The following is a 288,358-nucleotide window of genomic DNA, read 5'->3' as shown; positions in this document are numbered from 1 at the left end:
AAAGTGTGACCAGTTGACATTCTTGAGAATTATCCTCCAGTGTTCATGTGTCTGGTGCTCCCATCAAACTTTGAATGATGTTTTCATAGAAATAATGATTTGGTGATCATACACTGATTGGTTGTCATGGTAATAATACATCGATGTGTTCAAAGGAGAGAAAGTAGACGAGACAAATGTGTCACGTTGGGTAACTGAAGTTTAAGTGGCCATTTGTGTTGCCACTTTGTCAAGTTCTCACACACAGTCTTCTCTTATGAGATGGGTTTTTTTTTTTTTTTTGAAGGAGGTATTTTTAGTTTTGCATTTGGAAAAACAGAGAGGGAGAGACAGGGGTGGAGAGATACTTTCTATCGTCTCTGATCTTCACGCTTGGCATTCCTCTGGAAGCTAACGTGGCTCCTGGCTAGCGTTGCTAATGATGATTAGGGCTCCTGCTCTGTGCAGCATTGAGATCCTGTGTGAATTATTAATATAGGTCATAGTCACAGCATCCGGCTTGGCCTAGCCCAGTGCCGTCCCAGCACTATCGCAATACATGGCCCCTGCTTACCCCTGCTTACCCACAGACTGCCCCATCTGTCAGCCAGATTAACCCAGCGGATCACCTACACCGAGGGAGGCTACACAGAGGGTCCCGCCACGATTTGTCCACATCCATGCCGTCATGTGACAAAAAGTTATCCCCTCTTAATGTCTGAGAGTGTAGGAAAGTCTGTGCTTTTTTAGATTTGTAATAATGATTCCTCCCCATAAACACACTGTCCCCTACCAGTTCTGCAGCACCCTGGGCTCCTCATTTACTGCAATTATGTTTTCATGAGACAGGAATCTTAATGGGAAGAGTTTATGGTTCCTCAGAAGAAACTTGCTTCCCATGATGAATTGCATTTGTATATGTGTGCAAGTAGGCGGGTGGGTGGGACTGTTCAGCAGTCCCATTTCCAGAGCCAAATTGCTTTCCCTCAGTTAATATGTGACTGTTGCTGCAGTGAATGTCTACTAGTCTGGCTGAATGTCTAGGAGCTGGAGTGTGTGTGTGTGTGTGTGTGTGTGTGTGTGTGTGTGTGTGTGTGTGTGTGTGTGTGTGTGTGTGTGTGTCAGCCCTGAACAGAGACAGACATGCCCTCTCAGCTGTTTTTTGTCTGCAGGAGCACACAGAGAAAGTCAGACTGCAGCTCCATGCAGTGTTGTTGTATAGCAGTGGATCAGCCTCAGTACAATATTGTCTGATTCTGCTTTGAAAAAAAAAAAAAAAAAGCTCCAATTTTTATTCAGACTAGACTCCCAAATTGTAAAAACGCATCTCTTTAAAAATCATCTCCTCAGATCTGTCTAAAGGATTTGGCGAAGTGGAAACCCGCAGTGATCTCAATCTGACTTCTGACCTCCTAAAAAGAAAGAGCCGCGCTGAAAAAAAATTACTAAAAAGATATAAAAGTGTGTGTCTGTGCGTGGGTGTCGGAAAGTTGTTGATATCTCTGGTTATACTCCCTCTTTGTGTCGCCCAAACGAGTTTTACCTCGTCGAGTCAGGAGCTTCTTTTCATTCTGCAATATTCGCCTTGAGCTGAACTCCCCAAGTGGTACTTCTACAGAGAGATGGAGACAGTAGAAAAGGAAGGAAGAGGGCGGTGTGGGTGGTGAGAAGGGGTGCGAGGGAGAAGACAAGAAAGATATGACGAGAAAAGAAGAATAGAGACGGGGAGAAGAGGAATGAAGAGACAATGAAGGAGATGTCAAATAGTTCCAGTGTTCCACCATGTTGACTCTAGAAAGTGAATTTTTCATGAAACACATGCTGCATTTATTATCATCTACCCAACCTCGGCCAGATCGACCCATTCTCTCATCAGCAGAGCCGCACATAAAACACACAGGAAGACAACACGATGTCCTCCAGATCCATGCAGAGAGTTTTGCTTTCATCTGCCTTCAGTAGCATTTCATCAAATGTGAACAACTATCTCAACCGCTTGTTGAACTCAAATCCTTATCAAATCCACTTTCAGAATTTGTAAGTAACAAAACGCGTAAATAATTAAAACTCAAAGATCTGTAACCATCTTTTGTTGGCTGAGAAGGCAGACTGCTGTTCAAAACCTGTAGCTACAACCTGACTATCAGATGAAGAGCGTTAGATTTGGCGTTTTATATGACGGAATACGAAGAAGATTCACCACTCTGTTGGTCTTGTTGAACTACAAACATATAAAGTCCACTTGTGGTTGTATAGTGATGTTAAGGAGTGATGCTTCTTTTCCCTTACAGATGAGGCCAAAAGAGCCAAAAGTTACAGTTTGACATTTTAACTTGTGAAAGTTCATGTTGGCTAAAAATGACAAGCTGCTACCTGGATGTTTTTATATTGTTCTTTGCTAATAGGTAATATTCAGTAAGGGTATCTGGGTACTATCTGGGAGCTGAACTGAAAATGGAACCGGCTGATACAGGATATTTGAGGCCTGATATTAATATTTGAGAGTTAAAAAAATAATCTGATATTTTTGGTATTTCTGTACTTCAATTTCCTGTCACTTATCGGCTGACATAAATATACCAGCGATCAGCAAATATAGGTCAATATATTGGCCCGGCCAACACTAAATTCACCTGTTTTTGGAGATATCAGTCTCTGAGGTTTCTGATATCACCGTAGTACAATGGAGGTGAACGGAATTTAGTTTTTGGTGCTCAAAGCTGTAAAAATCAACAGCAACATTTATTTCCACAATCAGTAATCAGTATGTCACTGTGGATAATCCATAGAAGACGCTGTAAGCTGTCTCCACAGGGACTATTTCTTTGGTAGAAAGCTGTTCAACTGTGAGGTTTGCAGGGACATATATCTCAAAATCTGGGCACATGTCTGTATGGTTAGATACCAGTAGATGTTAGTGAGAATTGGTATGAACCAACCCTTTAAATCCTCGTTGCTGCTTCAGTGGCAGTTGAGTGAAGCAGTCGGTTGATGCATGGAGGTACTGTATGACTGCAGCATGTGGGTTGGTCTTTTGCCCAGAGGACTTGAGTTTTACTTCTTTTCGGTAAGACACGAGCTGCTCGCCACACTTAACTATCCTCCCCTCTGTCTGAACCCCCGCAGTCCCTTCCTCCACCCCCCACCGCCCCGGGTCTATTTATACTGCCGTCCCTCCCTCAGCAAGTCTAAAACATCCTGGCCATCTCCAAAACACCACCACCATTACTGAGAGAATAGCTCTTCCCTGCTCTCCCTCCACTCCTGCACCTTGCCTGCCTGCCTGCCTGCTTCTTCTTCTTCTTCTTCTGCGGCTTCTTTTCTTTTTTGTAGTTTCCTTTGTTGTCGGCAGCTGTTGCTCAGCACCGCACCAAAGTTCAGCCTGCGGTCACGGCCAAGTGTTCCAGTGAGGGGGAAAAAAAAAGTTTTTTAAAGGACTTTTTCTTTTTTTTCCCCATCACGTACTTCCCTTTATCTAACATTTTCCTCTGCGTATACACTCACAACTGGCTTTATTTCTCCCCCGTTCTCACTGACGTCGCTTCCCTCTCAGTGTCTCGCTTCTCTTTATCCCTGTCTCACTTTCACTGTCTTTATCTTTCCTTTTGGTCTCTCTCTCTCTTCCTTCCTCTCTTTTCTGTCTGTGTCTCTCGCTCCTGCCTAATCCTGCCTGCCAGGCATTGCTTCATGGTTGTTAAGCATCTCAACCCGAAGGGGGAGAAAAAAAAAAAAAAGAGCGAAGGAGGGGAGAGGAGGAAGGAGGCGCTAGTCATCTGGTGAAGCCTATTGAGCAACTTGAGCGTGGTTGTTTTGCTCTGTTGGCTCAGCACAATGAGACCGCATGTGGAAGACATGTTTACACCCCTTCATCTGAGTGTCAGGAGGGAGTGGGAGAGGAGGAAAAAGTGGGAGGGAAGGTAGGAGACGGAGAGGAGGTGGGATAAGAGAGAGGGAGGCAGAAATGATGAAAGTGAAGTGAAAAAAGAAGAGGTGGGATACAGAGAGAGGAGGAGAGTGATGCATGATGAGAGAGAGAAAAAAAGGGATAGACGGAGTGAAGAGGAAACAGAAACAGATGGATGAAGACTGACGGAAGGAGAACGTGACAAAAAGAGTAGAAGAGATGAACGTAATGAGAGAGAGAGAGAAAGAAGGGACACAGTCTAAAATGGAGAGACAGAGAGACAGTCCATCTCGGTGAAGAGACAGTGAGTCATAGCGGAATAAAACGCCACGCAAGCATATGCTGCTGTTGAGGACCCATCTTTTTCCTAAATGGAAACCAGTTCTGATTTGCGGGCAGACATGAAAAACAGCCCGACAGATTAAACTTGAGTTACTAAACAGACGAGGTGTAATTACACACCAGAGGAGGAGGCGATCTGTCTTTTGTTGTTGTTGTTGTTGTTTTTCTTAAAGACACAGAAATCTCTGTTTCCTAATCATGAGTTTTTAGATGTTTTTATCCAAACATGAAGTTTATTCATTTAGTTTACATTATCATTCATTCAATTATAGGGACAGAAAACACAAGCAGCAAATCCTGATATTCCACATACTGGTATTAGAGAATGTTTTTGATTTTTTATGGTTAAATGAGTTAAATGAGTAATAGTTCATCAAAATTGTTGTTAATGAATTTTCTGTGATCAAATCATCAATTAATCATTTAAGATCTAATGTGAAAACGTCTCAAACATTAAACCATCAGACCATAAAACTCTGTTTGAGCTAAGCTAGCACAAATGATTAAACATACTGTCTGGACTACACACTATATATCTAACCTGCTATGTGTGCTTCTGCTCTGGGGCAGTTGTTCAAAATGGTAAATCTTTATATTACAGCACACATTTACATTTAAGACTAGTGATTCCCAACTGGAACTAACTCTGGTGCAGGGGTAACACTACACTATAAACATTTGAAGCATTAAGCATTTATAACTAGTATATAAACATTTACTAAATTGTTTGTAACATATGACAATGAAGTGTCATATTTGTCACCAATTATAACTTCTAGGCATAATTGATGTAACTCTTCAATAGGTGTCTACATATATAAGCTGTGTAGAGTATATTGAGAGTGGAGACTTATTAACAGCGTAACCTTCTTACTAACAGTACTAACTCTATAACACAACAATTAATAACCCATAACTAACTCTCTTTAACAGGGCAAAACACCATGGCACACAACAATTTGTGACACATAACACTGCCGAATGGCATGCTGGGTACAGCTCGCTAGTTAGCCAGGTAGCTCTGTTATTGACATTCCAGAGATTCAGATGAAGATTCAGGGGAACGAGGCCTCGCGTATAATGATGGTTATTCTACTGTTTAGAAATAAACGTGATTTTTACATGAATTGCTTCAAAAGTTTGTTTGTGAGTCTGAACGAAAGTAAACACAGGAACTAGCCACCTGTTGCAGCATTATGGCTAACTGGATGGGGAACTACATCTGAGGAAGTTTGCACATCGATTTGTTTACGTCTGAGGCTGTGGATAGCTCAGTGTCTGTTCATGCTAGAGAAGTAGTAACTTAGCAGATGAAATAAAATGGTTCATATCTGCAAGTTGCCAAATTGCAAGAATAAAATTATAAGATACACACTGAGCAGGTTTATGGACTACTGCTGGATGATAGAGACTTGCATACTGTAATTCCTCACACACTTACATGTTGTAATCGCATTTTTCTTACCGTGCAGAGCTGAAAGTTAGCCAGCCTGGCTCTATTCTTCCAGCTGATTTTGTCAGTTTTATTTGCATAGCACCGAATCACAACAGTTAGTCAGGTAAAAGTTATCTCAGGGCACTTTTCACATAGAGCAGGTCTAGACCCTGCTCTTTAGTTTACGGAGACGCAAAATTTCCCCATGAGCAGCACTTGGCGTCAGCGGCAAAGAAAAACTCCCCTTTAACGGGAAGAAAGCTCAATCAGAACCGGTCATCTGCCTTGACTGGTAGGGTTGAGAGAGAGAGAAAGAGGGAGGGGGAGAGACAAAGACACAGAAGCACATCAACAATAATAATAATAATAAGAATATGACTAATAATAGTAGCAGCAGTGGTGGCGTCACAATGGGCAGCGGGCGGTACGGAGCCAAAGGTCACCTGTGAGATGAGAAAGCACAAAACTACGGGGAAGATGTCAAGTTAGTAAGATGCATAAATAGTAAATGAATGTGTAGAGATGGAGAGGGGGAGGAGGAGAGAGAGAGAGCTCAGTGCATCATGGGAAGTCCCCTAGCAGTCTAGGCCTATAACAGTATAACTAGGGGCTGGAACGAGGCGAGCCTGGGCCAGCCCTAACTATAAGCTTAATCAAAAAGGAAAGTTTTAAGCCTACTCTTAAATGTAGAGAGGGTGTCTGCCTCCCCAGCGCTGTAAATCCATGTGTAGTACCTACACAGCTGGGATTACACTCATCCACGGACACATCTAGATTTTCCCAGTCTGGCAGAAACAGGTCCAACTCTGCAGAAAAACTTTTCCTCTTGACTCGTCAGGAGAGCAGTGACTGCAGGAACACTGGGAGGTAGCCGTTACTGTACATTTACTCTCCTGACGCTCCTGTCGCCCTTCTTCTTTCAGTTGTTTTATCTCCTCTCTGTGTACTCCGGCTCAAATAAATACGCTTGACCATTCAAAGTGAAATGACTCATGATCATCCACATAACAGTTCACGGGATAATCCTTCGTTACACATGTTTTTTTTTAATTTCCTTACAGTCTAACTGAGGTGAAAGTCAGCCTCATACTGCCCTGGATATAGATCTCTATGCAGTTAGCCATAATGCTGCTACTGGCGGCTAGCTCCTGTGTTTACTTTCATTCAGACTCAGAAACAAACTTTTGAGGTGATTCATGTAAACTCTATGTACTCCTGACAGTAGAATAAGCCACTATAAAACTATATAAGGGCCCAGTCATGTAAAAAAAAATAGCATGATATACTTTGAAACCGCCCAAATCCTTAAAAATACCATGATACAAATTTTTGGTCTTACTGCCCAACAATAGTTCAGGTTATGGGAAGTTCCAGGTTACAGTTCGTTAATTCCCAGTAATGGAAAAACACCATCATTCTCTTGTGTCTGAATGGGAGCAACTTCCTGCAGCTAGCTTCCAAAAATCTGTTGCAAAGCTTTTTTTTGTGTGTGTGAGGCTGTCATAGCAGCAGATTTATGCTTACGGTTTTGGAATGAAATACTCATTCATTACATTTCTAAATAATGTCTGGGTATCCACATACTTTTGGCCATGTAGTATTGAAGCAAATAACTTCCCAGAGTCTCTCAAAACATAAAGTCAAACTGCTACAGGAGGTTGGAGACACTGACATGTCCAGTCAGAGCCCAGTAATGTCTGCGAAACCCCAACGGACGGAGCAGCTCCAGTCTGGATGTGTCTCACGTCTCCCAGAGCTTCCTGTGTTCCACCCACAGGATCCCTCGCTGTCACAACAGCCACAGAAAGTTTGCAGCACATACGCACCAGGCAGCCTACGTCTGGGAGGTGTCTGATACCCCTGATGTTGAAAACCCACTTCAGACTTCAGACTCCTCTCTGGTGAGGGTGAGGTGTATGGTGGTTGGTAGAGTGATGAGGGGAGGTGGGGGGGGGGGGGGGGGGGGGGCTGGTTTATCAAATGAACATGTGCCAGACAGACAGACAGACAGACAGACAGACGCCCACTCATTTCTTCCTCCTCCTTCCCTCTCTCATCTCTTCTGTTTTTGTTCTTTTTTTTTTCCTGCCGCTCCGTTGTTTTGTTGTTCAGTCTCAGAGATGAGACACAAGACGCCACGCTTTGTTGTTTGTCTGCTTTTAACATCTGTCTGCCTTTACCACGTTCTCCCCGCACCTCTATCTCTTCCTGACTTCTTTCGCCTCGTCTGTCCTTTCCCACTCTTATCTTTGTTCCTGTCTCCTCTCTGTGTCCAATCTCTCTCTCTCTTTCTTCAACCTGAGCTATACTCTCTTTGTCTGTTTTTCTCTCTGACTCCTCTTCTGTGTCACTCTGACAGCTATCTGCTACTTCTTTTCTTCTATCCCTTGTTCTCAGCATGACTCTTGCATTTCTTCCCCTTCAGCAGCAGCCAACCTGTGATGTTGACTCGCACAGAAATGAACATTGCAGAATAATTTTCATAACCCCCCTGCTAAGTTGACAAAGATCTATGTGTCTTGATGGCTGGCTGAGTTGCTGGTGGCTGATAGGAGTCGGCAGGGTGAGATGGTGTGGTGTGTGATCTCTGTTCATGTCGGAGCTGGCGTTCTATATTATGTCTTTGGTTTTTAGTCTTGTTTTCTAGCTGTTCAATTTAATATCTTAAAGGTAAAGTCAAACTAAATCAGTATATAATAAGGATGTCAATGGTTAATCTGTTGTAGCTCAATCTCCATTAATAATGTAATCACTTGAAGATATATTAATCATTGTTCCTCACTGTTTTCACTGTGGCAGTCCTGAGAGCTACCTAACTCCCATGACTTAGAAAATCACACTCACACTCTGTTTTTTTTTTTTTTTCTGGCAGCTCTCCAGTTTAGCCAGACATTCAGAAGCTCTTGCTAATGCCAAACTACCATCTTCAATTTAACCAATTTAGCTAGATTTCCAGAAGCTCATGCTAATATCAAACTAGCAGCTTCTCAGTCGATGCAGGCCAGGGAGCTGAGTGTCAGACAGCGGAGAGCATGGCTGCAGTTACAGTGCTAACTTTCCAACGACAATGAAGAAAAACACCCTTATTTTTGGGTTGTTAATCTAGTTTATGGGTTGAAATGAATCGCAGAAAGACTCTCTGGGTACGAAAAGTGTTCCTTGGACATCTGTTCCACCTGAGCAGGTGTTTTCAGCAGCTGGTTTAACATGTCCAATATAATCAGTTAAGGAAATTTGCATCCCTAATACCAACATTTTATACATCAAATCACATTGAAGTTATTAGTTATTCAGTTTGCAAATGTGATCTGTACATAAATAGCACATAATATCAATAACAGTACCATCCATCTGTGTGCCTGTTGGGTCTTTATTTGCCAGTCTGTCCTTGGGTTGTATGTGTGCTTCTGTATGTCCTATTGGCTAATATCCTCCCCCCAATCCTGTCACAACAACCCACCGCCATGTGTCTCTTCTGACTGTTGCTGAAGAGGATGATGATGACGACGACGACGATGATGCGTATGTTAGCGATGAGGCTAACGGAGCCCGTCGTTGCCAGTCACCGTCAAAGCTCTGCTTTCAGGTTAAAGCGCAGTACCACACACCCCTAGCCCTCCTAATCTGCTTCAGGTTATTATGGTCTGTCGGACAACACTGTCTGGGCCCCCCCCCCTCCCCATCCCTCCCTGCCTGCAGTACCCTTCACTGTCATCACAGTGTCTCCATCATTAGTTGCCTTGCTCCTTTCCGCTTGTTGAGGTGCTCATAGGGCTTTGGAACCAGGCTATTGTTGTCTGCTCAGACCGATTGCCTTCACTTTTGTCTTTCAATCATTTGCTAATAACATACCAGCAACCAGCATGCTCAGAAATAGTGGAACAGACCACCCACTGTCCTTTTAAAGTAATAGTTGTAATTATCACCATCATCATCTAGCAACTAGACAAGCAGAAAGCTGCTCTCAAGTGGACCGCTACTATTTCTCTTTGTCTTCACCAGATACTTCTCATATTAGGAATAAAACATTCTGCATATCCTTGAAGTTGAATCTGGGTTTTGGAAGAAAGATTAACCCATCTGAAACACACACACACACACACACACACACACACACACACACACACACACACATGTTCAGACATACAGGCATTTCTGCTCTAACCCTGTTGAAGCTTTTGAGTACCATGCTAGAGCAGTCTGGGCCCTGATCATACGAAATGTACCTCCCCCCCCCCCCATACACACACACACACACTCACTCACACAGTGACCCTGGCTGACCCTGGTCAACACCCCACACATGAATGCACTCACTTTAACCCTGACATTAGTCTGACCCTCCAGTCTGGTTCAATCACTCAGAGAGAGTGTAGTCAGTCTGGCTTTATGGCAAGAGAAGGGGGTTGGGGTGTCTAGACGCTATCCTGTCTGTCTGGCTCTGATAATGTACACACACACACACACACACACACCTGAGAGACTGCAGGGGAGTGTGTGTGTGTGTGTGTGTGTGTGTGTGTTTGCGTGTGAAGTGACATGTTTAGCCAGCCGTGCGTCCGCCATCTCACTGACTGGATGAATACTTTAACAGTGCTCCCCTCTCTGCTTTACTGCTGTTCATGAATATTACAGCATTGGAATATTGATAATATTAGACTATATTGTAATATTCATGATATGTTATCACAGAGCCCTGCGTTTCTGTATCTTTGTTCATGTTATATTAATGCAGATGGAGATGATATGGCTACGTTAGTCCTTTTCAGGAGCCAAAGTGGGGATTTATTGCCTGCTCAGCATCGGGTCTCATCATATCGGCCTACTTCAGCAATAATCAAACCTAGTCTGTGTTCAGATAAAACGCATTTACAGCCAACATAAATGTAAATTGAGTCAAAGTAATAATGGGAAACGCATGTGATTATGACCCAGCAACAGTTTGTGTTACTCATATGTTTTCTTAAGATGTAAACAACTCCGTGGAGATCTTTCAGAGACTCCGCAGGTCATTTAACAACATGTTTGGAGGTATTTCAAGAAACTTCCAAGACAAAAAATTCAATATGCTGCATGATAGAAATGATTTTTTTTATCTTGTTTACGAATCTCCTTGTTTATTTTGCACAACACAATATACAAAAATCTAAAAACCTGTTACCATATGAACACGTTACTACATATGAAAACAGAGAATAATTGAAAATAACATCAATAGAGATTAATCTACCTGAACTTAAAAGTTTTAAATTATTTTTTCACAAAATACTAGTTGAGCAAGTAGCTAACATCTGCTCAGTTTAAATTTAGAAACAGAAAGAAAAGTCTGAGGATTCTGCAGATTCTTTCTAGACTGCAGTAAGTGTTAAACAACCTTCTGCTAGTGTGAAAGATCACCGGGAATATTTCACAAATACTGATGCTTAGCTCTTCTTTAGTATAAAGATAACACAAGAAATGCAAAACAGGGCTAGACTATGACTATGACTGTGCAGCCTTTTCTTTGGTCCAGATTTTTTTGGTATGATGGAAGTTAGCGGTGCTTTACCTGAATCAGAATTATGACTCTGAGTTGCCAGTTTAGGTGAGGTTTGTGTATGTTTATTGCCTGTCATCCTGCACACATCCTCCTCCTTCGTGTACAATGACAGAGATTAAAAAAGTGGAATGAATGGACTGAGGGATTAGTAGTGAAATTTCGGGTGCCATTGCTTTCAGTTTTACCTCCAAACCAAGTGAGTCTTGAGTGTCTGACTGCTCATGTTTTGTTCCCAATTGGACATCTTTGTAGCAATGTTCAAGTGATTACTTTGTTGATTACAGTGTGATCATAACTGAGTGAAATGTTTTCCAAAGCTAGAAAATAAGAGCCATGTTGTAATTAACTAGAATGATCCTCTAAGTTCTGTTATAATTGTGTGTTTTGGGTTCTGATGCCAGTTTGGCTGCTTGTTTTTCATGTTCAGAAATCGAAATGATGTGAGAAAAGTGAAAGTTAGAGCAGCCATCATGTATATGAGTTCCTGCTTTTTAATCCAATTTAGTCTCTCTGGTGAAGCAAAGAGGAGGCTGTGTGTGATTCCCCTGTGCTGTGTGAGAGAGAGAAGAAGAGATAGATGGAGAGAAAGAAAGAGGAGAGAGAGAGAGTGGAGAAAAGAGACAGAGCTGTAATTGTTTGTTCTCTTGTTGCCCTGAGTCCCCATAGCATGTCTGGCACCTTTCTCTCTCTCTCTCTCTCTCTCTCTCTCTCTCTCTCTCTCTGTCTCTCTCTCTCTCTCTGTGTGTGTCAGTGTCTCTCTCCCTCTGCATCTTTCCTCCATCTCCTTCCTCTTTTTGTTTTCCTCTCTGTCCCCCTGTCTCCATCTCTTTCCACCAGACCATGAGATACCTGTCTAATGGGCTTAGTATCCCCCCCCCCCCCCCCCCCCCCCAACACACACACACACACACACACACACACACATACACACACATGCATGTACATAAACAGGCTCCCTCTCCTCAGGGTTAAGCAGCACTAAACTAGTTCATTTATTTCCATGGAGAGACTGACTGTAGTAGAGGAAGGGGGGGTGGGGGGTGGGGTGTAACTAGGCTGATATCTACTGCATGCTGTGTCATACACACACACACACACACGCACGCACACTGTGGTTGAGAGAAACTGTTGCTACCAGGCTGATACCAGCCGTCTAGACGTTACAGTGCACGTCTCCCAAGGGAGGTCGAGGTGTGTGTGTGTGTGCGCGCTATTCACTTCCTCTCCCTCCTTGTCTCCTTCTATCTCTCTCTGTGCCACTGTGTGTGTGTGTGTGTGTGTGTGTGTGTGTGTGTGTGTTAAGGGTGTAAAAGGTACAGAAAATTCATAGTTTGGTATGTACCTCGGTTTTGGGCTCACAGTTTGGTACGATTTCGGTACCGCAGGAAAAAAAAGTACAAAATAATACTTTTGGTCCTTTGAAAAATGTAAACATCCAACAATGGCTCATTGGTCCAAACTATGAGTGAAACAGTCTAGTTGTGCTGCAATGGAAACTATTACTGAAACAGTTTATTTTTGCTGCAGTGGAAAAGGAAAACAAGCATCCAACCATGTGGGAAATCACGTGTTCATCATTGTTCTGAATGGCTTCACTCAAAGGTGGAGTGAAAAGTCACAGAGAGGAGAGGTGGACGGGGAGACTCAATATCATTTAAATATGGGGATAATGACGCATAATTTAATACTAAAGACGGCAGTGACACTACATGCGCATGAGTAACGAGGGCAACTTGGTGAAGCCGGCGAGCGTACATCAATACATCCATGAGCATGCTACCTGCACGCTACAGCTACGTGCTGCGCTGCCAAAAGTTCCTTGTGGAACTCAAGCGCACGTCACAGTGAGTGGATTATATGGATTTGGATATTTTGACAGTAATTGTTGGGTCAGGGAGCAAACCGAACCGAGGGAAGCATCCGAACCAAACATCCTGTACCTAACGGTTAGGGACGAACACATGAACTGTTACACCCCTAGTCTCTGTGTGTGCCAGCCAGGTCGCTACCATGGCGCCCGAGCAGCTCCGGGCCTTGTTGATCACGGCACCGTGCCCAAGGGTTACCATAGCAACGGCAGTGGCAGCAGACAGGGCTGTGTGTGTGTGTCTGTGCGTGTTGAAGGAGGTGTGTGTGTGTGTGTGTGTGTGGGCCCAGTGTGGTGGGCAGCAGGCTGTGAACTCAGCAGGTCTCTAGCTGGGCTGGAGCTCTCTGGGCAGCAGGAAAAGCAAGTTGAAGTAAAGAAAGCTTCCTTTATTTTGTTCTTTCTGTCTCTTTTTTTTACTTCATCCTCATGTTATGATGCAGATTAATAGTTAATGGATGCACATGGTGGACTGAGTTCAGCTAGATGGGAAAAAACCTGCAGATTGAGTGACTGGAACTTTTGAGGGACCAGCACAGTGACACTGCACTCTCAGCATTTTCCTCCAGTCAGTGACGGAGGTTGATTGCCAGGTGTGACTGTAATTTTTTCATGACTGAGATGTAGCTCTGGAGTGAAGCAGGAAACAGGAAATGACTGCGGAGAAAATTTTGAGGTTTTGTTGAACTCAGCTTTGCTACGTAATATATGTACTCTTTGCTGCGTGTAGGTTTTGCGAAGCTTGTAGTGTTTTCATCAGTCATTTCCGTCTGTGTTCTCTTGTCCTGTCGTCTCTCAGAGCTGGGTCTGGTCAGGCTGCGCTTTTAACTGATGGACCGTCTGTTGCAGCAATTCCATAAACTGCTGCCGTAGCTCTGGGGCTGTGTGCTACTTGGCTGTAAAGCTAGGATTCATAATAGCTGAAGCTCAGTCTCTCTAGTCTGAGAGGAAAAAGCATTTCCTTTGCTGATGGGGAGCAGCTCTTCTCCTCTGAAATTAGCAAGTAGCTAGCGAGCCGTTCCCCACAAACTCATCCTGTACTGTCAACACGCATCCTCTTTCAAACATAAAATCGTGGAATACATCCTGGTGGTTTGGGACAAAAGACTATTCCTTTGTGCAATCCAAACCAGCCAGGCCTGGTTTTCTCACAGAAGGTCATCCGAGCTCAAATGTTAAGTTTATTGAGCAATAACAATGTTAGAGGCCCCAGCTGAATGTGTGCAGTCTCTATAGATAGCCATTAGCCTGATTTTCATTTCAGGGCCAAACAGGATAAGCCTGTATGCCCTCATTAGACACAGAAGTGAGTTTCCCCCCAGCATTAACTGTTTCTTGTTGCTAGTAGGAATGAATTTGCAGGAGCTATACATTGTGAGTTTGTCCGCAGCATGGAGATGTGTGCACTGTTGCTAAGCCAGCAGAGTATAGTGCACAGGATGGGAGTGCGCTTAATTCTCATTTTTCACTCAATAACAGATCATGTCTGTGTTATTATTGATTTGAATGGGAACAGCTTTCATTTTGCGATGCACCATAGACCTTTTAGTGCTGATACACAGTAGCAACATCCTGTACGTGTCTCTGTCGAGGTCAGTATCAGTCATGGGGAGAAGCAGAAAGAAAATGCACTCTTCTTGTTATTTTTCATTCTATTTTTTTTTGCAAGACGTGACATCATTTCTGATGGCGTTTAAAGGGGCAGTTCACACACATTACTGCAAAACATATTTCCTCAATTTCCCCCAAACGTTATCTAGCCACGCAGACAGTTTAGCTTTTATTTGTCCAGATTTTGAGATATCTGTCTTGTGACATTTTTGCAGCCACTGCAATTCAATGGACGTGAATAGTTTGTAGCGCTCAAAAAAGCGCTCAGCAGTGATATCTCTTAACAGAACCGGTGTCCCGATTAGTGAGGATAATTCACATAACACCCTGTCAGCATGTTTTCAGAGCGACTATTTCTTTAAACAGAGATGTCCTGAGCCAATCCGAAGAACCAGAATATTTTAATAGCGCTCCTAAAACTAAATGTCAGTATGTTATTATTTTGATAAGAATATAATGAAAACGGTTAAAAGAGAGTTATTGAACTCCACATTTAGGTACATATAAGCATCAGTATTGATAAATGAGAGTTCTGTTGTTGTACAATGGATGAAGTAAGCCTTTAAGATACATGTAATTAACTAGCTGAATGATTTCAGATGTCTGAATGTGTCCTCAGACAGTGTAGCGCTCTGATAGCGGCTGCTGATGTGTGTCTGTTTGTCTGCTGTGTGTCTGACAGCTTCTTTTCACTGGCAGGTCAGCTGAACTGTCTGACCTCTCATTGGCCTCTCACTCACTCACACACACACACACACACACACAACCGCACAACTGCACACACACAAAGGTCAAAGGGCCGTCATCGGGTCAGTGTGTGTGTGTGCACTCTCTCTCTCTCTCTATCTCTCTGTGCTGTTTGGCTTTTTGAATTGGACAGAGGGACGAGCTGCTGCTGTGGCTGCTGGGTATGTGTGTGTGTCCATGACACAGAGTATCAGTAACTGTCAGTACTGAAAGCCGGTATTGTAAGGTTTGAATCTGGCTGTGGACCCTTGTTGCGTGTCATCCCTCCTCTGTCTCCCTCTATTTCCTGTCACCTGTCTACTATTGACAAAATAAAAGCAGCAAGAGACGATAAGAAATTCAAACAGGATGTTATAGAAAAAAGACCTCTATTCATTAAGTAAGGAATCAAACAATGTATTGTTTTGCTGCCTGCACTGGAGTTCAAGTATTGAATTGATGCTAGAGCTGCAATTAGTTGATCAAAAAGAATATTAAATATTTTTATAATTTTATTTTTCAAACGAAAATACCACAAATTCTCAAATATGAGGATTTGCTTTTACTTTATCATATATGACAGTAAATTGAATATATTTTGTTAGTCAGACAAAACAAGCTAATCAAAGACATCACTGTGGCCTCAATGATTAGTCAAGAAAATAATAGGTGGATTAATCAATGATGAAAATAATCGTTAGTTGCAGCCCTAATCGACACTGAGGGCTGCAATTAAGTGTGTTATTGTATTGACAGACATTTCTAATGAAACCCAGTCCTAGTCTCCAACAGAAGCTCCTATTATTTTAGCTTTCTGCACATGTACTGGGAGGAGATTCACTTCCTCATTCTTAAAAACTGGCTGCAGTGTAACAGAAGAGGTCTTACAGAATGACATGCATCAAGCTAGACTTTACCAAATCCAGCCAAACTTTGCTTAAGAACAAGCCCATTAGATGACCTGACAGTATATCTGAATGTACATTTTTCAGGTTAAGCTACTTTTACATGGGTCTATTTGTCTGCTAAACTATTTTCAGTAAATAGGTGGGTGTTGCCACATTTTAACCAATGACTGCACAGATATTTGAGCGAGCCGTAGTATAAGGTGGCCTTCTCCTACGGTCACTTTCACATGATTTAAATAAACTCGATGGCCTCTCTCCTCACCACAGCAGAAAAAACCGACGGAACGGCTGGCTTGCAATGCAAATTATTCAGCCTGCTGAAGGAATAAGGGTGCTGCAGACGCCGGCCTGATATTGTTTTGACAAGTGGATTACTGTTGTAATAACATCAGACTGGTGCTGGTAATGCAGACTGCCAGCACACACTGTTCTCTGGCCACTGCGAGAGTCAGTGCTGTACACTGTGTTCTGGAGCCTCTGGACTGGGTGGATACTGGGGTTGATGCAGGATAGGCCTCCCTCTCCCCTGCCTCTTTCCTCTTATTTAATCTCTGTCTCTCCTCCTCCCCACACTTCCTTCCTCCCTTCTCAACTCCTCCTCTGGCTTCCTTCCTCCCTGACGTTCAGAGAAGAGGCCATTAACTGCAGCCGGCATAGTTTTATTTTGCTTCAACTGTAAAAAAAAAAAAAAAGAAAAGAAAAAAAAATTCCCGTCTGTAGCTCAGAAGACAGCTTTGAGTCTGGAGTATGTGATATTTATCCGGCAGGCTTAAAGAAGGACCCGGTTGACTTGGTTTCCCAGAATGCTGTTCTCCGAGTGTAACCCTCCCTCAGTCCCCTCCCTGTGGCTGCTGTGGTGAGCACACAGGCCTGGGCTGGTAGTGGCTGAGGCTCTCAGATGAGACATTCAGCCTCTTGCCCTGCCAATGAAACTTCTTTCCAACACATTAGTACTCTCTTCAGGTAGGGCAGTAGCTCCCGAGAGGTCACAAGACAAACTGAGTGGTCACATGACGATTAACAAAAAGAAGAAGGAAAACACTTCTGCTGCACAGCATTATCTTTATCTTTTCAGCTTTGCTTTTTTCTTGTGGAAGTTTAAAACGATATAAGATTTTCATGTAATGGTATGGCATTTTTTTTAAAGCTGTAGCCATGGGATGTTTGTACATTCTGTTATTAGCTCTCTATATAGTCGTTTTCTTTGTCAGTGGCAGGGTCGGCCACTCCTGCTTGGAATTCAAATAGCTTTCACACACAGGAGGGATTCAGCATGTAATCAAGCATTACTGTTTGTAAATGTATCTCATTGATATCAGCTTCACTGTTTCATCCTCGCTTTCTTTACATTGATCAGAGCTGCATTAAGGTTCTGCTAATGCAAACCAAACATTTCCTACTGCAGCTGCTTCTCATTAAAAGCATTCAACTGGTGAAACACAGGGCGGCTTTTATCGTGAAGCAGTCACAGAAAAGTGTTGTTGTCATCAAAAATGCATCTACATCCTCATTTTGGGCTTTTTTTTTTTTTTTTTTTTTGGTTACAGTGGATCAGTTTCAGATATTGCAGGGAGTAATAGAAGAAGAAGGAGCAGCTGCAGTGAGCTCAAGTTCAAGTAGCTGCTCAAATTGTTGCAGCACTTGCTGTAACCACAAGTTAATCTTAAGGATTATAACTTGAAGCTACTAAAAATGAAAGAATCTGAGACGGATACATACATACATACATGTACGCAGCTTGTGACAAGGTTAGGAATGGGTGGTGTTTAGAGTTCACCAGACCTGAACAAACTAGGTGTGAGTGGTTGAACAGAAAGAACACTGGTTCCTTGATCGTTACCTCAGTCCTCTCCCTCGTGGCTTGTTAGGTGAATTTGGCCTCTACAAGCCTCTACGAGGGTTTTTTTTTTTTTCCAGAACACTCCTCATCTTCCCTCTTATGTGTGGTTGATGACGTTACCAGAGGGTCATTCAGTGCACTTTTGGTTCTGCATCTTCACTCTCAGCACTCTGTTCCCTCAGTCCTACCTGTTCCACATTAACTGGCTTATATTGTGACGAATAGCTTGAAAAAATCTGTTTCCAACGTCTGTTATGAGACATGGGTCGGGTGATGCCATCATTTCCATCTTGGATGATAAATGTTGCACTGAATTTGTCAGTTAAATTGTTTTGAAGGGCCGTTCAGTGCGGTGTTATGTACCTGTTGCATAATCATACCTCATGATAAATGGGTTAACAGAATGAGTTTCAGTTTGTTTGACTCTTCACCAGTTCACTTGTCATCAAGTTAAAGAAAAGTTGTTCATCTTGTCTGTCGTTGTTTTCTTATTCCTCTGCTCTTCGGTGGTTAATGTCAGTTGGTTTTATTGGCTTAGGTTTCGTTCCTCACAGTGGTTTTTTTTGCCTCCATGTGGTTTTTGCTAGTTGGCCCTCTTCCTTTCAGGCTTACCCCACCCGTCCCCTGTGGCTGCTGTGGTGGAGCAGAGGCAGGTTTGGGTGGGTTTAAGTTTCAGCTCAGGCTCTACATTAACCCACTCTAATGCAGATGAATAAACCAGGGAGGATTACTGAGGCTGGGATGACTGGGAATAGGCTGGGTTTAACTGGACTGGGATGGTTTCTGCTTTCATTTTCTTTGTGTGTTTCTTAACAAGGTTTCACATTTAGTCATTTTGTTACTCACTGACAGTTTCTTCTTCTTCTTCTTTCTTCTTCACACACTGTTCTCTTGTCTTTACCTGATCCCAACCCTGTTGTGGCAAAGGCTGCCCCAGTGGATTGTGGGTAATACACTGTAATTTGCAAAGAGCTTTGTGGAGAAAGTGTCCGCCAGAATCGAGGCATTGTAGCTCAAATAGCTGGAGTGTACATTGTGTCATTGTTCTTGCGGAGCTACACAAACTACACACACACGCACATAAAGTGAGTGAGTGTCCAGCAGTGAGTAAGAGTGTGAGTCAGAGGTCAGACTGGGTGCCAAGACCAGACAAGGTCAAGACTTCTGCTCAGAACAAACCGACAACTCACAACAAAAGAGTCTCAGACTGCAGAGAGAGAGGGAGGAGAGGAAGGAGAGGAGAGGAAGGAGGGATAGACAGAGGAAGAGAGAAACAAGCGGGAGACGAAGAATAAGAAACAGAGAAAGAATGATGTGGGTGAGAGAGGAATGAAAGGGGAGGATGGAGGGATGGGGTGAGAGGAAAGATGGATAGAGTGAGTGGAGACAGAGGAAGGGACCACCAGGTTCAAAGAGACAGAGTGGGAGGAGAGGGGGAAGAAAAAAAGGACGAAAGCATGAAACAATGAACAAGAGGCAGACGTGACTGTAAAGCAGCGATCATTGTGTCTCCCAGTGGTGCCCTGAACTGGGAGGTCATCCAGATCAGCTCAGATGCTGGTGTGCGTTTGTGTGTGTGTGTGTGTGTGTGTGTGTGTGAGACTGTTGTTTGTTGAGGACAGAAACACCGCAGTTATTCAGCATCCTCACAAAGAAACCACTGTACACCGAGACAGACACCACGGGCTCAACACTCATCTTTTCTGTGATTTGAAGCTTTTCTCTGCAGAGTCTCCAGACGCACACACACATTTCAACCATATATACATAGTGGATGTGACAGAGTGACTTTGAGTTTGACCTGTGCTACCCCCTGCTGGCGAACACATGTTAAAACACATCTGTGCTGTCAAATTGTCAACGGCTCCTGAAAGGTCTTAAACATTTTCATTTAAATCTCACAACACATCAGTTGAGCTGACAATCCCAAAACAAGGTCTGTTTAGTAGCTGTGCTGGAGCTTTTAATCATATCAAATGATCTTCATCAGCATACCTAGTTGTCATAGAATTGTAGAACAGGCTTTTTTTCCCAGCAGACATTGTGACTTGTTATCTAGTTAAAGCACAGGTGTTACAAACATTAACCATACCTCAAGATAAATCTGAGGTATTGTGTGTATTTCCTGTTAATACTGTTAATACTGGGTACTTTTATCTCTTCAAGCCTTTAATATGTTTTCAAACGGGACAATGTGCAAATGTGAAAGCGTTGTTTGAAATGTGTGACCTTTGATAAAGGTTTGTGAGTTGGATTTGGTTAAAAAGCTACAAAGCTTGGGGACAACAGCTTTAAAAAACATCAAAATGCCCGAAGGACAACTGTTGGGAGTGTGAGAACATTTGACTATGACAAAATAAGATTTTATTATTAATGCTTTTGCTTCACTACAATCTCAACACAATGCAAACTACTGTAATGTTCCTGAACATTTATTTCCTTTCAGCTTGTTTTTTAACCCACACTTTACATCACACAGCTAACCTCAGAGTTTAATATCTGAAATTGTGCAGATTTATTTGGTGTGTTTAAAATTTTTGTGTTCACATAATGATCGGGATTATTTGGGACCGGCGTCTCTTGTGTCGTGTTTGAGTCTAATCCTCTCCTCTCTGTGTGTTTGTGCAGCTGAACTGGAGTTTGTTCAGATCGTCATCATCATCGTGGTGATGACAGTGATGGTGGTGGTGATCATCTGCCTGCTCAACCACTACAAGCTCTCCACCTGGTCCTTTATAACAAGGCAGAGCCAGGCCCGCAGGCACGACCATGCCCTGCAGCAGGTCAGTATCACTGGGTGTGTGTGTGTGTGTGTGTGTGTGTGTGTGTGTGTGTGTGTGTGTGTGTGTGTGTGTGTGTGTGTGTGTGAGAGAGAGAGACAAAAAGATACTGTCTGTATTGGGTTGTATTTAGCTGCTCTGACAGTCTTGTTCTCCCAGCGTTCACGCCAATAACATTTCGATCTAAACTGGTTTGCGAGTGGAAAAAGTACGTGTGTGTCTGTCTCTTCATCTGTTCTCGCTGACTGTCCCCGCGTCGTCATTGTGACAGTACATTTCTTCATTTCTGAAGCAGGACAAACATAGCACACCAGTTTGTTCCCAGTAAAGCTGCGCTGAGCTAAATGAATCCTTTTATCCCAGTCGGAGTCTCTGTCCCAGTTTCACTGAGGTAACAGCTTTGCTCCCGTCTGTTAGGTGAACTTGCTGAATTGGTTTCTTCAGAGCCAGACTCTGTCAGGCCTTGATGTTTAATTCACTACAGCGCTGTCTAGACAGCAGCGGCTCTGCCCCCATACTGACATGTCGACACACCGGGACAAACACACACAGACACTTGCATATATGCACATCGCGCCGTCGCACCCAGTGAAATCAGCTCAGGCACAGAATATGATGCATGCAGATGTTTACGCACACAAATGTTTGTCCTGTTACAGATGATTTAAATTCAGCTAATAATCTCTCATCTCCTCTTCGTCATATCTCCTGTCATTTACTGCTCCGTACCGTCCAATTAAAGCAAACATTATACAAACAGAAGCAGACACAAAGCAAAAAAAAAAAAAAAACGTTGTGAATGTAAGATCAGAAAGCAACAAGCCGGCAAAGCCCCCACAGCAGAGAAAGTGCAATTTGGAAGAATAGTCTTTGCTTCCTAACAGACACATGAATAAGCAGGATTTATGCCAGTTTGTCCTGCGTTTCATGTATTATTTTTTTTCCACTAAACTTTGTTGACTGTGCCGTCTAAGAAAAGATCCCGAAGTCAAACGTAGACGAGGGAGAAAGTGCAATTATTTGACAGTTGTGTTTCTTTGTTGTAGCTTTTATCCTGTCTATTTTTAATGTTGGAAGCTGTCTGCCTTTTGTGGTCCTCGCTACCAAACAGGGCAGGATTTTAGTTTGAAGCCATCAGGCATTTCTCAGCGTCGTCGTTTCATCTTTTGTATCCTCATTAAGTTGTTATTTTTAGGGTGTTTTTCCTTCTCTTTTTTTTTCGTTAAAGAGAATGTTTGTAACGGCGGCGTAACGGCCTCTCTTTAAGATCGCACATCAAAAACCGTCTCAGACGTAACAAACTACAAAGCAGCAATTGTTGGTTTTCAAAGCAGCAGCTGTCACATGACTTAACCATTGTCTACTACATGTTTAATGTTAACCAAGATAACTGATCACTCTGTCAGCATTAAAGAAATCAAGATATAGCAACTTATCATATTTATCAATAACATGATAAGTGTGAAAATCCCATTAAAGCTCCGATATAAAGCTGCAGACAGGTGTGTGATCATCTTCAAACCACCTGGGAACTTTAAATCTCAGCCTTCCTCTTGTTTTGTCTGTCTCGTTGTGTAGGACGGGTGCCTGTGGCCTTCAGACAGTGGCTCTCGACAAGGTGCCTCGGAGGTAAGACCACCACCACCACCACACTGAACCCTGGTGTACCCACAGCTAAGTCTTGTTCACTGTGAGGAGGCAGACAGAGCGAGGCTATGTTTAATATTTACCACCATGATGACTGAGAAGAACATTTAGATCTACAGTATCAGCATCATGACAGCTGTATGTAGAACCGAAGAGGACAAACAAACTGTCTACCAGGTTGTAGAGCTGCAACCACTAATCAATCAGTCGATCCAAAGATTATTAATCAGCGACTATTTTGATCATCGATTCATCATTTAAAATACTGTTCAAGCAAAAAATGCCAAACAGTTAGTTGCTGATTCCAGGCTTTCAAATATGACAAATGCTTGTCTTGATCTTACCTCATGGTAAACTGAATATTTTCAGATTTCAAGACAAGACATTTGAAGACGTCACCTCGTGTTTTAGGATATTCTGATCAGATGATAACGAGGATGAGGAGGAACAGAGACAAATTTTCACTGAGTGACGCAGAATTGTGACGACTGTCGATCAAGAGTGACGTAAATTCTGATATGACTGTTCAGACTGAGGTTGCATTGCAAAGAAAATCAGATCTGTATCTGACCACATATGACAGTGGCCCAAATCCGGATTGGAAAGATCAGATGTGATCTGTGCTGTTCACACGGTTATTAAGAAAAAAACAGATCTGAGTCACATACGAGCATTATAATCACATTTGGGCCACGTTTGCCTGCAGTGTGAATGTAGATAACTTGCTAGAAGAGTGTTTGACATTGAGAGGCATAATAAAAAGAAAGTATAGGCTATAAAAGTAGCAACTAAAACAAATGAAAGTGAGAGAAAGGAGGATCTACTTTCTCTACTTGCTGCGTTATAGAAGAAATCTCTGTCTCATCTCAGCTGTTCTGTGAATCTCAGTCTGCTGGTTTTCTAAGTACTGGCCCGTGTCTAATTGTTCTGTTATTACAGGAATACTATCGAGGCACAAAGATCTTGACATTTGCAGTTTAGTAGCTTGTAAATATTTGATCATCCAGGAATTGAAGCTTGTAAGTGGTGCCGGGCACGACTGGCACTATTCTCCAAACAAAATCAAATTTGGCTGGTGAATACAGGATTGCAAACGCCAGTATACTCGCTGTGACCGGTGATCTGTTTGCTTAATGTTGTCCACGCCAGAAGGAGTCGCAATGGGAGGCGACACACTGGGAAATCTAGAAACACACAGCCTAAAGGACACTCAAATACACAGCCGATCACATGATCGTATTGATAAGTTGCAGACAGTAGTGTATTGAAGCTGTGTGAAAAGTTCGGCCGGGCTCGCTGTAATCAAAACCAAATGTAGCACTTTGTTTTGGCTCAAAAGTGACCTTATGCCTACACAAACGCACCGTATTTGGTGTGGTTCAGAGTATACTGGCAGCTAAAAGCTTTACGTGTAAACAAAAGTAAAAGAGAAGAAGAAAGAGAAAGAGTCATGAGGGGTAGACAGAGAGAGAAAAGACTAGATGGCAGGTGAAGGGAGTCAGAGAAGAAGAGGCGCAGGAGGATAAAGGGAGGTAAACACGGTGTCAACGCTGAGAGACCTGGAAAAAAGAGGAAAAGGCCATGGAGAGACAAACACAGAGGGAGACGCAGCCAGTGAGTGTGGGTGGCTGATAGATGCAGGGAAGGAGGCTGAGTGTGTGTGTGTGTGTGTGTGTGTGTGGCAGGGGGGTGGATGGTTTTTGGTGCGTCATTAATCAGCAACACCTCCCCTGACACTGTCTAGACAGCCGTCTGAGAGCTGCCCTGCTCTGCTGCGCTCTGCTCCCTCCATCAGCTATACACCTTTCTCTCCCCCTCCCTCCCTCCCTCCCTCCCTCCCTCTGTCTGTCTCTCTATCTGTCTGGCTCTATAGTTCTCCTTTCCTCTCCATTTCATCTCTCCGTCTCCCTTTCTTCATTTCTCTTTCTACCTCTGTTTATCTCTATGGCTCTTTCTGCTTCTCTCCTTTCCCTTTTCCTCTTATCTCACTAGCTTTTCTTTTTAATCCTTTCAGTTCCACTCTTTCTCTCTCTGTCTCTCTCCATTTCAATTGCCATGATCCTCTACTCCCCCCCCCCCCCCCCCCACACACACACCCCACCCCCCACCACCACCACAACCCCACAGGTTTTTTTTTTCCAGTCTGTTGTTCTCTCCATCCAGACTGCCTTGTCAGTGGGGGTGGACTATTAGAGCCACAGCCACTAATTGAAATGGGTTCCCTCTGATAATGACTCGCCACAGTAGAAATGTGTTGAATTGGACAGAAATGTGAGAAATGAAGAAATGGATCACACAGGCACAGTCTGAAGAGCTAATTGAGGTGAAGATCTCAGACAAAAGCCGGACGACCGAGTCGATGTGTCGAATGTTGTTGCTGTTGTAGGAGATCTCTTCTTCTCTTTACTGTAATTACACTCTAATGTCTTAAATAACTAATTGGTGGCACAGTGGTGTGGGCTGTTACTGCAACATCGTTTACCTGAGTCAAATGCTTACACTGGATTCATTTATACTTGCAGCAGGAGACAAGAACTAAAATATTCAGCGTACTCCACTGGAATCAATGTCATGAGCTTATGTTAGTGGTCAATACCGCTGATGCATTAAAGGATGAGTTTGCAGTTTTTCAAGTCTTTCTTAAAACTTGCAGGCTTGATTGGGAGACCTATAGATAAATCTGGGGGGTCACTAGATGTTTAATAAGAGAAGAAATGTCTGCTACACAACATTATGTTTATTTCCTCTGACTTTTATAACCATGTCATGTTCTCATTTGACAAAATTCTGTTTTTCTGGATTCCAAACAAATTATAATTAAAAATGTCTGATGTAGTACAACATAATCACATGAATATTTGATGTCATTTTGTATATATTTGCCATATTGTGACACGTGTTGATATTCTAACAGTTGTAATTTTGTTTGCAACCAGATTGTCTGTTGATGCTAGCCAACTGTTATGACTATACTGACATTCTTGCATCTCTTCTCCTCCTCTTTCCTCCCTCACTCTCCTCCTTCTCTCCTAATCTCCTTTAATCCTTCCTCCCTCCCCTTCTCTTACCCGTCTTCCTCACCCTCCATCTGTGTCTTTCTCTCAGGTATTATACGCTCCCCAGGCCAGGGATCGCTTCACCGCTCCCTCCTTCATGCAGCGCGACCGCTTCAGCCGCTTCCAGCCCACCTACCCCTACCTGCAGCACCAGATCGACCTGCCGCCCACCATCTCGCTGTCGGATGGCGAGGAGCCCCCGCCGTACCAGGGGCCCTGCACCCTGCAGCTCCGCGACCCCGAGCAGCAGATGGAGCTTAACCGCGAGTCGGTGAGGGCGCCGCCCAATCGGACCATCTACGACAGTGACTTGATCGACATGGGGGGAGGCGGGAGCCTGGGAGGGGTGGGGGGAGGAGGGGGAGGCATGGGAGGAGGCGGTCCGAGGCCGCCAAGCAGTAACTCGGGCATCAGCGCGGCCAACTCCAGCAGCCACGGGCGCATGGAGGGCCCCCCGCCGGCGTACAGCGAGGTGATGGGCCACTACCCCGGCTCAGCGTTCTTTCTACACCAGCACAGCAATAACCAGAGGGTGGGGGGGCCAGGGAGCAGGACGATCCAGCAGCAGAGCCAATCAGAAAGCACAATTGTACCTGCCAAGGCCAAGGATGGCCAACCGGAGGACCTGGTGTGAAGAAAAGAGCAGGTGGGGCCACCCACCCCAGACTGAGAACTGTCTCTCCTCTTCACCCCTCTGTCCACTGATCACCTGTAAGCAGCGGTCTCTCTATCGCTCTCTCTCTCTCTGTCTCTCATGTCCTCTCTCCACACTCCCATGCACAAATAAATATCAACCTTAGCTACAACAAAACAAGGAAAGAGAGGAACCAAGCGTTGATTTCATTTCTGTTTCCTGTTTCTTTCCGATGTTAGGAACTCAAACAGCTAGCACTGCTGGGGCAGGATGTATGCACTGCGTGGAGTTTTTGTTTTTTCGTTCATTTGAGAAAAAAAAACATACTGCTAGCACAGATTGAAACAATTAACTTTTTTGTCCACCCCACCCCCCTCTCTCCCTCCCCCTCGGGTGACGACTCTGTCCCCATGAACTGAGGATGATGTTTTCTTTTTTTGTTTCTTCTTTTTCGGACCGGGATCTGTGCACAAAGCGAGAACTGAGAATCAAGGACTTACAGAGAACACAACAAAAACAAGAGACTCACAAACCCAAATCTTAGTGCCAAGGTTCACGAGGAAGCAAAACAAGGGGAGGGGAGAAAAAAAAAAAGACTTGTTCTAACATTCAAAACACAAAAAAGAAAAGTTATCTAAAAGTTGCACTATTTTTTTGTTGTAAAAGAGAAGAGGGAAATGATGCTATGAGATGATGAAAATGTTGATGATGTGTTTGTTTTGTTTTGTTTTTTCTTTTTTTTGTGTCCTTTTCATGAATGGACTGACTGACTGAACTTTGGCTCCAAAGTTGTTTAAACAGTTGGGAGCAAAAAAAAAAAAAAGTATTATAAGCTTATGTCCTTCCTTTTTTGAAACCGCAAGAAATACTCGTACCCAGCCTACGACATCTCTGTCTGCTTTCACCACAGGCACAGTGAGACTTAGTAAGAGAATAACCTTGTACTGCTTCACGTCTGTGTACACCTCAGCCTAGCGGGGGAAGAAATCTGCCTCGCGACCGGCCGCTGGGTGGACAAACAGTTTCCTACTTCCTCTGGCAGTTTGTTACAATGTTCCCAAACCAGAGTAGTTCCTCACAAAGATGAAAGCTACTTGGCAAGATCCAGCATGTCGTACTAACAATTGTGGGAAGATCTGGCCAGCTGCTCGGATATCAAGTTAACCAAGAATAACCTAACTCCATAACAAAAAGCAAACATATCTTAACTGTCCGCCCAGCAGCGGTCGCAGCAGATTCTCCTCTTCTCAACTCTGTCCCGACCTCTGAGCACCTGACACTTCCTCCCCACCCCCCCCCACCCCTCCACCTCCACATCCTCCTATCCTCTCTCCGCTCATCTCGACATGCACAGTGCATTCTGCCAACAGCCACACTGAACTCGAACCCCCCCGCCGCCATGACACCGAAAACACAAAACGGGAAAAAAAAAAAAAAAGAAGGCTCGGCTCTCCGTCTTCACGTCTCTAAAAACCACACACACACACAAAAAAACAAAACAAGACGACACAAAGTGAAGATTCCTGTCTGCATCCGCCAGCACAGCAATCAGGTTTTAATGAAAACTGTCTGTGGTCGAAGTCAAAGGGCTATGGGAGGGTCCTTTTTTGTAAAAGGAAAAAAAAAAAAAAAAAAAAAACCTTTTTGAAAATCTAGCCTTTTTCTCTGCTCATTGTTGCCTTCTCCTCTGCTCTTGTGCTTTCTCTGTCTCTCTATCTTGTTTGCGTTCGATGCCAGTGCCCACCTCCTTCTCCAACACCCCCCTCCCTCCCCCCCCACCCCACCTCGCATCCCAGCTTTCTAACAGTGTCTTTGCTAAAACACTGTTAATCGTCCCTCCTTCCATCCGTGTGCAGAAAAAGTGCGTTCAAATGATGCAGAGTCCGCCAAGCCCTTTAAAGTGGAGACTGGAGTGGAGCCCTTGTTTGGCAGTGTGCTAGTGCAGTCCTCTCTTCCCTGTGTGTACGTGTATGTGTGTGTGTTTAGACCTTTTAACAACACAGAAAAGCACTTAATGCTCCTGCAGGAGTGTTGTGTGTGTGTGTGTGTGTGTGTGTGTATGTATCTATGTGTGTCCACACCTGTGTGTATCTGACTGCTTTGTCTGAGTTTAGAGATTCAAGGACATATTACTTATGTGGCACTGTCCATATTAACACATCATTAATTAAACTTTCATTGGAATTCAGTAGAGTGTCTCTTTAAAAAGCCAGACATGCATGATAGTTATTATCATGGTGCGGGAGCGACCTCGCTGTAAAAAGCTCAAAGACAGTGCATGCCAGAGTTCACCTCACAGGTTCCATTAAAGCTGCACAAGGCAAGAGTCTTATTGAAAACCCTGTTTTGATCACTTGTTTTGATCATTGAGATATTGTAGAGTCACCCACTGTGTCCCGATCCCATACTGCATACTAATTATAAGCAGGTTTTGAGTAAAGTACTGTGGTGTGTTCACACTGGAAAAGTACTCTCAAAAAAAGTCAGTATGCCCACTAAAACGCTTTGTTTTTAAGTGTGCTGTTGATGGTCGTTATTGTCCCTCAGTGCAATGCAAATTAAATAACAACTAATACAAATTATGGATGGTGGTGAGACAGCTTGAGGAAGATCTCAGAAGAAAAAAAAAAGTACATTATTGGAAATCAGTTTTGCTTTCTCTTTGAGAAATTGAGATTAATCAATTTTTTTTCTTACTGTCAACAAATCCAATGAAAAGACCAAAACCAACAATGTGTTAGTGCGTCTTTCAGGGGAGTTTTAACAAAAGCCTTCACATTCTGTTAGCATCAGTGTGTAAAGCTGCGTGTTTGAATGTATGCATGTGTCCCAGTTGTGTATCCATTTGGCTCTACAGTTGTGTGTGTATGTGTGTGTGTGTGTTACTACATCGCTGCTGCTATTGCTGTTGCTGCTACTGCTACTATTGTTGCTACTGCTGCTTCTCATGCCCCCCACCCCCCCACCCAACCTCACCCCCCTTCAGTCCTCTGTCCTTCTGCCCATCCGGTCCCCTCAACTCATCCAAAACTAGAAGGAGAGAAATCTGACCCTTTGCAGTCAAAAGCACAAGTATTGAGACAAACATCGGTCTCGGTTTGTGTTTTTATTTCCACTGAGGACAAGAGAAGACCTGTAATAGATCTAGTTTGCTGCGTTTACCTCCAGTTACACACAGGACTTGGAGGTGAGGCAGCTGCTGGAGAGACTGTCCCGACACTTTGGCTTTTGACTGTAAGAACCTGCTTCAAACCTGCGTTTCTTTCCTCTTTTTCTTCCTTCTTTCTGTTGTTTTCTGGGCTTGTTCTGTCTGCGCAGTCATAGCTTGTAAATGGAGGATATAAAGATGAATTTTATGTTTTCTACAAGGAGGTTTGCATGTTACTATTATGTGAGTAAATAAGGTGCCTAATGTTCATGTTTGAGCAGACCACACCTCAGTCCAACTGCTGCTTGAAATCCTTACAGGTGCTTTATCTCGGCTGACCGCCTGTCTGGCAGAACGGAACAGAAACGTGTGAGAAAAGGCTGCTGAAAAATGATCCTGGCTTGTCCTAAGCCAGTATACAGACTTTACATATGATTTTCCAGTAGGAATGTGATCCCAGTGTCCAGCAGATTCAGATTTTTGAAATCATCAAGCTCTTTTTGTTTGATTAACAAAGTGAATCTGATCCTGCAACGAAGCGGAACAAAACCCACATTCAATACAAGGTCTGCATGAAACTATAAATTTGGTGACCACAGGGCCGGAGGTGCGTCTGTTTCCATGTCAGCAAAACACCGGCTGTTTCTGCAAAAACCGCAGCTCAACCTTGAACATTTTTAGCTCAGAGTTACGGTTAACGAGTGGTTCACCGGCGGCGTTTGTGAGCACCATCACCGGCCTGTTTGCTTCTATTGTGCCAGACAGGAACAGTCACTCCCGGTGAAGCAGCTGAAGCCGTTTCGACCAGTAATTTGACCCGTGTGTGGAGCAGACATAGGAACCCACTTGCACTCAAAAAGCTCCCACCTTCGTTGTGCCTCACTTCCAACGGTGCTTTTTTCAGTAGTCTGTCTTTCTTTATGTTTGTTTGTAAGGTGCTGTATATAACTTGAATATATTATGCACATATCCTACCCAATGGGTAGAAACCACAAAAAAATGTTGTGAATAATGTAATATACTGTATAGACAATATAAGAATTTTAAGAAGGCAGCATCAAATTTGTAAATGCCTACAGTTAAAAACGTGCTTTGTCTTTTTTTTATGAGAAAACATGGTTTGCAAAGTATGCTTAGAATATGGTTGCAACACAAATACAAATTACTACTTATAATATTTTGCTATAAATACTAGTCTGTTATGATAAGGATGAGATAACCTCTGGATTAAGGAAGTTGTTGAGAAAAGATATTATTCACTTGTTTATTGGATTTCTCTTCTAAGAACAACCTTTCACAGTGCTTGCCATCATTTGGGTACTGGCTGGTGGTTTTATTTAGACCACAATCAACTAACAAATGTATAGTTCTATTACACAGATCTTTTAAGAAAACATATATCACACACACACATCAGTTGGTGTTTATGCCACGATTTCAGCCGGGGGGACCCCCCCCCCCGGTTGAATGTCATCTTAACTCGCTTTGTAAATTGTTGGAACAAAAAGCAGAAGCTGTCTAGTTGGGAGACGCGTCACATGACCACTGCACACGAGAGCCGTCAGCACTTCCGGAAACGGGAGAATATGTGTCTGTACTCATTGATCTTTATAATATTTTTTAGTTGACTTCAGCTGTAGTTTTGTATATCTGCCAAAGTATAAAACTGTCGAGCACACTCAGCACTGCTATAGATCCGGCTTGATGTTAGGTTCTGGTTAAAGCATTTCAGCTCCGCTACAGGAGGATCATCATCTTTTGATCACATGATTGTCAAACAGGAAAAACATCAAAGGAAAAATGGTCTTTTTAATTATTTTCTTTTTTTTTGTTTTGTTTTTTTTTGTTGGGAAAGTTGCACCAGCGTGACATGAGTGGAAAAATGCCGTTAAAACTGTCATTTAACTTTTTCTTTTTATTATTATTATTTTTTTATTTTCTACATTACAATGTTATACGTGGCACAGTATATTGAAACAAGTCATGTTTAATCTGCAGTCATTTATTTACAGTATGTACTGAAAATACTGTAACTCCACTGTACAATAACCGCAGAGCATGTTCATTCTTATCTATAGACGATGTACATAGCAACGTGCCATTTTCTCTTCAAAGCACCAAATAAGTGGCAGTTGTGTAGTTTTGATTTGGAAAAGTCTCTATTGTAACTCTGGCTGGAGCGCCGCTCGGCTCTCCTTCTTAATAGACCTTTTTTTTTTTTTTTTTTTTTTTTTTTTCCGTTTCCTGCACTAGCTTGAAGAACTAACTTGGGCTCAGACTGATTTTTATTTTGATTTCTCCCCTGCAGCGCTCTCCCTCTTTCCACTTATCAGAAGTCTGTACTCAACTGCTGACAACAAGTAGCTGTTTTTATCGTTCCAGATTTTAATAATAATGATGATAATAATAACAATGATAACGTCTCAACAGTTTGGTATTCTCTGTCTTGACAGTTACCATAGGACTGCTTCCATCATGGGTTTTGTAACATCGGTTTGCTTTATTTACAAAATGAATCCTTCTCGTTCCCCCCTCCCCCCTCTGTGCTGAAACCTCGATCTATATATGACTGTATTCACTGAGCATACAGTATATATATATCAAAACACAGAGGTAAAATTGTTGTGTATTTTTGCCTCTTTTTATTTAAGCAATTGTGATGTAATAGGTTTTAGGCCTAAGGTCTGTTATTGCAATACTTTTACAGAAAAGAAGAAAAAAATCAAAAAATGTTGCTCTAAGTGCTGTTGTAGTCAAAGATTTTATGCTTGTACTTATGCTGTAGTCAAACTGCAGCGTAATGAATAAAACTTTAAAAGTGATTACTGTGGTGCTCTCCCTGTATTTTTTCCTGTAGTGTTATATAGATAATGAGGTTTTGTAATGTGATTACTGAAAGGTGGTGCCACTCAGCTCTTTATCTATCCACACTGATGCAGCCAAATAAAGTGAGCAGGATTTAAAGGCACAGCAGCCATTCTCAGACTTGTAAGCCTGCTTCATCAGTTGCTCGGTGATGCAGGTTAAGACCCGGTGTTCAGAGGAAGGTAATAAATAAAACATAATGTGCAAAATTAACAGATGAAAAGAATAAAAGGAAAGTACAAGAGAAAAAAGCAGACCAATAAGCAGGTATACTATGGTCCAAGCACACAACCCAGCTCTCCATGTTGTCTGTCAAAGTGTTCTCCAGCCAAACAACATGGAGAAAATAACTGTTCTATACAAAGCAGCAGCACATCCTGTATTTCTGTACCACACTGACACATCATGACAAGTTTTGTCTGAAGGTGTATTAATTATACAAGACTGACACTCATTTCATACTCTCGTCCAACACACACTCCAGTTATAATTGTAACACAAGTCTACTAACAATCAGTTAAACTTAAGTTAAATTATTGTTTCCTATTGACTGATTTGTTAAATGCTGTAAATATCACCTGAACCACCTGCATGATGTACAGTAGCAGTCAAACATTTGGACACACTGTCCCATTGCCTTGAATGAGAAAGTGTGTCCAATGAACATACACACACACACAATAACTAATCAGAAGTCTGAGAGGTTTCAGTTAACTTTTGAACATGGATATAATGGAGGTGGGTATAATGGATATACTGGATTACAGGTCATCAGGCAACAGGACCAGTTCACAGAACCTGCTTTGAGGAACACCTGACATGTCAAGCTGGATAGTGACAGTCATAAGGAAGTGATGAAGGTTAGGCATTCATGTTTGTTTGCTTTTTCAACAATTTCTTTCATATCCGACATTTATATTGGAGCTTTTAGATAATTCTGACTTGGTTTTTCACGTGAGCAGTAATTACAAGTTATGGGTCAAGTTACAAAAACACTGAATCTTATATTTCCCATAATGAAACTCCAGATTGTAATGTAGGCGAGATAACCCTGAAGACATTATCAGGGTTGTGAAAACAGATGTATAATATCATCTGTGGCTCTTGAGGAACTCTGTTAAGTCTGAGTGAACTCCTCACGAAGAGTAAAATAATCTTGTAAAATTGTTGCAGTATCCCTTCAATAAAATGAAACTGTGCCATCTGAGGAGGTCAGTGCTGATGGAAAAACAGGTCCTGACTTCTCTCTCAGAGGGACAGAAAAATAGGAACTGACCACCTCTGCAGCTGTGTTTTCAGTCCAGCTGCTGCTCTGCTACAGCCAGCACGCTGCAGAAGTTGAACACTTTTAAAAAAGACAGCTCTGCAGTGCTCCGCAATCATTACTTCTCTTCTTTCATGTGTTGGAAGAAGTCTCCGCTGAGCTTCAGATGAGGTTTTAACCTCCATCAACCAAATTTGCTGATTCTTCCCGTCTGTTGAAGCAGCACAGTACAGGTCAGATCCAGGTTACATTAAAAAGCTACCTCTTCCTCACTCGATGTTTTTTTGTTAAAGAGTGTTTGGCAAAGATCCTCTTGAGCCAGGAGCAAATGACTCACTCAGCCCTGCAAAGTAATGAAATGCATAAAACATAAGTTTCTGTATATTTCAGCTCCAAGACCAGCTTATTTATAGACGGACCCCATCTGGCAACTTGTCATAACATTCACAGAGTGAAACAAAGCTAATGTTCAAAGCACTTAGCCTCACTTACAAGTGCAGAGGGAGGGTGGGCCCCGGGGCCCCGCCTCATGTCCTCTCCATAACCTCCTCCAAAACGCTGCAAGGAGCACAACCACCCTGATACTGTTCACATTTCCTCCTGACTACACACACACACACACACACGTTCAGAGCGGGCACACTGGTGATGGCCATGCAGGGATAATTAAGCACATATCAGCTGGAGTTTCTTCAGAGATGAGACACGATGCAGCTCCAGAGTCTGAACATCATCCAGGCTTTTACCATCAGACAGGAAACACAGGAGGGGGAGAAGCAAACGACTTTCTAGTACTAAGTTTTCACTTCCATATTTTATCAGGAAGCAGCGCCCACACATTCACTTCTGTTTGGAAACTGGTTGAGAGGAAATACCCTGTGCACCTCAGCAGCTAAGACAGCTAAGACCTAACTGATTCAGATGACTACGCCTTTCTGGAGACAGTTACCTACTTCACAGTCCTTAAAATAAAGTCTTTGCATTTTCTTTATCACCTGAAAATAATCGACAGGTTAATCAATAATGAAAATAATCGTTAGTTGCAGCTTTGTTGAAGGAGCTTCGTCCTGTCAGAGAAAATAATCCTGATAGTGATGTCATCAGAGTTATCTAGGCTACACCTTTGCTACACAGAAAGCCTGCGTTATAAACTGGGGGTATGTAGTTTGAAAGACATGAGTGTTTTCCAGAGACAGCTGAGTTGCATTATGGGAAATGTAGGATCCAGTGTTTTTGGATGTTAATAATGATACTAGGGAGTAAAAGTCAAGATATCTCAGCCTCTGCTGCTTTGATTTTGATCTCTCTTTTTTAAAATTGTGAGTCGCCCATATTTATGGGTGCAATACTAAATCGCTGGTATAACCCTTTAAAATTAAAGGGTCAGTTCAACCAAATTAAAAAAAACTCAAAATAAACATATTTTCTCAGTTACAGCACATTGTGGTATCTAGCCTTGCAGATAGTTTTGGTTTCATGTGCCCTGTTTTTGAGATTTTTGCCTCCACATCAATACAGTGGAAGTTAATGGAATTCCTTTTGCGTCCTTTTGACTTCAAGACTTGGGCTAGATGTTCCAGCATCTATCCCGACTCTTCAAGTCACAAGGACTCAGCACTGACCACAAAGCATTCAGCACCTCTAGATCTCCCTCCTGAGAGGAGGACTGGAATGGACATGACATCACAAGCAGCAGCTGTGGGGAACGCAACATCTGTGAGGACGCTGGAAGAGACCAAATGAATACTGCAGACAGACATTTTATTACATTTTATTTTTTCAATGTAATCGAGGTTAATGGAATTTAATTTGAGCTCCATAAATCACCTCTATTGTTTTGCGGTGGAGGCAGAAATCTCAGAGACAGATATCTCACTAAAAACAAAACATATCTGCATGTCTACACACATCTAAAGCTAACTGAGAAAATATGTCTTTTTGTGTAGCTTTCACGTGGATTTTTGGTTATTTCTGTTTGATCTTTTCTTTAAATATTATCCACTCAAAGACTATAACAAAGCTTTATGGTAAAACTACACCAACAAATGTGACCTGTACAGCAACTTTCTAATGTAGACACAGTCTGTCAGCTACCTCAAAGATGATCCCACTGACCTTTGTAAAAAAAAAAAAAGATGCAAAGTAGAGAAAATCACTAGTCTTGGACAGTTTGGACAGTTTTCTTCCCTCCTGACCCGCACTTCACCTCCAGCTTCCCAGAGGCGTCTTGACACTTGAGTCATGTTCAGCCACTGACTCACACCTGAGGAACACAGATTGTCTTTACACTAAAATCATTTCAGGAATTGCAGCGCCGCTCTGTCCTCTGTGTCATACTCCCTGTGGGAGAACAGACAGGTGCTTGTGCGAGGGGCAGTGGACTGCATAAACAGTTGTTCATTAGTTTGGACAGCAGAGGTCATTGTAGCTCACACACACACACTTCCTATCAGCGCAGAGCAACGCTGTTATATTTACATATAGATAAGATTCATAATGAAGGAGGCAGGCTGGAGCACGCTCAGTGTGTGACAGCATGATGTTTAGATCTGTTTAACATTACTGGATGCTGACAGCTATAGGAGAACTAAGTGTCAAACCATACTGACTTTTCAATAAGTGGTGTCTACCCTGACCTTAACCCACCGTCATCAGGGGCCTCATAAAACTGTGAGTAAGTTTCATGCCAAAAGTTTTATAAAAGTGTGCACAAGCACTTCTGCACACAATCTTCCCTTTTATAAATCACATGGTCACCACACTACTGCAATTTACCATAAATGGTCAATGCAGAACTCTTCAGAATATTAATATATGTTTTGTTCTTGTACGCAGATGTGAATGTGAAACAAGAAGGATGTTTTCACATTCATCTGCTGGAGGAGGAAAACTTCTCTGTGCTCATCTTAAACCTGAGGCTTGTAGGTGTGAGCCAAACACTGAGAATGGACTTTACAGGGAAGTAAGAGACATCTTGTGTGCTGCAGTTGAACTTAAACAAAATATTTGCGTCTACATAGATTGTGTATAGATTCTGGATTCTTCAGATTCAATTTATTATTCAGATTGATGTCTTAAAAACATGTCTGGAGGCGATCTTTAAATATTTAGATTCATACATACATGTATACATATACATGACTGTTGAGACCACATACTCAGCATTAAGCAAAAAAAGGTTTGTGTATTAACTCCAAACTGCAGCGTACAAAATGTCATTTTCAGTTGATATACAGTATGTGTGTGTGCAGGAGGTCAGGAGTTGTAGTATGAGGGGCTGGTGAAAGTGTGTGGCAGTGTGTCCGCTGTGCTTGGTTTGTTCCTGGCAGCATGACCATGTGTTCACTGAAGCCATTTGGCACAAAAAACAATTTTCAAACAAATTTAAATTGCACTTGGTGCAATATGCACAGCAGTGGCGGCTGGTGATTCAAAAAATTGGAGAGGACAGGAGGAAAACCAACATGGAATCTTACAACAAACTGCATCAAACTATATCACTGTCTCTACCTGATGAAATCGGAGGGGTGGGGGACAATTTTATATGCCAATACAAAAATTTGCTTTCAAAAACAAAAACCCTTGGGTGGTGAAAAGGCTGCTTATTTAAATACATTTATACGTATTGTTTCTAAACAAAGAAGTGCTCATTTTAGCAGTGCAGTGGCTCTGAATGTGTCATTTTACCAACAAAGTGAAATTCAAATTTACAGTATTGTTCTATTGTAACGACAAATTTATGTTCTCATCAAAAACAGACAAGATATCACATGATTTACACGTGTTTCCTATATATTTTCTTAGTATACAGAAATATATAAAGTTCCACAAAGCTTATGATCTGATACAGGTTCAGATCAGTGCTGAATACTAGACAGACTGAACACTAAAAACATTCACAGATCTAAAAGTGTAGGTTCACATCAGACAGTATTAATGCATGTATCAAATACATGACTTACACACTCTTATCTATGTGCACGACATACTAAATATAGTCTACAAAGCTCATATGTTAACACTAGGGGTGTTAACATGAACACAAAACTCATGGTACGGATCGTATCACGGATTTGAGTCACGGATCGGATCATTTTTAGGATCAGCAAAAAAAAAAAAAAAAAAAAAAATTCCGTAACACACTGACAGCAAGGAACAGCAAGGAACTTTTGCCTATGGTCTTAAATGAAAACAACATTTAAGATGTCCAATGTTTAAATAAAATCTTAAATTATATAAAATATTCAATGCTCAATTATTGTTAAATTAAATGACAATATGACGCTTCCTCTTTTAAACACAGTAGTGAATGAAACAGCCTGTGTCCACATCATCAAAACTTGATGATAACTTAGAAACACGAGCACACGTTTTGTCCTGCAGCTTGATGAACGAGCCACAAAACTAACATTCACTGCTAACGTCAGTTAGCAACTACGTAGCTAATTAGCTGCTCAGCTGCAGCACATTAAACGGCAGGTAAACGTACCTGCAAATGTCAATTAGGACCCGTTAGATGCTGGTTTGATCGTCGCTCTTCAAAATCCCTGTTAGCGACACATTGTCTGTCCAGGACTTGTACTTACAGCAGTTTGTTTACTTTGTCTTAAATGAGACATTACATTTTGCAATTAATCCGCAGTTCATATGCCTGCCGAACCGTGGGGTGTAATCTGTACGGATCACAGATCAACTAGGATGTCTTACACCACTCGTTAACATTTGTTATTCTAGTAACTTTAAGCTTATTACTCAATTTACGACTCAGCTTAAAAACGAATTGAAGAAACTGTCACAACAAGCAGCCAGACTTCCTGCACACTCATTCACTAATCACACAACATCAACAGGTGACTGAACAGCCACTCAATTAAAAACTGGATCAATTCCAAATGAATGAGTGAGTCCAGACAGCTCACTGTAACTTCAACAAGCAAACTACCTACAGCACATTATATCATCTCTGCTGCATTCTTGTTAAGGAGATAAATTCACACAACAGCCACAGAGACATTTAACCATGAGAGATGAAATTAGCGACCAAAGAGACACACAGAGAGAGTAGCTGTTTCTGACTCACGTTATCTGACGTCTTCTTCTTTCTTTCATGGAGATTAAGTATTCATGTCATAGCGTCCATTTGTGGCTGTTGGTCATCTTGTTTGTTAGTTAACAGAACTTTGTGGCTGTTGGTTAACCAGTCTGATATCATTAGCAACAATGACAAACAAGCTAACTCTCCTGGTTGTTTCTCCGGTTGCTTCTCTCTCCAGCCTTCCCGGCGGTGTCCTGCCGCTGCTGTGCCGCACTGTCCAAATCCATTCTCCCGTTAGCTTAACAACAGTCCTTAATAGTCCTTCCATGGATGTATAAAGAGTCATTCAGGCTGCTACAAAAAGCTAACTGTTGCGTTGGCTAACGCAAGCAGCTACCTACTGCTCGTTATCTTCTTCTGCTACTCTGCCTTAAAGTGGGGAGAATTGAAGATGTAATCTGGAAACTATCATTGGACCAACGCAATGTCAATATTGCATTCTGGTTGTTGATTGGTTAGGGAGGACGTCCTCCCTTGGAGCGTCATTTTACGTATCTTGGCCAATAATAGATTAGCATGAAAAAAATGAAGTACATTAAAATGATGTAAGAGAGCCCGCCCTGCGGATGACAGCGCCCCCCCCCCCCCCCCCCCACCACCACCACTACTTTGCACAGACTGTTCTTTTTTGGTAATTATTTGGTAATAGTTAGTTTCAATCAAATATTCTTTTTTATATTTTGATCTCCCTCTTGCCTCTCAAAAAATCAAGGAGGAGCAACCTCCTCTGTCTCTATGGACCAGCCTCCACTGATGCACAGCATGAAAAGATACCAACCACTATTTTCTACTTGTATGAGATGAAACAAATACATACAGTTCTGCGCAAACGTTTTAGGCACTAAAAGTAAAGTTAGGATGCTTTCAAAAATAATACAATGAATAGTTTTTATTTATCAATTAACTTCATACAAAGTTCAGTGAACAGAGCAGCTTTGCCTTTAACACAGCAGCAGTTCTCCTCGATACACCTGCACTCAGCTTTTCAGGTATTTGGCAGGTCGGTTGTTCATGCATCTTGGAGAAGTTGTCACAGTTCTTCTGTGGATTCAGGCATCTCAGCTGCTTCTGTCTCTTCATGATAATCCCAGACTGACTCTATGATGTTGAGATCAGGGGTCTGTGGGGACCAGACCATCTGTTGCAGGACTCCTTGTTCTTCTTATTGGTGAAGATCGTTCTTTATGACTCTGGCTGGATGTTTGGGCTCGTTGTCAAGCTGGAGAATACATTTGGGACCGATCAGATGCCTCCCTGATAGTGTTGTATTATGGATAAACACTTAAAGTGCCTAAAATTTTTGTACAGTATATGATGCATACATAATTATAAAATCTGACTTCACTTCACTACCTCACATCTGTTGTTTTTTTAATTACATCAAAACGTTAGTTGTTTTGGTTTTATGTTCCACACTTGAAGTTTTGGTTCAGTTTCACCACTCTCGCAGCTCTTTTCAGCAGAACAACTCAGCTAATAAACCTGCTGCCTGCCCAGCAAGGAACAGCTGCAGACAAAATCATTATGAACATAGCTCCTGAGAAAAATATCTGACTCTTTAGCTGCTAAATGCTCCACTATGTTCACCAGCTAGTTGTAACTTTGTCTGTCTGTTTGGAGCTGGGCAGGTAGAACACGGTCACTGAGTTTATCAGTTTTGTCTGCCAGAGTAACGAGCTGAAAGGCGCTAACATGCTTGGTAGAGCTGAGGAGAACTGAGGTCAGGTAATAATTCTCTGTGGGTTTGTCACTATGGATGATCCCTTTCACATTACATGTAGTCCACTGACCTTATGTTCATATAAAAAATGTTCATTAATGCAGCTTTAAGTACTTTTGAGTAAGATTTTGAATGTAGGTACAGAGTATGTTTTACATTTTGCTACTTTTCTTGAGGCTCTACATAATTCTTCCAACAGTGTCTACAAGATGTTAGAGATGAGTATGACCTTGTGAAACCTGGAAGTCAGAGTCATTGGTGATGCAGTGATGGCTTCGAGTACATATTGTCAACAAGAAATCTTAATTGAATTTCTCTCACCGCCTATAGACACAGCACAAACTTTGATGATTAGCGTTTCACTTTATTCAGTTGTGCTTATAATCAAACATCTATTTGAATTTCTGACAAGAACATCTGTCTATTTATCAAAAGTACCAGACATTTCATCTGACACACTGCCAACACTTGATTTCCATGTGTAACTGTGTCTACTGTTCTAACATGCTGTACCCACTGTATGTTTACATGTATGATCAACAAATCAACACATGTAAACTCACACATACTGCTGAATATTTCTGCCTCGAGAACGGCTTTCAACTGTCATTTTATTCACACTTTTCAGTCGATACATTAAGTGGTAGAGACACCAAAATAATGTAATATATTAGCTTTGGCTATCAGATAAAAATACATTAGAAAAACTTAATTTCTTTCTCATTACATTATAAAAGACACAAGGTGATACCCAGCCTTCAGAAAGGCTTTGATGGACTAGTACACACAGCTAACCATGAGCTTCAAGTTTTATTTTCCTAACAGCCACAAGGATTAGCATTGCTCTCTCCCATACAGTCTTTAATAGATGCTCTTTTATACACAGGCAAATCAATTTATTTTTCCCAGAACTCTTTTCTTCTTCGTATATGTGTGTAAAGAGACATGAGAATAGCTTCAGCTAACAAACAGTTAAAGCCCAGATCACTTGAGCCTGTGTAAATCCAGTCTGAGATGACTGAGCCAAAATGCAGCATTGCCAGGAGTCTGCTAAGCTGCTGTCTAGTCTACACTTGCAGTGCATCATGGCAGGGTTTTGACAATTAAGGAATTAATTTGACACTTAAATAGACAACAGGTAATAACTGAGATGTGTGAGGTGAAACTTCAGGACAAGGATAGTGCAATGTCTCTCTCTTCTTTCCCAACAGTCTCAGAAGTGCTGCCCGTTACTTGCCCCAAACTCACTGATTACTTGTCGAGACCTAAATTGGATCATTTATTGAGAGGCGCCACCTGTAAACCTGATCTGCTAATCGTTTTTCTTCCTAAAAAACGCTTTTCCCTCAGACACTCTGTCTTTGGTTTCCTGCAGTTTCTCAGAAAGCTTGTCCTTAGTCTCTTCCATTTTCTCAGAAAAGCGTTCTTTAGTTTCCTCCATTTTCTCGGAAAATCTCTCCTTTGTCTCCTCCATTTTTTCTGACAGTTTCTCCTTTGTCTCTTCCATTTTGTCCTGGATGTATTCTTTAACTGGCGGTGGTGTGGATAAGTAGCCGTTCTTGCGGAGGTACTGAACAGATAGTGATGTGCCACCCAGAGTCACTGTATATCTGGCAGGAGTGGCGATCTGTAGGAAGACAAAAAGAAAAGACACTGACTGATGGCTCATACATCACTTGTCACCTGTTTTTGATGACAAATGCTGATAAATGAGAAAAAAAAGTGTTTACTTTGGTAAATAACAATAGATCCTGGATTAAATTACCTTGTACATGGCGTATGCAGTCAGAGCATAACCACTTGAAGAGTCTCTCAAAAGGCCAACTAGTGACTCTGGTAGACCGATCATCTCCAGAAATGGCACTACATTCACACCTCTGAAGAAATATAAATTAAGATTGAGAAGGTTTGATGTAACTGCCAAAAACACACAAAATAATCTGCAGTTCTTGAACTGCATTATGTTGTAATAATGTAACCAAGGAACATTGTCACTGTGTTGCATCAGAATGACTGAATAACAATGCTGTGATTATTTTTTTAACTCATAAATATCACACAGTTTGTCAAGTTCAGACACTAACAAATCTCTTATCGAGCCTCTCATTTCTCCTCACTCTTTATCTTTAGCAAAGAGCAAGAGAAAACATAAAAGGTAGCAGCTTCTCATTTTAGCAGCATGTTAATTAAGATGACAGACATCACCAACAGATTGGATCATCTGTAGCTAATTAACATTAATTCTGTAATGGCTAAAATAAAAAGTTAGTCTGTTCTCTGGTTAATGTTTCTCTGCAGTTGGTGTCTGTATTCAGACAAAGATCGTAAGTGCAGACACATCATTATGTAACACCACTGTACGACCACCAGTCAACTGTGTTTCTGTAGTTTCACTGAGTGGAAACGAGCAGCTGATCTCCCAGTTACTGACAGATTGACATCAGCATTTTAATCTGATCAGCTTCATAGCTGTGAATCAGGAGCTTCAGTATTTGGAGAAAGTAGCTTCTGAAGTACAACTGGTAATGTGTCAGATACATCTAATTAACATTATATTATTCTGCGCATCTCATTTTCAGGTTGTGAACATTAATTAGAATGCCTCTAAAAACTAAGTTTCTGCTCGTCATCATAAAAAATACAACACTGTGAGGTCCAATGTAAAGCCATAAACTCAGAACACAAGACTCACTTCATAGCAGCGTAATAGAAGGTTCCAAACCACATGGAGGACGTCACGAGATGCACGGGGATCATCACCTTCCCGTACTGTTTGAAAGTCCTCTTAAACCTCTGGACCAGACCGATGGATTTATCCTGCAGGGGGTCCACCTCTACAAATTCAGGCTCAGCTTCCTCTTTCCGGACCGCCTGTGATGGAGGTGCGGAGCTGGCCTGTGGCTCCTCCTCTGGCGGCTGGTGTTTCGGCTGATGTGCTGCATTGCTGGAGGCTGAGGTTGACAGCCAGAGTCGGCCTGTAGGTGTCGGCAGGGACAGGCGGAGGGCAGAGCAGCAAAATGCTACTGGCGGTTCATGGACGGTGACGCCCACCAGCAATGGGCGCACCACTGCCGCCCGGCGCAGTGTACCATAGGATAGGATGCGCTGCATTATCATCATCGTCTCCTCCTCCTCCTTTCTGCTGCTGTGACGTTTAAGGACAGACTGTGGGTGCAGGAAAAAGAAAATCTGTCTAAATCCAAGGAGTGACATATACTCTAGTTGCAGCTTCACAAATGTGAAGACTTGTTGCATTTTAATGGAAATATTTTAAAGTGAATACAGTATCATCACACTACACTGCTGATTGGACAAATAAGCAATGTGAAGATCATCTCAGGCTCTAAGAAATAGCAGCAAAAATGTATTACTATTTTTTGACATTTCATAGACTATATGCTAAACCTATTCATCAAAAAATATTAATAGATTAACCAATAATGAAATTAACCATTAGTTGCAGCTCTGAAGAACTTTTCATGTCATGGACCTAAACAGAAGATTATATCTGAAGCCTGCCAATATACTACTGAAACATAAACCTGATACTTAACTCCTAACTGATCATTCCTAAATAACTGAAATATTTGGCAGTTGATCCATTTCTGCTCTCATTAGAAATGTATATGAAACACACTTCTTCAGCCTCTTCAAAAATGTAAAATACTTGCGGTCTATTCTGTTTGCCTAAATACATACATAGTGATAACTGAGTGACACATTGAACTATGAATGACCTCGTAATAGAGACGCTTCAAACACAGCTTAACATTTGTGCTGTGACGACTAATATGGACGTAATATGACCGGCTTTCATATAAACTGTTGTTTTCCCACAGTGCTGACATTATATTCATGTAATTTTTACATATTATTTTTTACCATATTTTTCATCTTATCCCAGTCCTGCATTTGCTGAACATATTGAACCCTGCCTTCAACCTCAGACCTCTGGATCTTCTGGTCACTCCTAAATCTGGACTGCAGACTACCAGGAAACTGGATCTTCAACCAGCACAACAATTTCTGAATTACAACCTACAGTATTCCCTCTTAAGTCTTCCCTCCAATGTGTATTTATTGCTGCTGATTAATCTTATAGATGTTCCCTTGTTGCCTAAGTTGAAAAGGTATATTGTGCATTTTTTAAAGAAAAACACTACATACGTCTTAATGTTATCCAGTAAATGTGCTTAAGAATTATCTATGACAAATAGTAGTGCTGAAACCACCAAACCAACTCTATTCTAAACATTCATTGAACAAATCAGCCAGGACCTACATTCCTTCATGTGTTAGCTATAACAATATCTGCCTTTTATCTTCATATTCATCTATATGACAGACTGAAGGTCTTGGACATACCTTGTGTTATGGTTGCACAACCATAAATGACAAACAAAACGACTGAGTGAGTCACATGCAGAAAGTTCAAGAATGTCCGAGACAAACTACTTTACTCAAATTACGTTTTAAAAGCTAACATAGCGGACAGAGGCAGGTTTATACGAAGAAACTTCTGGCGCAGAAACCACCAGTTAGCCGAACTGAACTGCGTCAATTCACCGCAGTTACACAGGAAGTCACATAATTAGTCTTCAGAATAAAGTGACGCCACTCACTAAAACAGGCAGCAGCGTTTTATCCTGTCTTATTTTAGAAGTGCTAACCGGAAGTCTACAGCTACATTCATGCTAATTTGACACAGACTTCTATTTTAGGCTAGTTGACATTGGCCAGTTTTGTCTGGAGGACAGGAGGTGGTTTTATAGGTTGTTGGAGCGCTTTCCACTGGCAGACGGCGGGAAGAGGCTTTCATTTCTTTCAAGCAAACAGCGTTTCTTCTTAGGAGAGGTTTCATAAGGCCAGACTCTGGACTGCTGCCAACTTAGCTGTTAGCGGTTAGCTGACTGCTAACTCCCAGACAGTCAGCAATATAAGTTGTCACCATTTAAGCCAAAAAAAGAAGCAGTAAATACAAAGCAGTGGTCACTTACGATGGAAGTTACCTGTTCACGCCCAGACTAAATCGGGCTCCTGAGTCCTGAGGGCCATGCAGACCTGCCCGGGTTATGTGCCGTTCAAGGACCGCATTTCTCGGTGCAGCAGCAGTAGGGACTGGACTGCACGGAGGGCAGCATGTACTCCCAACCGCGCGGGGAGCCACGGGAAATGTAGTTCGCATGGTCCAGCTGTAAAAGGGCCATGCGAACTTGCGAACCTGCGCAAGAACTTCATTTCCCAGCGCGCCTAGCGGGTAGTCAACTTCTTGGAAACAAACATGAAATTGGCAAGATAGGTTTTCACTCGCAACTGACGACCTTCAAACGTGTCCCTATATCATTAATAATACATCATTAATAATACATTTAATTTGTACCGAACTTTTCTTTCATGGTGAAACTCAAAGTGCTACAGTATTAATAACATAGAACATACAACATAAAGAAAATAGTTTTAAAAGTTAAGATGAAAAAAGGTTTTTAGGCCTTTTCTTTTTTTAAAGAGTCTAGGGTCTGTGCTGCCCTCAGATGGTTAGGAAAGCTGTTTCACAAGCGTGGTGCAACAGAGCAGAAGGCTCAATCCCCTATGGTGCAGAGTTTAGTACTGGGGGCCCAGAGGAGCAAGCTGCTGGCAGATCTGAGGGTTCAGGTGGAGGTTAGTGGTGTGATCAGTTCCTGTAGGTAATGAGGCTCATGCCCGTATGTGTAGAAATATAAATGTGTCAGTGTACCATACACTTTTAATGTTTGATTTGACCTGCTATGAATTGTCAGTAACAAATAACGGCACTTACTTAATAAGGTAAAATGCACTATGTCGACAACCTGGTTCACATGGGCAACAGACATAAATACAACTAACAGTATTAGTACATTCTGTGCATTTAACACCATTCAACACACCCATGCACAAGCAAACGTGACACTTCGCACATATCATCTGTGACATATATACACCCTTTTTCTGCATTACATGAAGTCTACCAGCAGAGGGTGGTGCAGTCATACTGTCGGGGCTAAGCTGTGTTGTTTTTCCCATGCACAGTAAGAGACAAATGTTATGAAAGCATGTTATCAATAGCATGTTTAGTCTTTATTTAAAACACATGGTTTGGAATTGCATCTCAAATGAGGTTAATGTTTGGTCTGAAAATATATTAGCTGTTGCAGTCTTGCAGTTACGCATGAAACTTGTGTTGATCTTTTTTAGAAAATTTTCTGCCCTGAATCTCCACTTGATACAGGGATCATCCCTGAAGTTGATTAGGATTCAGGATCATGTTCATAGATACTAAGCAGAGCTGATGTTCATTGACAGAGGGGTTAAAAACACATCCTCCAGCTGAGGAGTGTCTTACCACTAAGTCAATCTTTGCAGCCATTTTCTCCGCGTGTTTGTGCACAAACGTGTTGTAATTAAGATCACGTTTCTATGATTGAGCTCCAAGCACACCAATCATCCCTGCGTCAAGAGTCAGATCAATTCTGTGTGACAGATCTGAATTGCATCTAAGATGTTTGTTGTGTATCCATCTGTCTGCTGTGTGGGCTGAGAAGGGGACAAGTCATCCCATTAATTTCAGTGACTGCTGGGACAGTGCAGTTTCTGCATTCTGTGCACTCATACAAAATAGCAGAAGACATGCTACTATGCATTAGCATGAAATTATAATAAACATTATTATATAGTGTTATAGTTACACAATTAGAACAACTGAGTCCTGGTACTGCTGTGTATATCAGGAAGAAAACTTAAAAAGTCTGATTATTTGCTAATGAATTAAAATTCCTATGGCAGGAATTTTATATATGAGACATACACAACCCAGCACGAACAGAGCTTCTATACAATCTAACCACCTCGTGATATAAGGATGATTGCATCATTGCGGGTATTAACTTCATGCACCATCCTTAAATGCACATTTTTTTTCTGATATAATCAGAAACAAACAAACAAACAAACAAAAAATCTGGTGTCATGCTGTGGTGCTGAATCTCAGTCACACAGTCAAAATAATTTGGGTTAAAGGTTAAAGAAGCCAGCTTGTGATTGGACAGCTTTCAGGCTGATTCCTTTGGGGTAAATGGGGTGGAAGTTGGGTGGAATAAGGTATGGTTGAGGGGCAGAGCTGACAGTAATAGAAGAAATCTGTGATTGGACTGCTGGTCAGCTACCAACTGTAATGTATGTGAATGCACAGTGTGTTGTAGTATGCAGAAATTAGGAGAAAATGAGAGTTCAGTCAATTTTTTTTAAGTGACTAAAACTTTACAGAGATATTTGTTGATGTATAATGCCATATACCCTTGTCCCGATTTAGACTTTGTGTCACAAGTGTTTGTACAGTTGCTAAATCCAGAGAGCCCTTGTGAGTAGAAGCTTATAGAGCTTTGTACTGACAGAAAATATCATTTTCTTTCCTTTGTGAAGTGGTCAATGCCCCCATCTGCATGATTCACTGAATGGTTTGATGAGTGTAAAATTGATGTGAATCATATGCTATGGCCTTTGCAGTGACTAGATCACAACCCAACTGAACACATACAGAAGATTTTGGACCAACATGTTAGACAGCACTCTTCATCACCATCATCACCAACATCACCAACACCAAATGAGGGACCCAATGAAAGAATTCTGTTCATCTCTCTTGTAAAGATTTTATGGCCCAAAGTAGCAGCATTTTAAGCATATGGGGTTGTGTTTAAAGGAATACTTTGACATTTTGGGTAAAGCTTTATTAGCATAAAGACTGGGAGTAGGGGGAACAGCTAGCTTGGCTCGGTCCAAATTTACAAAATTCTCCTACCACCACCTCTAAAGTTCACTAATAAAAATGTTATATCTTGTTTGTTTAATCTATACCCAAACTGAAATATGAATACAGTGCTGGTAGGTGTGTTTTTGAACTTTTGACAGACCCAGGCTACCTGTTTCCATCTGCTTCCAGTCTTTATGCTAAGCTAAGTTTACTGACTCCCACCTCTTGCTCCAGTTGTTGCAAGCCTCAAACACCCAAGATGATGAAATCGGTTGAGCTGCCTGACAATTAAGATAACACGACTAAACACATACCAGCTTTGAAAGGGGAATTCCACTGATTTTATACATAAAACTCAGTTTACTAGTCATGGGGAGTACTGCTCGGATTGTGAACACATATAGCATCTGTTCTGTGGCTCTTGTGAAGAAAATAACCCCTGATGATATCATCAGGGTTATCTGAGTTTGTGTTTGTTATAAACAGGATGTGTGAGGTTTGAAAGAAGTTGGCATTTAGGAGACTAAATGAAGGACAGTATTGAGTTGCATTATGGGAAATCCATAATAGGATCCAGTGCTTTTGGAGCTTGACCCATACTAGGAACAATACTAGATAACTGTAGTGCCCCTTTAAGGTCCACTTAATAATACAATGAACACTTTCAAATGACCACCAGGATACAAATTAGAAATGAAACAGAAAAAGTGAATTATTTGAATAAATTTTGTTGAAATAGAATCTTTGCTCCATTGCACTGAACAGAGTCAGTTGAGATGGTTTTGGCTCGGTTTGATTAGGATGCTCACTGGATGGGAGGAGGACAAGGAGTAGATGCAGAACAACCTGGAACATATATATTTTCCATTATATATATTCCATCTTGTGGTTGGGGAGAGGGATGTCTGAGCTGCCTTACTTAGCCTGTGTCACCACTGTGACACCCGTTTCCATCTCTTCCTGTCCTCTGCATCTTCCTCTGTCACACCATCCACCTGCATGTCTTCCCTCACCCTATCCATAAACCTTCTCTTTGACCTTCCTCTTTTCCTCCTGCTTGGCAGGTCCATCTTCAGCATCCTTCTCCCAATATAACCAGCATCTCTCTTTCGCCTCTCTTCCACCGCCTCCAAACCATACAAGATAGCTTGTAAACCTTCCTTTTCACTCTTGCTGGTACCCTTCCGTCGCAAATCACTCTGGACACTCTTCTCCATCCACTCGACCCTGCCTGCACTCTCTTCTTCACCTCTCTTCCACACTCCCCATTGCTTTGAACAGTTGACCCCAAGCATTTAAACTCATCCACCTTCGCCACCTTTATTCCTTGCATCCTAACCATTCTGCTGTCCTCCCTACCATTCATGCACATGTATTCCGTCTTGCTCCTAGTGACTTTCATTACCGTAGAACGTCTGTGTTCCTACGCATGCTGTGCACTGCATTAAGCCGCAGATCAGCTGTTTGGGTCAAAAAGTGCTGTTGCAGCGTAATACAGTGTGTGGCATGAGTAGGAAATGGATGTTCTACTGTTGAGAAAATGTAGTGCCAGAGGAAAGGGCTGTCTGATGGCAAGGTAAAGTGGTGAAAATATTCTAAATATAGTGTACACTTAAACTGCTATTGATTTTTTTCTTTTAGGTGGTCCTTTTTTAGATGACTAAAATATGTTTTGCTGCTGGTCCTGTTCACAGCCTCACATTGTTTAGCTTCTGTGCCAGTATGCCTGTCTGCTTCTCCAAACTGGGAGCGTGCTGACCCAAATCTACTGCAGGTAATACACTGACTATGGATAACGACCTCATACCCGCATTTAACAAGTTGCAGAAACTGTTTCTAACAAGCACCAGTTAAAAACGAAGCTGTCAGATTTCTAGCAAGTCACAGAGCAATTTGTAATGTAAAAACTGAAAATGGCCTGTGTGAAATGACAGTCCAAAGACCTCTTCACAGATTTTAAGGCTGCATTTGGTGTGCAGATGTGATATTGTTGTTGGGGTTGTTCAGTTAGCAGCACGCACACAGCAGTGAACAATAGGATCAAAATGAGGGTGAGAGGCCTGTCCCATATTCATAAACAGACTCAAGCAAGCTTCAGAGTCGGCCTCTCAGGTCTACCATCTGTGGTGAAGTGCCTACATTCAGATTACATTCAGCAGTCGAGATGGATTGTTATCATACAGACCATTAGAATTCAAGTGTTTTCATGGCATTTTCTGCTACACCACACAGTGCTTCATGATTAAAATGTTAATATTTTTTGTTTTGTTCAGTTTACATCATTTCCTTCTGCATCAGGGTTCTGCCTTCAGGCTGTTCACAGTTATTTACTAAACACTATGTCATACCAACAAGATGTTCTGTGCTGCAGTGAGACACAAACTGCCACTGTGGTAGGCCTAATCACAAACACTTTCAGTGGCTGACTCATTCTTTTTACAGATTTTTCTGATAGCAGATAAAAAGAGTGATGTAAATGCTTCATTAGTGACCAATAGGAAGAGGAACAGCTTGACATAGGCATTTAAAATGGACATATTTTTACCATATAAAGTCATTATGGCATCCACGTTAGCAAACATTTGCCTATTTAAGGGACTATTTACGGTATACTCATATCACCATACTCCGTAGCTTTGGAAACCCCCTTCCCCAACACTTTCCTGAGCTCACCTTACAGCTCTGATAAACATCCCTGTACATGACCAGCACCAAACAACAGACATAGTTAGTGACTTGCTGGTGAACATAGTGGAGCATTTAGCAGCTTAAGATATTTTTCCCAGGAGTTGGTGAAGACCAAAAGAGAGCTAAAAGAAAAATTAATATTAGACCTAGATTGATCAGATGGCCAGAAACAAATCCAAATGAATATTGCTCTGTATCTGCTGGATAGCAACCACTAACATGTTAGCCATATCAACATGACAAACATCCAATATTTAATCCTGGTTTTGTGCTGGGCAGGTAGTGTTCAGTGTGTTTATCAGAGTCTTTTCAATGAGAACAGCTGCCTGCTGCGGATGGAAACAAGGCTCATGAGAGCAGCAAGAGTGAACCAAAACAGTAAAGCTGTGGGCCGTAAAACCAAAACAATTTTTAATTAACCTTTATTTATCCAGGAGAGTCCCATTGAGATGAAGAATCTCCTTATTCAGGGAGACCTGGCCAAGACAGGCAGCAGCATAAATACAAACACATAGTTACAGACAAAAAACACAAATTGAGATAAAATTAAAGAGAACTTAAAAAACAAGCATGGGGAGCTCACATTTCAAAAGAGAATCAAGGAGTCAGTTTCTTAACCAGGTAAATTAAAATCATTGACATCTTATGGAATCTGCCTCTAATTCTTTCATTTTGGATTTAAAAGCATTTAACAAGATTAATTCATTGAGTTTCAAGTCATTTTGCAACGTATTCCATACTGAGGGTGCAGAATACACAAATGTCCTTTTTCCAATTTCAGCATGGGCATTTGGGACAATAGCATAAAGACGTTGTGAGAATGAAAGGAGTATTGTCTGGCACTTTTCTGCATGATAAAGACACAAAAGTAGCATGGGAGCAGACTAAGAATTGCCATGTATATGAAGGTTTACCAATGTAAGAGCCTACATATGGCCAAAACAGGCCATCCTTCCCGAGTATAACTCACAGCGGTGAGTCAGAGCTTTACAATTGGTAATGAACCTCAAGGAAGCACAGTAAGCTGTGTCAACCATATGAAGACACTGAGCAGAGGTATGCATATATCAAAGATCACCATAGTCCAACACAGGTAAAAAAGTGGTGGCAACAAATCACTTTTTTACATCAGAAGAAAAACACAATTTATTTAAAAAATATAACACAGTTTTAGCCTCAGCCTTTTCACCAGGTACTACACATGTGGCTTAAAAGTGTTGGTCTTATGTGCATTAAGAATGTGTTCCAGCTGAAATAGGGTATTTTGGACAACAATAAAAGCATTTTGCAAGTATTCAATGGCCTGTACAAGAGTTGATGCACAGCAGTATATAACTGTCATCAGCATAAAAATGAAAATTAGCATCTGACACGTTTTGACCCTGCCAACTGTAGCAAACATTATTTATATAAATAGTGAATAGAAGTAGACCTAATACAGAGCCCTGTGATACACCCTCATAGACAGATATTATATCAGAACATAGACTATCAGATCTAATGCATTGAGACCTATTACTAAGATAGTTAAGAACCAAGTGATTGCTTGCTCCGAAAATCCTGAGTTAAAAATCAAGCTGAAAGATGCTAAAAAATCTCAGCAGAGCTCAGGGGAACCGTAGGCTTGGGTTATATTTCTCAGCAGTTTTATTACTAATATAAATATTGATAAGTGCAGCTTTAACAATAGACAAGTCAGTAAATCCTAAAGAAAACAAACTATATATAAGTAGTAACGGGGACACACATTCAAGCAAAATGCTGGCAGTCAGTTGGAGAATTTTTTCCCGATAAGACAAACAGTTTATTTGCATAATCTGTGAGTAGTAGAATACTGGAGAGTTTAAAAAATGGATATATTGGACAATCTTTTTTAATTCATTTTAATCCTAAACACATATTACAAAACATTTCTGATATGGATCCCTAAAATGTATTAATTTAAAATAGCGTAGAGCTCAGTATGTTGGTATACATAATGTGTATTGTATATCGTCAATATACAATGATATACAATATGCAATTGTATATTTTAATGATATATTTCCCAGTTGAAAAATAAATGTGTCAGTCCTTTCTATTGGACAGTACATAATGGTGACTCTGTTTATAAATGAGTAAAAACATATTTTCTTCATTTTTGCTCTGCAATTTCTATTTGATAATGGTTGACATTATGTACCAATACATTTTCTCTTTTAAGTGAATGAGACGTTGTGTCCAAACTTTTGACTAGTACTGTATCTATAAAAAGCTAAAAATCAATTAGCTGATAATATTGGTTTGGTTGGTTTGTAGTAAACAGGTCATTTGGAGAAATTCTTCATCTGTAGAAAAACATATTAGTAGTGGTGTATATGAATCATGCCCAAAGAAAGCATGCACAAAGTCAAAGGCCTCGTGATATGAGGGTGATTGCTGTTTTTACACGCCTCAAAATGGGCTAAGTATCATGGGAGCATAGTTTTCATTTTATGTATATTATCTTCTTATGTCAGCTGAAGATGAATGAAACGTTTCACTGTGTAACAACATGTCCTGTGAATACAGGGCTCAATGCTTCTTTGTTTCAGCTCCAGCCTCTATTTAGTCTCACAAGAGACATTATGCATGATAGCCATTTAGTGAACAAATTGTTTTTCTGTGCTTTGTAAGTTATGAAAATGACTCATCTCCTGTGTTGCAATAGGAGATTTATTTGGCTGTATCATACTTTTTTGTCTTTGGTGTCAACCTTTCAGTAACAGTAGAACAAAATATAGAAGACAAAATAAGTTTAAATGTGAGCAATCACTGCCATGTGTGTCTAATTGGCACCCAGCTCTGTCAGTGATGCACTTTTAAATATCAGCACCTGCATCCATTTTTACCCACTGTGCTTTCTCTCTGTGTCTTATCTTCAGTCAGTGGCTGATTTTGGTAATTGCAGACCTTTTCAGTACAAAGCAGCCACCTTACAGAGATGAGTCACTGCAAAATACTCTGCTTTGTCATTGCCTGCAATGCAGGGTTAAGCAATCGATGGCCAAAGGTGTGTTGGGCTCAACTAAGGCACAAATAATGCAGGGCTATTCCTCTTTCACATGGTAATCACAGTTACTGTGTCCTCAGAGGCTGTGCAGCTGTGAACCCAGTTGTGTTTCTTGTATAAACTGTCTAAATGCCACTAGAGGTCACCATGTCTGAGGTTTAAGGGTTTAAGATGAACCTGTTGATCACAAAAATTATGGTCATATGGTTCAGGACAACTCTGTTCTGTAGAAAATGTTTGTGGCTCATACAAGTCTAATACTTCTAAAAGCTAGTACATGTTGTTATAAATGGCATGTTAGACTTAACCTAATGTAAAAACTGTAAAATGACACTGGCCTTTAAAGTCTGGGGATATGGTTACTTATTGTGTGAGAAACTGAAGAGGAGAATCAACACCATAAATTAACTAATGCACCACAAGTCTAATGCATGCAAAGAGGACTTTTTTCCCATTAATATATGATAATAATGAGCCATGTGTGAATTATTAAAGACCCCCCTCAGGCATGTTAAGACAGAAAAATACTCTGCTTTGAATAATAATTTGTGTCTGATAAGTTTTTTCCACAAAAAGTACAATTACCATTTTAAAAGTCTTAAAATTACATCTTCATTCTCATTGAAAATCCAGAATCTATGAATATGAAAATATTTTTAATTTCAAAAGTTTAACTGCTATCAAGATGTCTCCTACTTCACTGAAAAGTCAACTCTCAGTGTATGTGCACTGGAGGCTTCAGGTTTCCACATCATACTTGTATAATTTGCACACTGGACTATGATTGGTCCCACAATTGTTGTGATGTCACAAGTCATACTAGGTACACCCCTTAAACTCAGCTTAAAGGTGAGCACAGAGAAGGTTTCCACTTTCAGCAGATTAAAGTATGCACATACATGCACAGTACAGGTCAAATTGAAAGAACAAGAAGAAAAATAAATAAATTTTTGACTGGAAGGGGACTTTAAATACTTGAACTTACAACAGTCACAAAAAACACAAACATTATAAATAAATATTTTTTTGAGTTTCCCACTGCAGTTATATAGGTTAATCTATTTTATTATGAACAATACTGATGTAGATCACTCAACATACACTGTTCTATTTAGCCAGTATTAGTATGTTTTATAAAATGATTCATTTGAAATAAATGTACATTGAAATTGATTGATGACAAACAAAAGTCAAAAGTAGCCAATAAATGATGAAATGTAATACATGGATTTTCTGACTTTTTATCAATTGAATTATCTTGTATTATTATTATCATTATTATTATTATTATTATTTGGTCTACCGTGTTGCTCAAACCTTAAAGTTAAGGTATATACCTTTTCCACTGTGGACATATGGCAAGTATAGGAATACTAAACAATAAATGTGAATACTAAAATGTAGTGTCACTATAGCAGAGGTACATGACAATCATAAATTAAGCAAATTGACTTAGTAATGTCACACAAAAATATCTACAGTTTGCTCACATTAACTTCCGTAAGCTACTGGTCATACCAGACCAAAGTTGTAGGGGCAAAATCCCAGAGGATACTGAAATGAGTAAGGGTGTGTTTTATTGCTTATGTCTTACTTTTTATTTGTGAGAGGAATTATTTTAAGTCTCAAACACTTACACACTGTAGGCTGTAAAGGATGCTGATGACAGCTTTATTTTGTGTTTAGTGCTAAATAGTAAAAGTTAGCGTGCTACACAAAAATGGTGATGATGTTAAAAATTATACCTGCTAAACATCTGCATGTTAACGTTGTCACTTTGATCATGTTAGCATGCTACCATTAGAATTTAGCTCAAAGCATTGCTGTATCTAAATCTTGTCTTTATTGCATATAAATAAATCCATGGTAACAATGATGGATTTCACCACAGCCACTGTTCTCCATGAAGAAGCGAACTACAATTTTGTCACTGCCATCTTTCAAGTTTAGTGGTGCTGATACGATAGATTTAGGTGTATTATCACTTTACAGTAACTTCAACATACAGTACATCCGGTTTAGCTGCAGTATCGCTGCAGTTCAGTGGAACCAGTGCTTGTTAACCTCTGAAAGCACCAGTTTGACTGAACTGGTTCAAAATCACAGCTAAGCTAGTCAAATGTTAAGTGACTGATAGCTCCTGTCACTCTTGCAAACAATAAGCTGACCAGAGAAGCTACACTAATTCATATGAAAACCTCAAGTTATCCACAGCTGATATGAGAGAATTACAAACAAAACCAGGAGCAATACCAGCCTGATTTTGAACTTTTATTTTGCTAACTGGCATCAAGGTTTCAATATGTATACATCTACAATTAATTTAACTACGATCAGTGAATGACTTCAATGAAATCACAGAAGATATTCTCACACAATCACTCTGCTTTATTTCTTCACACCATAGAAGTGACCAGTGAGCCAGGCCTGCAGGATGAAACATTGCTTTAATTAATGTGAGAAGCAAAGTAGAGTGCTGTCACAAGTAATTACTTTTTTTTCCCCCACACACTGTCCTCTCAACTTTTCCTTTTGCCTTAACTCTGCTGCCAATACAGAACATAGAAACTGCAGATGCTAAAGCTTTTCATCTTATAGTCAAATTCATTGAAAATGTAACAGTAAACTGGTAGAATGGTAAAGATCCAGTCTTGACATAGAGGCATGGAAGTAGGAGCATTAAGAGCATATAGCAATTGCTATATCAATTTCAAAAGTCTTACTTTTCATGGTAATTTTCCTTACTACCCAGTGACATGCAATGAGTGAAATATTTATTAAGAAGATTCATGTTTCCCTCTTGGATATGGTGCTAACATGAAACAATCTAGTTGTCACGGCCTAGTCTCTGGCTCCAGTTATGTCTTCCTCTGTCTGTCTCTTACTCACTTGTCTCCCTGTATTTTCTTGCCTCATTGAGACCAAAACTATAGTGGTGTGTTTGGGTGGTCCTAAACAAGTGTTGACTGAAGTAAAAACTATATTTACCACCTAGAAGTTTACTCTCAGGATGTCTAGGCTGGCTGGTTGGCATTTCTTACATCATGCAGTTTCTTTGTTATTGGTTCAATTCATATGATGTACTTATCAGTGACTCATGACTACCTAAAGGGAAATATCTAGTAAATAACACATAGTTACACAATATTTTCCAAATTTACAAGTTGATAAGGACCGCATGAATGCACCATCATGTAACTGAGCATGTGGCACAAAATGGATTGTAGGAAACCAAGGTTTTTACGGGATACACTGACACCAGTTGTTTCTTCCAAAGAGAAGACCAAATTTTAGCTGCATTGGTGGAGCCTTTGTTAAGATATTATGACATATTCAGCTTTGAAATAAGGACTTGGAGGATGCAGGATGCAGTCCCTGATTTGGGTCACAGATAGTGAGTTGGTGGCGTAAAGCAAACACAAGCTTGGGGTCCTAATCCTGACCTTGTCTACTTTGACTTGAGGGAATTATACTCGCGAATATTAAACCTCAATACTGTCGTGATGTGAAGGAACACTGTTGCTGACTTCCACACTGTAAGGGAGACATCACATCCCACATATGGGTCATTTAAGCCTGTGTGTTGCACCACAATAACCACAGCACACTCACTTATCTTCTTAAATCTTTCCTGCACTGACAGAGTAATTGTTATTAGCATTTAACTATACACAAAGCCCCTGAAGACTTTCCTTTCAGATCTTAATGTCCCCCTTGTTACAGCTGTATGTGTTGCCTGTGTTTTTGTTTTGTTTTTCTCTTTCCTGTCTGTTGCTGCGCCCAGATCATCTACAATCAGTTGTAGTCATAGAAATTAAATGTTCTATGTTCCTGTGGCAGTGAGAAGCTTTTTGATTGTGGACTGCAGGTCTTGCCTCTCAGCCTGGGATTTTATGTTATTTAGTTTTTTCGTTGCATTTTGTTTGTTTATAGCATTTATTTAGTGTTCTGGTTGCTTTGTATGTTTTTCATTAATAAATCCCATGGTTTGGGTGTTATAAAAGGTGTTTGTTAAAGGGTGGGTTGTTGTTCACCCCATAGGGCCGACTAAGGGTGGGGCGTAACACCCTCTTTTCAGAAATGTTTTTTTTCTTCTTGTACCTTCATTTGGATGTTTGAGCTTCCCTGTGCAGAATGATGTATGTGCAGAGTTTGACACTTGAAGGCTGTTTTCACATTCTTCTGCTGAAAGTGGTAATTTCTCTGTGCTCAGCTTAAAGGTGCAGTGTGTAGAATTCAGTGGCATCTAGCAAATGGACTCGGCAGAAATGGAATATAATATTCATAAGTATGTTTTAATTAGTGTATAATCACCTGAAAATAAGAATCACTGTTTTTTTGTAACCTTAGGATGAACACTTTATATCTATATAGGGAGCGAGTGCTTTTGCATTTTTCTCAAGTTTTGTGGCCACTGTAGGTTCTCCTACATGTTTGGAAGGGGGTATTCACTTGGTTGCAATCTGCAACCTCACCGCTAGGTGCCGCTAAATCTTACACACTGCACCTTTAAATATGAGTTTAAGGTGTGCACCAACAAGCATCATTTGTGACATCACAACTAACTTGGAAGCCAATGGTAGTCCAGTATGCAATTTACACAAGTGTGATGTGGAAACTTGATGCCTCCAGTGCACATACACTGAGAATGGACTTTACAGTGAAGTAGGAGACATCTTGCGTCCAGCAGTTTAACATCTGAAATGAAACATATTTTGCATCTTTATAGATTGTGGATTTTTCAATGAGGGAGAAGGAGGAGACGTCATTTTAAGAATTTCTAATCAGGTAATTTTGTGAGCTATTTTGTGGAAAACCCATATCAGACACAAATTATTATTCAAAGCAGTGTATACATCTTCAAACATGTCTGTGGGGATCTTTCAGTATTTCTATATATTCATTGATAAATAAGCAACAATCAAAATTACAAATTTAAAAAAACAACAACTTGGGTATTTAGAGTTAACACTCCAAAACTCAGCTAATCTGCTTCAATGCAGCTGTGGTTTGATCAGATTTGATTGACACTGAACAGCTCCATCACATTTGGATTCAAATGTTGCAAAACTCTGATGGGTGCAGGGAAATACATCATGTTTTTCAAACTAATCCACGCCCACTTGAAATCAGTGAGAAAAGAAAGGGAAAAATAAACAATTACAGAAATCTCTTGTATGACATAATCAAAACTGTATTCATTTCATCAATAAATAGTGTCTTCATGTAGGAGGGGCACATAAGGCCCAATTCACAAAATGATTGCGTGGCTTTTGCCACTGCTAAACCTGTGCAAATCAGACAAAATGGCAGCGTGTAATTCATAAAGCACCTGAAAAGGGTGACATGCACCGCAAACTGCGTTGCCTAGCGAATAGCATTATGGTGCGCCTTACCATTTACATGTATGTAAATTAGGTAATATTCATATATTCGGCGCAAAATTGGCCCCTGTCTATGCAAATAAGCCCTGTTGCAAAAATAGTCTACAAATAGTCTACACACCACAATTAGGGTAGAGTTACTAACGTCTTCAGATAGTTAGTATTAACTGTGCGCACACTCACTCTTCACTTTCTCTCTTTCTCTCTTTCTCTCTCTCTTCAAATCTTCAAGTTTGTGAGGCTTGAATGATATTGAATTGATACTGAATGATATGATATGATGTGAAATCCTCAGTCAGACATTGGGGGGGATAAAGGATAAAGTGGGTATGGGGTGGTAGGCTTATCTTGGACTTTCAGCTACAAATAAAAATGTCCTGATAGCGCTGATGAAGCTCAGGATTCATCCATAAGGGCTTCTTTATTACAAATAATTACAGCATATAAACCTGGAATCTGTGTGTAACAGCTGAGCTTTGTAGATGTGTAGCAGAACACAGAACATTAAATACCGTCAGATCCTGCAGTAATGAAGTTACTGCTGCAGTGCCACGTGCGTAAATGCGAACAGCCTCTTTCTCAGTTTGGAGATGCACTTACAACAAAGCTGTGGGCAACAAACAGAACATCAGCACTGATGTTTCTGCAAATCCCGGATACATTCAGTGACACCTGAACCACATTATTGTAAGATTTGGACATTAATCAAAGACGTTTCAGACCTGCCTAATAGCTGTAGCCTATTTTAATGGACATTTCAATAGATTATGTTATACGGTAGATGTGAAATACTAGAAAAGTAAAAGAAGAAAAATACATGAAAGTTGGTTTGTGATTGTGGAGAGCTTTGTGTGTCTGCACCTCTGCTAATTAAAGACACAGTCTGAGGCTTTTGTGCTCTCTGCAGCTTTCATTATGGACCAATCTGTGTGCTAAATGTGGAGAAAAGCCTGAAACACTGGAAACTCTCATTCTAACAGATGCAAAACAAGGGCAAATTACACTCAGCTCGGGTGTAATGGGTGTGTTTTCGCCGGCATATCTTTAGTGCAAAATCTTTTGTGAATAGGACCTTAAAATGGGCACGACTGCAGGTGCAAATGCTGCGCAAATCATGGTGCTATTAGTAGGCGCAATCCATTCTTTGTGGATTTGGCCCTAAGAAGCTGTTTGAGGAAATGAGTTTAAAATTACTTTATTAAGACAGCGTGACTGATAAGACCCAAAAAAGGAAGCCAACACGGGTATCTGAATCATTGTTTTCAAAAGTCTCTGTTTCCGCCTGTCCAGACTAAAACGCAATCCTGGAGTTTTCAAACCAAAACAGGGTCAGCAGAGTTTTCAAAAGTCTCGGTATTAAGGGTTTGAAAATGCCAGAATAGTGTGGACGCTAGGCTTAAACGTAGTAAAAGTTATGCGTTTTGAAACTAGTGTGCATGTAGCTCACATTTTCCTCTGGGTCCTCATGGTTACAACAGCATTTAGAGGGTTGCAGGTCCTTATGCTTCCCTTGATTTGCCTGGTAATGACAAATTAAACATTAAATAAATGGTTCCTTAAGTGTCAGAGAAAGAGCACTGTTCTTGAGTCAGACCAAATGCCACTACACTCAGAACCATTGATTATGATTCACATTGCAATGGACATTGCCTAATGGAGAAAAGCAGTCCAGGTTACCAATAGATCTTTGTTGTTTGTGATTATGCCCGAAAGTATCTGAAAGTTTTCCAAACTGATCAATATTAAGATCTGATTTTTTTTCTTTTGTTTGCTGGTGGATGTGGTCATTTACAACCAGACAATAGAGTGGAATAAGGCAAGGCAAGGCAAGTTTATTTATATAGCACATTTCAACAATAAGGCAATTCAAAATGCTTTACATAGAGCATAAAAGGCATCAAGACAGAATATAAAAGCAACACAAGTAAAAAGACATTTAAATACAATTAAAAAGTGTTAAGTTTGGAAATAAAAAGAAGCTAAAAAAGATTAAGACAGATAAAAGAGGAAAATAAAAGTTACAGTGCAATGTAAAATATTAACCCTCAAATTTGGTTAATAAAAGGCAGCGGCAAACAGAAAAGTCTTCAGCTGTGATTTAAAAGAACTGAGAGGTGCAGCATACCTGCAGTTTTCTGGGAGTTTGTTCCAGATATGAGGAGCATAAAAACTGAACGCTGCTTCTCCATGTTTAGTTTTTACTCTAGGGACAGAAAGCAGACCTGTCCCAGACGACCCGAGAGGTCTAGATGGTTCATAATGTAGCAGCAGATCAGAAATGTATTTTGGCCCTAAACCACTCAGTGCTTTATAAACCAACGGCAGTATTTTAAAATCAATTCTTTGACAGACAGGAAGCCAGTGTAAAGATCTGAGAACTGAAGTTATATGATCCATTTTCTTGGTCTTAGTGAGGACTCGAGCAGCAGCATTCTGAATCAGTCGCAGCTGTCTGATCGATTTTTTAGGGAGATCTGTGAAGACAGCGTTAAAGTAGTCTAGTCTACTGAGGATAAATGCATGGACAAGTTTCTCCAAATCCTGCTGAGAGCTAAGTCCTTTAATTCTTGATATATTCTAGGTGATAGTAGGCTGACTTTGTAATTGTCTTAATGTGGCTTTTGAAATTCAGGTCTGAGTCCATGACTACACCAAGATTTCTGGCTTGGTTTGTGGTTTTTAACATTATCGATTGAGGCTGAGTGCTGACTTTTAATCGTTCTTCCTTGGCTCCAAAACAATTACTTCAGTTTTGTCTTTGTTTAACTGAAGAAAATTCTGGCACATCCAATCGTTGATTACAAGCACTTACTCAGTGCTTGTATTGGACCATAGTCCCCTGGTAATATGGTCATGTAAATTTGTGTGTCATCTGCATAACTGTGGTAACATATTTTGTTGTTTTTCATAATCTGAGCTAGTGGGAGCATATAGATGTTGAACAGAAGAGGCCCCAGAATGGAGCCTTGGGGAACTCCGCATGTCATTTTTGTCCACTCAGATGTGTAATTACCTATAGGCATAAAGTAGTCCCTGTCCTTTAAGTAGGATTCAAACCAGTTCAGAACTGTGCCAGAAAGTCCCACCCAGTTTTCCAGTCTGTCTAGTAATATGTTATGGTCAACCGTGTCAAATGCTGCACTGAGATCCAGTAATACTAATAATGTAATTTTGCCACTGTCAGTGTTTAGGTGTATGTCATTGAAGACCTTAACAAGAGCAGTTTCAGTGCTGTGGTGGGTTCGAAAACCTGACTGGAAGACATCAAAATGATTGTTTAATGCCACAAAGTTGTTCAGCTGTTGAAAAACAGCTTTTTCAATAATTTTACTTAAAAATGGGAGGTTTGATATGGACCTATAGTTGCTCATTAATGAAGTGTCTAGATTGTTCTTTTTTAAGAGTGGCTTGATGACAGCAGTTTTCAGGGCCTGTGGGAGGACACCTGGGAGAAGAGATGTATTGACAATCTGTAGAAGATCTGAGGCCATGCAGTTTGAAACAATTTTGAAAAAGCCTGTGAGGGTTAAGGAATAAGGGCTCTATCTGGCTGAGTCCTGGAGGTGGTCAGTGCAAGAGTCAGGCTCAATATACAGTAATCTGTGTGGGTGAGACACAAGACCACTGGAATACCAACTAAGGAGAGGTGAAGTTTGGCTTCAATTGGACAAGGTTGAAAACATTGTGAATAGTCTCGGGCTCCATACCAGGACTAAAGTAAGGTCTGTCCTTGGCTTAGATGGTTACTATCACAGATCCTGCCTAAAAGGTAAGCAGACCAGCAGTCCTGTGAAGTGGAATGTGAGAGGGCTTTCAGTACCTCAAGAACATCTGTGATCATTCATCTCCTGTGCTGTAGAGGCCTGATTTCAAGCCCATATTTATAGTGTTTTACTATAAACATGGGCTTGAAATCAGGCCCAGGACTTAACTGGTTTATCTGCTGGTTTTCATGCTTTATCCTGGGGGTATGGTTTATAATTAAAAGCCTCTTGTTTTTTAGAGACTCAGGAGTTCTCATTCTGGCTTTTTGTAATTAGAACAGTTCTGCTCGTGATTTGGAATCTGTGTAGTTTATCGTTAGCTAACAACCTTAGGTAAAAAAATGCCTGATGGTTATCTTATACCAAATTATAGTGCGTGATGAGTAATATTATGGCAATAATAAATTGCAGGTGTATTTGAGGGTGTGCAAAATTTCAATAAGTAACAGTCTGATAAACATTCACTGCTATTGTAATAGCGGTGCTGACTATATCATTTCTCCCACACAGCACTGAGATCAGCTTGTCATATTACTGTTATACAGTCATGGAGAGCGATCAGAATGTGCTGGTATTTGTGTTTTATCATGTGTATATAAATATTATATCATAACAGAAGTTGTCTGAGTGAGGGCATTCAAAACATGTGCTAATATGCTAATATTTCTTCATCCAAAACACATTAGGTTAGTTACACTATAACACACAGTCCCTTTTTCAGGGCATGGGCTTATTATTGTGTAACTAATAAGCTAATATTTCTAAATTATATTATCAATAAAATATATCATATAGCATAGAAAAAAAAAATTATGATGATAAATCAGCTTACAAAGAATTGTGATTGTGAAGAATAAAAATCATAAAAACTTAAATACCTGCATCATCATTTCACCAAAGAAACAGCAGCAACATAAGGTAACATAAGATGAGCTAATTGTAAGCTATTTAACAGCAAACATAAATTGGGCTGAATATCGTCTTTTCAGTTTGATATACGTGTTGAATGTGGTCAAGTCAGGCCATATGACCTCCTCAAACATGTGGACCTGTGTTTCCAACTTTAAGAAATGTATGGTAGGCTATGTAACAATAGCAACCGAAAAGTCAAGAGACAAAACCAGAAATGGAAGAAACAAGAAAATCCCTTCCAAAACCTCTCAATTACATATGACATATTTCTACAATTACATGGTCCATGTAAACATTTGGCACTAATTCTATCTGCATACATGATGTTGAGCTCTGCATCTTTGCTGCTACACCACTGCCTGCATTTGAACTCCTTCAACCACTCCATTTAGATGTACGTGGATTTTGAGTGTTGGACAGGTTGTGAGCTTAAGTCAGATTTGATTCATAGCATCACATGAGCAGAGCTCAAATGTGCGCTATTTTTGACATGAATGGTTAAAACCTCCAAGTGAGTGTCCTGACTGATCTGTATAAGCTTAACTTTCAGTGTTGATTACCTGACATTTCTGAACCCAACAAGAGCAACTGCATAACATAGCAGCATCTCTGGTTTCCCAAGATCCTACAGTATTTTGTGAGAACTGAATAAACCAGTGAACATAAGCACTATTGTGACTTAATTTATGGAGGGTTGATTTGCCCACTGGCTATGTTCCGATCCTGACAGCCCAATTAAAACTACAGCAAATGTCAGTGGCTGACCAATCACCCACATCCTCACCCAACAGGCACATCCAACCATGGATTACCATGGATAACCATGGACAACCATGTTTAACCCTATATTGCATACAGAGTACATATCAAAATATATTATTCAAAGTATTCAAAAATAATAATCTACATGCCAAGGACCTTCAGCATCACTTAATGTAACTAATTTTTGATAATGTTACACCTACACTTAACAATGCCTGACCCCTCAATTGGTGGAGCCATTTGGTTAGTTGGGCAGCCATTTGTCTTTAAGACAGCAATGAAGGCTTAAATGGCTCACAGCCTAGTTTAAAATTACATGCTCCACATTGAATGAAATCCTGATGTCATGCTCAGCTTCATGCAAAGATTAGCGGAAAGTTAAACGTAGAACGTTATGAGGGTCATGGGACTGACAAAGGTAGCCTAAAAACAGTGGCTTACTCTGTGGGTAAACACACTAAGACGTAAATCTCTCAACATCAAAAAAACATCATCCATTCACAAACAAGCTAACACAGTCAAGCAGTGTTTGAACCTATTCACATCGTCATGGATGCAACCATCATGCTGAGTCCACTTACAACAACTTACACTTACACCAATTTGAAAAGTATTAAAACAGTGCTTTTCATTGTTTTGGCTCTGAACACCAGCATATTGGATTTGAAAAAAGGAACAGTTAATCTGAGGTTTAAGTGTTGACTTTTAGCTTCATGGGTGTTTCTTCCATACTGGGTGAACAGTGTAAGACTTGTAGCCCTATATTTTTAAGGTGCTGGGAGACTGAATTTGTGATTGTCTTAATGTGTGTTAAACTTTAGGTCCATAAATGAACTAAGATTACTATCTTTTTTAACATTAGGGATTCAAGGTAAGCGTTGACTTTTAATCATTCTTCTTTGGCACACGAAAAAAATCTTTTCATCCTTTCTTTTCATTTTTATTCAACTGGACATCTAATAAATGACTTTTCATTGCACTTACTCAGTGATTGTATGGGACCATAGTCACTTGGTGATGGATCCCTGTGGAACTTCATGTCATTTTTATTGGCTCAGATTTGTAATTACTGAATGAAACAAGGTAGTCTCTATCATGCAAATAGGATCCAAACTAGTTTACTTTTTTAATAGCCCGCCAATTTGAGATCAACGCAGCAGGACAACGATCCAAAACATACAGACCATAGAGACTAAATAAAATGCTCTTTGAACATACTATATCTCAAGGCACTTTTGATGGCTATGTTCAAATTGGGATACATGCGAAGGACATTTACTTACATTATGTAATCCAATTTGCAACCATAAGGTCATCGTTTCATTTGGTTAATGTGTTTACTTGGAGGTTATTCTATAACCAGAACCTTAAAACCAGGTCACACTTGCCTTTTAAAAAAGCAAAATCCAACACCACATTCTACTCATTTAAATGTGTCTGTGTCTGTATAATAAATTTGTGCAGTGAAGTTGAATTCAACTTTGCTTTTACTTTGACAAACTTACAATTAGACTTGAAGCAAATTGTGGCAAAGACAGGGCCATTACTTAATCTTGCCCACAGAAATATCCATCCCAGATATAAACAATCTGTTTGAGTGCAAAGAGTTGTCATATGACACATTTTTAAACCATTGTTGAAAACATGTTTCTGCTTCTGACTGGTATCTCTCCACTATCTTAAGTTGGTTCATTCTTCTTCCACCCTGGGCCTCAGTGTTCAGTATTCTCTGTTCACTCTGTATTCTTCATGATCATGAATCATCTTCTTCTGCCTGCCTCCTGCTCACTATCTTCTCTTGGGATCTAGCATTCAGTCATCCTTACTTACTACTTATTTCATGGATTGGCAACAAAGGTGACCACTCCTCTACACGGCCTAAAATGAATAGTTCAACATTTATCAATAGTTTAACATTTATTAATATGCATATTAATTTCCCTCTGAGAGGGAGATGAGATGATTGATACCGCACTTTGCATTAAACTAACAAAAAGACTATTGGTAGGTGTATTTCTGAAGTGTGGAGAAAGCCAGGCTGTTTCCCCCTCCTGTCTCCTGTCTGAGATTTACAATTTACAGCAGCGAAACATATGAAAATGACATAGAATGTCTCAAATTACTCTTAGCAGCCAGAACCTCCTTTCTGCTATCTATCAATTTCATGCTCAGCATGATGCTTCACCTGAACTTTGGAGCTCAAGACAAAGAAGCAAAATGATTAGTGTCTGGAACATGTTAAGCATGCGGAAAAGTAGATTGTTATATTGCAGAAGTGATTTAAACATTACTACAGACATTTTGATAGATATTCCTAAAAATAAAAAAAAGCTTGTATCATTGGAATCCAGTAGAATGAAAGTGAATTAAAGATTAACACAGCCAGCGTTTGTGAAGAAGCAAAGTGCAAATCTTTCATAACCACCTTTCAAACCTACATGTGGTCAGTTTTTTATGGTATCACTTTAATGTTACCTTTATGTTATGAATCTGCCATCATCTACAGTAATTATGAAATGCTGTCTTGACTTTGTTTTGCCATGTCTAAGACAGACAAGAATTTTCCATTAGTAGATGAGAGGCATTTCAAAGACAAAAGGAATGTAAGGAAAAAAGAAAGATAAGACAACATAAGAGTGAGCTTTTCATTACTTGTTAACTGCGACATAAGGCAGAGGTGCTAACATTTGCTTTGTTGCTGTGATACAAAATGCAAAGAGACGATTAGGTTTAATGACTCACTAACTGAAAAGCCCGATAAAAAATGACAAACGTGTCTCCTTTACTATTAGATAGTGAAATTGCTTCACTGGTTCTTTGGAGTTTAATAGTTTAAAAAAATAAACAGATTTGTGGGAGGTCCAGCTGGAGATTGCACTCACATCTCCTGGATCTAAACACCACTCAGAACACTCAAATATGGTTAATATATCCTTGCACAGGAATCTCTTAAATATATAATGTAATGTAATATAATGTATGGAGTTGTTAGACACAGAGAAGTGTCCACACACACAGTCATAGTATTAAATAAACTCCCACTGAACATAATTCCTGTCCGTTATGTCACCAGAGGCCTCGTAGCTAAAGCCTAATCCAATCCTTGGACTATACCCAGGTCCAGCCATGTCTCCTGCTAATATATTGTTTGTAATGCAATTTTATTGTGAAAGGAGTGTGTGGGTGCAGCCTTGCATGCAAGCTAGTGTTTCTTTCAATAGATTACAATACTGTTATCCAACAGACCTTTCTTGGAGTTGAGAGGATGTGAAAGGTTGCAGGCTCATTGATTCAAAGGGGGACACCCTACAATAGATAACGTTATTATGAGTGCGAATAGAAATAAAAAAAATTGAGTCTGGTTAAATAAAATATCCCAGAAAATTCATGTTTCAGCAGTAAACAATATGGAATGAATCAGGTGTCTCCATAGTCAATGTAAGGGAAGCAATTATGAAGAAAACGCTCAGTCGATCAAAGTGATTGAAGCAATGCTTGCTTTCATAACAGTTAATGTCAACCTTTGTCATCCCAAGTCTCAGCATCATGCAAGCTCCCAGGAAACTCTTTTCTTGGTATTTATTGCCACAGTATGACATTTGTGTATCTTCAAGGGACTTTTTGTTGAGAGAAATAAGAGCATGTATTCTGACTGAAGGCCAACCTCAGGCTGTGATCGCAATGCTTTTTAAAGATTTATAAGACATTTCAGAGCTTTGCTTTGGGGAAATCAGAGAGTGGAGGAAGTACATTCAAAAGACAATCAGAAGACAGAGCACATTTTCATAATGTTTGTACGGGGTCAAACAAGTCATTCTGAGAACAATTTACTGGCAATTTACTCAGCACACATTTACTGCAGATCCTGACCGTCATGTTCACAACAAATACAGCTTGCACAAAGACTACTAACATTTCAGGAAATGAAGGGTAAAGAAGAGCGTAAAAAGACATAATTGATTGAGCTTTTGGAGGAACAAACAAAAAACACACACAGGCAAATAGGAGAAAAAACTTTTCCATGTCTCTCAAATTTTACTTCACTATACTCAGTTTAACAAAGTTACGGAACTGTGCACAATAAACACAGAACATATTTGAAATGACACAAAGAAAATGCGACTTTCTGAAATTGAATTGTGTTTGTGCAGACTTGTAATTAACATAATTGCCTCTTTGTACAACCATTTAAAAACCTCCTGTGCTGCATGTTGGAGATAAAAAAAATAAGCAGCCTATCTGGTAGATGCAGGGGGTAAAAGAAAAGAATAACAATCAATCCAATTGCCTCGGAGAAATTACTTTAAATGGCCAGTTGGTTGGTTAATTAGCTCATAGCACAAAACACTGAAGAAAAAAAAACAGTTTCTCTTTTTATATACAGTGACTGTTTCAGCAGGCAATGATTGAGTATATTCATTTTGCAGGCGACTCAAGCTATGATCATTTGTAAATTACATCATCATTTAGACATGGCAAGTTCTCATTGTTCCACCATCCAACAGGTGAACAGGTCTGGCATATTGTGAGCATATAGTATAGTTTCACCACCTTGATGGGTTATTTCCTCTTAGCTTTTTCTGCTGATAATGCACAAGCTCATTGGGAAGTCACAGAAAAACAAATCAGCAAAGTAGCTGCCAACCAAAACATGAGGTAAATGCTGGTTATGTAAAGTCTTGTTCTAAGATAGAACTGTGGCTCTAAATTTTTTTTTAAAGAGGTCTGTTCAACACATCAAAGGAGCACTGCTCTGCCTGTGAAAGCAGTTGCATAATGTCCTCTGTGCTTTGGAGTTGCTTTGTCGAGTCTGAGAAAATAACCTGAGTGATGTCATAGAGATTACAGTTATCCCTGCTTGAGCTTGAAGACTACAAATTTATAGGGGAAGCCTGCGAGTGATGGGAGGGTTGAATGACAAGATGAGATTGAATTGCATTACGGGAATTGTAGGATCCTAGGTATATTTGAACTAAAAGTTATAATATCTCAGCATCTGCTGCATCAATTTTAACTGTTCTTTTTTTCTTTTTTGATCTGATTCTTGTGAGTCCCCAAACTTATGATAATAAGTCAGTCGAGTACTCTTCTAAGAAGAACCTTTATTGTTGTAGACAGTCAGGTCTGTAATTATATTGAGATCATATTAAGTTTTCATCTTAAAAATGGTATGTGGCAGACCAGGTACACACAAAATTCACACAAAATGTTTTCAAGGTAAGCAAGCAGTTTATTTAGAAAGCAATAGTATTTTCCTTTTTTTTTTGTAGATTTAACCTCACATAAGAGTGCAGTGTTGTATTTTTATATCACCATAGGTCTGTTCTTCAAGAATAATTGAGGTTTAGTGTCTTGACTGTGAACAATAGAAGGAATGCAACTTCATCTTGAACTTAATCCCCTCTGCTACATGTAAGCACATTGGGGAGCATGTCAACAATTGTGCACACAGCATCACTCATGGTATAACCAGATTTACTTTTAATACCCATATAGGAAATATAGAACTGTAGAAACAATGGAAATATTGTAGAACACAATGTGAAACATAGTAAACACAGTAACAATGCAGGTACACACATAAAATGAGACTTACATCCCTGAATGCTGGGAGGTGTCCGTACATGCACACCTGGGGATGCTACAATATGAAATCATGGAAGCAATTTATTTTAGGTTGACTCCAATAAGAATGTTTAAAGACCCCCCTCCAGACATTTTTAAAGATATACAAAAAATACTGAATAGTAATATGTTTTTTCCACAAAAAAGTTCAATTAACAAGTTGAAATGACATCTACTCCCTCTCCTTCATTGAAAAATTCAGAATCTATGAATATGCAAATATTCATTTCAAAAACTGAACTGCTGGGAGCAAGATGTGTCCTACTTCACCGTAAAGTCTATTCTCGGTGTTTGTGCACTGCAGGCTTCAAGTTTCCACATCACACTTGTATAAGTTGCATACTTGCAGGTACACGCCTTAAACTTAGAATTAAGGTGAGCACAGAGACACTTTCCACTTTCAGCAGGTGAATGTGAAAACAACCTTCTAGTGTCTGCACATCATACTGTACATCATTCTACACAGTGACGCTCAAACACACAACTGAAGGAACAAGAAGAAAAAACAATTTTGGAGTGGAGGGGGACTTTTGTCTTTTTGACTTTTGATATTTGTCCTCCATCTTAATCCAAATTAAAAAAAAAAAAATCAAACTCAAAAATAAAAAATGCTACATCACTAGTATAAGTAAATACCTTTACACTGCTGTTTACAATGTTAAATGTCTATTGTAAGTTACACTTAAACTAAAAGCCTTATTTGACAAAGATCCATTTAGTAGTTTTTACTCCTTTACTCTCTTCCAAATCAGCCTTTCTTATCAATGATAATGCTGCAAAAATATTTTGAATATTTTTCTGCTCAATTCCCACTTGAGCAAATGTATTTGTTTGAGTTTAACCCAACAAACACAAGAAAATCCACTGGACATTGCATGAAAATATTTGTTCCTCCTGTTGCTTCATTTCAATTATTCTATACTGCAGGTTGGAAGGCTGCACTAAGAGCCAAACTCTTTTAAGATGGAGCTCCTCACAGATAGAATCTCTTCAATATGGAGGAAGCTCTGCACTTCTGGCTGCTGCTTCCTTCAACCCACTGAGAGGTAGATGGCTAAAAATTGCTGGTAGAAGCTGCATGTCGTGTCCACACTGTCAGAATCTGAAGGGGGAGTTCCTCTCCCTCCCTCCCTCTCTGCCTCACTCTCTCTCTCTCTCTCTCTTTTTCTCTCCCTGTCTCACACACAGCTCAGCATCTCCACTCTCACGATGCGTAAATCCACTGGTCTAATGCTCCGCAGAGGCACCATCCAGTCCATCTGAGCCACTTGTGGGAAGGATTTGAATCACAGCTCTTGCGAGAGGTGAGTCATTCTTCATTTCTGTCTCTCGACTGATGATGGATTGTTACCATCAACTCAAAAGACAGCTTTACATTTTTTTACATTCATATTTGATTGAATCCAAAATGGGAAAATCACTCACAGAACAGCTGAGATGACACAGGGTGACATTCTTATAGGGAATGTCTGGGATTTCATAACAACATCATCATACTTGATTGTTTTTTTTCTTCTTCTTCTGAGGTGTCGCTACTGTATATTTGTATGAAACTTCATGTTTGTCTGTGGTACTAAATATAGATTCTGCAATGAATTTACAGGGTTATATAATAGAACATGTAGCAGCAGCATCATGTTTTTAAGTTGTTTGTGATATTTGCATAGCATTTTCTACTTTTTGTCTGTTGACCACAATAATATGCAAGATCAACTACCAAAGCTCCATATAAGCCTATACATTTTATTTATCTAAATAATATTATAAACTTATAAAATTCAAAATCATCCTTTAGGGGATAAACTAAACCTTATGGGATACCACTTGTCATAAACTCACGATCATAACTGGGGATAGTTCACATTAAATCAGTTTAAATAACTCAGAGCTTTGCATCACGGCAGCATGAATATTCAAAATGAACAACTGCCAGAATATTTATCCCAATACATCATGATCCAAGCCACTTTCAAACCAAGCTGCGACTGATATCACAGCATAGATAGAGCCTCGATCAGATAGAAGCTCCTGCTGAGCTGCTCTGCCACTTCCTATGGAAACACAAACACACGGAGTTCCAGCTGCTGCACAGTCTCATGGCATCCTGCCAGATGTGCATTTGCTTTAGCTGAAGTTGCCCTGGATCATTAAGAATAACGCGTCACTCATTCAATGCATGGCCAAGAAATACTGCAAGTTAGCTGTATTTCAGCACAGGGCTGCCTGTTCACTGGTGGTAGTTAAAAGCATATTTTATGTCAGCACACAGTATCACAATGTGTGGCCCAAAAATCGAGCAAATGAGCAACAACTGGTTCATTAGCATTAGAAAAAGATGCTCTGCTTGTTCAGTCTATTTATCACTATAGTAACTCTCCGGAGAAAGTAGCATTTTCTCAAGATTAGTCACCACAGTGGCACAGCAGCTACAGTGATCTCCACACAATTTTAGACGAGGAGATACCTTTTTACTGACTGACCTGATTTTGGCTCCTTACAAACACATCTGCTGGGAGAACAAAACCTTGCCTCCATAAAGAAGCCTATTTCAGCTCCATTATTTAGTTTGCATTACAGTTCACGTCATGTCTTCTGTACGCTTCTCTCAGACATCTGCAGAGGACTAGACATGTGGTTAAGACACTTTATTAATGCTCATGTAAATAGGCTCTCCACTGGCTCTGAACAGAACATAATTGGAAAACAGCTGCACTGTATTACATGTTTATATTACATATTTCTCAGTGGGGGTTTCCAGTAGTGGTGGGCGATATGACGATGTACATCATGAATCAGTATAGATTTTTCAACAGTGTAAAGTTCACAATGCGGTAACCATCCCTTTAATATCTCTGGGTGTATTACATCATCGTGAGCAGTAGTGTAAATCAGTGAGCAGGACTGCTTTATGGCAATATGGGATTTTATATGATTTTTGCATCAGTAAAATGAAGTACCTTGATTAAGGAACTTGATTTGTCAAGTATTTCATTCACCATATCATTAAAAAACAAATACACTACCATCTGGTCATCTATAAACACATACTCTGTAGTGGTTTGAACAATGGATCTTTATTTGTTGTATTTTTCATTTCAATACTACAGAATCTGAATCTGAATAGTATCAGGACACTCTATGAAATTACATTTTTCTTATATAATATCTCCATGTCTTAAAACAGCACTATCTCCAGCAGCCTGTGTAAGAATTTAAAATTTCAGTTTACCACCCATGTAAAAAAGAAAGATTGTTTCTACGTAAATAGATAGAAGATTGAATATAGAGTATGAAATATTTCAGTTTTACACTGAGGATTTTCTGCCTAAATTATCACAGCCATAGTACAAATCATAATATCACAGGTTGGTATAATGACTTACCAGTGGAATATTGTCAGCTGTCTTGCTACCCAATTTAAATATTCCTCCAACTGAATCTATTGGTGGCAACCACCACTAGTTGATTAGCATTAGACTTACTGCGGCTATCAGTCATGAAAAGCTTGATCATGACTTGAATGGATAATGCTGATATTTGGTGACTTCTGGAAGAAAAAGAAGAAAATCACTGTGTTTGTGATAGTGTAGCCATGGCAACCTTTGAGGAAATCCTTATGATGGTCTTGTTTTGCTGTCGTCCGTGTCATTGTCATTGGAGTCAGTCACATCATGGAATCAGCTGCAGACTGAGATCTGTTGTTATGCTCACTGCTCAGTTAGTTGTGGTGGATCAGCCTCAACTGGTGTGTCCACGCAGATCAGAGAGGAGACTCAGAAGCAGCAGCTCTCTGATTGTGAGCCTTCAAATCCTGACGCACGAAAGGCATTCAGCATGACTGTCCTATTTAGTTTGTGCATCTTGAATGATGCCACAGATAAATGAATGTGGTATGAAGCACCAATACTCACAAAATGTAGTAAAAGGTAAGCAGACTAATAGCCTAAAATAGTTAACTGAAACCATTTTTGAATAAGTAAAATGGAATGTAAAATGAAATATAAAGCTGTGTGCTTTTCCTTTGATGGTCAATCAATTGGATTTAAAAAAAATAAATAAAAGCTTTCCATTTTTTTCCTTTATCACTAATCAAATGACAAAACAAAGAGATCCCCTTCAAATGTGCTTTCAATGTAAGTGATGGAGGCCAAAATCCACAGTGTGTCCACACAGTTGTCACAGTTTTCTGCAAAAATGCATTTAAAAGGTGATGTGAAGCTTATGTGAGGCTTCAGCAGTCTGAGTTAGTCACATCAAGTGGATATCTGCCACATTTACGGTCCATTTAGAATCAAATTCCCTCTTTGTGTTTCCTCGGACAGTGCTTCCCTGTTGAGCTGCGGTGGAAGTATAGTAAGAAAAATAGAGACTTTGGCACTAAAAAGACTGTAATGTTGAAAGATATCTACTTGATTTGACTCATTTGGCCAAATGAAGCTTCATATTAGCTTCCGATAAACTTTTAAATACATTTTTGCAAAGAAGGAGGACTGTGGATTTTGTCCTCCATCACTTACATTGTAAGTGCATTATGAAGGGATCTTTAATGGTCAGTATGAACAGGAGGAATGATAACAGCAAGAAAAACATGTTTCAATGCTCATTTGGACTCCTGACTGTTGTTTCAAGACAGACTTGAAAAATTTTGAACCTGTCCTTTAACTCCTGTACCAGTAGCTAAAGCATTGTAGCTGGCATGCTAATTAAGTTAGCCAGCTAAGCCTACTTCTAAGTTCAGAGACACCATCCATCTATCTAGATGTCTTTTGTATTCATCAAGGGCCACAGTGGAAATAAGTCTTAGACTTGAATGTGACATTCTTGACATTAGCAAGTATTATTAGTGAACTAACCTTCCTGGCTTTAGCTTGCTGACTAAATTGCTTCAGATACTGTTACAAGAGTTTATACAGTGATGGTCCAGGAATACGCAGTACAGATGGTACACATTTCATGCATTTGCTGCTGTTGCAATTAGCTTCAGTAACTAGCTGAAAAGGCTAGTCCTCAGTGTGTTTGGGTATCAGTGTTTTCAGTTTAGTTAGCTAGCCTCTTTATTGCTATTAAACACACAAACACACACACCCTGGATCAATCCCTGTCTAATACAACATTAGGAAAAATTGGAAATATGCTGGGAAACAGAAAAACCTAAATAGAAGAATGAAGTAGATAAAGTTTAAATTTATTTTATGAAATGATTGGTGATTCAAAAACTAAACTTTTTTTTTTTACCAACTGGTGAGAGGTTAAAAAAAGGATAATATTTCTTTTTACACTCCATTTTGTTCAGTTATGTTTTTGACTACTACACTTAACATTACACTGTCATTATATACGGACATTATAATGAACTGTTCACCCACAGCACCCTTATCACTGCATCTAAATGATTTATTCATTGTAAGTCACACCATTCACTGCATTCATATTCACATTACAAATGGATTTCAAGAGGTTAACTAGAACACATTATTTATATCATTAGCTTATTTGTTTAATGGCTAATTTGAGCTCCAAATTTTGAGTGTGCTGTATGACCTGCATGTTTATTGTGTTAATATAATGCAGTTATGTAATCTCCTCTCATGTAGTATGGTATATTTGAAAACATTACATGCTTACAGATTGTTGTTTTGTTGTGATTAACATTTCCATTTGATTAGATGTAATTACATTTGTGGCACTGTGCATAATTGATGTTGTCCTGCATTGCAAATGAATTATGTAGAACACATCTAAAAGTACACAAACTTCCTCTTGAGAGAGGTCTGTTCTTGGTTGTTTTTATTTCCATTTCCCACATGAAATCGAAAACTATGCTCAGAATTCTACCAGCCAATCATGTATTCTATCTCTCCCCACATTGTGAGCCGTTCCATTCACAAGTCTGCACGTGTGGGCTGAGAGAGTGTTTATATAAGCTTTTACGTCCAAATAAGCTTTATTTGGTTTCACATTTCAAGAGTTAGGAACTAAAAACTGTTTCCTCCTGTTCCTTTTAGAAACACTGTGGGTAGACACTACCCACAGTGGGATTTTGAAGTCAGACGATCATAAGCTGTCAGCGAAGATGCTTCAAGATGTCTCTCTTGATGTTGTGATCAAGGCAGCGTACGTTGCTGTCTGTTCTGTTTTGTGATTGTGGTACAGCATCAGTCAATAACTGACCCCCTGGGACTGTTACCACAGAGAGAAAGGGGAGTTCAAAAAGATGGAGTGAGCCTGAGGAAAAAGACAGAGCTAAAGACAGGAGGACAAAGAGAGAGAGACAGACAGAGCAAAGGATCAGAGTGGCTGAAATCACAGGGGAGGTGTGATCATAGCAGGAGGTGTGTTTACATGAACACAGTCACAAGAATTACAGCTTAATCTCAAACGAACACTAGAAATTGAATGAATGAGGGAAGGACTAGTACTAGAGTGCAGGGTGTTTAGGTACATACGTAACTGTGCATTGGTTATTATAACTGAGAACATAATTTATACAGTGGCTTACATCTTCACATCACAGCAGCCACACATAAAATGTTGCAAGTGCTCGTTGTCTCTGACATCACATCTTCAATCAGCATAAGTCAGATCAGAGCAGAAGGAAACACTCCTGCATCTAAACCCAACACAGCATGGAATAATTGAACGCAGAAGTATTTTTATAATGTATCTTTCTATTCTAAACAGATGAAAGCTTCTCCAGGTTGGTTCCCTTATTAATGACTCACTCCGGACCTTGCTGTTGACTCTGTAGCACTGCTGATAGATTTTCAAGTAGTGCGAGGTCCATTAAAACTGAAAGCCTTCTTTAATGCAGTGTAATGCAACATTTGGGACAAAGCAATCAGGAAATCTTATATTGGTTTGCCAAAGATGTTTTCTTGCAGATTCTTGATCTTGAAATTAATCTGTGTGGAAGATGATTTTACACTAAAAAAAAAGTCACTTTGACAATTTGCCATGCTCTATTAAGTCATATGAAAATGAAATATTTTCAAAATGTTATTGGAAGGGATTTGAGGATTTATATCGACAAAAACAAAGTAACCTCAGTCATCTGTCTTCTTTTAAGCTGTGTTGAGAAAATCAACAATTTGTCATAGTTAGTGCTTCAAAGAGTGGGCTTCATGGTGTCTTGGCTTATGCTGTGGCTACTGCTTGTACTTTCCATTTGTTATATCATCAAGACGTGAGTAACCAAAATTAATCTATGGTGCAGGTTATATTTAGAGCCACTCAGCTGTCAAACATATTTAAATTGCTTTACAAATTTAAAGTAGAACTTCACAAATTTTACACAAAGTCAAATTCAAAGTCATCAAAGTCTGTTAAGAGGTGTCAGGGAGTACCTCCGCATTTGTGAAAAGAATTGTGTAAAGCCTTTTCGTGGTTCAAGTGGGAGCTATACAAAATCTGATAAATTGCCTCACATGATGTCACTTGAGTCAGCGTTGTGTAGGCTGAAGATTACAAGTTTGAAAATGAAAAAAATCTGGGGGCGTGGAGTGAGGAGAAGTGAGGTTACCAGACCTCTTTAGCCCACTCCTCATCTCTACTGGAGGCTAACAGTTACAGGCTACATTACCTGCTACTAGCATAACAACCCAAATCCCCAAACAGAACGGTTGGTGGTTGAGTTGCACTTTGGGTACTAGTGCAATGGCCATTCAAAACGAGCCTATTCGGAACGGGCCGATTGCTTATTATTTCTGGAGAACTGCATATATATGTATCAAATGACAAATGTATCAATTAAAACGATAAGGAACTAATAAATTAGATGGTTTAAATCCAGACAGAAAGTCTGGATTTAGTGAGACTGAACTGAGGTTGAACTGCAGAAACAGTTTAATTCTGCTGCCAATCAAATGTGTCTGCACTCCTATCAGCTAGTTTTACTGCCTCCACTTCTGTTTTTTTTCTCCTATATATCATCAATAACGTGGGCATCAGGTTTTCATGAGGAAGAAGAATATGTGGAATGAAAAAGATGACATCAGTGGTTCTGCTGCATCAATTTAGATGTATTAATGGGGGAAAAAACAAAGCTACAACAAAAATAAACAAAAGATCGCACTCATGGGCAACATTAAAGGACTCAGATTGGGACCTGGACTGGGTTACACCAGCTATTTGAAAATCCATAACTAACTTTATGTGTAAAGTCCTTCCTAAATTCTTAGTGGCTACAAGCTAGTTTCAAACTATTTTCTAAATCTGACTTAAAAGAAATGTCTCAGTTTTTAAAAATATTAGTAACATGTAAATCAGTACAAGGAAACATCTGTAAAATAATTCAATCAAAAGCAATCACTAAAGATACAGTCATAGTATCTGTAACATAAGTGCTAAAATACATTTTAGGAGCCAAAGGATATAATAAACTTAACTCCTTAATCCTTTGTTTTAGTCATATATGCATATTTGTAGAAATATGTGTGTCAGAGACGTATTCATGCAGTTTAGCACAAGTGAGAAATTTCTGATTATGCTAATCTGACCAACATTATTTAATCATTTAGTCTGAAGTTATCACAACATTTTGTAATTTGAGGTATATGATGTTGTTTTTGTGAAATGCACTTTAAATCTACATCATTAAGCAGCATTTTGATCAAGTATCCGATACCGTATGTTGACCTTATTACCTCTTTTACTCTTCAGTCTAAACAAGTCATATATAAGCAAGCTAACGTTAGTTTTGTGTGATAGTTCAGTTAGCTCCCCAACAATTACACCTAACAGCTAGTGGCTGTAAATATTTTGTAACTAATCTCTACGTAAGAACTGAATTTTGTGGTGCAACCTGTTTTAATTTAGTGACAAATATCCACTTTGTAAACATTTACAAGTTTGAATTTACAAAGAGCTGGTGCAGCAGGCTCCAGGAGCAAAAAATAAGTGATCAGGACATCCTTACTTTTGATTGAGCCCTTTAACTTTCGAACAAGAAACGTTCACAACAGTTAGACCAAGCTGTGGCTCTGACCCCATGGGCTCCTGGGCCTGTGTCTGGTAGGCCAGTGCAGTGGTCCCTCTATGTGATGTGAAACTGTAGATTCCCTTTGTGTTTGACAGAGCACAATGAAGACAAAACTCAAACTCAAAACTCAATTATGGAAAGACAGATTAAAATCCAGGGCCAAACAAAGTCTCCAGGTCTTACTCTCAATCTGGTTCATTCAAAACATATTTTTATGATTTCATTTGCCTTGTTGAAGAGTCTGTCAGGGAACGTTTTAACAAATACGTTTCATATTTTGAACATTTTTCTATAGGTTTATAATCCAGTTTGAGCTACAATGCACTAAGTAATTTTCACCTTCTTGTGAAAAGAGGATGTTTTTTCCTCTTGATTTTTCACAGAAAATATCAATTGATTGAAATGTCTGTTGTTGCTGCTTGAAGTGTTAGATCCAGAGTAGCTTACAAATGATTCCATCAGTGAGTGTGAGTAGTAGAGATGGTCAAAAATGTTCCCTCCTGCTATCATGCATCCCATCATATATGGGAAACATCAACAAGGGGGATACTAAATATAGGTGTGATTTCAGTTATAAAAAGTTAGACAGATCTCATTAAATGTTTCTGTATATTTGTGAAGAACACATGACACTGATATTAATAAATAATAAACTGATGTGATGAAATGTAAACTGTTAATATGCTCTAAAAAGAGTAATGAAAATCACACCATATACAGGAAATAATTGAAATATAATTTCTCCTGAGTGACATACTTTAAGAGGGTTCAAGAGATCAAATGTAGTGAAACTATAAACAGTTCCAACATAATTTATACTTTTTAGTCACAGTTATTGCTTCTCATCTTTAAACAGCTAAAGATAACTGCTGTGTCTATTTGTGCTGGAAAAATGAAATTCCCACTGCACTGATATAATTCAGAAATCCTGCAATTACTGTGTTCAAAGTGCATTCAGGACAGCAGTAAAATATCTTAACTGCTCAAACATGACTGGCATGCCTTTTAATTTAATCTTCCAGCAAAGGTTAGTTACTGTATAGTTCAGCTCATAGTGTCACTTTGTAAAGGGATATGAATATTGGCATTCTGTTGAAATGAGACAGACTGCAGTCCAAACAGGAGTTATAGTGGGTATAATGCAGAATTAGGGTTTATCGCTTAACTTTGTTGAAATGGTTTTATTTTGTCATCAGTGTGTTTGTTTCCTTCTCTTTTCACATTCAGTGTTTGGCAGCAGCTTTCATTCTGGAAATGCCTCATGTAACACATGACACTGGGGAATTTTTTACATAGAGTATAAGAATTTACATCACCTCTGTGCTAGTGTATAGCTGACTCAAATAGTGTCATTTGACATGACTGCGGGGTCTGTTTGTCAGGTCATGAGTTGAGTTGAGAAACAGGGGAATCACTTGCCTGCAGGGAAGAGTTAAAGCCACCCTTTCAGGTTCGATCTTGTTACATATCATCAGCTGAGGCTGAGATCTTAACACTGAGGCTTTCTTGTGCCTCACTCACTTGCTGTCGAAGTGTCCTGTCAGGACCCCTTGCATCTCTTCTTTCAAAGGGAAATGTTCAAAACAGACATCAGTGTCATTTTGTTTGATCAGCTGAGACTAAATTTATGTCACTAATGTAGAATGGCATGTAATCTGAATAACATCCGTTGTTGTGCCTGTTTTACATAATTTCTGGAGATTTCTCCAGAAACCTATCTTCTTACCAGTAATCACAAACACAATGGTTACAAAACTAATGCAACCTCATCTAGTGTAGCAGTCTTTACTTCAATGACTGATTACAATTTATGTCTTGCGTAACCATCAGATGTCTATGGATGAACCTAAAAAGGGGAGTCTTATGCAACACAAAACATTTTTAGTCTTTGGGTGGATTTTGTCCTCAAAGGGGACGTATTATGCTTTTCCTTATTTTCAGACATATATATAATGTCACAATGTCGTTTACAATGTTTTTTTCTACATTCAACCCGACCTGACGTCAGTTCGTGACGGATATCTTTATATGGACATCTGCTACGTGCACAGCGCACGAGTTTGCTGCTCCGCTACAAGAATAGTTACGCCAAGCCACGACTCCATTACACAGCACAGCAAAGTAAAATAAGTAGTTTACCTGTAGGAGGTGTGCTGGTTGTCTGCAGCTCTTCATAAAACATCGCACTGTGGCTGTTTCTGCTTGTACTCTTCCTCCCTGCATTATTTCTAACTGATCCGCTGAAAAAATAGCTTCATATATTGTTGTTTCTACCGGTTTTTAGCGCCGCTAACGAAGCTCCGCTAAGTCAGTGAGGAACATGTTTTTACTTCCTGTAAATTCTCCACAATAAAAATCTCCCATTAGTTAGTCATTTAAAAGCTTTTAATTTGAAGCAGTAAAGCAGGAAATGTTTGGTTTACAATAAAGGTAAAGTTAAACAACTCTGATACGTAAAGCTGGCCAATCAGAACAGAGTGGGCTCATCGGGAGGGGGGCCTTAAAGAGACAGGAGCTAAAACAGCGGTAAGAGAAAGAGAGTATATATTGAGGGGCTGCATAAAGGGCCAGTATAAGATAAATAAGGAGTTTTTTGAACTTTGAATCATGCAGAGCTACTCTAGTGGAGTCCAAAAATAAAAATTTAGAGCTGAAATGAGCATAATAGGTCCTCTTTAAATATATTATTTAAATGCTGGTACTTCTTGACTTTTCTTGATGTACAGTATCATTAAAATAACCTGAAATTCCCATAGATGTGATCTTATAATTTGATTGAATAATGACTAATTCTTCAGCCTCTGGGTCTTAATCAAGTTTGTGTGTGTATAGTTTGTGGTCTTTAGAAATAAGACATATCTAAAGATATAGATATGAAGGCCAGAAGCTGTCAGAATAGTGGCTCTTCAAAGATGCTTTTGTTACATTTGTTGAATAATTAAACACAAAAACACCACCTCACATTGATGTCTGCTCTCTGTGTCAGCCTGCTTGAAAAATGCCATCCAGACCACAGCAGCAGTGATTTGGGTCAGAGCCACAGCAGGGATGAACGCGTCAGATGAGTCCTCCTACCAAGAGGAGGTACTAATGGGTAACTCCACCTGGGCTGACTCTTACTCTTACTACCACCAAAACTACACCCTGCCCCCTCCACTGCTGCCAGATAAGACCAGTACGTCCAAACCTGCAGCATGTGAGCAGGTCCACATTGCTGTAGAGGTATGTATGAGCAGTACTGAACACCAAAATGCAGGATTTGTTTTTAACTTACCCCACGAGTTGGATATGTCTGAGCTGTGACCAGTTCTACTAAAGAGTGATGTTCCCTTATCAAACTGATTCATATTAAAGCTACTCTAACTAGTATTTCTATGTTAACAATGGGTCAGATGACTATGTATAATGTGAAAAGTGATGACTCTGCAGTTCCCCTCAGCTTTAGGGGCGTTTTAGTGTCTTTCAGCTTATTGTTTTGGTTTTATGTCCCACAACTTACTGTTTTGGTTAAATCTCAGTGCTCTCATCAACTTCATTTCCAGCAAAAGCAGGTAACTGTTATCAGTGAAAAAGCTCTCATAAACCCACTGTACACTACATGCCCAGCTAAAAAGAAACACAAAGTTATCACGTAGCTGCTTAACATAGTGAAGCATTTAGCAGCTAAGCACCAACATATTTACTACAGTAGTTGATGGAGTCTATGGAAGCCAATTTCTGCTACAAAAAAAAAAAGAAAAGATTATAAATGTAGATAGAAATGGGCCTTTCTTGTTATTCATTTAGTGACCCCTTAAATGTACCTTATGAGTGCAGATCCCCAGGTTGAGAATGACTCTTCTACCATTTCATACCTTATGTGTGTTCTTCTGTTTTACCTTATGTTCTACTCTTCTCCTTAGGTCTTTCTGATCCTGGGCATCATCTCCCTGCTCGAGAACATCCTGGTCATCACAGCCATAGTAAAGAACAAGAACCTCCACTCACCCATGTACTTCTTCGTCTGCAGGTGAATGGTTCAAATTTTGATACACAACATATAATAGACTGTTGATTTCAGAAATCATTTTTAGCCATGGTAATCATAGCTCTATGGATGATAGTGTCAGTCCACCACTTTGATCCAGACTAAAATATCTCAAAACAACAATTTCAGTGATTTCCATGAAGTTTTGTAGAGAAAAATCATGGTTCCCAAAGAATGAAGCCCTGAATTTTCCTCTGGCTCCACCATGAGGTTGACATTTTTATTTTTTGGTGAAATTTCTCAAAAGGAAGAAAGAAAGAAATGGTGCCAGTGCCTCCTTGTTGCTTGATTACTGCAAAAGACCTGAAACCATCACACATTACAATAAAAATCTAAGTTACAGGGATTGCACGGATATCTTCCAATTTGTGGACGGCCTGCTCTACCCCTGAACCACAGCTGCCCCATTTATAAACCACAGAATAATTTACACGTATTGAGCTTGACAGGAACAGACTTTTTCAACTTAATTATGATGTAGGATCTGTCTCCACTTGGTCTTCTTTTCGCCTGCAAGTTGTTTGTGTTGCCAGAAGAAACAGATTAATTCAAGAAAGGGACATATGCCACAATTTAGAAGTGAATGATACCATGATGAACCTGTAGAGTTTCCGACATTCTTTTGATCTTGTAATCTCTTCAGAGTAATTATATAATTGTAGTTGATGGAAACACACTTTGATTGACCTATTTTCTCTCTACATGTGATTGCAATTCCTATAGACGTGGACTTCTGTCATAACACAAATCAACTTGGTGTCAGAGTCAAGTCACAAATTTGATGACTCAACATGACAAAAGACTTGCAACTCAAATTTGATATTGACACTAATTTCTTGTTACTTTGTTTGGATCTAAGTATTATTATAACTTGAAAGACTTAATCTCATTCCCAAGACCAAAGCAAAAGAGTCTCAGTTTACAGCAGCAGCATATTCAGAGAGAGCAGACATTCAGGGGTCCGTTTCACAAAGCAGGTTCAACAAACTCTGAGTTTTCACTAAACCCGCTTTGTGAAACGGACCCCAGGTCACTGATCAAATTACTGGCTTATTTGAATGTAACACCAACTGCTTTGATGTGGTTTTGATTGATTTCTTTTAGGTCTTTAGAGTGCATCCTTACAGAGAGTGACAGAGAGGATTATTGTGGGATAAGACAATTGCTGTCTTCTAGTAGAAAATGCATTTTATTTAATGGGAAATTGATAAATTCCCACTTAATTTGTTGTTGTTGTCAGGTATACTAATGAACGATGTGTCTCTATAGGTATGACATCATTAGTCGATCAGTCAGACAGTTACTTTGGGGCAACGTAAAATATGCCAACAAGTATTGCATGGATTTGAAGTTTGGGACAGACGTTCACATTCCCTAGAGGATGACTCCTTATATGTTTGGTGATCCCCTGAATTTTCATATTTCTATTTATCCAGTAATTTGGGTTTAGAGCTAATTAGCAAATGTTAGCATAGCATGACTTAACATGATAACACTAAGATACACTTTCTGTACTCCAACACAACAAACTCCTCCTAGCACTCATCTCTCCAACTCTGTCATGGCTGAATATTCAGCTGATTTTCACAATTCAACTCTTGCAGAACTGTCAGTGGCAAAAATTGGAAAAATTATTGGATGTACATTGACAGAGCGCTATTGCCCCATCGGATTACGTTGCAGCCTGTTTAACGGCTGCTGGCTGAAGCTCTCTCACTCAATACTGGACCAGTTTCAAAAATTGTTGACCCCATTAGTCACTTAGACACAAAAAGATGGAAAGAAGAAAGTTTCCCTTTAACTTGTCATGTTGCAGTTTGGCAGTAGCTGATATGCTGGTGAGTGTGTCCAACGCCTGGGAGACCATCATCATTTACCTCCTCAACAACAGACAGCTGGTGGTGGAGGACCACTTCATCCGGCAGATGGACAATGTGTTTGACTCCATGATCTGCATCTCTGTTGTTGCATCGATGTGTAGTCTACTGGCAATTGCTGTCGACAGGTAAAGCCCATGCAGTAGACAAATGAAAATACTGTCACATTCTTGCACTTATTACTTACTCACTTCTTATTATTGCTCCTGATGAATCCCTTTCAGGAATTCTAAATGTCATGCATATACACTGTACTATATTCCCATAAAAGTCAGCGTGCATAATTGCATTGCATTGTTTTGGCATGAAACAAGGCAAAAGGTCATTCTTTCAGTTGAGCTAATTAATGTTACATGAAAACAATAACTTAACACAAGATTGTCTAACAATAGAGGTTGTGCAATGTGCTCAGCTTACAACTGCAGAATACTGTTGGTGCCCAGATTAACTGCTAACACTTTATTTTTCAGGTCCCACAGTTCCCTAATAATGTCCTAGAACAGAACTGATACGTAATGATAATCATTTTTGATAAAGGTCCTGGACAGTAATTTGGTGCTAATTAGTAAAGGTTGATTTGATTAATTAACATATGTTATTATCAACAGGTACGTCACTATCTTCTATGCACTGAGGTACCACAACATTATGACAGTGAGGAGAGCTGGCTGCATCATCGGGGGAATCTGGACCTTCTGCACGGGCTGCGGGATCATCTTCATCATCTACTCAGACACCACCCCTGTCATCATCTGCCTGGTTTCCATGTTCTTCGCCATGCTGCTCATCATGGCCTCCCTTTACAGCCACATGTTCATGCTGGCACGCTCGCACGTCAAGCGCATCGCTGCCCTGCCCGGCTACAACTCCATCCACCAGAGGGCCAGCATGAAGGGGGCCATCACTCTGACCATTCTCCTGGGGATCTTCATCGTCTGCTGGGCTCCCTTCTTCCTCCACTTGATCCTGATGATCTCCTGTCCGCGGAACCTCTACTGCGTGTGCTTCATGTCCCACTTCAACATGTACCTCATCCTCATCATGTGCAACTCTGTGATTGACCCATTGATCTATGCCTTCAGGAGTCAGGAGATGAGGAAGACTTTTAAGGAGATCATCTGTTGTTACAGTCTAAGGAACGCCTGCACCAATATCTGTGCTCTGACGGGTAAGTACTGAGAAACACAGACTGAAAAGATGAATGACAGGATGGGTTGGATGAACTGACTGAAGCTGACACTGGAGCATAACTATGGGAGATTCTATCAAAAAACACTGAGAACTGGTTCAATGCACTTTTCAGGTGGTACAATGTATAGTCAAGCACATTTTTGTCTTCTGTACATCAAGTATTAAAACAGCATGAACTGGTTAACCAGTATGTTAAATGACAATCTCCTAATGTATCTGCCATGTACACAGTGTAGCTGTTTATTAGGTACTTAATTCATACATAAAGCTGGGACAATTTGAAGTCATTTTTATGTGGAAATGTGTCACAGAAAACTGTTGGTAGCCTGCCTTTTATTATAGCTAACATTTCTCCTGCATTGGCTCTTTATTATCAGTGAGCTTTTATTACCCATTTGATCTGTGCAGACAGGGTATTTTCTTCTTCACTACTATCATTTGTAAACCTTTAATGCTGTTGTATAAGAGTGCTTACATATTTGCTTTTAACTGCAACATTGGCATGCACATGATGACTATCCTGCATACCCAGTATACATGTGTTTGCAATTCAATTAAAAATATGTTATTCATCCCAAAAGGGACAATTTAACAACAACAATGTGTGCAAACAATTTGTTTGCACACATTGAAAAATAAAATAGCAATGTAAAGATAAAAATATGACAGTGTTAGAAAGAACACACAAGGATTAATGGCAGTGGTCATTCTGCAGCTGCAGGCAATATCCAAATCCACAAGGGCACGTTAATGCTACGAGTGGTCAGTGCAGTGAATTAAAGTTGTTTTGAAGAGAACCTAAGAGAGCTTGTCTGAAATTACCCACATTTATATAAACCCAATACTGGTTTTCTGCCATGATCTCAACATTAATAATGTAGTAACATCCTCGATGTTGCCATGTTTAGTACGTTTATGTTGTGCAACATTGGTTGTTGTCAGGGAAGATATTTCCGTGTTGGCCAGGGATGATTAGGCCCTGTGGGAGAGAGATCAGGAGCCAGCTGCAGCAGCTCTTTGTAAATAAAAAACTTAGCCTAGTTATAACATTAAGTGATGACTAAGTGGAGATATACTGTATGCATCACTACAATAAAAAATATTTAAACCCAGTGATTGCCAGGTGCAACTGTTGCATAGCTAACTGAGCTAACGGAGAAAAGTAACGTTAGTTTGCTAACATATATAATATGGAGTATGGTTGACATGTCTGACCTGACATTTGAAAAAATACTGTTAAAATGTGGAGTAATGTGAGTAAGTATGTAAAGTAAAGTAAATGTGGAAGATTTTAAATTATATTTCACAGGAAACATTATATACCTCAAATTACAAGTATGAGTATAGTATGATCAGATCTCCTACTCATTTTAAACTGCATGAGTATGAATAACTGAAACATAAATTATTTAATGTAAATTCTGAACTTAAAACTGTTTTTTTCACTTAAAAATCACAAATTTTACATCAGAGGACACAAAGACGAGAAGTTAGCATGAGAAAAGACATGTGTGGCATGAGATTGTGAGATCTGTGTGAGTCTCACAGTCAAAGCAAACTGAAAGTTGCTAGTAGTTACTAAGAACTTAGGAAAGACTCAGTTATGGATTTACAAATAGTGGGTGCAACCCAATCCAGGGTCATAGTCTAGTAGTGGGAGAGCTAAATAGTACACAGGCAAGGATGTGAACATTGTAGACTGTTGTCACAAGAAAAAATACATCATAATGCATTTGCTAAAATGTCCAAAATGGCCTATGTTTACCTTACAGTAACCTCCTGTGTCCACTTGCATTATGACCTATCTGTCATGAACACAGGCAAAAGTTCTTTAAGTAGAGGTCGGGGTGGACAGATGGGTTAACAAAGCATGTGATGGCATAGGAATATTTTTTGCACCTGTTATTTGTAATGGTTTTAGAAGAAGAATTGACAAATGACTTTGTCCTGCCAGTAAGGGGCAACAGATCAGAGAATGCTCGTTATGTGCAATTTTGGAAGGCAATGATAAACTATTACTTTGCCACTTGCGTAGCAGCTGCTTATATCCGTGAATGTTTTGTTAAAAAGAAAGTACATGAGCACTTGAATACAAACAAGATAGTTGTGTGTGAAATGAAAAAGAGGAAAGGGAGAACAGCACTAAGCTCCCAGTCTCTCAATTTCTTTAAAACTAATATTCAATTATACATACATGAAGTTCACAGATCATTTTCCTCCTGATGTACCAAACACACTGACTGTCCCTTTGGTGGATTATATGTTTACAACTCAAGCTACTTGTGAAAACAGTCACACATTACTCGTCTAGGGCCTAGACATGTGCTATCTTGTTCGTTATCCGTAAATGGGTAAAATTGGTTGTTGCTGAACGTTTGGATGACATCACTTGTCAACAGCCAATTTTCTGGCACTGCTGTCTGCCCTGCTTACCCCTGCTACCGCATTAGTGCCACAGTTAACAAGCAGCATCCTCACATCTGCCAATACTCAGTAGCACAGCAGGTTCTGCCAGTGATTTGAATGCAGAGTCACTCTCTCGTCTCTATCTTTGTGATTGTACGTATCTCCATATTAATTGCAGTTTCTCTGCTCTGTCAATGTGCACCTGATGATCTCTTCATACCGCCTATGTGCCCGCTGTCTGCATTAAACTATGTAAAGATGCCATAAAGTTAGACTTGAAATGTAAAAATGAATGTACAAATAGCTTCACAGTGCTCTCTATATATTTGTGTCGGTGGCGCCTACCTCCCAACTGAGAAGCTTGACAGAACTTTCTCACAACATGCAACTATCTGCTGATACTGCTATACATTTCATGCATCCGTTCTGAAGATAGAAACTACAGTGTTAAATATTAATATTTATTGCAAAGAAAAACAAGCCATTTGTATTATTTGTATCATCATGGAGTGATCCATGGCATTTTTATGCATATAGACAGCGAGATGAAAGAAAACAGTATTGAAAGTCTGATTTATATGTGTAATTGCCTTACTGTAGCTTGCTTTGCAATTGTGAGATCTAAAGAAGAGCATATGAATACGCAGACAAATATACACAACATCCTGTTGCATATGGAAAAGTGCTTTTATTAAAAGCCATCATCATTTTTTTCTGTTCCATATGGGTTCAGTTAATAAGGAAAAACAGTGATAGTTCCAGTTTGCTCCCTGCAAACTCACCTCCAACATGACATCTGTGCAATTATACAAAATGATTCATTGTTATTGTTGATTGTGAAGTTCTTGTTACCACAGAAACAGCAGCGAAAACAATGTGATGTGACAATGGACAGAGGAGAAGCCCACATCTCGATTGCTAATTGCATGCTCTGTTCTACTTTACGTACGGTGAGACAATATCAACAGCTGTGGGGATGTACAATATTTTATGTTGTCAGTGTTATTAGTAAGTGTGGGCATGCAAAAGTATAAAGGTGAGCTTCAGCTGAAATCATTGATGTTATTGTTGGCCATGTTGCTTAAAATGAATTATTTTATTTATATGTGTTTGAATAAAAGCAAAAGGTTAAATGGTAAGCTGTTCTCGCATTATTGTTCATTATAGCTATGGTACACTGCGGCCCTGTGAATGTTGGAAATCACAATAAAGTGATCCATGTAAAAATGGGTTCTGGAAAATATGCATCCCATGTGACTGTGGTGCAAATTGGTAATTTCAATCAGGATTTGAAGAGATTGACATATGGGGTGAAGTGAAATCACATCCAAGTCCTGAGAGGAAAGGATCAAGGGGGGGAGATGAATGGTTAGGGAGCCAGCCTGCAGGGTATGCAGACAATGGGCAGATGGTAAGTATCTTCTGAAAAAATATTCACAGAAACACTAAGTTTTGCAGAGGTGCGTGCAAACACTCACATGACGAACAGTCACGTGCACATGTTCATTCAAACACAATGGAAATTAAATGTACTGGTGGCACTAGCCTTGATAAAGTCTGGTTTGTGTAAGATTTAGGGGGCTCTATTGGCAGAAATATTGGCAGAAATAGAATATAATGTTCATAAGTATATTTTAATTAGTTTAAATAAATAAAAAATAAGAATCGTGTTTTTGTTACCTTAGAATGAGCCTTTATACCTGCATAGGGAGCAGGTCCTCTTCCACGGACCCCACCATGTTGCACCGCCATGTTTCTACAGTAGCCCAGAATAGACAAACCAAACATTGGCTCTGAAGAGCCTTTCATGTTTTCTGCAAGTTTCGCAGCCACCGTAGGTTCACCTACACACTAGGAGGGGAAGGGTGAGGCCAGGGGTATTCAGTTGGTTGCAATCTGCAACCTCACTGCTAGATGCCACTAAATCATACACACTGGTTTGTTAACAATTACTGCAGATATACCCTTGAGAACCCACAGCTACTTAGTGGCAGTGCAGGTCTATAGTACCGTATGTGGTGTTGACTCAGAGGTGTGAATATATGCAACCCAATGAATGTAAAGCAGTCTGCATGTAAAGTGCAACTGCTCTCTGATGGCTGTCCTTGGATACATAAGGGTAATATAAAAGGTGTAAATAGAATGTCTCTATAAGCACCGCATCCAGTCTGAACAAAGAAGCATCTTCCTGAAGGTGTGTCTGAGCTCAGCGCTGCGGAAGGCGTAGATAGCTGGGTCAATGAGGGCATGGCTCATCAGCAGCACCATATGCAGCTGGAACAGTGATCGGTAACACTCACAGTACGGGTTCATGGGGCACACAGTGATGATGATGAGGTGGAGGAAAAACGGTGCCCAACAAACAACAAATGCCCCAAAAAGGATGGTTAGAGTCAGGGCCCCTCTCATGTTGCTGCCCCGCCACCGTTGTCGCCGACACTTCCCACCTCCACTGGTGGGAAGAGCTGCAATCTTTCTGGCATGGATGCGTGCCAGCATGAACATGTAGACATAGAGGAAGCAGATGATCACCAAGGAGATGACAAAGAAGACAACGAAGCAGATCATGATGAACTTGGAGGCGAAGAACCTCACCATGAGCACAGCTGACACCCCGCATGTTGTCCAGATGACACCTAAGATGACCCCTGTGCGCCGCATTGTCATGATGTTGTGATATCTAAGCGCATGGAAGATGGTGATGTAACTGCAAATGAAAACAAAAAATGTTGTCATATGCTGAAATTATCTTTGGTCTATTGAGTTTTGTTTGAATGCTGTACTACTCAATAATGTGACATCAACATTGGATTCAATTAACACATGTAATGTGATGAATGAGACTACAGTTACACTCAGCTCTACCAGGTTTTTAAAATTCCTTTTAGCTAACTGTTTTGGTTTTATGATCAAAAGCCCTAACCAAGCTACATTTTTGCTTTATGTAATTAATTGCAGACTGTCAGCTCACAATCATTTTTGTCATTTTTCCCAACAGACAGAGAGAAATGTCTATAAATTTGATAATAACCACACCCTGAACCTGACTCAACACCTATATGGTCAGTTCAGGTCAAATAGCAGATCTCATAAACCCAAATATTCAACACCAAATGGCAGACAGACAAAGTTAGCAGCTAGATGGTGAAGAAAGTGAAGCATTTAGTGGCTAAAGAGGCAGGCTTGTCCCTCAGGAGTTGGTGGAGACCAAAACAGAGCTAAAAGGAAAGTGACAATTGGACTTGAATTCATCAGGTGGCCAGAAAAAAGACTTCAACTGAATGCTAATGTTACTCGTGTCTGCTGAATCACATTGCTGCAGATCATTTTTCAAAGAACACACAGGTTTTAGTTGATTCCAATCAACTAAATCCAATCAACATATACTATTGATTGATAAGCCAAGCAGCCCAATCTCAGAGCTTCTTGGAAGCATTTGAACACTGGCAAGGTCCCTGCCTGCATCTACATTACCATGTGACGATAAAACAAGACTAGGTCAAAACCTGGCATATTGCTGGACTTTGTATGGTCAGTGTGCTAAAATGTGGGCAATGTGTTACAAGGATAGTCAATGGGAGTGTCTATAATGTGAATTCCTGGATATTAAATGTTCATCTACAATTTTCTGCAGTGTCCCAGTAATATTTGTTGTTAAAGTGTACTGAAGCAGCATATCACATGTTAAGCTATGCCTGAGTTTTAAAAAAGGGCATAAATGCAGTTGCAAGAGCAATACTTTCCACTCATATCTTGGGATATTTGGTTTGAAAGAGAACTTGTCTGTAAGCGTATGGTCTCATCCATATGTTTACATAGGATTAGCATGCTAGGCTAGCAGTCAGCACTCAGTGAGTCTGTCAGTCAGTCAGTCTGTCAGTGATGGACAGACATTTAGGGTTATAGGACTGGTCTGTGGCCAGTCCAGCCAACAACTCTGTCAAAAAATAATGACAGCTTAATATTCACTGTATAGGATTACGGCCATGTTTTGAGTCTCTATATGCCATACGGACATGAAGTGTGATAGAAAAATCCATGTATTAGTTAAGTAGATATGGTCATATGTATGTATATATTTGGCGGCAGGGCCTTGAGGGGAACACTATAATAGACATATGGACATCATGGTCATCATGTGAAAGTGAGAGCTCTGTAAAGCTTTGTCTAGGTCTGTTAGAAGGAATCTGTAAACAACTAGAGGTGCCTCCCCAGGGCATCAAGGCCGTCAATATATACTAGTGACTTTCCTTTGTCTTGTCAGAATTCTCCATGGAGACTCTGCGTACTCTCCGTGTCTACAATATATGTTTGGTTTGGATTAAAGAGACGCTTGACTTCAACCAACCTCAGTGCATGCATGGAAGGTGGGAAAAACATTGTGAGTAGTGACATAGTGGCAATGAAAAACAGACATGATTGATAAAACAAGCAGAAACCACTGCAGTGGACCTTTAAGGAGTTTTGTCTAGCGAAAAGTTCAGACAGTTCTAGAGTTTTCTTGTTAGTGAGACCTGATGTTTTGAATTTAGAGGACATATTTCTGGATGTTATGATGTTAGATATCTATGTTAAACATGGTCAAATTTCCAAAACTTAAGGTTAGCAAATATAGAAATACTGCCTGCAAGTCAACCTGCTTTGTTTACAATGTTTTTTTCTATCTTGCTGACGAGTTGATGCCAGTTTATTGCACATGCCCACAAACAGCTGTCTGTTCAGTACCCTTGGTTGCTAAGGTTGTTGCTTAGGTTTTTCCATGTGTTGTTGGTGTTGTCCACTTTCATATTTCGGATTGGATTCTGGCTCGAATATGTACGGATGTACTTAAGGAGTTGACATTTTGAGTAAAGAATGAGAAAAAGTAGTGAAATCCTAATACTATAGTTTGTTGCATGGTTTGTTGACGTAGACTTCACAGCCTGCAGATTTCTGCTGGGAGGAAGCTTCCAAGAGTTGGCCAATCAGAACAGAGTGGGCTCCTAGAGAGGGGAACTTAAAAGAGCCAGGAGCTGAAACGTTCTGTTTCAGACAGAGGCTGAACCTATGGGCTGCGTAAAGGGTCAATACAAGAGTTCTTTGAACTGTAAATCATGCAAAGATATTCCAGTAGAGCCCCAGAATAAAATATAGACCTTTAAATGTGCGTAATATGTCCCCTTTAAATATAAGCAAATGAAAAAGCAAAGCATTCAGCATGAGTGTGTGGAATACATTCATGCTTAAGATTCAGATCTATCCCTCTTCATTCTCCCACAATGTCAAATATACTGTAGGGTTGGTGAGGTAAACGTTCGTCTTAAACATCTATGTGTGCAAATCCAAGACATACATACGTACCGGTCTACAGCAATGGCCAGGAAGCTGAAAATAGAGCCAACAAAGGACATACAGAGAAGTGAGTCGATCACATCATCCAGCTTTGTCTCAGAGGAACCTTTCTTCTCCAGCTGCCCCACGTCAGCAAACACAATCATCAGGTTCTCCCAGGTTTTGGTGAGGCTGGCGATGGTGTTGAAGGCAGCCAGGCTGCAGATGAAGCAGTACATGGGCGAGTGCAGGTTCCTGTTGCGTATGACGGCCACCACAACCAGGAGGTTCTCTGCCAAGCTCACTACTCCGATGGTGAAGAAGACAAGGAAAGGCACCTTCACCTCGGGACAATCCGACTGGTTCACTGTTGTAGCGTTCATGGTCAGCTGAAACAGGGTTCTGATTATAAAGCTGTTTAATATGGAAACTATAACTACCAAGTCATTGACGTTGTCCCATGAAGAGATGTTGAGAACCACTTAAGGAAAAGCATTTATATTGGGTCTTCAGCATTAGACTAGACAAAACTGTAGCTGAACCTACACTTACAATTTTACCAAGGTCCAGCCTGTGTAAGGTTATCTGAATATCTCAGCTTTTAATCTTGCCTTAATCTTCTACTGTGTGTTCCGAAAAGTTGGATATAATGACCGGGAATTCAATCTGACCTAAAATGGTGTCGGTGGTGGTGGGGTGATACTTCCTCCTCTGGGTAATGTTGATCAATCAATCCAAAGTCAAATTTCAGGAAGCAGACACATGTGTGCCGGCAACAGGCTGCTTTCTGCAGCTGCTTTGTCACTTGTCACAAACTGTCTTTTTCACATACTTTTTTCGTCTGGGAGGGGGCAAGGGTGGTGTTTTTTGGCACAGCTCAATCATGATCTCCAGCCATGTGTGCGCACCTGCCTCTCTTCTGCTGTTTACACAAGGGGCACATGATCGATTTTTTTTCCTGTGGGTGTTTTCGTCACACATTGAGCGTTTGTCCAGGACTCAGACATTCTGTTATAACAGAGTGGTTTCCATGCGATTGCAGTGCAGTAGTTTAGAATAATGGCTCTTTTGCACCTGTCAATCCTGTCTGCTTTCTTTTTGAGCCTTTTAAAAGGTTCCTTGATGATTCACCTGGAGAAAGACAATAACAAAGTGTGTTATTCAAGTTTACAGATATATTCCTCCTGCTCCTGGTGAATATGTTGCCTCTATTCAATAAGCTCCTTTTTTCATGTGCTGAATTCAGGGAGAATCATGCCGCACTTGCAGACCATCATTTCCATTACATGTGTATTTTCTCTCTGATGAGTACAGTGACCTTTTATTCAAGGTCTAACATCTCATCTGAAAGAGTATTCAGCCCTTAATCTTCAAAATGTTTAGTTCAACCTTTGTAATTGGATGGTTATGAAACACATTTTCAAAGGAACATTTTCTGATTATTGCAGGCATAATTAAAATTAAGGAAATACTCTGTGATCCTGGCTATGAGTCAGAATTCTTGCCAGTCTGCAGACTGAAGATGGTTGTAATAATTATACCAAGCTCTTATCCAAAACCTTCTAATTCTTCTTTACCTTGTCAATCCCAAAGCAGTCTACCATATTTTCTACCATTTAAACGAAACATGATTTATTTTAATTTATTTGAACAACTTTTAGATGCTTGAGAAGATAAAATAAAGCAATTCACAATAAATAAAACAAAAATTTGAGTAAGGCTTGCAACAATAGTAGTCAACAATATGTTTTTGTTATCCTATCCGGTCCAATCATCTTGTGACCCCTTAGATTAATCCAGATACCCCTCATGGGGGTCACGGTTCCCAGGTTGGGAACCAACACTTTAGAGTCTACATTACTCTGTGAGGCTGTGCTTAGGGGCATACTGCATTGAGCTACATGCTGACATCAGTGGTAACCAACCACCTGACCAACATTGCTGTCCGTCCCTTGAGCCATGCAGCTAGCTTTGATGAAAGTTAAACCTGCAATATTTGACTTTTTAGCCACTTGAAAGTGAGTCGGGTGATAATTTTCTGTAGGTTCATCACTACGAGCAGCACCACTCACTTAACACACTGTTATTTAATACATTGTTAAAAATAAAAATATTGATTATAGCCGCTTTATCACAGGAGCACACAAATTGTCCAGATTCTGCAAATGCACTTTGCCACTGTGTCTTTCACAGATTTAATTACACTTTTAGTAAAGAAAAAGTCTGTGTGATCTATGTGCCTCAGCCGAAGTCAAACCCACTGTTTAGCTTTTGATGAGCACAATAATAACAGCAGCCCTTACAGACAGAGCTATGAAAAGGCCTGTTCATATTGTCATCTGTGTTGTTCACAGTCTCATGGGGATTTATTGACAACATAATGACTGAGATTTATCTGCTCTGGTGGTGTAAACAATTCAGGATGTTTCAATTTCATTGTGTTTAGTGTATGTGTGTGTGTGTGTGTGTGTGTGTGTGTGTGTGTATGGTATGTGTATGTGTATTCGCGCGTGTGTGTTTGTGCTTCTGTTGTGGTGAAGGACAGATTAGAAAAATAATAAAGTGTCTACTATTTCAAGGCGCTATTTTAAGGTAAGGCAACACTTTTTAAACAATACACTGTTCATTGTTATTATGATTATAATGGGTACATGTTTAACAGTCCTTAGATTGTCAATAAATAAAAATGTTTTGGCAAACCCAGCTAGTTTGGATTGAAGTTATGGTTCGATTCAGTATTCTATGAAATGACGTGAAGTGAAGTCTACAGAAATGCCTCACAAGTATAGTAATACAAACCTGTGTGTGTGTGTATGTGTGTGTAAGCTTGTGTGTGTGTGTGTGTTTATATATCCCCCCGGTACATGGTCAATATTCAGATGTCATCAAACTTAAGGTCAAATAAACCTTTGGGGTAAAATTTGCAGGGACCAAGCACATTATTGATTAAATGACAAAAGGAAATTGATTAAACACTCTGAAGAGACCAGCTGCAGATTTTCTCGTTCATTTATGTCCTGCTGGTAAAGATAAAAAAGGGTCCTAATGATGTCAGTCCTGTAATTTCAGGCAGTTAACATCTGCACACATTTCTTTACATATATACAGTACCAGTCAAGTACCGGTGTGCTCTTCCATGTACCCATTAAACTAAACTGCTTATAGTCCATTCTACTTCTGAACCAAGTGTCTGCGCACTCAGATCAAATTTCTATTCTATGTGTATATCCTGCTGCTGCTAGGGCAATATTTGTCTCAGGGATCATTAAAATCTCATCTAAACCTCTTCATTGTCTGTGTTATTTAAAACTCACTTTAAACTGTTCAACATCAGGGAAAAGCATGTATGGATTCTGTTTACTTGGAAGTTTTCTGTGAACAGAAAAGCTAGAAAAGTTGTGATACTCTCTTGAATATTTAAAAAAGGTTTTTTGCTGCTGGTAGTAACTAAATAAAATGCCCAGAACCCTCTTCTCTCAACTGTCAAGAAAAGTTTTTTGTTTTTTTTGTTTTTTTAAAGTGCACTGAACACACTCCTAGATTTGTAGGAAACTACACTATGTGGCCAAAAGTATGTGGACACTGAAACAAAGTGTATAGACATATCGAGAGATATTGTGAATTTGACATAAGTGTCATTATGCAACAGGTGCAGCAGCCTTTCACAAAATTTAAATGTACTGACTAATTTTTTTTTTCTCCTGAATCTCGTCCAAAAATGTCATTGATATAAAATGTAAATATCATTTTTAATGATTAATCAATGCAATAAAAGGGATGTGGAAGTGATTGTTAAATTGTCTGTTTCTGAAAGTTACCAAATTTGCTTTCAGGGTGTTTTTAAACCTGTGGTTGGTTTGCTCTGCTCTGAATGGATGAGTGGATGAGTGGGTGAACTTTTTGCATTTGGTTTGGTTTCTTTTCACACAGAAAAAATTCAAGCAAATCAAAATGCATCACTAAAAGCGTGAGAATGTTCACTCCACTCATTGGTTAGTTGTGTCTAGGGCAGGAGCAAGAACGTAAACACAGGAAGAAGGTCCTGAAGAAGTGCTTCTACAATCTTGCGTAACGTAACTTAACATAATTAGTTGTGTTAGTCCAGTTCGGACCTTGATTCATTCTCCAGCTAGCTGCTAGCAACTGTTGATTTTGCTCATCTGCATCACAGCATGCAAAGCACACTTGGTTACGGGAGTCGTTTAGCTCAGAGTATTCCTAGTAGTTGGGGCAGATTGAGGTCTTCATCATGTTCCCACCATGAATGAACCGCCCCAGAGTTTGTTTGGAACCAAACCAAGACCACTTCCTCAAAGAGTCTTGGTGTGATTGTTTTGGTCTGCATCCGAACACAATTGCTGCGTTCAGAACTGCCCAAACAAATCGTACCAACGAACTAGAGTCCGATTCAACCAGACTAAACAACACAGGGTTGAAAACGCCCTCAGATGCTGTTCTCTGACTAACATTTGAAGCACACTGAGGTCTTCAGTGAGGCTGGCCACTGATGTTGGGTGATAAGTCAGGATTCTAGTTCATACCAAAGGTGTTGGAGGGGCTCTATGCAGTCCCCCCTCTCACCACAGCTGCCACAAAGCAGTCAACCTAGGGGAAACACTGTACACTATTGTCTAAAATACATTTTTTGCTGTAACAAGATTTCCCTGACATGAAACTTAAAGTATATGTCTGGCTATTTTCTATATTTTTCTTATTTTAAACAAATCTCATGTGCATAGCCAAACCCACAATGAACTCAAAGAAAGAAAAATGTAGAAAAACGCCAGCCTTATCTTTTAATCGGCCTAATCCAAATCGTAAAACAAGCCCCAAACCAAAAGTAAACAAAAGTATGTAGTATCCACATACTTTTGTCCATAGTACACATATATCTCCCTACCTTATAACATAGGTTTGCTGGGCCATAGCTATGGTTGATCAGGCATAAACATGAGGCTGTCATCACCAATAGTAACAGAGCTACTTGTGTAAACATTTTCTTTCCACTCTTTCTCAATCTGCCCATCCCCTCCCCAGTGCCAAAACCCACACACGCCTTATCTAAGCTGCGTTCCTTCTCTCTTATTAAATATTTGCGCATTTCCCTTGATTCTCCTCTGCATCTATGTTCATGTAAGGAAGATCAAATAGCTGGATTTACAAAGACTGACACAGTGTCATGATATTAGATGTGCATCATGATCATATGATCAATCCTCCCACGCTGCATAATGAGGGAAACACAGATCTGCAGCTTTAGTATGCAAGCAGTAGCTCTTAATTGATATCTTTTAGGCTCAACAGCAGGTTTGATTAGAATGCTGAATGTCATGAGCCGGAAAAGGTAAGAATACATGTATTTACAGTAAACTGCATGAAACACATATATATGACACAAATATGATGGTAAACATTGTACAGACTATAAAAGGCCATATCTATTTTGTTCCTATTTCCTTGAAATGTATCTCCGATTTCTATCAGGACAGTTGCATGACGATAGAAGTGCCTCAACAGTGAGCTGCCATTGAAAGATGATCAAAGCCATATGAATCAGCCAGAACAGCACAAAGTAAGAGCAGGAATGGTAATGGACGGAGGTTTAGTTACATCTAGACAGAAAATCAGCCCTATCCACCTCTGCGTGCCATCTTTTCATTACACAGTAGCCACAGCTGTTATTTCCTGCTTGCACTTTAAGGTTGAAAGGTTTTTTCATCATTAGATTCTCCTAATGTGACCATGGTTGATTTGGTCTCTCCTTTCAGGTCAGCCATGGTCAGCCATACTTATCTGAACACTTTTTATTATGTAACTACATTAGGCTTTAAAAACTCAGAACATTGCGTTTCTGTTACAGTAATGTGAGCATGCACTTAAAGCAATGCACTCGTATATTCTGCTATCTATAGACAAAACATGGATGAGCATTTAGTTTGAGTGCTCCGGCTGAATCCTTGAAAAGACATTGTGAGTAAAAGCTTGAATTAAATGAAAAATCTTACTTGTTCCTCACCCCGCTGCCAGCCACTGAAACAACTTCCTTGTTTAGAGGCTGTTTAAGAGATGATTTGTCATCTTGTTTTGTCATAATTTTTGCAGAGCATCTCAACAAAAGGAGCAGATGTAAGAGCCAAAGTGAATACGAGGGTTTAATGCAGTGGATTGGGTTTATGTGATAGAGACAGGAGACACTGTTGTTGTAGCCTTGAAAGGCTACCTCACCAAGGCTGCAACACATGTTATTTCGTCCATGTTTTTTGGTTTGTTTTTCTTTTTCGTCACTATGTCCATTTATGATATCAGCACAAGGACGGTCAGTGTGCTTACCCTCTCCTTTCTTCCCTCCTTTTGTTAACTGTGTCTGTTTAGAGAGATATCCCATTTTGTCACATTTTATTATTTAAATGAAACCACAACTTGTGATATTGATTGAAATGTGGAAAGTAAGATGCAACAAATTCACTGTTGCTACAGAATGATTAACTGTAATTCCTCCTTTACATGGATAGTGGCCATAAATTAAAATGCGGTATGCAATAGCCATTAAGAGGGGTATGTATACATTGTGTCTACAGCAAATGTTTTTGATCTTGCTCAATGAGGGGAAGCCTGACCAGAGTTGCTAGGAAGGTGGTAGGAGGCAAATGTGAGAGGCTTTGTAAACCATGTATAAAAAAAGGGTGATTTATCTGATAAAAGTGGAACCATGCTACACATGTAAGAAGATATGTGCAAATAAACCCCAACTAAACAGTTAACTTAGCTAAACTGATCAAAACTCAACTTATAATAATGTAACTTATTTCACTTTAACATCACATGGACATGGCTACACAATGACGTCCAACTCCTATAATACACAGAAACAACTGCCTATATAGCATTTATGTATATTGAAATGTTTGGGTGCCTCCCTCTTTTGTTTCCTGAGAGCATGGGTATGGGCATGGGTGAGGTGGGTATGGTAAGTAACAAAGGAAGAAAATCACTAAGTTATGGAAAGCAACTGAACTCAATGATACTCATCCATATTTTACTTTAACCAGAAATGTTGATGTTGGTATGTGACCTGTGCAAAATACAAACAAACCTGGCATAGTATGTGTCAGCAACTTACAGATTAATGATGGAATTATGGCTAAAACAAACGATTTACACGCAGGGTTAAATGAGTTATGAGTTATTCAAATGGCAATGGTGTGGTCTCACCCACTTTGTCACACTCAGGTATGTATGTATTATAAGCTATTCTCTGGTAGGATATTTTCAGTGAAATAAATGGTGTATCTCCTAACTCTGTGACTAATCTTTGCCAATTGACTGTTAGCTAAACCCCTCAAGAGCTTTGGTTTTCCTTGATGGATGCATTTAGAAAAACTGAATAATATGTTTCAAGAAAGCACCTCATTCATTCCTATGAGGTTGTTCACCAAAAAAAAAAGTTTTTCAGGCTTCTGCATTATTGTCTGTCTCTACAATGGAGTCTGTTGACAGCAAGCGTGTTAGAGACCTCCTTTTGCTCCCTGCACATAAAAACGGCATTAAAACAGTGTTTGAATTACACTGTGTAGTTTTTGGGGGGTTAGGGACAATTCCTAGAGCTAATGTTAGCTTATTTGGCAAGCTAGCTACAGCTGATACAGTTTGCTAGAATATTTGAAAGCTACGCCCTTGCAAATTGGATACGCATTCATTTCTGTTGTCAATGCCGACACATCATGAAAACCAATGAGGAAACACTTAGAAATTTCAATATTGATTAACCTAATAAATACAGAATAAAATCAATACCTTTATTTTCTAATCTGAAAGAACTATTAAGAAAGGTCCACATGATCTTAGCACTCAAAGCACAGCTAAATAATACATTTACACTGGTTAATATCAAATACACTTGTGTGGTACCATGTAAATTAACAGATTTTGAAGTAGAATTTGCTTTTCCATAATTATCAAAAATAATTTGATTGTTCTGAAACACAATAGGTACTCATTGCGAACAAAAAGAGTAGAGGAGAAGAGGGACACAATCAGAAAGGAATGGGAACTCCTTCCAAAATTTAAGACTTCAGAGATAGTGTGAGTGGACGGTGGTTCATCCAAGTTGAGGCAGTCTGTTTGTATCTGAAAAGAAAAACAAAGTCAATTAATAATAACTGTCCATTTTCCATTTGTGGCTGGGACAGGCTGGGTTTTTAGTTCTGTTCAATGTCTTTTCCTAACATCCTTCATACCTTTAGGTTAGAGGTCATTGGGTCTGTGTGTGTGTGCTCCTGCACCTACACAGGCAGACTGTTAGACCAGAAGAAATCATAATGTTTTTGAAAGATTTTAGCTTCCTCTTATATTCCTGGGTTCATTCCCTACAGACCAATTATTATAAAAAAAACAACAACAAAAAAAAACAACTAAGAATTTCGATGGTAAATCTGCCACCATTGTCACTGTAAAATACACATCTGCCTTTTGAAAGCTTGACAGGCATAGACTACAGTAGCTAAGTGGGGCAGGACTTAGAATGGTCAATTACCCGTTGAAAGGAATAAAGGCAAGTAATTTAACAGGTTGAAAAAACATTTTCTGCTCCAACATTACTTTCCGTAATTATAGGCTGTTCTTGAGGTGCATTTGGAGCCACAGGGAAATTACAGAAGCCTGTTTCTTATTACCATGTTGTGACTTCAATTTAGAATTAAAACATTGCACACTTTTGATGAGAAAAGTAGCAATGATAACTTTTACGCCTGAAAAACTTAAGTCTGATTAAGTAGAACACCAAACACCAATCTCAGACCCAGTGTGATAAGTCTGTTAAGTTCATTTTGCATCATTGATCAAGCCACATTGTCATCCCCTACCCCCTAAGTCTTTTTGATAAAGGCTCTCTGACCTTCTTCAAATAGCACTGACGAATAATGGTCTGACCTTCTTCAAGTGCCACCGATGGTGTGCTGATGAAAGGCATTACAGAGATTGTACTGTGAGGGAAAAACGTGAGGAGAGTCTATCCTTTTTTGACAGGAGGGATAGAAGGACAGAGAGACAGGTAGTGAGGGACAAACACAATAGAAAGATGGAGGCAGACAGGCAGAGATAGCAGCACTAAGTGACAGTCATAATGGAAGCATGTGTGAGGAGCTGGAAAGCAGAGAGTGAGGCAGACAGGGGTGGAAAGTGGTTAAGGATGAGCTTCGGTGAGTCACCAGGGCGTCTTGATTCAGACGTACATTCTGTTCCCGTGCCTCCCTCACCTGGGCTCCATGCATGGCCAGAAATCACACAGCTCTCATTATACTCTGTGCGGTTCAGCAGACATATGTTATATCACAGGTAAGTGCAAAAAACATGAACTTCCCAGACCCCTGCTTGTCTGAGTGGACTCTGCAGGAGACCACATACAGAGAGGTGAATAGAAATTGCCCAGTGTCATGAATTTGCATTGAGTGTCAGTTTGGCTCTGCAGAGAGAGCTGTGTGTAGGTGTTTTAAGGGTTTTCCTCTTGGGGAATATATTGTCTCTTTTGATTTTCATTTAGATAATAGAGGTGACTGGCATACCTCACTCCCTATAAGGTAATGGAGCCAGAAGTGAGATACTTCATTTTTTAAGTGCCATGAGGTACAGGAATCTACTTTATGTAGGGCCATGCAGGTGGATATCAACACTTCATATAAAAATATGAGTTTATAGCTGCACACAAAACATCTTAATTAATGTGAGAGGGGTATAGACAGCACAACAGATAGTTGTCTGTATGTGGCATTGTGCATCCAAAAAAGCATGCTTGCATAGATAAATAGATAGACACATACACACACACATGCATGTGTCTATATATATTGGTTGGTTTCATTCAGGCGCAGTTGGTTTTTGCACACTGGATTACGGCACTGGGAGGAACCTGACAGAATACAGAAACACAGAATACTTGACATTAATTGGTCACTGTCAGGATATAATGACAACTTCAGCAGATTTAGCTTCTCTCCATTTCTGGCAGCAGGATGGTGTATGTGGGATTGAGTCAAAATAAACTAGATTGGTTGTGCATGGTAATGAAGGAACATGTCATCAGTGTGGCTCATCATGTGTTTGAATAGTTTTTTGGACAATAATGGAGCTCTATGACACAGAGGAATAAGATATATAAGGCTTTGACACACACACACACACACACACACACACACACACACACACACACACTACTTGTTCGTAGATCAATTCATTGTTGGTTTTGTTTTTTCATGGGATTTGTTGAAAATAAGAAAAATATCACATATCACCAGACTTATCCTTTAATGAGTTGTTCCTGATTAACCCTGAAACATCTGCTGAGCTGCATAAAACAATCAACTACTCGTTCATTTCTATTTTTTAAAATACTAGTATTTTAGTGCCCCTCAAGTAAAGAGCACATGTTGGTGCATCATTCAGAGAAATATTCAATATTCATTCATTACTTCACACACTCTAAGGGAAAGAGATTATGTAGATTCACTGATATAGAAACTCATCATTACGTTAACATAGTACATTTAAATGTGTTAACAAGTAACTTTTCATGATCTACAATGGACTTTTATTCACAGCAGACATTTTGACTTGTTACAGTAGGAAAAGCACAGGTGTTACTAATGACATTAATGATGGCCATGGCAGTGTGACAGTGAGCCAGATACCAGGACTCTGAAACTAATGCAGCTTAATTGAATTCAGCCATCATTAACTTTATTACCTGTGCTTGTCCTCCTGTGACATGTCAAAATGTCATCTGTGAGAAAACAAAGATAAATTAGATAAATGATAAATTAGTAATATAATGAGTGTGATGAATAGGCTGCTGGTGTAGCTGAAATTCAATGTGACACACAATGAAACATCTAAGGCGGGAAATGTGTGAAGAAGTACTGTGACATTGTTCTTTAGGATAAAGTAGTATAATGGCATTGGGGTTTACTGATATAGTTTTTTTTAGCACCATAGTTTAGAGTGGATTTGCCAGTAGTCGATATCTACCATTTTCACAGGGTGGAAAAGCCTCTGAAACAGCTTTCAGACCACAGTGGGACATTAAACTCTCCACCAAAACAAACAGAAAGGATATATTTTTATGATTGCTTTACATGCCTCACAACCAGACAGGCCATTTAATAAGAAATCAGGAGTCCCTTGGAGGAGATTAAACAAATCTTTTGAGAATTTTCATGAATTTCCCTTGAGAGACTCTGTAAGGCCTTGCTACTGCTTCCTCCTAAGAAACTTATTAGTGTAAGAGCTCTTCTTCTTTGACTACAGCCGTTGCTCTTAATGGGTCAGTAGCAATTCCTAAAGGAAAACTACCTGGACAAGAGGAAATAGGCAGAAGAGAACTGGACTGTAATGGAAAATGAGAGGATTATTTCAGTGACTGACCAGTAGAACTTAAGAGGGATCTGATTTGAGACACTGAGCTTTCTCATTTCCTGCGGAGAAAAACATCCTTTGTTCTCATTTTAACTGAGGGTGAGCTTAATGCAGCTGAGCTTCCCCGGAGAAAATTTGAAGATCTTTAACTATTCAATTTTTAAATGTCTTTTCCTTGTGAAATACAATGCTTAATTCACATTGTGCATTCCCTTATGAAACTGATCAATAAAATGAAAAGAAATCAGTAGGTTCTTCATTCTTGTAGTGCTCTGTTAAAGCTATACAATACAGGAAGTTCTTGGGGTTGTTGAGAGATGACGTGAAATGTCTCCTCTGAGACTGACATTGTCTCAGAGGATTGTTAGGTCAGACTATTTTTGATGGAAACTGGCAGTCACAACATGTGGATTCCACAGTCCACTTGTTGTGATGAGGGAGATGCGAGTTCCCGCACATCATTAGGGACCAGAATCTGAGAACAACACATCTACCTGTAGCTGTGTTCATGTTCATATGGAGGAGAGAGGTTGGTGGGGGGTAAGCATGGGTCCATATAAATTAGAACAGTTCTGACCTGAACCCTGGAGTGCAGGCACAGCTGCACAGCTGTATGGTGATGATGAATACGCCATCATGTTTTCTTTGAAACCTCAGACCTTACAGCAAAAAATGTTTCAGTCGGTAATCTTGTTAAGCATTCACACTAGCTTGAGTTAACATTTCATTTTCATATTCTATGCGCCATACATGGAAAACGCTGCTGTGTGGGAAAAAAAAGGTGAAAAAGGTGAACTTTTTTCATATGTTTTTGCAACTACACTGTAACAACATTTACTTAATAAGATGAATTATGAAATATTTTTATAAGCCTCCGGCGTGTTTCTTTTGGCAGAGGAGGAGATTTTCAGTTTTCCGCATGGCAGATGGAAGAATCCATGCGACACGCCTATAGAAAATTCCGCTCTATATATATTTCAAAGTTTCACAGCTGCATGCCACTGTATGTTGAGAGAACTCACACTCAGGTCCTGCTACCTGTGTGGTGTGAAGGTGGGTGAAGACTCTGTGATCTTACCGCTCATTCAGTGTGTTGTTCAGTCCAATATATAGAGGTTGACAGGTATGGTACTCTCTGACTTAATGATTTTCAGTTCAAACCCTGTGCTGCGGGGCCACAATCTAAATTATTAACAATTATCCACTGTATCAACTGCAGCAAAAGCAATGAATATGAATGAATATGTATATGTCAACCTGAAACCACAGCAGCATTAAAATGAATCCATGTAGACTGCAGTATATTTGCCCATAGGCCAAGAGCAGTGTGTCAGACAGAGAGTTGTGCCATCTAGTGATGACTATGAAGCTTTAGAGTTGCGGAGTAAATGAGCTCTCTCTTTTCCGGCTTTCTTTCCTGAATGTTTTATTGAACAATGTGTTTTTACAGAGGGGCAATAGAAAGCATCCTGACTGGAAATATCACAAGTTGGCATGAGATGTGCACGGCTCAAGACAAGAAGGCTCTGCAGCGGGTGATTAAAACCACCCAGAACATCATCGATACCCATCTACCAAGCATCAGTGATATTGGTGAGGTGAGGAGCCTGCGCAGAGCCCAAAGGATACTAAAAGACAATACACACCCCAATCACAGTCTGTTCACCCTGCTGCCTTCTGGCAAGATACAGAAGTATCCGCTGTCGTACCACCAGACTACAGAACAGCTTCTTTCCTCAGGCTGTGAAACTCCTCAATTCATTCTCTGCACTCCAATATAAAAAAAGTTTCATTTTTATGACTTATTATTTATTAATCCATTTATATAATTTCTGTTTTTGTGAGTAGCATAAAGGGACTACAAACTACATTTCATTATACAACCTGGTGTTGTAAAATGATAATAGTAAATAAATCTTGAATCTTGAATCTTGATATACAAACCATAAAGTGGTATAACCATTGCAGGACAAATCCCTAGCACATGTATGAATAGAACAAAATAACCTTTTAAAAGAAAATTAAGAGTAAATAAATAAAAAAAAGTAAAGTAAATAAATGTATTCTGAAAATTAGCTGAAGCTGATATGAGGCTTCAGCAGTTTGACTTAGCAAAATCAAGCAAGTATGTTTCAACAGTTATTTTTTATGCAAAATCCTCTTGTGTCTTCAGACACAGTGTTTCCTCGCTCAGCTGCAGTGGAGGAATAGTGACATAAAAAGGAAATTACTAACTAAAAAGACTGTATAACTTTGAAATTAAACCATATTTTATGATAAGGCTACGTGGGTTGTGTTCAAATTATTTCAAACAAATTATATGTTAGTTCTCATTCATACAAATCCCTAGAAGATACTGTAGCCTGAACCACACTGGATTTTTGAGACCAATAATGATATTGATATTTGGACGTTCTGCTAACAATACAATATATCAGCCAGTAGTGTTTTTTTATTAACATAAACACAAAACATAAATAAACAATCTTGACACTGATCCCTTAAGTTGTTTTTTTTTAAACTATTTTACTGTTGAAAAATACATTTTGCTGTTGAAAAATGCTGCATTTTTCAAACAGAATGAGCAATGTGGATTTTGTCCCCCATCTCTTACACTGGGATCACTTTAGGAAGTCTCTTCACAGCCAATATGGAAAGGAGGAACAATTAGAGCAACCAAAAACTGTTTCAATGTACATACAGACACGTGAGTATTGTTTTAAGACAGACTACAAAAAATGTGAACTCATCTTTTAATAGTTGTACCCAGTTTGGACTCATACAGTTCAAGGTCCTACACAGAGTTAATTCTCTATAGCCCAGCAGTCTGAAATCTATCCAGGTGTAGAGGTGGGTGTGATAGATGTGATGCTTGCAATTTAAGCCACATGTTTTATTCCTGTTTAATGTTACACAATGTTTGGTGTGACTATTTTAAGTCCCCGAGGAATGGGACCCATTCATTTCCAAACTGTTTAGCCCTCATGTCTGTATTAGCAGGACACCATCCTTTACGTCAACTTTCCAACACTGGAAAATATTAAGCATGAGGTGAAATACAGGTCTGATAAATTCTTTGGGAAGTGGTAATGTTTAAGTCACCAAAGGTCTTACTAAGTATCACTAAGTAGCTAACTGTCATCCTGTTGTCAGAGTCTGTGTGCTGTGTAAGGAGTACTGGGCTATAGTTCTTGTAGAGGGGAGTAGAGGGAAGGGAGGGGACTGGAGATGTAACAGAAAACAGGGGAATATTAGAAAATTGTGCTTCTATTTTCTATTCTTGTATGTTAAGGAATATGGAAACACTGTTGTATTTCTATGTTGTCTGTTAACTTTGTATTCCTCATTGAAACAATAATGAAAAGAAAGGTCTTGTGCAGATTTTAAATTGATAAATTTCAAGGACTCTCAGTACAACCAAAATTCAACTTATGTTTAATTAAAATTTTTGGAAGATGTAATTGTTGTATTGTGGTTGATGTTGGTTTGGTTTGTGTTTGCCAAAGGCTTCTTTATACTGTGTATTACATATGACATATATGTCGAAGTATGTGCTATTTGAAGTGCATCTGTCTTAAAGGACGGGTTCACAGTTTTTCAAGCCTGTCTTAAAACAACAGTCAGGAACCCAAATAAATATTGAAATATGTTTTTCTTGTTGTAATCATCCCTTCTGTTCATACTGACCATTAGAAGATTCCTTCATAATGTACTTACAATGGAAGTGATGGGGGACAAAATCCACAGTCCTCTTTCTGTACAAAAATGTATTTAAAAGTTTATCTGAAGCTAATATGAAGCTTCAGCATCCAAATGAGTCAAATCAAGTACATATCTTTCAACGTTACAAATGATTGTGTGGACACACTGTGGATTTTGGCCCCCATCACTTAAATTGAAAGCACATATGAAGGGGATCTTTTAATAGCCAGTATGAACAGGAGGAATGATTACAGCGTGGAAAACCTCTTTCAGTGTCTATATGGACACCTGACTTGTTTTAAGACACACTTGAAAAATTGTGAATCTATCCTTTAAGTGCTGCCTGCTTCCTCATAAGTTGTTATAAATGTGTAAATAATAAATAATGATAATAATACAGTACACTGATATAATACAACAAACACACAAGAGGTTACCTGACTATTTTCCTTTAAATAACTGGATAGATAGATAGATAGATAGATAGATAGATAGATAGATAGATAGATAGATAGATAGATAGATAGATGGATGGATAGATAGATAGATCTGGAAATTTTCTTTTTAGTCACTTTATTTATAGAAAGCATCACTTACAACATGTGTGACATTAATACAATAACAGAAAACAATAAGGCATCATAATGATGTAAAGGTAAAATAAAGGACATGACTTCACTTTCAATCTGTTGATACAGTCAACATGACAATAGGACGAAGGGTAAAAGTAATAATCATAAATAAATAGATAGAAAAATAACTTAACAGAAAAAGTAGGCAATAAAATTAGATTTCTTTAAAAAAAAAAATCTTGAAGCATACAAACTGTGTGTGCACATTTCTTAGTGTTTACAAGTTGGATAGACTCAAATACTTTCTAAATTCAATCATGAAAAGTTCAAATGATGGATGAGACCCCAAAAACCAGAAAAAAGAATAAATTGAAGGTCCGCTGAACTTTCTGCTTTTTGTTTTCATTGTATAGTATTACAGCCTTGGCTTACAGCTTAAATGAATGGTTGGTTTGAGTATCAAAATGATCCTCAGTTTTTCCAGAATCCTGATGTTTACTGACATTCATAAAATAGATTTTTAGTTGTGTCTTTTTCATTTTTTACAAAAAATCACATTTGTTATCAATATCAACAAATCTTGAGATTAATTTGTTGGTGGGATATATATTATGCACAATTGTAAAAGTACATTATAATGTACTTTTTGTACAATTTGTTGGGGATAACAAATGTATATGAGAGAAGCCATGTTGTTTCCCATTGAATGTCAGAAAAAATGGGAGTTCCACACAAATTTCCCACATGGAGTAATTTTCCTTTAGTTTAGTCACAAACGTTTAGTGGTACGTTTGTGACTATTACTATTCTAATTTAACAAAGAAGGTGGGTTCTAATTCCTGTAACTCAGAGTGGCACTTCATCAGCTGAAGGATTCCACTAAGAACAATATTTATCACCATTTGATATTCTTTATAAGTGACAGGAAAGGTTTTAGATCTGAGAAATTCCTCATAACTGAGAATTTGAACTTCATCATTTTGTAAGTCTGCAAGAAAAATTATATTCCTGTCAATCCAATGTTGCAAATATAGTGTTTTATTCTTTCTGGTTAGGTACTCATTGTTCCATATAATAGTTTTGTGAGTGGAGAAATTGTGGACAAAACATTTTTGCTGCTGATAAAATTCAGACATTTGTGGTAATTATGTTTCATCATAATTACAAAGTAATAGAAATTGTAGGCCTCCCATTTCCTAAAAATATTCTGCAGTATGAAGTACCAAAAGGATTCTGGAACTTTCAAATATATTCAGATATCAGTATTTCCATCATGCCACCTTCACCTGTCCGACCTGCTAAAACCTCCTTCTTTAAGTGATCAGATAGATCCGGAAATAGGTGTGTCTGGACATGTACTTCTGACGTGGGAAGGCTTGAAACCTTTCCCACGACCCCATTGGCTCGCTTCCGTTACGCCCCTTTACGTCGTGACGTCTTGTTGTTGGTGAAGGGGCGGGAGGGGAGGAGGGGGCGCTATCAAGCAGCAGCGAAAGCGACCGAAGGATGCTCATAATTCAGGTGAGATTCAACGGATTATAATGTCAGTACATCTGATATGTAAGTAGACAGACGTTCCCGGGCGTCTGTCGCTTTACAGCTGAAGTCAAGGACACTGACAGATATTTGCAAACAGGTCAGTAAATGCTCGCTGTGACATGTTAGCTCAACCGCTAAGCTAAGATGGACTGACTGGTGCTGGAGTCAGACACTAAGGTTTCAGCACCATACAGGCCTATAAACTGCTTTAACCTAACTTAACAGTAAAGCAGTGTAACGGCGGGTTTAACTTTAGGTTTATCATTCGTAGCCGTTATATTACTACCTTACCTGGCTAAAGATAAAGCTGCTAGTTTGTTTACTTAGCGACATAGAGACTGTTCCACCTATTGGAACAGAAACCAATGACCTATATTTTATGCGCACACGATTTTTAAATATGATATAGATAATAGTGTCATTTCATTCTATCATATGTCAAAGTCAGTCGTATGAAAATTGAACCTATATGAGTATGAGGTCTTGCAGGGTGAATAAAACTTTATTTTGTGGTTTCTATGCGCAATGATGAGCAGTGACTCCAGGTCACGGTTCGCCATCTTTCAGTGACCCTTCCACCCACTCAGTGATCCCTCTGTCCATTCAGTGACCTCTCCATGCATTCAGTACCCATCATACAGTTGCAGGTCTTGCTTGCAGAGGCAGCAACACTGTACTGCTCACTGTTTCCTTTGACCTCTACAGTGGCAAAGCTTTGTCAGGTCAACACTACTGATGGAGGTTTCACTGGCTTCCTGTCATGAGATTTCTGTATTAGTTGGCCCAGTCTTCTCACCCTGAGATGTTTCTCTAACAACCTATTTTGATCACTAGTTCCTGTTTGTGGGTGTTTTCACTTGAAAGAATATATTTACATTCACTACAATATTGAAATGTTTTCAGTGGCATATTACTGGTACCGCTTGAATGTTCTTTTACTGAGGTCCTAATAATGAGAGATCTAGAGACTTATGTGTCTGATGTGTGTGTGTGTGTGTGTGTGTGTTCATATTTTTTATTATCCATGTGAGAAAGTTTTGCTCGCCCACTTGCACAGACGTGTTGCACTGTAGAACAGGAAAGTTCAATTTCAGTCAGCATGTCCTATATCAGATGGTTTTGTCATCATAAATGAATTTGCTGTGTCATATACTTCATTTCAGGCAGGATTTTACATGTAAAAATTTGACAATTAATTACATTTCATTGCTCCTGGGTTGTGGCAAAAATACAACAGAGTTGTCAAAGCCAGGTCTCTAGAGTTGGGAAAAGTGTTTAATTAGTCAATCTAGAAAAAGTTTGATAACAATTAATATTTTAAGTGACTTCTTAAGTTAAGAATCCAAACCATTTCAGTGGTTCCAGCTTCTCAAATATGAATATTTGCTTTTGGGCATTTGGAGAAGTAATCTTGGGTTCTTGGAAATTGTGATTGCTAGATTTGTTTGGCTTTGTCTAAAACCCAAAGATATTCATTTTACAATGATAACAAAACAAAGAAAATCCTCAATAGAAATCTTAAGATTTAACAAATGTTTGGCTTTTTGCTTTAAATAAAAAAAATCTAAATTATTTCAGATTTATTTCTTTTCAATCAATTAATGGACTAGTTGTTTCAGCACTAAAGAGAATTGGGACTGCAGTTCATGACTGTTTTTACTGTCAAATAATCTGCCAATTAATTTCTTGTTCTGTCTATTAATTGTCAGAGAAAAATGCCAATCACAGTTCAGCCTAATTTAACCCAACTCTAACCCAAAGTGATCTCCCAAATTACTGGTTCAACCAACTGTTCAAAACACAAATATATTCAGTTTACAATCACATCAGACAGAGAGAAGCTGGAAATCCTCACAACTGAGAACCTGTAACTAGAGAATGTTTGGTATTTTTGCTTGAACAGTGATTGAAATGATTAATTTGATTAATCAGCTTGTCATTTCAGCTCTCAACAGAACTGTGGGCATGTCTGCTGTACATGACTGCATCTGTTTTGGAATACATCAAGCCCTTAAAGGAAAATTCTGGTTTATTTCAACCTGATGTATTTCCCGTAAATGTGGCCATTGTGGCTCTCATGTTACACTAATTTTGCTCCTCCAGCTCTATTATAGAGATTCGGGGAAGTCACAAAAAGACATATATCGCACAAAAGGACAGACATTAGGGCAGGCAGCTGAGCCTCATACATCTTTCCATATAAACCTGTTTTTTACGTGTATCATTTCAAACGTTTGTTTCTAAATCCAAACGAAAGTAAACACAGAAACTAGCCTCCTGTAGCAGTATTATGGCAAACTGCATAGAGATCTATATCTGGAGAAACTTGCCAGCTAACCGAAACAACCACATATTCATCCGTGCACACCGGTTTGTTTACATGTATGAGGCTGACTTTCACCGTGATTAGACTGTAAGGGAACTAAAAAAACAAAGTGCAATGACGGATTATCCCATGGACTATTATGAGGATGATTGAGAGTCATTTCACTTTGAATGGCCAGCTGTATTGTTTAGTACACAGAGAGAAACAAATGGAGGCAACAGGACTGTCACGTTAAACTGGTGAAGCTCCGCTCTCCTCCTCTGCCGACTGAGGAGTAAAACTTTTTCTGCGGAGTCGGACCTGTTGTTGCAAGAATCGGAAAATCTAGAAGTGTCCATGGATGAGAGTAATCCCAGCTGTGTAACTACTACACGTGGATTTACAGCATTTTTCAACATTGTCATCCCATCGACTGTTTTACATCCACAAAATTAACTGAATACTGGCTGGACCAAACACTCAGCTTCACACAAAAATGCGATTACAACACACAATATACTGTGTGATGAATTACAGTGTGTAAGTCTCTATCATCTAACAGTAGTCCATAAACCTGCTCAGTGTGTAGCTTGTCATTTTATTCTTGCAATTTGGAAACTTGCAGACATGAACCATTTTATTTCATCTGCTAAGTTACTACTTCTCTAGCAGGAAGAGATGCTGAGCTATCCACAGCCTCAGATGTAAACAAACTGACGTGCAAGCCGCCTCGGATACATACAGTTAGCCATAATGGCTGCTACAGGCAGCTAGTTTCTGTGTTCACTTTCGTTCAGACTCACAAACAAACTTTTGAAACGATTCATGTAAAAATCATGTTTATTTGAAAAGCTGTAGGAGGCTCAGCAGCTTGCCCCGATGTTTGTCGTTTTGTGCGTTTCCCCGAAATTCTATAACGGAGCTGGAGAGTACAAAATTAACATGACACATAGAGCCACAATGGCCACATTTATGGGAAATACATCAGGTTGAAATAAACACCAATTTTCCTTTTAAATGGTAGTGAATATTTAGTCACACAAACTAAACAGATCCGAGGGGTATGGATAACTTACCCGATCATCAGTGAAGCGCTTTCACCCTCAGAGATCATCTAGAGAACCCAATCTTTGACTTGCCTCTGACCTGCGACCTTCCTGCTCCTCTCCCCAGCATGCGGTGACTGAGACTGAAGCCTGAAGGCGCAGTGGGTCCGGCAGCAGCAGCAGCAGCAGCAGCAGCAGGCGTCCAGCTTAGATGAAGGATGAAGAGCCCGGTGCACAGATGCAGGGATGTGGAGCACAGCCGCGGGCAGGCCGGAACCGGGGCAGGAGGCAACTGCCTACAGAACGAACAGCGCATCCCTATCTCCAAAGACGTCATCACTTCCTCCTCTGCCTCCGCCATGTGGTTCATCAGGGACGCCTGCGGCATTGTGTGCGCCGTCATCACATGGCTGCTGGTGTTGTACGCCGAGTTCGTGGTGCTGTTTGTAATGCTGCTGCCCTCCAAGAATCTGACATACAGCATTGTGAACGGGACTCTGTTCAACACTCTGGCCTTCCTTGCCCTTGCCTCACACCTCAGGGCCATGTGCACTGACCCTGTAAGTGGGGCTTTTTGGGGGTTGTTAGCTTGATATAGTGTTGAATTATTGTGCTGAACTTTCATAAAATTATAGTACCTTTGCCTACTTGTTTCATTGTGATGATTGATGAGTTATCTACTGTATGGTCATGTTTCCTGCTAGGGGGCAGTGCCAAAAGGGAACGCAACAAAGGAATACATAGAAAGCCTTCAGCTGAAACCAGGGCAGGTGGTCTACAAATGTCCCAAGTGCTGCAGTATCAAGCCTGACCGAGCACACCACTGCAGGTAGGGCAAAAGGGACACGAAAGTCTCACTGCCGCATTCACAAACCCAAACCCACACTTACAGCTGCAGCAGTTGGATGCAATGAAGACTGTTAGGATACATTTAGATTTTTGTTTCATTTGTGAGATAGAAATAGTAAAGTTGTACAGTATTTCTTGGTGACCCTCACTAATGTCGCTCCTGTGCACAGGTGTTACTGCCTTAATCTGCTCCTCTCTCCCTCGTTTCACTTACTGTAACTCTCACAGTGTTTGCAAACGCTGCATACGGAAGATGGACCACCACTGCCCCTGGGTTAACAACTGTGTCGGAGAGAACAACCAAAAGTACTTTGTGCTATTCACAGTAAGTTCTACTTTACATACACAGAGAAACACAATCAGTCACTGGATTATGTAGGATGATTGAAAACAAACCAAGAAGATTGCTACAGACCGACCAGGGAGAAGGTGACTACAGATGAAGCTAATGTAGAGGTCACACTTTGTACTGGCTTTTTTGTGTCTGTGTGACACTGTTTCTTCACCTCTCTGAGAGGAGTTACATGGGAAATTCATTGTACTGTATTAAATCAAGACAGATGCAGATGTGAGGGTTTTCTAAATGGAAACGGTGATTTGCAGTCAAAAATCACCATTTCAGTCAATCATCATTTTGCAGTCAGTGTATGTGGCAACTTACCCTTCTTATTTTTTTGTTTTATTCAGATGTATATTGCACTCATCTCTCTCCACTCTCTGGTCATGGTGGTCTTCCATTTCCTCTACTGCTTTGAAGATGATTGGACGAGTGAGTGTTTTTTTTTTTTGTTTTAATCACTTTTTCAGGTCCTCAAAACTGGAGATATGAAAGCGTATTGTAATTGCTTTGATGCTTTGTTTTATATGTAAAGATATTAACAAATTAAAAATACATGCTCAACAGAAATAGACTAGATCATACATTTTTATTAGTTCTTCTGATAATAGACTTATACTTGTTAGTTGGATACCTTCATAGTCATATTTGGCCTCTTCAGGGGGTTTGTTGATGATACAAAGATAAAATGATGTCCATGTTATCCTTTCATGTATGGCGCCTAGGGATTAAAAATTGAATATTATATGAATAATACAGTAGATTTCACAGCTCTGTAGAAATATTACAGTAATTCTCTGTAGATCCTCTCCACAGGTAACAAAAAATATTTACAAGAATGAAATAACATCCCTGCTGGACTCAATTGTTGTTTGCATTTGCTGTTGTATTTCAAAGGAACTGGGTTGCATAGCACACTGGGAACCCTCATGACTTGCATGTGGTCGGCACGTATGCAGACTGAGCCGTCCACTGTGAGCCACGTTCTCATTTTTGTGTCAGATGAGCTGTCATGTGGCATGAAGAGACCTTCACGCTTCCTGAACCTGCTCTGTTTGTCATCCCCGTGGCAACGTGCCATAACGTACAATACAGCTAAATGTCAGAGTGTTGTCTTTGCCTTCTTTCATCATCTTAGACATGTTTAGTTTTTGTTCCGTTAAAGCTGAGACACACGTGTATGTTGAAGGGAGCATCAGAGCAGTCTGCAGCAGTGTTAATTTTGGCACCTGATTCTGATCTGATCTTAGTTTTTTGATGCAAATGTTAGTGTTTGATAGTTTTAGTGAACAAGAACTGAAGGAATTGTTGTCATCATTCATCATGAATTTTTCATTTGTATGTCTACTAAGCATTTTGGAGGATACAGCTGTCTGGATACAGATGTCTTGGCAAGGTTTATGGAAAAGGAAGTTTTAGTCACACACAGTGTTCAACAGACTGAGTCTCCTCAGTAAACTCTGTGTGTTTAAACAGAACATCCCTGCTCAGCTAGAATTAACATTAGCATTAGCACAGCTACCTGTGCCCTCCACTGCAGGGCAGCTAATCATTCACTCACCTGTTTACTAAGATACTGTTCACCTCTGGGTTTAGCTTGAGAGGAGCTCAAACATTGAACAGCATAGTCATATTTCTTCAGCGAACATCTAGAGGAAGATTTAGATGGTTGAGTGACATAAATTCAGGAACACTTTCCCTCCAATTGCAAAGCCCACAGCACTTGATAATGTTACATTAGCTTTAGCAGCTGTTTTGTTGTTGCTTGTCTAACTCTCAGTGGATTGTAGATTAATTTAGTTCATAAATCTGTTTCTTTCAGGAAGCACTAACGTCAGATAACATTACTGACAGACAGACAGAATCTTATTGAATGTGTCTAAATCAACTTTTGAACATGAGATATTATTGGCAGGCGGAGGCTGCAGTGAATCTTTGTGGGCTTTCATATAATGCTGTCAGTTCATAACGAGAATTTGTGTCTGGAGAAAACCAGTCGAGATTGCGGTTGAAGATGGAAGTGAAATCTATCATTCATAAAGCTACCGTACGCCCCCAGACTTTCATTCCATTTCCATTGTAATGTATTGTGTTACTCATCGCCATAACTTTGAGTCATACATTTAAAAGGTAAGGGAAATTTTAGAGTTCAACAGTTAAAGATCCCTATCTTGGTTGTCTCCAGATGTACTGTACCTGCATGTTAGAGAATGGTTTGCACAGCATAGACAAGTCGTTTATAAGCTGTACTAAATACTGTTTTTCCAATAAGATTTCCTTTGTATTTGTGCTAAAACTATTGTCCTACCTGCATAACAATTCAGCCTAAACCTCCTGATCCCAAACACGCTCTAGCCTTCCCCTTCCACCGAAGCCACCAGAGCGGGTGACGGGTGAAACCTTTGCATCATTACTGTAGCGCCGCTGATGAGTCAACAGTAGAGTGCAGTAGTTTGATTGTAGCGTGTAGCTGCTCTTCATACGATCCTCTTCTTTGCCCTTTCACTTCTCTTCCTCGTGTCCCTCCATCCCTCAGAGTGCAGTTCCTTCTCTCCTCCAGCAACAGTCATACTCCTCATACTCCTGTGCTTTGAGGGTCTCCTCTTCCTCATCTTCACCTCTGTGATGTTCGGCACCCAAGTCCACTCCATCTGTACCGACGAGACCGTAAGTGACCCATTTAGTGACCGACAAATCCCCCTCCTCTCCTTTTTTATCTCCCTAATTCCCTCTGCGCTTCAAACCTCCCTGCTGCCTCCACCCTTTGCTTTTTTAACATTAACGTGAACATCTTTGACGGTTAACAGCCGAGTGAACGTCTCTCACTCTGCGGCCCGAGGTGGAGTAAGGTGCAACGAATTCTCTGCAAGTCTTTGCTTTCACTGAAAACAATGGGTCTCATGCAAGAACGTTTGAATCCCTTTTTTTCTGTGAGGTTTGCTGATACGAGTGTTTCAAGTTGGATTCAACAAACCTTCTTAAACTTGTTGCTTGTTTAGCCGGGTGAATGTCACCTGTTCAGGAGGAGGAAAATAGTCAATAAACCTGAATAGTCATGTCAGGTGAGGTCATGTCTGCTCTGATTGTGGTCAAGTTTCCCAAAGAGTAAAAAGAAGAGTTTCCCACTGCAGCGCTTCAAATCACACATTTAGTGGCGTTAATTCACTCGTAGGTGTAATTTAACAACAAATCTGTTCATACGAGTTGTTCTTGCATGAGGCCTAATGTCTGAAATGCAAATAACTGTCAAAAACTCAGAGTAAGAAAGTGTTTAATGTGTGTATAGTAGCAGTGCTGTGTTTTGAGGAATCATTGAATCCAAGCAGAAGTGATTTTTGAGAGCTCTGCTTGTAAAAACTCTGAAGGGTTTATCCTGAAACTGTGACGTGCTGCTCTGATTCATTAAAGCAAAGCTAATGTGATCAATCAATGACCTGCTGAGCTGAATCAGACAGAGACTGACGTAGCTCACCTTGTTATCAATGTAGGTACTGCTGTAGATGTCAGTTTAAACTATCACCTCATTTGTTAAACACATGGCCTTTGCTGTGTGATGTAGCTTTCTTCTTTACAGGTTAGCATGGTGTCATATCAGTGATCAGAAGTGGATGAAACTCTCCTTTTTCAGGGTTCGAGTCAGTTGGAAACAACAAAAAGCAGTTAAATGAATGTTAATTAGTAAGCTAGCTACAGCCAATATTCTCCTAGCCCAGATTTTAATTTGGCACTCACCTTTACTTTGGCAGTTACCTCAAAAGCACAATCTGTGATCTAAATGGAAACAAAAAGGTTGTCCCATCACCAACATTTAAAACATGTTGGAACCTGAATTGTCTGATATAATTTTATTTGCAGGTGTCATTATTTAACCTGCAGGCTTTGAAGGTGTCTTACTTTGTTTAGGCAAAACAAACCCACCAATCTGCTCATAAGGTTTCACTCTTTGCTAATAGTGGTTATAGTGTCAAACCACTATGTGCTGAACTTAAAAGACAGAAATGTATTTTTATAATCAAATGAAATTTACATCATGTATCAGTGAAAGAAGGAATCAGTATCCTTTTATGAAGTTTGGTGTCATCCTAAAATCATTCAGCCTGGTGTGCCTGTGTATCGTAGCTCACCAAACCAAACTCCTTTTCCTACTTTGAGCTTCTTTTTGTCTGCAACTCTAGGTCAGAGACATGGGAGGCATTTTATTATTTAATTAAAGAGAGTGGGGTTTGATATATTGAGGACCGTATAAAACACGGGGAACATAAGCAACTATATTATCTTTGAAGAGAAATCACTTCAGGGCCGAAGTGATTCTCAGTAATTCTCAAGAAAGATTGATTTTTTTCATATTTAGTGAGTTAAAAAAAAAAAAATTGGTATTTGGAATTTGGTTTGTGATTATTGACTGGATCGCACAAAAGCACACCAACTGAAGTTTGGTTGTCTCTCGTTTTCAGGGCATAGAGCAGTTGAAAAAGGAAGAGAGAAGATGGGCTAAAAAAACTAAGTGGATGAACATGAGGGCGGTATTCGGACACCCTTTCTCCTTATTGTGGTTTAGCCCCTTCTCCACCCCTGACCACGGGAAGGCTGAGACCTACCAGTATGTGGTGTGAGAGGTGACGCAGGGAACAAGGCGGCCGGGTCAGAACCAAAGTGGGAAGCCCAGCCCAGCCCCTCACTGAGCTCAGCTATGGCAGTCTGTCGCTCCCAGTGCTGAACACGATTTACTTTGCATCTCCCACACTAGCCATGGACAGCTTTTCATCTGCTTTTTGTGTTGCCAACTAAGTGCGCTATACGTTTATTTTTGTGTTGCCTTCAGTAAGTCGAGTTGCAGAGAAAAAGAAACACTTTCAGTTTGTGATCCTGTTTGCAAACACTGTGATGAATCTGTTTTTTTCTGAGCTATTTCTTCTATTTTTCTTGTTTGTATCAGGAAGCTCTTTTCTTGCTCTGTGTTTACTCTTTCTTTTCTTAAAGGGTTAAGGGCAGATAAATTACAAAAAAACCCTTCTTATTCACACTTATTTTCTCACTTATATGTGGTGGTGTCTGGGCATGCAGGTAGTTCGGTCTTTTGTTGTCCAGGTTTTCGATATCTACCCCGAAACCTCTGCTTCCAGCCGATACAGTAAATACCCTGTAAAACCAGAATTAATGTAATTACCTCCTTACAGAGACATCTGAGGAACATTTAAATAAGATGAGTGTGAAAAAATAAAGACAACCAACCATATACTTATACATACACAGCAGAAACATACGTATCTATGGATGACTTTAGTATATAGTCCTGTTGTTTTAGACAACTGTAATTCCACTTCCACAAACTTGATTCCTTTCAGCTCTATCGTACTGTGGTGGCAGCAGTCATATTAGAGACACATATCTGCATGGCCAGATACCACTAGAGGTCTTTTTTGTAATTTTTGGTGAATTGACCCTTTAAATCTTCCTCTTGTCAGACAGTAGTCAGTAGTGTGTTCCAGACGTGGACAAAATAAACCTTTTTTTTAAATGGTCTCCACCAGAATGGTCAGATTGAGGAAGAACAATGTAGTCCTCGTAGAAGCCATTCTGCAAACAGATCCGTTTAAGGCTGACCCCTTTAAATGGTGCCAAATACAGCACGTAAAGGAACAGTTTGCCATCATTATTGTGGACATTTAGTCAATTAAGATTGTGAAGATATTTTAAATACACACAAGTTGCCAAAAAAGGTAATGCTGCTTACAGTCAAGTGTTCCTTTTTTAAAGTGTTGCATTTGAGCCTTTGAAGTATCCCTTTGACAAAAAAATTACTGTACATGCAAGGCAAAAAAGGTTTTGTCATGTTTTAAAATACTGAAATGCCTTCATGTTGCCCAAGTGTGGAACATTCTCCCTGATTCCTCTCTGATACATGCTTGACACGAACAAAGCTGTCGTTACAGGAAAGAAATGTATTATATATATATATATTTTTTTTTTTGCCAAAACAAACTAGAAAGCAGAATCGGTCCCTAAATTTGCCAGCGTGTTTCAGCTGTGGCAAACGCTCAATGAAGAAGTGAAATGGTTTCAGTTAGTATTATTATCCACCTCGACTTGTCTTTCAACTAGAAAACATGTTAGAATGTAACATAGTTTCAGGGCCACAACTAAAGATTATTTTCATTATTGAATTATTTGCTGATTATTTTCTTGATTAATTGATTCATCCTCTCGTCTATGAAATACCAGAACATTACCCTGACATGCCAGATGGTTTGTTACACAGAACCATCTGAGAAGTTGTCCTTGGAAACTGTTTGGGGAAAAAGGGCAGGCACTTTCAAAAACTACTTAGCAGGTGATTGGATGAACCATCTGTCTGTCACCGTCTCACCTTGTGAGGCAGCTGGATTCAAAAGATCACGTGAGAATCAGCAAATAATCTGTATTTTAGCTTAAAAAATTACTCAAAACAATCATTCCATAATCAAAATAGTTGCTGAATAATTTCCTGTTGAACGACAAAGGAACTAATTGTTTCAGCTCTAATATGTTCATTCTCCTTTTTGCAAAGAAAGAATTGCCCCAACCCCCCCCCCCACTACCACCCACAGTAACACCAGTGCTACCTGTGTGTGTGTGTGTGTGTGTGTGTGTGTGTGTGTGCGTGTGTGCGTGCATGCGTGCATGAACACTTGACAGTGAAACAGCCCCAGTGCTCTCAACCCAGAGTGGTGTTTTTGATGTTGTGAGCACGTGCCAAATTCAATCATGATTGTTTGGGAAAGCTTTGATGTGAAATTCTTTAAAAGGGACACTGGCTCTGTTTTAAAAATTTTCCTTGCTGGAGAAAATTTGCTGGAGTCAAAGGGAAGCAACCTATAAAATGTTAGCTCTGCATACAGTGGATATTAGCTGGACTGTATTCCTGCACTATTCCAGACTACTTCAAAGCATTTAACAAAGTATTAACTTTTACCATTCACATTTACACAAGTACTAAAATGGCTAATTTGCAATTTGTATTTCATCATTTTAAGATTTGATCCCGTTCTGAAGTGTGCATTTTATTCTTCTATTCTTTGTTTACATGATATCGTATGTATCTTTTGTTATCTGAATGCATGGTACAGGTGAAGGCTAGTTTAGTATTGTATGTGAAACACTGCTGGTATGATGGTGCCAAGTCTCGCTGGTGAGAGTGAAGGTGGAGGTGATTTGTTTTTTACAGAAATTTTAATTCTTTCTAAATATTCTGAAGATATTTCAGCACATGCGCAGAGAATAAATACTTCTCAGTTGCAATGCAAAAACCGTGTTTGCTTGCTTTTTTGGGTGTATTTTTTTTCCCTTTGATTGTTGAGGGCCTGCTATGCTAATGTGTGTTTTCCTCTCAATTATTTATGTTCAAATAATGTTAAAGAAAAGATTTTCAGTCCCTCTCTCACTTGTCTCTCACACACCCTGCGTTGTTAAAATTTCACTCTGTCCTTGTCTTTCATTCTATTCCCACTTCGCCATCTGTAATCTGCTTCTCTCCCGTGCAATGTTCTCTCCACACTCATTGCATTTGCTTTGGTTGATAACTCACTCTGCCAAAAGCTTTCTGAAGCAGACAACTCTTAATTATCTTGACAGAGGTAAGCTTGCAACAGAGGTCACATTAGCTGTCCCATCCAGCTTAATACATCACAAGCATGCAGATTTCAATCGGAAGAGCAAACTCCTTCGCTTTCATTTATTTTTTGCTGTTTCAGATTCAACCAAACATAATGAATGAATGAGTGAGCTCTGTGTGTAATACAATGCATGCACTGTTTTTCACCATCTGCTTCTTCCTTTTTTTCTTTTTTAAAGGTGCATGTTACTGTCATTTTGTACAGTGTTAATTAAATCTTGGGTATGTTTCTTAGAAAGCAAATGAATCATAACATAGATTATATTAACATATATTTAAATGATATTTGAAAAAAATACAAAACTATCTTAACAATAGTCACATCTCATATGTATGATGAGAGTTATTGGTCCCTGTAACCATTCCTGTCCAATGGATGCAAAGAGATCCCTTCACAGCTACACAGTATAAGCTAGCAGACAAAATCCACCGTCCTTGTTTTGTTAAAAAGTGTTCCAAAGTTCAGCTGAAGCAAATATGAGTCTCTAGTCTGAAAAATGAATGAGAACTTTCGAATCAATTTGAATTGATTTGATCACAACTCGTGCTGCCAAATCTGAAAATATGTAACTTCTCAGATGGTTTGGTGTCATTTTGATGATTAGCCATTCAGAACAGCTTGCTAGTTTCCACCATTTTTGTGTTAGCAAAGGAAACAGTTGTGTAGCTTACTGAGGGCAACAGGGCATTTAATAGATCAGAGTGACAGCCACTGCCAGAGTACATGGCCCATGGTTGTTCAAATCTTGAATAAAAAGTGACAGTCATAGTATCTTCCAAAGTTTCAGTCCTTTTAGTACAAAATTCCCTCTTTGTGTTTCCTTGCTAAGCCGTGGCAGACCATGTAGGTTTGTTGCCGGTGTTGTCTCCTTCCCCGTTGATTTGTTTCCCCTCACTTAGCTCTAACTTCAGCCAGTCATGTGTGACACCAAACTATAACCTAACATTAACCTTAATGAACCTAAAGACCCCCCTACACGCATCTTATAAGACATTAAGAATACTCAGCTTTGAATAATAATGTGTCTGATATGGTCTTTCCATAAAAAAAGTTGAACTACTTTGTTTAATTTGATCTACTCCTCAATCTCGATTTTTGTGTTTAGTAATAATTAGCAAATGTTAGAGCTGCTAGGTGGTTGTTGACTCTTAGTTTTGTTGCACAGAACAAGGACAGTAGATTACGTCATGGCCATTATGGACAGGAGGAATGATTACAGCAACCAACTCTTTCAACATACAGCAAATGAGTATTATATTAAAACAGACCATCTGGACATCTTTAGTCTGCCTTGTGTCTGAGAACCTGGCCCAAAGAGCAAACCATAGTGTGTTTTTTGCAGTTTTTGTACTGTTGCCACCTTTGTGTCATAGTTGCTGCATGCAGATGACAGATGGATCAACTCCTTTCACCTCAGACCCTCATTGTTCAATCTTCCGCAGGGGATCGAGCGTCTGAAGGGAGAGACGGGGAAATGGGGGAAGGTGCCATGTTGGGAAGCCATGCAGATGGCGTTCGGTGGCCCGTTCTCCCTGTCCTGGTGCAGCCCCTTCACAGGGCTGAGCTGCAAGAAGAGCTCTTCGGACCACATCGCCATCCCGCAGGGGGAGATCATCGAGGAGGACGTCATAGAGATTCCACTTAACTAGCGCTGGATGCAGTCAGGAAGACATTTTCTCAGTCTGGCAGCGCTTCACTACGGCTGAGCAAGCACACCAGACTTTTTCAGGGCTTTCTAAATGGCGAAAAACCACCCAGAATTGGATTTTTATTTATATTTTTTATCTGAAAGAGATTTTTTTTATCTATACAAAAAAAATCACATTGGACATCTTCACTATATGTCCCAGTGTCAATGTAGCCATTTGTAAGCTGTACAGGGCAGCAAACCTAGATTTTGTGAATACTTTTACCAAACCTAAGTATCTTGGCTCTCTTTGAAGGACCAGTGTGTAAGATTTGGTGGCATCTAGTGGTGAGGTTGCAGATTGCTACCAAATGAATACACCTCCCCCTCCCCTTCCAAGCATGTAAGAGAACCTACAGTGGCTGCAAAACTTGCAAAAAACGTGAAAGGCCCTCTTTAGAGCCAGTGTTTGGTTTGTCCGTCCTGGGCTACTGTAGAAACATGGTAGTGCAATATGGCAGCCTCCGTGGAAGAGGACCTGCTCCTTATGTAGATATAAAGGGCTCATTCTAAGGTATCGAAAACACAATTATTCTCATTTTCAGGTGATTATACACTAATTATAACATACTTATGAATATTATATTCTATTTCTGCCAATAGAGCCCCCTAAATCACACTGGTCCTTTAAATGTACTGTCATTGCACACACACAATAAAAGGGGAGTATAACACCATGTGGAAATGATCTCATACTACTTAACTCATGTTACCAAACCTTTAGTATTTTTCTGAAATCTTTGTGTAATAGAACCGGAGCAAAGGAGCTGGAAGGATTCAGATTACGTTTCTGCAACACAACCAAAGTGTTTCCTACTCAAGTAGCTGAGAAAGCATCTCATTGAGGTGCCTCAGGAGAACACCACTGTAGCAGTAATCTGACACTGAAGCATGAGCAGTTTACTTTCAACCACTTTTCTGTCTTTGCTTCCTTTTTCATGAGGATTTAAATTCACCTTGTGCCTTATCTGTCCCAACGAGCAAACGTTTAAATGTGACACACAGTTTTGGGGGAGGGACTTTGTGAGATTATTATATTATTCAACTACTCATCTTTCCATTTTTGGTATCTGTGTCTGAAGTTTCATCTTTGTCACTCTATTGCACATATGGAAAATGAACAGTGACTGTAGCGTGAAAAGGCTGCTGGATAAGGGCTTTTACCTGCTAAATGGGTGCTGGATATCATGGGACCACTCATGTTTTATTATGTTTACATCATCTTAACAAACTGTTGAATCATTTTGTGGGTTTCATTTTTAAATTCTAAAATAAATCATATCTGTACATTACGAGGGCTTTGTTAATCATCATTGAAGAAACAGTATTGAATAAGTGGTAATTTATTTTTTTACAAACTCATCTGCACAGTTTTACAATTCAAAATATGTTTATAGTAGAATTGAAAACTTGGCAGAGCCTTTGTTGAAAGCTGCTTTGAATTGATGACTTTAGACAAATTAAAGTATAGGCCCACATTCCCCCCATATTACATTGACAGAGTTATTGGTCGATGTAATAATTCCTCCCTTTCTACCGTGGCTGTGAAATATGCATTCCCAACCTGCCTCCAATGTAAGTGAGAGGGGACTAAATCCAGCTTTTGTTCTGTGTAAAAAAGCCTCACATTAGCATTAGTTGAACTTCAGAATGAAGGACTAGACTTTGTCCCTCATCACTAACGTTGGTATCATATTAGGAAGGGATCTCTACATGTAGTCATGTGATTATTGTTTCATGACAGACTTGAAAAAATGTGAACCTATCCTTTCAGTTTGATATTCCTGGCCTTGAAGAAAACTATACCGACAGTACTCAAAAAATACTCCATTTGTGTGTCCATCAAGTGTCTTCTTATACATAATACAAAATTTCTGAAAACAGTTTGAGTGACATCAAACTCATACACTTGTACATAATATACATATCAATCATAAAGTTTGTAAATCATAGCATTCCTGTTTCTTTGCAGGGGTGCGGTCAGAATACATGAATAAAGCTGCAAAAAGCATTTCTGAGGATCCAAGCAAGAAGGCATTAAGCAGAGTACATTGCACACAGGCACAACAAGAACCTGTGTACTTAGGAATTTGGATCATAGCTGGAGATAACACGCTTGTCTACACTGACAGCCAAACAATCTGCAATAAATTACCGGAGTGTTCTGACAGAGCAGCAGGAATGTTTGAAGCATTCTCTCAGAGGAGAAAAGAAGACTGTACACTTAGCTTCAGATTTAATGATGTAACCAAGCTCTTGCTCCTTTTTTGCCCTGATGAAGGTCCACTGAGGCAAAGCTTGGCTTTATCATTAAATACCTGAGTTAGAGCCAAGTGTATTTTATTAGATTTTTGGCATGTGTTGCTGTCTACCACATTGTCATTATCACCACCAGATGGTGCCAAAGTCCAAATGTCAGATCTTTCACATAGCAACTTTAATTAAAGCAGGCATTTAATACAGAATTTCCCTCTCTTTATGTGTGATTTTGGCAGAGTAGGTGTTGCTCTACTTGTTATACCATAAACTATGTGGTGTTTGAGTCCTCTAATGTATTCAGTCAGTATAAAATAAATTAAGTCAAGTTCATCATGTCTTGGGTGAGAAAGAGGGAAAAAAGTATCATGAATATTTAGAATAAAGACCTTGCGTTGATGTTTTCTGAGATGCTTCCCATGAAATGGTTCAGAAGTGAAAAAAAATTGCAAGTCTAGTTGACTCAAACAATCTTTATTTCACCAGCATGTTCAGCTTTTTCACATTTGTTCCTTTCTTGCTTGAGCATCCAGCTTGCTGGTGAAGTAGCAACAGCACACTCCTCTTCAAAGTTTCAAAAGTAAAAGGTCCACGTCAAGTAAAAAAACTTCAAAATAGCCACCAAACTTATTGTGCGACACTGACTGTACTGTATTAATAAAGCTCATCATTATTCATGGAATTCAGGAGAAAACTGTTCAACAGTTAGAGGGTTGTGCAACACAACCACTGTTTTAATTGCACTTAAGACACTGATTTACCTCTTTTTATCAGCAACATTTCTTCCTTTTCAGTGCCTGAGAAGGAGGACCAGAGGAAGCTGTACCACAGGTTGTTGTGACTGAGGAGCAGCGTCTGCACGCTTGTGATCAGCCAAAGCTACATTACTTGTCCTTTCTGCCCTCCTCCTGTGGCAGGGTCTGAGGTGTGGATCCATGAAGCACCAGCAGCCCACAAAGAGTGAGAGAGATGCCCACCCACCATAGAACTGCATGGGTCTCTCCAAATATCACCCTCCCCAGTACAGCCTGGACACACAAACAAAAAAAAAGAGACTCCCTGTAAAATGAAGACGCATGCTTTCACTAAAACTTTCTGCTGTGAAGTACAGAATTTCTGTTCACTGTCACACTACTGTTCAAAATAAAACAACGAGAGGGTGAATACTTGAGCACCATAGGACATTTCGAAGAGCTTACTGAGGAGATGAAGTTGGATGCGGTGGTAGTGACGGTGGCCCTGGCTGATGAGGAGCAGTGCCGGAGAGCCTTGGAGAAGAAGGTCCACATGACAGCATTGCAGGTGAACAGCAGGCCTCCACACACCAGCCGCAGGGGGATGTGGAGCTACAAACAGGTGAAATGAGAGAGCAGCAGTCAGCTCATGGCAACAGATGGGTAACAAATTAAAGGAAAATAAAGTGTAGTGAGGTGTTCAGAATAGCTTCAATGCTTCTTTACTTAGGCCATTAACTTATGATTTTCATCATCATTTCCACTCTTAAATGTACTGGAACTACCAGGTGGTATTAAAAAAAAATCAAAATTGATGCAGCACATCCAGAAATATTGTTTTTTTTTTATTTCATTAATTCTTCTTGCTTGTCAAAACCTGGCACCTACATTACCCACAAGCCAACATGACTCGATTCACTGGACTGTACAGATTTAGGTGTAATGTTCCTCCATGAGTGACGTCACTTGAGGCAATTTATCAAATTTTGTGCACCTCCCTCTGGAGCCATGGAAGGCTTTTTACTACTTTTTTCGCATATGCAGTAGTACTCCCCAAGAACTGTAAACACACTGAGATGTGTAAAATCTGTGGAGTTCCCCTTTAACCACAATCCATGTATATGTGGTGCCATTCATTCAATCAGTAGGGTCTTTTTAGCAGCAGACAGGGATGGCAGGAAAAGCACAGGTGTATCTAATGACATTAATTAAGGCTTAGTACCTTTCGGAAGCTTACTTCAGCGTCGTGTTGTACAGGAACAAGTTCACAAAAAGGAGCTTCTGAACTCATTATTTAGACACTATACATGAACACACATTGGCCCTGGCCCCTAAAACATTTAAAGGGAATTTCTCAGTCTTCGACCTGGAGGAAAAAGAAAGGACACAGTCTTAAAAAAGGATGTAGTGACAAACAGAAGTTAGTCTCACCCAGGTACAGCAGGTTGCGGCCTCTGTCAGCGCTGCCTCACACATCTCCTTCAGGTAGTCAGCACCGACTGACAGCTTGGCACACAAAGAGGCAGCGGCACCCAAACACCCCGCTAACAACGCGTAAAATGACCCCGAAATCATGTCTGGAGAGGGTGACACACACTTCCCTGACAGGAATCCATAACAGTTAATGAATCCAGACAGACAGCAGAGTCAAGTCTGAATCACAGGCTGTGGACCGGTAGTAACATTTTTTCTAAATAAAACCCAGCTTGGCGGACTTTGTCCATAAAGGTTTTACATTAGACCCAATACAACGGCTAAAGCCACCAATTATCGGCCTGTAGATAAGATATCTCAAGCAAAAAAATAGGAATTCTTGTGCAATGTTTTGCGAAAATGTCTTTCTTGGTGAAGCTAGTTTACATTCATGGTGCGTATTCAAAATGCCATAAAGCCTGTGTAGCCATGTAGCTTGTCTCAAAGTTACGTATGATATTATTCAGACGGCCTTATGGTGGTCTAAATAACTGCCATCTTTGTTGCGTGTCTCGGCGGGTGCCAAACTGCCATAAGGTGCTCGTTTTGCCTCCGACGAATTTCTCTATTTTATTCTGAAGACGAAGCACGTTTCCCCGATCACATCTTCGACGTCTTTACGTTGATTTGTCCTTTCCACCAATCGCAGTAGCTCCATAAGTCACGTGACACGCCGCGGCACATCGTAGTGACGTATGTTTTGTTTTGGCGGAAGCCTGTGCTAACATAGAAGTCTGTTTAGGCCCATTTCATTTGAGTATTTGTTTTTGCTGCTTTGCAATGAACAAGGGCAAGGTCAGTGGCGTGTCTTGGGTGAAACCAGCGGAGCCGTCCTTTCTGAAGAAGTTTAAAAATGATGTTGGTTACAAAGAAGGACCGAATGTTGATACTAAGGTATGTGGTGGTTTGGCTGATTTGGCTAGTCGTGTACATTAACTGAAGCTCGGATGAGGTTGTCTTTTACCAGCTTCATGTTATGATATATTGTGATTTAGTGACAGTATGCTGATCAAATAATTCACTACCTTTGAAACAAGACACACCTCCGCGTTGAAGCCTGATGCGCTCATTCAAACCACGTTGCCCCGCTTTCCCTTCACCACAGCTCCAAACGGGCTTATTTCTCTCACAGGTGGTGGAAAGTAACCAGGTACATTTACTCAACTACTGTACTTAAGTACAGTTTTAATGTACTTGTACTTTACTTGAGTATTTCCATTTGATGCTACTTTATAAATGTATTTCCACTACATTTCAGAGGGAAATATTGTACTTTCTACTCTATTATGTTTGTTTGACCCCTTTGGAGGGGCCCGACCCCTAGGTTGGGAACCACTGGACTAAACTAGCTAACTGTATATAAAGTAGTGTAAACTAGCTCCACCTCCAGCAGCTACAACAGTAACATGCTGCTCTAACACTGATGCTTCACTATTAATAATCTAATGATGTCATATATGATAATATATCAGTCAGAGGGACCAAACCACTACTATTATTTCAATACTTTAACTACATCAAACTGATAACACTTATGTACTTTTACTTAAGTAGGATTTTTAATGTAGGACTTTTACTTGTAATGGAGTATTTTTACATGGCTGTATTGGTACTTTTACTTAAGTAAAAGTACTTGTTCCACCACTGCAGGCTGAGTGTCTGGTAAAAGAAAACATCTTGTTCATATTCCCCTCTTAGCGTCAGGTGATGCCAACACTGGATGATGACAGTGGGAGTGATCGAGAGGATGAATTACCTCAAATTGTGGTCCTAAAAGGTGGAGACCTGACTTCAGAGGAAGTGAAAAAGATCAAGGAAGACATGCGTGCTGGCTCAGAGAAAGGTGAGACTAAATGAGTATTAACCATCTTATCACATGATCATTTCTCCTAAAAGTCTAATTCTGTTGGATTTCTTTAAGGCAACAGTGAGCATCTAACATGTCTAACCTGTCTTAGCCAGGTCTCCCTTGAAAGAGATTCTTAATCTCAGTGGGAGTCTCTTTGTTGAATAAAGGTTAAAAAAAACCAAAGCAAAAGCGCTGCATTTTCATAAATCCTGCAGATCTATAATTCTGAAAAACGTGTTTTTATAAGTCGCACACATCCATCTTGTCCACAGACGATGAACCTCCTGCTGATGGTAAAATCCTTTTCAAGAAACCAGCCAAGCGCTCCTCCTCAGACAAATTCCAGGGCATCACTGCCAGCTCCAGCAAAAAGAAGAAGAGTGATGGAGGAGAGAAGAAGGAGGAAGAAGAGGAGAAGAAGGAGGTGAAGTCTGGAAAGAAAGTAAAAAATAACAGCCTTCTATCATTTGGAGGGGATGAGGAGGATGAGGAGGACTAAATGTTACTGATATATTGTAAGCCAGCATTAACTCCTGTGACAGATGACTGACAGGAATCAAAGTGATGCTTGAATTTTTCATAATTTGACAAACAGGAATGGAGGTAAAATGAACAGACATTGTCTGGAGTTCATCCACAGTGTGCAGCCTGTCTATTCTTAGTTCTTTTAAAGGACAGTGCCACTATTTTTGCATGTCTCAGCCTATTAACTACAAGTAGTCTATATTTGATTATTATTGACAACTGTTCTGTTCATCTGAGTACACTGAAACTCAACTTGCAGAGATTTGAATTGCTTAAACAAGCAGTCTAACTGTCACAATTTGATGCCCTTGTTTTTTTTTTTTATAACTATTATCAGTCACAAACATGATCTTGTTTCCACATCAACAGAATCTGATAAAATAAGTTACTGTTTGCATTTATTAAGGTTAGTTGTACATTTGACATTATTATTATAACAGCTGCATGACAAAAAAACATATCTGATGATGTTTTGATACCTGATGACTTAGCTCTGGCAAGCTAACATTATCATCAGCATCAGATTTTTTTATGTAGAAAAGACCCACCACTCTGTTTGTCTTTTATGAACAAAAAAGAAACGGCAAACTCCTTTATTTTATACATATAACACTGAAATATCTAAAAACCTATGGTAAATATTGGAAGATGGTCAATAGTGATGTAAAATTCAGGTATTTGTAGTTAATGGGCTAAAAAAAAATGGAACACCTTTAGTGTCGTCCTACATCATCATATATGTTGTATTTCTTCTTACATTAAACACGTATCAGCAGTAGTTAGTGAGTGAAACAGAGCTAAGAACTCACATTGTTCAGGTTTCTGCATCCAAGAACACAGGAGCAGACTGATGCTGAGCTTTTGCAGTTTGAAAACGTTCCCTTAAAATATTGGTTCATACTCAAACTATGCAACTTTATTTGCTAAATGTAAATCAGGGCAACAACAGGCAGAAAAACAGATGAACTGACTATTTGCAACAAAATAAATAGTTTGCTTTTTCTCTGTGGTAGTCTAAACATGGGAAGTGCTTCTACTGGTAACAGTGGTCGCCACCCTGTAGAAAACCAGTGAGGCACAATTTACCAGTAGACATTTTGAGTATTTGAATTGCTCTGCCAAAACCTTGAGCTGACAAGCATCCACTTACCTTTCCCACATGTGACTGTGAAGTTTCTAGGAAGCATGTGTATGTTTGTTCATTGCTTTACTGTATGTGACCATTTTCAGTGGAGTTCTTTTTCTGTAAAGATGTTTGTGTAGGAAACATAAAGTACAAGGATACTGCAGCTGTGATGCACATTTTTTTTTACATATTTGTGGAAACAGCATCTATACTTCAGGAATTTGTAGGTCGATGCTGATAGAAGCATCAGCTATCAACTGATTGAAGCTGTCTGTTCCTTTATAATTAATGGTGCTGTTAACATCAATGGCAGCTCTGTTGGAATTTAAGTGGTACAAATTATAGTGCCCACTCACAGTGATATTGCACCAATTGAATTACAGTAAAAAAAAAAAAATCAGTTCAGCTAGCTTTGTTGCAAATGTATTCAGTGTTTTTTTTTTTTTCTTTCCAACATTCAAAAGAAGCTTCTTCCAACATCGTTTGTGGACTTGGAATCAAATCAGTGACAAACTGATGATTGATCATTTTTTCTGTGTTCTTGGTGCCTTTTGCCATGAAAAGGAAGCTGGTAAGAACACAGTTACAGGTCATTCACCCTCTTGTCTGCATAGCTCCTGGTGTCATGTAGCACTACAGACGGCTAATACGTAGATTGAGAACATGTTTAAAGATGCTTGTCGTTTGAAGGTGGCACTACTGCCTCTCATACATATTAAGATCCTTTTGCTGCTTTGAGTCTGAATCTTCAACTCCTGTTTGTTAGTGTGCATCTATGGTGTCATCAGATCTGTCATGTAGTGTGGAAGTGCTCATTGTGGAATTTTTAATACATTCAGTGATTCACTGAATGTATAAATATTTTCTAGCTTCGACAAAGGAGCTGTAAGAGTTTATGTAGAAACAATGCATTCTTGTTAATGCAATTGTATGAATTTTTTAAAATGTGATTTGGTTTTATTGTGTGCATTTTTTAGAGAATGGTTATGGCTGTATCATTTGAAATATAAAACATTAAAACAACTGTGCAACATCCTGTATTGTATTGCTTGTTGTTTTCACTGCGCTGTGGCTACTTTGCCCCGAGTGGTCGATGGAGGGAGCAGACTCGACAGCGACTGAACGAGGTGAAGATACAAAAATGTATTTAAAGTTTATCTGAAGCTAATATGAAGCTTTAGTCATCCAAATTAGTCAAATCAATATCTTTCAGAGTTGAAGTCTTTAGTGCCAAAGTCCCTCTTATTGTTACTATACTTCCACTGCAGGCCAACAGAAACACTGTCTGTCAAGACAGAATTTTTTACTGAAGATTGTGGAAGATATTCACTTTATTTGACTAATTCATACTGCTGAAGTCTTTCTCAGAATAAGGACTGTGGATTTTGGTCGCCATCACTTACATTGTAAGTGCATTATGAAGGATCTTCTACTGGTCAGTATGAACAGGAGGAATAATTACAGCAAGAAAAACATGTCTCAGTGTGTCATTTGGGCTCCTGACATGTTTTAAAACAGACTAAAAAAATATGAACTTATTTAATATCAGAACATTTTAAACTACACAAAAGTTGAACACTTTGTAGACAAGGGACCAGTCAAACATCTAGAGATGTGTGCAGAAGATGAGGCGGTGCAGGCCTTGGAGTTATATTAACAAAACTAACTGCAGTGGTGTTCAGTGTGTCTTGAAAATGAAAATCAACCGTGTGGGAAAGATGTATATTTAATACACAATATGCAGATTTTAACAACATCCATTCTGCATATGAGCTGAAAAATGAAAACACCAGTGTTATTTCAACCTCTTTATTCAAAAAGGCATGTTTCATTCTCACACCTGCATCCAGATCATTACAATTGATGGAAGAAACCTTGACTTAGAAAATCAAAACAACATAAAATCCTTGCATCTCGTGATAGGACGCTACACTCGCTTTAGTCATCGCAGCCTCCATCGTCCATGTAATAAATACACTCAATGACTGTCTCTGCTGAGCTCTGGAAACGATATGATTTCTTTTTTTCTTTTTTTTTTCTCCTCTTAAGGCCAATGCTATCTTCTTCTCCTGGTTTCACTTACGTTGGTGTTCTTGTGACAAAACCTCACAACAGAATCAAAGTCAGCTCACACAGGATGGATTATGTTTCTTGGACTATCTTCAAGAAACATGAATAAAGCGGATTAAATTATAGGGAGGATTTGGTTTACAGAGGGAACATATTACACTTTCAAACCATAATATATCACATATGCTGGAAGAAATAACCATGTTTATGCCACTGGTTGCATGACAGAGCTACAACTGGAACAAAGTGGAAATTTAGCCAATTGAAAAGAACCACTGGAGGCATCACATCTGACAAATAGTGATAGTGTAATGTTTTAACCCTCTGAAAGTGTATGTCCCCGTTCCCCTGTGAGGAAACAGAGTCTCCTCCTGTTAGCAGCTCACAAGACTTCATATTTTTCTAAATTCATGAGGGAATAAGCAGTGGGAGCAGAGAGTGTTTGATCCTGTTACCGTACCTGTGAGGGGAGAAGCAGTCTGGTATCTACAGAGCGCAGTGGAACATTTGACAGGAGATCAAAGGGAATCAGGCCTCACATTTGACTCAAAGACGCTGGTGGACGCATTAATAGACATTGTGTGTAGGAACACTACAGCGGTATGTTCACCAAACTATGTTCCCGACGAGGTGCTGCTTTCCATTCTCGTCGTTTTCAAATCGGAAGAGTGTGTTTTAAACGCTCAGCACCTTGGGTACTGAGCTCAAAGCGTTTCAGTTTTTAAGCTAATGAGCACTACACTTCAAATGTGTTTTAATAATCACTCTGGCAGACACGACAGACGTCCCCCTGTTAGCATATGCTACTAGCGATGAGAGCAAGAAGATGGGCTGGACCACTTTGCTCACATCCAGAGGCACTCACTCTTAATCAGTCCAATTTACATTCAGTTCAGTTCACCTGCAGCCAGAGTGATCATTAAAAACTACAGTTACAAAAAGCTTTTTTACCACAGATTCACTGTTTTCTAACCCTGAAGCTCACAAACCTGCCTGCACAATGCTGCTCTTTACAAATCATTAACTGGTAAAATGTAGACTTGAGTTCTTGTCCTGGCTTTCCTGAACCATCTTAAAAGATATGTTCATATTTAAACCCACTGAGTTGCTACTGACAGATGGATCATTCTGTTCTGTTACAACTCTGTTTTTATTTTTGTAGTTTTATCGGGTTGTAAACAAGCTGAGAATTTAGCCCGATTATGCAAACAACTTTATTTGGAGGCAAAAATTTAAGTGAGTGCACCCATAGTGTTGGTAATAATCCCTCACTGCTGCTGCAAAAACACTGTGTAGATCAAAGTTGTACCAGGTGGTGATGGATGTTTACAACAGACAGTTTGGGAAAATCATTTTGATGCTCGTCTTCATTTTCTCTTCCAAATAACTTGAACCTGGTGGTTTGTTTAAAAGCTGTCTGCCTTCTTTTAAGAGATGTTGCTGTCTGTTCTCACATATCACAAATGAACTTGGTGTTAACAGTGTTATTGGAAGCAAGTTGTAACAATTCTTTAAGTCGCCTGTGCAGTCTGGTTCTAACATAAAATGTCCTGTCAGTGCAGCAGTATGAGGCTGGATGAAGAGCGATGGCTTCTCCTTGTTGGCACGTGTGTGTATGTGTGTGTGTGTGTGTGTGTGTGTGTGTGTGTGTACAAGTATACTCCTGTTGATAACGGATTCAAAACAGAATTTAAAAGGAAACTAAACACAGATAAAAACAGCACATATGTTAACACTGTGATGAGATGAGAGGATGGATGTTCAAAAACTCAATTTCTGCAAAAATTCTCAAAATCTAACATGTATCAAGTGTGAGAATTTAATGAACTCCAACAAGGGGAAACACCATTACAGTCATCCTAAAGTCATGCTTTGCCTGTTTTCATTTGAGTGGATCTGAAGGGGGGGCGAGGGGGGGGTGGTTTAGCTCTGAATTTGAGACATGGTACAACAGTGGTGTGTATTCTGTGAGCTCCTCTGCAGGCTGTTATTTCTGTCTGAATGATGCAATGCATAGAGCAGTCCTAAACTGAGGACAACTAATCTCTCTTGCTCTCTCTGCCTCCTATCACTCACCGGCACGTTCAAGTACAAAAAAGAAAATACGAGATAAAGGTCACAGTTCCTCAGGTTAAAACCAGTGTGGGGAGGGTCTCGGACTAGCCGACATCTCCCATTCTCCGCCTCCTTGACCCCGCTTATCAGGTCAACGCAATCTCCGGTTTCCTAGGTGATGATAACATTTCCAGCCTGGACCCTCCAGGTGAGGACGCTCGGGGATGACGGGGGGGGGGGGGTCTGGAGAACCTCTGGTGTTTCCTTATTCATCTTGATTGGTGGATTTACTTTTGCTGCTTGGTTTTGTTGAAAGTTTTGTGTTTTTTTTTTTTTTTTACGTAAGATTGATTCCTCTCTCCCGTCCACGGTGTGCCTCTGTTGGTGGTGGACGCTTTATAAAGATTTCTTGGTCAGTTTCTTGCCCTTCTTGAGGGAAAGCTTGTTCCTGATGTATCCACGCTTCCTCTTGGCTGTCTGCAGAGGAGACATGATCAAAAACACACTTGTTCAAACTTTTTCTATTAGACATGAAGTAAGACTTCCAGTGCCCAGATGGTGTAATGTAATGCACCTTTAAATTAAATTAAAGATGGTGTGAGTGGAAATGAACGGTCAAAACGGCTTTAAAGTTAACGTTTAAAGTCAGAACTGCTTTGGGCAATATTCTCTGATTTTCCTTTAAAACATGAGGTCGTATATGAGAAAATAAAACTGGTCTGAAGTGTCTGTGATTGAAAAAAAAACAAAAAACTGAAAAAGCTATTGACATAAATGTGAAAAGCTCTTCTGGCACTTTTGCTATGGTCCCTAATTTTCAGTTTGTCAGTTTTCTGTCTGCTGTCAAGTTGTTCGAGGAGCCAAACTTCAATATCTAATCATGAGGTAAAAGTAACATCTGTTAGAGGTAGCATGACATCAGCAGCAGTCTGGGAGGGCACTCCAAATGAAATCTATCTTCAGGGTGTTCTCATACATTAAGCTGCGGCAGGTTATGGCCATAAAGAAGCACCGTGTTTGGTTTTGATCATCACAGAGCCGGCTTGTAATGATTTCTCATTCAATCCCCCGATGTACCAGCAACTGATCAATATCACAGGATTGGATTCAGGCTGCACATTTTCACTTTATTTTCATTTTGCTGTTTGTTGTCATATAGCTCAGAGTGGCTTTCATCGTGACTCTGTTGCCATGAAACAAACACCCTGCAGTTGCTGTGAGGATACACAGAACTTTTCTTTGCGGTACAGTCAAGCCTGAGCCTGGGAACAGCTCGGTGGTTGGAGAGGACTCCGTCTTACCTTTTTGGAGGTGTACTTCTGCTTGGTGGTGTCGGTGCTTCGCAGCTTGTGCTCCACACGATCCCTGTTCTCCAGCTTTTTGACCTTATAAATCCTGACCAGCCAGTGCTCTGAGGTGAAGGCTTCCTCCAGGTGCCTCAGCTTTATGTCCTTGTTGCCGATCTCAGCGTTACGTGTCCGGTCAAAGCCCGGTGGCGTCCGGAAGTCCAACTTGACAGAAATGAAAACAGATGAAGAAGTTAATCCTATTTGTCCGTTTGAAAGCATTTTATTAAATTCATTGCGTTCTTTAAAAATCAATAATTTTCAGCTAAGTATACACTGCAATACTGTCCTAGTGGAGGAGGGATACATGTTGTGCAGAAGGATTATTGATGATGAAATACCTGCATCTCTCCAAAGCGGTAGTAAGACATTTTGTACATAAGGCAGTTGAGTAGGGTGGGGGAGCCAGCTTTGTCCACTCTGAACTCTCCCTGTGGGGTGAAGTAGTCACTTTCCTGGGTGGAGAAGCATGACAGGGAGACAGATGTTGGGAGCAATAAGTGAACTGACACTTTGTTCCACAGTACACTTGATTATCGGACATTGATTTCCTTCAGCGGACCTCGGAGAGCACATCAAACATTCATACTAATTCCACTCTGCAGGCAGCAGCAGCAGCAGCCACATCTCTCCGCTTAATATTTAACAGCTGCAGCAACGCTCACCTCTGTGTGCTTTGTCCTGGAAGGAGTTACTAAATAAAGTGACAGTATATGTGTGTGACGTCTCTCACCCTGATGTCTCTGGGGTGCTCCCCCTCTGCAATGCGCACCATCCAGAGGAACTTGTTGATGTCATCTCCTGAGTAGCCAATCACCCCGCCGAAGATGATCAGGACATAATCGACATCCAGTGACCTCATGATTTCATAGGCTGCGGTCTCATTAGATGACATGGCTTTGCCCACCTGAAGGGAACACAAACACATGGCGTCCATTCAGTAGAGCTCAGGTAGAAAAAAATGACATGATGTTCACCTGCTCATCTTTTAATTTTATTATAGCTTTTCAGCAGAGCCAGAACAGCACCGCTTCCATTTGGATTCAGTCATGACAAGCCATGTGAAATATTAATCTGTATTGTTCAGTGCTGTTAATACATATGGTTATTTATACATATGTCCACTTGGTGGTGCAATAGACCAAGGCAAGAAGGTAACAGTCCCACATACTGGTTGAAAATACTGAAGTAGGAGCTGTTCAACTATGTCAGTACAGAGGCAAAGAAAAATCAAAAGTAGCTCCTGTATATTTTAATCAAAGTCTGTTTTCACTTTTTAAAAAGGATTTAAATACGTTTCTATTCTCCAGGCCTAAGTAGAGACACCCTTTATGACATCATCAGGGTTATTTTCTCAGACTTGAAAAAGCTCCTCCGCAGCCGCAAGAGATCATAACTGTTAACTGACCCCTCATGTGTAAAAGTTGGTGGACTGCCCCTTTAATCAAAGGTCGCATTTAGAAAATCAGTTTTCATGGAACAAAGGTGGAGGGTCATATGTCGTCAACAGTGTTCATTCTCTCACCAGTGCTATATGACTGTTGTTCCATGTGTTGTTGTCGACTAGTGTGGTCCTGTTAGCCATGCCTGCTATCTGGTAGCCGTAGTCCCACCAGGACATCACTCTTGCGTGCTCGTCTGTGTTCTGCCTCAGCCAGTAGTAGGCCTCTCTGAAGTCATCCAGGATGTTACGGGAGCTGGAGGGGAAAAGTTACAGGCGGGTGAGGTGACGACACGGTGGTAGGAAGAGGTTCAGTCGTGGATGTGTGTATTTGTGCTCAGTATAGTATATACAAGACTTAGACAGAATACCAAAAACTTTTTCTCAGTTACCTCTGGTGGTATCTATCTATCTATCTATCTGACCTGGTCTTAGGATATCTGTCTCAGACTTTCTGCCATCACCCCACTACAATGGAGATAAATGAGTTCGGGTCCCCTTTCTAACAGTCTATTAGAATGGACTGTTTTAATTATTTCTTGCTGGAAAGTCACAAGGCTCAGTCAGAACAAGTATCTGCTGACACAAAGTCTGATCTGATTATTATTTTTATTACATTTCTTTTGTATTATTTGTGCCAAAGGGACCCTACGTCTTGTAATCTGTTCCAGCTCACAGAATTGAAAAATGATACTTAAAAAAGTTCAATACTAGCATACATCAACTATAACACAAAGTTTTTCACTGGGACTATTTCTGTAGTAGAAAGTAGTTCTGATTAAAACTGTTCACAGTGAGCTCTGTGAGTAATGGGAACACTGTATCTGGAAAGAAACCTCTGTTGAATTTTTAAAAAGTCATTTTTCATTGCTTTGAGTGTGGAGGCAAAGATCTGGAAGCAGCATATATCTCAAACCTGGACACAAAGAACCAAAACTATGCACCTGGGCTGAGGGGGAAGTGAGAAAAAGTGTTGTCATTTGGTGAACCAACCCTGTAGGGAGGTGCTTACCCAACCATCCCATTAGTGGTTCCGGTGTACACAGATAGTCTAAATGTTGCATCACTGAGGTATAAACATGAACCCAGTTATATAGTTACTATATATATACTAAAATACTGCTACTGTATTGTTTGCAGCATTCAAACTCCATACTGGTTACTGTCTTGTTAATTTGACATGTGGGAAATGCACATGATGCGTTATTCTCACCCATCATGGTTATAAGATGCCAGCACGACACTGGGGCTGGAGTAGGCGTTGCTGGTGACCCAGGTGCAGTGGACAGCAAACATCATGAGCAGCATCAACATCAGCATGGTGACGATAGACTTGATGTTGGGGCCCAGGCCCTCCTCTGCCTTCTCCTGCTCTGACACGTGTTTACGCACCTTACCAGCCTGCAAGGGACAGCACACGCAGACAGGAGGCCGTTTGTAAAGGTTACCGAAACTCTTAGAAGACGAGTAAACTTTAAAAATGAGCAGTTAATGTACTAGATGACTGTTAATCGTCCCCATTTAGAGACATCTCAGACAATCAACTTGAGACCTGTGATAGATTAGTAATGTATTATTCACACTGTATCGATTTAGAGGAAAAGCAGCAAAAGGATGACAAAAACAATGAATATCAATGCTGTTTAGTTTCTGTATTCACATTTAATGTTTTGCAACTTAGAGGTTGGGACACTCAAAAGCGTCACCAGATAAATCGGAAGGATCACAAGGTGATTTAAGAAAGGAACAATATTTCTCTTATCTGAAATTGTGTTTATTTTTTCTGACTCTTCTCTATTTTTTCTTGTAAAGTACTACATATTTCCACTCTGCAGGCCTGTCAAATGCTTCAACACTGACAACCTAAGACGGGAAATGAATTTCTCTTTGGTTGAACTGCTCACAACTCATGTCTACACTCGGGTACTTGGGGTCACAAGAAGAAATTGCATCATTTCAAGACAAGAATGGCTTTTCATTAGTTTGTCAAGCATTTTATCTTAGAAGGCATAACTTCAGAGAGACAAGGGAAGCTAAACATTTCCAAGAGAATGTGTGGTGTATACTAAAACCAAGTCTGAAAAAAAGTAAGCACTCCACTTTATTTAACTGAAAGCAGCATGAACTGATTTTTGTGGCTAATGTGTTAGCAAACAGTCGCCTATTTATGCATTCAGCTGACTTCAGGATTCGGTTGAAGTTCTGTTTCTAATAATTCTAATATTCACTCTCATTTTAGCTCTGTTTTGATCTCCTGAGAAAAGGTAGCTTTAGCTGCTAAATGCTCCGTTATGTTCACCAGCTGGTCATTAAGTGAAACAGCTGAGGGGAACTGCAGAGTCAGTAGATAATAACTCTCTGCAGGTTCATTACTATGAGTGACACTTTTCACATTATACACAGTCATTTCATTCTTGTATAATGTAAAAATAATGATTAGTGCAGCTTTAAATATTTGAGATCATTTTCGTGTCAGTGTTTTGGTATTATATGTGCAGGCTCTGGGTTATTTATGTTGTATACTGTGTGTGTAGTTAAAGTTGTGTTCATTACAAAAAAGAGCCACAGGGATATTCTGACTTTTGAAGGTTAGACAAAATCATGCTTGTGTGGTTTTGAAAAAATAAAAGCATTACAGTACTGCTTTCTGCATTTTAAGACACATTATTCATGTAATTGCATTACTTTTAAAATAAGCAATGAGCTATTCATTTACTTAGAAACAAGGCCCACTCTAAAAAGAGAAGGCACGTGATTGTGACTGTAATTCATCATCATTAATGAAAAGATAAGCAAAATAGTGACCCCTTTTACACACACATCCTGATGACCCCTGACCTTATCGTAGAGGTTGCCGGCGTTCTTCCTGTCGTCCTCGTCACTGCTGTCCTCTGCGGGTGGGCTCTGCCTCTTCATGTCGTCACCCAGGTAGTGTTCAAAGACGCTGGAGAACGCCACGGCTGACAGCATGCACACCACCGGAGTCAGAGTCAACATCAAACGCACCATCACGCCAGCGAAATACACGGCGCTGATGGCATATAGAGCCACTGGTGACAGGAGAGCAGAGAGAGAGAGAGAGAGAGAGAGGTTACAGGTGATCAGGATGTTATGATCCAACATCGACAAGTTTGATTTAATTTAAAATCTAATTAATTTATTCAATTTAATGCTGTCAAGTCATATGAAAAGGTGAACTGTCTCTCTAATTTGTTGTCTTACAGTCAGGATTTCATGCATTACCTGCCTGAATGATCACAATACCACTGCTTTGCACAAATCTCAGTGGCAGGTGGACACCAGATCAAAAGAGAAAATGTAACAGTGCGGAGGAAAGTGCACCACACGACCAAACACTTACAATGCGTGTGTCTGTGTATGTGTGGTTGTATTCATGTTTTCAGCTTAACTGAGATCAAAGAGTCTCAGTGTGAGATTAGGAAGTAACAAGTAGAGAAGAAGAAAGAGATGAGCACAAAAAACCCTGACGAGAAAGAGTAAAGCAGCAAACCCAAGTTAACAAGAAAGCAGAGCGAGCAGAGAGAAGAGAGAGAGAGAGAGAGAGAGAGAGAAGTTTCAAGTCTGGTCAAGTATATTTTACTTTTAAATGAAACAACTTTAATATAGGACTTACTGTACAGTGCACACACAGTACAGTACACACAGTATGCAGTATGCATGACAGCTAAAGTAGCATCAGCAAGCGAGGAGCTAAACTGACAGAGTCAGGCAGTGATAATGAGGCAGTGGAAAACAGGAGAGAGAGAGAGAGAGAGAGAGAGAAGTATGAGTTTACACCGAGTACGAGAAGAAACAGAAAGAGACAAACACACGCAAGTGTTGTGTTCTCTGCAGTGTGTGTTAGAGAGAAATGCCCACACATCACCACTGGTTCCTGACTTTCAGTATGTAGTCCTATTTTTTGCTTCTCTTTTAAATCACTGTCCAACTGAATTTTAGAGGTTGATACCAAAATCCATATTATCAGAAATATAAGACAAACAGCAAAAATGATTTCAAACACTAACAAACAAATAGTACAAAGAAAATGCAGCCAATACAACTTTAAAAAAATCTGAACAATGCTAAATTATGCAAAGCTATCATAAACACTACTTGAAGTAATGTATGGTGTGGGCAAGCTGTATTTTGGACAACAAATATATTTCTATCTCAAGCACATCTCCATGACGATGACAATGTGCTTCACAATGCTTATGCATGATAACGACTCTAATGAATTCAGCACTGAAACAACATTCATCTGAATACATTTCTCTGGAGACAATTCTGACATTTCCTGCAGCATTTATTATGCTAAATTACAGTACACGGTGCAATACTGTGTCATGTTGTTCCAGGATGTTCAAGATTACAATAGTCATACAACCACTGATGTTGTTTGGTTTGAAGGCCAATGTCAGGCTGTATCACAGTTTCAAGTGCAAAGTGAACTCATAACAACTGTGTAAAAGCCATAATATCAGTGAAAGCCTTCCTTCTCTATTGATAGTGTTGCTACTCTAATGCACCTCGTCTCCAAGTCCAAAACTGCTGCCTTAGTTGTTCATTATCAACACTGAATCACATTCTGACTGTATTCAAAGGCCGACGGTGACAAGTTTCGTGATTTTTGTCGATAACAGTGTTCAAATTTTAGAAAAAAAAAAAAAAAAAAAACTTCCTCCGTGCTACAGTTCTTACCAAAGACACGCTCATCATTGATGTTCTTTATGCAGAACCAGAGGCCTGCTGGGAAGGTACAGACCAGGATGTGAAGGTCAAAGAAGAAGGACACCCAGGTGGTGGGCTGGTGCTCAGATACCGACGCTATAATGGGAATGTGGATCTTAGCATAGCTGTGGATGACATGGAAGACACGGTGAGACACAACAGAAGAGTACAATTTGGCAAAGGTAGAGGAGACGAGGCTCTTTATAGTGACAGTATACATAGTGAATGTATTACCATATAAAGCTATACTTTTCTGTCAGATTATATCAGTTATCTTGGGTCAGAGGACGACCCCATTACTTTTACTGCACTGCAGCAAAAATGAACTTCCTTCACAGAAAAAAAAAAAATACTCAGGCTTGCACACACACACATACATATATACACACACACACACAGACACAAAATGTGCATATAGACAAGATGAGTGTTTCAGAGTTTTACAGCTGATGCTTCAATCTGGCAGTTTTCTGTAAAGCCAGATCTTGGAGGAGTGAAAAGTAGCATTTTCTGTTTAGGGTTTTATGATGGAGCTGAGTGACCGGTTGACTGACTCACTGCTTGACAATAAAAACAAAGTCTGGTACTAGGTATGTGTTTGATTTGACTGTCATATCTGATTAAAACATGAGAATAGTGATTATAATATTTAAGGGAAAAGCAATCTCCATTTGTAAAAACTAGCTAACAACCGTTGCACACTGCTCGAGAAAGAATCATTATCCCTTTGATCTTTTATTAACCACATGCTCTGTGATGGACTAAAGCTGAATACATTAAAACTTAGTAAATCAACTTGTGAACAAGGTGGAATTAATCCTGAATGAAAGTTACTCTATTTCCCACCTCGCCACTTTCTATCTCCTACAGTTGAACAGATTTATAGGTAAGTGTGCTACTGTACATCATTTGAATCTAATTCATTATCAGCGCTGTGGTAAGGTGCCTTAAATCCAGTGGAAAATTACAAAACATTAATTCTGATGACTTACCCAGTATCCCAGAGGGAGTAGAAGCGCCCACTCCATGGAGCAATGTACCCTGAAGGTGAACAACACACACAAACCATATGGACTCTGTCAGAACGCTCTTACAAGTGCCTTTAAACAAACACGTCTAACCGGCAGCCTACACAACCTGACCTGCATACACACACCGCTGTGGACTGTCAGCGGTCTGCGGATTCTGTCACGCATCGGTGGAAGGCGTAATTGGTTTGCAACATTCCTCCTGCATGTATCGATCATATAATTACTCTCTAATAAGCGTGTGTGTTGTTGTGTGTTGCAGACGTGATGAGTGGCTGTAATGAGTCTCTCTGGTCTGCTGTCCTCTCAGCTCAGCTGTGCTATGATAAATGAGAGCGCAGAAACTAATCATCGCTGTTAGATGGCAGACATAGAAGACAGCAGGTGGTCCTATCATATAGATAATAAATGTGTGAAGTCAGCGGATGGCTGACTCTAATCAGAACCAGCTATTGCTTTACATGTAGCATTTCAGTGGCTGTTGGGCTTTAGATAAGGCTTTTAATTACTGTGACCACACTTATCAAAGCATCCAAATGTCTCTTGTCTTGTGGAATCCTAACAATATTATGGCTTCAGGCCATTTTAGGTTCAAAGTAACAAAGCATAGTATAAATAATCAAGACATTAAAATGCCTCTTCACTTCTTTAAAGCACAAGGCTCAGAACTAACAATAAATTGATCCTACTAACAAGCATTGCCTGATAGAGCTTGTAACTCTGTGCTGTAAGGCTCCATAGTGGTTCAAAAACTACTGGTGGAAAAAAACAAAACACAAAAAAATCCCCCTAGAAATACTCACATGAGCGACACATGTGTATTAACCCACCACCGAAAATAGTCCTGCAAAAAATGCATTTCCCCCTGTTCGGGTGATGTTTGGTAAAAACTACTGTGGTTCTTCTAGGAAATTAATGAGCCCTTTTGAGAAATTGACACCATACGTGACGCATTTTTAAATATTTGTCTTCTGTAAGAACCAGTTGACTTGGAGTGAGACAGGGCAGACAGGGCAGGACACTAACACTTTGTTGCTTTTGGTCTTTTCACTGAATTTGTTGACAATAAGAAAAATATTAAACAATGCAAAAAACACACAAGGCTAAGATAACATTCCTGCCTAATGTGTAAAAAGCATCTATTATCTCTGACAGAGTTAATCTCTGTTATTATCGATGATTGTGAATGTTTCATTGTCTGGTTAAAATAAGCTTTGTATCATAAGAATTGTACCATACCATAACATCTACTAAAAATCCAGCATGCCCCACCATCTCCCAACCAATCACACGACCAGTTACAGTCACGACTCTTTCAAAGAAAATGAAACTGTCAGTCTAAGTCTGATCCACCATTCTAAGACTCCACTCTTGAGAAATGTGTTAATCAGACATAAAACATGGTGAAAACTGTAAATCTTATCCAGGATAAAGCTGCAGTGTACACAGCTTTGTATTAATGCTTCTTTTCTCCTCTGACACCAAACTCTAAATGCAAATCCATATTATCCGTTATGTTTACACGGCTAATTCTCCAACTGATTGAATATCGAACCGAGTGACTAGTCAGCTCTACTGCGGCCTGTGCGTTCAGCAACGGTGTGGTATGCATATCTTAAACATGCATAGCTTAAACATCAGAAATGTAATTGAGTTATCTTGCCACAAAAGAACAAAAAATGTATTTGTTTCACAGCTATTCTTCATTAAAACAATGTGGACTAACCTGTGTAGGTCAGATAGATGACGGAGAGAAAAACCACTCCAGCTGCCAGAGAGACTCCCAGGAAGAACAGAGTCTGGAACTCCTGCCTGGTCAGTCTGTCTTTCAGGTACTGCAGGAAGGCATAGACCTGGAGCAGCACAAACACACCTGCAGAGATACAACACAAACAGACCGGGGTTCAGATCTTTGTTGAACACTGGCCAAAACCAGGGATGACAACAAATAATTACATGGTTTAAAGACAATGTTAGAGAGTGTTACAGAAGAAGTAAAAAAATTGTCTTGACGTGGCCTTGTGTTTCTACTACGGCTGCAACTAACCATTATTGTCATTAGCGATTCATTGTTTGGTCTATAAAATGTCAGAAAAAGGTGAAAAATGTCAATCACTGTTTCCCAGAGCTCAAGATGACGTCCTCAAATGTCTTCTTCTGTCCACAATTCAAAGATATTCAGTTTATTATATAGAAGACTAAATAAACCAGCAACATATTCCCATCTGAGAAGCTGGAATCAGAGAATCTAGATATTTTCTTCTTAAGAAACAACTCAAAAAGATTAATCAATTATCAAAATAGTTGGTGATTAATTTAATAGCTGACAACTAATCGATTAATCGTTCCAGCTCTAGTCTCTACACTCTACTAATCTGAGGTAAATCAGTCAGTGAACCATGTTTAAAACCTTATTTTTTAACCTACTCTTTAAGTTATTTAAATGTGAGACAATTATTTTCATTTAACAACAGTTAAAGACATCACATACACTTACCTAGACTTCAATTGAGTGTTTCTGTATTATGCTTGCTGACTGATTTAAGACATGTCTACAGGCACTATTTGAACGTGAACTTTGGCCTTCTATCCACTGTACACTCATTGTCCTCCATGTTAACAGCAGCCATGGGCGATGGCTTTATGAGAACTGTCTCTGGTGAATGGTCCAAGATTAACTCATCATCCTGATGCACTCTGGTGTGAGGACTCATTCATCACAGATTGTATTCAAGGATGTAATTTGGTGGCATGTATATATGTAGTCCTGACTGTAAATGTTTGAAATGCTCAATTGATACTTTCATATGCATTAAAATTAAATTATAACAGTTCTACAGGTTACATGCTTGAAGTATAAAGAAGAATGTTTTTGTACTGGATGTCAAAGATCGAGATGAACGATGTTGTTCTTCACTACAAAACCCTACAGGCCTGCAGTAAACATATATTACTGGCTTCCAATGCTATTCTTCACTTTCCAGTCAAACCCCAGATGATTGGTTACTGACCTGCTGCGGCCATGTGTTCACTGGTCCTGATAGGCTGAAAGCCCACAAAGGGGATCTGCATGGAGAGGACCAGGCCGATGATGTAGAAGGTACTGTAGGCTGGAGGGAGAAATCAATCAGAGCAGTTAGACTCATGACTATTGACATTTATACATGTGAGCACATTCAACTGACTCATTACTACATGCTTATCTTACTTAAACCTGATCTTACTACTAAACACAGATGGTAATCACGCACGTTATAGAAGAGAATCTCACTTTATAAAAATGTAAAAAGATAAAGAGCACAAACACACACACACAATATGCAATACAAAAAGTTCTAATAAAATAAAGATGGCACACACACAAAGACACAGTGCAAGTGATTCTAGGACCCCCCCATGCCCCCCAGTCCCCATCTCTTTCTGACTTGCAAACACAGCCTCACAAAGTCCTTGATGCAGAACACAAGAACAAAATACCTTTTGAGCCTAAATCATGACTGACAGTCTAAGTGCGATTAAGCTTCGGCGTTCAAACGATTTACACACTTGGGAGTCAGCGGCACAACCAGACAACAGGCTCACTGTGAACGCTCCGACTAACCCTGAAAAAGCGTTTCAAACCAACCCTCAAGGGTCAGAAACAGTGAGACAAAGCTTCAATAACAAAAGCCTTGAAACTAGCACTTTTGGTCAAATATTGCCACAGTTAAGCTGATGAAATGAAAGCTGCAACATAAGCTGAGAAATGTAGACATTCATAAATGACACCTCGGGCTAGAAATCAGTTCATTAGCTAGAGAAGTTCACTCTGTCTCTACTACCACATGTGTGTCTGTATACTGTCTGTAACAGCTTTCGGCGGTCTGTACGTCTTCTGTGCTTCATTGAGACGAGTGGAATTATGACTGACAGGATATCACAGATCTTTTAGGCTTGTGAACATCCCTGTCTGTCTCTTTTAATGACAGGAGAAGAAGCTGGCGGGATAAGACGAGGTGGAAACAAATGAGAGGAGGTCAACGGTTCCTCATTTGGTCTGAGACGTGTTCTTCTTCCAAAGCCTGAAGCTTGGAGTCTATTTTATAATCTCTACCTATTCTTTTTATCAATGAACATTTCTTTTTAAAATGTAACATTCTTTCATTTGATTATTTGTTCTAAATATTCTTATTTTGAAGTAATTTACAGTATGAATTAAAGCGGATTACTGAATGGAGTTTGTATTCAATGTTAAGAAAAAGGGATGAACGTCGATGTAGCTGTCACTCTGCAATATGGCTTTTCCGAGTGAGGACTCTAATCTCCACTCTCTGCTGTTCATCTATGGCTGTGCTTAAATTACATTTGTAAAGCTGAAGCCAAATCACACTACAGGGAACTGTGTGTGTGTGTGTGTGTGTGTGTGTGTGTGTGTGAGGAAGGGGGTCTATGCCAATTTGTGTCTGGGCATAGAATCAAACCTCAACTCTCTCCACTGCTGTCTTCACAAGTAGAGATGATTGTTAGTGTTGTTACACCGAAAAGATGTGTGTCTTGCTGTGAAAATACCCCGCTGTTCTGTTGGAGCAACATACAGTTTTAAATGAAACTGTTCAATCATGAATCACCATTATTTATCTCGTTGCCTTGACAAGACAGGTGGGAACAAAGGGATAATGAAATAAAAGTTCCTTCACCTGCAGTCCTCTGGGGATGACATTCATTAAGCCTCACAGACCAGTTTTATTTACTTTATTTATAAGCAGCGGATCCAAGGTTATTCTGTCTCTGACTCAATTACTTCCTCCCTCTATTGCTGTCTTCTGATGATGACGACGACATTACAAGAGATGCCGGAGCAATGAAAACGAAGATAAAGACTGCTGCTGACCCTCTCCGCCCAGGCCTGTTTTACAAACTGCTCTGTAAAGAATAGCTCTGGAAACTAATGCATCCCCAGTATACTGAGTTGCCAATTTACTCCTGTCCAATGAACTGCCATCAAATACAATTAGCCCTGCAATAAACCCTATCTTTGTGAGACTATTTATATATAAATATTCAGCTGCTGTTGGCATTTTGTCAGAGAGATTTGCACTAGTCGCTAACTGTGTCTGTTTGCTATTCGGTGCTGAGCAGGTAGTGTGCAGTGGGATTTTAGAGCTTTTTCTCTGAAAACAGGTGCCTGCTGCAGCTGAAAACACCTCTCTGAGAGCACTGAGAGTGAACCAGAACGGAAAAGTTGCAGCCGAACAGCTAAACAATGAGCTGAAACTCGCTATAAAGCTCCGTAAAGCCGAGGGGAGCTGCAGAGTCGCTGATTATTCTCTGTAGAAAATAGTCAAGAAAGTAGTCTGTGTGAGTGTCATACTATTATATATTACATTATTATTACTGATAAAATAACAGTAATAGTTGGTCAAGGTGGAGCTTGGTTTAATCATTTCATACTGTATTGTTTAACAATGCCAAATCACATTTTATGAACTCATCATATATCTGGTAGTAAAATCTTAATTTATAAAGCAACTAGCAAATATAGCTGTGGAATAAATGTGCTGTGCAGTAAAAAGTATCATATTTCTCTCTGCATTGTAGTGAGTACTTCAAAATTATACGGTTCTCGAGTAAATGTACTTAACTGCATTCTATCACTGTTCTTACACTTTTGGAAGGGCTACTTACACAGCTTTGCACCCTCTATGTCAATACAATAACAATAATCCAATATGTGTTATACCATGTTAATTACATCCAATGTGTTCATGAGTTATAGTAATAACTGTCAGTGCTTTTAAAGCTACTGCTGATGTGTTTCTGCATTGCACCTCTCAGAGATTACTTAGCAGTCAAACAGTGTTCACGCGTGTAGAGGCTGGAGGCGCTTGATTTCAACTGCATATATAAGAGTGAAGTTCTGAGGGCCAACAGTCAAAATAGTTGATACCTCAATGAAACACATTTCAGTTCTGATGCTTTTATCAGTGCACCGAGATAACATTGTAAAAGTCAGAACTCCAAACTTTAAACTGACAAAGACTTAACATTCAGAGTCTGAAAACATTTGACAGTTTCAAGTACATGAAAGTTATATTCAAGGAAAAGGCCGTTGTTACTCTGTATTAATATCTTGAACAAAATCATCTTCACTCGTCCACTTACTAGATGATCTCAATGACAACTAAGCAAACTCCATCCGCTGAGAAAGACTGTGAGATGCAGTTCAAAGCTCTGAAAAAAGCTAGTAAGTGGACCTTGAGTTAAAATTTTGTCAAACTACTGTTTTCAAGGTCAAGACTGAACTTTGCATTTGTGAGTTAAAGTAAAGTTCAGTAGAGTTGCTGAATCCCATGAAAAGACTCAAATCAACAATACCTTCATGTTTCTTTAAACTCTACTTTTCCTACTTCGTCTGTGGCAGCCAAAGTCTACTGGTCCATAAATCTTTAAAAACATGTCACAAATAAACTGCTTCTTTTTTTAAAGGCCATCTCCTAAAACAGCTGGTCACTGTAGTTTGACGAAAACTTTACTCAAACTGGAGTAAATAATGCATTTGTTGGGGGACTATTTTCAGCTGTGGATTAATACACATTGGATTGTCTTGTATCTCCAGCAGCAGGATGGTGTGCGAGTGTGGGATTGAGTCAAAAAAAAACTACAGTGTATGTGTTCGTGGTAAAGAAGGAACAGGTCAACAATGTCACTCACTGATGCATTTAAAATTTGTGCACAACGATGGAGCTCTCTGTCACAGAGGACTGAGATATATCAGGCTTGATACAGGCACAATACTTGTTAGTAGGAAGGTTTTTCATGGGACAAAGAAAAGAAAATATAGAATATTGCCAGACTTACTCTTCACATCAATGCTTGTGCCGCTTCTTTGGGCATGTATGTATTTTTTGACCATAATATAGTGCTGCCTTTAGTGATCCAAAGTGCTGCCTTTGGCTTTTCATCCACTTTCTGGCTGCTTCACTTTTATTTGTTGGTAAAAAAAGCACAAGCTGTTAACCTGAAGACGTTGTTGGAACTGCCAAACTTGAAGATGATAAATACATGTGGCCTCATACCTCTCCCAAATCCTACCATCCACTCTAATCTTATCATTTAGCCCTGCTTCAGGCAACCAAGCAAGTCACTTCTGTAACAGATGAGCCAGGCATCACTGTGTTAAAGTGCCCCAGTAGGCGGCACATGACACCTGCTCCCTAGACGCTGAGCGATGTAACGGCCTCGTACTGGTGCCGGCAACCAGCAGTCAAGCCGATGCCTGTTAGACGGTGGAAGCATCCATCAGAGAGGTTTCTATTCTGAGTTTTTCTCTTCTGCTGCAGAGGAGACGCTGCTCATGAGATAATGAAATTCCAGTTGGATTTCATTATGGTATTTCTGCTTTATTAGACAGGTAAGATAGAGCGAGAGGGGGGTGCTGTGTGACAGCGGGTCACTGACTGGACTCCCAATCACACTACAAGGTATGCATCACAGAACACGGTGAGCTATTACAACTTTGAACTAACGCAATTACTGTGTTGCTGCAGGCAGAATGTGCGAGGCTCGTCTTCAGAGAGAGACACACAGAGGAGGTGAAGGCAAAAAAACAGAAACAGTGGGGGGGCGGCGAAGGAGGTAGGAGACCAACGGAGGGAAGATGGGAAAGTCAGCTTGATGCTAAATTATTCATTTTGCCAATAATTCTATTGGAGGATGTAGAACCAACCCGTCACTCCTGTCTCTTCTTCTCTCTTTTCAGTCGTCCTTCTCTGCACTTGTCTTAATTTCTAGCACCCCTCGGTATGGGCTCCCTTTGACTGCATACTTCACAGCTTTCTGCTGTTGCTGCCGAGTTAACTTAGCCCGATTGTGTACTCTTTTTCGTCTTGATATGTCATTATTTCCACAGGATCCTAAACTGGTACAGTGTGTATGGGCTATTGATTTGGATCCGAAACAATGGAATGGTGTTGCAGCATCAGGAGGGAGCTGTGAGCCTGGGGTCAGGACTTGATTCATGATCAGTGAGGCGAGTTCAGAGTGTGCGACGAGGCGAGCTCTTTGAAGGGAAGACAGCTTTAATCTTTTTTCCTTCTCTTTTTTTTTTTTCCTTGCCTGCGTTTCCACTTTCCATCTCTCTTACTTTTATCATGAATCCCTTCTGCCCTTCTCTAAGGGATTTGTGTAAACCTGATATCTGTCTCATTACAGACACAACATCAGCTGCTAATGGATGCCATTAATTATCAGTAACAGTGTTTATACAGCGCCTATATGACAAAGAATAACAAGCTACTCTGTGTGATACCGCAACATCAGTGTGCATGCTTTTGAGTCGTGTGCCAGTACAGAAAACACAGCTTTTGTGTGTGTGTGTGTGTGTTTGTTGACTGTACAGTTAACTTGCCTGACTTGCTGTCTGTTTATCCCAGATGTATTACACTGAATATGAAATAAGCATAACTGTAAACCCCCCAAGTCATCTGTTTATGCCTCTGAATGTGAAGAGAAATGAAGTATTCATGTGTACATGTGTGTGTGCTTGTTGCGTCTCACCTATGTAGACTCTCCTACTGAAGCGCTGCATGAGCAGCAGGACAAACACATGAAGAGGAATAAGGTTGATGATGAAGACGTAACCACCCCAAGCTGAAACCTGTGGAACACAGAGTGAATTTAATAAGAGCATTTTTCTTTGGCTTTAGCAATAATAGTCATTAATGGAGGGATGTGATAATTTGGCTCATGCATGCTCACCTGCACACAGATAACACGCACAAACACACAATCGCATATAAAATTAGTTTACTGCTTCTTGTTGTGATGCGGTTTTGATCCCTGCTGAATCTGCAGTGCTTTGGGCTGCACTAGATAATCAGTATTGTAACATCCTACAAGTCCCTGCAGGCTGGGAACTGAAGGGTGGCTGTATTTTCTCTTTTATTCACAACACGCACGCACACGTCCATAACGAGACGGGTAGCAGAGCTGAACGGCCCACCTGAGAGCTGTGAAATCATTATAAGCTACAGCATTAAGACTGCCATTCAGATTATGTTGTCGGTCCCAAAACCCTCAAAGGCGCACAAACACACTAACACACACACGCACACACACACACACACCAGGGTCTACAGCTGTTCAGAACAACAGACACACATCTCCACCTCTTTTCAAGCTTTGTGTTTATTGTCTCCGAGCGTCATGTAAACTGCCAAGCTTGTGAGTGGCAGCCAGAGAAGGAGCGTCACAGCTTACAGCGTGAGGCGTTCAAACGATTCATTACGGACTCATCACAGTCTGGGCTGAATGATGGGTAAGGTGGGTAAGGGAAAAGGTCCCCCCCCCCCCAAAAGGTCTGTCATTGTTTGATGAAAATGGCTTCCGGTGATGTGGGAGCAACGATATTTGATGGACGTCCAAAACTGTTGGATGGTTAAGTCTTATCTGCAAAGGCTGCGTGTGTGGCATGGTGAGAGTATGACTCGGCTGCTTCTGCTTGGCTCATAGAGTGTGTGTGTGTGTGTGTGTGTGCTATATGTTTTAAGTTTCTGCTTCAGATGTGTGTTTGGGTTAGGTTTTATGTCAGATTAGCACATGAAAGTGGTCACCAAATGTTCTCACAAGTATAAAACAACCGTTGTTGTCGTGTGTGTGTGTGTGTTCTCACCATGTAGAAATAGGAGAGGCAGCATCCGATGGCCCAGAAGACCGACCCCGTCTTCACTGATTTCACCTGCGGTTTACATAGGACAGTGTTAACCAATTACACACATACACACACACACACAAAGTCAAATCCAAATCAGCTGCTTCCACTAAGCTGCTCTGTTCACTATTTTGTACCGTGAGGATTTGCCCTGCTGCTGCTTACCAAACATGACTGTCTGAATTATTCATCATGTTTCTCTATTTAATGACCTCCACAAAGCAGCGCAGCATGTCCTACACATCTTTACCTTCCCCAGAGCGGTACATGGGGGCTAACGAGGGCTTAACGAGGCTAACAAGCCCTGACTTAACGAACGTACGGGTGGGAGGTGCTGCTATTGGCTGGAGGACTGCCAGAGCCCAACCAATGTGATGTGGTGAATGGAAGGAAGGGAGAGAATGAAGTTGTTCTATATTTCCGTCCAGGAATATCCCATAACTAGTAAGAGCTGTGAGTCCTGTGGGTCTATGTATGTATGTATGTGATTTAATTATGGTGGAATTTTTTTTAGGTTCAGTTTGAAAAACCAGAGTATAGAAATGAGACTTCACTTCTTCCACACCACCAATTAACTGTGACTTCAGGGTTTGATAACTAGGAGAGAGAATTCCTTCTTTAAATATCAGTGGTATGCGTGGAATGTCATAGTTGATCATATTCAGTAAGAATAACATTAGCCCATAGAGCCACATGCATAAACCGCAGAGGACCGGTGTGATGAATAAATCTGTTAAAGCAGATTTAGTGGGTAGATTAGTGGTTAAAGGAAAAAGTATAAAAAAAAAATAACGTTATGTCATCACCATCCAACATATTCCAGACACTGGAACCCGTTTTTGGAACTAACAGACAGTTTTGTGGACAGTGAAAGTGGTTAAAGCCACTTGGGATCGCTGCTTTCAGCATGAGAGGACATCATAAATGAACACTGAGCTTTACAGGATCACAAGAATGTCACATGTGAAGTGAGTGTTAACAGGGCTTCTGAAAGTCCCTTCATACGTAGTTTCACACAGTCATTTGCAACTGCGTACTTTCCGCACAATCGCTGCATAATGACAAAGTAGAAATTAATTATGTTCTAGTTTGAAACAGCATTCCTTGAAATAACAACCTCTTAACCTGACATATTTGTTCGATCAACATGATACAAGTTAACAGCTTTTAAAAAGCACTAATGCAGCTTCTGTTTTAATTGAAAACGATGCTGGCGGCATTCATCACTTGCTACTGATTCTAATGACAACTATTCTCAAACAGAAAATTGCCAACATGAAGCAGATTTCAGTCTGAATTATGAAGTAAATTGAAACTCTAACTGTGGGTTTGTCACCACGAAGGACACGTTTCACATTACATAATATAAAATATTATTGATTAGTGAGGCTTCAAGTCAACTGCTAGGTCTAGTCTACATAGAAAGACATGAGTTTTGCATTGTAGTCTGCCTATTATAAGAACAGGTGTTTTAAAACAGTCAAGTGTCCATACTGACTATTAAAAGCCAACTGATGCAGGAATAATTACAACTTTAAAGAGCTGCATACTATAGGAAGACTACTACGGTTATGTATCGGCGTACCCATAGATAATAGGTGAACTGCAGGGCAAAGATGGCGATGCCTTCGTTGTCGAAGGAGCCGGCCACGGAACGGGAGATGTAGCCCGGGACGATGGCGATGAAGCAGGCCGCCAGCAGCCCCGCCCCCTGGTTCCACAGCTCCCTCGTCAGCAGAAAAGTGGAGATGGAGGTCAGGCCGCTGAACACCGGGGCCAGGAACACGCACACGTCCCGGATGTGGACAGTGATGTGCAGCAGGTTGAGCACATAGTGGATGAGGCCCGCCGTGACCATTAGGCCTGGATAAACCTGGAGGAGGAGAGGCAGAAATGAAATGATTTAGGACAGGCAACACAAAACAATTTTTTTTCTAGATTTCATAAGAGTTGACTTTTATTGACTATGTCTGAAAAGGCATAAAAAAAAAAATCTCTCTCTGATGAGAAGAGCAGCAATATTGACAAGCCAGCAAGAGCTCTGAACAACTGAAAATGCTGCTTCATGCACCTTTTCACTGCTGTGCCTGCAAAATGCCTCCATTACCTGTTTCAATGAGCACTTCAACAGCAGAATAAAACAAACCAACAACCCCCCCCCGCATATTATAATACTGTAGCCAGCTCACAGGAAATATGCTTTCGCCAGCCTATATCATCAACTTGTTTGAAATTTCTGATGACAGCAAATCTTACCATATTTCCTTCACACAAAACGGTCTGGTAACTTATTTCCAAAAAATGCATATTTGAGTTTTCTTTATATGGTGGCTAAAGAAAGTCCAAATCACATCCTACAGCAACTGGAAAGACCTTCAAGTGCAGGAGGGTATTTCATGTTAACATATCTCCCGTCTCCAAACAAACGACTTTAACGTTCCATAAACTGTCAGAATTAACAGTCTTTAAATACAATGATTCCCAGCAGCTGTTTAAAAAATGCTACTGTTAACTGTCAGTGACAATTTACACCCCTCCCGGTGGCTTGCCCCTGTTATCCAAATATGGCCTGTATCTGAATACAGTTAACACAAACAAATTCTCAACACGGTATTCAATTATCCACTAGAATAAAAAAGTGAGACAGAGAAGGAGTATTAACAGCGCACTGTGTTCAGCAGATGTACTTTATTTCTTTCAAAAATCTCTTTCAACTTTCTGTTACATCTTATGATGCAAACATCTTGCTTCAAAGTGAAACATATTGTCTCATATTTTAAGCTGTAAGTTGTGTCAGCTCATGTGAATGTCGAAAAGTGCATTCTGGGTGACAGATTAGCCCGCAGCAGTTAGCTCTACCTTAATCAACCTGTATAGAGACATCAGACAGAGAGAGAGAGAGGTATGAATATACAAAGGAGGAAGTGGTGTAATGATGTGTTAAAAGTGACCCCGGTCTGTCTGTCCTTTAGTCATTATGAAGACAGATCTACTGTGTGTGTCGTATGAGCGCTCTCTGCTGCTCAGTGCCTCCCCCAGGAGCTGTTTAACCATGGCTACTGAGTGTGTGTGTGTGTGTGTGTGTGTGTGTGTGTTATATGTGTAGTAAAAAGTGAGTTTAAGAGGATGTAATCACAGTAATGTGACAGTAATGTGACTCTTGAGGAAAAAGGACAAAGAAAGAATGGGGCTGAGGTAGAAAGTGCACACATTTGCACTATCCAACACACACACACACACACACACACACACACACACACACACACACACACACACACACACACACACACATTAGAAGAAATACTCACAGTGCCCCCCACTATCCTACCCAGAGGGTACCAGGCTCTTTCATCAAACCAGTTGAGGAACTCATAGAAGCCGTTGGTGGTGAGGTGGTGAGTCGACCTGTAGTTGAACCTGCAACATCAGAGCAGAGGCAGAGAGAGAGGACTGTTAGACAGAGCACGTACCAAAAACAACAGGAGCAGCTACAGAAGACATCTGGGTCTCGGTGAAGGGATTAAGCTCAGCACACCTAACTCTTTCCGTGTGGTTCAAACACAGTCTGGTGCGTTTGAGTGCGGGGGATTTACCCTGATGCGTCGGAAAATGAAAATGTTTAAAATACAGATGTGTTGTTGTTTGTGTCCTCCTCCATGGATTTTGACAGTTTTGGCAACCTGGTGGCAGGAAAGCTGGGCTGTGAAACGATTTTGGCATAGTGGCCACCCTGGGTAATTACGACTTCCAACTTCATGACCTGACACACACTGGCCCAAAAAGCGTTGTCCTGGTCCAATAACATCTGTAAAGTCTAGAGGAGCTGTATAATGAAATGATTTGATCCTATTCATGTGTGCAGGGATCCAACAGGAAGTTCGCTGGCTTCTAGTGGAAGTCTCACATTCTCTCAACTGGTTCTGCTGGAGAAGGACTCTGGTGTGTATGCTCAATGGGCCTGAAAACGTCGAAGCGTGCAGGATATCCTGGTCGTTTTTATGGCTGGAAGACGAAAGCATGTCAAATTTTTTGATGTACGATATATGAGCAACTTTCTTTCTGTCAAAAATATTTTTATCAAGCATCTTGGTTCATCTACAGATGACAATGAGTCAGTTATTGCTCTGTTAAACACTTATAAAGACATTCGATGATGACATGATCAGTATATAGTAAAAACTGGCTAAAGAAAAGAAAAAGGGAAAAGCGGAACATTAATGACAACCAGTTAGACTGAGAAGGACATAAGGGGAGAAGTGTCTAGATAATCACCCTAACCCACTACAGTTCCCTGTGGATTTTCACTCATCACATTCTTTCATATTTGCATGATATTATTAAATGTTATGAATGGAAAATATAGTTTCTCTTCTAATTTTAAGCTGCAAAGTACTTGATGAGGGGTTCCTAAATTCTATCACACTGAGAGAGTTAGTATTTTCTAAATGTAAGGTGTTAATTAAGTCATCCAGCCACATCTGAATAATTGGAACACTTGTTTCACTCCAGAGCTTGTGTAAGGATTTTTTTTCTTTTGCCGTAATGAGGCTATAAGAAAGAAAAAAGATTCTGGTCTAAAGTCAGATTCATTGTTGATTCAGATGAGCCGAGGATGATAAGTAAAGGATCTGGTTTTAGATTGGTGTCAACGACCTCACAGATAATATTAGAGGAGCCAGACCAAGAGGGACTAAGGGACTTAATGTTGCTTCAACAGTCTGGCCACTGAGCAACCAATGAATGGGATGTAATCTTGTAACACAGTATCCAATTCTCTTAACTACATCCATGGTATGTCACCTACTTTAAGAGTGTAAGCTATTTAATGTACAGCATAAACATACCCATGTATGTTCACAAGACATAAAGTGAGATGTGTATAAAAAGAGAACAAACAAGTGAAGAGAAAGAGTAGACAGTGAAATGTTGATTCAATCTGCCCCAGATCAAACTGAAAGCCTAACCTCATAAAACTTCTGACTCTCTCAACATAATTAACCTGAGCAAAGCAGGTCTGCTGGCTTTGAGTCAACTTACTGTAGCTGTGCACACAAAACATAAAAGTTACACACTAAAAGTATGAAAAAAGTATGAGCAGAGTGCACTGTGAGCAGGTTGGGGGAAAAGTTGACATCAAACAAGCTTAAACTTAAAGCATTTAACTGAATTTAAAAACTGCGGTACTGAAATGTACAATAGAAGAAACTTCAAAGTCCCAGCTATGAACAAGTTTGGGAGTTATGACTGTGTCACAACAAAGCCACGGTATGGAAAAGATTTCAAAGTTGTAATACCGTAGAGGTAAACTGATGAAGAACAGACAGCACTGCAGACTAACTTCTACCAGAAAACTGCGAGGCTGAGACTGAGGATACAGCAGCATGAGAAGAGATACACAGGTGACCTGAACATCACTGGAAACATCAGTGCCACAGTCAGCCAGCCGCTTCCATCAGCGAGCACTATACGTGTGACAACAAGAGATATTTCAAATTGAAAACTGTAATAGCGTTGGGATGTTTGTACCTGCATGTGGGAATTACCACAGTGTCTGATACTTCAGGATTTAAATGGAGTAAAGACAAAAAAGAAAACTAGTTTTACTTGCATGGAAGTATATCAGGATCCAATCACTTGATGCAAAAGACCCAGAAGTCTAATGAACCAAGGTGATTAGAAAGCCAAGAGTGTCACTGAATAGACTTCCAACAAATGATTGAACACACATTAATACAGTCGGGCAGGTTCAGACACCGTCAGACAGTTCACACAGCAGGGATCTGATCCAGCCTGGGACCACAAGGATCGTTAAGTCTGTGTCTGCATCAAAACTTTTCACAATAAGACACTTCCCGTCTCATTCACAAGTAGTGAAGTGTCAGACATATTGTTCAAGTGTATGTTTCAGGACATAAAGCAAAAAAAAAAACCCAAACTAAAGCTGTTCTTTCAAGATTCAAGATTCACAGATGCTATGATGCTAGCTGTAGCATTCAAACTATATGGTTCTATATGGTTCTTGAGATAGCATCAGTGCACAACATCCTTATAGGTTTGCACTGCACCTGACTGACAGGCCTATAGTGTGGTGGTAGTGGGGAAGATCATAAATACATTATGTTGTTTTCTCTGAAGTCAGTTCATGTCAGGACAGGTCTATGTGTCCAGATTACTAGCAAACACACAAAAATGCAGTAATCTGCTGAAAAAACAATCACTGTTATTTGACAGGGAAACTGGCATAAACACGTCTTTTCCTCTACTACAATCTCAGCTAACAACACGGCAGACACTAGACTTTACTGCCATTTCCTTTTAGTCAAGCAAAGAGGAACTGAACAAAAATTACTGAGACAACTTGAGTGGCTCTATTCACCCTTTCTCACACTTCTTTTACCTGCATTTTTTTTCCCTTCCTTCTCATTCTTCCTCAACCTTCTGTCTGCCTTTTATCTCTGAAGTTGTTTACAGCCGGCGATACTTTAGGAAGAACAATCCGACTAAAGCCTTGTCTATAATGAGGCGGGGTCTGGTAGATAGACTGCTGCTTTTGTACAAATGCAGCATCTAGCCCCCAGCTTTCAGACAGAGACTGTGCTGGTACACAGCAGTTAGAGTCTGCTTGTCCCCTGAGCTTTTTTTCCACAAGTATTAAAGTGCTCAATACAAACTGTCCCTCCATGAGAAACAGGAATTTGATAGAGGGATTGCAGCATATGGCTCGCTCAGCCCCCTTCGGAGTGAGTGCTAGATTGCGGGTATGTGCGCGGGGGCTCGTGCACGCTCTTGAGGCTCAGCCATATGATTGAAAGAAGAAAAAAAAAAAAAAAAAAAGAAAGAGGCGAGAGAAAAAGTGCCTGCATGTACACAGAATCCATTGCGTCTTTGGTGCTCTGGTTCCTGCCTAGTTTGACAGAATGCCTCTCATTTTCCCGTTACAATCACAGTCTCAGAAAGCCAGTAGAAATCCCAAAACGTTCAGCCGGCGGACAGAAGAAACACTTACCACCGACACTTGATTCTGTGGATGATGGGCTCTTAAACCCTTTCCATCCTAGGTCTCAGGCGAAGCAAAAATTCTGTCTCACCCGTGGGATCCGAGCTCATTAAAACATAGGGGAGCTCTTTTCATGTGCAGACTCGCCAGAAATAGGCGAAACCGGCCTTTCCTGAACCAGATGAGGACATGAAATGAATTTCCAACCATCAGATAAACGCTGGTATGTTTCAGCTTTAACAGGTGAATTTGTCGGTTCGACTGCTCTTCATTTCAGATTCTTTTTCTTCTCTAAAACTGTATCTAGCCAGGTTCAGATCATCAGGCGGCTGTGAGAATCAGCTGATATTCTTTATAAATGACGACGGTCGTTCTATTAGCAGTGCAGATGAGAACATCTGATCATAAATTAAATGCAGATAAATAAATGTACATCAAACAGTGCTTTCACTGACTGATCCATCATGGCTGCTTGATCTCCACCATGCAGGTGTCTGAGTCAGGTGATGATCCTGTGTGGACCAACACAGACTCTAGTTCATGCTGTTAACTGCTCCCTGCTGACATCAGACAATCAGAGTCTGTTGACTCCTTTAAATCTGAACTAAAAACTCATCTTTTTGCCTTTAACTGAGTACTTCATGACCTTGTACTGCATGTCAGTTTCAGTCTCAATGAATTTACTAAGAGCTGTCCTGTTGACGTGATTATTGCATCAATAGCTGTGTGTCCCTCTCTCTCTCCTCCTGTCCTCTCTCTCCTCAGTTCAGCCTCACCTTATGTCTCTCTCTCTCTCTGAATGATGTCTTTATCCTTCTCTCTCTCCTGTGTGAATAATGTCTTTTCTTGTCTCTTCTCCCGTGTGTGTTAATGATGTGATGTGAGTCTCTTATGTGTGTATATGTCTGTCCTCCTGCCAGGTCTCCATGGTGATGGAGGTCGCATGGATCAGGTCCTATTCTGTTCTGGTGGCACCTGGAAGCTGCGTGGCATCTTCTTCATCACATTCTTCATAAATATTATATATCCATTATATTTTTTTTTATTCTGTTCAATGTTGTATTCTGTAATTTGTGGTCTGTTGTGCACACACAACATCTATTGCACGTCTGTCCATCCTGGGAGAGGGATCTGTTGCTCTTCCTGAGGTTTCTTCAATTTTTTTTCCCAATAAAGGGGTTTTTAGGGAGTTTTTCCTAATTAGAATGGACAGAGGATGCTGTATTGCTGTACAGACTGTAAAGTCCCCTGAGGCAAATTTGTGATCTGTGATATTGGGCAATACAAAATAAAATTGACTTGACTTGATGTAATCAGTAAAGCAGGGCGTCAGTATGTTTGGGCTCTAGGGGAGTGACAGATCACAAAAGTCAGTTTGGATCTTATCACAGTTTTGAGTCACAGATCGGAAATCAAAAAAAAGAGACAAATATAACTTTCCTTTACATTAATTTTGTAAAATGTAGTGAATGAAACAATAGCCTGTATCGACATCATCAAAACGTGATAACTTACAAACATGATGTCACGTCTTGTCCTGCAGCTTAATTTGTTGAATGAGCCACGAAACAAACATACAACAGGGAAAAGTGCACCGCTAATGTCAGTTAGCAGCTAGATAGCTAAACAGCATGTAAACATACCTGCAAATATCACTTCAGACCTGTTAGATGCTGTCTAGTGACAAGCTGTCTGTCCATGACTTGTAGCGACAGCACTTTATTTATTTTGTCTCCAATAAGTCATTACATTTTTCAATTAATCCACAGTTCACATGCAATGCCGAACTGTACAAAGTTATTTTCCAGATGAAAAGAAGCTCATGGAGAATTCTTGAGAAAACTTTGTGTGTATCTGTTAAGTATAAGTGTAATATAAGTTTTATATATTGAAAGTATTATCCAAGGAATTAGTATCGGAGTTGGAGCTTTAATTTCTTGCTCCATGGCCCCTAATCAGGGTTTGCAACTTCAAAAATAAGACTTTATTATTAAGAGTAGTTTGTGGAATGGAGAGGGACCAGGAATCAATGCATCTGTATTAGATTGGGGCCTATTCTACTCACATTAACTCAGTGATCAGCATCAGCCTTAAAAAGCCTGATCAAAGCATCCCTCGTGGGTCTGAAACCAAGTGATGAGTTCAGAGCGTAATATAATTCTCAGACAGGGACTGCTGCACATAGCGTCCTACTTATGTCAGACACATCTTTGTGCCTGGAAGATAAACTAATAAAACAAATATAATATGTATGGCACCACTATTGGCTGGATGAACTGCATTATTTGCTTTTAGCAAACAGCTTTAGTGTGCAGAATAGAATATATTCAGATGGCCATTTGTTCAAATCCACTAACCAATGTGTTGTTTTCCTCTTGGTTTTTCACTTACATATATTGCTGACCAGGCGAATGCATGAGAGATTATTTTTACTGAACCAGCTTCAAATCCAGCACTAAGCTTCCATTAGCAGCAGCATTTCTGGGCTGAATATGAATACAGCTTGGGTAGCACAACACTGCGAAAACAACCACCAATCATTCTCTGTCTATTGTCATTAGGTAAATAAGTGTTAGCTTGACAAATTAAAGTCTGTAAATAAGTCAGACACACAGCTGAAAGCTTTATTGCAGTGAGGTAAATCTATTTTACCGCATATGTGGGCTGACTGTAGCACCTTCTCTCCAGGTGGCCGACATGGAAGCGGTGAATGGAAATAAAAATGCAAGCATTATTTGGACTAATCACCATGGCAGCAGTTGTAGCAGCCTGTCACTGCATATTGGAAATAGTCATAGTGTGATGTGTATCTCTGAGGTGTGCTTTCATACGTACCAGTAAACAAACTCAGTTCCTTTTTTTTTTTTTTTTTTTTTTAGGTGTGTGCAGAAATTCCTCAGGGTCAATGTGTGTTTTTATTTTGACAGTAACTATAGTGTCTCCTTTAGCGATCACCCTGTGGTAGGTTTGAAATGCTGCAGTGCAGTGGCAGGGTTGCTATGCTGAGCTCTCATATATGGCACATGATTGATGATGGACACCAATCCATAGTCCTGCTTTTAATCATTGGAGACAAAAAAAAAAAAAAAAAAATCAAACTGATTTACATTTTTCATCCAATCAATCACATCAGTTGTGTCTAACAGATGTATTTATTGCTTGAGATGGAGTTAGTCTATTTAACATCCCTATCTCCCATCTCTCCCATCTCTTTGCTGTGTCATCTTTTCAGGACACCCTGCTTCATCATCTCTGAAAATAAGTGCTCTCGGTCTACTCTTACTCCTCCCTATGTGCACAGACAATTGCTCTGCTGTATCTTTAAACATGGCAGATGGCCAAAGAGCAGCCGAACTGAGGGCAGCGTCACCTCTTAATGACCCGTTCTACTATCTTTTCCAAGGACAGGCAGGGCAGCTGCAGCCTCTGCAGGGTGATCATGCTACCTGCTGCTTTCAGATAGCGTGTGTGTGGGAGCCTGACGCAGGAGGACTGGAAAAAACACACAGCTTTGAGGAGATGACAGGAGGTGGCATCAAAGAGACTAACGCACAGCTGCACACTTCAATCACACGTACAAACACACGGGCTGATATGCACGCAAATAAAATAAAGCATGAAAAAGATATTTACACAAAAAAAAAATTCCCCAAAGACTAAGTGTTATGCATGTTTTCTCTATGGCTTAAAAATGTTAACAAATCAGACCATCGCAGTATAAAAGCAGACAAATCATTATTGTGCACACTGCGTTTCAATCACCAGATGTAAATGTGATTTGAAGATTCACAAGAAAAATGCAGCGATGCATCATTTCCTGCAGCTGCCGTCTTCTGACTTAGTGTCCCTACCCCATCCCATCCTTCACAAGCTTAATTTCATTGTAGTGAATAATGGGTGGGGAGTGACCATTTGCTTAAGATACAATGGAGCCAACAGATACTGCCATCACAGACAGATGTTCCCTGTAACTGAGCAATTGTTTCTCTTTTTAACTGTATAAGGTGCTCCGACAGCAAAGAGGAGGGCGAGCTGCCTCACCGTCACGCAAACCAGCACCACTGAAGTGGTTTTATTTCATATATTTTTTATGTGATAACACTGCATATGAAAATGGGTCATTTGGGGAAGATGGGACCAGGACATATTCTTGTGATGTATAGATTCTGTAGGACACTGTGACATTCTGTTTTAAAGCAGGGTACGCTTGGGGAAACCACTACTAGAACAGTAAATCCACCTAAAAATTACGCAAACACTTCATTTATAGAAACAAATAACTGTCAGACAATTTGTTGAAGGTTTGAGGTGCTACAGTATATCTCTGGCCTCGGCAACAGCACGCTGTATGAACTGCACCCTTCTCACATCCAGACTGTTCAGTCAAGACTCACATGGAGTCTCACAAGACAAATACTGGACAACAAAAACAAAGCCTGAAGTCTTTATCATGCACATGTGCTTTTGTAGAAACCCTGTCTAAAATACCTGTGTAAACACAGCTAGGAGATCAGGTTTCTCCAGCATAAATCTAGCTATATCTACAGGATTTCTCTAATCCCAAACTCCAAATAAAGAAACCACATTTCTTGTTTACATGATTTAAAGAAATCACTTTACTGAAGAGAGCCTGCAGTCACCAGGCTAGTCAGGAGCAAGTAAATCCACTGAAGGAAGATTTGAAGTAAAATACACCATGACAAGCATGACCACACACACACACACACACACACACACACACACACGAAAGAGCACACATGGCCCCAACTTTCCACAACTCATGTAATATATAATTCTCACCAAACCACTGTACTGTTGCACAATACTGTCCTGTTGACCTCTTGCTTTTACTCTTGTTTGGAAAGCACTGTAAGTTCATTCACAGTCAACTATTAAAACTGAGTAAACTGTGAAGACTGGAATAAAGTAAACTGAAATAAAAGTCTGGGCAAATAGGTCAGTAGTCCAACCTGTAAAAACATCACACTACAGCACTAATGAGACATGTGAATGTATAGCCTGACACTCACACCGTTGTGTGTCTTTGTTCTGATTCAGTTGATTGTTAACAAGCAAAATGACCAGCGATGGGAGCCGCAACATAGAGTGAAAACAGAGTCCACGTACTGTTAGCAGCCTATTTACTATAAAGTGTAATATCACCCGGCTGCCTGTATGGGGTGTCACATCACACCAAAATAGCACAATATCAAGTATTTCAACAGTCTCCTGGAGAAGAGCCTCACATACTTCTTTTATGTGTAACAGAAACAAATACTGTATTTCTATAAGCTTTCTGATGAGAACCGTTCAGCTCACCATCACAGCACAAGGTCAGGATGAGACACAAACAGAGTGTCTTTATTGTCTCTGAGAAGGAGACTGAAGCTGGCCCAGACAGCCATAGTTTCACAATACCGCAGGACTGGAGATGGGGGTGAGAAGGGCAGCGGGTTAAAATATATTGAGCTTCGTACCGCGCTGGAGAGTGCTAGTCATACGCACAGAGAGGAGTGGGTAGAGGTCAGAGGCTCTGGGGTAAAATAGTTCGAAACTATAATAGCGTTTTCTGTTCACCTACGTGGCCTGTGCTGGCTACGTTGTATAAGTGGTCAGCGGAGGGGACGGGCAGGGCTCCTTGAATGCTTGATGAGATGGGAGCAGCCAACATGAAAGAAACGAGGCTATCTTCTCCTGCCTCTCCATCCGTCTGTAACCACAAACAATCTCCTAAATCGCCTTCATCATCTCCAAACTCCAATGGCCCAATTCTAAGTAAAACCTAATTTCACAGTCCATGAAGATAGAAGACGGAGGGGGGCTCGTTCTCCTCTGTACTGTTGCGTTGTTCTGAGGCTTGGCTGAGATGCGATCTTCCGAGAGAGAGTGAGAGAGAGAGAGAGAGAAGATGGGAGGAGGAGAAGATGACAAGGAACAACAAAGAGGAGACATGAGATTAGTAAAAATTGATGTAGAGGGGAAGAGGAGGAGTAGAGGAAGGCAAGAGCCAGGTCACATGAGAAGAATGCTGAGGGAAAGAGCGGGAGTGTGAATTGGCAGATAACCTCGACACACACGGCACATGTGATGATACTGTGTTTTAATGCCAATTCAATACATTTTGTGATTTTATTAGGCTAAGTGTGACATATTATGATTATTGACACTAGGGCTGTAATTATTTATCATTTTATTCATCAATTTTTTTTCCGATTAGTTAATTAGTCTTTTAGTCTTTGTCTTTAGACACTTGTACAAACAACCAGGATTATTTTATGACATACTGTTCACTACAAAAGTCCCAAATTTTTTATCTACAGCAAAATGTGAACATTTCAAGAAATTTTACATCACATTGCATTAGTGTTCATCTCCACTGTGTCACAAAAGCATCATGCTTTCCTGACTGATTCCAACACATACAGTAAATACAGTATCTGTTGGGACGGTGGGAGAACAGTCTCTACTTGGATGAAGCTGATAGATCTGTAAAACCAAATTTAAAATCTGTCAACTGAAGGTGTTTGTTGTCATTATCCGCATCGTGTGACCGTGTGATTTTTATGATTTTTTACTTTTAGATTCCTCTAATATTTTCTCCTTTCTTTTATTCTGTTTTCAGTGTGCTGTAAAGCATTTTGGATCAACTCTGCTGTTCATGTAATGTGAACTTTTTATATTAATAAAGTTGAGTTGCAATCATTTGTACGTACACTGAAAGGAACACAGCAACTTGAAGTTTAAAAAGCACATTATGAAGAGTTTCAGTCTTAGTAATACAAAAAAATAATGCACGAGTGAGTTCATAGTTAACTACATTAATTAATTGAAAATGGCTCAGGGAGTGTGTTTGCAATATTAAAAATCATCATGATTTACAATTGTGACTTTACCCACAACCCCACCTCTAGCAGAGAGAGGAGTGTGTGAGCTGAGGCTGAGGAGTAGGAGAAGGAAAGCTGCGAGACACAAAGTCACACACGGCGAGAAAAAGAAAAAACGCAATTAAAAATTGTAATCGGGCTTTGCCGCTTATTAAAAAATATGAATTACAAAGCACGTGTTCACATCTGTGTCTCATTAAAGAAACTGCAGCACTTGGAAATAGGCCCGTTACATGATGCCAGAATAAACAGCATAATCTCTCATCATCTATTTGAGGCAAATAATCCGTCTACCTGTTTCAGCACGTTGTTTCCAGAAGGTTTCAGCATTTCAATTGGTTGCAATCTGCAACCTCGCCACTAGAGGCCACTAAATTCTACACACTGATCCTTTAACTGCAACTGTGGCATAAAATGATCTTAAATTACAATAATATCATTTATTGCAATTATTTCTAGGAATATATATATGTATAAATATATCGTCCAACAAAAGTAGTTATGGTGACAGGCCTACTTGTAAGTCATCTTGAAATGGACCCAGGAGTAAAACTGGTTCTCAAGATCTAAATTAAAGCCAGTTGGATGGGTTTAGAGAGAGGAGGCACGGGAGGAAGATGAAACAGAGCATGTGGAGACGAGTGAGCAGAGACTCGTCTTACTTTGACGTGATGTCACAGCTTCTCTGTGCAGAGGTTCAGAGTAACTCCACACGAGATTTGACAACACATCACATGTAGAATGTGATAAAACACGACTGTAGCGAGGAGACACAGTATATCCTTCTGTAACAGCCTGACCTGCAGTGACAGACATGACTGAACAGACAGTGCTGAAGTTTGGATAACTGTCAATTTAAGTCAAGCAAACACATTTGGTTTTCATTAGCCTTTTAACCCGACTTTAATGTGCAACTGTGAACTGACTAAACGGAAAATATGAAAAGACTCGATCGAAATTAGCGGTGAGAGAAGTTGAAACGTGAATGAGAGGGAAAGAAAGAAGCAGACAGAATGACACCAGAGAGAAAAGTGTACAAGATTAACCTCCCACATCCCATTTTGTTTGGTTAAAGAGTCGGGGAGGTGCGGTATGTGGAAGTCAGAGCCACAGAGTGAAAATTAAGCCGGTTTAGAGCCTAGGGGGAGGAGGAGGACCTCACACAAAAGCATTTATTAAAATCTGATGATGTCTCATCAAATTCCTGCAAATCCTATATTGCAGTAAGCGGCGGAAGGCGGAGGAGACACAATGAGGATGGCTGCACCTGAGTATGACTGGCTGATTAAAAAACAGCACCCAAGGCTTGGTACCGAGCAACAATTGCATAATTCCCCCTTAACTCTCCCCTCTCTGCATCCTCGCTTTCTATAAGCCAAATAAATCAGATGGGACAATTTCCAAACTAAATCAACCTAAATCCTCCTGCTCAGCTTGCACCTTGGAGGCTGTAGACAAAATAATGGATCATAATTTCGAAAATTACACAGGGGGGGTGGAGACTTTCATTCATTTTCTAAATCACCTACAAGCTAGCAGCAGGGGACAAAAGAGACAGAAATGATACTATATCACATGTGGTCTCACACTTGGCCAGTAACAGAAGCCCCAGGGCAGCTTTAATAAAAATTTGCTTTAGTTATCTGAGGAGCCAGAAAAGTAGGCCTATCAGTAAACTGAGGCTCAGACCAGTGTCATAACTGCAGCTAAAGAGGTGCTTTAATTCTCTGCTAAAGAAAAAACAACATGCCTGCTGCTCTCTGGAGGAAGAGCACTCAAAAAACATCAAAATTGTCCACGAGGTTCTATATAAAGGCTTGTAGAATTAGGCCTATTATTGGCAGGTTACAGGTTCAACTCTGGCTCCAAATGAAAAAACAGTGAAGATGGTGAGTAACTAATGTTTTTTTGCCACCACAATGTGTGTTGAAAATGGTCCCTCTTTGGGCTGAAATGAAGCACACCTTAAAAATCCTATTCAGAAAAGTCATTTGAGTTAGTAGGCTATTTCATGCTCTGATTCTCTGCATTTCAAGTCCATTTCAGAAAGTGATGAGAAAGAGAAGAAAACCTTTAAAGAGGAGCGTACTAGTGTGGCCACCGTTCCCCCTCGTCTCATCATGTTGGTGTGATTCCTTACATCAATCTGTGCTGTTCACTGTTACGCCCCATGTGCCTTTGTTCAATTTTGTATCAGTGTTGTTATGTCCTTGTAGAAAAGCATGAAAGCACAAGAGTCCAGCGTAGTTTGAGAGCATATTTTAATGCAATCGAGAAACCTCAGTTTGCTCCAGCAGGGTCACAGTGATGAGAGAAGGCTACATTCACATACTTTTGGCCATTAGGGGGCAAAACAACTCCAAAGCAAGTAGGAAGACACACAGTCCTGACATATTATCACCTTATAAAAAGGTGTAATAGCTAACATGTTAGCCAATTTCCTATTTATGTATCTAGAGACATGGAGCAACGTTGTCATCCCACCATCCCATTAGGCTGATTATCCTGAACATCTGATGAATGCAAGTCAATGTTCACTCTCATTTTAGCTCAGTGTTGGTCTTTAAGCAGCTATGTGTTTGACGTTGTTCACTAGTTGTATCACTAGTGTTTGGTGCTGGACAGGTGGTGCACAGTTGGTTTATCAGATTTTCTGCAGGTGTACACAGGGTTGATTCAAGAAGAAACCAACGAGTCAGAAGAGGCTGAAAAGCTCTGTGGAGCTCTGCAGAGTCAGATTAGAATTCTCTTCACTGTAAAGCAAACATTTGATTCTATTTTAATATTTACTATCAATGCAGCTTTAAGGAAACATTGGATTAAAGGAAATCATTGCTGACTCCACCCTGTGCTTTCATTACAGACTAAGTACATATTCAAATATCTGCAGCAACTGCTGAACAAAGGTCAGAGTAAAGAAAAAAAAAAAATCAATGATTACCACGAGCATTGCTCTTTCATAGGAAAGGCAAGCATTCACACACACATCCAGCAGGGAGGCCTGTGTTGGTATGGTATGTGAGTTTGGGGAGTGGGAGTGAGGAGGTAGCCAGAGTGCACAGTGGAGCAGAACTAGTCTCATGACATGAGCAGGTGCTTCACTCTGATTTGGGAAAGTATCCTAAAAGCTAGCAAAGAGAGGAAAACTTTCATTATAAATTTGACACGAGGCCTGATAAGTAGCCCCGCAGAGTAGCAGAATCCCTGTGGTTTTTAGCTGCTCTCCCTCCCATCCTTCACTCCTCTCTCTCTCTCACTACATGCACTCCTCTGCTCACTTAGATTTCTCGGGCATATGGGGCTGCCTCTGTTGCTTAACAGAGACGTTTTGCTGCTTTACACTGTACAGAGCAGAGGAGGAATATATTCTTGAAAATCAATAAGAGGGAGGAAAACAAGCCGGTAAAACCAGCTAGACCAGTTAAAAGTTTAAGACGGGTTCAAAAACAAGTGATGATAACTGTGAAGAAAAAAAATAAGACTTCAAATGTTCTCTGTCAGCTGGCAAGATGATCCCTGAAGAAAAAGGAGGGAAACGCATTAGCCTCCCAGAAGAGCTCACCTTGCTGACTAGTTATCTTTGAGACCTGACACAACATGGTGAAAAAGCCTCCCCTCTGGACAGCAGTCACTATCAAATATGCATTGAGGAAATGTGTCTTCCTAGATATTTGGAGTGAGTAAAAGCAGCAGCATGAGGAGGAAGAGTGTGGGTGAGGATGAAGCCGGGACTTGGAGCAACTGAAACACTGCATTGTATTGATTCTAAACTTTTTTGACCTTTGACACCAATAAGTCAAGGGATGTCCAGTTTTGCCAAAAAAGCAGCAATATGTGCTGACAAAAATCGTTAACATTTTCCTTTTTCAGCAATATTATATTTACATATCTGGTCACATATGCAGAGTTAAATCCTACTGAATTTAACTCCGGCTACAGGATTTATGCGATAACTATGCCTTAATGAAAGCAGAGTTCATAGGGTTGGCTTGAGCTCTTTTGCAGCAGTGCTGGAGGTTGGTCGGTCAGAAGCACTAACAGCCTAACAACAACACTGTCTCAGCCCATTGCAGTCATGATGATTATTTAATGAGGAGTTGCTTTGCTTCTCCAACCAGCTGCTCAACACATCTGAGTGCCTCAGGAGCAGATCATAGGAGATAAGACAGACCAGCTCTGCAAACTATCATTTACTGCACATACACAACACACAGTGAGGAAGCACGGGCTATTCACACAGCCTCTGGAAAAAAGATAAAAGCCTATTGACCACACTATGTGCATGCGGGTTTACCAGTTCACTTCAATTTCTGACTCTTTCCTCTCGTATTTTTAACACTCAACACGATAACACAGTATGTAGCTACATAGGTTGATCTAAATCATTTGCTTTGTCTTTAAATGAGTAACCACACACGCAGCAAATTAACAATGCAGCTTTTTCCAGCTACTGAGGAAATGATGCTTGTGCTCCAGTAGAGTTGTTGACTCTTCCAAGCTGTGAGCACACAGCTTACAGCAGACAGAGCGGCTTATTTCAACTAGGAAAGGGTTTGTGCCCGCCTCTCTTGAGCAGCCTGCAGTGCAGTTCAAAAGCAGCTTAAAGCTACTCTGGAGCAGTGGTTGCCAAAGTGGGTGCCACAGCATTCCAGGGTGCCTGAAGGACAGGCTGAGGGCGCCGCAACACTCATTTACAATTTTGTCTTTATAGTACATTTACTGGAAGCCTAAATTTTTAATACCATCTCACCACATCCAAAAAACTAGGAGGTGTTTACTTTAAATACAGTTTTATATCACGTTTTCAAACACATCCAGATGGAGGAAATCAGCCAACATGGAAATCAACATATTAGAAAGACATACAATTATGTTGTACTGACAGCTCACGGTTGTCATAGGAACACAGTGTGCTTTTTGGCAGTCTTCCGGGTGCACAGGAGTCAGAAATGGTGACTGTCAGAGCAAGAGATGGGCGGATTTCTTGCTGTGTAAAGAAGCCGATACTTATCAGCCCTCAGCACAATGTGAGACGACCAAACCCGTGCAGAACAACAGAAAACGTTTGCGGCTTTATGTGGAGAGAGGATACTTGCTTGCTATCCCAAACCGGAATGCCTTATGTGCAGGGAAAACTACATAATGCTGCAAAGATGCTAAGTAAGCTGAGGAAACATCTCCAGACAAAGCACTGCTCTCTAGCCAACAGAGAAATGAAATACTTAAGCCATTAAGAGGTAAATTATAGACACAAATCAATGTCATGCCACATGTGAGCATGGTGGTTGTCATTAAAAAGAAATGAACATAAATGGGTGCTGTGGTTTTAAAAAGATGGAGAACCACTGCTTCCTGTCTGACTTTCCTTATATGGAGTCTAACATAACCTTGTATGAAGAAAAGGTACCACTGCTACTTAACCTGCTCTTCACACAATGATACTCCTGCATACACTGTACATGCATACAGTAGAGACAGATATCTCATTATTACCTTTTAAGGAAACATAAGTCAATAAATGTTTGAATTGGACAAAAATGAGCTACCCACAACACAAACAAACTATCACCTCATTCTTTCAGTGCCATGGCTCTGGGCTCAGGAAGCTGATTTCTATATATACTACCCACAGTGTCTGGCAGCTCTCACTGGCCATTTTCCCTTTATGGAAGAGTCAAACCAGAGTCTTGGTGTTGAATAAGCTGATGGCCGATTATTGTGAATTGCCATCACAACTGACAGACAAGACAAGCTGACCAGCCGTGGCAAAAATTGACCTCCATTTAGCTGGTGGCCTGGTGCCATTACTCTGCATGTCAGAGGAAGTTATTAAGTGCTCAGTGCATAGTGTGGATACATGAGTGATAAGGTCACACTGCTGGAAAAGCCTCTATAGAAGAAAAGTTGTGTATATGCTAAGCTTACTTTTTTACAAAATTCAATTTAGTTTAAGTTTCCTGGTTGTTAACATTTATCTTTTTTTACATTTGAGAAGAAACTCTCAAAAAACATAAAAGTTTACCTCAAGGAAATCTGGTCATAAAGTCAGAAAGTCCTACTCCAAGCAGTGATTTCTATATATATATATAAATATATATTTTATGTGATCCATAAAATCTGATCCGTGTCCAGATTGTGTTTGTCACATTTTCTGCTCTGCTAGCAGACAGGCTTTGAACTGTTTGAAGTGTCTGCTTCAGTCTTTCATATTTTCCACTGAGTGATGAGTCCATTTCCTTTCATATCGCTGCAGCCTTGGCCTACGGGCTGCTGTTTTGTGACTACAGTGTGTTGGCTCTTCTGCTACACCACCATAAAAATCATGCAGGTTTATTAGGAATACAGACGACGCTGCGGTCTGTCAGGGTGTAGTTTCTCTGTGTGTGTGTGTGTGTGTGTGTGTGTGCTGTGGGCTACTTAATGCAGACCATGAAATCTAGCTCACTTGCTGGAAGCAGAGTCATCCATGTGAATACACTGCTCGCCCTTACAGGCTCCAGACCATATGACAAAATGTATTAGAGCTATTAGAGATTACAGACAGAGGCGGTGGCTGGCTGGCCTTGGTTTGCTTGTTTACTGTCTTGCTGATGGGACTGATCATTCCTCTGAGGTTAAAATGCTTTCTTTTTAAACTTTTGCTGAGATCATAAAAATCTCTCTGCTCATCCAGTCTCCTCTTGGTCTATATCCCGTCTCTCCTACACCCTGCCTACATGCAGTATAAGGTCAACGTCCTAATAATAAATGACACAGAGCTATAGAAGTAGAAATGGCTGCTGCTGTATGTATCTCATATAAAAAGCAGGCCATTGATTCGAATAAAAGGTTGCTGTGTGACAGACCATCACAGTCATCACAGTGCAAAGAAAAGCATGACGTTCCCAGAACATGTAGGTCAATGTGGTCACGCTGGTTCTGACTGTGGAGGAAGGGGGTACGAATGCATGAAGAGTAACTAGAGCAATTGCAGTTTGTCATTGTGAGGCCCGGAGCTTTGTTTCTTAAATTAGAGGTCACAGGCCTATCTATGGTGGGTGGCTGCCCACATGATTAAGTAGGCAATATGTTTCCATGAGTCTGGCTTCTAGGGCAAGACTGTCCTATTTGTCATTTGGCTCTCAGGCTGAAAGAGAAATTCACAGTCGGCTCTTGACAAAGCTTCTCCCTCAACTGGGGCTCAATGAACACTTTTTACTTGGGTTTTTTTAAATGCACAGCTGGTAAACTGCTAGTAGATTGGGATTAACAAAGACGAGAGTTCTGTGGACTAACAAAAAATAACAGAATTACCTTGAAGCATAAAAGCAAGCCCAGCTGATTGACATCTGTCATATGTGTCACAGCAGGAATTCTTCTACACCAGTGTTGAAGGGCAACACAACATGAGTCAGTGAGATACTGGTGGATAAAGCAGAAATACTGTTGCCATGGTTACTCACAGTTTAATGGGTCAGCCAAAATGTTGACCGGATTTTGTTTACAGTGCTCTGTTATACAAATAGGTCTGTCAACCAATCAGAAACCATGGATGACATATAGCTTTGTGGGAATATCTCTCTTCTTATTACAATATCCAAAATCTGAGAAGATATCTAGTCTCATATCATGATATTGATATAATATGGATGTATTGCCCAGCCCTATAGTTAGGTGAATTTACTGCAGTGTTTCTTAGCTGAGAGGAGGAATGGCTGCTGCCAGACAGGTTAGCTGACCTGAGATATTACACCTCACTCTCCTGTAGTGACTCCAGTCACCAGCCAGGACTCAGCAGCATCCAATCAGCAACACAGATCAATCTCCTTATTCAGACCCCTCTAATCTCTTTATCTGAGGGAAATACAGCATCCACCGCTATCTCATTCACCGAAATCCCCATGTGTTCACTTCATGTCACTGCCGGACTAACATGTAGGGGCCTGTCGCCCTGCTGGGAGTTGAGCCACATGACCGGGAAAACAAGAAAAACAGAAAGACGGGGAGCACAAAGAAATACACAGACCATGTGACGGAAAGATGAGAGACAGAGAGGAGAAGAAGAGTGCAGTGGCTGGCTGTGTTACATTAAAGAGGAATTTTGTGCTAAAATAACTTACCGGGCCAATCTGACTGGCATCTACCAGCAACCTAATGCCTGAGACGCCACAAAGATAATTTACCAAATCCAGGGAGAGGAAGGTAGAAAGGAAGGATGGATCACAGAGGAAGGAGGAGAAACCAGTGAAGCCAAACCGAGAGTCAAGTTGAGAGACGAGGCGACATTTTTCAATTAAATTCTCCAATTTCATTACAGTGTTGTGCAGGAAATTCTGATGTTACGTAACACACGGCAAACAAGCTCCTTTGTCTTATTTTGTCAGTTATCAAACTGGGACAAAGAAAGCATAATCCTGATAAATATTTATCAGTGACAGCCGCAGAGACTCTGTTTGTTGTCACATTAAAAGATTAATAAGCTGCGAAAAGAAAGCGAGGCCATTATGATAATTTCTAACTTTATTTGTACGCTTAATCAGGGTAACAACATTTCTTTGATGGGACGTTAGCGGTGTAGTCGCTTCTTTTAATACGCCGTTCATGTGGATCTTAGTGGAAGAACAGTGGGGAGGGATATTAAGGGAACGGCAGAGGAGTTGGAATGGGAAATTACCTCTGTAGGGATGGCTCACCTTTCTCACCGTGTCTAGCTTTCTTTACTGTTAGGGTTATGTTTCAAGTTGTCTTAACTGCCCTTTTCAACCCTTCTGTCAAGGACAATCCATTATCACCTTGGAAAATCCTACTGAGCCCATGCTGCGAAAATTGACTACTGGGAAAAAAAAAAAAGAAAGAAAGAAAGAAAAATAAACACATTGGCGTGGATTTTCCCCAACCACAGTGAAGACTCATCTTACAGTAACCGCTAACACAACTTTAAAAACATCTGTGTCACTACTAAAAAAGGCAGAAAAATGTTTAGAGTTTGGAATTTATTTTCTTGCTTTCTATTTACTTTGTACTGTTTATGTTCATACTAGGATGAGCTTGTGTCCTCCTGAACCTTAAAATCAGTGTGTTTACATGTACCTCACATCAGCTTTCTGCTGTAACCAGATGTCATGTGATTGAAAAACCTGACTTCAATAATTGGGTAGGGGGTTTAGAAAAACCCATTTTCTCAGCTATATTCCTCCTGGATAGAGCAGATTGCTTGGATATGTGTATCCAGGTTTCTACTTGGATTCTGGGTTGGATACATGTTCGCATCAGCCGAGGAAAGTATTGCTATGACAGCAGGGCGGCAGGAAGAGAGGTAAGAGGCACGTTGTCAGAGCAGCAGCAGCTTTATGCTTCCATCGGTGTCCACACAGGATGTCTTCAGGCACAGTTGAGTGTAGGTCAGCCATGTTTTGGCATGGGGGTGAAACAGGGTTGCCTCTAACTATCGTAATAGTAGTAGAAATGTACAGTGGTGGAAGCTGACTTTTTTAGACTTCTACAGGGTACTTGTTCTGTTTCATCTAGCCCTTTATCCAGCCACAATGATACTTTCCCATGTCTTCAGTCTTCTGTCATGCACATGCAGCTGTTAGAAACCTAGTTACCCTTTTACATGGCCAAGAAATTGATTCTCCAGGGAGAACCCTATCTAGGAAAATCAGGTTCCTCTAATCCTGACCTCGATTTTGGTAACCAGTTTTCTCGTTTACATGATATTTAAGAAGTTAACTGGAGAAAGCCGACTGAAGGAACAGGTAGAGAGACAGAGCGGGGATTCCTAGAGCACGGAGGGGGAAGTGAGCGAGCAGGAGAGGGGCCTGCAGCCAGGCTACATCTGTTTACTCATTAAATGAACCATGACAAATCCTCACTATTTATGCACAGCAAGCTACTTCTGCACACACAAGGACCAACAACACTCATTTGATCCCCAACAGATAGCAAATGGACTGAAATGGTTACAGATGACTTTCAACCTAATGGGATAATCTGCAAGCGCAGCACATTCACCCTAAACTGCTGCATTTGGAAATACTTGGAGCTAAATCAGTCAGACATGCAGTCTGATTCGCTGCCTGCCTGTGTAAAAGCCGTCTGTGCGCTTGTCAGCTTCTCTTCACTGACTGAACAAGATGTGTAGGAGTGATGATACTGTACAACATGAGAGAATGGAAACAGATGACAGTGCTTTCAGCACAAAGGATGACGGGCCAAAGTGGACAAAAAGACGACACATGAATGTCAGAAAAGAATAATGGGTCTCATAATTATCTGAAAAATTGCAATTTAACCATCCAAATTAAATCTGTCAAAAATGAAATGACAAGCAAAGTCAAGCAAAGGGAACTAGAAATACCACCAACCAGTCAAGTTGGAGTTTATATCCATGTCTGTCCAGACTCATAATATTTGTAGTAGGGCTGTGTTGAATATAATTTGAATAGCAAAATAATAAAAAAAAAGATACTAATCAAATGCTTAAATTACTATTTAAATGTGCATTTTTAAAATTTATTTATTTAGTAAATGTGTTGGTTAACGTTGGCGAATCTTGCCCTTCTTGCCTTGGCCTACCCATATGTGAAACCGAAATGCTTTTGTTACGTAATGAACAATAATGTTTTCCGAGTCTGACTGTATCACAGTCTCATTTTCATTGTGCTAACATAACATCAAAATATCAGAAATGGCAGAAAGCGATGCATCCGCAGAGATCACCACGCCTCACCAATTAAGAAGTGATGTGTGGAAAGTTTTTGGATTTCCATCCGCAAATGGAAAAATTAAACAAAAGCAGACTCACAGTAAAAGACTTGAGCCTGAGTGATCAGTGCTGCAGCTGCAGTTTGGGGTTTGGATACAGAGCTCCTACTCACGCTATCATTTGGACTTGTAGCGTATCCCGACCAAATAACACATCACATATCGATGTAAACAAGCGCATACTGACATGGATTCATTTATATTTCAGTTAAGTGCCTAGTTTAATTACTGTGATCCAGTACGATGAAAGCTTATTTAATATTTATATTTTAGTTAACGTTATCTATTTTGTGTCTAAGCTTAATTATTACTTCGCCGGCAAGCTATCACCTGTTTATTAATAATGTTGAAATGCCCTCTAGTGGAGAGAATGTATGACAACCACATGCTGACAGTGGCGTTGGGAATTTATCTTGTATGTGTTCACATGCTTGGCCAATAAAGCTGATTCTGATAGAACACAATGTTGTAGCCATGACAGTAGACAAAGCTTCAGATATGGATGTTGCTGCAAAGAAGCTACAAATTCTAAAACGAGGATGCTTCACACACATCTTTAACCCGGCAGCACAGAAGATCTAAACAATCACCACAGTTTCAAGGAGAACACCAAAGATTAGTGTCATCAATTCAGTGTCTGACCAACTATGAATTATGGTCCCAATCTCCCCTTCTGTTCCTGAGTTATAGTGTTGAATAATGGCCAGAGAAGTGTTTTTGCAGAACATTATGATGTCATAGTGAAGTTGACCTTTTGGATATAAAATGTCATCACTTCATCATTTTATCCCATTAGACATTTGTATTAAACTTTGTCATAATTAGTGTATGAATTATTGAGTTATGGCCAAAAATGTGTTGTGAGGTCAAAGTGGCCTTGACCTTTGACCACCAAAGTCTAATCAGTTCATCCTTGAGTCCAAGTGGACATTTGTGCCAATTGTAATGAAATTCCGTCCAGGCTTTCCTGATATATCGTGTTTGACAGCTATCCAATAGCTGTCGAGATATTTCAGTCTGGACCTAAGTGGTCGGCTGACCGTCCAATATTGCCACCCCTAAAGCCATGCTGCTAGCGTGGTTAAAAGGTTTTATAAAGCCGTGATCACAGTGTAGCTTCTGTGGTAGTTTTTTTAACATCCTCATCACTAAATCATCATCAGCCTCATTAAAACGCTGGTGTGATACTGTGCTTATATAGTCAGTACAGGTAAGGTTAAAGCATGATTTTCAACCTGTCCATGACATTTTTGTTAAGAACAACCCTTATAGGGCCTTTTGCAAGCACATGGTAACCCAGCAGTGGGCAATATGGATAAAATTCTCTAATGTAACTTTATATTGTAATACCATACATTATCTGGAAAAACACTGAGCAACAGTTAAAACAGTGAATGTTAATGTTAATGAATTGAACTGGTGCTCTGCAAAGACAGTTGTATATTTAACACCTAAAATAAATATATACATATATACACTATAACCAGTTGGGTGCTAATCAAATTCATGCATCACAAAAGGTACACATACACAATTGAACACATGAGCAAAGAATTTTCCAATAAAAAGGACAAACATGCTGTTCAGTAGACAAATTAAAACCATAAATACACAAAAACTGACTGTTTCACTCCCCGTGCTAGTCATCTACAGAACTACTTCAAAATCACTGCAGAAGTCACAACCATTGGGCAGAGTATAAAGTGTAGTCTACAGTGGTGTGACATAAAAATTCAGCATATGGCACTATTTTAAATGTGTCTGTGATGTTTGCCTAAAGAGAGATTTTATAAGGAAAGTAGTGCATCTAGACAGTGTCTCTATAATGTTATGATTGTAGAACAGACTGCATAAACTAACATGTTAACATATGGAGGCAGGCTGTCAGAACTAGCGCTTCAAAGTATGATAGAAATCAAAGCAGAGAAATGCAATTACTCAAAAAGACAAACTTTTTAAAATGGCCATTCACCAAATGTTAAGCTTTATGTTCCGATCATCTGTCAGGTATTTGCAAGAGCTGGAAAAAGCCAATTGATCTTTGGCTGTTAATGAACATCATCGTACTTTATTTCAATTCACAAAAGCGACAGTTAAGATGTTTAAACTCTGTAAACTCTGGCTTTAAGAATATATCTCACCCTCGGTGTTGTATCACATACCTACTGTAGCTGTGAGACAGAATACTCAAGGTGCATTAATGGTATTACTATTGCATTAAAAAATTTCATATAATCACCTGTCAACATCAGAACGGCCTCATCCACAAGACTCCACCAATACTGAGACATCCAAACCTACACTGAAGGCCTCTATGTAGTGTGCAATGTTGGTAAGTTCCAGACAAAAGTTGACAATTATGAGGGAAATATGGTGAGAACTTTGGTAGTCAATCCAAATCGGTGGTCCTACATCTCACATTAACAAACCAACAAATCTGAATACAGCATTAATACACTAGCGTGGCTGAAGACCCTTAATATTGTTTAAATATACATTTTAGTGATACCTTTCACCAGGTATTGATCGCAGAATGTGACGTGTCTCAGGACTCATAAGATAAAGCCTGACAGCAGTGTTTCTCCTGAGATTTTTTTCAGCAATGGTGCTGTTGTGTGTGCGCAGAGTCCAGTAGTGACATAACTTAAAAGTACTTTAGAATTGTTCCAGATAGGTTCATTCTTTTGGTCCAGACACCAGAAGGACTCTGGAGGCCCAGATAACTATAGTTGTAATAAATGTCAAAGAATGAAATAACTCCTCCAAGAAAATTCAATGCTATACGACTACAAACTCTGCATTTTCACATCATTTTGAACCTTACAATATTTATTAAAAGGAAGAAAAAAAACAAAACACAGGTTGTAGTTTTTCACCATACACTCAGACATTGGCAAGTAGAAAAGTGAAACAAATACGCTCACTGATGCCCTGAAGTGACCCTAATTCAGAACAGGATTAGAATTGATTTATATTCTAAATATAACTAAATATTGTTTCCAGAGCAGCAACAGTGATGTGTACAACAGCAAAGTCACTATATAAACTCAATAATATCTCACTGGAAACAAAAATAATATGTCAATAACATAAACAATACTTCTGACATGAAAATACTGAGTGTAGTTTAGAAAGAATGAAGAACACAGACATCAGTCACTATCAGTCCTTCCTCTGCTGCTGATGTGATTCACTGCTGCAGGTACTGCTGGCAGAGAGAGAGGGGGGCTGCCAGATAAGATATGTAGTAAACTAAGCTAAACAAACACTTCAGCTACATACAGACGCTTTCATTGTAGCACGCTGTGGTTATGTAAAACATGCTGGTGGTGGATGAGGGACTGCAGGCAAAGCAGTTGAATATCACTTTTCTTCATGTTTATGCTTGTGTGTGTGTGTGTGTGTGTGTGTGTGTGTGTGTGTGTGTGTGTGTGTGTGTGTGTGTGTGTGTGTGTGTGTGTGTGTGGGGTGCAGACATTCCTCTGCATGTGTGGAGGAGCTCAGCCCTGCCCTCGGTCAAACACTGACACAGAGAGCAGAAGAGAGGACAGAGAGGAGAGGCTGCAGCACCACTAGCTCCAGTCAGCTGGTTGAAGTGGGAGAAAGAGCGTGTGGTTTGCTTTTGTCATGATTATTACACACAATGTGAAATTTCAGCCGTGGCGTTCGTCATTTAGCAGCAGCACTGCACCGCCGGTGAAAACATATAGGGGAAAAACGACCGAGATTTTATCAGACCGTTCTCATACAGTGTGGTATGCCAAGAAACTGCAAGATCACTGTCAGTGCAATGTGTGGGAGTCCTGAAGAGAAGAGGACACTTTATCAAACCATTTTTAAAAGAGAAATCCTGTACGTCAACATAACCATACACCATACACATACACAACAACATAAGATTCCTCAAGTTATATCCAAGTATGGCAACTATTTTGTCTGAGCTGAGAACTATTGCACACTCTGCTTTAGAAGGTCATGAAGGTTGCCTCCACTGTGACAGAAGTTCACGGAGAAGCAACTACCGCCTTAGGGTGCTTTCACACCTGCCTCATTTAGTTCGGTTGAATCGAACCCTAGAGCGATTACCCCCCCTTGGAACAGTTCGTTTGGGCAGGTGTGAACACAAAAATCACACTCGGGTGCGGACCAAAACAACCGGACCGAGACCTTGTTGAAGAGGTGGTCTCGGTCCACTTACAGACGAACTCTGGTACAGTTAATTTGTGATGTGAACAAGATCCGACCTAGATCCAACCCAACCACAGGAAGCATTAGGCGTTTTTTTGGATTAAACCAGCTCCCGTAGCCAGCTGCACTGTGCGTTATGCTCCCTTCTCCTCTTCAGCCGACAGAAGGCAGCATGTCTTCTTCACGCAACATGAAGCAACACATTGTTCTCTAGACATTGTGACATGTGCCATTCAGCTCGCATATTTTGGTTTGGTATATGACCCAAACAACTGTGCTCGATTATCCATGTATCACATTGGGTGGGTGTCCAGGGGCACCAACGTGAAAAAAAATGAAAAACATAAATAGTTTTCGTGGTCAGAAATGGCAGATAAACCATTTATAAAGCACTTGAATAATAACAATAAGAAAACAGTAGTAATGCTGTGCATCTTTCAGCACCACAGAGGTGAGGACATAGAGAGAGAGACGCAGAGACTTTTGTTTACTAACCACATTAACCCAAATTAAGCTAAATTAAAGAAGTAACTAAATCTAATTAAAGCATGGGGTGTGGATATCAGTAGCATCAGTGATGAATGGTGTGCATGGGTGTAAGATGTGTGGGAGTGATGTAAGGCGCAAGAAAGTATTTTAAGTGTTTCCCCTATAATTGTACTGGTGTGCCACCAGGCCAATGGGAACACCCACCAGGCCAAAAAAAATCTTTTTTTGAATGCCAAAAATAACAACAAATATCCATTCATTCGGAAATCGATAATCATCAGTGTTTGGGAGCCTCTGTGCAACACTGTTCCCAAGTGTGAGTCAAACTCTGTGTGGTTGCCCGGGAAGCTCTTGATGTGAAGTGCCACTGCTATCAGAGTCCCTTTAAATGACTCCAGAGCGAGCGTGTATGGGATGCAGGTTAGCTAACGTGAGCATGGCACCACCTACAAGGAGAAAAATCTCTATTGCGGGTGACTAACAAACAAACATATCAACGTTTTTCTCCAAAACTCTGGAGTCAAGCAAAAATACAGATTGGGAAGAAGTCATCCTCTCCTTGTGACCACTTTGTTTTAAGTCTTGAATATACCAAGCAAACAAAAATTTGAAGCTGAAGCCCACCGCACGAATATGCCATCCCGTGTGCCTCGTCCCTTTCGGGGTTTTTTCGGTTCGTACTACCAGGTCTTAAAAAAATTCTAGGGGAAACACTGATTACTAAACCAAAGCAAATGGGTGCCTGTAGAGGGGAAAGGGAGAGAGCCCTTTAGTCACCTGCAGGGGAGAGACACAGATTAGAGACTAATACAAACTCCCAGATGACAACAGGGGTCATCACACTTTATTGCTGATAGAAAAATATGTTCAAAAGACCATTTAACTAATCCACCCTCCAGTGTGGAACAAGTACACCTTCGTATCCCTGAGTGCTACGGTTCATACATTCGTTTTATTTTCTGTTTTACAAAAGGTGAGAAAATCAAGTCCTTTATAAATGTTGTAGCCTATCTGCCTATCTCTCCTTTCTCCGCCCACCAACCCCATGAGATACATTTTGGTTCACTTGAAAATTTTGCCATGTGAAACCAAACCGAACCAAAGGGAAAACCCGACAAAGTAGCAACTCATCCACTGAGTCAGCCCGAAGCAAACAAACTATAGGTGTGAAAACACCCGTAGTCTCTTTGAAGCCAGCAGGGTCAGAGCCACACACCTCCACACACTGAGACAAGTCCCAGAGAGGAGCAAAGAGAAGCCAATTAGCTGCTGACAGAGAAAAACATAGCAGCGCAGGAGCAGGGTGGTGGGGTGGATGGAAAACAAGTCAACTGACATTCAGAGTTGTATGTGTGTTTGTTTGTGTGTGTGTGTGTGTGTGTGTCAGTCACAAAGCTAGAACTCCTTCCATTCAGTCACATGCCTCCAGTTATAGAGCTGGAGGTCGACCAACAACTGGCCATGTACAGCGGAGACACAGTGAATCTAACTCTGTTTAAGTGTAGAGAAGGTATGCTGAGGAGAGATGTCACATGACAATAAAACAGAAATGAAACTCACACAGCTTTTACTCATCAGATAAAAGTGCTCTGTAAAGTCTGTGAGCCGTACCTTTCCTTCCAGAACGCTGCGCTTCCGCTATGGCCAGGAGCTATTTCCTAAATCATTGTGTCATATCAATCAAGCCTCTTGGCCTGGAACTGCAACGACAGCTTTCTGAGTGTTTAACAATGAAAATTCAGTCCGAGCAAACAAGAGGTGCAATTAACAATTATTTGCATCATTCATTAATAAGGCTTTTTCACCTATAAGCTGCAGAGATTGACAGTGAGCGCAGAGGAGTACGACATGCAGGCAATCAGGACACCCCCAGTCCAACCTTTTTAATTCACTGATAAATTGTTTTAAGTGGTGAAATGATTTGCAAAATGTGAGGATCTGCAGTGTTTTCTCCGTTTTATATCATTGTAAACTCAATATCTTTAGGGTTTGAACTATTGGTCAGATAAAACAAACATTTAATAGATATCAGCTTGGGATTTGGAAAATTATGGGCATTTTTCAGTATTTCTGACATGGTACAGACTGAATAATTAATCAAAAAATAACCAACAGATTCATCAATAATAAAAAAAATATTATTAGTCGAATCCCTAACTGCTAATATAATAAAAATAATGACAAATGCAGAGTCCAAGTTCCAAGTACAAGTGATATCTGAAGATGTGTGAACTTTCTGTCAACCAGTTCAATAATCGACTAAATGTCTTATCTTACAAGATAAGCTCATCCGACAAAGGATCTGAATCTACACTCTGTTGAAGACTCTGCACTGCTGCACACAGACTATCAAATAAAACTGGGATGACCCCACACAAAACCAAAAAAAAGATCAAAGGACAAACAACACCAAAACAAAAGACATGATCAGGAGATGTCAGACAAGAACATGAGGGTTTATTGCACAGCTGTTTCATCATCACTATCTGTCAGTGAGCTTATAACACTACTTGTATGTTGGGACAAAGGAATCTAGCTCTAGGGTCAATATAGTGCACAGAAGTGCCAGAACAGATCACAGTCCTACTTGTAAATGTGCACATGCCACACAAACACACACATTTCACAGAGGGAAAAAGAATAAGCCGTGGTGGGAGTCACAGATCAAAAGAAGTAGTGGTGGAAGGATCGTCTACAGTGTAAAAGTGTGTGATAATATAAAGTTCACAGCTCCAGCAGTGGCCAAACCACAGCACAAATAGGTCAGTTCAATGTTCACACACACAAACACACACAGGTACGCAACCTGATAAACTGTGATAACTGCTTCTGCTTCCTCTGACCTCAATTTAACAGTTAGACTAGTGGATAAATCAGGACCAGACTGGGACAAAACTCCAGGCTGGGAATTTCACATCTAGCCAGACCACCTCATAGAGCAGGGGTACTCAATAGGCAGACTCCAGTCCTGGACCCAAACATAGATGAATCCAGACCAAGACATCAATGCATGGTTATTATTGATCTTCCACGTATGAAGGCTACTTTTCAAATAAGTGCACACAATTATGTTTCCACACAGCCAAATCTTCAAAGTACATCACAAAGGTTCTCTCATTTTATCTCCCGATCACAGCAGCGTAACATCACAACTACAGCAGGAAACTGACTCAAATCATATTTAGCTACAAGGAGAATAACAGTTGAGTCAGCAACACAGCAAGAGCAGGCAGAACAACAGGAAATTTGAAGAAAACTATGCATTTTCACATCATTTTTGAGTATTATTACAATATTTATAATAATAATAAAATATATTTTATGGCACACTGTGCACCTGACACCTATAGTCAGGGTGAAGCCACTAGCTGTAGGGATGTGGTATGGTTAGAATTGTGTCTTATCAATATTCTTACTGGCCCCGTTCTTTATCAATACTCTTATCAGTTCTTTTTCAGTACTAAAGAATTGTTGTTTTTTTATCATTTAAAAAAAAAAAGTTGAGAACAGGATTACACATGATTTATATTTTAAATAAAACTAAATATTGTTTCTGGAGCAGCAACAGTAATGTTTACAACACTAAAGTCACTATATAAACTCCATAATTTTTCACTGGAAACACTTAGGCGCTGTGCCTAAGTGTTATAATGGCAGGGAAAACCCTGCATCACTGTGTTTTGCGCACAGACTGGAAAGTTTCCAGGCGATGATGTTGTTTATGCAGGAGGCTTCATGCTGGGGACCAATCAGGTGTCACGATAGGGACGGATCTTACCATCAGGTCAGAAGCAATGAAAGGGAGGGGGACTGCATGCCTACATATCTGAATGAATGTGGCTATCCTGTGTTGTTTTTGCTATGATTTACTTTAATAACTTTCAGCAGAAGAATCAGGGAGGCCACGGGGAATTGTCTCGCTGCTCACAATGGCCATTCCAGGCCTGGGATATATTAACAGAAAACACTGTTTTTATCTTTTTCATAAATGCATAGAGTGGCATGGTCAAATAGTTAAGTTTCCTCTAGTAGCAGGTTATTTCACCCTCCTCTCTGAATGACAGCTTAAAATGACTCATCCCCATCCTGGATGTTGCGTAATGAAAGACCAGAATTAGTATTATGTAAGCTGAATAAAGGGGATCTTCCACATACACACGGTAGTGAAGAACTTTCTGATAAAATATATATTATATATATATATATATAGTCACAGAATTGGGCCTCAAAGCTCAAAAATATCTTTAAAGACATACACACCACAGCTTCAACCAAAGAACTTTTGTAATGTCCATGCCTTCCTGGTGCACCTTGCCAGCTCGAAGCAACAACCCCAATGGTGTTGTGACACAGAGGCTGAAATAAGATACAATGGCAGTTGTTTCATAATGCAAAGGAGGTGGAGATGTTGAAAGAAATGGCTCATATGTCTGTCAACTTCCCTAAGGCATCAGTGTCCGTTTAAGTTGACTTTAAAAGGTACAAACAGGTACAAACACGCAGCTCGGAAATCTTCAACTAGACAAGATCTGAGGAGAACATCTTCCCTATCTGTTCAAGTGAAAGGTGGTTGAGGTTTAAAATCTTGTTTTTGACTAAGCCACAACATCCTGTTCATTGTGACACTGTTTTACAAACACATTTCCCACAGATGTTTGTGATACGAAACACTTTGCCATATCATGCACCAGATCACTAATCCTGGGCAACAGCTACTTGTATTTAATGATGAACCGGGTATAGATATAAATATATATAACAATGTTGTACACTCAGTATCCAGTAATGTATAAACTCTAAACATTGAAATGCAATCCAATAACACAACTGCAAAAAAAATACAGATTTTAACTGGAAATTTCCTGGAGCAGATGGCTTTAAACTACTTTTATCCTGAACTTAATGTCCCCACACATCCTCTTCTGCTGCAACGTGGGGCGGCTGCGGCTCAGGAGGTGGAGCGGGTCGTCTACTAAATCGGAAGATTGTTTCCCGGCTGATGAGCAGGTTGGCACCTTGCATGTCATCCTGTGTGAGTGGGTGAATGTGGCTTGTAGTGTAAAAGTGCTTTCAGTGGTCAGAAGACTAGAAACGCGCTATGTAAGTGCATTTACCATTTTCCCTGCAGTTTATAGTAAACACAGATCAAGATATGTTCCAGTACTGAAAAGTGGAGAGAACTAAGTGTCTGCATTTCAAATGTTATTCTAAATCAAGATACATGATTCCCATAATTACCTCGACATAAATACTAAAAATGTTGTTGTTGACACTATATCATAGAGGAGTTCACTACGATCTGTAGTAAATCTTGGGGCCACAGTTTGTTATGGTGAATTGGATTGTATTATATTGCAGGTAAAAATATATATATATTAGCACCTTTCAATATAATGCAATCCAATCCAACACCGTCACTTACTCCAGCTGCAAAATGTACCACAGAGTGGAGTCAAGTTCTCTCTGACCCAGTGTCAGTTAGGGCTGAGCTTAAATTGATTTTGTCCTCACCGAGGTTATAGAGCAGTGCACTCCAGCGCTTCAGTCAGTAATAAGTCATGTTTATTTTTTTTTTTCAAACAGCCCAACAAAGTGCAACATTTCAAATGATTATATCATTTTATTTTCAATATTCAAGTTTCCGGGTAAGTAGTATTGTTTCCGTGTTAAACACTCGAGACAAGAATTACTGGAAGTAGTAGCAGTGATGACTGTAATGAGCTCAACTCTGTGGTGGGTATCATATTACTGCAGTAATGCAGCAACAGGCCCAGCCCTAGTGTCAACAACTAGAACATTGTACGTGTCACAGAGGTGTGATTTATTGTACGTTTCTTGGGTCAGTCTGTGTCAGAGCAAAAACAAAAAAACTCAACATCATAACTAAAAAATTGGGGAAAAAAATACATCAAACTGACAGCGAGGAGAATACCTGCACCCTGTGTGAAGTGAATTCCGACCTGCACAAGGTCAGTGCCACCCAGCAGGTCTGTCAGTGCTTCAGCCTGCCAGTGTGTTAGCCAGGCAGACTATCTGGCTCTTCATCTCCCTGCATGTTACTAGCAGTCAGCGGGACAGACCGTCAGTGAGAACACAGCACTGGTGTTTGGCAGAGTCACTGCTACTAAAGAATCAGGTTTCAGGTGGACCAGTGCAGTCTGTCAACAGAGCTGACCAGAGGCACAAACTGTCATGACCCCTGCGACCGAGCGGAGTACACCGCTGAAGGCTCCTAACATGAGACAGCAGAACTATACTTGTTCTTATGAATCATCAGCCAAAACCCAGACATGGCCTTGCGGTGCACTGCTGACTTGTATCCGATTTTTCTGAGGCAACGACTACAGCTTTACACTGTCAACTCTGTCTGAGGAGAAAAAAGAACACAAAGGAATCTTTACCTTTCATATTTTGACCTCAACTGAAGTGAAGCGATGAGATGATTAAGCAGAAACAAGTGAGGGAAAAAAAAAAGACTGATCTGAAGAGGCAGCCAGTGTAAATGAAGCCAATAGGGCTAAATGTGGGATCTGCTCTCCTATTCCATTTCAAGCAGACACGTTTCATTTCTCCTCCCAAGCCAGCCTGCCTTCCTTTTAATTTTCAACCTTCAAACCACCTTTTCCCTCTCAAGAAAATACGGAGGAGGAACTAGATCTTTTCAGACAGATGAACAACAGCAACACAGCCCAGGTCTAATACCTCTTCATTACAGAACACAAAAACCCCTTGCTCTCATTCTCTTAGCGCCTTGTAACGTGGCACAACTGATAACCCATTTTGCAGCCCAGGTGCGATAAAAGCATGCACATCATCAACTCCATCCTCAATAAACACCAAGCCATTTCCTATTATATTCCATTTGTGTATGAGAGAACAAAGAGGACAGTATCCTCTTTATATGTTGCGGTGTGGATTACAGGGTCAGTTGTAATCCACACTAAGTCTGTTTGCTTTTATTCTTCTATATGCATGTATCTCATAGCTCTGTCTTCTTTACTTTGCAGGCATCAAACATGGATATTAATATCAGGGCAAGTCAGTCAGAAACTCAGCCATTTACATCACTTTGGTTAAGTATCATATGAAAATGTTTGATGCTAGTGCTGATACAGTACAGTAGTTTCTGAAGCGATACCAAAACAATAGTAGTCGTACAAGAAATTTGTCAAAAAAAAGATACAATCTAACAGCCATTTTACATAAAGCTCAATTTTTAGGATGATTAAAGGTGAAGTGTGAAATCTTTGGCAGTGTATCGCATTGCTCGCATGCACAAGAACAAACAATATAGGGACTCATTCATTGAAATGGTCAAAATTCCACAAGATACCTTTACTCATGTCATTCAATTGGGGAATTAAAAAAAATGGATGTTTTCTAAACCAAAATGTGTTATAGAAGTAGCACAGCTCCTTTAAGGAATAGCTCAGTGCATAGTGAGTGTGCGGTTGAGAGACAGAGAGGGAGCGTGTATGTGATGGTGAGGCTGTGGTGACACCAGTCTGCGGCGCACACAGACACTGGGCTGAGCCAGAGGATGACTGCCGCTTAAAACCGACAATTTGGATAGTGAATCTTTTGCATTTTCACGCCATTTATTTGTGAGGCTCTATGTAAAAAGGTATCGGATTGAAATAATTATGATTGAAAACAGGAACTCTCTGGTCAAACAGGAAGTTAACAAGATAACAGATCTGACTCATTCACTGCTAGCTTTCAGTATATCACAGTCATCAACACACACACTTTGGTCTCTAACAAAAACGTGTTGAGATTCACGAATCTGGCCCTAGATATCACTTCAGCTCCTTGATGACGATACCAACAAAAAGGAGACTGGTTTGCTTTTAATTGGATCACCTTTATTTGAACTTTGTAATGGTTTCATGTCTGCATTGATATCACCCATGTCATTCTTCATAAAAGAACTGGACACTAATTGCACTCAAATTTGATCTCCAGGCCATTATTCATAGAGCTGGAGCTTTGAGCACAATATGACAGGTGGATCAGATGACGTCTCCTTGCCAGACCTTGCTCTGAGGGAGGTCCAGCTCACTAGCAAACAACCTTTAGTGCATCCGACAGAGACATAAGTACTAATGAAGCTGTTTTTTTCCTTTTCTGATGCTGTTCCGGGCATGATTAACACAGCCCATAACTCAAAGCATAGCTAACTATCTACAGGCCGGCTGCCTAATGCCAGTCCCGACCCGCTTTGCTGTCAGATCTAATAGCTCAATCTAGCGCTTCTGAAGGAAAATGACTATTAACCAGCCACATCAAAAGGACACATCAGAGATTATGAGAGCAAGAGCGAGAGAGGGATAGAAAGAGAACAAACAGGGTAGCGGAGGGGTGATAGGACTGATAGCTCTCCTGCAATCTTAAGACAAGTCGCAGAATGACAGCAACCTTGCAGTGAGGTCGTGGGGCTGTACATGAGGGAACTGTTATCAAACAGTGATCAGAAAAGGCTGTGAACCCTGCTGCCTTTTATCCTGCTGAATGCTTCACAACCTTAAAGTTTCTTCAGTATGACCTTGGAAAAAAGACTCCTACCTTACAAGTGTTTGACAGAAAAACTGCATATCGAAACTTGAGCCTGTTGTACATTGACAACAGTTGGGCAAAGATGAGTTACTTCCCTTTCACTACAGTATGAACACACAGAAGCGCGCACACACACACACCAGGCAGACTACCCTGCCCGCCTAAAATATTGTTCTAACAGTTTTGAAAACTGATACCTTACATTTGAAACACAAATCAATGAGAAATGTATTTGCACAATTGCTCCATGTTGTGATCCAATTTTAAAATGTATTTAAGCTGATTCAAAGCGAATATTACCTGACCTTTAACGTGTTGCATCATCTGATCACATCCTGCAGGGTAAAACACCGACACACATGCACAGTGGATCTCACACTTGTCTGCTCAACCACCCAAATATCTAGTTTACATAATGCTGCCAGTCTGATAGCAAAGGGAGAATGATAGAACAATGAAGCAGGGTATGAATAAATTTCACTCCATGTCATGCCATGTTAGGCTTTCAGACAGCGACGCACAGAAACTGAAGGATTCTCGCCCAGCCAGAGCACTCAAGCCTCCTCTTTTATTCAGCAGACAGACATGAAACTGGCAGTTTAATCCACACTGCTGGTCTCAGAATAATCATTAAATGCTTTTCAGCATTTAATGATCATTCGGGGGACTCACAGGCTTGGGCCAGGCAACAGTCTCTTGGAGTACAAATAAAAAGCTGGGACAATTTCTGGCAGAAGGCATGCTGGTAGAGGTTTTGAAATGAAACAAACAATATGATAGCCAGAACAGAAAAAAGCATCAGCTCTGGTTAGGCACATATCTCAACAGTTAGCTTTGGAAATCATGTGTATTGGAAGTGGAACATGAAGAAGGAAAAAAAAAAAATCCAGCTATGCTCTTTGACTACTTGGCTGGTCCTCCTTACACCTTATTCTGCAGCAAACTCTGCTAACCTTGCTGTCCAACTGTCAGCAGCTGCCTGGCAGCACTAATGTCAGACAGTGTGAGAAAAACCTTTTCACACCTGCAGTAAAAACAGCAGCACGTACAACAGCGCTGCTCAAGTATTCAAGGGAGGTCTGATGGAAATGCTTCTAATGCATAGGTTAAATTAAACTTTAAAAGCCATACTACTCCGAATTATGATCATCCTCACTTAGAATAAAAAGTAGCTTCGTTTCAATCTGAACAAATAGTTTAATAAACTTCACATGGATAGCATGTAAAATGTCACTAAAGCTAAAAATTCCTGGAATGTAGGAATACTGTACATGATAAGCTGTACTGTAAAGTCACTGAGAGACAGGCGATAAGCTCCTATAGAAGTGTTATACTTGGCTTGCACACAAGATATAACAGACCCTGTGATTAGTGCTGGTGTGGCTCCAAAGCGACAAATGAGAGCACAGGTGTACAGCAGGTAAACAAAAGAGAAACCTGTGTAAGAAGGACTTTCAGCCTGTTACCTCGCGGCTGCGTCTTTCCGGGTTCAACCCGCGTCACATGAAGCTGTCACTATTGTCCTCATTTACTCTGCTGTGACACCCTCCCCCTCCTCCACTAGCTGTTACAATGTTGCGCTTTATAATGAACTGCAATGGACACACAGACGTCCCATGGTACTGAAAAGGTGAGTGCAAATGAACTAGTGTATTTTTCATCAGCATAATGCTCCGTTGATACGTTTGGTATCAATGGCTTCAGCAGGATGACACCGAGGACCTTATGATGGTTGTTTGGTCACTAAAAAAAATATTAGTCACATTAAGCAAACATAAGCTTCGCAACTGTGGCTCCTTTGTCGCCAAAATGTGACTCGATACCTGCAGGTTTTGAAGTGCCTGGTGGTGTTTTATCAGAAACTTCCTCACAGTGCAGCCAGGACTCACAGTCCATTTGAAGCAGCCTGTCTGACAAACGGTTCAAAGCAGCTCAGTGTGTGTGTGGGGAAACCAACTCACCAGGGGTCAAACTCGTGGATGATGCTCTCGAAGCGAATGACAGCGAAGAGCCTGGAGCTGAAACCGGCCAGCCAGGCCAGGAACAGGATGGTGAAAGACAGCAGGGACTGCCATCCGGCCGGCTGCGACAGGCCGCCGGACAGACCTCCTCCTCCTCCTCCTCCTCCTGCCCCGGCGGTGCTGCCTCTCTCCGCGACCGCCGTGCTGCTGCGCCCGTTCCCCGAGTACGACGCTCCGGAGTTCAGTGAGGATTTGTGTTTGCTGTCGGGAACCGGGTGATGCTCCGCCATATTCTACGTCAGTCCCGTCGTGGCAAGCAGCGAAACGAGCTATCTGGTATCACACAGGAAAGTAAAGCCCCCCCCACCTTCTCTGCCACGCTCCACTTCCGAAACCACTTGCACCACCTTCCCTACGCGCCCCGCGCCCCCCAAAACACCGGCTGTAGTTCCAAACTTTCTAACCTTACTTCCCACCGACAGCAAAAGCAGCTAAATGATCCCAGGAAGTCACATAGCAGCGCGGTTCTGCAGCATACTGGAAGTGACACATGCGGCTCGGGCTGTTCCTCCTTGCTTCCTTGGAGCGGGGTAAAGGGGCGGGAGCAGCGTGTGGAGCAGGAAGAGCTGTCAGCCTCTCACAGCGAGACAGGTACAGCCAAGAGGGACACGGCTCCGAGAGAAGCCCAATCCCATGGCAGAGCGCTATTTGACAGACAATCAGAGCGACCAATGAAAAAACAGCAGTGTGACCGCTGAAGATGCGCTAACGCGAGAAAAGGGCGAAAGACGGGATGACAGACAGTCACACGAGCCAATGAAATAAATGAATTTCACAGACAATAACGCATACTGTATATTAACAATGGGAAACCGGTATGACAGGAGCGGAGGCATTAAAGGGGCACTACAGAAATTCTGTTCGATAGTTCCACAAAGTCGAGGGACTCACAAGACACAGATTTTTAAAGAAAGACACTGATTTTTAAAAAGTGGTCAGAATTGAAGCAGCAGAGGCAGATTTTCTGATTTCTAGTCCCTAGTACAATCAAGATCCCAAAACAGTGGATCCTACATTTCCCACAATGCAACTATAGAATCTTTAATCAGATGCCATCAGGGTTTTTTTTATTTATTTTTTTTTATCAAACTTTGGAAAGCGTCCTTCAGCCACAGAAGACATTATACAACCGTTTTCACAGATTTTTCAGTACTCCTCCAGTGCGTACTGGGATGGTTTGTGACAAATATTATTGAATGCTTTATTAATTATTTATTAACAATTATTTTTACAGATGATTTACTAACTTTTTTACTAACATTGGAGTATTAAAGAGTGGGAAACTCTTGACCCTTCATTAACTGCAGACTTAATATTCATTCTCCTTTATTAATAATTTATAAATATAAGTAACTGCAGGCCTGATGTTTAATTATTCTCTTCTAATGACTATTACAACGTGACTTTACTATTAACTCAACAGCCAGAAAGATTTTCACAACCTGGCAACCCAAAGAAGTTTCTGATGGTTTATAAAAGATCTGGAAATAATTAGTATACAATTACTATTAATGAAGGCATTATTACCATGTAAACTCTTATAAAGAGTGCTTCATTAGAATGTGGTGCCCTATGTTTCGTTTTAAATAAATATTTCTGTTCTATACTGTTCTATCACTGGATATACACTGAAACAACTGGTGTGCAAAGAGCCAACAGATCTACAATACTTAATTTCCCTGGCCCATGAAACAAAGCTCGATTCCTCCAGCAGTTTGGGGAATCTGAGACTATAAGATCTATGTCTCTTGGATACAAGTAGTCAGATAGAGAGGTTCTGTTAAAACCCATCCTCACAAAGAGAAAAGAGGGGAGGCATAGTTCTGAGATGAAAGAGCTGTGCTGCTTGGGGAGGAGCTCCAGAGCTTGATAATTCATCAAGTATCTGTTGAAGCAAGGGGCGGCTTTCTGAACAAAAAGAAATGTTTGGAGACTAATGAGGTTCACCTCTATGCCGAACAGAGGCGACTCTCATGAGAAGAATCAACAAAGAGAGAATAAAGACTTGAACAATGTCACTGCACTGTGTATGTCTAGCTATTGATCCTTATTTCTACTGCAAATGAATGTTGAGTGATCTTTCTGTCTATATTATATGTTTGTCTATATCAGTTTCTTAACTGCTATTAATTATTCATCATTACACAGTGCGAGGATTGAGCACATTGTTTTTCACATGAACACGTCGGTTTGAGGTTGCTTGATAGTAAAACTGAAAGACTTGGAGATTCAGTTGGTCTGTTCTTCACTGGGTTTCTTCTACTTAAAGGACAGGAGCTTCTTCTTTCATTTGTAGTTTAAAATCTGTTGAAACTAAACATTAGCAGGGGTACCACAAGGGTCAATCCTTGGACCATTGCTTTTTTTTTAAGCCATGCCTGGTGGTGTGGCTTTATGCATAGCAATGTCAGGCCACCACTGTCGTCCAGACTGAACGATCTTAACAACTATTGAGAAACTGCTTCATGCATTCATCTCAAACAGATTAGACTGCTGTAATGCTCTCTTTATTGGATTATCTGAACAAACAAAAGGAATGCTTCAGCTCAGAGTCCTTGTGGGTACATGCAAAGCTGAGTATATTAGTTCAGTACTTAAATCCCCAGTACATCTCTTACCTCTTCCCTGACTACAAGCCAGTCAGAGCTCTCAGGTCACCAGGCCTTGGTTTTCTAACTGTACCTAAAATAAGATTCAGATCTAGTGATGGGGCTATTCGTTTCTTTGCTCCTGGAACAAACTGCCTGATAACCTGAGATCAGCCCACAATGGAAAGCAATCTGAAAACTTTTATATTTTCTCAGGATTATAATGAGATGTGTGTCTGTGTTAGTGGTTGTTTATGTCTTTGGGGTGCATGTGGGTTCAGATGCAGGTGGGTGGCTGCACATGTATTTTAATGTAAAGTACTCTGAGTGTAGCTGTAATGAAACATGCTGCCTTGCCTCCATATAATATATGTAAAAACAGGCCATGTGTGTGTGTCTGTGTTGTCTCATGGTTTTCTATTTATACATGTACTGCGTCACCTTTAAGAGTGCAGGCGAGTCATTCTCTCTCAGCCTGCAAATGCATTGTATCTTTGTCCGTGAGTAAGGAAAGACAAAAACATACTGAGGCAAACAATAACAAAGGAATAATCTCCACTCTTCTTGGAGTTGTACTTATTATGTGCACCAACTTCCGTCACATAAATTACCTTCCATTCTTTGCAGTGTCTGCAAAACACACACAATCACCGACATGCAAATACACTGCTACACATTGCAGGAGAGATGAAGTTGGAATTTTAAGGCTGACCTGTATCTCCCTGTATCTTCTCATACCCCAAACTCAATTCTGCAGATGATATGCATTTTAAAATAGTTAAAGTTGTTCATATACTTTTATAGAAGTAAAGAAAATTGATTAAAGTGAGGTACATATATAAAAGCAATGATCTAGTGATCTTAAAATCTAACTGCAAATGTCATATCTTCATTTTGTTCCAATCTATAACACTAAAGGAGAGGTTTGCACAAAACAAGATAAAAATTAAAGATCAAAAACTGTAATGGTAACCCAATATTTTCTCCACGCTAGTTTTGCATAATGTGGTAGATGTGAAAATAAAAGATTAGTTCCATTTTTCACATCAGATGGTTGAGTAATCTTCTTGGTTAATGTGCAGGCCTGAGCCTTAAATTACGGCACATCCGTCCATTATCACCAAACCTATTGAAACCTGATAAGTGTTTATGAAAATGTGTTTCAATTTCCTGTAGATTTAATACAACTTCTGCCTTCCTCTTCTACACACCATGTATCTGATGTTGGCAGGGATAAAACATGACTACTGAACATATATATGATTAAATGTAACATGGCCTACTGATGTTAAAATATCATTCACCGTCAAATACAACTTGCAGGCCCCCATATCAAAAGAGTAATCACATGCTTAAATGAGCATGAATCATCATTGTACTAATCCTACATGTTTTAACCTGCAGGTATTAAGGTAATTAATGACGTGGTGGAGAGTGACCTTTGCAGCTAATGAGACAAATTCATTCATTTGTCACATCTCTGCAGTGTGCACTCTCAGATGCTGCAGATTCAGTGACTATCTTACTATCGAAACACAGGAAGCTGTTTGTGGTGAGCTGTGTTTCGGCTTTGATGTTTTCAGTTGTGTGACTGTACTTTTCCAGCAAAGATGAAGCAGTTTGACTCAGATTTTAGTCTCAGTCAGTTCAGCTCCTCAACTGACTAAGACCCCTACCCCTTCATCCCTTAATATCGAAACTCTCTAAATTTAACTTCTCAACTAGAGCACTGGCATTGATGTCTTCATATTTATCCAATAGGATACAATGTGTTAAAGTTCGTGACATACTTTCCAGTAACATGAAGTGCACAATGGGTGTTCCACAAGGGTCAGTGTTAGGTCCCCTATTATTTAGCCTATATATTAATGATCTCCCTCAACAGTGTCATGATGTAGAACTGCAAATATGTGCAGATGACTCTGTTGTATAAACACATGCAAAAACAGCTGAGTTAGCTGCTGCTAAGCTAACAATTGCATTGGAAAGGATCACACATTGGCTTGATCAATCATGTCTGAGTCTAAATGTAAACAAGACAAAGGGTATGTTTTTCTCTAAGACTATGGTATAACCTCCTAATGTTGATATTTTCATAAAGATGAAAAAATTGACATAGTTACTGATTTTAAATATCTTGGTGTGACACTAGATCCAAATTTGAACTTTAAGAAACATGTTAAAAAATGGTTAAAACCATAAAGTACAACTTAGCAAATTTTAGACATATTAGAAACTGTCTCTTTTTGGACACAGCCAAGATATTTATGCATGCTATGATTATTTCCCGTATGTCTTATTGCATCACATGTTGGGGGCAGGCTGGAGAAACAGCCATAAAACCTCTTGAGTCCTTATACAAACAAACTTTTAAAACTCTGGACAAAAAGCCAATGCATTTCCATCACTGTAGGGTACTGGAGAAATACAATTTACTGAGCTTTGACAATTTTAGATTATTCTCAAATTTGTACCTAGTTTATAAAATTTTAAATGGTTCGGCCCCTCCTCCACTATGTGACTTTGTGTTTCACTCGCTCAGTAAGTTCTATTAGATCCTCCAGAATATTCTCTATAAAAGACTGTACCATACCATTTCGTCGGACTGCATTCGGGCAGTCAGCTTTCTGTGTGAAAGCCACAACTCAGTGGAACATCCTACCTCATGATATGAAGAACTGTAGTTCTATTAATACATTCAAGACCAGACTGAAATACGTATTAAAGACCAATCAGCTGTGTGACCACTGAGTCTAGTTTACATTATTAATTTCTAATTGACATTGTGGGTGTATGTGATGTGCTGTTGTCTTTGTATTTTGTATGGTGTGTTCTGTGTGTTTCTTTGTTTGTTTTGTTTTGTTTTGTTTTTTTGCTTTGTACTGTTTGTTGTTGTGCTGTTGTATGTTTGTATGTGTATGTGGGGGACTCCGGATGTAATTTAGCTTCGAGCTAACTCAGGTGCAGTGCATCTTTAATGTTTAAAACTGTCCCAATCAATAAATCAAATCAATCAATCAATCCACCCAGACATTGTTGTGCCACTGTGCCATATGGGAAAATAAGATTTCTGTAAAACATTTATTGTGTGAAAACAAGCAACATACTGAATGCATTAGAAATGTTGAATTAGAATATACATACATACGTTCCCTTGTTTCTTTATGTAATAATTCAGAATTTAAAAAAATACTTTTTGAACCTCAGCCTTCATTTTCTGGTTTCTCATTGTGTACAGAACCTCAGGAAGCTGAAACAGAGATAGAGATCAATTTTTCTGCACTCTGCCTTTGCATTAGACATACAATATATATTTGTATGGCCTATTCCTTCTATTCTTTACATTTACCTCATTCCACCCCACACCTCTGTTCATACTATCATAGATGGCAAGTATTGATACATTTTGGATTAAAGGAATAGTTAGACATTTTGGATAAATATGCGTATTTCTTGCTTAGAGTGAGATAGGAAGTTTGATACCACTCTCATGTGGTTAGCTGGTTAGCTTCGCTTTGCACTAAAACCAAAAACAGGGGGAAACAGCTAGCCTGGCTCTGTCCAAAGGTAACAAAATCAGCACCTAATGATATATTGTTCTTCTTCACTATCAAAGAGAACAGATTAAAACCACTCATAAGGTTTCTTTCACCCCTTTGCTTCTTTAGAAATTTGTGGGTTTTTTTTTTTTTTTTTTCAAATTTGGCATTCTGATTTGAAGAAGTTACAGTAAATAGTCAAATTAATCTCACTTTTTACTGGCATTGGGTCACACTTGGCTCACTTCCTGAAAGGATGTTCACACCCAAACTGCAGCATAATACCTGAATCAGCTAATCCGACTCATTAGAAACACATCATCAGATATCGCAATGTGTGAAATTTTATGAGAAGGTGTGAGGGTCAAAAAGACTTTCTGTCAAGGCCATGATTTGCAGCACAGGGTAAATAAACCTACCCGTTGCTTGCACATATTCTGTAAAGCAGTACCATATCCATCCACCTGATGGCAAACTTAATCCATTTTTGTTTTTGTGCAGAATACACCTGTAAATGTCTTTTTGAGATGTTCTTTTAGGTAATATAGTATCTAAGATGACATTGCCTATTGTCTTTTGAATCTGGATAAAGTACAGCAACTGAGGAGCTAAGAGAGAAGATATTAAAGCCCAACAAATGTGTGAAAAGTAAATTATATTGTAATCATATCATATAGACTGTACACATATGCTATGAGGGAGATAACAACAGACTGATTGACAGCTAATTTGCTTCTGTAAGAAGCTGAGTTGTTCGAGATGTGGTATATATATATATAATAGGATGTGATAAGGTAAAGATAAGGATTCCTCTGAGGCATGTAAGATGTGTTACATATCATCTCCCACACTGGATAAACTGGAGTTATGTACACTTGATGCTTGTGTTTCATTGATTGTTCTTGTCAGTGAGCATGTACTATCCACCCACACAGCAGCCTGACAAAATGCAAATGTGCACTGTGCAATAAATAAACACTGAAGACTTCATGGATGGGCAGCTTTGCTTAAATCCACAGGTTTTGAGAGAATAATTTACTTTCTGCAGCAAGTCAATATCATTTAGCAGATAATGCAGAGAGTTACGTTAAGATCTAATTCAGTCTTGTGGAACCATATGGGCTTAATGAGTTTGTTGATCTGAACCCAATCACATAATCAACATTAACCCATGTTTCTTTGTCCCTATAGGCTCAGGGGTGCTGGTGAGAAAAAGCAATCTGACTGAAGATTTAACCTAGGGCGGTCCAGGGGCCTCCTTAGGTGACTTTTTTTTAATGGTGCAGTTTGGTGCATCCTGGCCAAGATTTTTTATCCCTGGCAAAGGTACCTATTTATACATGAAAGTATAAAATAAAACATCTTAGCTTCAAAATGTACATCTTAGCTTCAAAATGTATGCTACTAGTGACAAAGGAGTCCTATTTCTCTCCTTACTGATCAAACTTGTAGGCCTACTTATTTTAACTATCAAACTATATTTTAGAATAAAAACACAAATATCTGTACTTACTATCTTTATCAACTTTAAAGACAACCAGAATGTACATCAATGAGTAAAAGAAAAAAGTTAAAATTCTTGTCACTTGCATATTAACATATATGATGCACACTGACAGTCACTACTCCTATTAATACTACTTATCAGTTCAGTTCTTTATTGATACTCTTATCCGTTCTTTTTCATTAATAAATACTTGCTAAATTGCTAAAAAAATATATTATTAAAAAAAAGAATACATTTAGAACAGGATAAGAATTTATTTATATTTTAAATATAATTAAATGTTTCCAGAGCAGCAACAGTAATGTTTACAACAGCAAAGTCACTATATAAACTCAATAATATATCACTGAGAAGAAAACTAATATGTCAATAAAATAAATATTATTCCTGACATGGAAATACTGAGTGAAGTCACTGTCAGTCATTCCTCAGCTGCTGATGTGATTCACTGGGAGCGGCTGCTTTGTCAATTTGCTAAATTTCAACAGTTCGGCTACATACAGACGGCTTTAGCTTGTGCGTTACAATTCACCAGAGCTCTTGCACTCATGACCTATAGTAAGACAAAGTCCGATGTATTGCTTCATTAGATAAAATGTGCTGAATGAGGCTGGCGAATCATTATGTGGGTCTAGCAAGCAAAAGGTATGAGTTATGACTAATGTTTTGACAAACTCCTGCTAATAAAAGTGCACTAAACTTTAGTTGGTGGGTTGTGAGCTGTAAACTATTTGTTTTATTCACAGATTTTAACCAATGGATTTTCCACATTAAAGCAGAACATACCATCCTGATTGCTGACATGGAAATTTACTTTTTCTTCAAATGCTATGTTGTAACATTGTGTTGCAAAGTGTGAGTCACCAGGAAGATCCGAGGTCTGTATAAATACAGACATCTTAAAGCAACAATGACTTGCAGAGAGAACAGACAGTACGACAGCATCAAAGTTAAGAATGGCATCAACCATGGAAAAACACCAGAAGGGTAAGAATCTGTGAGACTTTGGTACAACTTTTCACTGGACAGATAATGCATCTATTTTACTTTAGAAAGATGACACAATTACTGAATTACTGTACATTCAAATAAACAAATGTTATATTAGAGATAATGTGGCAATTACAGGGGCTAATATTGGATTATTATTACTGATTTATTTATATTGATGTGATGTTTAAGCAGCTGGTCACAGTAGAGCTGTTCTGAATTACTTAATAGACTTCTGGGTTGTTTAATCTATAAGTCTGTCATATGTTTTGTGTAATATAACAGCAAAGTAACTACTTGTAACTACTTGTAACTACAGCTGTCAGATAAATGTAGTGGGGTAATGAGTACAACTGTCACTCTGATATGTAGCAGAGAAGTATAAAGTAGCATCACATGGAAATATTTAAATAGAATGTCAAGTTTATACTTAAGTGAAGTAATTTGAAGTTACAAGTTACTTTCCGTCACTGCCTACAGATTCACTAACAAACACAAGGCAGGTCTGTATAAGAATATTATTTAATTATTTTTCAGTGATACTTATAATAATGTAATTTCATGATATATCGTGACTTTTTTCATTCATTTAGTAGTATTTATTTCATAGGCAGCAGGGAGGGCTGCTTCCACCTGTAACACCTGGTGTGGGCTGATTTTAGGTCAACTGTTTTGCATTGATGAGGAAACGCAACTTTAAAGACCCAAATGATCAAGTGTGTAAGATGTGACACCAGCCTGACAACCTAGAGCTCTATGTGCGATAGAGGCACATAGAGAAAGTGAAGAGAGGGTAGGAGGAAGTAGGAACATTCTTAGCTTCAGAGAGCTGCAGGGGGTGGGTGTGTTGTTTTAATTACTTTTATATACTAGACATACTAGATTAAATTTAATTAATACTAGATTAAATTTAATTAATTAAATTTAATCTAGTATGTAGGGCATGAAAAAGTTGTGTTCAGGTATAGTATATCTGAACAAATGCAAAACAATTCTTTCTCAAAATACACCCAGAGTTACTTTAAATGCTTATGATGTACTGTAAAAAGTTCAACTTCAATGTAAAGGCTAACAGGAAAAGTGCAAAACACCAGGGAAAAGATTGGTCATTGAGTCATGTTGCAGTAACCTCTAAACTGAGGTAACAATTATTCTTGGCACACATTTCCCAGAAGACTTCAGGAAACAAAGTGATGACACTGACACCAAGCGTGATATTGTATTTTATTTTTATTTTAGCTGATAAAGAAAAATTGTAATTTGAGGTCAAAGGCTTTAGAAAAAACGTGATTTTTGACCACATAACACAGACAGTTTTGTATTTTCAGAGGAGAATTGCAGTAAAAACCAGAGCCCCGAGGCAGACTGTGTGCAACCAGCGAAATGTCCTGTTGTCATAGACGACGTTCCCCTGAATGGCCCCACTTTGAACGTACATGCAGCAGAGGGCTTCATCAACCAAGCCATGGCCATCATTATGGAGGATGCAGTGAAAAAGGCCACTGATGTCCGAGAAAAGGTAACCAGTGTAATTAATTCTCTCCAGGTGCAGCATATTCAAGGGAATCTTAAAGGGCATCTTTGGAAAGATTTTATTCAAATATGCTTCCAGTATATGTATTAGGACTACTGCTGCCACATTGACATTGAGATGTTTGTCCATGCTGACCAGGTTTGTGAGTGGTGTCCCCCTGAGCAGCTGAAGGAACTGTTGGACCTTGAACTGAGAGACAGAGGAGAGTCTGAGTCCCAGATCCTGCAGCGCTGCAGAGATGCCATCAGATACAGCGTCAAGACCAGTACGTCTTCAAGCTTTAATGAATTACTGTAAGATCAGAGTCAGTTCAAGGGGTCCAACTCAAGAAATGTTTCCCTTACAAAAGTAGCTCTTATAACTAAATGTATTTGAAATAAACAGACTGGATAGCTATCTATGTTGGTATCTCTGTGGCAGTTTAGAAACAGAAAGTGTGCTGCTGTGTGGTTTCAGGTGGTTGAGGACTGTAGCTGCCACTGAGAACACTAAGGTCATGGACTCTATATTTTTTTCTGGGAATTTGGGCAGAATCTGGGGGTCTTTTCATCGTACAATAGGCTGATTCTTGCATTCAGGATGGAGTATCCAGAATTTGATTCCTAGCAGTGTGGAGAAGAATTTGACATCATATACACTAAACTGAATAAATAATATATACATTTTTTAAATAAAAATGAAAAATGACAGAGCTTTTTAATGTTGAAAAGTTTCAAAAGGACAGTTGTTGATATTTTGACTGTCGCCAAACCAGCACTTTCTCTAGGACAGACAGAGATTTATACTTACATGAACTGTTTGGGCAAAATGATCCAATGCTGCAGCATAAATGAAGTTAAATTTGCAACATCATATACTCATCGTTTTTTGTTCTGTATCATTTCTGTAGCCCATCCTCGTTTCTTCAACCAGCTGTATGCAGGGATGGAGCCCTACTCCATGGTGGCAAGCTTCGTTATAGAAGCCCTCAAACCCAGTCTGTGAGTCACGCAACTTATAGTCATAATTAAGTCACATTTGTAAATATTTGTGTAGAAACCCAACAGTATTCTTGTACAACCTTTGAAATCATCTTGTTGTAATAATATTGTTCATACTGTATGGTCTTCATCAGGTACACCTATGAGGTGGCTCCTGTCTTTACTCTGATGGAGGAGGCTGTTCTGAGGAAGATGATGGAGATGATCGGCTGGGAAGAAGGAGGAGACGGAATCTTCAACGCAGGTACGATCGCTGACAGCGACTAGTGTTTACACCTCAGTTGCTATCACAATCTGTCTTTATTGTTCGCTAATCAATTCTTCCACCTAAAAATGTGTTACATGCAGTGCCAAGGCAGATCAATAATGATGTAATCATTTTGTTTTAACAAATAAAAATCATCCTGTGTGCTGTTTATCCTCCAGGTGGCTCAATGTCCAACATGTATGCCGTGAACTTAGCCAGGTACCATCAATGTCCTGACATTAAAGAGCTCGGCCTCTCTGCTGCTCCACGACTGGTCATGTTCACATCACAGGAGGTAGGTTTTACTGGAACTTATCAAGCTTAAGAGCTAATAGTCTTTTTTAGACCTGAGTTAAACATGTAAACGTATATTTGAAGTAACCTCTTTCTCTCAAATTAAAGATTTAATGAAGATACTGAGCTAAGTAGCTGGATGTTTTTCCTTCATATAATTTGTCTGTGTTAAAGCTCCTGTGCACCTTTGCAATTCTAAATGAGCAGAAAATTGTTTGCCAGTCAGTTTTTCACAGAAATGAATTACTTACTTGCTTGATTAAGCAGATTAAATCAGTCCTCATCACGTCTCATGAGGGACACTTAGCTCACAAATGTACCAGACCTTTACAGTTTAACTATGGAGAAACACGAATTACATCTGATATGTGTGATTATATTCATCTTGGTTGTTGAGTTTGAATAAATGAAGCTGACCTGAGCAAATACATTTTGTTGACAGTCTCTGTTTAATCTCTTTCAGTGTCATTACTCCATTTCCAAAGCAGCAGCTTTACTGGGCATCGGCACTAAAAATGTTTACGTGGTTCCATCTGATAAAAGGTAAACTGCTTTTCCCACACACTTCATAATCCTGCCTGATATCCTGGTTCCTCCTCTGTGAACAGAGAGGCCTCACTAGTGCCAGTTTGACAGTTAGCATAATGATGATGCCTTCATGGTGTTTCCCCTCACCATTTCTGTGGAAATTAATTTTGTAGAACGGAACTGACACTCAAGACATTCATTCTTAGAAACATCCTCCTACTAACTAAACCACAGAAGAAGTTTGCAACGGAAGTCAGGCAGTGAATATAGTTTCATCTCAACGTAAACTGACTCTTGTGTCACAAACTGAATGATGAATTATTATGTGTGTTTGTCAGAGGGAAGATGATCCCCTCGGCTCTGGAGGAGTTAATAAAGGCTGCTAAAAGTGAGGTGAGGAAGCCATCTTACCTGTAGAGGGTTTGACTTGGAGATACATTGCTTTATATGTTCTCAAATGTTGCAAAAAGCTGCAATATCACAGAATAAAATCTAGTTGTGTTTGTGTTCAGGGTGCACTTCCCTTCATGGTAAACGCCACAGCAGGGACCACAGTGCTCGGAGCGTTTGACCCCATCGAGGAAATCGCAGACATCTGTGAGAAGCATGACCTGTGGCTGCATGTGGACGTGAGTTTATTCATTTATTCATTCAGTCATTCATTAGCCAAAAATCTTGTCTTACTATCAGTCTAAATCTCTTTTCTCTTCCCTCTTCTGCAGGCATGTTGGGGAGGAGCAGCTCTGATGTCTAAAAAACACAAACACCTATTAAAGGGCATCCACAGGTAAATAAATCAAAGCAACATTCCTGTCAGTCAAGTTTTATAGCACTGTAGCTGTTGCAGTCATAAGGAAGAAGCATTTTGTAGCTGCCACTGAGAACACTAAGGTCATGGACTCTATATTTTTTTCTGGGAATTTGGGCAGAATCTGGGGGACTTTTCATCGTACAATAGGCTGATTCTTGCATTCAGGATGGAGTATCCAGAATTTGATTCCTGGCAGTGTGGAGAAGAATTTGACATCATATACACTAAACTGAATAAATAATATATACATTTTTTAAATAAAAATGAAAAATTTTTAATGTTGAAAAGTTTCAAAAGGACAGTTGTTGATATTTTGACTGTCGCCAAACCAGCACTTTCTCTAGGACAGACAGAGATTTATACTTACATGAACTGTTTGGGCAAAATGATCCAATGCTGCAGCATAAATGAAGTTAAATTTGCAACATCATATACTCATCGTTTTTTGTTCTGTATCAAACAAAACAAATCAAAGCAACATTCCTGTTTGTCAGTTCCTGTCAGTCAAGTTTCATAGCACTGTAGCTGTTGCAGTCATAAGGAAGAAGCATTTTGACCTCAGCTCCTGAAGTGTGATTGCTACATACATGGTGAAATGGAAAACCAGAAGTGATCAGTGGTAACACACTGACTGTAAACACTCTCTCTGCTGTGCTGTTTGTGTCTGATAAGGGCTAACTCTGTGGCCTGGAACCCTCATAAGATGCTGATGGCATGTCTGCAGTGCTCTGCTTTCCTGGTCAGAGACAAAACGGTAAGACTCAATTATCACCTGATATGTCTTCTGCTCCACATAAAGCAACATACACAGTTCAGTGGTACTCAAGCTTTTTCTTTGGCTCGTGAAACCATATCTGTGTAGAATGAACCATTTCAGATCGTTGAATTTAATTGTCAGGAGAAGTGAGGCTGACAACTATTAAATATTTTACAGGAGAAAAACAGTTTAGATAGGCAACTATATGTATATGAACATCTCAGAAATTTCAACTTTAAGTTGCCTCTTTGAATGTATAATTAAGGGAGAAAGAGAGTTAAAGGATCACAGATATTGGATATGATGGGGAAATGAATTTATTTAAAGGGGATATATTATGCATCTTTCCAGGTCTATATTTTAATCTGGGGCTCTACTGGAATATCTTTGCTTGATTTACAGTTAGAAAAACTCCTTATTTAACTCATACTGACCCTTTACACATCCCCTCATTCAGCCTCTGTCTGAGACAGGCCATTTTAGCTCCTCTCTTTAAGGCCCCTCTCCCAATGAGCCCACTCTGTTCTGATTGGCCAGCTTCAGGAAGCTTCCCCTCGTGAGACTTCCACCGGTTGTGAAGGCTATGTCAACAAACCGTTTTTTACTTGAAATATCAACTTCTTACATGCATAAATATGAGAGTGGACAACACAAAAAACATGGAAACATGGAAAAACCTTACTACAAACCTTATCAACAAAGGCTACGGAAGGGATGGCCATTTATGGGTATGGTAGCAAAAAATGTTGCAAAGGAAGCGCTCAGAGCTAAATACGTTTTTGAACTTTGACCATGTTTAACATAGATAACTGACATTGTAACATTATACTATGTATAACGGAAAACCAAAAAACCACTGCTGAAGTGAATCCTAAACTCAAGTCCACCCAGTACAACTTGTACTTAATGTGTGAATGTAACATTAAGCAGTAAGAAAGAACAGAATGTGTTAGCTCTTAAGCCACATGGATGAGTGAAATCCTCATTCTGGGTCTGCAGCAGACCAGTCAGGCACAGTTCAGTACAGTGTAGTCCTCTTGTAGTTTCACATTAAGGTGAGATGACTGAGCAGTTTTGTCTGTCAGAGAGCTGGAGAGAAGCAGAGGTACCTAGCGTTGAGTCTGAGGGACAGTGGACAGTTGACATATTCTGTACAATATTAACTGCAAAAAATCCTGTTATGTCAGCCACAGCTTTGAAGAAATGGTGTGACACTTTGGGAAATGCGGTTATTTTCTTTCTTGTCAAGACCAAGTTGAGAAGGGTGATACCTCTATCAATATGCTGGAGCCAGCAGCTGGTCAGCTTAGCTAGCATAAAGACTGGAAATGTGGAGACAGCTAGCCAGGCTCTGTCCAAAGGTGTAAACTGTCTAAATCTGAGTGAACACTGTATGTTCTTACTAATCTTATGTGTTGATTCACAGTACACGTTTTAATGTGTGCATGGCCAAAATGTACAACTTCTATGTTCACACTGTAATGATCAACCAACCAGTCTTGACGTGGCTGGTGAAATGGCTGAATGCGAACAAAATTTGTTCAAACAAGACAATCATGTCCTCAATAATGCTCACAAAAAGAGAAAAGCAGTGTGCAATTCTACTATGAACAGAAAGGAAGAAGAAAAAAAGAAAAATATGAACCAGCAAATGGAAGTTCAGCAAATCATGGTCTCAGTCAAGTCTGCAATTAGCTGCAAGATGTAAGATACTTCTGCAAAAATATTAAAACAAGCCCACTAGTTTATAACCTACAATAGTTTATAGACTGTATATAAAGATGGACGTAGCAAAGTGTGATGTCACCCATTGATTTGTGTTGGAGCTGGTTTGAAGCCCAGAGTTGCAGTTTACTGTTGGCACCATCCGTTTGGAGCCAAGACTTTTCAAATAAGCAGCGCGGGGTGTTTCCTTACACGCTGGAAACATGCCCCGCTACCTTAGACTAAAGCAATGCTAACTTACTGGGAACACCAAGTGGTGCAGATTTGTGGTAACATTAGCTAACTAACACGGCAGGTATCATTATCAAGTAACATTAAATTTATGACAATATTGCAACAATAGTCCGACTCAGTGCGAGTCCAGGAGCCATGGAGCAAACTGTCAATCACAGCTGTCACTCAACACCCATACGGCAGACGTCAAAGCTACTATTTGTAGTGGAGCAATAATTACCAAATTATTTAAGGGACTTCCATATTGGCTTCATTTTCAGGCTGTGGTCGTTGCTGCTTGTATATATATAACATATTAATTAGTGAGCTTTGGAGGTACTGATGGGCAGACTTTGTTACCTTTGGACAGAGCCAAGCTAGCTTTCCCCCCAGTTTTCAGTCTTTATGCTAAGCAAAGCCTAAACAACAGCCTCATATTTAACAGACAAGAGACATGAGAGTAGTGTCGATCTGCTTGTCTTACTCTTGGTAAAAATAAATAAACATATTTCCCAAAATGTTGAACATTATTGTTGGAACTTAATTTCTTTAACTGGCTGTTTCATAAAAACAGGCAGATTGTTTTTTGTAACTGAATTATGCTGATACAATACAATGATTCAATGTGTAATAACAACCCTTTCTATTTTATTATTTAAGTGTTTTATTTTATTTTATTCTATTGTTGTGTGTGATGTAATGCTAGACGGTGCTGTTATAATACTTAAATTTCCCTCGACATTAAAAGTATTTCTTATTCTTATTCTTACAGTAGCTCCCTTAAAACATGTCTTGTGGTAACCAGGGAGCAAGTGTGAGATTTGTTTAATCCTGTTTGTTATTATGGATACACTTTGGATAACATTTTTCTTCCTGTGTTCTCATTTTGAGTGTTAATGCAATATAAAAAAAAAACGTTTATGCTCAGGGAAATGAATATATGCTGTATAAACAATTCTTGTCATTGTGTCTCATCAGAATCTCCTCCAGCGCTGCCACTCTGCTCAGGCCTCCTACCTCTTCCAGCAGGATAAGTTCTACGATGTCAGTTATGACACAGGGGACAAATCCGTCCAGTGCAGCAGGAAACCAGACGCCTTCAAGTTCTGGCTGATGTGGAAGGCTTTGGGAGCCAGCGAACTGGAACAGAGGGTGGACAGAGCTCTCGCTATGGCTAGGTTAGTCAGAGGAAACAGACACACTGACAGGATGGCCAAGTTGGTTAGACCAGGTTGGCCTACAGCCAGAGGGTGGTGCAGATCTTCTTTAGATGTTAATAAAGTATTCTCATGACAAAATCTATTATATTAATGTGTTGTCACCTAAAGCTAGTGGTTTTTCAGTCGCTCATTTAGATACAAACAGTTTTTAAAGTTCAAATGACAATTTCAGAGCCCCAGTAAAACCCATGCACGCTAACTGATGCTCAAGTCATTGTTAGACATCAAATCAGCTCTCAGAGTTGATTTAGACAAGAGAGCTGTTAGACAGTGCACTCTAGTGGTATTTTTGTGAACAGTCACATTTCTTACAGTCATCCTGAGACATACATCTCTTCTTCTCTTATTTTTATCTCATGGCTTTTTCTTAACTGATGGTAATTTGTGTAATTTGTGTTACTATTCTAGATTATTTTTAGAGTAGAGTGAATTGCAACACTTGCCAAAGATGAGGAGCATATGAACCTAAAGTGAATATACCATGATTACTGTGATATTCTGAAACTAAATGTGCAGGTTTTTTGCAGGTATCTTGCACAAGAAATCAAGAAAAGAGAGGGATTCCGTCTCTTGATGGAAGTAAGTTTTTCCATAATTTCACATAAAAACAACACTGAATTTAGTAGAATAAATACATTTCAATTAAGTTTGTGACATATTTAAATAATTAGTTATTTCTGTAGTAGATGCCACATTTTAAAATCTGCTTTCCTGTCTACAGCCTGAATATGCGAATATTTGTTTCTGGTACATTCCACCAAGTCTGAGGAACCTTCCAGACAGCCCTGAGCTCTGGAAAAAGCTCCACACAGTAAGTAGCCAGTTACTGAACAGGGATATTTTACAATAGAGGATAGTCAAATTCTCCTATGGTTATCCCAGCTGAGGTGCTTGAATCAGCCATTGATCAACAGCAAATCAAGACATTTGCACAGATCTGGTTACATAGTATGTTTGTTAGGATGTTGTCAGGACTCTCAGTCATTGCAGTATCCCCTCTCTCCTCTTGTAGGTGGCCCCTGTGGTCAAGGAGCGCATGATGAAGAGGGGCAGCATGATGGTGGGCTACCAGCCACACGGAGACAAGGCCAACTTTTTCAGAATGATCATCATCAGCCCTCAGGCCAGCAGTCAGGACATGGACTTTGTCCTGGATGAGATACACAATCTGGGAAAGGACTTGTGATGAACTGTCAGTGTCGATGAAAAGCCTTTCTGCCCCTCTTTATTCATCTTAAAGGGACGGACTTGTGGACAAGCAGGTCATTCTCACCATCATCATCATACATTCTTTCTTCTTGTGATAATTTTCTCAGTTGTTTTTGGGAAACTGTACCTGCTGGATTCCACTGAGCATATGCTCGTTTACAAAATATCCTCACAGTTTCCTCACCTATGAATTGAAATGGCTCAACTGTATGTCTATCAGAAGATGTAAAGGGGATACTATGATTTAAAATCGTTTTTGTTGAATGATATTATCTGGGTAGTCAATGTGTTTATACCTGTCGCTTTTTTACATATGTGGGGACCTCCTGGGACTTAATCCAGGATCCCTTGAGATCCCCAGAAAACGAGTAATGTGTGTTAAATGAAGTGAAAGACAGGAAAGTAATTTTATTTAGAGGTTTGCCATGTCTGTCAGGAATATTTACGCTATAGAGACTTTTGTAGTGTTTGTGTCTTATATTTATATGGTTTGGGGTCAATATGCTCACAGAACCTGTGTCTTCATGTTGTGCTCATGAGTCATGTCTCATGTTGGCTGATCTTCAGCTGCTCATTTTTTGTGACAAGTGAGTCTTGGATTGTGTTTCTGTAGATAAATGTGGTTCCATTGAGGAAAACGTTTTATACCTGTTTTAAATAAACTAAAAATCTTTTGCCTACAAGTGTCTATGTATTTTAATCAAACCCCAAAAAGAAACAGAGGTGACCATTTATTCTGTGCATCAGTAGTAATATACTTTAGCTCTCACCACTGATCTGAGAAACAAACTGGATGTTTTACCAGAGCTCAGCAAGTCAACAAAGGTCTTCTACTGTAGACTTAGTTGGACAGAATCAATAGCTGGAGAGCAACTTGAAAATCATAGCCCGCCTTTGCGTTTATCCAGCTAAGTGAAAATATCTAGCAGGTGTCACTGACCTAAAACAGGTGAGCAGTAGATCCATGAGCTTTGTGCTCCTGTGTAAGCACATGATGAGTGAGACAGCAGCTAAAGTAGCTAAAGAGACAACAATAAACATTCATTCTCTCCATCAGTAGAGAATTATCGCACAAAGAACACCTTGAACATCTGTTTTTACTAACAAAAAGCTTATATTTGAATGTGACCATTAAGAGCTATTTCCAAATGTTGTGCAGCAGTTGAAGACCACAGTTGGAGTCATCAACGTCATCATAAAATGAACAATTATTCCGTAAAGACATGCCAGAGAGCCATACATATATTACACATCTGGATTTGGATGAGTCATGGAGTCATTATGAGCATCAGTCCATGTGTCAGAGGTGGAAGGAACATAGTATTCAAACTATAGATGTGTGTGCAGGTAAAGAAAGCAAATATATATCATAATCTGTCATCATCTTAATAGTAGAATATCCTGTATGCACTCTGAGCAAGCAAGAGTTTTGTCAACCTTGAGTGTCACTAAAATTGCTCAAATCTAAGCAGCACAACCCTGGATCACTTTATATGAGAAATTATGTCTTATACAGTGTCTTCTCTAATCAAGTGATCATGAGCTACTGCACATGTCTTTCTCCAGTCAATACTTTGGAATGTGAAATCTAGGACTTTTCCACCTGCACACAAATAGGATCGAGTATTTAAAATCAATTTGGTATTGACTGAAATGTGCCAGCACCAAGTATCCAGACTTTTAAGTACTGAAAGTTGGCCTAGAATGATCTTACTATTCTTTACTTATTCTTTGATTAAATTTTAACATTTGATTTCATCCTTTGTTAACTGAAAAAAAAGTTTTGTACAAATGCATGTTATATATATTTTTTAAAGCTGCACTAATCATTATTTTTATATGCACAATTGATCATGTAACTGTGAATCAATGTGAAAGGCGTTGCTGGTAGTGACAAAACAACAGAGCGTTATCACCTGGCTCTGTGGTTCCCCTCAGTTCTACAGAGTGTTTTAGTGTCTTTCAGTTCATTATTTTGGTTTTGTGACTTGCATCTTTACTGTTTTGGTTCAATCTCACTGCTCTCATTTTCAGCAGCAGCAGGTGTTTTCAGCACTGATAAATCCACTGTATGCTACCTGCCCATAATAGACAGCAGACATACAAAGTTAGCTGCTAGCTAGTGAGCATAGTGCAGCATTTAGCAGCTAAAGAGCCACATACACTATGTCCCTCAGGAGTTAATGGATACCAAAACAGAGCTATCAGTCAATTAATACAGAGTAAAAGTAAAGTGTATCTCATTTGTTTAAACTGTGCAATAAACTGAAGGGTGAAAATGATTTGCCAGGGGGTTATGTGGTGGACTACTTGTTGGCCGGGATGGGACCAGTAAATTCCTGGAATCTCCACTGGTTGCCTTGTGTCTGTATTTCCCAAAATGTCCAATGCTTTAAAATATCCCTGTTCAGTAATTAATTACTCACAGTGTGGTAAGTTTTTCCAGAGCTCAGGGCTGTCTGGAAGCTTCCTCAGACTTGATGGAATGTACCAGAGACAAACATTCGCATACTCAGGCTGTAGATGGGAAAGTAGATTTTAAAATGTGGCATCTATTAGAGATATAACTGATTATTTAAATATGTCACAAACTGAAATGAAATATATTTACACTGAATTCAGTGTTGTTTTTTTGTGCAATTATAGAGGAACTTACAAAAACTTACTGCCATCAACAGAGGGAATCCTTCTCTTTTCTTGATCTCTTGTGCAAGCTACCTACAAAAAAGCACATTTAACTTCAGATTATTGCACTAATGAGGGGTTAGTACATATTCTGGTAAAGTTTGAATGCTTCTAAACTTTTCAGTGTTGGTACTGGATTTTGTAATACGTACAAACACTCAAACATTCTTGGTAGTACTGTGATTCCTCATAAATATACAAGTAGTCTACTATACACTAGTAGTCTGTCAGTTTAGGTCAGGTAACAAAACATCAAAATCTTTGTTTGATTCAAGTGTTTTTATTAGAATTTTTCATTATCACCCGAGGAGAAAACGCCCTTCTTGTCTGCAGCATGACATCACCTGTCTAACCAACTTTGCCATCCTGTCAGTGTGTGTTAGCTGCAGCCCTGCAGTGTGTCTATTTCCTCTGACTAACCTGGCCATAGCGAGAGCTCTGTCCACCCTCTGCTCCAGCTCACTGGCTCCCAAAGCCTTCCACATCAGCCAGAACTTGAAGGCATCTGGCTTCCTGCTGCACTGGATGGATTTGTCCCCTGTGTCATTACTGACATCAAAGAACTTATCCTGCTGAAAGAGGTAGGAGGCCCGAGCAGAGTGGCAGCGCTGGAGGATACTCTGAGGAGACATACAGTCAGTAAATATACATTTTTTTTTTTACATCCATTTGTGGATAATGCAGTAAAACTCTCAGGGGGCTTCTTAGCTTAATGCCACACTGCTTACATTCACACATATAAGTTAGACTGGCTTTACTGTATGTGTTGCTTTATGTGGAGCAGAAGACATATCAGGTGATAATTGAGTCTTACCGTTTTGTCTCTGACCAGGAAAGCAGAGCACTGCAGACATGCCATCAGCATCTTATGAGGGTTCCAGGCCACAGAGTTAGCCCTTATCAGACACAAACAGCACAGCAGAGAGAGTGTTTACAGTCAGTGTGTTATCACTGATCACATCTGGTTTTCCATTTCACCATGTATGTAGCAATCACACTTCAGGAGCTGAGGTCAAAATGCTTCTTCCTTATGACTGCAACAGCTACAGTGCTATGAAACTTGACTGACAGGAACTGACAAACAGGAATGTTGCTTTGATTTGTTTTGTTTGATACAGAACAAAAAACGATGAGTATATGATGTTGCAAATTTAACTTCATTTATGCTGCAGCATTGGATCATTTTGCCCAAACAGTTCATGTAAGTATAAATCTCTGTCTGTCCTAGAGAAAGTGCTGGTTTGGCGACAGTCAAAATATCAACAACTGTCCTTTTGAAACTTTTCAACATTAAAAATTTTTCATTTTTATTTAAAAAATGTATATATTATTTATTCAGTTTAGTGTATATGATGTCAAATTCTTCTCCACACTGCCAGGAATCAAATTCTGGATACTCCATCCTGAATGCAAGAATCAGCCTATTGTACGATGAAAAGTCCCCCAGATTCTGCCCAAATTCCCAGAAAAAAATATAGAGTCCATGACCTTAGTGTTCTCAGTGGCAGCTACAAAATGCTTCTTCCTTATGACTGCAACAGCTACAGTGCTATAAAACTTGACTGACAGGAATGTTGCTTTGATTTGTTTACCTGTGGATGCCCTTTAATAGGTGTTTGTGTTTTTTAGACATCAGAGCTGCTCCTCCCCAACATGCCTGCAGAAGAGGGAAGAGAAAAGAGATTTAGACTGATAGTAAGACAAGATTTTTGGCTAATGAATGACTGAATGAATAAATGAATAAACTCACGTCCACATGCAGCCACAGGTCATGCTTCTCACAGATGTCTGCGATTTCCTCGATGGGGTCAAACGCTCCGAGCACTGTGGTCCCTGCTGTGGCGTTTACCATGAAGGGAAGTGCACCCTCAACACATTTTGTTCTATGTTATTGCAGCTTTTTGCAACATTTGAGAACATATAAAGCAATGTATCTCCAAGTCAAACCCTAAACAGGTAAGATGGCTTCCTCACCTCACTTTTAGCAGCCTTTATTAACTCCTCCAGAGCCGAGGGGATCATCTTCCCTCTGACAAACACACATAATAATTCATCATTCAGTTTGTGACACAAGAGTCAGTTTATGTTGAGATGAAACTATATTCACTGCCTGACTTCTGTTGCAAACTTCTTCTGTGGTTTAGTTAGTAGGAGGATGTTTCTAAGAATGAATGTCTTGAGTGTCAGTTCCGTTCTACAAAATTAATTTCCACAGAAATGGTGAGGGGAAACACCATGAAGGCATCATCATTATGCTAACTGTCAAACTGGCACTAGTGAGGCCTCTCTGTTCACAGAGGAGGAACCAGGATATCAGGCAGGATTATGAAGTGTGTGTGTGTGAAAAGCAGCTTACCTTTTATCAGATGGAACCACGTAAACGTTTTTAGTGGTGATGCCCAGTAAAGCTGCTGCTTTGGAAATGGAGTAATGACACTGAAAGAGATTAAACAGAGACTGTCAACAAAATGTATTTGCTCTGGTCGGCTTTATTTAATGATGACTGGTTGAATCTACTTAATCAAGCAAGTAAAGAATTCACTCCAAGATTGATTTCTGTGAAAAATTGACTGACAAGCAATTTTCTGTTGTGAAGGTGCATGGGAGCTTTAACACACACAAGGCATATGAAGAAAACAGTGTAATGCACAACTATGCAAAATGCAATGATTTTTCAGTCAAATAAAATCAACCTGTTTAAAGCAGCTTCCTTAACTCATGAGAGAGTAACTGAAAAAAAGTTCCACGAAAAGGCCAAAAATCCAACAATGACCTGATCAAACTAAATATAACACACACTTAAACTGATATTGACTTTTTTAGGTGGCTAAGATATGTTTTGCTGCTTGCCTTGTCCACAGCAGTACATTGCTTAGTTTCCGTGCTGGTACTCGTGACTGCTTCTCCAAACTAGGAGCATACCGAGCATTGGTAGCAAGTCTCTGCTGTGTGTGTGTCCAGAGTGGGGCCATTTAGAAAAAGACTGTCAAAGAAAACTGGAGAACATTTCGCTGGATGCCTCAGCTGTGTTGCAGGGCCCTGGCTCCCCTACACTGGCACAAAATGAATCAATAATTAAAGCTGCAAGCAGCGATGAATGGGGCCCTCGTGCCTCCGCGCATGTCGGGCCGCGGCGCAGTCGAAGGGCTTCTGTCACGGGCATGTTGATGTCTTCAGACCCAGGCTGTTTTCAGACAGTCCAAGAAGGAGATAAACATCACTTCCTTTGTCCACTATTTTGCATGCTGCTGGGGCTGCTTTGCTGAAATTTCGTAGGGGGCGCTATTCAGCCAGTCAAAGTTGGTCAAAGTTTGATTGAAATGTGTACTGTCAGGTGTGTAGAGACAATAAGTAACTGCAGCTGGACACAGAAAAATACTCATATATTTGAATGGAGAGTGTGAGCAAACCGCTAGGTGTTTGGGCCCTAATAAAGGAAAAACTGCAGTACAGAGCTACAAATTTTAGTTTTGATTTTATTTTTCTGCAGCACTTTATCACTAAACTGTCACTCTCACTCCATTTTTTCCCTTCCTCTCATAGGTCATCCCCACTACTGAATTATACATGTAAGACTCATAATTATTGTAAAATAAATGATAATTAAAGGTGCAAGCAGCGTTGAATGGGCCCTCGCGCACGTCAGGCCATGACGCAATCGAAGGGCTTCTGTCATGGGCATGTAGATGTCTTCACACCCGAGCTGTTTTCAGACACAAACAAAACTTCATACAAAGTTTGTATATAATGTACTGTACGTATATAGACCTTTCCGCTATATCCTATAAAACTGAGCTACATTCAACTGTCACACCCATCCCCCGCCTTACTTCCCTCCTTCTTCCTGTCATATTGAGAGCAGGATTTCAGAGTACTCTTCTTGTGAAATATCCTCATAAATCCCATGACTTTGGCCAGATCTTACATTAAAAATCACAGTTTAGTAGGAATTTTCATCGCGAATCCATTGATACAGGTTTGAAAGTGGTCAGACTTATAGTTTAGACGTCAGAAGCATCTGTTTGACACAAAGTCCATGCCCAGAGATTGCCTCCCCATTGGTTTACATTGTAAGGTGCAATGTGGCACTGCAACTTTCGGGGCTTATAAAATCTAAACCATTCAAATTATTACAAAGTTTTTAATAACTTTTATTCAGCACAGTGTGATAAGTCATGTATTAAAGTTTGAAGCTGATACCATTAACGCCTTAGGAGGAGATAGCGTTTGTTCAGGGTCCAAAATTGGCACAAAGTCGTACTTTGATGGGTGTATTGTGGACATCCTGTTGGATTTAGGTCAGGGGTGTCAGCGTATGATTTGTAGGTCTTGATGAGACGGATAACTGAGTTTTGGTTTGATCTCTCTATGACATTCATGACACTGTATCCTATAACATGCCTTGCTGTTCAGAAGTAGTAAGTAGTAAGAGTAACCAGATGAGCCAGAAATGCAATTTAATATATTTGAACACGTAGACCGGCTGGACCGGCTTTTAGATAGTTTCAGGCTTCATTTGATCACACAAGACTACACTGCTGAGCCCAAATCATTAACTGACAGAAGAGCTGGCTGACCTCTCTCTCTTTCACCTTTGATAGTGTTTTTTTTTATATTCAGTCAAGGGCCGTATTTATCATGGCAGCAGTCCAAACTGTAAGCACGATTAAACTCTCTCAAACCTCAAACACCTCAAACTGCTGCCTATATCTTGACCTTGATCAAGATATGACTTGTTATTCAGATGGGTTTAACTCCTGGTTTATTTGGCTTTGTTGGTACTTGCCTTTCTGAGTTTCATCTTGATTATTAGGGCCTGAGCCCCAAAGGGACGAAGACCATCTTGTATCTGTTCTGTTTCTTTCTTTCTTTCTTTCTTTCTTTCTTCATTTTCTCGCCACTTCAGACCTAAATTTGACCCCCTAAACATGTTCAAAAACTCACCAAATTTGGCACGCACATCAGGAGAAAAATTCATCTGGTGAAAAATTTGATAAAATGTAAAAATTATCCCCCAAAGTGCAAAAATGTGCTTTATAGCGCCACCTGTGCTTTATAGCGACAGGTGTACCACACCTGTCTTTAATAATAATACCATTAGATGCAACAACACAGCAGTTGTTGAGCAATATCAATCAATCAATCAATCAATTTTTATTTATATAGCGCCATATCACAACAGAAGTGAGAAACTTGATCTGTGACCTCGACCTGTGAGAAACTCTTGTCTGCTGGCAAGCCTCACATCCTTCAAACGTTCTTTTCACTGTGAATAACCTGTTTGAGTCCTTAAATGAACCCTTGGAGGATCAAAGGGGATGGAAGTTGTGCGCAGTATTTGTAGTTATCTCTGCACTGTTTGTGCTTCTTCAGGAAAGAATCAGAGCACAATCAAATCAATAATATACAAGATTTCCACAAATTACTGTGTTATTTGTGACACACAAACATGTCTTGTTTAGTTGCTGCCATTAATATTTACCAGTTTAAAGTTTCCATTAATTGTCACTCAATCAATCCAAAATAACAGCACAGCTTTAGTGACATTTTTACAACACCGACCAGATTTTAACCCAGAGGTTATGGTGCATGTTACTATGGTGCATGATATTTTATCATTTAAGCTACACCTATTGCAACAGCATAGCAGTGCAGAGTGATACAGCAGTTTTCAAGAGTGCAGCCTCCTTATTGATTGTGCAGGAAATTACCAGAAGCCTCTCTCATAAATTAATTTATCTAAATATTTATCTATCTAAATATATCGACTTTATTTGCACAGTATCTATTAATACTCAGAGGGATGGACTCTCCTGATGTTGTGGAATTCCCCATCTGACAGGTTATCTTCAGTGTACCACACCTGTCTTTAATAATAATACCATTAGATGCAACAACACAGCAGTTGTTGAGCAATATCAATCAATCAATCAATCAATTTTTATTTATATAGCGCCATATCACAACAGAAGTCATCTCAAGGCACTTTTCACATAGAGCAGGTCAAACCACATTCAACAACATCACACTCACAACATTCTCAATGAGGATTTAATTAGAGTGCAGCCTCACATCAGTCTGCACATCAATCAATCAATCAATCAATCAATTTTTATTTATATAGCGCCATATCACAACAGAAGTCATCTCAAGGCACTTTTCACATAGAGCAGGTCAAACCACATTCAACAACATCACACTCACAACATTCTCAATGAGGATTTAATTAGAGTGCAGCCTCACATCAGTCTGCACATCAATCAATCAATCAATCAATCAATTTTTATTTATATAGCGCCATATCACAACAGAAGTGAGAAACTTGATCTGTGACCTCGAACTTTGTAATAACTCCAACGGTTTAGATATTATAAGCCCTGAAAGTTGCAGTGCCACATCACACCTTACAATGTAAATCAATGGGGAGGCAATCTATGGGCATGGACTTTGTGTCAAACAAAGGCTTCTGATGTCTAAAGTATGAGTTTTACCACTTTCAAACCTGTATCAATGGATTCGCGACGAAATTTCCTACTGAAAAATGTAGCTCTGTACTGCAGTTTTTCCTTTATTAGGGCCCAAACACCTAGCGGTTCGCTCACACTCTCCATTCAAATATATGATATATTTTTCTGTGTCCAGCTGCAGTTACTTATTGTCTCTACACACCTGACAGTACACATTTCAATCAAACTTTGACCAGGTCATGTGGGTCAAAAGTCTTTACTTTTCTAAAAATAAACTTGATGAAAATTAGGAAATTAATTTCTTTTACACACAAACTCATCAAGAGTTTTCAATTTACTAATTGAAATTCAAGTGAAAGGGCCCAAAACTTGCATAATTTTGATGACACAGGCGAGAGAAAGACAGACATGTCTCACCCTGCAGAAAATTCTCCTCCTCGCACCGTTGAGATTTGATGTTTCACCATGACAGAGGAAGTTGCTGTAACTCTATTGTACATGCTCCAGTCTGCACCAGACTTTACATGTTTGATAAGACTCCCGTCCTCAACATGTCTACATGACAATATTCCATCAGTGCTGCAAACTGGCTGAATAGCGCCCCCTACGAAATTTCAGCAAAGCAGCCCCAGCAGGAGGCAAAATAGTGGACAAAGGAAGTGATGTTTATCTCCTTCTTGCACTGTCTGAAAACAGCCCGGGTCTGAAGACATCGACATGCCCGTGACAGAAGCCCTGTCGTGCGTGGGGGCGCGAGGGCCCGTTCAACGCTGCTTGCAGCTTTAATTATTATATTTATTCTGTAATGTTTATTCTAACATGCCATGTCATGTAGGGCCTGATGTAGCAGATCTATGAAATAAATATATTTATTTCATAATGTGCATTTTAATGGGAAGGACATTGAGTTTACTTGCTATGAAATATGCTATTTAATAAGCCATCTCATCATCTCAAGGCACTTTTCACATAGAGCAGGTCAAACCACATTCAACAACATCACACTCACAACATTCTCAATGAGGATTTAATAAGGGTTTTGCCTACAATGTGAGATACAATGTGAGAAACTTGACCTGTGACCTCGACCTGTGAGAAACTCTTGTCTGCTGGCAAGCCTCACATCCTTCAAACGTTCTTTTCACTGTGAATAACCTGTTTGAGTCCTTAAATGAACCCTTGGAGGATCAAAGGGGATGGAAGTTGTGCGCAGTATTTGTAGTTATCTCTGCACTGTTTGTGCTTCTTCAGGAAAGAATCAGAGCACAATCAAATCAATAATATACAAGATTTCCACAAATTACTATGTTATTTGTGACACACAAACATGTCTTGTTTAGTTGCTGCCATTAATATTTACCAGTTTAAAGTTTCCATTAATTGTCACTCAATCAATCCAAAATAACAGCACAGCTTTAGTGACATTTTTACAACACCGACCAGATTTTAACCCAGAGGTTATGGTGCATGTTACTATGGTGCATGATATTTTATCATTTAAGCTACACCTATTGCAACAGCATAGCAGTGCAGAGTGATACAGCAGTTTTCAAGAGTGCAGCCTCCTTATTGATTGATCAGGAAATTACCAGAAGCCTCTCTCATAAATTAATTTATCTAAATATTTATCTATCTAAGTATATCGACTTTATTTGCACAGATGTTGTCAGGGGCTGTGGCCTTTTGTGGCAGGAATGTGATGACAAACCAGGGCAGGGGAGAGATCAAATATGCAGGTGAAATGCATGTACAAAGATGACTGGAATCAAGGTTGTACAAAACATTTAGTTAGCTGGGAGTGGCTGTGCCACTGGACCATTAAAATAAACATTGTTCCCTCAGCCCTGTTGTGGAAAATTACTAATCTGCCTGTACTGTGGAAAGTTACATAATCTCTCCATTTGAGTCACACAAAGAAGTTTATTGATAAGTGCAAACGAGAGTATGTCGACATAATGCGTAGGTGGACACTGGGATGTGTGAGCAGCAACGGTGTTGATGCAGGGATGCAATAATCATCATATCAGCAGCAGGTAAGGCAGAGCAAACCAGAACATGACCGTTTGAATAGGCTGCCTTTTTGCAAAGGTTGTGTTGGATATGAGTTGCCACAGGGCTCTGAGTGACTCCACACCCTCCACCATGTGCTATGTGTCAGTTAAGTTGCAGTTATCTGTTTGAATTTAAGAAAATGCACAATGTAAGCAACAATGAATGAACAATGAACAGCATCTCTTAGGACTGATGCACCTGCACATGTTCAACTGCTGTTCACACAGACCTCTTCTCCACTTCAGCCTATAAAGTTCTCATTTGAATATATATTTATTTATAATAATAATAATAATGATTTTATTTGTATAGCACTTTTCAAGCTAGGAACACAAGTGCTTTTCATTGCATAGATACAACATAAAAGACAATCACTAATATAGAAAAGAAAAACTAAAAAATATATAATATATACTACCATTGACTTAATTGTTATTACTATTTACTTTGATTTATTTGAAATTCTGCACAAAAATATATGTTAGTTGAAAGTATATAAAGTACATATAATGTTATATAATTTTATAAATTATGTTTTTCTTTTGGTTTTATATATTTATTACCAGATTTTATTATATTATACTTTTCATGCTTGATATACTGTATAGTGGTGTGTTGGCATACCATGTGATTTGGGCTGAATGCTTGGTATGGCATACAAATAAAAACTGGTGGTGCTAGATTAATGTCAGTGCATCATCAAAGTAATCAGGATTTATCCTCTGGGAACCTAAATGTCAGTACAAAATTTCATGGCAATCCATTCCACTCCACTTATTGCTGCGATATTTCAGTCTGGACCAAACTGGTGGACTGACAGACTAACATTAACCATCCCAAGACCTACACAGGCTAAAACACAGGATCTGCCTCCAGGTGCTTATCATTTAACTTTTTTTTTTTTTTAACTTTTAACTGGTGCATAGTGAATCTGGGTCTTTGCTGGCAGTCTACCTGAATTGGCTGACAAGGCTTCACTCATGTACACCGTATACAGAATTTTCAGCTTTATCATTAAAAACATTGAAGAGCTGGAATATACATGTAAATTAAAGGCATAACCCCTGATTCAAATGATGGTGTAACAGTAATAATAATAATAAGGCAGATTTTGCTCTACCTTTGGCTTTCTTAAACTCTCACCTTTATTTAGGAGAATAAAATAATTAAAGAATGATAAAGTCCACATAGTAAGACTTACCCAGTCTGACATGTACAGTATGCCACATGGAACACTATAGTACCTCCTGCCCTGCGAGGTAAATACTTCTACTGACCCACAAGCATCCTGTAACGGGTATAGGATGGACCCAATAGCAGCACAAATGACACTGGTATAAACTTAGCAGTCTTTATTTCACACGATGTCAAGGCAATATTAGCACGGTCGGAGGAACACAGTTCTAATGAGTATGGCTCCACCGGAAATTGAGCTCCGATCTTCCACTCCCACGGTAGACAAAGACCAGGGAACAGGCAGGCAGAACTCAGAGTCAGGGACAAAAGCTGGTGGGTTTACCGGGGCAGAGACGAGGAGCGATGGTCGAAGACAAGCTGATCAGAAACCAGGAAGGCAGTCCAGTGAAGAAAGCAAGATGACTTAGCATAGTAGCGTAGACAATCTGACAAGGAGGGAGTGGGCCGAGGCAGCTTATATGCTGGCTTGATTGCAGATGATGAGCAGGTGGGAGCGCCAGGTGAAGGTGGTTGAACTAATGAGGGGTGTGGCAGAGCAGAGAGTGAGACTGAATGATTGGATAATTCCCACAGCAACAGGTGAGGGGGAGAGCAGACTCTGACAGAACCCTCCCCTCAAGGGATGGCTCCTGACATCCCTAAAAAGGCACTAGAAATCCTAGAAATCACTAGAAATTCTCCATCATCTGTAGCTTCCCCCAAGGAACGGTCCCCCAGAGGCCGGTCTGGTGGAGGCAAAGTGCGGGCTCCCCGACGGGCAGGCATCTTAGCTGGCTGGTCAGGATGACACCGATGAAAATCAGCAATGAGGTTGGAGTCGACGATGAAACGAGCAGGAACCCAGGATCTCTCTTCTGGGCCATACCCCTCCCAGTCCACCAAGTGCTGAAGGCCTCTCCCCCGCCGGCGGGAGTGCATCAGGCGATGCACCGTGTAGACCGGACCCCCGTCAACAATGCGTGGAGGAGGCGGTGGCGGTGCTGCAGGGACCAAGGGACTGTCATGGACCGGCTTCACCTTGGAGACATGGAAGGTTGGATGGACGCACATAGAGCGCGGGAGCTTCAACCGTACTGCAACGGGGTTGATGACTTTCTGTATAGTGAAGGGTCCAATGTGTTTAGGTGCCATCTTCCTGGATTCCACGTGGAGGGGCAGGTCTCGGGTGGAGAGCCACACTCGCTGACCCATTTGGTAAGTAGGTGCAGGGGTGCGGCGGCGGTTGGTGGCGGCAGTGTAGCGGTCCACAGACCGAAGGAGGATGGAACGGGCCCGGAGCCAGGTTCTGCGGCAGCGGCGGATGAAGGCTTGGACAGACGGGCAGGAAACCTCCTTCTCCTGGGTGGGGAACAGTGGTGGTTGATAGCCGTATGCACATTGGAAAGGAGAGAGGCCGGTGGCAGAGCAGATGAGGGAGTTGTGGGCATATTCTACCCAACAGCTGTGAGGACCAGGAGGAGGGGTTCTGGGAGGCCATGCACCACAGGGCCATTTCCAACTCCTGGTTCATGCGCTCCGTTTGCCCATTGGTCTGAGGGTGGAAGCCGGAGGACAGACTGGCGGTGGCACCCAGGAGACTGCAGAACTCTCTCCAAAAAACAGAGGCAAATTGAGGCCCACGGTTTGACACCACATCGACAGGGAGGCCATGAAGACGGAATATGTGGAGCAGGACCAACTGAGCAGTTCTCTTGGCTGAAGGGAGCTTGGGCAGAGGCACGAAGTGGGCCATTTTACAGAAGCGGTCCACAATGGTCAGGATGACAGTATGGCCTTCAGAAGAGGGAAGGCCTGTCACAAAGTCCATGGAGATGTGGGACCACGGGCGGTGGGGAACAGGAAGAGGCTGCAGAAGTCCCGCTGGGGCCCGGCGTGAGGTCTTGTGTTGATTACAGACCGGGCAGGCTTTGATGAAGTCCTGGGTGTCCTCTTTCAAGCTGGGCCACCAGAAGTGCTGGAGGAGGGCGTGCTGTGTCCGTTGAGCACCAGGGTGGCAGGAGAGCTTGGAGGAGTGGGCCCACTGCAGCACCTCTGACCTTAAGGCTGGAGGGACGAACAAGCAGTTTGGCGTGCAGGAGCTGGGACCAGGCTGTCCCTCAGCCGCTGCTCTCACCCTCTCCTCGATGTCCCAGGTCACCGCGGCGATAAGACAGGACCCAGGGAGGATGGGCTCTGGCCTCTTTCCAGATTCCTCCGCTCTCTGGAATTGCCGGGACAGGGCGTTGGGCTTGGCATTACGAGACCCAGGGCGGTAGGAGAGGGTAAAGTTGAACCGGGCAAAGAACAGGCACCAACGGGCTTGGCGGGAATTCAGTCTTTTAGCCGATCGGATGTACTCCAAGTTCTTGTGGTCAGTCCAGACCAGAAAAGGCTCTTTGGTACCCTCCAACCAATGCCGCCACTCTTCAAGAGCCATCTTCACCGCCAGCAGCTCCCTGTTGCCAATATCATAATTCCTCTCGGCAGGCGACAAACGCCGAGAGAAGAAGGCACATGGGTGGAGCTTCTGGTCAGTGGCAGAGTTGGCTGTGACGGCACCCCCATGGGAGCGGGACGGCAGAGGGCGATGGCCTCCCCCTTGACGCTTCTCTCGTCGTCGGGCCTGGATGCGGAGGTCGATGCGGGTGGCCAACTCAACCACCCCATCCAACGTGGTGGGCAGGTCATGGGAAACCAGTTCATCCTTGATGTAGTCGGCCAACCCGTTGAGGAATGCGTTGCAGAGGGCCGAGTTGTTCCACTTGCTTCGGCTGGCTCTGGTGCGAAAGTCTATGGAATAGTCTGCCACTATTCTCTCGCCCTGTTTCAGTCCAATCAGACCTCCGATTGCCTCAGGACCACAGGTATCCAAGCCAAAAACCTTGCGAAGCTCTGTGGCAAACAGGTCAAAGGAAGCACAGGCTGGTGACCGTCTCTCCCACTCGGCACATCCTAAATTCTGCCCGTCACTTTCTGAGGCCTCCAAGAAATCTGATGTTACCAGATAAGATAAGAGATAAGGTATTGGTGTTTCTTAACACTAGAGACAAAGTCGGAAAGATAGTCATTTGTAACATTATTAATTGGAACTCTGGCAGTTCACACAAAAATGTGAAATGCATTTAACCTTTGTTTTAGTTATGTTGCTGTACGTGTCACTTATTTACATTTTTGGCAACATAATGAAGAATAAGTTTTTATGCCAGGACAAAAAATATTGCTAACAACATGTTTCATTTCAGTCAGGACACTCACATCAAGGTTTTGAAAATGTGAACAAACCTGACATAGTTTGTGCTCACAAACCACCCTGAAAGCGCCTGAGATACACAGGATTACACAGTGGATCAATGTTGTTGTATGCAGACTGAAGGAGTGCTAAATGTTAATATGGACCATTGAGAGAAATAGGCTGTGGTCTTGTGTGATTTGAGGGTGTATGGAACATGTGATTATAAAATGTACATGCCTGAACTACCGTGAGGCTCCGTTCTGTTTCTCTACCATATCTGCTTTTGCATCACAATATCTGCTCATAGGACTAAAGCATGATTTAACTTTTTTTATGGTTCTGTTTGTGGTCTCGGTTAAATATTGAAGAAGTCAAAAATGTCTTGATGCAAGAGAAAGGATGAGTTTATTTTATGAACAACCTTTCTCTAACCTTAACCTGCTTTTATTATTTTATTATGCTTTTAAAGTGCTTTTATAGCCCAAAGCTAACCACAAACAGGACTCAGTATGTGATTCCCAGTCTGGTGTCATGGTTTTGCTCTCTGTAATGTTTCCATTTCAACATATTTGCCAATTTTTTAAAACTAAACTAAACTTTTATGAAATAGGGCTGTCAGGTGAAATTAGTTGATTCTATCTAAAGTCCGATTGAAATCACATTGAACCACCATCAGTGCTCTTTGTTCGGCTGACTTTAGCTGGCAGACAACCAGTTTTACAGCTTACAGAACAAAGTAAACAAACTGCTGTAGCTACAAGTCATGTACAGACGCGTATCGCTAACAAGAATTTTGAAGACCAACGACCAAACCAGCATCTAGACGTAAATGACATTTGCAGGTATGTTTACATTCTGTTTAATGTGCTGCAGCTGAGCAGCTAATCAGCTATCTAGCTAACTGATGTTAGCGGTGCACCTTTAACAAACTGAGCTGAAGGAAACTTTAGCAGGAAAGCTAATGTGGGATGTTCAGAGTCTGTGGCTCCAGTGTTGTGCAGCAGGATGCGTTTGTCAAAAATTATGTGACATATGTATTTTTCCATCCTCAAACTGATACAATCCAACTTTTCAGTTATGCCCTTGTAAATCCCAAATGCATGATCTGTCTGCTGTTTGTATAATTTGTCTGTTACATATTTTGCTACGTGTGTATTTGTCTTTGGCTCTTTATCCTCTTGATATTAATCTCATTAATCCTTCCCCCTGTAGTTGAGTCAGTATTTAGGCATTGTGCATGAGGCTGTTGATGCATTAAAGCCAAAAGCTTAGAGTGTGACAAACTTAATGGATGATGTTTTAGACCAAACTGGACACAGAGTGTGCTGAGTATATTAAAGGTCGTCCATTAGTAACCCAAACAGTGGAATTAATAGAGGAAAGGAGGAAAGAATGAGTAGATGGATCATTTGGGACGGTTTTATTCTCCTGTCTCTGAATTTCTCTTTCACTTCAACTTCAGAAATTCTGCTGGTATAAAGACAAATTTCATTGCTGATATTGCAAATTCCATTTTCAAAGTAAACTCTGTAAGCAAATCAGAGACAGCAGCTAGATTTGGAATCAATCTCATTTTGAAGGGAGCTGAATATCCTGACACCAATTTGAGGTGAGTTACAGAACTTTTATGAGTACAGCACAATAGTGGACATTTTGTCATGAATAATATGGAGGTTAGAGAATAAAACATTAGTCTTAAGTCTTCAAATACTACATTTTAAATTACTTTTAATTCACAGTGTTCAAGCAAAACAAAACTATGTAAGTTAAGACTTCTTGATACAAAAAAGTTGTTTTTTCATCTGTTTTCATTTATCAAGGATTTTGAGGATCTTTAAAAAGTGAAAGTGTACTTATACAATGACTGTTATCAGTGTGATCTTTTGAGGTGAAAATAATTAACTGAAACTATGTAACTAGCTATAAAAAACCCTTGAAAACTATAATTGCTAGAGGCAAACAAGGAGAAAGTTCAAATAAAATAAAATAAAAACTTTAAAGCTGCATTTATTCATTTTTGGCCACTAGGGGGCAGTGGAAAATGATGAAAGCCTTATAAAATAGTTATTGTTAACCTGTTAGCAAACAGCTGCCTATTTGCAATCCCATCAAATTATAAATAGACAACTGCAACAACATTAGCATTCATATGCAATTGTGTTTACTTTTTATCTCTGTTTTGGTCTCTACCAACTCTTGAGGAAAATATAACTGGCTGCCTACTGTCTCATTTTATCTGTCTGTTGTTTGGTACTGTGGGTTTATCAGAGCCTTTCAGATGAAAACAGTGGCTTGTTTCAACTGGGAATAAGATTGATGAGAACAAACTTTGCAGGCCAGAAAATCTTAAGTACAGCTTTAAGTAAAAAAACAAAACAAAAAACAAAATCATCTAATTTGTATATTTGTGTTTGCATGTAAACTTATACAAAACATAAATGTAACATAAAACACCAGAACCTGAGTAACAATATATTCCATAATGACATGATTTCCTCCAAATCTCTACTCAACAGGTCACAACACTGTAGCAACAATACAGTCCTGTCCAAAATCAAGCTACCATGACTATCATTGGAGCTGGCTTTGATGACCAGTCCCTCAGCAGTGAAGACAGTTTCAACTACTTCTTCACAGACACAGAGACTGCCAAAGAGACAGTCAAAGGCTCATACTTCCTGCGTGCTCAGTTGCTCCGTAGCCCAGACGCCTCACACCGGTACCTCGATCCTTCCCAGCAGGCCCTGATTAACGTAGGGGGCATCCGTTATGCCATCCCCTGGAGCACCCTGGAGGATTTCCCCCAGAGCCGCCTGAGTTGTCTGCGTTTCTGCTCCACTCTAAAGGAGATAGCAGAGTTTTGCGACGACTACGATGAGATGCGACATGAATTCTTCTTTGACCGTGACCCTTTGGCCTTTCGAGCCATCCTCAACTACCTGGCAAACGGGAAGCTACGGTTGCTGCATGAGGTCTGTAACATGGCCCTACATGCTGAGTTGGTGTACTGGGGCATTGACATAGGACAGATGGAGTTTTGCTGTCGTCACCGCATGATGTGCTCTGTGGAGGAGGTGGCCGAGTACCAGCACAAGGAGGATGAGTGGAGGCAGAAGGCGAGGGCACTGAGGGCAAGGGCACTGAGGGCTCCTGTTGCGGAGGGCGGCCTGTTCCATATGCTGGGGGAAGCAGTGGAAAACCCTCATTCAGGCCTAGCAGGAAAAGTGTTTGCCTGCCTGTCTGTCATCATGGTGGTGGTCACTGTGGTTAGCCTGTGCATCAGCACCATGTCAGACCACCAACAGGAAGAAGCCACAGTGTGTATGAACCAAAGAAATGCTGTGCATGGCTTAGAGAGTCAAATCAAAATACAGAGCACTACCAACCCAGTCCTAAGCACATTACATCATTTGTTAAGAGTATTATAGTCTTAAAATGAAACTCTGAGTCCACCCCACCCAAAACGAAAGAATTACATTAAAGCGACCACAAGTAGCATTTCTACATCATTGTCAAATTACTACTTGGAAGTTTAATTCCTATGCTTGGATGTTAAATTAACACTACAGGTACCATATTCATCTTGGGTTGCCTCTTGAGGGATGATTAATGTGTGACGCAGGTAATGATGGTTTCCCTGGTATTTTAAAAAGTAATTCCCATGTTTTTGCGCGTTTTAGCCCATGATCATTTTCCAAAGCATGACATAAGTGCCCAGGTAGTCAGCTGTCTTTGGCTAACTTCATCACACTTAGCCATTTTCTGGCATTGCAGGATGAAATGAGTGATGGCTCCCAGATGTGTCTAGGATTTGAGGGTGCAGACCTGGGCAGATTTGTTAGCAGCACTTAGACTGGGCCCAGTTTATGCCTCTCATGTATTAGCATACACTCAGGTCACAGAGGTAACCATCAATTTCTCTAAAACCCAGAAGATCATATAAAAACACTCACAGTTGTTCTGACGGTATTTCTAGAATCCCCTAAAACTCTTCAAACCATCATCAAACATTGTCTTTGTTGTCTCCACAGGGTGAATGCTCCCAAAAGTGCCGCAACATGTTCGTGGTGGAGTCTGTTTGCGTTGCTTGGTTCTCCTTAGAGTTTCTTGTGCGATTTTTCCACGCACAGAGCAAGCTTGACTTTGCCCGTGACCCTCTCAACATCATTGATGCAGCTGCCATCTTGCCCTACTACATCTCTCTGTTTCTGGAGCTCAGGGATGAGTCTGTGCAGGATATTGTCGCTGGTGCAGGAAAGAGCAGCATTGATAAACTGGGCCTAATCCTTCGAGTGATGAGGGCCTTGCGTATCCTGTACGTGATGAGACTGGCCCGTCACTCTATGGGTCTGCAGACTCTGGGGTTGACCATCCAACGGAGTATGACTGACTTCAGCCTGCTGTTGCTCTTTATGTGTGTCGCTGTGACTCTCTTCTCCCCGCTGGTCCACCTCTCTGAGAGTGAGCTGGCGCCAAATTCTGCCAGATCCCCGCAGTTCAGCTTCAGCAGCATCCCGGCATCATACTGGTGGTCCATCATCTCAGTGACCACGGTTGGGTATGGCGACATGGTGCCGCGCAGCATCCCCGGCCAGCTAGTGGCGCTGGTCAGCATCTTATCAGGGATTCTCATTTTGTCTTTTCCTTCCACATCTATCTTCCACACCTTCTACCGCACCTATATCCAGATCAGGGAGGAGCACAAGAGGCTGTGGAAGGAGAAGAGGGGGGTAGAGCTTGCTGCTGAGGCTGAAGAAAGCATGAAAGAAAGAGAAACCTGTCCTGATAACTGGCCAGAAACTGATGTTTTTGGCAGGTCTCAATGATCCTTATTTCCTCCATGAAAGACATTACAGTGCTGGCTCAGAGCAAGACTCATGAACCTTTTCTTTCTCCAATAGCTTGTAGCTTGTAGTCAGGGTCACATTTCAGATGTCTATGAGTTGTTAGTAGATTTTTCCCTCTAAACTTCTCACATGGTTTCATTTCAATAAATGTTCAAATGATCCAAATATTTCAATAAAAATCAAAGATTAGAGAAAAAGTCCAAGACTGACTTGCTTTTTCTTCTTTCCTCTCCAATTAATCATCTCACGACCCCTCAGATTTATCTGCTGACCCTTTGGAGGGGCCTGACCCCTTGCAACCACTGGACTAAACTAGCTAACTGTATACAAAGTAGTTGAAACTAGCTCCACCTCCAGCAGCCACAACAGTAACATGCTGCTCTAACACTGATGCTTCAGTATTAATAATCTAATGATGTCATATATAATAATATATCAGTCAGAGGGACCAAACCACTATTTTTACTGCAATACTTTAACTACACGCTGATAATACTTATGTACTTTTACTTAAATAGGATTTTTCCAAGAAGGACTTTTACTTGTAATGGAGTATTTTTACATTGCTGTATTTGTACTTTTACTTAAGTAAAGGATCTGAATATTTCTTCCACCACTGGATGTTAATGAATAACCTCCTCAAAGTAAATCTTGTCAGCTGGGCATTTAAGTGGATAATTTGATTATCAGCACACTACTTTATGCAGATGATGTAATTGTGGTAGTTGAATATGAAAAAGATCAGCATTTTATGCTTAATGTAGTGTGGAATGATGCTAGAAGTGGAGACTAGTAGGAAACCAGGACAAAACACAAAAAGTACATTTCAGACAGCTATTTAGTTTCAAGAAGTGTAGTTACTGTTGATTTGCTGTCATATAAAGACCAGCAAGACTTTATTTTGGAAGAGTATCTGACTTTTAAGTTGGGCATTAGTGTTTAAGTTAATTCAGCCTGTAGAGTCAGACTATGTAAGGATTTGGAATACAACACTGTCTTGTGTGTGTCCTGTTTCAGATTATAATTCTGGCACTTCTGTGAACATGTATGTTTTAACAATGTTCATTACAGAACTTTTTGCTCATTTCTGGGAGTTCCTAAATTGATTCCAGTTTTGGGCCATCAGAGGTGATATGGGAGGAGAACCTGTAATAATAATGATCACTTTAATTATCTCTGTGTGCATACATTCATAGAATTCATTCACAGAAACAGGCAGATGTACCAGCAATGGCCTCCCTAAAGAAAAAAGACTTTGTTTATTATGTGATTTAGGTGAGATTGAAGACAGAGTCTATTCCATGTTTTATTGTTAATTATATGATTATTTCAGGGCTGTAGACTTTAGTAAAATGTCTTTCATTTCTGATGAGTTCTTCAGATTAGATGATAAAAACATTTTTAGAAAGAAAAACTTTTCTGTGGCAGATTTTATGTGCAGAGCTGGGAGAGGAGACAAAGTCCTTTGTTTACAATATAACATTACATTAAAGATGTCATGGCTCTTGTCTGACAGATGGTTTTTGCTAATGGTTTAGGAATGAGATGTTTCAAAATCACACATGAGCGTAATCCTCCAGTATCTTTGTTCAGGTTTCTACATCTTTTGGGCAGAGTATATCATGTATATGAAGATTACATTACATTTATCACATTTGTAACATTGGAACATTTATCATAAAGACAGGCAGAAATTGCATTGATGTATGTGAACACTTCATGTGTACAATAATACTGTATATGTTAAATTATTCAGGGATCATTATGCAAGCAAGCAGGCTGCTTTTTGAACAGTATTCACAGACTAAAACACTGAGGCAGCTCAACTTTTCATTAAAAATCAATATTGCTGAAAAGAAGCACATTAGTCAAAGTCTGACTCCTGGCTGTGTTTTGTCCACTAGAGGGCACAAGAGTTCTGTCTCTCAACATAACAGTCATGATGTACTGGAAAACTATTGGAAGTAATTTAAAAATAGAGACCATTTGTTTCCCCACAGACTGCAGTAAAATAATACCATGGCAGTAATTGTTTCAGTGATTACACCCTGAAGGAAGACATAAAACTCAAACTTGGATGTGCCCATGTTGTTTTGGTTCCCTGTGTTACATTTGCTAAACACTGGGTGGAAAAACGAAGTAGTAATCCCATTTCCACTGTCTGTGCCAGGCAGGTGCATCACACCTGGAAGTAATCTGCAAAAGCAGTGATTGTTGGATCCAGGTTGTGGTGATTCTAATACACAGAGGAGAGTAGGGAGAGAGAGGCCTCTGGAATACATACAACACACTACAGTGCTACTGACGGTTATAAAGGAATGGAAAAGAGGCCAGGAGTTAATTCTGTACACAGGATGTTTGCCCCTGAGGAGAGTCGGTGATGCCAGGAATACACCAACAAAGACTGCCATGAGGAGGAGATCTGGGCTGTAAGACGGAAAGAACAAGAGAGAGCCAGAGAGAAGGAGTGGAACGAGAGAAGGGCAGTGGATATATACATATGCGTGTGTTTGTGTGTGTGAGCACATGTGATGTGGTAGCCTCTGTTCCCTTTTCTCCGCCCAGAGCCGCTCCATAGGCCAAGCAGGTCTGTCATTACATTTCTCTGGTACAAACTCTGGTCTGCAGAGGAATGTCTGCACCACACACACACACACACGCACACACACCCACATACACACCGAGCAGGTCTTCGTCTGACTCATTGCTCATTCCACTACAAACATTTTTACGCTTCACAACACACTCTCAATTAAAAAGGGTTAGTCCGCTCAATTGATCCTCACTGGCAATACTTGGACTCAATGCTGCTGTTTGTTTTGGACTTTTCACAGAGTAAAGGTGAGTGTGCATCATCACCCACCTGATTGTGACAGTAGTCACACTCAAAATCGAATTCTGGTGCTGAAAACAAAATACAAAAATGAGAATAGTGACTTTGTCCAGATAAAGAATGAAACCTGAACTGGACATTTGATCTTTATCTTCTCACACCATTCTCACCCTCTCGAACATATTGTTCCATGTGAGAAGCAGTGCTGTAGTCACCAAATTCACTAAAATGCAAACTTGAGACTTTACTTAGATTTGACAATGGCGAGACTTGCCTTACTAGAGACTTGTCTCTGAGGACTTGACTTGATCTGAGGCTTGACAGAAAAACTTTCACATTTTTAAAGTTTTAATCTTAATAAACACTCACATGCCTACAATGACAGTTTTTAGTTGCTGTAATTGTTCCTCCTCTCCAGACTGGCTGTGAGGAGATCCCCTCCTAAATCAATTCCAATGTAAGTGACGGGGGATGAAATTTACAGTCTGTGTTCTATGCAAAAATGCATTACAAAGTTCAACTGAAGCAAATACGAGGTTTCAACTCTAAGTTTGACTAATCAAGAATTTATTCTCCAAAGTTACAGTCTATTTTGTACAAAATTGCTTTTTTGTGTTTCTTAAGAAGATTTCCACACAGACTGATGTGGCCTCATATCAGTTCCAGTTGAACTTTTGACTTACATTTTTGCACTGAAAAGGACTGTGGATTTGTCCATCACACTTGAATCACATTAGGAAGGGATCTTGTATTGTGTAAGTATTGGTGAGGACAGACCTGAAAAATTACCCTTTAGATTTTGACCTGGTACAGTAAAATCCTAAAACATTAATAATAATAATTTCACTAACAGAGACCACGCCATTTGAATGGTATAAATAGAAGTTTTATTTGGATTGTTGAGAGGGTTCAGGATTGGATGAGGATAGTGTATGGTGGGCTGAATGGGGGTCGAGGAGAGGGATGAAGGGGGGTGACTGGGGACCAAATGGAATCACAGAGAGGCTGGAGCGTCTAGGAACCCGGGGGTCGAGACTCAGGGTGGGGGACATGTCTCAATGAGCTTTCTGCTTTGTCATCCCCCAAAGTTAACTTCATTGGACTAAGTGAGAACGGGCTCTTTGAATGTTGCTGAGGTAGGTATGGAATCTTGGGAAGACTAGCGGTCGAGAATTTCGTTTATTTAATTTTAACAAGTGGTCTGGGATTTCTTATTTGGAAGCGGTTGAAGTGGCTCCGGTGCGGTAGAACTGGCCAGATTACGGTTAGGAATGTGGACCGACTTTGTCGATGTGGGAAGACAGGTTGCCTGTGTGGAGAGTTAGTAGTAGTGGGCCAGGAAGTCTGAAGTGAGGGGTGAACGTTTGGCATAAGATGTTGTTCGGACTGACAGATAACATGCCAAAGTGTGCGTGAAACAAGGCTTGGTATGGCGCCCCTGAGGACAGACAGGGGGGGCGTTCAGGTAGCTTATCGGAGGCGAACCACCTACTGCTGCGTCTGAGCATGGCAGGATGTCGTGGGATTGGGTAGTGCAGTTGTCTCGGAAAGCGAGAAATTGAGTGGGTCCATCAGAGGGAGCACCATGGCTCGGTGCAACAGTTACTGTGGTAACGGCAGGACCAGAGGTGGCTGAGGGAAGAAACATAAAAGAAGGAGCTGCTGGAGCGGGTGGAGCCGAAAGCGTAGAGGTAGCTGCAGCTGAAGGAAGGGAAGAGGAAAGGATGAGGGGATGTATGTGCGGGGGTTGATTGTGCAGCCTGCGGACACGGGAATGAGAGAAAAGACGAAAAACACGAGACAGATCAGACAGGGAGGGAGCAGGCACAGGGGAAGATACGACCTGGCCCTGCGAGAGGGCTGAAGCGGTTGGCTGCATCGTGACGTCATTGACGTGTGGCGTACGGGTGGCGCTAGGTGGGGAACCTGGAAGTGAGCAGCCGTCCGGAGCGGTGGTGGAGGTGGAGGCAGAGAGGAGCAGGAAGAACCTGGCTTTGTTGTTGGTTCGGCGAAATGGGATTTGTATCTGGAGTTCAGCCTGGTCTTCAGACGGGGCTGAAGAAGTCTGGGCTCTGTTGTAGTAGGCGGCGTTGTGACGTCATCGGTGTGCGTTGGCCCGGCGGCGGACAATGAACCCGGAAGAGCGGGAGGATTTGAGCTACCGGCGAGAGAGTTGATGGAAGTAGAGTCTGCATAGAGTTGGAAAGTTTGTCTTTATCATCGTTTTGTAGGAGTGGGATGACCGTCTCCTTGAGAGCTCTCTGGAGGTGAACAAACATCCGGTTGTTAATCGCTTGGAAAAGAGCCGTGTCCGAGTGGGCCATTGCGTGGATGCGTGTGGAGCGTCTGGATCCCAGCTGATCAGAAGCACAGCGTCTGGAAGAGAGGAGTTCCACGTGGATGTGGTGATGAAGGAGATATCACGTTGGTACTGCTGGATCTAGTCATGGGTGGTATGTTGCCGAGGAACGTGGATCACGGAGCACGGGCAGGAGGTAAGCGTTTGCGATGCAAGTGTGTCATAGGTTGCGTGAGAACTGAGACGAACGGGAGAGAAAGGGGTTAGACATGCTTATATAGGTATGCACGGATGATTGAATTAGTGAGGCGCAGGTAATTGAATTTAGTGAGAGAGGGTCGTGGTCTTGTTCATGAACCTTTGTTATAATAATAACTCCATAGAAAAACATTTAATGACAGGCAGGTGTCTCTGTATGGAAAGGACTTCATCACTGTTAACACCACTGTGGAAGAAAAAATGTTCAAATGCTGTAGTCAGCAATAGTCAGCATTCAGAGAGAGTTGACTTGCAGTTTAATAATAATAACTTGACTTGGATCTGCTATAAAGGATGTCAGACTTGACTCTTGCCTTGACAAAACTTGAGACATGATTGGAAGCTGCCCCAACATACCTAACATGATTTTTGTTATCTGTAGTTCAGATTTTCCAAATAGTTACATCTTGCCGGCTTTGCTCCTTCTTATGTGTGAACATTTTTCAATAAAAAAAATGTGTAATATGTAAGCATATTTTTCAAATATGCTTACATATTTTTTTCACTCCATTATTGTACAGTAAGTGTTCCCATGAAAACCTCAGATCTGCGTGTATTTATAAAAACAGCTCTGTTTACTTATATGATCTTGTGCTATAATAACTCCAAAGAGTCTGTAAAGGGTATTTTAGACCAATAATGTGTAAGGATCATAAAATGTTTATCAGCCTATAGGGGGATCATGTAAACTTTCCAGCAAAAACATAAAAATCACCACAAGTGGCGCTGACAGATTTTCCTTCGACGGCAGTGATCTGTTAGTTGTTAAGTCTGACTTTAGAGCTCCTTCTTCCCCCTGACCTCACTTTAAAATAAAGCTTTATGTCTGACTCTGGCATCATTTCTGATGTGTGCGGACAACAGACTGGGGTGGTGCACTTCCTATGGCATTCCTTGAGAGGCCAAAGAGGAGGAGGACAAGAGGAATGAGGAAGAAAAGGCAAAAAAAATAGATGGAGTTGGATGAAGAGGAAGGGAATAGAAGCTAAGAAAGTAGGGAGAAGACCTAAACAGTCTTGAACTGTGCCAGAGAAATCAACCAACAAATAGGAAGCCTAAAATGACCTATTCTGAATTATGCAGTATATCAGCTGACTTACTTTTAACCGTGACTAATAATGATATATTGAACAGACATTCCAGAACATGTCTCAGGTGGTGCAGAAGGCCGACAGACTACCCTTAACCAACTTAAAAGACCTGCAACGCTCTCTTAAAGCTGCACTAATCAATATTTTTATATTTATAATGGATCAAATGACTGTGTATTATGAAAGGGGTGTGCACTCACAGTGATAAACCCACACAGAGTTATCACTCTCCAGTTCGCTTCATGTGTTTACAGCTGCAACTGAGCTGTTTTGGTTTAGTCTCACATTTCAGGACCAAACACACACAGAATATTGGACTTGCTTTCATTAGGTGGCCAGAGACATGACTCCAAATGAATGCTTATGTTCCTCTGTGTCAGGTGGGTGTGTTATAGGCAGCTGTTTGCTGAGACAATCTCCACGTCAACATTATAAGGTGATAATATGTCTGTGTTTTATTTGCAGCTTCTTCTGCTGTCCCAAAGTGGGTAAAAAATTCAATTAATGCAGCTTTAAGAAAAAAGTCAAAAATAGTTTTACTTGAGGTAGCTATAATGAATCTTTTATATTTACAATGGATCACATGACTACCTGCATATGAAAGAGATCACTGATAGTGTAGTGTGTTTTTCTCCCCCCAGATTTATATTTTATTTCAGCTTTCTCTTGAGCTGCCACCCATGCACAGATCGTGTAGTCACTAAAAGTGGTCACAATGGATGACTTATTAGCTCATGGTTCATGAATAGAGTGGCTTCTACATTTGTGACCATTTCTAATGTGAAATTTGTTTGACATGAAAATTCCATTTCCATATTAAGTTAAAAATAGTGCACCATCTTAATTTTTTGCACTGTAAGTTTTTATGATTTAACAAGTTGTACCAATTCAATATTGTTACACTGTATACCCCAATGATTTTCATATGGTCCCCTAAAGCCCCAAATTTTAGCAGTTTGATAAACAGGCTTGACTGTCTAATGAGCGTCATTTCACTGTCATGTGCTGCCTGTGAGAGGCATTTAACCCAATGTTAGGTGAGAAATGCACAAACTAGTGCTAATAAACCAATGCTTTTACAAGAAAGGATAGAAATCACTTCATATTAACTCAATATTAGAATTTTTCTTCATAGTCTTTCATAGGACCCCTGTGTTTTCACAATTTACATGAACCCTCTGTGCCAGCTCAGGCTCACAAAGACCTTGAAAAATTGAATAATGCGCAGAGGAACAAAACTACTTAACCTCTTAGCTAGTGCACTAAAATATACCTTCAAAATTACACCTTCTTATTTTGGAAAAAAGGCATGAATATAATGCTAAGAGTTTTGAATGAGACAGAAAATCCATACTGTGCTCCCAGACGTGGTTGGATTACAGAATGAGTAGGAACACAGTCTCAGTATACAGAAATATCTTTAATTCATAAAAGATTTACAATATTTTACATATGACACATAAGTAAGGCAGGGTAAAATATCTTTGGCACACTCCTCAGTTTTTATTGTTGATATAGACAGAAAACATACAAAATGTTTTAAAAAATACATCTCTATGAAGTCTTTTAATCTCTGCATTCAAAGATAAGTAGTAGGATTACTTTCCCTTTTTGGCTGATTTGTCTCTTATGTACAGTTATTGTCTCTATGTACATTGTGCTTGTTTATCTGGCAAACAAGTATAGCTGGGTAAAAACAACACGGTTGCACACACGAGCACACACACACACTCTCAATCACGCACACACACATACACACATTCCTTTGATTTCCTGCTGGTGAGGATGGAGTCCACAGCATCATTAGTGTTAAGGCAACATCTCTGCTGACATTTTTGGCTCAAAGTCGGACACATAAAGGCACTTTTAGGCGAAAGCTCTCCTTAACTCCAACACGTTAGAATACATGAAGATAATAAAATGACAAACATCTGTAATGCATAAGTATCACATGGTAAAGTGCACGTCAAATTTCTTTGGTTTAATAGTTATTGCCCTGTTTACTTCTCATAAAGAGAGTGACCTTTCGCTCAGAGAGAAGCCTGTCTGACTCTTAAAAAAATACTGTCTCCATGCTCAGCACATCTTTGGAAGCTTCCAGTTAACTTTGGCTTTTTGGCTCTTTAGCTTTTCAGCTGATTAAGGCGAGTTGTTACATTTTTGACACAGTGACTTCCAAAAGCATCACCCAGAGTTTGTCTTAAAAACCTCTTCTTCCTCTCTGGGCTAGAATTAGGTATGACACTGTAACGTAACTCAACCTGGCTCAAAGTCCTGCGATCCAGGAGCTCAACTCCTGATCCCCACTGTTGAGGTTTCTGTCTTCAAATCCCATCAAAATGAAATAAGGGCCCTTGTTGAGGAAAATCTCCCTCAGAGTCCATGGAGATGTTGAGCTTCCTCTCACTTCTCGTCGCTCACGGAGCAGTCCGCAGCTATGATGTCCTGTATTTCTGTGATTTTCACCTCCTCCTCAGGGATCTCCACCTCCACCATCGGAATTTTCAGCTCCTCGGGGATCTTCTCTGCTGAGGAGCTGCGGCTGGACAGTTTGTCCATCTCGTCCTCGACCTCGGAGATGCGTTCGGAGACGCAGTGGGCGGTGAGACGGGCCTCGGGGTCATGGTCCCAGCATTCCATGATGGTGGCGCAGATCACTGCTACGCCCTGCAGAGGGAGAAGTAGAGCAGGAATGTGAGACTCATGACTTCAAAGCATGTAGTGCCGATTTTAACATTGACTGAAGGTAAAAGTAACTAAGTCAAGTCAATTTTTTTTATATAGTGCCAAATAATTAACCGTAAGCTTTTTTTATGCACAACCCTTAAAGAGATAGTTCAACATTTTGGAGAATATGTTTATTTGCTTTCTTGCAAAGGGTTAGATGAAACAATCAATACCAGTCTCATGTCTGTACGGTAAATATGAAGCCTTAGCCGGCAGCCAATTATCTTAGTTTATCATAAAGACTGGAAATGGGGAGTCATGTCATCCCCGTCAACCAGTGGAGAGTCCAGTAAGTTCCTGGCCTGGCAAAGAAACAGGTGTTGCACTTACCTCTCAATTTTGGTACGGATTAAATAAATGACATTCAACATATTATTTAGGGGGCTTTAGAGGTGCTGGTAGGTGGATTTTGTTACCTTTGGACAAAGCCAGGCAAACTGTTTCCCCCTCTTTCCAGTCGTTATGCTAAGCGAAGCTAATCAGCTGCTATGGTAGCCTCATATTTAGCATAAGAGTGGTATCTTCTTATAATCTATTCTTGTTTTGGTCATCAACCTCATTTCTATCGTTTTCATGGAAAAGGTCTGATAAACCAACTGTGCACTATCTGCTCCCAAACTAGAGACAAAGTTAATGACTAGTTCATGAACGTACTGGTGCATTTGCAGCTAGCCAGATATTTTACTCTTGAGTTTATAGAGACTAGCAGACTAACAGAGCTAATGGGAGAGTGAATATTGGAGTAATAATTATCAGGTGGCCAGAAACATGTCTCCAAATAAATATTAATGTTGCTCTGTGTCTATTGTAAACAGAGGAAATGGCTTGCAGACACATTTATCATACTAACTTTATAAGATTATAATAAGTCAATTTTGTGTTTACAGCTTATAGTGGCCAAAAGTCAGCTTATGCAGCTTTAAGTAAATATGTGAAGAGATGTTTAAAACATTCTGCTGGCATGTGTTCTAATCACTGGCCTTCTGAATACACACATTATCAGATCACTGCTCTCAGTGTTGATGTACAGATTTAATTTTTTCCCCAGATATTAATACAGAAAGATCAATAACTGTGGTGTATCCCTGCAACAGTGTGTCTCACCTGATGCCTGAGCCAGGTGTCAGGGATCTCAGGTCTTCCTCTGTCTCTCAGCACGTTGTCCTTCATGCTCTCCACACAGGGGTGCTCTCGCACTTTAGAGCCATAAGCAGGCTCGTAGTCCTTCACCTCTGCAATCACAAATACACACTGTGGATCAGATATGGACTGCAAATCATCACCTGTGTCTCAAGTTAGCAAAAATTATCTTATCTTTCTTCCTGTCGTGTTGTCTTTGGCATCATGTGATTATCATTTGCAACACACCGGCAAATATGTGATGATAAGAAGATGTGGGGGAGTTGGCCAAGTTCGAGGACACAAAACAAGCACACATATTGTGTAACATGGCTTATGCCACAGCCAAACTTAACATGTTATTAAATTAAAAAAAAAAAAAATATATATATATATATATATATATATATTTAAGAGGAAGACAGAGTGAAACAGGTGGTGTGTTGAAGTGTGAAAGCATCCTGGTATGAGGTCATCCTACCCCAAACCACTGGGCAGTTATTTTCACATGACCTGCCAGCTTTGTACACTGGCACCAGTATTGCTGACAGAGGTAAATAAAATGGCTTTTATAATGTCTCCATGGGAGGGAAAATGCTCGCTCTGGCACTTGAACGATGATTGTTTCTAAAAACAACAAATCGGCTTCCGCTAACAAGCAATTACTTGCAACCTCAGACCGTACAGAACAACAAACTCACAATTTGTCTTTTTTTTTTTTTTTTTACTATTTCATAGCAGAAGGAATGAAAGAGCATAACGTCAAAACCATGAAAAATGAAACACAAAGTTCCGGGATTTGGTCCAGACCTCATGAAACCGAACTCACAACAGCTGCAGTCTGTCTCCAGCCCTGAAGAGAAAGCTGTCAAGATCTCACAGTTGCTGTGAAATGAGACACTAGTCACTGCAAAGTCATCCTTGTTTACCCATCTGGGCCAGAAAATGATTTGCAAATATTTAACCAAAAGTAGAAGCATCAAGTTCTCTGTACCTTCCCTCCTTCTTACATGTAACAGCTTCTACTTCATGCACTTCACAACCTGTCAAACACTGAGTATTATTCACTTATGTGTACTTTTTGGGGTGTGTTATATTTGGCAGCATCTAAGCCTTTTTTGGTCATGTTCGCTAAAATATCTTGAATATTCACTGTCAAGGCAAATCACCACTGCAGCACTAGAGACTACGATGATTACTGTAAAACACAACAAGTGTTCCAGTCCTTCCATCTGTGTGCTCACCCACATATCTAAGACTAAACATTACAACACATACACTGACTTCAGAATTTACCTCCAGTCAAATCAAACTTCCACTAGCAATCTTCAAACTGACCTTGGGAACAGCAGTTGAGAAAATAAGCAAACCACACGGTCCATTTAGTAGCTGCTGTGGAGCTTTCAATCATATCACATGATCATCATCAACAGATGGAGTTCGCCAAGTTGTCATTAATAGACTGTTCGCTAAACCCCTCCCTCCTTCATCTCTATACGTCAACTGGTGAGCATGCTGACTGTTAGCCTGGGACATGCAGCTTTAGCCTCAGTCTTTTAGCACAATATCATGTATGTAGTCATTATGCGCACATTTAAGACCTCTTAAGCTGATCAAATCTGCCAGTGACAGTTGTCATTTCAGCCAGAAAAATCAGTTGTTGGTTAGAAATGAGAAGCCTGCCTTTGTCTACAACTGCCTGAAATCAAGAACCAATTATTAAGAATTTTGAGTAGTAAATTTGTTACTCTTAACTACACATATGCAATGATAGGTGTAGCAGTAAGGGTTTAGTAAACGGTCAATTGTAGATGTTCAAATTTCCATTATTTTCTGAGCATTTTCTATCATCAATCTGTAATTCCATGACTCTACCTGCTGATGAATATCATGTGATACGATCAAAAGCTCCACAACTGCTACTAAATGGACCTCGTACATAACATAATCTGCTTTTGCAAGTGCAAATATCATGTCGTTCATGTCAATTAGCATTAAAATGGTATGATGAACTCTAGGAAAAGCTGCAATAGTTTCATATAAACCACGCCCCTGTGGTCTCTGCCGCTATGTCTTCAAACACAGGAAGTGAGAAGGTTGGAGTGGAACCCCCGGACAGGAAGTTGGAAGGCTGGGATCGGGGCTGCACAGAGAAGCTGACTCTACAGGCCCACACTTCCTGTTTTTGACATGTGGAACTTCCCCCGTTTTTAGTATTTTAAAACAGGACCGAGCTGAGCCCGGCCCATTCCCCTGGAGGTTATTTATGCCAGGGCTAGTATTGTGCTCTGTTCTCTGCTGTTTAGATCTCCTGCTGCGGAGCTGGTATAAATACCACACACTTTCCTGGACTCCATACAGCTGAAACACAGAACAGCAGAGGGCTGACCTAAAATGAGAAAGTCGAAAACAGAAATAAAAAGAGGTGGAGCACTTCTTAAACATCAAGACATGATGGAGTGTAAAAATCTCATTTCATGCTCTGATTGATTTGGCTATTACACACTTGTCCTCATGTCTGTATGAATGATATCTGGGGCATTATAAATGAGAACAGACACACTGACTATCATTGCAGTCTGAGAGGTGCGGCCTGCTTCTCTTAAGGAGTTCTGGACATTTCAAAGCTATGAGAAGAATTTCATCTGTGGTTTGAGAACAGATTTCACAAGAGAGTGCAACCAGAGCCTCAGTCTCACTTTTCCCTCGCTGTCTGGGGCCCGTAGTTAAAACCCTGGTATATCCAATCTAAGGGGCGGAAAGTGGTTTACGACAGTTTCCTTTTCAGATTATCTGTCTGAAACCTTTGTGGCCTGGAGGTTAGCAGAAACCTCTGTGGCTGGCTACACTGTCTGGGATCTGCTATCTTGAAAGAAACACAGCTCCATGTTTGGTGTTCAAGAGACCTTAGACTCTCAACAGGCGTTAAACATGAGACTGATCCCACACTGATGCAGAACAAACTATGTCCTACATGTAAAACGAACCTGCATAACCTCTAATGAACCCCACTCTTTTATCAAAACAAGATCTTCTCTCCATCCAAACAAAGCATCCGCCCATCTCCAGAGAAAGTTGTGGGCTGAATTCCTGCGGCAGGTTTGTGGCTAACACATTAGGGGGCTGTGAAAGTTTAATGACAGCACTGCTAGTGGTGTTTTGACGGGGCTTTGAAAGACTAAAATAAGAGGGGGGAACGCCTTTGCTGCAAGCAGGTGAATGTAGTTATATCCGTGCCCCTGCCTAAAAATGACTCAGTGCAGTCGCTTGTTAAAAAACTGGTCATGGCAGGTTCATTTATGACGCTGAACATGATTGACTCCACTCCTTTCACTCTTTTGCGCATGATCTTGGAACTTGGTGAGGTGCTACGTAATCAGTTATTATGCCTGGTATCTGCATGCTTATGTAACAGCAGCCAGCGTGTATAGTGCCGTGCAGTGAGTAAACCTCATTCCCCAACACCTTAAAGGTGCAGTGTGTAGAATTTAGTGGCATCTAACGAAATAGACTTGGCAGAAATGGAATGTAATATTCATAAGTATGTTTTAATTAGTGTATAATCACCTGAAACTAAGAATCCTTTTGTTTCTGTTATCCTAGAATGAGCCCTTTATACCTACATAGGGAGCGGGTCCTCTTCCACAAAGCCCACTGTGTTGCTCTGCCATGTTTCTACAGTAGCCCAGAGTGGACAAACCAAACACTGGCTACAAAGTTCAATAATACAGCTATGAAGACCTCTAAAGCTTACTAGTTAACACATTGTATCTCATTTGTTGAGTTTTGTGCTCTTACTCTAGTTTTTTTTTTCTGCCCAGCACTTCACCAAGAAATAGTTACAGGATATGATTTCTACTACAAATTGTTGTTTTTACATTTCAGTTTGTGCTGTATGATCTAATATGTTCAAGACCAAGTATATTGTCTGAAAACATCTGCCTGCTGTGGTTGAAAAAGAAACTGTGAGAGCAGTGAGAGTGAACAATTAACTGAAAGACACTATAAAGCTCTGTGGGTTCACATTAGACATAGTCATTTTATCTATTACTAAAAAATATATAGATTATAGCATATGTATAATGTAATACAACTTGTTAATTGATAATCTTTAGAGGTGCTGGTAGGCTTATTTTTTAAACTTTTGACAGAGCCAGGCCAGCTGTTTCCCCCTGCTTCCAGTCTTTATGCTAAACTAAGATAATTGTTTCCCACTTGAGTGTGGTATAGATCTTCAGAATGTCAAATTGTTCCTTTAGCCCCTGAGGTGTCCTCTATCTCGCAGCCTTTACACCAGCGGGGTACTGTATAACGATCATCCCCTCACCAGCTGTTGCCAGTGGGTGTCTCCCTTCGTAGACCGCAGGCCTTTTGCTTGGCACAGTACAAACTCTTCGTCCCGCTCCATTACCCTGCATAACCCTCAGCTCAGACAGAACATACAGGCCCTGCCGCGCCCTGCAGGCTAATTCAGGATATGTAAATAAAATGCTCAGGGAGAATGTACTATAACTGACCACAACAACAATGCCAGTGCAGGGTAGTATTTCTATCCACCATTCTGTCTCTTGTTGTTGGGGTGGAGACAGAGGACACACACACATACACACAATCACAGATTGAGACATAGAAACAGAGCTAGATGAGGGCATACCACGATGGCTCAATGCACCTCGCTCTCTGAAATAAACACACACACACACACACAGAGACAAACACACACATGTCGGAATGTGACTGTCTAGCTCTAAATGTCTCAGACTGTCTAGAAAAGCCCACTAGACTGAGGGAAGGAGGTGGACCGGAGAGACTCCCTCTCTACTCTCATGAGAGATCATTTGTGCGTGTGTACTTCTATCTTTGTGAGGTCCAATTTGAGAGAGAAGACTGAGTACATTTTTGGAAACTGGGGACATTTTGTCCAGTTCAAAGTTTTGTTTGAGGGCTAAGACTTGGTTTTAGAGTTGAGAGATAGGTTTAGATTTTTAGGACTATCTGCTAGACATACTGCTAGACTACCGCAATGTAAAAAATATATAAAAATGTATTCAAGCTTATGAGTCTTCAGCAGTCTCAGTTCAAGTCAGTATCTTTGTTCTGGTAGTCACATGTAAGTTAGTGGCCAGTATTTTGTCCCAACAACAAACTTATATCACAAGTACATATACCTCTGCTTTTCTGTGGCATTTTGAACAATAAAATACTAAAACTTTAGAAGATGAATTTGGCTAACAGGCTACTGAAGTCTCCTCTTCATGGCTGATCTTTTCACTTTTTGTCAATCCTGTCTCCTAGAAAGTACATTTGCATACTACTAAATTTTTTTCCCCAATTACTTTGGCAAATGTAAATCGCTATCTGGATTGAGTTCACAGGTAATATTTTTTCAAATGAATAAAGCGCTACATTTATATATTGCTCTGAAGTCGGAGGAGGGAGGTCGGGGTGGATGAGGAACGTACAAAATGCAGGTTTAGGCAAAAAAAATCACTTTGGTTAAGGTTAGTGAAAGATTGTGGTTTCACGTAAATGTTAATGAACATGTTGTGCTTCAAGTCACTGCAGACTTATTTCTGTATTAAACCAAAACCACGATCTTTCCCTAACCTTAAGAGCTGCTACACATAACCTAAAAAGTTTAATAATGCTGTAGTTTCAACTAGCAGACTGCAAGATCGAATATTTTGTCGGGAAAAAGATTACGTACATTGTCTCTACATTTTACTCATATGATCAGTATCAGTGTTTTTGAAACTAGCCAAATATGTTAATTTTATGGTGAGACAAATGCTAATTCGTCCAGCATTACACTTCTGGCAAAACTGCGTTTAATCTGCATTCAAAGTAATTAGTAGTAATTTTGTGTTAGTTCGATTTATTTATACTTAGGGGAGTTGGGTTAAGCATGTAGTTGTGATGATTAAATTTAGGATTAGTGGAGCACAGACACAGAAAAATGTCTGACTCTGATAACAATTAAACTTTGATGCCAATATTAGAACTACTTAGGTACCAACACATACATGCTCAGAAACACACTCACACCCACCCACCCACCCACCCACACACACACACACACACAATTCCATTTGAAAAATCCCCTTACTAAATTCTTGTGAAGACATTAAAGCCTCATGAGCATAGACAGTCACACACACACACACGCACACACACACACAAACACACACACACACACATAGCTGAAACAGGTACAGTATCCACTCTCTCCCTGATTTCCTGCCCAAAGAAGGGCAACAGCAGAGTTTAGATTGTCTCCCTCACATATCAAACATTCCACAGATTCCTGCTGCAGACCTGGAGCTGAGGTCGAGGTGCAGTCCGACAGACAAGACCATCAGCCTCCCTGTTGACACACAAACCCTCAGTCACTGCATAACAGGAAACAGTAGGCCTGAGCCCACTGCCTGCACTTTCTAGGTCACAAACACACGCACAGACAGTAGGTACACACTACATGTCAGCAGTGGGAGAAGTACTCTCACACTTGACTTGAGTAAAATGTGAATGTGAAAATATTTCTTTATAAGGAAACGTCCTACACTAACTCAAGTTAAGTATTAAAATGAATCATCAACAGAAAAGATCAACAGCAGCTGAGGCCGAGCAGTCATGTTTATCACATTACAGATGTTACACAAACTGCCTCCATTGCTACATGTGAGCACAGATATGTAGGTGATACCTGACACACGCCTTCATTATGTGACAAAAATATCCCCTCTACAACATGAAATCACTTCCAGTGAATCGCCCTGCCTGCTGAGCTTGTTATCGTGTGCTAACCCCAAACCTGTGACGTGTTGTCACTGTTGCGTCATCTCAGTGATGCCTGCAAGATTCATTTTGTCCTGTGTGTGAGTGCACTGAACATGTGTGTGTTTGTGGTGCGTGCACGTGTGGGTGTGCTGACCTCCGATAGCTTCACACCTCGACGTCATCTCCCACAGCACCAGAGCCATGGAGTAAATGTCAGTCTGTTTGAAGGACTCGATGTTCTCCAGATTGAGCCGGGCCTCCAGCACCTCTGGAGCCATATAACGTGCCGTGCCCACCTGCGGTACAGAGACAGGAGGAAGGGTTAACACACAAATACTAATACATTCACTGAGCATATTGCACTTAATGTTCCCTTTGCCTAATTAGATAGACAGAAAAAAATACAGAATCAACAGCATGTCACATGTTGACTTTTTTCTCTGTCTGGCTTTTGATTTATAGTGTTCTTGCAGCAACAGCCGGTTGGGTTCAGTGACAATAAATGTGACTCACTTCCTGGCTTCATTTATTATGGGATGAGATATTGGACAAGATACAAGACTACACTGGTGACATGTTTTCTTTTCAAGTCATTCAACTCTTTGACAATGCTGCAGTTGTACTTGAGCTTATTTTCTAACATAACATCTACAGTTTGCATGATAATAGTTTCAATTTCGTTGTGTTGCAGTGTTTGTGCCATCCAGATCAGCACCTTGTAAAATCTGAATCGAGTGAAGGGAGTTCTACACTTGCAACCAGAGGTGACACAAAGTCATTAGGCATCATGTAAGAACTATTGTAGACTATAATATTATCTCTCCTGTGACTGCCACATGACTTGACCACCTCCCATATTAGTCACGGACCAATTTGCTTTAGAAAGATGTTTGTTTTTTTAGCATCGAACTTCATGTTAAACCATTCCCACTTTATTTCTGTCACAGTACAGCGCTGCTCTGATGACACATTGTTGACCCTTTACTATTAATATTTTCAAAGCAGAACTTGCAGTTCCAAAGTGTGAAATTCTTTTTACTCTTTGGTAACATTTTTGGGAATGAAATTTGACCAGAATTGGAGCAGAACATGTAGCATTATATGGCAATTGTAGGGGCTTCTATTATGCTAATCATGAAATCTCACAAATGTTCACCTCCTAATGAACAGGTGGCATGGGCATAACCATGCATTCTTTGGGGGGAGGTCATGTCCCCTCCAATACTGAGAAAACACCAATTTGTCACCCCCAATAAACAATAGAATTATGTTAAATATGTCCTCCTTTTATGAACCCTGTCAATGGATCTGTATATTGTTATTTCCTATTTATTTTCAATTTTTTTCCATTTGTTAACTGTACACTCTGTTGCGTCCATGGTTATCTTGCACACACAACTCGGTTGTCTGATTTAGCATGTTGTTTTTGCTATTAATGTTTGCTAATGAAGCTAAGAATCAGGTCTCCTAACATTCTAATCTGCTCACGTCATTCTGTGCTGTGATGGTAATCTGATGGATTTTTTGGTCAGTGGAGGTGAACAAATGGAGGAAATACCGTGAGAGAGCAGGACCGGCAACCGGACATAGGTTTTTTTCAGACAGTTAATCACTAGATACCTAAATAGGTAATGTTAGCTTAGTAGATAAGACAATAGCTAACGCGTCAGGTAACTGTTGCTACTGTGTGTTGTACGCTTTTCTTTATACACTTACTATATAGCTAGCTAAACAGCATGATAACATTGAAGCAAATAAAACTAGTAATACAAGCAGAATGTTCGATGTATCAAATTAAAATTATCATCAAGGTCAGTCATTGTTCTTCTGGTAAAATAATTATATCTGGTCACAATACAGGCAGCACAAAGAGACAGGGAGAGGGAGAGGCCCGCTGAAAGCAGTGGCCAGACAGGAACATGTTCAGGAGATACAGAAGATCAAATGATAAATTAACTTGGACTTAAAAGGCCATAGCACATTTACTTGTTAAAGGGCTAATCTGCCACTTGTTCAAGTACAGCATTAGTTGTCATTCTAATCACAATATTTACATAAACATGCTTTAGGTATGTGATTTTTCCCCATTGGAAGCTATACTATTCTCTACTACTGGAAAAGATATAATTTTAATTGGTTGGTGAGTTAAAGTCAGTAACAGTAAACAGAAAGCAATTGACCAAAACAAAAAAGTGGAGGGGCAGCCACTATCTCAGAGAAATCACAGACTATTTCTTTAAATGTGAATTCAAATGGTCAACGTAGTCCTCAAAACTGTGTTCTAAATGTACAAATTTTCATATATAAATATCATAGAAATTGTGGGAAATGCACTTTAAAAAATCATTCTGGAGAAGGGCTCTAATTTGGACCCCTCATTCTTTATACCATGGTTATGCCCTTGATGAGTGGTATTCATCACGTTGAAAGAAATGATACACGACAACCTCTGAGAAAAAAAGTTAGAGAGATTAAGGAAAAGAATACAAAAATGTTCTTGCATGAGGTGCATCATTTTACAACCTTTAACAGCAATTCACTGCAATTTTGATCATGCGATGATGCTCATGGTGGTTATTTCTGTCCTCTGTACCTGTAACAGCTAAGGTTAACAATCGCTGTAGTGGGTTTTATGTCTTTGTTTTTTTTTTTTTACATAACATCTACAGTTTGCATGATAATAGTTTCAATTTCGTTGTGTTGCAGTGTTTGTGCCATCCAGATCAGCACCGTGTAAAATCTGAATAGAGTGAAGGGAGTTCTACACTTGCAACCAGAGGTGACACAAAGTCATTAGGCATCATGTAAGAACTATTGTAGACTATAATATTATCTCTCCTGTGACTGCCACATGACTTGACCACCTCCCATATTAGTCACGGACCAATTTGCTTTAGAAAGATGTTTGTTTTTTTAGCATCGAACTTCATGTTAAACCATTCCCACTTTATTTCTGTCACAGTACAGCGCTGCTCTGATGACACATTGTTGACCCTTTACTATTAATATTTTCAAAGCAGAACTTGCAGTTCCAAAGTGTGAAATTCTTTTTACTCTTTTGTAACATTTTTGGGAATGAAATTTGACTAGAATTGGAGCAGAACATGTAGCATTATATGGCAATTGTAGGGGCTTCTATTATGCTAATGATGAAATCTCACAAATGTTCACCTCCTAATGAACAGGTGGCATGGGCATAACCATGCATTCTTTGGGGGGAGGTCATGTCCCCTCCAATACTAAGAAAACACCAATTTGTCACCCCCAATAAACAATAGAATTATGTTAAATATGTCCTCCTTTTATGAACCCTGTCAATGGATCTGTATATTGTTATTTCCTATTTATTTTCAATTTATTTCCATTTGTTAAGGAAAACATGAGTGCCCGCCTCCCCCCCAAACTGTACACTCCGTTGCGTCCATGGTTATCTTGCACACACAACTCGGTTGTCTGATTTAGCATGTTGTTCTTGCTATTAATGTTTGCTAATGAAGCTAAGAATCAGGTCTCCTAACATTCTAATCCGCTCATATCGTTCTGTGCTGTGATGGTAATCTGATGGATTTTTTGGTCAGTGGAGGTGAACAAATGGAGGAAATACCGTGAGAGAGCAGGACCGGCGACCGGACATAGTTTTTTTTCAGACAGTTAATCACTAGATACCTAAATAGGTAATGTTAGCTTAGTAGATAAGACAATAGCTAACGCGTCAGGTAACTGTTGCTACTGTGTGTTGTACGCTTTTCTTTATACACTTACTATATAGCTAGCTAAACAGCATGATAACATTGAAGCAAATAAAACTAGTAATACAAGCAGAATGTTCGATGTATCAAATTAAAATTATCATCAAGGTCAGTCATTGTTCTTCTGGTAAAATAATTATATCTGGTCACAATACAGGCAGCACAAAGAGACAGGGAGAGGGAGAGGCCCGCTGAAAGCAGTGGCCAGACAGGAACATGTTCAGGAGATACAGAAGATCAAATGATAAATTAACTTGGACTTAAAAGGCCATAGCACATTTACTTGTTAAAGGGCTAATCTGCCACTTGTTCAAGTACAGCATTAGTTGTCATTCTAATCACAATATTTACATAAACATGCTTTAGGTATGTGATTTTTTCCCCATTGGAAGCTATACTATTCTCTACTACTGGAAAAGATATAATTTTAATTGGTTGGTGAGTTAAAGTCAGTAACAGTAAACAGAAAGCAATTGACCAAAACAAAAAAGTGGAGGGGCAGCCACTATCTCAGAGAAATCACAGACTATTCCTTTAAATGTGAATTCAAATGGTCAACGTAGTCCTCAAAACTGTGTTCTAAATGTACACATTTTCATATATAAATATCATAGAAATTGTGGGAAATGCACTTTAAAAAATCATTCTGGAGAAGGGCTCTAATTTGGACCCCTCATTCTTTATACCATGGTTATGCCCTTGACGAGTGGTATTCATCACGTTGAAAGAAATGATACACGACAACCTCTGAGAAAAAAAGTTAGAGAGATTAAGGAAAAGAATACAAAAATGTTCTTGCATGAGGTGCATCATTTTACAACCTTTAACAGCAATTCACTGCAATTTTGATGATGTGATGATGCTCATGGTGGTTATTTCTGTCCTCTGTACCTTTAACAACTGAGGTTAACAATTGCTGTAGTGGGTTTTATGTCTTTGTTTTTGTTGGCCTGTTCTCACAATGGAAATTAGGAAGTTGTTTGTATTGTGTTGGCTAATGTCCAGTTTCCTTTGGTTGGTTGCAATAAAGTAGATGTAATACTCATACATGTATCTTCTGTAAACTGACAATATTTATTTATATCAATATTTCAATATTTTATTTGTATTATAATCACACACTGGCCCCTACTTTGAGCTTGGGGAGGATGTCAAGACATTCCATGTGAAGTCTCGAGTCACTGGTGTTAAAGTCAAGTTTTTTGATTTTGTCGAGTCAAGTCTGAAGATTAAAAAGGTTCTGCCAACCTCCTCCCTTCTCCCACGCACCAAAATGCTGTTTGAGTTGATTGGTGACTCTCAATTGCCTGTAGGTGTGATTGTGAGTGTGAATGGTTATCTGACTCCATGTGTCAGTCTTGTGATTGACTGGCGATCTGTCCAGGGTGTACCCCGCCTCTCACCCAGTGTCAGCTGGGATCAGCTTCAGCCCCTTGTGAACCTCTAAAGGACAAGTGGCTATAGCTAATGGATGGACGGATGATCTGAGGTCATCAGACTCTTCTTGCTAGTTTCCATGTACCAAGCTGTAGTACTGCATGGTAGGAAACAGCTGATGCTGTGGCCGAACATTGAGAACAGCTTTGACCTTTCACTGAGCAATGTTTGCATGAATCACTCTTCATCTGCATAACTGATACTACCATTCATCAGCATTTTACTTTCAGGGAAACTGTGACCTCATGGTTTCTCATGTCAGAATTAGGAAAGTATGTAATTAAAACATTGTAAATGCTGCACAGCATAATTCTTAACTGTTGGTTTTCAGCATTGTATGACTTCAGATCTATCAAGATACCTTTGTGGTATACTGATAAACACAGGGAGTGGAAAAAGCTAGCTGCCTATGTTTGAAAAATCTTATTGACATAATATCTGCTGTTGCATGGGGGACACAGTTTTTGGAGTGAAGTGAAGGAAGTCATGGTCTCTCATGTCAGAATTAGAAAACGAGGAAACTAAAACATTGTAAACGCTAAACAGTATTACTTTTACCACTTCTTTCAAAACCATCAAACAACTCTTAAGTTTGGTTGTCAACATTGCACAACTTTAAATCCATCAAAATACTTTTGTGGTATATGGTTAAACACAAAGTTGAACAAGATTGCTTGCTATTTTTGCAGAGTATTTTTTGACATAATACCTGCTGTTGCATGCGGAACACAATTTTTATACAGGGCAATGAAAATTTTGTGGCTTTCCGTGTTTCTACACACATTTTCCCAAGCTGGACCGCTTGAACACACACAGAGGTTATAATTACAACCTGCAAGCTGGGAATTTCCAGCTTACAATTGTGAAGGGAAAACATGTGACAGGAAAGGATCATGATTTGAACATTTGAATGGATAAAATGATGCTGCAAATAGCACAGGAACAAATGTAGAGTATTGCACTGTTAACCACAAAAGACTGAGAGACGGCAGTAGTTGATGTGCAAGAGTCACAGCCAGGTTTCCTCTGTGTTTGCATGTACTGTATGTGTGGAGGTTTGAGTAGAGGGTGGCAGAGGGGTCACAAGTGTCTGTTTAGCAAGTTAGTCAACACCCTCTCACCTGTCACTGTTGCATTTCCAGCCAGTGAATCATAAATCATGAACAAAGGACAAAGTCACACAGACTGAGAGTGAGCTAAGAGCTGCCTTGAGGAGTCTGCATGTCACAACAAAGCCTCTCCCTTTATCCCTTGATTGTCTGTCTGTCTCTGTCAGATTCCTTGTGTCAGCAAACGAGATGTATCCCAACAAAACACACTCACAACAGAGGGAGTTTGACGTAAGAAGGCAAAACAAACACAACTAGATCATACCTCATCAAAAACCAGACCAAAGCTGTTCTAATGCAGGGATTTGATGACAAACAGAGAGAGTTACCATAACAGCAGATGATACGATTTCCCTACAAAAGCTGCAGCTTGTAGCAACATATTCAACACCTGACAGTAGTATTTAGGTTGGTAACCACTGTTAGCAGAGATTTACAGGGAGCTGTCCCACTCATACCTGCCAACATTTAGGTTTCAAAATACGCAAGGTTTTTTTTGGCAATTTATCACAAAATAATTGCAGTTTAATGCTGTGGTACAAAACACATAACAATTTATAATAACATTAATCATCCTATGAATGTAACATTAATAAGTGTGTCTATGCATTTGCTTCTGAGGTTTTGTGTGTGTCGTTGTATGCTTGTAAATATGCATGTTTGCTTGTAAGTGAGTATGAGTATTTGGAGTTTTTAGGTGGAATGCTGTCCTGCCCAGACATTTTGACAACAGCTGAGTTAGCTGGCCCGCCTGCCTACGCAAAGAGCAGCTGTGCACACACCCATTGAATCGTATGTAGTGTATGGATTGTGTGTGTAGATTGTGTTTCATAGATGATCCGGCAACTTGGGTAATGTCAGACAAACATACAAAACTTATGGATCCGTGTGTACGACAATTATTCATAATAAAGTTTGAGGGCCAGGCAGATTACAGGATGGCCTAGAAAAACAGGACTGTTGGCAGGTCTGGTCCCACTACGCATCTTAATAACAGTAGTCATATTTGTATATGAGACTTATTAAGCCTTGTGATAAAAACAAAGCGATTTAAAACTTGTCATCTGACCTGCCCACTGTTGGCGAGGTCATCCACAGACAGGGTGCTGTCCAGACGGAGTCCCAGCCCAAAGTCACACAGGCAGCATGACAGGTCGTTCTTCACCAGGATATTGGAGCTCTTCAGGTCTCGGTGGACTATGGGCACCTTCAGGCACAATCAAAGTAAAGGCGTCAGAGGTGCTAACTAGTGTCACTTTGAAAATAAAAAACACTTAAGTGGTAATGGTAGACATGAAAATTTAAGAGAGAAAAAAATAAGTTGCAAGTGCATACAAATAGTGTGTGTGACGAGATATTCAAATCTGAAATAAATGTCTTTTTTGATTTTCTGTCTTATAAGTAGGGTTGTCTTATGCCAATTCGGCATATAAATCAATGATATTATATCGGACAATGACAGTTCCATAGACAGACGTGGAGAGCACACAGATATTCGCACAGTCCTACCTTAGGCCGTCCACAGGGGAGGCGGTCACTATGGAGATGAGCGACACCTCGGGCCAGAGAGCTGCCCAGCACCTGCAGCTCCTCCCAGCTGATCACATGACGTGTCAGATGCTCCTGGAGGGCAGAAGGACGATGGGATTGGAAACATTTTGAATTCTGAAACTTACTTTCCTACTGTGAAAATTGCATTTTACAAAACGGAGTAATACACAGTGTTACTCTGATCATCTAACCTGTAGGTTTCCTCTGGGGTGGAAGGCAGTAATAAGCCAGTACTGTTTCTCCACCTTCCTCTCCTCAGCTGTCAAGAAGTGGAGGATGTTCTCATGTCGGAGGTCTGTATTAGAGAAGATGTCCTTTTCGTTCTTCCAGGAGGCGTACTCCTCATAGGGGAAGATCTTCACAGCCACTGTTTCAAACTGATCTGATGTGGTCTGCTTCAGCTTAGCCTTGTATACCTGTGCGAAACGACCTTTTCCCACCTGAGATAGAATCAAAAGATTTTCGTTAGGATAGCTGAGAGTAGAATAGCTTGACAAAACAACTCCAAAATACTACTAGGTCTTTGTACCAGTAGATCCAGCTCTATAGGCAGCGGCTCAGTGTTGTGGTTCAGGTTGTTGGCGTGCGTCGAGCTGCTGTCTGACCTGTCATCATCCATCATGATGGCGCAGGCGTCACTGCAGTCCAACCCGCCGGCTTTTGACTTGCGCTTCTTAATGCTGCTCTCCCATTCTTGGTTGAGCATACGCTGCCGATGGGCTCTGTACCAGTAGAACATGCCCACAACCACGATCAACACCAGCAGGAGTGGCAGCAGGCTCACCAGGATCACCGACACCAACGGATTGTCTGGAGTTGGATCCACAACTGGCAAAGAGGAAAGAAGATGAGATAAGTAAAAAGGTGTCAAAGTATCAAGAGGCTCATAAAGAGGCAAATGAGAGGACAATACTGGATTGATGATTTGGAATAAACTGGATCAACACATATCCACCAACACGATGTAGCGGAGGGCAAATCCAACCCACCATTCATGACATGCCAGAATTATATTTAGGTACTAGCAAGTTATAAAATTTCCCCATGTAAGAGCTAAAGTACTTGTGGGTTCTTAGTGACATTAAGACTAACTTTGAACTGAATGTTAAATGTCAGCTCTGAATAGGTTTATAATGCAGCATGTGCTATTGTGGTGAACACTGCAAACATGAGTCATAATGATTTTCTCTCATGCCTTTTTCTTTGGCTAGAGGCGCTTTATGCTCACATATCAGGGTTTTCCCTGCAGACCTAAAGCTAAGGTGGACTGACTTAGTGAGTGGGTTTTGTAACAGCCGACGTGGGGACCAAGTGTTGCTGATGAACAAGAGTAGCAGTCATTCTGGGAATGTTGGTTGGCTCTTAATGCAAACTAAGCATTTGAAGTGGCTGCCTCAGTGTAAAAGCCAGTAAAGAGAACTGTTTATGGCTTTACTGTAAAGCAGTTGCAGGACATGTTGAGTTGGTCAGAGACAGCAGCTTAACTTAGGTGTGTTAGGGTTAACCAGAGAAGTTGTTCTAAATCTACATTTGAGCATTTTCTGTGCTTTTTTTGTTGGTCAATTAGTTTTAGTTTAGTTTAGTTAGTTTTGGTAATTAGTTTAGGCAAAGAGCTGCAGTTGCAGTTGCAGAATTTTGGGTTAACTTAAACATCCAACACAGCAGCTCTGTATGATATATGGCTAAGGATAAATCTGATATATGTGACACATTTACCAAGATTCATTCTGTAAACCTTAAGATTTCAGTCCTGGTTGATTTGGCAATAACTGTGGTTGCCAAGTGCGATTTAATACTACTAGTACAACCATGATCTGATTTCATGTTGCACACGGTACAGGCAGTTTTCCACATTACAGTAGGGCACAGTAACAGGAGATGGTTAGCTTGCTAAGGAGTTGTGGCTGTCAGTACTGTGGCTGCTGCTCCTTGTTTCATTACTCCCTGCAATATTTAAAACCTAAAACAATGCTGAAAATGACTTGTTTTGTAGATGCATTTTGATGAACAATCAGCATTAGCACTAACCTCAGTGCCAAATATATTGTGTTTCCTATGTGTGTCTTATGTGTATAATACAGCTGTGTGTAATACAGCTATAGTAAACAGTGGAGCTGAAATCAGACAAAACAGTAACGCTGGAATACATGCATTGATTCCTGTGAACCCTGTATGAATGTGAAGGCAATTTGATTCCAAATTGGGAATGGTGGACCCTGCCACTAACAATGAAAACTACTATGCAAAAAAGTAATTACAGAATTTAAATTCAATGTAATTGAATGGATATCACAGAAAATGCCTAAATCTTAAGATCAACTTTAAATCACTGAAATGATTTTCATCACTGTCAGTAAGAGGCAATAAGGTAGAAATCGAATCTGTAGAAACATAAAACAGTGCCTGGATTCCATTTTTGCCTTGAAAGCCCCTGTTTGTTATTCTAGTACCCATAAACATTTCTGAGGATACATCCAACCTCTTCAAAAAGAAGCAACAGCCCACTATTTCCACATGAGAGTGACTAAAAGGGAAGCCAGTGATGTAAAGACAGGTCTTTGCAGGACACACAGTCTAATTTGTGTGCTTTGGGTGCTGCATGCAGCAGCGGCTCACTGCAATTTCCTCCCACTACTCATACAGTAACAGTCCAACACAAGCGAGCCCACCACAGGAAGGTCATTCTTGAAGCCTGTGCTATGAAAACAACATGCTTTCCCCACTCCACAGAGAGCTGTAAATTTTGTCCTTTCCATCGTAACAATGAGTTTAAAAAATGTACGACATATGGGTCTGTATCTTTAAGTTTGTGATCTCAGTAGGGAGCTGACTCAGTACTCAGCCAATAAGCCTACAGTGGACACTGCCAACAGTGTGAGCAGCTTTTACAGCTTCATGAGCTATAGCATTAACTACGTCCTCTGACTCTGACTGCCAGCCTGGACAGACCGGCAGCCAACCCTCAGAGCTCCAGCGGTGGTGAGAAAACAGTTGAGAGCCTGTCTGCCTCGGCTTGGCCCGGCCTGGCCTGGTCTGCTCTGGCTGGGCACCTTTTCAAAGAGTGTCTCACTCAGTCCCTCAGGGGAACAGTATACCCTCCTGAGCAAAGCTGCCACATTGGCAGGCTGGAGGAGCTTGGAACTGACCATTGAAGAAGTCTCACCACTCTGCATCTTTTATGAATTAGTACTTAGAGCAACAGAGAACACATGCAAAAATGAAGCAACGATAACAACTTCAATTGGCAGTTTCCTAAACCCCTGCTGCAAACAGTGATTGTCCAAACAGAGCTTAACAACCATAATTAAGCACGGCCTTTCAAACTTTGTATTTCTCCAAATATTGATGTGCATGGTGCTGTAGTAGGAACGATACTCAACGACTCTTTTGACTTCTAGAAGGCGGGGACCTTTCCAGTCGCCTCTTCGTCAGCTCCACTAAATTTGTGCACTTTTGTGAAATTTTACTGAATAATATTGGACAATATTGGACAATGATAATATATGACTACGCGTCACTCATCAGGATAAGGAAATGGTCAACTCACTACTTTGAAATTTCTGCTCATGCTGACTTTGCTACTTGGCTGGATGAGGTTTTCAAATGTAAACATCAGAGTGAACAATGTAAATATCGAGGAAAATGTGGAGGATAAAGACCAGCTATGATAGCAATCACATAGACAAGCATCTATCTCAACATTGGGGGAATCACAGGGGAAAACGTGGAAGGATTAAACACCAGCTGTGTTCACGGTGTCATGGATCTTCTCTGCCAAGCATCCTGCTAGCCAATGCACAGGTGTTGGATAATAAACTGGACGATCTCTGTGTTTGCATTGGTTTCCAAAGGAATATCAGTTACTGTAACGTCCTTTGTTTCACATCGCTGTCTGGTATTCCAATCCTGGAATACCAGACAGCGCCATTCAACCAGGTGACTCTTTTTCTGTATATCGATCTGACAGAACAGAGGATTCTGGCAAAAAAAAAAGAGGAGGAGTGTGCTTTATGGTGAATAAAGATTGGTGTGACAGTGGTAATAGTAAAGTGCTATCACGCTCCTGTTCACCTGATCTGGAGTTATTGTCAATCAAATGCACTTTCTACCAAGATAATTTACATCAGTCATTATCACAGCAGTCTACATCCCACCACAGGCAAGTACAGAGCCTACAACTTACAGCTGCAGTCTGGAAATATGGACAATTACAAAGTAGCAGCCTACAATTTAAGGAGGGCAGTAAAGGGGGCAAAAAGGGGACCATGGGAAGAAAGTGGAACTACAATTTCAGGACAGCAATCCCAGAAGCATGTGGCAAGGTCTAAGAGCTATGTCAGATTACAAGCCCACTCCCCTTACCCCCCACTTGTCAAGTGTTGATGTGTCTCAAATAAGTAAGTTGAACAACTTTTATGCTCGCTTTAAGGCCATCGGCAGCCAGCAAGCAAAAACAGCTGAAGCGGAGGTTAATGGATGGGTTGGTACAACTTTGACACCTATCACCCCTTCTTAGCATGACGTCAGAAGGGCTATCAAGCATGTGAACAGCATGGGCAGCAGGACCAGACGGTATCAGTGGACGGGTCCTCAAACTATGTGCTGACCAACTAGCGCCAGTGTTCACAGTGATATTCAACCTGTCCCTGGCTCGGTCTGTCATACCCACATGCTTCAAGAAGTCCACCATCATTCCTGTGCCCAAAAAAAACTACAAGCCAGCCTGAACAACTACCGTCCATGGGCACTCACCTCTGTAGTGATGAAATGTTTTGAATGGCTGGTAAAGGATTACATGTCCTCCTCACTACCCAGCACACTGGACCGACTACAGTTTGTCTATCTTCCCAACTGATCAATGGAAGACGCTATAGCACACATCCTCCACACCACCCTATCTCACCTGGACAAGAAAGGAAACTGTGTGAGATTGCTGTTCATTGACTACAATTCAGTGTTCAACACCATAGATCCCTCCAGGCTTGTCACAAAGCTCAAGGACCTGGGATTAAACACCTCACTGTGCATGTGGATCCTTGACTTCCTTATGGGCAGACCCATGAGTGGTGAGGGTAGGTGGATACACCTCTTCTACCTCAATCCCTAACACAGGAGCGCCCCAGGGCTGCGTTTTGAGCCCCCTGCTGTACTCCCTGTACACACGACTGTTCAGCCACTTCTGACTCCAACACCATTGTCAGGTTTGCTGGCGACACAGCTGTGGTGGGCCTGATCACAGATAACAATGAAAAGGCCTACCTGAAGGAAGTAGAGGACCTGACCTGCTGGTGTCAGGACAATAACCTACTCCTGAGCATCAGCAAGACTAAGGAGCTGATAGTGGACTTTGGGAAGAAGCAGGGAAGGAACTGTGCCCCCCTTAATATAAAGCTGTAAACGGGTCCTCGGTGGAGAGGGTGGACAGCTTCAAGTACCTTGGTGTCCACATCGCTGAGGGCCTGACCTGGGCGCTGTATACTGACTCAGTGGTGAGAAAGGCAAGGCGGAGACTGTTTCACATCAGACACTTAAGGAAATTCTGAGTATCCCCTTAAATACTGAGGAATTTCTAACCCTGCACCATTGAGAACGTCCTGACAGGGAACATCACTGCCTCGTATGGAAACAGCACCGAGCAGGACTGCAAGAGTGGTTTGTTTGGCTGAACATAGGCAGTACTTTACCCTGTCTAAAGGATATTTACACCAGGCGCTGCAAGAATAAGGCTAGGAGAATCATTAAAGATCCCAACCACCCGGATAATAGCCTTTTCCCCCTGCTGCGGTCGGGATGAAGGCACCGGAAACACCAGGCCAGCACTGAGAGGCTCAGGACGAGCTTCTACCCTCAGACCACTAGGATCCTAAATGAGGTCACTGTCTAAGACTGTCCCCCCACCCCTCTAATCATACTCATACACATATATCATTACTATTTTTTTTAATTATTACTAATCTTTACTTAACTTATTTTTATTGCTCAATTTGAAGGAATTAATGTGCCTGAATGATTGCATGTGACAAATAAACTTGATTAAGTGATTGATTTTGAATATCTTGTTTAAAGCCTTTTCAAAAACATATGAGACAAAAGTGTAAAAGTTATCATCTCAGAGCTGCAAACGTTAGCATAACTAGCTTGATGTTTGCAGAGTTAGTTTTAAAAACGTACTGTTCTAGCACATCAACTGTGTAGTATTTCTATATCAAAGTTTAGGCCAATGTTAGCAGCTCTGTCAAACAAGCAGTCAAACAAGGTTATGTTCGGATGATATCAGAATGTAATCTTATAATTATCCTTATCATACTTATAAGGACTAGTGGTAAGGATGCTGACTTTTTTCCTGGAACATGCAGCTTTAGCTTCAGTCTTTTGAAACAATATCATATATATAGCACTCAAGTACATACTGTATTTAAGACATCTTTACAGGGTTCAAGCTGACTTGTGTTTTTTCTTTAAACAACTCATATGGAGCTAATATTAGCCTAATCAGCCAGTTAGTTACAGCTGATAAAAACCGCCAGGCGCCAGCAACAGTTGTCATGTAGCCAGCAAAATTGATGGTCGCAAGTTAGATATGAAAACCTTGCATTTGTCTACTGTACTGTCTGGAATCAGGGACTAAGTTTCAAAAAATACTAAGTGTGATGGTAATACCCCCAGCAGTATCAGTGGAAATTGCATGAACCACAGACAGCTTTGTGGGTGCAGTAACAATAAGCAGGCAATAGCAGCATGAAGAAGCAAAGTCTGAACTACTGTGTGAAATAAACATTAGAGACTCTGTCATGCCAACACTTGCTCTAACCTTTGTTATAATGTGTGCTGTAGTAGTTGTAGCTATTTTGAACTGCTGTGCCCGAAGCAACAGCTGTCATAAGATTACACAGCCTCATTAACTGTAAAGTACATCTGATTCACTTGCTTTAAACTCTCCTTCTCTATAAAGATGCATTTCCTTTGAATACATCATTTCTTTATGAAATTACTTTGGGCAAAGCAGCGGATGCAATGAATCAAAAATACTGAGCACAAACACATGCACAGATTTTTAGACTTGAGACAACTTCAAAAGTCTGCTAGTGAAAGGGGTTGCAAAGTAAGACTGCCAGACAGTCAGACACTACATCTCGATTTCCATGTGTCTGTACATGCGTGTATGCTTTAAAGGTTTAAAGATTGCGTAGAGGTTTTTGAGGTTTTAGGTTTATTTCCTTGCTGTCTTTCTACAATGATTAGAGTGTGTGAGTGTGTGTATTCGTGGTAGAAACGCAGCCAATCAGACGGTGCCAAGACAAACTGGTAATAGGACTCATGTTGCGTTTTCCAATCATGATGCCAGAGTGTTCTCATGCACTGTTCAATGAGGTTTGACACATCATTTGGACTAATAGAGCGATCCTCGCCTTCAGCTTGCAGTCACACACTTCATCGGTATATGTGAGTGTGTGTTTCAGGATGTATATGCTGGGATTTCGGATCCTGCCATCACTAAATCTGTGACTCACGCTCTTAATGCTCTAACCAGTTGCTAATTACTTGGATCCTCACAGTGTTTTGTGAATAACAAAGTTGTGAGTTGGATATTAAAGAGGAACTTTTTTCCTCGGAAAATGACAGAGCCAGACATGATTTCATGTTTGAAACAGGTGATGGATGAATAGATGGAAGCCATTATAAACAGCAAGGAGGTTGAAAACACTTCCAACAGGCCTACACTGTGCCAGTTTGTCTGTTGCGCCAGCAAAAGACTTTTAATGAAGCTTTGACTATCATTACTCATGTTGACTGGAGCAAACATTTCCATTCAAAGCTAGTGGTAACATTTTGATGTGATATTTTGTCAATTACAGTTCTTGGTCACATCATGGGGAAAATGCAGGTTGTATATGAATTAGATTTAGATTTTTGCATTTTCTTATAATTAATATGCTGAATTAGTGTGGTAAATTCTCCTTACATCATTCAAAACATAATGAACTGCTGTTTTGCCTGTTACTGCTGCACACCTGGGGTCAACCAACCGTAACAGTGATATAGTGGTAACAGCTAACAGGTGAAAGATGATGTCATGTCTAGTGTGTGATAGCCTTATAAGGACTGCTTAGAAATAGCAGCTATTTGCTGATAAGAACCGCTGAAGTAGGTCCACTGACCTTGTGGCACTTTGATTTCCCGATAACATTTATGAAATGCATAAAACTTGCTAGTAAAAAAAGAGGCTCAGAGACTCAGCTCCATGCATTTACACGTCAGTTTAAATTAAACTAAACAGTAAGTATTTCTCATTGAATTTGTATGGATTATTCAATTAAATCACCAGTGTTTAAAGCTGCACATCTCAATATTCTCAGCAATGGATCAAATGACTTTGTGTAATATTAACAGTGTTTTTTGAACTGACAAACCCACAGTCACTCAATTCTGCACGTGTACCCAGAGATCTGCAGAGTGTGATAGTGTTGCGGTTTCTCTGCCTGCAAATGTTGTTTCCAGCAGCAAAAGGCAGCTGTTTTCAGTGAAAAAGCTCTGATAAAACTACTGCACACTACCAGACAAAGTTAGTGACTAGCTGGCATTGAGCAGCTAAAGAGCCAGATATTTTTCTCAGGGGTTGGTGCACTGTTAAAAATTCCTTATTAAATCACTCGTGTCAAGTCATTAATCTTACTGGACTGGCTGATTTTTATATGTTTTAATAAAGACTAAAATTTACTTCATAGAATAGATACATTTTTTGAAAGCCAATACATGTCCAAATCAAGCTAATGATGTTCCATGTCTGCTGGATGCGTAAATATGCTGTTTGCTAACATATTAGCCATGTTAACTTTATAAAGTGATAATATGTTGGATTTGTGTGTTCAGCTTGTTGTGCTAGCCTGACGTGAAAAAATTAAAAAAAAAAAAAAAAATCAATGAATGCAGCTTTAATATAGCTCTGTTTAAGATTTGCTGTTGGATATTTTCCAGTTTATCTCCACACAGTGTACATTATGGACCCTATGTTTCTTGAGGTAATGTTTGCATTATGTATGGGTTTTATTACAGGACAGAAACCTCACATTGAAGTAGTTTAACATTAATAAAGTTGTTTACCATCTTTCTCTGTGGAGTTTTTACCCTTCTAAATGTATATAAATAACCTGCCTTTATCCAGGCTGGTATCATATTATGGTGGAGCGTGGAGGAATCCAGCCACAGGGAGGCTGGTAACCCTGACTAAAAGTGAATATCATAGTCACTATTTACTTGTTATGGTAACAGCACTGCCTTTACAACCCAGACTACTTCATTAACATGGCTCATATCTCTCTGGCTCTCTGCTACTCACTCACTTCTTTCCATCACTGTGTCTCTCATCTACTTCCTCATCCTCATCCCATCTCTCTGACCTGGCCACCATGCTGTTGTTTTGCCACACACTGCCCTTCTTCTTTTCCCTCTTTTTTATGCCTCTTCAAGTCAGCCTGCCTGACTCATTTCTCTATAAAGCGGTCTGCTGTGTGACTGATGTACTCACTGACAGCAAGCCAAGATTCCACAGTTAAGGAGGAACTGTAAAAATAAGAATAAAAAAACAGATCTTGGAACACGCACAAAGACACTTTTTCCTCTATCGCTCCATATCCGTCTCCCTCCTCTTCCTCTTTGCAGGCTGCATTCAAGAAGTCTCACTAATTAATTTCCCCCCTGTCTTATTTTTATCTCTTGTTCTTCTTTTTTATCATCAAAATAGAATGACCCCCTGGCATCAAAAATCCCCACTTCAGGTCATGAGGAAGATTTCATTCATCATGACGGATGCCAAAATAACCCATGAAATAACTTGGAGGAGATCAGGCGACATCTGTGCAAAAACAGACAGTACAAGTGGAGGAATCCGCGTCAGAAATGAATTACCTACATCTCATTCCTCACATACCGTTCCTCCAAGCATGTAAAACCGACTTTCACAAGAGCACAGCCGTAAATACAGCACTAAAACAAACAGCATGTTACTATGACAAGGCAGCATTTACTATCAATGCCTCTCTTCCCACTAAAACGAATTCACAAGCTCCAAAACACATGTGTAACTGACACTGCCTGAGAGGCGACATTAGTCTGCTCCAAATCATCTTTACAGCCTCTTAATTAGAAACAACTGGAGTGTCACTAATGTGGTTAGATTTGCCAATGTGTCAAATGAGATTTCGTCCACTCTAACGTTTTCACTTCACTTTCTAAAATCTTGCCGTCAACATTAGAATTCTGAATCAATAAGAAACTAGAAAGCACTCAGAGAGCATGTGCACACCTCCATCAAGGCCATACAAGCTAAATTTTCTATTGTTTATTTTAACAAAAAAAAAAAAAAAAAAAAGAATCTGCAGATGGACCCAGCTTTGCTTTCAGATCACCATTGTCACAACAGTTGTGACCTTCTCTCCACTGCTTCCTCAAAGAAAGATTTGCCTTAAATAGGAAAAGAATGATCCAAGAACATCTCATTAAAAAATGCTGTCTAGAGGATGTAATGGCAGAGAAAAAAGTCGATTAAAACTGGGAATTGTCCCTAGCTTTGAAAAAAAAAACATTTTTTGGCCTAATTAGGACTCCAAAGCAAATCACCATTTAATGGTGTTGCATACACTATAAACATAAAGATATTGCCGTTATGGTACTTGTGTATACTGTGTAAGGAAAATCCTTGAATAGGTGCAAACTGTGTCCTCCATTTCTTTGAAAGCCTCTGGCTTGAGTTGTGTTGTGTTTGGTAAAGCATAAAAATAACCTAACAAGTATAATGATCTCAGACTCACTAGAGTCAGTTATCATGCGGTAGGAGTAACAACACCATGCTGTATGTGGCATTAGTGCTGCACAATTGTTAAGCAGCAGAAATTGACAGATTTTAAAGGACGGGTTCACAACTTTTCAAATCTGTCTTAAAACAACAGTCAGGTGCTCAAATGAACATCATAACAGGTTTTTGTTGCTGTAATCATTCCTCCTGTTCATACTGACCATTAAAAGATCCCTTCATAATGCACTTACAATGGAAGTGATGGAGGACAAAATCCACAGTCCTTCTGTGCAAAAAAAGTATTTAAAAGTTTATCTGGAGCTGATATGAAGCTTCAGCTTCCAAATGAGTCAAATCAAGTAGATATCTTTCAACGTTACAGTCTTTTTAGTGCCAAAGTCCCTCTTTTTGTTACTATTTGATGCTAAAAAGACTGTAAATGTGGCAGATATCCACTTGATGTGACTAACTCAGACTGCTGAAGCCTCATATAAGCTTCAGATCAACTTTTAAAAGCATTTTTGCAGAAAATGACTGTGTGGACACATTGTGGATCTTGGCCTTTTTCATTTACACTGAAAGCACATTTGAAGGGGATCTTTTAATAGCCAATATGAACAGGAGGAATGATTACATTGAGGAAAACCTCTTTCACTGTTCATATGGACACCTGACACTTGAAAAATTGTGAACCCATCCTTTAAAGAAATGTGCTCTTTTCAATGGCTACATCTCTAAACTGGACACAACTGTGCATCTAGCTTTGAGCAGATTTGATTAACAGCAGCAACAATTTTATCACCTCACTGACACAGTGACAATACTGCACACATCCCCTGTCTGATTAATGAACAGGCTTTCACGCGGCTGTCCAACAAAACACAACAAGCCCTGTTTGTATTTGCTGCTGTGGGATCACAATGTTCACCGCCTAAGAGTGACATTTGTTGCACATGTTTGGATGAACAAAAACACTCGCACTCACACACACCAGAACCCGTTAGTGTGACTCTCAAGCAACAAACCACATGCACATACACTATTACGGGCACGTCATAAGAATGTAATGCAGGGGAAGAACAATGCAAGGCATTTGTGGAGGAATAAGCCATGGCATTGGTCCAATAAACAAACAGGGACTTCCTGCTGCATGTGTCCTCAATGGGAGGAAGGAACCACAACCCTTACCCTTAGGCCTGAGAGAGAGTGTATGTGTGTGTGTGTGTGTTTCAGTAAGAGATACAGACTGACAAACACAAAGATTATGATTTCCACAGCATACCATACACATCCTTAATAGACCTACTTAACTGCCCAATTCAGTATGAAGTGCTGTTTTTTTTTAGGCCAGTGTTGTCTTAGCAACCCCTGTATGGAATCAATAACAGGAAGATCAGAGTGAAGTGTCAGCTATAGAGCTGGAGATGATGATGATAAGTTAACAAAGTCTGAATTCCAGCTTGTTTACTAACTGTGTGCAGTGAACGGGGAAAACCTACCTATCAGTGCTGGTCATGGCCATGCATATTTAGATTACAGCTAATTTACTGCCCACATAATCATATAATCCATACCAGCGAGGTTGAGCATAATTTGCAAAACAAACTCACCAAATAATTGTAGCACATACAGTAGATTCTTTGAAATGTGTTGTAAAGAGGAGAATTTGGTGGCTGCATTCATCATCATGAGACTGGGACATGACCACAAGCAAGTCAGGCAAGCAAGGGAGGATCAAAACATGCCAATTATAAAGGCTGGTTCAGGGAGCAAGGTCGCTACTTTTGATGTGTCAGTTTTACAGCTAATGCATACAGTTAGCCTTTGTAGTTAGTGATGAAGGGGGTATTGGTTAGCTGGCTGGTGAACATGTATTGATGATTTGTATAAATTAAGAGATGAAGGTTCACTCAAATGTCAAGAAACAGACTTTCTCATGTAGCTATAGTGGTATCTACTGTACAGTATTATACAGAAAGGTTTGGTTTTATGTGCCCAGCTTTGGCTGTGAGACTTCTGCCTCTACCCCAAAACAACACAGGTAAGTGGAATTTCATTTGTGGTGCTTACAGCACGGATAAACAACTTTGTAGGGGAAAGTCCCCTCGTCGCTTCTAATGCAGACAGTACAAACCCATAAAAACCAGGACAAGCTCTTTCCTCAACCCCCTAGGAATGCTGACCAATAAGACATCAGTCGGATTTCTAAACTTTTCACTCACCAGACCACACACCACATCCTGCAAACAGCATCGATTGAGGTAAGAAAAGCCCTCATCTCCTACATGGCCCGCAACCATCACCCCACCTCTTGCTCTCATAACTCACCTCTAGGAACACATACACACACACAAACACACACACACACACACACACACACACACACACACACACACACATACTAGTAGAACATGGCCTGGACCCCTGCCACTGAATCAGCAGAGCTTCGTTAGTGGTGCTAAAAACCAGTCAACACAACAAGATGTGAGATGTTTGGAGCTCTTTGTTGAGTGGATCAGTTAGAAATAATGCAGGGAGGAATATCTGAGACCCCAGCTGTTTTTTCTTTCTTCTTGCCCTTGCTTTTTGCCATGCTGGTTGAATGCTTGCTAGTCTGAAGATGTGATTCGGAACAATAGGAGGTGAAACCTCAAAATCTAGAGTCATGAGTGACCAATGAAAACTAGAAGGGCTAAACCAGGAGCTCTCCTCTATTGAGAAATGTCCAGATCCAGACCGGTGACTTATTCATCATTTCGAGATCTAGACTCCAGATTCTCAACACAGCACATCTAATGCCATCTCTGCAAGAGGCCACCCCAAGTATTTCTACAAAATCTCTATTAACTTGCTTAAACCCCGGTGCTTTCATAATTGGTAACTTCAATTGGAAATTCAGAACTAAGTTGTTGTACTGTTGATTTGACTCACTGCTTCTAACGTATCAGTCATTTCATCTGTTTATCACGCATCATTCATTTCAATCATTCACAAGTCATAGCCTTGTGTACCAGTTTCCCCTTTCCCTCATGTGTCTTGTTTGTAATATGTAGTTGTAGTGTTTTGCATTTGTAGTTGTAGTATTAGTAATAAATGTGTGTGTAACTAAAAGTGAACTTGTGCTTGCATCTCAGTCACTTAACCTTAAAAGACCATATACCCTCACAAAATCATAATTAAGATTATTAACAATCATAGTCCTAATTGACCTCTCTTGTGTGGCCAACTAGGAGAACTATTTCCCTTTTATTACACATACTCTAGTATGAGTTATGTTGTTGGACAAATTAACTTAAAATTTGAGTCATGCACAATAATAATTCATAATTCCCCCTTAAAATCACAATACTATTTGAGTGCACACATTCCTTACAACATTTATAAAACTGAAAAGCTGCATCTCTTCCCAGAATCAGTTTCCTCATTTCTCAGGATCACCACAAATGAAATTCACCAGTCATCTGACACAGGCCTGAACAAAGACAGCAGGCATTGAGAAAAAGTGGATATGTTCACATGTTTCTAAACACATATGAGAACCCTCCCGAAAATGGGCATATGACAAACGTTTAAGTCACACAGACCCTTGTGGACCCTTGCAGCCATGCAGATGCTGAAACTATAAATGGAGTTTACTGTGGGTAAATTTCTATGCAATAATTAAAATAATTACAGATTTGTAAAAATTTAAAGTATTATTTGAACAGAGGCAGCATTCTGTATTACTATATTAACTATCCCTTTAGCTTTGTTTTGTGGTCCTGTGTCAAAATATAGTCTTAAAGGATAGTTTCACATTTTTTCAAGACCGTCTTACTCACACGCACATATGTACACCGAAACAGTTTTAGCTTGATGTAATAGTTCCTACTGTCTACTAGCTTTGAAGAGATCCCTTCCTTATCTGCAATATAAGAGATGGGGGACAAAATACATATGATCCAAATTTTATCTCAAGTTAATATGAGACCTCAGAAATTAGTAGAGTTAATCAAATCAAAGTGAGTATCTTCCCTCTAAGATTTCCAAATTCACACTTAATGTTACCCTGGACAGTGTTTCCTGACTGAGCTGTGGTAGAGGGACAGTAACATAAAGAGGGAATTTTGTACTAAAATGACTAACTTTGAAAGAAACTCACTTGAATCCATATAATTGATTAATTGTTCATGTAATTTTTCAAGAAAAAATGAAACATGTTTGATGGTTCCTGGGTCTCAAATATGATCATTTGCTGCTTTCCTCTTTTCTCGCATAGGCTCTAAAAACTCTGGTGGCCAATTATTATAGTTTTCAGATAGAAAATAATCAGCTGAATAATCACTTCTGAAAATAATGTTTAGCTGCAAAATAACACAGACTACGCAAGCAGGGTAGTATTTTAGATTTAGATTACTGGATGGTTTCTTATTTGGTCGTAGGTTTGTTCCAGAAACCTTAGAGACAGATGTCTCAATACCCTGACTGATCAAATCAAAAAATTTTAACACAGCTTGAAACTACTAGATATAAGTGAGAAAATATGCTCTTTGCTCGAAGTGCAGTGCAGTCTCATCTCAGCGATATTGTCAAACCTGAGGTGTGAAAACTGTTGAAGCATAATCTGTTTTAACACTTGGCCGCCCTTCAGCCTCCCACATTATTTACAGTAGATATGTGCAGCCGATAAACGTTACAGTTTAGTCAGGGGGCGGGAAGAAGAGGAATATAATCTGCTTTAATAATACTGTAACATAGAAAAAGAATAAATGGCCTAACCCAAAGAACAACCCACTGAGTCTACCTCACTGTCATTCACTACAGAGGTGTTCTGTGTCTGCAGGGCCTGTTCACCATGTGCTGGAGATGTTTCTGATTTGAGTTAAACACAGACAGGAAACCATGTGTCTGAGCTCTCCAGTGTGGCTGCCCTACACAACCACACACACATGCAGAGGCAAAGACAGACACTCAATTTTTCTTCTCAGCACTGCTAGAGGCAGCAGCCAAACACACAGCGTAGAACGCCTCTAGCTGCATGTCAGCGACCACACTGAGGATTCCCCCGAATGATGTTTACGTGTGATGCAAACAACACGTTTCCACTTCCTGTTTGTGATGATGATGCATTCTCCGTCATTCCATGAGACAGTAGCGACCATAAAGAGACCCACTAAAAAAAACAAAAAACCCCCAAAAACCCACCCACAACTTCTGTTATGCGTGCGAACAGCTTCAAACACCAAAATACACGTACAGTTTCCTTGTCAGTGGCTGGAGAAAAAGTCAGTGAAGGAGGGGGAGGAGGTGAGAAGACAACCACGGAGAGGAATAATGATATATTGATAAGTAAAAGAAAAAAAGCAATGATTGACAAATTTCTAGTTGCAGAGTTTACAGTTAGAAGAAAAGGAGAGGCAAGGAATGACAAACCAAGTGCTTGGTTACTCATTTATAGCTGAAATATGAGGAAGGACTGCGGATATATTACTCTGCTAAGCAAATGTTGGAGGTTTCTGATAAACTGTGCAGCTGTCCGAACTGATAACCAACTGATTTTATAGCTGGTTAGCCAGACATACAGTAACAGACATGCAGATGTGTAAACAATGTCAAAAGTGGCTGTAATTTGCATGATTAGTCTGTTTTTTCCTGTGCAGGCAGTTGCATCAAATACATTCAGAGCAGGTGTGAATAGACAAACATACTGTACATATTTAAAGGATGAGGCTAGCAATATTCTATATGGTTCATACTGTCATTTAATTGATCCTACTAATAAGTATTATGTGTGTATCCAAAGTCTGATATATTCTTATTCCTCTGTGCTGTGGAGCTTCATTGTTGTACAAAACCTATTAAAAACACATTAATAGGACACACTGTTGCACTGGGTGACATGCTCCTTCATTACCATGAAGACAGTATACTTTATTTTGACTCAATTCACCACACACTGTCCTACTGCAATAAATACTCACTTGTGCACCAAATGTGTATTAATTCATGGCTGAAAATAATCCCCAACAAGTGCACACTCTGCTGCAGTCTGCTGCAACATTAGCATTCATTTGAATTTGTGTTTCGGGCCACCTTTTAGCTCTGTTTTGGCCTCTACCAACTCCTTAGGGGAAATATTTGCTTCTTTAGATGCTAAATGCTCCACTATGTTCACCAGCTGGTCAGTAACTTTGTTTTTCTGTCGTTTGGGCCTGTGCGTGTAGTGTACAGTGAGTTCATCAGAACTTGTTCACTAAAAATAGCTGCTTGCTTCATTTGAAACGTTGATGAGAGTGCTGAGAGTGAAATAAAAGTCGTGGGCCGTGAACCACAACAATGAATGAAAGATGCTAAAATGCTCCATAGAGCTGAAGGGGAACTACAGAGGTAATTCTCTGAGGTTTGTCACTGCAAGTGACCCATTATCTTTAGTCATTTGATCCATGGTTATAATAAATAAATTGATAGTGCAGCTTTAACCTCGTTATCACACCACATTATCATGTACTTACTGGGGGAGAATGACAGTTTGTCGTTACACTCCTCATCAGTACAGGAGCAAAAGTGAGCCATCCCAATTGTTGTGTTCTTCTCCTTCATCACACAGGTGGAGCTGTTGTAGTCCTCCAGCATAACACCATACAGTGGCCTGGATGGATCATGACAGAGTGTTTCCATGGAGAAGTTGGTCTCATTTTTCCTCCTGAGAGACAGGCAGACAGACAAAGCAGAAATGTAATGAACAATTTATACTCAAATAGCTATCTAGTAAATCCCATCTAAGAGATGAAGACAGTTTTCTGCTCTCGGGTACCTACCAGATAGCGACACAGACCTCGTTGCGGTCAGAGCAGGTGGATGTGATGGAGCAGTTGGACATGCAGGTCCCTGTACCGTTACAGGAAGAAAGCTCCACATCACAAAACTTACAAAGCTGATTCATAGGGAAAAAGGGGGGCATACCTGCAGAACACACACAAAAATATCCATCAGGTTGGCTTCATGTTTCAACAGTAGAATTTACTGAACATATTCATTTAAGGAGATAAATCCCATACATTTTTTCTTTAAAGCCACTTTGAGACAAACGTTACAATTGTAACCCAACTACCGTACACCTGAAAAGCAATTCTCCACTCATAACCAGTTGTAACATGGCGAGGCAGGCCTGTCAAGCTTTTGATTTCTCAACATGTTGAAGCAGTGTGCATGGGACTGCAGTTAGAGCAATACTCTGTTCAGGTAGGATTGCAGTTTCTTTTTTAACCCTTTCCAAAACCAATAATACCATGAACAAATATGATAATACAAACAATAAAGCAAAAATCTGACTTCTTGCTTGTCCAAGTATGTAAGTTAAGCAGCTAAACAGGGTTATGTTAGAATGAGTCTGATATCAACAACAATGCAAGAATAATGCTTGTTTTTTATTTCCATGTCTTTTTAATGGATCAACAACTTGTGAAGATGCTAGCTTTTTGCCTGGGGCATGTAGCTTTAGCCTCTGTCTTTTAGCACAATATCCTGTATCTAGCCATTAAGTAGTGTTATCTCATTATATTATTTTACATTATTTAAGACCAATTTGGGTTCTCCTTTTAAAATGAATAAAATATTAAAAATCAGACAGAGCCAATGTTTCAATCAACTCATTTAGCTAATGTTAGCTTAATTAGCTAGCAACATCTGATAAAATCTTGTCATTTCAGCTCACAAAATTGATGGTCAGTGGCTAGAAATGAAAAGTACGAAACCAAAAACCTGTTGTTTCAAAAATCACTTTTCAAGTTCTAAAATTTCAAATAACAACAACAACAACAAAAAAAAATAATCAAGAATTGAGTGAACGTGGTAAGTCTGTCACTATTATCACTGTGACTGCATTATATGCCGTGTGAGAACGGAAAACTTGACAGGTGTAGCAACAGTAAAAGGAGGCAGTGAACATGGTTGTGTGGTTAGCAAGACTGTCAGAAGTCATGCAGCAGATTAAGACACACAAGACACATCAAACCAGGTTTGATACTTTAAGCCTATACTGTACAACAGCATCAGCTGCCTGAATCCCACCAGGTCAGGACCACAAACAACTTTCAACACAGACAACCACAACCAGGTCAATGCCTCCCCTGGGCTGCACTGCTTGTACCTAGATTGACTACCTCAAATGTAATGGGGCCGAAGGAAGCCATCAAGCCATGCAAAAATAGGCAACAACCACACTGAACCACCAACACAGTAAACCACAGCTGAATCAATAGGATGCCTGTGCCAGGTTACAGTAATTTCTTAGATCAAACCACTTCAGATACATAACCAAAAGCCTTTGAATCTTTGAAATGCCTTCAAAATGACTATGTAAAAAGGGATTTCCTGAAAGAAGCAATAAATCAGGTTCATTCTTTTTTAAATTCACTTAGGCATCAAAAATAGACTGTGGAGTGTTTTCTAATCTGTTTTACTGTTATGAGTGCTGTAGGATTTCTGGAGGTAAGAAAGATGAATGGAAAGTTCTGTTAAATGTGAAGTCAAATCCATCTAACAAATGATTCACAAGGTTTCTAAAAAACATGTCTACCAGTGGATAATTATAAATGTAGGTGCAGACTTAGAAGTGGTAACTCCACATGACAATTGTTTGTCATTTACTCAATGATCTTTTCCTATTTTAGAAATGTCACAAATGTCATTTGCAGCCAGTTATGTTTTCATTTTTGCTTATTATTAAAGGAATAATTGGCCCTCGGATATAGTTTCATTGTCAGATATCATCACTCTGGCTGGTTGAAAGGTATTGCATGTGGTACAGTGGGTCGCGTGCTGCCTGGGCTGGTTGCATAATCAGTAAAATCTTATCCCTGTCATTCTCCTTAGCATGCTAGCAAGCCGCCTACGCCTCTCTGATCTCCTGACCTGTTCAGACCTGCCTCTCTGACTCTAAGCCCCTTGACTGGTGGCCTGGGAGTGTGTGTAAAAACCCTAACTAAGCCACATTGGCCTGTGTTAGTCTGAAGTTTACAGAGCTTAAATATGCATTTTTAAACTATGTTTTTTAAGCTAGAAAGGGAAGGAAGGGAAGGTTTCTGGTTGACTGGAAGACTTTTGTGTTCAAATAATCCTGACTTGCAGGGTGGTATAGAGACTCTGGCATATACAGTAGGGTTCAGGTGTTGTGGTGTAGCAGGGCGGTTTCAGAGTTATGGAAACCCTCCTTCAGCTGGGAGGTCTAAATTTAAGCCTCTATGTCGCCAAGCATCTGTCCTGGTTCAGCTTCACTGAGCAGGACTCTGAACTCCTTCCAGCTTTGTGCCATTCTCATCAGTCTAACCTACACTCCTGGTTGGGATGGATAGCAATGAGGGTTTCAGGTTCTGGTCCTGACGTCACACCCCGCTAGCAGCTGTATTATATAGCTGTTCTTGTTCCTCAGGTTTACTGTCAGTTTTCTAAAATAAATATCTGTAATACAGCACTAGCTACCTCTAAGAAAAACCCTAAGAACCTAAGAAGAATCCTGCAATCTTCTAATGTCATCTTTAATCATCCTCAACTTTTAGCTGTTTTTAGCTGTAGCTCAACTCTCTAAAAAATGTCTGTGCATTTCAGACCATATCTTGTCTTAAGGCCGAAGTCTGTCAAGCTGGTGCCATTTTGGTGATGGTCTTGGAATTTGAGAAACAGTGTTTGTGACCTGTTTTTAGTATAGATTTTTAGTAATCTGTGTTATTATAAATGTCAAGGAGGCTTTAATAAGGTTTGTTTTGTCATTTTGAAACAGGCTCTTATGTTGCACTGAGCCTGAAGTGTGGGATACAATGTTCTATTAAACTCCATCTGATATCAGTATCTTAATTCCACTGAGTGAAATGTTTCAACAGTACACATTCTGGTATTGTAAGATTAGCGATTAAGAAACTTAAACAAACAAGCACTGTGATCAACGGATATCACATGATTATCATTTCAGTCAAGAAAAACATGTCTTGTATGAATTGACCATTTTTAGCAAATGCCTTAACAGCCAGATTTGACAGGAAAGTCTTTTCTCTTTGAGCAAGGAGGTGAAACAGCAACAATGATTCTGCTCAGGAGAACTAATTTCCCCTTGATAAACACATACATGAACAAAATCTTAGTAACAATACCAAAAGTACAGCACATACGGAGAAGGTTGGGGTGGTGGAGAAAGCGTTGGCATGAGGGCATCAGCATAGTAATAGTGAAAAGTGTCGGGTTGCAATGGCTATAAATATGATTGGATGTTAATTTTCAGCTGGTAGCCAAACTGTTGAATGAGCCAGTGATTGTGAGACATGAATGAATCAGCTGATGCTGATCAGCTAATGCAAGTGCAACTTCAATGCTCTGACTGAACTACCGTAGGGCTATGCTCCATTAATGGTTTCCATGGAACTAACTCAGGTCAATTTTGGTCAGTTGTACTGTATGTACAAAATCAAAATTAGCTTACCCCTTTTTGTCATTATCAACAGTGTTAAACTGTGCAATGTAAACTGTTCAGATAAAGATGTGGGTCAGAGATGCAGGTACATACTCTCATCACATTTTTTGACTTAAGAGACTCTACAGATTTAGAAACGAAAGAGATGTCTGATACCACTTAACCATGATGAAAAAGGCCCCTCTCTTGCAAACAACAACAACAACAGCCGTCACACGTCTGAACCCACAACATAGACAAAACATCTGCATGAGTTGCAGCCTGTGCTATCGTAATATCAACTGACATAGTACCACGTCTGCAGTCCAACGGTGAAACCCGACCACAGGAGGGCTTCAGGTCTGACATGCATGAATTCTCATTATCCTCCGTCATGTCGTTAAACTCCACCAATTCTCCTTTAAGACCCAGGCTTCCCTGATACAGTATGTGTTTATCTGGGTGGGGGTGTGTATGTGTGACACCTGATCATAGTCTCATAAACCGGGTTATTCATTTAATAGGAAGCACGGTTAATATACTTTCAAGACACATTCCGTCACATAGATTCTAGTTTGGGGCAGGACAGGGAGCGTGAAATAGCAGAGCGCTAACACCCACACACAACCTCAGAGACAAATAAAACCTGCTGATTTAGTGCAGCAAAGTGCCACAGAGAGTGAATGGATCTGAATGAGTAACAGGGTTTGAATTACACTCTGTGCAGCCAGTGAGCTCAGTAAGTGCTTCATAGTGCAAATTAATCTTTATTGTATTGTTGTGTAACATTGATTGCACATTAAAAGCTCATTGACCATTAGCTTTTTATGATTAGGTCAATTATTGTTGAGAAGAATTCAAGGTGAAAGATGGGTGAAACAGCACCCTAAATGTCCCCATTTACTATCTTTTCTGGATTTATGATAAAATAACAGTGCTGTTGATCTTAAGATAGTTAGAGGCTGCAGCTTTACACCCTTTACTTTGAAGTTCCAGCAGATTGTGCCGGTGCAGAAAGTTAAAGGGCAACTGCGCATAAAGGTCTGTGGAGGTATGTGGGTCATTGTTCCAGCTGCTAAAGTACTTTGACTTTCTCTTTTATTACTGAACTTTTTCCTGCTGCAATTCCATGTGTAGGAATTATAGTATGAAAACACAAGTGACTTCAGTGCATCACAGGAAAGCGTGCACCATCATTAACCGTGCTTTTGATGGCTCCTGAAGGGGCTGTAATTGAAAGTTGAGGTTTCTGTGTGCTCCTGTTACTGCAGGAGGGAAATCATGCTACTGTGACCGGCTTCCGTCTGGCAGTCAGACCAATGAATAAACTTGATAAATACATACCTTCTGCATTTTAGCACCAGGTTCAGATGCAACAGGAACCAATATTATCCTCTAAATGTCAATAATGCTGTGAGATAAAAACTGTCCAAAATATTCTGAATGATATAAAATGTATAGTATTCACAATATTGGGGAAAAAACATGCATGGTCAAAATAACAGAAACACTTAAAGGTGTTAAAGACAAGGTTGCCCTTTAAGCCCATTCCTGTTTGCTATCATTTTGGAACCCATGGCTCAGACTGTCCATCAATTTTCAGGCCACAAACCTATGACAAACTCCATACTTATGCCATTTAAATGGATAGTTTGAACAATTTGACATTTTGATACATATTCGGCTTCATATTTGCTGTACAGACATGTCAGTAATATTTATCTCATTTAATATCCATCCATCTAATATTTGTCCACCTCTTAACAGCCCATTAGAAACATACCAATATCCATCATTCCATCACATCCTATGTCCACTAACATCATCTAAATAACAAAAAATCTGTTTACTGGAAAAGGCAAACTCAAATGCAAACTTATTTTTCTGGAGCTACTGGAGAGCAGAACCAGGCATATCAGCATTGAAACTCCAACTCTCGTCATATAAAAGCTGACAGAGCACCTCATCCAATCAGCTGAAAAACCATCCTCTATTTCCGCCCCTCTCGTCTTCCCCTTCCCCTCTTTTTCCAAACCACTGAGAATGTGAGCTCACAGTGGACGGGGGGACAGACAGGAAGACTGACTGCCGTTTATCACCCGTTCACAGGAAAGGCGGCTCAGAACTGTTCAAATGTGAATGGAAAAAGTAAGAAATCTGCATACCAGGCAGGAATACTACAGTATAGGCCAGGGTCACTTAAGCAGTAGGTCAGGTTTCAACAAAATGAGCTTTAATGTATCCACATGTGATACATTTCTGGAGCCATGCAGCATGTCATATAAAAATTGACAGTATTGTGCTACTGGGTCTACTTCTGTCACCAAAATGAGGGGAGACAACTGGCAAGAGGCTGCACAGGGCTACATAACTGCCACAGCGGGAGGCTCGGCTCTCTCCCTCTGCTCCTGAAAGTTATCCTCCCACCTCTCTAACTCCCTCTTAATCCACCTCTCTCAGACTTGGCGCTAATCCTCTCATTCCTCCTGTCTTTATCTTCCTCCCTTAACTTTCTGAGGTTCCCTCTCTCTTTCTGCCACCTTCGCCTCCATCACTCTTTTTTTTTTGTTTTTTGTTTGTTTTGACCCAGTGATTCAGTGAAGCGAATTGAGAGGGGAGAGGGTATAAGGGATGTTGGCTAATATGGTAAAAATCAAAGGGAGACACTTTGGTGAGGTCAAAGTGGGTGACCCCTCTTCTCATTTCATGCCCAGTAAAGTCAGTGTAAACACTATATGGAATCAGGGCTTTGCAGGACCCCGCATATGTAGATGTATAAGGGCTCTCTGAGGATGTAATCTAATGCAGCTAATTCAGCTTCAATAATATACCTGGGAAACTCTTATAAACTCAAAGAATCACCCAAAATACAATACCTTTGCGGCCAAAAGAAAAGACTAACCCATTCAAAGTTAAAGCTCTCTTCTCATCCAGCCTACTGTTTTCCTTTGCCTTTCATTTTTGAGTGGCACCTTCAAAATAGCCGGCGTCCGGCGCTGTCTTGGCTAAGCACAAGGAGTATGAAATACACAAGCTGACTGTGGCCTCTGCCCTGACACAAGAGAGAGAGAGATTCCCTAGAAAGGAAGGAAGGAAGGAAGAAGGAAACTTCCTGTGACAGCCCACCAAGCGGATGGTTATCAACATCAATTGAAAGCAAACAAAGAAAGAAAAGATCAAAACACCAAGGTCCGGCCCCGGTGTTTGGATAACCAAAATGTCAAGCTGCTCTAGCACTGGGAGAGTGGTGAGCAACTTCTTCCGGCCTGAGGTGCTCTGAAGAACTTAAGGCTGGAATAACAGGGAGTGTGCGCAAGTGTGTGTTCATGTATATTTGTGGGAAGCACAGGGGCATATGGGTGGACATTTGTATGTGTCTGTGTGCATATGTGTCTGTGTGTCTATCTGTCAGACATACAATGCAGCAGGACCACACAGTCCTTTTGGTATGTGGGATTTCCAGGTTCAAAATAGGCCCCACCGTGGGAGGAGGGCAGGAACAAACAGGAGAGACAGAGGGAAAGGGGCAGAGAGGAGGAGAGGAAGAAGAAGAAGAGGGGAGAAGGGCATGACGGATGTTTTGCTTTTCAATCTACCCAACCTGTCAAAAAGTGTGGGGGCATTTCTGTGGTTTATTGAAACTGGAAGCATGACCGTAACACATGGGATTACAGTTCACAGGAGGGAAACTGGATTGCTGCTTTGCAAATGACTCACAAGAACACTTTCTCACAAAAAATATCTTTCACTATGATCATGTAGAAACACAAGTGGTTTAATTCTCACGCAGGTACCAGTGAGTCAGTCTATACAAACTCATGCTGTGCACCCAAACTTTCTTCTAATCCATAGAGCCTTATTTTAAATTCAAGTGGAGATCCCAACGTTTACAAAGATAAATATGTAAATTTTGAGTGAAATGTGTATAAAAAGTCATAGGGTTTGAATATTTCACTCAGTGTAAACATCATGTAGCTTCAGAACTGCAACAAGCTGATACAGGATACATATGATGCTGTAACCTTTAAGGGGCACCCACATGATTTCACATTGCACTTTCATAAAGCTGTGGGACTCACAAAACAGAGATTTGAAAAAGAAAGGTCAAAATCAGAGCAGCAGAGGCTGTGCTCAGTTTCTAATACAAGTCAGACTCCAAAAACACTGGATCCTACAATCCCCATAATGCAACTCAGTAAGAGTGTCTACACATTTTTTAAACTCCACATCCCAAATTCTTAACACAAGCTTTCTGTTAAAAAAATCTGTCTCCAAGATAACCTCACTGACGTCATCAGGATTATTTTTTTCAGACTTAAGGAAGCTCCTCCAGAGCCACAGAAGACATTATACAACTGTTTTCACATGCTGAGTAGTTCTCCATGTCACATGTAAACTGATCTCAATGTGTAAAATTGGTGGAGTCCCAAAACAATTCAAAATGACATCTCAGCAATTACACTATTTTGCACAAAACAGCAAAATCTTATGGACACAAAATGTTCAGACTAATTGTTTTGGTTTGTGTTTTTTGAGATTTTGTTTAAGTTGAGCCTTTGCTGCAGTGAAAGTGACTGATATTTAGATGATTATTATTACACTTTATACAAGCAGACATTTAATACAAATTCTTTAGTCAGGTCAGATTTTATAGAAAGTCCTGTTCAGGCTGCTGTGGTGAATAAAAGATTACGTGATAGTGGAAAAAAGACTATCTCATATGCGGAAAAACACTTGTGCAGATGTAAACAAGAGACTACCGTTAGTTAATGTTAAGAGTAGCCAGCAGTGAGGAGCATAGCTGAGCTGTGTATCAGCCCGCTGTATGAGTCACCTGTTGCGCCTGGCTGTTCTTTGCTCTCCGGAGAGCCATGCGTAACGTCCTGAAGGGAAACTTTCCCAGGCTCGTTACAACAACAGCCTCCAAGTTTTTGGTTAAATAGACGAACACTGACAGAGGAGAGGAGCGTGGTGATCTTGTGGCAGGAAACAGACAGCGAGCTGTTTAAGCATAAGATATGCGTAACTCACCGGCAGCTCCGGGCTCCAGCAGCACTACAACGAAAAATATAGATAAAGCTCCCCGTAAAGATAAAGAACCGCGCTGTCGCTTCATGTTTCTGTGTCCTCCGCCCAGAGATTCTCATTCAGATTAAAGGTAAACCACAGTCCAGTGGAGGAATGAGTTTGGTGTGTCCGCTGTGCTGTGCGCTCCACTCCGCTCAGCAGCTGGAGACTCACTGCTGAACCATTCATACACGCACACACACTGTACACTCATACACACACACACCCACACACACACGGGACAGGAAACAGGAGGGAGGACTCTCTCTCTCTCTCTCTCTCTCTCTCTCTCTCTCTCTCTCTCTCTCTCTCTCTCTCTCTGTATGTGTGTGTGTGTGTATGTGTGTGTGTAATTACCTATCCAAATAGTGGAAATCGGAACAGTAAACAGCTCTGTATACATTTACATAAACTCAGGGCGGTGAAATGTTGCCAGCCAGCTTTCTGGAATATCACAGTACCTCCACAGATTTTCACTAAAGTGTAGACCTACAGTTAACAGAGTCCCAGCCTGAAGGAGAAGACATTTCACATACTTTCATACCTCAGAATATATGAGTGATTTGTTTCATGATTTTGTTTATACAAACAAGGCCAAAATGTCTGTACTGTATGTACCCATTAATCACTTTAAATAACAAGAAATATTTAAAAAATCTGTAGGGCATATATCTGAAGACATTAGCAGTATGATTCTTCAAAAGTGTCCAAAAAGGATTTTTAAGGCTACACACTGTGGAATATACAGTAGCCTATATACGTTTCTATGTTGGGAAATTAAAGGGGGTGGACAAAATAAAAGAAACATTTCCAAATAAATCACACCATTCATCACAACACCACAAACTATTACTTGATAAACTGCACAGGATCAACAAACAATGATCATTGATAAAGGTTGTGAGGGAGCCTGACCAGAGTGGATAAAAAAGGTGGTAGGACACAGACTCAGACTTGTTGAATGAGTAATAAAAAGAGATTTATTCTGTCCAGTGTGACAAAACAAGTGTCTCAAAAAAGAAATGATTACAAGCAAATCCAATTTAACTGGCTTAACTCAGGATAACTCAAACTAAAGCATGATCATGTGCTCTTCCTAAACCCACATCTCTTCTCTTAAATAGGCCCACCAATTAACTATGCAGAACCACGTTTTTTGCAAGGGTGTCCTTTTCCTTATACCAACTGGCATATAACAATGCTACTTGTGTCAGTCAACAATGTTTACAAAAAACACATCATCCACAGAATAATCCTCATTTCAAGCCGAAATAGTGCAAATCATATATATACTAAACCAAACATTTAACCAAGTAAAATAAATCACCCGATAGTTGGTCTAACCCAGTGACATCACTAGTGATGTCAGTGAGAGTATATAAACAGGAAGTGGTTGGGTGACTCCCCCTTCCCCTCCTGGCAAGCATGGTGAGTACGGTGCAAAACACAAACTAATCTATAACTCCAGAAACAACCAATGACAAGTATGGAAAGAAACACAAAGTCTAATGGGGACAAATGGTGTGGTCTCACCAACTTTGTCACGAAGGTAATTTGATTTGATATTTAATTTTTATATTTGATTTGCTTGATTGAACAAAAAACATTGTTGAAACAAACAACGAATTTCTCAATTGATTTTCAAGAAAATGTATTATATTGTCATATGTTGTGATATAAACTTGCATATATTATGAGAGGAGACAATTCATATCACCCACCCATAGTATACAAATATGGACACAGTGTAGATACATGTCATTGTTGACCAATCTAACACAATGTCTGCACAGGCTACGTAGAAAAAACTGCATGCTAGCAGCAGCGGCTGGGGCGACTCTGTATGTCTCTACACGGTGCATTCAGGCACAGTACTGTGTTTTGGCGGCTCTCAGTGATCAATATGCAATCACCACACAGCCTGTGAAACATTGTGTAAAGCTGGAATTATGACCCTCTGATGATATACTCAATATTTTTACAAGTATAAAAGATAGTCACACAAACATATCTGAATGACGCCTGTGCACATTTCAAACATGCAGCCTGGAGAAGCATGTTCCAATCCATCATTACACTACCTCCACAAAACACATTCATTCTAAAATAACACCTGAGGGACAATTGGGACACTGGCTTGTCTGCATATGTGATGGATGAGATTGCTGACTGATGGCAGTGTTGATAGTGAGCTGAGCTGTATTTTGATGGCAGCACAGAAACTGAGCCCAGTGACATGATGATAGTAAAGCCGAGCCTGTCTGTCTGGTCATATGAGGCAGCAGGTCTGGACATGCCGCTCTCTGCCAACACTGGAACTGAGCCACACACTCTCTGGAGTCTCACAGCCCCTGTCGACCCCTCTCCTCAGCAGCCCTCTGGAGCTCTGGTCTTTCAGCCACAGGTCAGGGCCCAGTGGGCCGGAGCCTTGTTTGGTTTTGGGTCCCACATGACAGCTGTAGTAGAATATGTTTTATGGCCCGGGACTTTAAATAAACTCAGTTTGGCCTAATGTCTAAAAAGCGGAATCCTTTTATATTAAGCAGGAACTTGAAGGAAAATTCCAGGGTTTACAACCTGGGTCTTATTTTGGTATTAAAATAGCAATCTATTCTTAAGAAACTTAGAAGTTTCTATTTCCTTTGGAACAACTAAAGGATTTGTGTGCCTTATTTTAGTATTGCCTATATGTAATTCTGGCCGTCATTGCTATTGGTTATGAAAACATTTTACTCACCAACTAAGTGCTGAGATTTGGTTTGACAGGGATTCCAGCTTTATTACAGTCCACAGGTAATCTCTAGCCCAAGTTATCAGGCAAAATGTAAATAAATCCAATGTAACCCCACTAGCTGAATGATAGTCCAGGGTATTTTAATCCAGTGTGTACACATATTGTAACTACATTAAGTATTCAAACTGAAATGATGAAGTGCTGCTCCAAAATCTAACATTTACAATGAGCAGTTTGGGTAATAACTTTTAATTTTCATATTTGAATTAAAGGGAACCTATTCTGCACATTTCCAGGTCTATTTTTTTAATCTGGGGAACTGGAATATCTACTGGAATATCTTTGCATGCTTTATAGTTAAAAAAACTCTTAATTTAACTCATACTGACCCTTTATGCAGCCCCTCAGTTCAGC

The 288,358-nt window shown here is 40.2% G+C and overlaps 11 protein-coding genes and 1 long non-coding RNA gene across 21 annotated transcripts; 6 read left to right on the top strand and 6 right to left on the bottom strand.

The window, feature by feature from the left end:
• Positions 1 to 20,636: 20,636 nt before the first annotated feature.
• On the top strand, positions 20,637 to 26,445 carry ldlrad4b (low density lipoprotein receptor class A domain containing 4b). The gene is made up of 3 exons (XM_044358856.1): positions 20,637 to 20,931; positions 22,507 to 22,557; positions 25,681 to 26,445. The coding sequence occupies exons 1-3, from the start codon at positions 20,818 to 20,820 to the stop codon at positions 26,263 to 26,265; spliced, it is 750 nt and encodes a 249-aa protein (XP_044214791.1). The 5' UTR covers positions 20,637 to 20,817; the 3' UTR covers positions 26,266 to 26,445.
• A 14,506-nt stretch (positions 26,446 to 40,951) lies between these two features.
• On the bottom strand, positions 40,952 to 45,504 carry fam210ab (family with sequence similarity 210 member Ab). Of its 3 annotated transcripts, none has more exons than XM_044359767.1 (4): positions 45,367 to 45,504; positions 43,050 to 43,522; positions 42,123 to 42,234; positions 40,952 to 41,984 (listed from the first exon to the last, which is right to left on the bottom strand). In XM_044359767.1, the coding sequence occupies exons 2-4, from the start codon at positions 43,475 to 43,477 to the stop codon at positions 41,670 to 41,672; spliced, it is 855 nt and encodes a 284-aa protein (XP_044215702.1). In that variant the 5' UTR covers positions 43,478 to 43,522; positions 45,367 to 45,504; the 3' UTR covers positions 40,952 to 41,669. The 3 variants fall into 3 exon arrangements, with proteins under 3 accessions (XP_044215702.1, XP_044215701.1, XP_044215703.1); XM_044359766.1 differs by having other exon boundaries at positions 45,355 to 45,503; XM_044359768.1 differs by lacking the exon at positions 45,367 to 45,504 and adding an exon at positions 44,723 to 44,862.
• Positions 45,505 to 71,040: 25,536 nt separating this feature from the next.
• On the top strand, positions 71,041 to 87,537 carry LOC122988201 (melanocortin receptor 5-like). Its single transcript, XM_044360403.1, has 6 exons — positions 71,041 to 71,337; positions 71,480 to 71,595; positions 82,255 to 82,490; positions 83,171 to 83,277; positions 85,112 to 85,300; positions 85,781 to 87,537. The coding sequence occupies exons 3-6, from the start codon at positions 82,317 to 82,319 to the stop codon at positions 86,349 to 86,351; spliced, it is 1,041 nt and encodes a 346-aa protein (XP_044216338.1). The 5' UTR covers positions 71,041 to 71,337; positions 71,480 to 71,595; positions 82,255 to 82,316; the 3' UTR covers positions 86,352 to 87,537.
• On the bottom strand, positions 75,979 to 79,851 carry LOC122988202. The gene is made up of 2 exons (XR_006404728.1): positions 79,206 to 79,851; positions 75,979 to 76,534 (listed from the first exon to the last, which is right to left on the bottom strand). It is a non-coding gene; the product is annotated as an uncharacterized LOC122988202 (long non-coding RNA).
• A 3,020-nt stretch (positions 87,538 to 90,557) lies between the features above and the next one.
• mc2r (melanocortin 2 receptor) lies at positions 90,558 to 95,112 on the bottom strand. The gene is made up of 2 exons (XM_044359374.1): positions 94,110 to 95,112; positions 90,558 to 91,476 (listed from the first exon to the last, which is right to left on the bottom strand). The coding sequence occupies exons 1-2, from the start codon at positions 94,460 to 94,462 to the stop codon at positions 90,918 to 90,920; spliced, it is 912 nt and encodes a 303-aa protein (XP_044215309.1). The 5' UTR covers positions 94,463 to 95,112; the 3' UTR covers positions 90,558 to 90,917.
• A 12,984-nt stretch (positions 95,113 to 108,096) lies between these two features.
• On the top strand, positions 108,097 to 126,466 carry zdhhc3a (zinc finger DHHC-type palmitoyltransferase 3a). Of its 7 annotated transcripts, none has more exons than XM_044359137.1 (8): positions 111,195 to 111,280; positions 114,777 to 115,209; positions 115,354 to 115,478; positions 115,727 to 115,823; positions 116,186 to 116,267; positions 116,733 to 116,809; positions 118,372 to 118,502; positions 124,930 to 125,044. In XM_044359137.1, exons 2-7 carry the CDS (start codon positions 114,868 to 114,870, stop codon positions 118,459 to 118,461), a joined length of 813 nt encoding a protein of 270 aa, XP_044215072.1. In that variant the 5' UTR covers positions 111,195 to 111,280; positions 114,777 to 114,867; the 3' UTR covers positions 118,462 to 118,502; positions 124,930 to 125,044. The 7 variants fall into 7 exon arrangements, with proteins under 7 accessions (XP_044215068.1, XP_044215072.1, XP_044215073.1 ...); XM_044359138.1 differs by lacking the exon at positions 124,930 to 125,044 and adding an exon at positions 120,290 to 120,377; XM_044359133.1 differs by lacking the exons at positions 111,195 to 111,280; positions 116,733 to 116,809 and adding an exon at positions 108,097 to 108,192 and having other exon boundaries at positions 124,930 to 126,466.
• Positions 126,467 to 127,888: 1,422 nt separating this feature from the next.
• Positions 127,889 to 130,184, bottom strand: tmem42a (transmembrane protein 42a). Of its 2 annotated transcripts, none has more exons than XM_044359141.1 (3): positions 129,596 to 130,184; positions 128,630 to 128,776; positions 127,889 to 128,458 (listed from the first exon to the last, which is right to left on the bottom strand). In XM_044359141.1, the coding sequence occupies exons 1-3, from the start codon at positions 129,737 to 129,739 to the stop codon at positions 128,315 to 128,317; spliced, it is 435 nt and encodes a 144-aa protein (XP_044215076.1). In that variant the 5' UTR covers positions 129,740 to 130,184; the 3' UTR covers positions 127,889 to 128,314. The 2 variants fall into 2 exon arrangements, with proteins under 2 accessions (XP_044215076.1, XP_044215077.1); XM_044359142.1 differs by lacking the exon at positions 129,596 to 130,184 and adding an exon at positions 129,387 to 129,532.
• Positions 130,185 to 130,303: 119 nt separating this feature from the next.
• Positions 130,304 to 134,170, top strand: kiaa1143 (KIAA1143 ortholog). Its single transcript, XM_044359140.1, has 3 exons — positions 130,304 to 130,531; positions 131,336 to 131,480; positions 131,759 to 134,170. The coding sequence occupies exons 1-3, from the start codon at positions 130,418 to 130,420 to the stop codon at positions 131,983 to 131,985; spliced, it is 486 nt and encodes a 161-aa protein (XP_044215075.1). The 5' UTR covers positions 130,304 to 130,417; the 3' UTR covers positions 131,986 to 134,170.
• A 762-nt stretch (positions 134,171 to 134,932) lies between these two features.
• Positions 134,933 to 195,906, bottom strand: LOC122987317 (dolichyl-diphosphooligosaccharide--protein glycosyltransferase subunit STT3B-like). Its single transcript, XM_044359131.1, has 16 exons — positions 195,321 to 195,906; positions 158,808 to 158,916; positions 157,085 to 157,372; positions 155,461 to 155,526; positions 154,347 to 154,446; positions 148,823 to 148,921; positions 147,538 to 147,684; positions 145,776 to 145,824; positions 144,754 to 144,908; positions 142,888 to 143,099; positions 141,263 to 141,450; positions 140,134 to 140,305; positions 139,342 to 139,515; positions 138,950 to 139,063; positions 138,564 to 138,773; positions 134,933 to 137,739 (listed from the first exon to the last, which is right to left on the bottom strand). Exons 1-16 carry the CDS (start codon positions 195,608 to 195,610, stop codon positions 137,659 to 137,661), a joined length of 2,454 nt encoding a protein of 817 aa, XP_044215066.1. The 5' UTR covers positions 195,611 to 195,906; the 3' UTR covers positions 134,933 to 137,658.
• A 7,541-nt stretch (positions 195,907 to 203,447) lies between these two features.
• On the top strand, positions 203,448 to 214,279 carry LOC122988261 (acidic amino acid decarboxylase GADL1-like). Its single transcript, XM_044360485.1, has 15 exons — positions 203,448 to 204,001; positions 205,333 to 205,523; positions 205,677 to 205,803; positions 206,428 to 206,518; positions 206,653 to 206,762; positions 206,945 to 207,060; positions 207,523 to 207,602; positions 207,926 to 207,980; positions 208,100 to 208,216; positions 208,310 to 208,374; positions 209,071 to 209,152; positions 212,072 to 212,271; positions 212,841 to 212,892; positions 213,035 to 213,124; positions 213,326 to 214,279. Exons 1-15 carry the CDS (start codon positions 203,971 to 203,973, stop codon positions 213,497 to 213,499), a joined length of 1,581 nt encoding a protein of 526 aa, XP_044216420.1. The 5' UTR covers positions 203,448 to 203,970; the 3' UTR covers positions 213,500 to 214,279.
• A 15,824-nt stretch (positions 214,280 to 230,103) lies between these two features.
• Positions 230,104 to 234,060, top strand: LOC122987460 (potassium voltage-gated channel subfamily G member 2-like). The gene is made up of 3 exons (XM_044359355.1): positions 230,104 to 230,743; positions 231,651 to 232,451; positions 233,166 to 234,060. Exons 2-3 carry the CDS (start codon positions 231,699 to 231,701, stop codon positions 233,958 to 233,960), a joined length of 1,548 nt encoding a protein of 515 aa, XP_044215290.1. The 5' UTR covers positions 230,104 to 230,743; positions 231,651 to 231,698; the 3' UTR covers positions 233,961 to 234,060.
• A 7,803-nt stretch (positions 234,061 to 241,863) lies between these two features.
• On the bottom strand, positions 241,864 to 285,403 carry tgfbr2b (transforming growth factor beta receptor 2b). Its single transcript, XM_044359669.1, has 10 exons — positions 285,175 to 285,403; positions 276,521 to 276,665; positions 276,215 to 276,405; positions 259,461 to 259,759; positions 259,123 to 259,371; positions 258,890 to 259,003; positions 258,450 to 258,587; positions 251,240 to 251,381; positions 244,294 to 244,421; positions 241,864 to 243,129 (listed from the first exon to the last, which is right to left on the bottom strand). Exons 1-10 carry the CDS (start codon positions 285,257 to 285,259, stop codon positions 242,866 to 242,868), a joined length of 1,755 nt encoding a protein of 584 aa, XP_044215604.1. The 5' UTR covers positions 285,260 to 285,403; the 3' UTR covers positions 241,864 to 242,865.
• Positions 285,404 to 288,358: the final 2,955 nt, after the last annotated feature.

Source organism: Thunnus albacares, chromosome 8, assembly GCF_914725855.1.
Source record: "Thunnus albacares chromosome 8, fThuAlb1.1, whole genome shotgun sequence".
Lineage (NCBI taxonomy): Eukaryota > Metazoa > Chordata > Actinopteri > Scombriformes > Scombridae > Thunnus > Thunnus albacares.
Note: the sequence above shows the minus strand (reverse complement) of the source record. Positions and strands in the feature narration are given on the sequence as shown.

Excerpts from the sequence above, each read along its gene's own strand:
- mc2r (XM_044359374.1), bottom strand. The coding sequence starts at position 94,462 with ATGAACGCTACAACAGTGAACCAGTCGGATTGTCCCGAGGTGAAGGTG. Across the intron at positions 91,477-94,109 it reads CTGGCCATTGCTGTAGACCG|TTACATCACCATCTTCCATG; the intron begins GTACGTATGTAT and ends TTTCATTTGCAG.
- ldlrad4b (XM_044358856.1), top strand. The coding sequence starts at position 20,818 with ATGACAGTGATGGTGGTGGTGATCATCTGCCTGCTCAACCACTACAAG. Across the intron at positions 20,932-22,506 it reads ACGACCATGCCCTGCAGCAG|GACGGGTGCCTGTGGCCTTC; the intron begins GTCAGTATCACT and ends CTCGTTGTGTAG. Across the intron at positions 22,558-25,680 it reads CTCGACAAGGTGCCTCGGAG|GTATTATACGCTCCCCAGGC; the intron begins GTAAGACCACCA and ends TCTTTCTCTCAG.
- zdhhc3a (XM_044359133.1), top strand. The coding sequence starts at position 114,868 with ATGAAGAGCCCGGTGCACAGATGCAGGGATGTGGAGCACAGCCGCGGG. Across the intron at positions 115,210-115,353 it reads GGGCCATGTGCACTGACCCT|GGGGCAGTGCCAAAAGGGAA; the intron begins GTAAGTGGGGCT and ends GTTTCCTGCTAG. Across the intron at positions 115,479-115,726 it reads GACCGAGCACACCACTGCAG|TGTTTGCAAACGCTGCATAC; the intron begins GTAGGGCAAAAG and ends TAACTCTCACAG.
- fam210ab (XM_044359767.1), bottom strand. The coding sequence starts at position 43,477 with ATGATGATAATGCAGCGCATCCTATCCTATGGTACACTGCGCCGGGCG. Across the intron at positions 42,235-43,049 it reads TTCTATTACGCTGCTATGAA|AGGTGTGAATGTAGTGCCAT; the intron begins GTGAGTCTTGTG and ends ATATTTCTTCAG. Across the intron at positions 41,985-42,122 it reads CTGCATACGCCATGTACAAG|ATCGCCACTCCTGCCAGATA; the intron begins GTAATTTAATCC and ends GTCTTCCTACAG.
- LOC122988201 (XM_044360403.1), top strand. The coding sequence starts at position 82,317 with ATGAACGCGTCAGATGAGTCCTCCTACCAAGAGGAGGTACTAATGGGT. Across the intron at positions 82,491-83,170 it reads AGGTCCACATTGCTGTAGAG|GTCTTTCTGATCCTGGGCAT; the intron begins GTATGTATGAGC and ends TCTTCTCCTTAG. Across the intron at positions 85,301-85,780 it reads CTGGCAATTGCTGTCGACAG|GTACGTCACTATCTTCTATG; the intron begins GTAAAGCCCATG and ends TATTATCAACAG.
- LOC122987317 (XM_044359131.1), bottom strand. The coding sequence starts at position 195,610 with ATGGCGGAGCATCACCCGGTTCCCGACAGCAAACACAAATCCTCACTG. Across the intron at positions 145,825-147,537 it reads CATCTATCTGACCTACACAG|GGTACATTGCTCCATGGAGT; the intron begins GTTAGTCCACAT and ends GTTCACCTTCAG. Across the intron at positions 138,774-138,949 it reads ACCGCTTTGGAGAGATGCAG|TTGGACTTCCGGACGCCACC; the intron begins GTATTTCATCAT and ends ATTTCTGTCAAG.
- LOC122988261 (XM_044360485.1), top strand. The coding sequence starts at position 203,971 with ATGGCATCAACCATGGAAAAACACCAGAAGG. Across the intron at positions 205,524-205,676 it reads CCACTGATGTCCGAGAAAAG|GTTTGTGAGTGGTGTCCCCC; the intron begins GTAACCAGTGTA and ends CATGCTGACCAG. Across the intron at positions 207,603-207,925 it reads GTGGTTCCATCTGATAAAAG|AGGGAAGATGATCCCCTCGG; the intron begins GTAAACTGCTTT and ends TGTGTTTGTCAG.
- tmem42a (XM_044359141.1), bottom strand. The coding sequence starts at position 129,739 with ATGATTTCGGGGTCATTTTACGCGTTGTTAGCGGGGTGTTTGGGTGCC. Across the intron at positions 128,777-129,595 it reads CCGCAACCTGCTGTACCTGG|CTCCACATCCCCCTGCGGCT; the intron begins GTGAGACTAACT and ends ACCTGTTTGTAG. Across the intron at positions 128,459-128,629 it reads CATCCAACTTCATCTCCTCA|GCTGTACTGGGGAGGGTGAT; the intron begins GTAAGCTCTTCG and ends TTGTGTGTCCAG.
- tgfbr2b (XM_044359669.1), bottom strand. The coding sequence starts at position 285,259 with ATGAAGCGACAGCGCGGTTCTTTATCTTTACGGGGAGCTTTATCTATA. Across the intron at positions 276,406-276,520 it reads GAGGTCTGTGTCGCTATCTG|GAGGAAAAATGAGACCAACT; the intron begins GTAGGTACCCGA and ends CCTGTCTCTCAG. Across the intron at positions 259,372-259,460 it reads CTATAGAGCTGGATCTACTG|GTGGGAAAAGGTCGTTTCGC; the intron begins GTACAAAGACCT and ends ATTCTATCTCAG.
- LOC122987460 (XM_044359355.1), top strand. The coding sequence starts at position 231,699 with ATGACTATCATTGGAGCTGGCTTTGATGACCAGTCCCTCAGCAGTGAA. Across the intron at positions 232,452-233,165 it reads ACCAACAGGAAGAAGCCACA|GGTGAATGCTCCCAAAAGTG; the intron begins GTGTGTATGAAC and ends TTGTCTCCACAG.
- kiaa1143 (XM_044359140.1), top strand. The coding sequence starts at position 130,418 with ATGAACAAGGGCAAGGTCAGTGGCGTGTCTTGGGTGAAACCAGCGGAG. Across the intron at positions 130,532-131,335 it reads GACCGAATGTTGATACTAAG|CGTCAGGTGATGCCAACACT; the intron begins GTATGTGGTGGT and ends TTCCCCTCTTAG. Across the intron at positions 131,481-131,758 it reads GCGTGCTGGCTCAGAGAAAG|ACGATGAACCTCCTGCTGAT; the intron begins GTGAGACTAAAT and ends TCTTGTCCACAG.